Source organism: Prinia subflava, chromosome Z (genome assembly GCF_021018805.1).
Source record: "Prinia subflava isolate CZ2003 ecotype Zambia chromosome Z, Cam_Psub_1.2, whole genome shotgun sequence".
Classification (NCBI taxonomy): Eukaryota; Metazoa; Chordata; class Aves; order Passeriformes; family Cisticolidae; genus Prinia; species Prinia subflava.
The window spans coordinates 93,211,616-93,499,973 of record NC_086283.1 but is presented as its reverse complement, the minus strand read 5'-3'; the positions used below and the strand labels follow the sequence as shown (position 1 = coordinate 93,499,973).

General features: G+C 40.5%; 5 protein-coding genes across 10 annotated transcripts; 2 read left to right on the top strand and 3 right to left on the bottom strand.

Annotated features, from left to right (window-relative positions):
• Positions 1–79,262: 79,262 nt before the first annotated feature.
• On the bottom strand, positions 79,263–159,965 carry IPO11 (importin 11). 3 transcript variants are annotated; one of them, XM_063422943.1, is made up of 32 exons: positions 159,860–159,963; positions 159,316–159,385; positions 152,316–152,397; positions 151,888–152,031; positions 148,635–148,735; positions 143,848–143,920; positions 140,339–140,542; positions 138,562–138,694; positions 137,582–137,640; positions 136,814–136,862; positions 135,542–135,612; positions 134,024–134,216; positions 133,043–133,195; positions 132,731–132,774; positions 131,751–131,841; positions 130,256–130,303; positions 129,517–129,622; positions 125,538–125,664; positions 123,533–123,566; positions 123,310–123,350; positions 122,112–122,228; positions 120,617–120,730; positions 119,263–119,378; positions 117,700–117,776; positions 112,768–112,847; positions 112,104–112,184; positions 109,630–109,725; positions 108,004–108,117; positions 106,942–107,063; positions 87,777–87,872; positions 84,190–84,274; positions 79,263–79,565 (listed from the first exon to the last, which is right to left on the bottom strand). In XM_063422943.1, exons 4-32 carry the CDS (start codon positions 152,023–152,025, stop codon positions 79,401–79,403), a joined length of 2,928 nt encoding a protein of 975 aa, XP_063279013.1. In that variant the 5' UTR covers positions 152,026–152,031; positions 152,316–152,397; positions 159,316–159,385; positions 159,860–159,963; the 3' UTR covers positions 79,263–79,400. The 3 variants fall into 3 exon arrangements, with proteins under 3 accessions (XP_063279013.1, XP_063279014.1, XP_063279015.1); XM_063422944.1 differs by lacking the exon at positions 152,316–152,397 and having other exon boundaries at positions 159,860–159,965; XM_063422945.1 differs by lacking the exons at positions 123,310–123,350; positions 123,533–123,566 and having other exon boundaries at positions 159,860–159,964.
• Positions 94,242–97,498, bottom strand: LRRC70 (leucine rich repeat containing 70). Of its 2 annotated transcripts, none has more exons than XM_063422947.1 (2): positions 97,281–97,498; positions 94,242–96,778 (listed from the first exon to the last, which is right to left on the bottom strand). In XM_063422947.1, the coding sequence occupies exon 2, from the start codon at positions 96,765–96,767 to the stop codon at positions 94,851–94,853; it is 1,917 nt and encodes a 638-aa protein (XP_063279017.1). In that variant the 5' UTR covers positions 96,768–96,778; positions 97,281–97,498; the 3' UTR covers positions 94,242–94,850. The 2 variants fall into 2 exon arrangements, with proteins under 2 accessions (XP_063279017.1, XP_063279018.1); XM_063422948.1 differs by having other exon boundaries at positions 94,242–96,659.
• Positions 159,966–160,963: 998 nt separating the features above from the next.
• DIMT1 (DIM1 rRNA methyltransferase and ribosome maturation factor) lies at positions 160,964–166,616 on the top strand. Its single transcript, XM_063421986.1, has 12 exons — positions 160,964–161,162; positions 161,306–161,379; positions 161,754–161,840; positions 162,209–162,270; positions 162,381–162,474; positions 162,575–162,624; positions 163,432–163,555; positions 163,672–163,764; positions 164,457–164,521; positions 164,799–164,862; positions 165,351–165,457; positions 166,192–166,616. Exons 1-12 carry the CDS (start codon positions 161,108–161,110, stop codon positions 166,232–166,234), a joined length of 918 nt encoding a protein of 305 aa, XP_063278056.1. The 5' UTR covers positions 160,964–161,107; the 3' UTR covers positions 166,235–166,616.
• Positions 166,617–168,078: 1,462 nt separating this feature from the next.
• KIF2A (kinesin family member 2A) lies at positions 168,079–225,704 on the bottom strand. Of its 3 annotated transcripts, XM_063421985.1 has the most exons (21): positions 225,485–225,704; positions 202,463–202,557; positions 201,079–201,198; positions 200,591–200,645; positions 198,402–198,524; positions 197,755–197,855; positions 194,821–194,916; positions 194,000–194,054; positions 191,031–191,193; positions 187,861–187,951; positions 187,640–187,703; positions 187,143–187,234; positions 186,753–186,895; positions 185,823–186,027; positions 182,816–182,926; positions 178,563–178,630; positions 176,792–176,905; positions 175,472–175,622; positions 173,798–173,899; positions 171,655–171,790; positions 168,079–169,832 (listed from the first exon to the last, which is right to left on the bottom strand). In XM_063421985.1, exons 1-21 carry the CDS (start codon positions 225,546–225,548, stop codon positions 169,747–169,749), a joined length of 2,235 nt encoding a protein of 744 aa, XP_063278055.1. In that variant the 5' UTR covers positions 225,549–225,704; the 3' UTR covers positions 168,079–169,746. The 3 variants fall into 3 exon arrangements, with proteins under 3 accessions (XP_063278055.1, XP_063278054.1, XP_063278053.1); XM_063421984.1 differs by lacking the exon at positions 176,792–176,905 and having other exon boundaries at positions 198,459–198,524; positions 225,485–225,699; XM_063421983.1 differs by lacking the exon at positions 176,792–176,905 and having other exon boundaries at positions 225,485–225,698.
• Positions 225,705–276,672: 50,968 nt separating this feature from the next.
• On the top strand, positions 276,673–283,623 carry LOC134564228 (uncharacterized). Its single transcript, XM_063422962.1, has 2 exons — positions 276,673–278,105; positions 281,498–283,623. The coding sequence occupies exon 2, from the start codon at positions 281,510–281,512 to the stop codon at positions 283,019–283,021; it is 1,512 nt and encodes a 503-aa protein (XP_063279032.1). The 5' UTR covers positions 276,673–278,105; positions 281,498–281,509; the 3' UTR covers positions 283,022–283,623.
• The last annotated feature ends 4,735 nt before the right edge of the window (positions 283,624–288,358 follow it).

Here is a 288,358-nt window from a genome sequence, read left to right as displayed (position 1 = left end):
GCTAAAATCTGACTCAGTATGCAATTTCTAGATCCTTAAAACCCCAAGAGATCATATCAAATATAAAGAGAGAGTTGAGATTTCATTTGAACTCCACCTTTCTCATTGTAGTGTTGATTTTTCTGGTTTGAAATTTCAAATCCTAATTTTCAAAAATGCTCTTCCTAAGTACTATTGTTGTATTTCACCTGAGCAGCAAACTGCTGAATCCTTCCAAAAGCACACATCAATAAAGCAAAATAAAACTGCAATGGAAATCCAGAACAGAGTGTTCTGGTTTTGTTGGTTTTTTTTTTCCTAAATCACTAATTAAATTTCGATAGTTAAAATATTTGCTTATGCACTGTTCATTTTAAGATACAGGGTTTTTTTAATACATTATTTCATGTGCGTTACCATGCATATGTCATACAACTAAACAGCCATGGAAAGGTGCCTGATTATAAATTTTCTCCGGTTTTTGTAAGACTTACTTGAGGTACTTATGAAAAGAATACAAGACAATAAGTCCATTGTCATGCCACTGTCACCCCTAGTCTGAGATTCAGCTACTGTGACCACTATGGCACAGCTATTCATCCTTGGCTTAGCTTTTTTTAAAAAAACAATTATTGAGCTGTGACAGACTATAATAAAGCTAATGCCAGGCAATATATGAAGCATTAAAAAACTCTTAAAAAAAAAGGCCTATGTTAGTATCTCATGGAGTAAATACTAAAATGCAACATAAACCGGATAAAGGAAACATTATGAAGGAAAAAACAAAGCTAATGTGGCAATTACGCAAGGCTGAGGATCACCATTTTTCAGGATCAATGAAGACTGACACATCCTCACCTGACTGAGAATTGTCCAGGATACAAAGACCCACTAGGTAACTGTGGGTGGAAGCATTCGCTGTCTTTGGTCCCAGCTGGAACCAGTGCAATCTAGATATTATTTTAAATACTGGCACAAGGTCTCTGGCAGAAATAGTGGTTGTGGTTGTTTTCCCAGATGACGATTCTCATATCCTTTTCTTTGGTTCAGCTATAACTATATGCCCTGAAAAGATCAGGTTTTGTGAGCAGCAGCTGAAGCTGCTGGTTGTGGAAGACCTCGTCATGTATTGTCTGTACACTTGCTGATGGCAGGTACCCTACACTTCAGCATTGTGCAAAGCCCTGAAGGCCTGCTGGATTTCTCCATACATTGGGAGCAGTAGTAGCAGTGTCCAAATATTTGCAGCTTACTTTGTTTTCATGATTTCTGTGGGTTTGTCCTCCCCCTTTTAGATGGGGTCTGTGCATTTCTATCTCCACCATGGGCTGCTGTGACTCTTCCCACACCTGAGGCTGAACATGAGGATGATGCAGCTGTAACACCTGGAATTGGACATGGCTGCCTGACTTCCCCATGCTCAAACCTGCTGCAGGTCTTGTTGCCCCCCAGGGATATTCTGATGACATTACCAGCTTTTAACCCTCATTTCCACTGATATTAATTGAAGAAATCCAAGCAACATCTAAAAGCCCATTTTTACTCTGTGAAATGCTGCAGCATCTGCACTCTGACAGGACAATAATGATATAGCCATGAATATATCTCATTACATTTGAGATTAGCAAAAGTACCTTACTTCATTTCAACTGATGGCGATTACAAAGAACCTACCAAATGTCGCAGAGAAACCTGTCAACAACAGAATCTTTCATCACCAGTTTTCTGAACATATCACTCCAAAATAGGAACTTTTGCAAAGATCTATACACTGTCAATATGAGAAATCAAAACACATGGGTACAACCTTTTCTAGATTTATATTTTATGAAAAATGAATAAGAAAATATTCTCAGTAAGGAGATTAAGCTATGGATTACCACTGAAGTAATTTACATCTTCAAATGTAATCCATGCATCTTTAGATAATATTGCAAAGAAAGTTTTCCACCAGTCATAACATTCCAGGTCTTGTACTGACCCCTTCATTCCAATAGCATGCTAAGTTCTCCAATGCAAGGAAAAGGGCAAGTGCAATCCAAATCTATTTGAGATTTCTTCACCCTGTTTATTTACACAGAAGATACTCTATAGTTACCTACTTTCTGCAAGATCAAGCCTACTTTGAATTTTTTTAATGGAAGTATGTTCCACACAACTGTGGCCTACCTAGACCAATGTTAAGGTCAGAATACTTGTCCGTACACCCCAAATGTGCCTGCAGATCTGTTCATCACAGAGAAGAGGATGGTTCTAGGATCCATGCAAAACAGACAATACATAATCCCAAAAATGCCATTTCCCAGCATTTCCCTCCTTGCCATGCATTGCCAGGCCCACTGAGATGGGAGTCCTGAAACATTGTGCTGTCTCTGCAGAGGGACACATGGGCTGCTTTGTCCACCTCTGCTGCTGCTGCTGCTGCTGGGCTGGACAGCAGTGACTCTTTCCTGAAAGCCTCACATATATAGTATGATATATATACAATTTGTATATAATAATGAATCACAGAAGTTCAGTTCTATGATTTTCTAACGGGGAAAAGAACATATAACGTACAGAATTCAAATAAATTTCCAGATTTAGTGACACGCTGTAGCACTAGTACTCCTATAATTGTGCTAAAACATGATGTGAAAGGATGAACTGAAATATCTGAGAACTCAGCTTTTTCATCATGACCCCTTCTGAAACACTTTTGCACGACTTGTGGATGGGGATGATGAGAACAGATGTGTGGTGATGTGTTTTTATTTATGCGTATTTTGTAAACTCTATTGAATGGTTTACTCCTGTTCTCCCCCAGTCTGATGGTTTTACACCAAGTTCTCCCCTCCCTCTCCAGGGTGTCATTCACCACCAGATCAACCTGCTACCTCATCTACATAATGCCAATCTTCCCTAAATCCCTACTCCTTGTTCGAGAGAAATCCCTGTCAGTCCTAAACTCCACCCTGGAATTCCTCTATTCCTGGACTTCCCGTTGGCCCGTGTGATCTTTTCCACTCCCCTCTCCTTCCCTATAGGCTGTCATACTTTGAGTCCCTCCTCTATCCCCTCCCAGAATTGTATCCTCCTCTCATTCCTCCCCCCATTTAAAAGACTGTGAAATTGTGGGAAATTTGATATTCCTCAGTGCACCCTTGGGGGAATAAATCCTTTGAGAAGTACCAGAGAGACCCTTCCCTGTTCTTTGCTCTGACCCACAGCACTGCACCACTGACTGCTGTTTGAGAGCAGTTGGCATCACAGATGGTCTTGGCATTCATTTCTTCTATCTTATTTGTGGGAAGATAGGTCCAATCAAGTTCTCTGCTGTTGAATATGCAGAATTTCCTTTTGTCTATATTTCAGTCTTTTCTTCATTTTCTTGAACTAAAACCTAAAATGTTAAGTCAGACAAAACTCTCACAGGTGTCACTAGGAGCTTAGTCAATGAAAACACTTCAGCACTGATCTGAGAATTCTTTGCACCCACTTTAATCAAAACAAAGTTCTAAGGACAGCTTAAGTCTTGAAAACCATCCTACAGTAACAACAAAAGAGACTATCCACAGTGCAGGAAAAAAAAATGTGGACAATGGTATGGTGTTCTACAAAACACTTTACTTAGAGTTTTATTATAATATGGATGTCATTCATTTTCTTGTTTCCCTTTATCTGCATACTGATCTGGAGATTCATCACTAAATCCAGTAATATCTACAGCAGACTGTTCAAATATCAGCATCTGAACTATGAAAATCCTACAGTGGTAAACACAGCTCTGTGTGGGCATTGTCACAAATGAAGAAATTTAAGAGGCAGCTTTCCACCCAGACACAACTCTGTGTGTCCCACTTGAAAAACCTGCACCTTTTCTTTCCTATCTTTCCTTTCTCCAAAACATCTGTGAGCACACCACATAATTCCTGCAAAAGTATGTAACTATTTCATTCTGTCATTCGACAAAGATTCAGAATAAACTTTCTGTTTGTTGCGATTTTTAAAAAATATACATCACCATTTCAGAGCAAGTGTTTCCCATGTTATTTGAGTAATGTCAGTCCTGGAAAGATTGTGTGTCATTCATGTGAAGTCATCAACAGCAGGTTAATCAGCTTTCAATTTGCCACATGCCACACCTCCTGTTTCAGTGCCTGTAAATTTGTTAAATTTGTGACAAGTTTTATATATGTAGATGTTAAAAATCTATTTGTATTTTTTTCCTTTGCCATTTTTCCCCAATAAAAAGACAAATTCCAAAGCTTATAAAACAAGAACAAAAGCCTTTAGTAAAACACTTAGAAATCTACACAGAATTATTGTTACTCAGTCAAGAAATGGTTTATGGTTACTTCTTCCTTGGTAATCAAGGATTCTAATTACAAATTTAATATCAAAAGAGTAACTATAAGAGAGGTAGATGTGTTTGGGTAGGTGTGATGCATTTTTACCATCATCGAGGCTGTCATAGTTTTATGGGCTTCTGGTTTTATTGGCGAAAGCAGTCCCTAGTGCTCTGATTTCACTGATTAGACATTTTTACAAGACAATATTTTTATTTGAAAATGATTGATCACTTCATTATCTGACTTTCACTGGTGTTTATAAACTAAACACAAAAATACACTTAAAATAATAATTGCTGCTTTCATTAGGACTCATATTTCAACTCATTCCCTGACGATCAGCACAAAGCAAATACCATCCTTTGGAGAGAAACAAAATTAATGAGACATTAGGATCTGATCAAGAAAGATTCCACACAGGCATCTCTTTTCCTAATGTGGAAAGCCAAGCATGTAAAATGTTTTCTATTGATAGAACTGCCCCTTTCCCAGGAGACCACAGCTGTCAGCTGGGGAAGACAAACAGTACCTTCGGGGTCCAGGGCATCTCTCTGATCACCCTGGAGTGTCTGGGACCCAAGCAGGTTTGGAACCTGTACAGGAGGATTGGAAACCTTGGCACAGAGCGCAGGAGGAATTACAAGTCTCAAGAGTGTGAAATGAGTAGTAGCTAGTTTATCACAGGGTGAAAAAGTAGAATTTGGGGTTACTTAGAATGGAGGCTGAAGAGCCAAGATGGAGGAATCAGGGCACGGACCTGTTCTTCTTCCTTCTTGTTCTTGCCCTCCATCTTCTGCAGTGTTGGGTCACAGGGGATTGGTTTAGAGTAGAGAGGACCTGTCTAGCACAGGTAGTAGGCACTGATAATTAATTGTAAATAATAAACATGTAACATGTAGTATAAGAAGTCAAGACCCTCCCAGTCAGGAGGAGTTGCCACAAGTTCTCTGCCACAGCAGGAACCTTGGCAGAGCACAGAAAAAACTATGAGATAAGAAAGAATAAACAACCTTGGAAACCCTGAGATGGCGACTCCTGACTCCTCTTCTGCTTCTAGCACGAGGTGTTTCAGAGGGCAAAGGGCACTTTACCACCAAATCTCGGGGATAAGAACCCGAGAAGTACCAGAGTGCCCAGGGATGACAGTGAGGGACTGGATTTCAGCTGCAGGCAATACAAGGAGGAGGAGCAGGAGGAGCCCAGGACTCCTGACCATCAGAACACTGTCCTTCAGGCTCTCCCCACCATTTTCCATTGCCCTGGGATCTCTGCTAAGATGCAAAGGCACAGCTCCAGCAGCAATGAGACTCGGGTGCGCCCAGAGCCTTCCCTTCACTGTGATTACGTTTTCCCAGCCACCTCATTTTACCTGCTTCAGGTCTGCACTCCCAGATGGATACAGCACAAGAATCAGAGCTTTTTTCTCAGCAGCATACTTTCCTGGCAACAGTAGGAAAAAAGCCAAACACTTCAAATCAGTGCTGATTTTGTTATATGTATACAGGAAGAGATTTGTGAAGAAGACAAGACAATAAATTGAGAATTGCTCTAAGGTGGCACAATTCCATTCATCTACCACTAACTGATTTTTTAATAATGTCTTATACTTTGCCCCATTAAAAAGAGAACACAGATGAAATAGTGATCTTAATTCCCAGCAGCTCCCTAAAGCTTGCTCTCAAACCTTTATTCTCATTTTAGAATCCTAAACCATATTTATGCTAAACACAGAAACATATAAGTTGTTTTCTCTGGCATACAGCAGTTGAGCTGTAGCTGGATCAAGTCAAGCTATCTCAATTTAGCAGGAATTTATGTAGTAGAATAACTTATGATATGTGATAGTAAATTTTGAGATTCCACTTAGAAGACAAGGAGACCAGAACAGTGATAACCTACAGTCCTCTGATAGTTTTTACCCTTCTTTCCACCTTAAAACACACAGAGCTAGAACAGACATCACAAGATAGGTTAACTCAAAAAACTGCCCTTGAAAAAACTACCAGTCCACAACAAGAGCAACTTCAGCTATCCCTTATGCCCAGCTTTTTCACAAAAAAATAGGCTTTGTGATGTACCCTGAGGAGTAACTATTTTAATGCCCTAAAAATAAATGAGCCATAGGACTGGATGGTGAAGTAGAGATTGCACCTCCTTCTTCTGTGCTGTGCTGTATTTACAAATATATACCACACACCCACTACTCATGTCATACCAGATAAAATGAATAGTGATCATGTACCAAGACAACAGTTTAGAGGACATCAGAACTACCAGCATGACTTGTCACAAGATCAGCAGTGTTTCTTGCAGCAGGTTCATTACTATTCACACACTGTGCCCTTTCAAGGCTTTAGCCATCATTCCAGGTGTTCTTTTTGGTTAGACAGGACTGTTGCTGACAACTGCTTATTTAGCATCAACTATTTTGAGATGTAATGCCTGAGCATGGGGATTTAATGCAATCTTGGCATCAATAGAAGTATGGCAACACCCACACTGTCCTAATAACTGTTCATTAGCATTTCCATGAATTTAAAGGTCAGCTATAAGGATTGTAAGTGAAATTTGACACAAAATTTAGAAGCAACACTGTTCAAACTGTAACCCAGAGAAATTGATCTTACCTAATTTCAGAAGTTACAGTCTACAGGCATGTATATATTTAGTAGGTAGAGAGGACTAACCACCTTTATAAGCTGTTTCTGATCCATCAGACTCTTTCCAAAACACAATGCAAATTGAAGCATTGAGATGAAACATTTGTATATGTTTATGCACAGAGATTCCTAATCCTTGAAAAGAAAGCCAAGTTTATTACATACTTATATACTGCTGAAATAATGTGAAAAATTTTCAGCTCTCCATGAAAGTATGTGGGCTTAACTCCTAGTGGCCTAGTGTGTTAAATACCATGAACATCTACAATGGCACAGTCTCCAAAACAAAGTTCATAATCTAACAGTCTGATCCATGGTGAGGCACAATGGAGTTCTAGAGGAATGGAGAAAAAATAAAAGTTAGAAAAATAAGGGAACACCTAAGCACTTCTGAACAGACAGTGCCGTGTCTATACTAAGTGATGGCATCACTGTGAAATGTCATTAGATTGCACCCAGAGATTTTCCTTGTCATTAAATGCAGCTGTTTTCTCTATACTGACTCATATCCATATTCTTTTGAGGAAAACTTGCATTCTGAGACACTTACAGAGTCCTTCTGCATATACCTCCACCAAAGACATGTTTTCTATTCCTTAAAGTATTCATTGAGAATCTTGACAGGTGCAACTAGACCATATTCAGCATTTACAAGTGAAGTTTCAAGGAAAACTTTAATTTATATAGGAACTTTGATAGAAAATTTGGATTGTAATTGCTTTTCTCCTGAAAATGTTCACTGAAAGATACAGTAATAATTTGTTTTAAAAGCAAACACATGGAGATCCATGGAAAAGTGGTTTGTTTAACTATTCTATGTATTTTTATCACTTAAGCTATTATAATAAGACCCCTTAACTTCTTCAGAAAAAATTAGAAATCCAGATTATTTTCTAGAGTGCAGATTGTCTTCTGGAGTGCTGACACTTCAGCTGTCTACTGATCTCAGCAGCCTTTTAGCTAGCAGTGCCTGGTGTTCACCATGGAAACAACTCACTTGTTTTCTCACCACTAAGTTCACCCCCTCTCCCTACTCAAATTTCTCAGGTACCTAAATGCAAAACGGAGTTAAAGAAATTCTGTCCTTGAAAAATCTCCTTTGGAAGACAAATGCTTTTAGATAAATAATAAGCTAAAAAAAAAAAAATAATTAAAAAAAAAAAAATCCCCCCCAAACCAATGACTGAGTTATGCACACCCCAAGCTAGAGGCCCAGAGGTGAACTCCACTGAGCAGCATCTTATCCTAGCACACTGCTCAGAGTCTTGGGTTTAACATTAGAGATGTGCAGCTACTGCATGAAATGAAAGATGTGCCCTCTCAGTTTACCTCTCACAAAGGCTGGACAGACCAGTGACTGCACTGCTCCATCCACTCCACAAAAGACACACAATTACTTGGTTTGTTACCATGTTATGTTCTGCAGAAAGTGTCTGATGTAGCAATCAATTTCAAATTAAAATAAGTGAGTTAAATCAAGTATAAATAAAATTGCAAAACTGGAAAGAAAATTACAAAGCCATTTTGTAAAATTTTCTCCCTTATCTCAGCCTGGCTGTACCTGTTGCTGGACACAGTCAGGTAAGATTTAATCTCCTTTACAAGTGAACCCTGGAGGAATATGATTACATCTAATTTGTAGTAAAATTACAGAAAGCAGAGCATTAATTTAATCCTGTGCCACAATTTTTGTTCTTTAAAAACTAATTTCCAGGATAATGGTTTTATGGACCTTGGAAAGCAAAGTTGCTCACTTAGCCACCACAAAACTAGATTTTAAAATATTTTCTTACAGGTTGAAAATATCTAGGGGAAGGGACCTTAAACCTCTTAAACCTCTTAAACTTAAACTTCAGCTTAAGCTTAAACCTCTTAAGGTTAAACCTCTTCCTTCAAGCATCAGAGTCCTGGCAATCCATCAATTGCACAGCACTGCTGGGCTGCAAGTGCATGAAAGCCAGAAAGCAAGGAAAGCATTAATTTACTCTATAAGATCATGAAAAAAGAGTTAATTGGCAGGCTGATGAACATGAGAAATCTCCACTTGTAAACAGGAAATATTTCCTTTCTCCTCAAATATAACAAAGATTTGGCAAAAAGTAATTTTTTGTCTATAAATGTAGTCACATGTCACATGGCAGTCATGGTATTCAGAGGAGTGGAGAACTAAACTCTCAGTCACTCTGCACCAATACAAAGTTCTGGAAAACTATCCAGCTAGAACGTTATCATACCAGGCCCATGTAGGTTTTGGTTTGTGAGGGGTTTTTTGGTTTGTGTTGGATTTTGAGGGGTTTTTGGTTGGTTTTTTTTTTTTTGCTACTCCAGTAGTTCTGTAATTGTCCTTTAGAAAATAGTTAATCTCTATGCTCCTGGCACTACCAGACCACTACAAAGACAAATTAGGGTTTAGTGACACAGGCATAAACACCCTCAGGCTTTAAATTTTTGACTTTACCCAGTGCAGAGGAAGTCTCTTAAGGAAAAGAGAACTGAGTCAATTTTCACCAAAACAACTGAGGTTGCAGAGGATCAGGTCTTCGAGGACTTAATCACACAGATTTCCAGGATGAAGAAATATTGAAGCTTTACTCCTTTAATTTTCCTTCAGTATATTGCAGTAGTGGCAGATCACTTAGCTAACAGTGCTTTTTCCACCAAGCGGCCATGTACCAATTCAGGTTTTAAAAAGTTCTTGTTCCTTTTCTTCACGCCCCATTATTACGATAATCAGCTTTAATATATTCAGCTACCATATATTTAATACCTTCATTAAGAGTACTAGTCCATGAAGAGATTCCTATTCAGTGCATAGATCATAAGAAAATGAAACATCAGAGATCATTTTCAAAGCAAGCCAAGGTTTTTAATAATACAGCCAAACAATGCTCTATATACACTGAAATAATCCTTTCATTATCTTTGTATGAAGGACACTGACATCTTCTCATTTTTCTCAGTGACATGAATCCTGACACCAAAAGATTCTGAAAACTCTCCTTCATGTATTCTTGCTTTGATGAAGCATCTCCTTTGAAGTTCTGTTCTGTGAGTGCTTTTGGCTTGTGCTCAATTTGGCATAATTAAACAACGTATTATATTTATGTATGCAAATAATCTCACTCAAAGTCAATGAGCCAGCTGAAATGTCTTCTGCACTTGGGATCAAACCTCTGATTTGGAAGAATGGAGGTCATTTTCCCTTTCTGTTGAATGTGCATTGTTGAATGTGAGGTCAGAAGCAATCCCCAAAAGGCTTGAAATTATTACACATAATTTTCTGAAGAGTCTGTACCACAAATAATAGCTAAATAATAAATAATAATTAATAATCAATATAAATTGATTTCTACTTTCTTGCTTTTACTCCTGGAAAGAACCTGTTATGCATCTCTTTTTTTCACAACTAAACATTTAGATGTTCAAGCAATCTGCAAGAAATTTTTCATTTGTGCCCGTATCTCTTGTCTTGCATCTGACTCCATTGATTTCAATAAAAGTCTCTAAATGTTAGAAGACTTCCCAGAATGACATTTCAATTAGTTTTCAAGGAAGGTTTTGTAAAATTATATATATGTTTTAGTTGAATCTTTCTTACTTCCTGACATTTTTAGCAGGGAGAACTGAATAGTTTAATTTGGCCTTCATCCTAGATACTGTTCAAGTTTTGTTTCACTGTTGTCATAATTTCAAGCATTCCTCAAGATGTGCATCTTCCAGCCAGGGAGAATCTGAATATCAGTCCTAACAGTTAATAGCCTAAAAGTTGTATTATCAAGAATGTTTGTTTTTCATGTAAAAAATTAAAAAGGAGCTTAAAATTATGTCACATCAATTACCTTTTTCCTTGCAGGTCATCCTTGAAATAAAGAAGAACAGAGCATGATTCACATAAAGCAAGCAAATAAAACTATAAATAAAATAAGTTCACTTTATAAGTTGTACATATTGTCTTTAAAATGAGATTTTTTTTCTCAGCTAATCCATTTCCCTACTCATCTGCTTCCTGCTAACAGCTTTTGTAGTATAACAGTAATGAAGTAAAAACATTGATACTCATATATGAATTGGATATGGAGGATTCTTCTTATGCACAAAAAGATACAATAACAAAGAAATACACTCACTGTCAGTTTGGAGATTTACTGCATGTATTATCTATATTGTATATATATTTATTTATATGTATTAACTGTAGTTTTCAGGGTCACTTCCTGTTTCAGATTTGTTTTTAAGATGTAGTGTTGTGTAGGGTTTTTTTGTACAGCATTGCATATTCTGCACAGTTAGTTATCAGACACTCTTACTGGCAAGGCTCATTTGATCATTGTAATTACCATAGGATCAATTTGGGAATAACTGAACTATTTGGTATTTGAACACAGGTCTCAAGGAGCATCCTGGTTCCTTAGGATCCAAACTTGCTCCCTAAGAGATGCTCAGTTTGCAAGAACATATACACAATGTAGGTACTCATTCACAACTGAAAATCACTTGAGGTGTCCTAACCCTGGTATACTATTACGTTGCCAATTTTGAACTTAGTAGCCACAAAACTGAAAATTTTTGCACTCATGGGAATACAATATAAAATATTCCCCTACAGAATAATACACAGACAAAAAGAAAGCCATGTCAAGAGACTGTACAAAAAAAAGAAGGGAAACATTTTTTCCAGGAACATGAAAAAAGCCCCAGCCACAGAAGATCTATTTTTTCATAAGAGCAGTATGATAAAAGTTCATTCCTTTTTTGTATGATCAAAGACAGAAACCCAGTGAGACCAGTGCAGAGCTTTTAGCCTCTCATGGAGACCAAAGGAACTACTCAACCATAATACTTTCTGGGAAACAAACCTCTCTGGTCTCAATTCATGTGGATACAACTGGGGAGTAGGTTGCATCCCTGTAGGAGTTTCTTCTGAAAATTTCTGGAGGGGGGATTAAAGCTAACCACTCTATTCTTGTTTTTATAGGATGGGGTAGAAAGTTTCTCGGAAAATAATTTTTTAATCTCCTATACAAAGGAAAACCAACCTATGTCATTTATGGGGGTTTTTTTCATATTATTACTGGTCATATCTACAGAGTAGACACAAATTGGTTTCTTTAGGCCTCCATCAAAAAACTCACATGAAAGGTATTTGGAATTCCATACTGCTATACAAAGGCAAATGTTTTCAAACAGCTTGAAGGGGATTTTTTGCTGTGTGTCATCATTCTTCAAAGCATGATAGAGCCCAGAACTGTGGTCATGATGCATTTAATAGAAATCTATCAGTAATAAATATGTATGGATTATTGAGTTGGTCACAGTACAATTCATACTTAGCTTTTTAAACAAGCCCTTCATGCAAGTAATTTTTTTTCATTAACATTAAGCAAAAGTGTAAAGATTTTAGTATACCAGCATGGGGAGCATATGAACGAAGAAAAATACCCGTTCTACTGAACACATGTTGCCTACATCAGTTTAGACCAGGACTGTGGCAGGAATATTTCACATTTTGTTCAAAAGGAAGCCAGAGGATTTTGCAACTGAAAAGCTGCTGAAGAGGAGCTATGGAGAAGAAACATGATTTCAAACATGTGACATGTTTCTCAGTTGCATTTTTTTTTTTTCAGTAGCAAAAGAATACTCAGAAAGACATGGGCACTGTATAGCACAGTATGTGTCAGCATGGCAGTAGCACTCGCCATAAAATGTCTTAAAGCTTGCTGTGGACCTTTGCCAGAGTACACTTTGTGCACAAAATACTACGATCTACATTGGAAGGCTTGGCTCTCAAACTAAATATTAGCACTTTCTTTGTTTCCCTTTGGGATAAATAGCTTTCATCTCTTAAATACACCAACTCTTTATACAATTTACATAAATGGGAGAAGAGCAGTCTGGATTATAGCCTCTGCAGTAGTTGTGCCACCTGGCTCAGTCCCAGGCAGGCTCAGATATTGCTATTCAATGTAATTATGTGTTGTGGTGTGTGTTTCTGCTTTGAGTTTCCTGGCCAGCCTTTTATTTCATTTGTGTGTAGTGACTGTAATTATGCTTTGTGACATGCTGCTTGTCTCCCCTGGACCCATCCTCCCCCACTCCTAGAGACACGAACTGTCCTTCATTTGTATCGGTTTGTTCTATTCTTAGGTTCTGTACCCTAATTGTTATGCATACTGTTAGGTGTCAGTCATTTTGTTTGTCAGCTGGCCACTCCTTTAAAGTTTCCCTATTGGCCCTCAAGCATTTATCCCTTCCCTAATCTCCTCCTTTTCCAGTTGTCAATCCCTTGTACCCCTGCCCCTGTTTCTAGAGCCTTCCCTGCCAATCTCCCCTAACTTGATGTATCATTTGCTATCCTGCATTGTTCCCCTCTCTTTGTTATCCCCATTGGATTTAGTGCTGTATTCCCCGCCTTAGACTCCTCCCTGAGTGTGCCCTCATTGGCTGTTTGCTTTGTGCCGCCCCTTCCATAACTCCCACTGCCAGAGCCCTGCTCTTGGTTCTTGGGTCTTGTCAGTTGCCAACAGCTTCAGTAAACCTCCTCAGTTTACTCCAAGACCTGTCTCATCTCTGTTTCATCTCCATGCCCCAGAAAGCGACCATTGAGAGCATCGGAGTCCCTGGGTGGGGAGGTGAGAGCTCCCCCGGGGGAAGGTGTCTCACCCCTTGCTGCCGTGGGCCCTGGGACCTCAGAAGCACACACCACAACAATTATTCACTCAGATAAGTCAGTTTTGTTTAACCTGATATAAAGTCTGGCAGCAGGAAAGTTGAGAGTGTCATTCCACATAACATTCCTATTAATACATCCATTCTGCAGGACTGAAATGGGATTTAGACAATATACAGGCACTGGGTTGTTCCTCTGGACATGGGTAAATGTCTTACAGTGCTGCTGGAAGGAAGAAGCTCACTTACCACAAACAACCTCAGTGATGTTGTCAGAGACCAAGAATTGCAGTCAGATGCTGTGCCAAAATGCAGTGTTAACATGGTCTCTCTCACAACTCAAGCAATGGTACAAACCCAAATTTTCTTAACATTTTTAGTAAAGAACTGACAAGGTACACAGATACTTGAGTATGTATCATGAGTTTGTGCTTATATTGACAGAGCTACTTACTCAAATAAACCATCTTGCAGTGTTCTGAAAACATTTATACAGGAAAGCTGATATTTGCCTAATGCCCCAATCACAGGACACCACAGTAAGGTTTATTACCCATTATCAAACTCTGATTTCTTATTAAAATATGTTGTTTAGTAATTGAAATAAGACACATTCATTGTCAGAGTGTCTTTCCTTTAAGCACTCAGTGGTCATTGGAGAGCCAAACATCTCAGAAAATTTCCTCATTTTCTCAATGATAATCCATTGGCTTAGCTATCCAGCTAACATCAGCAGCCTATTTCTACAAATCAGATCTCTTAACTGAAATGAAAATGTAAGTTTCTAAACAAAACAATATTCCCACAGGAAAAAAAAAATAATTTCTTTTTCACCCACGTATTTTTTCTTTCAAGTAACTAAGGATTTGTTGAATTTTTTGTTGTTGTTGTTATAAAGACATTAATTCAAAGTTGGAATAAAACAGCTATTCTAAATTACTAAAAAAGATCTTTTTTGAAAATACAGTGGCATCACGAACAAGTATTATACATTTCATAATCTGATGCAGTTAAAGTGAATATGATGGCACAGAGCCTTTTGTTTTCCACTAATAAAAAGACCAGAGCAAGAATCAAAATGATGACCTGACTGACAAGAAAGAATTGGAAGAACAAGAATCAAGATGGGACCTACTTTGGTGTGAACTTGCATTTACTGATTTAGAGCATTTGCAATTTGGGGTTTAAGCTATGATGAAAGCAGTTCTGCTTTAACTGCGTACCATAACTTTGGCATAATTCACTGATCATGAATGCTAACATTACCTTAGGTTCCTTTCTAATTTCAAGTGTTTATTTCAGTTCTTCAGGACTGCAAGGTTTCTTACTTTGCCTATTTTTTTCTTTAAATTCAGAGAGGTCAAGTACCTAGAGAAATATCTCTCTGAAAAGGCATCTGTATTTCTGGCAAAACACAAAACCAGAAGCAATAAAGCTTTTCCTTTGTTCACAATCTCAACAGCCATCAATCTCTGATTACTGTTTAAACATCTCTGTAGGTCTATACTTCTTCTGAACAGCCTCTGCTGAGACCAAATTTTTAGGACCCATTTATAAATAGTGGAGCTGTGTAATTTTATTTCATTTCCAATAAAAATCCAACCACCTTTAGCTGACTCCCTGGACGTATGGTATAGACATCAGTTTCAAAAATTACATACCTCACTACAATGCCTGAAATGGATAGTTTGATGCTGAGAATGAATGGCTAAGTGGGAATAAATTATTTAGTAGCCACGATACAAAATGAAATGGCTGTGATTCATTCCTGTCTTGGGAATATGAAGAGTATTTTTGGACAAGAGTGCATTGGGGTAATAGCAAATGGAAATTACACGTAAAATCTGCATGCCTCTTTCTGGTGGTAGCCTTTGAGCCCAGGGACTTTGTCTTTGCATTAGTAGTAAAGAAAAAAAGATGTATGTAGCCTTAAGAATAAGCAACCATAATCCCCCTGTATTACCCAGTGCCGTAGATTAAAGTACTACATCAAACACCCAGTTAACTGCTTATTCCTTCTATAACTTTCCAGGTTCCAACAAGACTAGAAATTCCATAAAATCTTTTTGCTTGTCTTACATAAGTTTTACATAAGGAAAATACAATTGTCTACAATACTCAAGTCTTTAGGACTGAGGAAACTGGGGATAGGAAAGTAAGCTTTCATAACATAGAAACCAAAACAGAACTGGAGGGAGCAACAGGTGAGATCATCCAGGATGCCAGTAATGCTAAAGCAAAGGGCATTCAGGAAAGGAGCTATGGAAAAGAATGCTCCTTTGCCGAGGTTGTTGTACGGGTATGAAGTCTCTAAAGGTCTTACAACATCTTAGTATCTAAATAGAGTAATTTATTTATACAAAGCACATACCTGAAGGAACAAGAGTTCTGAGAGCGACCTTATTCTACAATCAATTATAAATCTAGGCAAACAAAGTCTAAACAAGACAATAACCAAAGCATAGACATCTTAACAAACTAAACCCTAGTAAAACTACAAGCAAAGCATATCATTTATAGCCTCAGGGTAAAGCAACCTCCTATTTCTGTCAGCGTTTCCAACCACTGGGGTCACAATAGCAGAGAGGAATCAATCACAATCTTCAGACAGGGATCTCAGCCGCAGGGATCATGACAACAGAAGGGACACCGAAATTCCGAACCCGCACAGAGCCCTCGTCCGCAGGAACGCGGGCACAATGGGAAATCCCGAACCGCACAGAGTTCCCGTCCATGGGGATCGCATTGGCAGTGGGGGCCCCGAGCCACGCAGGGTTCAGCCACACAGGGTTCCCATCCGGGGGATCACGAGGGCAGTTGGAGGGCCCCGAGCCGCGCAGGGTTCCCATCCGGGGGATCGCGAGGGCAGTTGGAGGGCCCCGAGCCGCGCAGGGTTCCCATCCGGGGGATCGCGAGGGCAGTTGGAGGGCCCCGAGCTGCGCAGGGTTCCCGTCTGGGGGATCGTGTTGGCAGGGGGGCCCCAGGGTCCCTCCCCACTCAGAGTCCCCGGCTGTCCCGACCAGTGCTCCGGCGGCAAGTGCTGCAGGGGAAAAGGAGGGAACCCCGGGGCCCAGATCCCCTAGAACGGGGACCGCGATGTATAATACCTGAAAATCCCGTTTCGGCTCCCTGTCAAGGATCGTTCCTCAGGTTGCAGAAAATGGAGGTTGGATCAATGGATCAAACTGATCAATCAATCGACCCCTGACTGACTGACCCAGAGGCTTTTTATGCCAAATTACAAAATGCATATTCATATTTTTTATCTACACACTAGCCAATCTAAATACAATTCTAAAGTTCGTAAAACTACGAAAATCAGTATCAAAACCTATGCACATAGCATATCTATTAACATAAAACTCTATCTTACTAGCGTAAGGTTCTACCTTGTTGTACATAAAATTCATACTAAAAATTATAAACAGTACTCTACTCTATTTTTGTTGTGTCTATGCTCTATCACTAGGCCTGAAGCTGTGTCCTTCTACACTGACAACTAGGACTTAGGGCATGTGAAATTTAAAGCTGAGGGTTAGATTTCTACTTTATGCATTTAAAGCTTTTATATATTCTAATTTTTCTAAGGGTTTTAATTCTATCTCTGTACTTCTCACTCTCTGTGGAGGATCCATGGAAACATGGACTCCAACACTCCTGTATTTAATATTATACATGTGAGATTTTTTCTAATTAAATAGTAACTTTTCAACTGAAAACACACCTCCTTTGTGCTGTTCTGTTTTTAATAGCTGTGCATTTAAAACCTCCAAAGTCAAAAATATCTCTGTTTAAATTAAGAAAATAATCCATAGGTATAAGATGATTTATCCTAGGTCATAGCTGCACCCCTTGTTTTGTTTGTTTTTTGTTGTTCTGGAGGATTTTTTTGGTCAGTTTGGGTTGCGGTTTTCATTTGTTTTGGGGGGGAGGTTGGTTGGTTGATTGGTTTGTCTTGGTTATGTGATGGTAACGTTTTATTGGTATTATTAGTGGTTGTCAGGTTTTTCCTTGATTTGGTTTTCTGTTGTTTTGGATTTTTTTAATAATCTAACTTTGTGAAATTTGTTGTAACAAATGAGTAAGAATTCTCTACTTGTCAGTTTTCCCTTCAGTCTTTCCCTCTGTAAAGCACCTCATCTCGGTATTTCAGTAAGGCAGGTTGGGTTCGGGTCTCCTTCTGCTAAAAACTGCTTTTGTTGTGCCTCAGTCAGTTATGCTTTGCTGCTGTCCTTCCAGCTGCCTGCCACGCACTCCTCAGGTGCTGGAAAAACTAGGTGTAAAGTGAGCCCAGAGCACTTGCATCCAGAAACCTTCCAGTGGGACCCAGGAGAAATATAAAGCTGCAAGGTGCACAAAAAGAAAATCTGGCTATGTTTCTTAAAGGGAATGATCAGAGGATTTCTGAAAAACCATTAGTGACTTCTGACATCTCAAAACTTTTTTACAAAAGACAGCATATTCTGAAAATACAAGCCTCTGGGGATTACTCCTGTTCATACCACTGCTGTGCAGCAGGTGTAGAGGGCTGTAAGGTCCTCTTAAATATTGCTAAATACAGTAACACATGAAGAAGAATTATTTGATAGAAATTTACTATCATAACAACTTCCAGTAATAAAGGTCTTAAACATGGAAGGAAACTCCAAGATGCAGCTTTCCCCACACAAATGTATTTTTCAAAACTAAAAAGTGAGTCTCTTGTACATTATAGAAGAGGTCAGCCTCTTTAAAACAAACCCAAATACCAAGCTGGAATGCTTTAAAATTACAAACAGCTAATCCACAAGCAACCAAGCTAAAAAGGCTTGCAAAGCTTTGCTCTTCCCCAGGAAAGACTGAGGAATGTGTACAGCAATACATACTGGGGCTATAAGAAAACTTCACATTTAAAGATGGTTTCTGTTGTACTCATCTCTTAAAACACCTGACTTGGGAGTCTTTTCAGAGAAGCTAACTTGGTCCCCTCCTATATATGTCTAGAAGTTTCACCTTTTGACAATTTTATATCATCTGTAGTTTCTAATTCTTAAAAGTTAATTAGAAAATGCTAGTGTTATAAATTAGGGCCGGGAGAGCTTCTTCTCCTTTAAAATGCCTTTATTGAATTCAGCTCTTGGGGTGGGGGCTTGAGGGGTCCACGCTGCCATGTCCGCTGCTCCCAGGTTGACATCAAAGAGGAGGAGGAGTTTGGTCCTGTTGTTGACGACGGCAGGTCCGGGAGTCTCATCCTCACGGGAAACATCAGGAGACCTCCCCGAATGGCTCTTGGTCTAGGGTCCTCATTGTAGTTGAGCACTATATTCCATAGGATGACACAAGCGGTCTGCTTCAGTCAAAAGCTAGCTCTTTCCCTCATCAAGTGGAATGGTTTATTTGCTTAACTTCATTCTTGGCTCACTAATTGAAGGCGTTATGACTCTCGGTTAGGTTAAGTACAGTCTAATTTGCATATTTCATATGCGTAACTGCCATTTTGTGAGGTACGGGTGGTCGAAGGTGCCACTCAGGTCTAGTGCGAAGTGATGACGTGAAGTGGTTTGTAGGTGGAGGCGAAGGCAGGAGCAGCAGGGGCAGTTCCCCGGAAACTGGGAAGGGAAAGAAAGGGATACATGGAAAGGGCAAGGTATACACAGGGAAACTAAAGGGGAATACAATAACAAGATAATACAGTTAACATTCATGAACAATAAACAACAAGAGAAACATCAAGGTAAACAGCAATAAGGTAAGCATCAACAACAAGCTAAGGCTTGATGGGTTTTTCTGGCCTGTATTTCCTACAAGTCGCCCCTTTTTTCTTTTGTTCGGATTAGGTATCCACATCAATTGGCTATTTCAGGCTCTTCTTGGGGATAAAATTTCCTTAATCTTTGGTATTGGTCATAGATCTGTTTTGCACTTCCTAATTTGTGGGATTGGACAATCATTGTTTTTCTCATTTTATTTGGGATAGATGATCCAGTTTGAAGGATTGATACTACTTTTTGTTGCCTTCTGTGGAAAGCGTAGCGACCTGGTTATGAGAGCTGGCATGGCAGCCTGACCTCACTGGGGCCACTGACACGCTGACACCAATGTGGTGGATGGCAAATGGCATTTATTGGAACAAAACTTGGGGTTATGTAACTTGGGTTGGTTATGCCTTGCCCTTTTTGTTGGGCCATATTGGGCACAGCCATAAAGGGGCATAACTAAGTAAAACTGGGTGGTGCAACTGGCGTATTGGGTAACATTGACCACAAACGGGGAGGGACCCTCTCTGCCCGTGACAGCCCGATTTCTTCCAAGGGCTTCCCTGTCTACCACATTTCCCCCCCCTCCTCATGATTAAAAGGTACATTTTAAGCAAAAAGGGGGTATAGAACATGGGTATAGAACTCAGCAACAACAGGGTGTGTAACAAGTGGTTAACATACATAACTGTTATCTAAACATTAACAGATAGAAATTCTGCGAGGTTAGTACAAACTGGGATTCATAAAAGCAGTCGCAGGTGGTCAACAAACAGAATGTTTGCTCTTTGCAAGCGGCCCTTAATAAAGGCAACTAACTTGTTTAGAATGCGGAGCCCAAGAAGCAGAACAAGTAATGTCATGGTGAAAGGTCCTATTAGGGAGGATATCAGGGTGGCCAGCCATGGGGTGTGGTTGTACCATGATTCGAACCAGTTTTGTCTGGCCTCTCGGTCCTTTTTTCTTTGGTTAAGTCTTTCCCTGAGTTCAGCCATGGAGTCATGGATGACTCCTATGTGGTTGGCATAGAAGCACCACTCCTCTTTGAGTAAGCCCAGTCCATATCTATTTTGCAGCACTACTGTTACAAACGAGGCCAGGACTCAGATGGAAAAATAAAAAAATTTCCTCGTTTATTCTATTAACTACCAAAGACGGGAGCCCAGGATAAGCCCAGGCTCCTCACAACAAGCCAGAGAACACATACAAAACAACAGTGTAACAATTCAGTACACTGGGTGCTTCTTTGGATATATTGTGTCCGCCAGAGAATGCTGGCAGAGCTCCAACACTCCCTTTTAACTGCTCCTGTCTTCCTCTGATTGGGGTGCTTAGGATCCTCTCTCTGATTGATCAGTTGTCTAGGGTTTGATTGGTTTATAATGAAAGTCATCCTGGACCAATCATTCTGCCAGGGCGTCGAGTGATTGGTCCATTGCCCCTACCAATCCAGGCTCTTGCTTTTTGATGCTGCCTGCATGATGGCATCTGTGGAGCTATTCTTGTTGTCACAGTTCCAGCGTTTACAGACACATTACTAACTCATACCTCAAACATGCAAACTTAAGAACTGTTACTTATAACACCCCAGAAACATTTATCACAAACTTATAACACTACCTCAGAAAGAGATGAGATAGGCTTTTCTAAAAAGGAGATTGATTTCTCTATGCATTGTAAGTCTTCACCGATAACTGCCTGCAGTTGGGAGAATCCTTGATGTTGGGTGACAAGAGCTGAGACGCCGGTAACTGTGCCAGCAGTTCCCAAACCAAAGAGCATCACCTCCCTTTTCTGTAGTCTAGGGGATTCTTCCCAAAACTGGAACATCTTATCTCCTGGGTGGTAAAAGACTCTGGGAATGATAAGAACTTGTACACAGAACTCTGTGGACATGTTAAATGCAGGCAGGTATGCACACAGATTGACCCTTGTTTGATGGCAAAACCCACATTGCTGATGGGGGGACAGAATCGCCCATCTATAGGACTTCTGGGGAGGTGTGATTACTTCAGTGCAAAGATCACCTCTTTGCTTGGCTATGGTTATGTAGCCATAAAAAGTGCCTTGGCCAATGATATGATCTAGGGTGATTCTCCTTCGAGGGGTGTCCCACTTGAATTGGGATTGGTCAACTAAGGCAGAATAGCTCAGTGACGCGTTTAAAGCAACTCCTTCATAAAAAGGGGGTTGTGCATCAAGGCACAGCCAGCAGGAGTCGGTCAAGCTTGGGCTACTTTGGTTCAGTGAAAGGAAGGCAGCTTCTAGCATGTCGCGGTGTTACTCTCTTCTGTCCCAGGGCACACAGCGGCCAGGGGTGCGACACCTTCCCCCTGGGGGGCTCTCACCTCCCCACCTAGGGACTCCGAGATTCTCGGCAGTGTCTATTTTGGGCGCAGAGATGGAGTGGAGACGAGAACGGGTCTCAGGGTGACGACGGAAGGGAGGGCGATTAAAGGAAGGCGTAGAACCGGGGACAGATCCAAGGACCGGAAAAGAAGGAGAGGCGTGGGAAAGTGGGTCCCAAGCGGCGTGCGCATCGCCATCTTGGAGGGGAGAGCCTGCCTGACCCAAGTTAATGGCGGCTGGCTCAGGGGACAGACAAGGGTTTAGGAAAGTCTGAGGGATTGAGGTTACGGGGGGCTTCACAGAAGCCACAGGAGAGTCTATGGGAGAGGGGCCCAACACAACCGAATTTTGACACAGCGTGTGGTGGTAAAGAGCCTCCTTAATTACAACACAAACAGCCTTTAACTCATCTTCCCAAATCAAATTTTCCCAAAAATCCCAAAACTCAGTTTTAAAGAAATCATCAATTGGGGTCCCTGGGAAAACCCCAAAAATCAACATTATTATCCTTTTAAAATCTTTTTTCTTAAATTTTCTCCCATAATTTCTTAAAATAAATTTAAACCTAACATAAACATCTCGCTGTCTACTCAACATTCTCTGCTCCATTATCTTTTTCCCTTCCACTCTCCCTCCTCCTGCCAAAGATGTGCCCCGTGACTTACTCTTGGTTACAGGGGATGAGAGTGAAAGGAATGGGTTGGTGAGCCTACTTCCCTCCCCAAAGGCTTTCTCTCAGGTAACTTATTGCAGTTCCCCCGTTGGGGCCGAGCAGGGGCAGTGAGGACTCAAAACACTCACTCAAGCTGCCACTGATCTGCCACAGACACCCGTAAGGCCTGGACAGTAAGCTACCGACAATCCACCCTGTTTTCCTTTGGGAGAGGAATTCCCTACCGGCCTGGCCAGTTCCCCCAAACGATAGGGACCTAAAACCTGCGCGTTGTTGGGGCGTGACCCCAGAGCCTTACCCGTTCCAGGTGCTTGGTCCTCGCAGCACCTCGGCTCCACGCAGGCTCAGCTGGTGTAAGTCCCCCCAGGTGGACCACCCTGGCGCTGGATCTAGCAATTCTCGGCTCACCACACCTCCCGCAGCTGATCAGGTCGCAGGTCTCGATGACACGTGCCGAGGGCTTCTTTTCTGTTCCCGGCTTGCCGCCCCCGTGACTGGATCTCTGCGAGTCCCTTACGCCAGAGACCCCAGCCACAGTGCGCCTCTGTGCCTTCCCTCCAAGGCACCGTACCTCGCAAGGGCCTTCTCGGCGAGCTTTCTCCTTCATCCTCGGGTACACACCCCCACTGGGGGCAGGGCAGGCACGAAGGAGTCCTGGAACCGCTCCTGCCTTTCGGTTCCTCTCCGGAGTCAAAGAGTCCCGTGCCGCTGATGTTCTTCCCTCCCTTTTCCTTGGTGAGGCAGGCGGCCTCGAATTTGCCCGTTTAATTCCTCAGAAGAGGCAGGGAGGCCCCTCGTTGGACGCCAGGATGTTGTGGTGTGTGACTCTCTTCTGTCCCAAGGCACACAGCAGCACAGGGGTGCGACACCTTCCCCCTGGGGAGCTCTCACCTCCCCACCTAGGGACTCCGAGATTCTCGGCAGTGTCTATTTCGGGTGCAGAGATGGAGTGGAGACGAGACGGGTCTTGGGGTAAACTGAAGAGGTTTATTAAGGAGATGAGCAACTGAAAGGCAAGACCCCAAGAAGCCCCGAGCAGGGCTCGGGCAGTGGGTTTTATACCACAAGCTTAGCGGAGAGGTAAAGGGAGTGGTAAAGTTACAACAACCAATTGGGGTTTGTATCTAGGGTGTTACATCAGTGGGCAAAGCTAACAGAAACCAATCCAGGATATGTGGGATGGGTTTACATAAAGCGGGAACAGTGATGGACAGATAACTGAAAGTTACATAACATAACAGGTGCACACATCAATTAAAGCAACTGAGGGAGACAAAGGAATATTAATGAGGGGAGTAGGGGTACATAGAACTGGGTTTAGGGCACATAAAGCAGGAAAATGGGGTACACAAAACTGAGTTATTGCAGCAAATATGAAATCATAATAAACCTAAAATAATGCACCGCCACACTAGCATGCGAAACAAAGGTCCTTGTGTGGTCATGTCTGGTTTGTTAACATGGACTAGGAGATTAGATGGAGAGGGCATGGCTTTCAAGGGGTGTGGAAAGCTAGTGACAGCCAACATAGTAGGAGGAGCAGTTAGCAAACTTAGAGAGGGGATTTTGGTTGCTAGGCTGTGCCTTGCTGCTTGAGATGCAGGAGACACTGGGAATTTGATTATTTGTACATTTGTAAATATTCTTCTTAGTATAAACACTGACCATGTTCAACCTAAGATCCATCCGGGGTCAGTTGGCTGCAGAACTGTCATCTTATAATATGAGCAGTGGGTTTTGGACCTGTCTACATAGCTGGAATATGCTACTATTGGATATTGACTACAACCATCAGGGGCTTCAGTGACTTCCAAAAATTTACCAGCCGTGTTAGGTCACCAACCGCTCTCAGAGTTGCTAACAATGGTCTCGCACCCCCAGTAACCACAATATCCATATCTGGGATACTTACACCAGGGTTTCATGGGGTTAGAAGCTGGATACCAATAAGTTTGGTAATGATATGTAATAACACTAACTTGATGATAGTCAGGACCAAACATGTCACTTAATTTAAACTCTCAGGATGGGGCCCCTGCTGTAATTGTTTCCCTTATCATTGCTTTGTTATCCTGGAATCTTAAAACCCACCTAAATGGCTGGTGAGAATAAAATTCTGGATTAGATTGTGTCATGACTGCAAGTTCTAAGAGCAGGAACAGAAGAAGGTAGTGTTTTTGCTTAGGTCTCACCCACGGGGCACTCCTGGTCAGCAGAGTACTCTGCTTTCTTCTTTTGGTTCCCAGTCTATGGAAGTGCTTCAAATTCAAGCCGTGTAATTAAAAGCTCAGAGTTTTTGTTAGTTTCTTTCTGGATATCTGGTTTGATGAACTTAAGTGGGCACCATTTAATGGCATCATCCTTTTTCACAGCGGCATAGCTGCGACCCATGAAGACTAATTTCCACCCTGGTTCCCAGTCTCCTAACTCGGTCCTGATTATGACAGGTGGGCCTTCTTCTAATGCCTGAGTGGCCCAGTGCCTACGAACAGGGCTTTGAGTTGCGTCTCCCCTAGAAAATTGGTTCAGTGCTAAAAGCGCTGTGGCTAACACACGTGCCTGATCACCCGGGGGAATGGTAGTAGTGAAACCCTCTGCTTTTGCTAATACTTCAGTCTTTGTCTTTAAGGTTTGTTTTGCCCTTTCAACAATAGTCTGTCCTGTGCTGTTGTAGGGAATGCCTTGTAGTGACGTGGCCTGGCGGTGTCCACTGAAGGCCACTGACCACCTGTGGTCAGCTACCGCAGATCTTCGGGGTGCCGCGTCCTTCCACGGCGAGTCGTCCTTAAAAGGACGCTCCCTCACCTCAGAGGCACAGGTGATCACTCCCCAGTGATCAGCTCTCTTGTGAGAGTGGTTGCCAAGGCAACCGAGCTCAGAGGCTCGCAGTGCCCTCTGAGGAGGAGCGGGTGGAACTGCTCAGCTGAGCAGTTCTCCTCTTCAAGCGGCGCAGGAAGGAGAGGCGAGAGCCAGAAGGATTCTCCAGAGTCTTCTTTATTCAGGAACCGACGACGCCGAAGAACCCCGAGGGTTCAAAATGCCCTGCTTACATAGGGACTGAAGGAGGCAGGGCCTGCTACTAGGGCCAATGAGAACGTGGATTGAAAAACCAACCAATCAGGGGAAGGATCCAAAATGTACCAATCAGGGTGCGGGATAACAGGGAAGTGTAACTTTAACCAATGGGGGATAAACAATTAACACGGGGGCAAGGGCTCATGGGATTTTGCTCTAGGGAGGTTGCCCTAACAAACAAGAACCTGAACTAGGGAGACTCCCCAAAGAGATCATTGTTGGTTCACAATTCCCTTTCCTTCCAAGGGAGAGTGCTACTCTTCTGGAGGGCCTCTTGGCTCCCACATTGTACTAAGGTGATAATTCTGTAGCTGACTTCGAGGTGAAGTTGGTGCCATTGTCTGTTTTAATCTGCTTTGGGATGCTGAGCCACACCATAGCTGTTAGCCAATGCAGAATGGTCACTTCAGAATTTGGTTTGAGATGCTGGGTGGCCACAATCATCCCACTGTGAGTGTCCACTGTGACCGCGAGCCACATGTGGGATTTCAGGAGCTGGCAAAGGGTGAAGTCTGACTGCCAGACTTCCCAGGCCCTAAGGCCTCTGGGTGTCGCGGTGCCGTCACTGAAGCCCCTCGGCTTCGCCCCGAGCTAGCCCAGGCACCGGAGCAAGCGTGGGTAAGAGCTGCCCCTCAGCACTCACTGAGGAGTCAGCCCTCGTGGATTCTTTTCCCTGAGGGAAGCCTCACGATGAAAAGATGTATCGGGCGATGATGCAGAGAGGAAGAAAGGAGGATCCAGCCAGACAGACAGTTAAACAGTAACTTTACTCTTCAGCAACACTGTCGGGGCCAGGCGGGGCTGGACCCAGACCAGACTGGATGGATAACAAAGGAATACACCGGCTTATAAGCTCTCAGGGAAGGGGAGGAGAAATGGGAGTTCCTCTTTGTGGCCACCAATGAAAACTTATCACTAAGGAGAAAAGGGGAGGGGTTGCAAGCCTTGAACCAATTGGGGAGTAGGGGAGGGATAACACAGTGGCGGGAAAAAGGGGAAAGGTAACATGTAACATAAGTGAGCTAAGAATAGGAGCTTGTAGGGAGGATGTATCAACTTATGAATTTCAATTAGGGGGGTTTACACAGAACATACAGCAGTATTGGACCCACCAGCTTTTTTTAACATATCTAAATCCATTCCAATTGGTAAACCACCCACATGTCCTTCAACTCTGCTCTATCTCAAAACCCTTTCTTCATTGTCCTTCTTCCAGCTCCCTCTCTCGCTTCCTTAGGTCTCTCTTCAAATCTTCTCCCTCGTCTGTCCTTCTTTTTTCTGACACAGTCCTTCAAAGCACTTACTTTCACCTGCTTATACAGTCCAGCTTTCTCTGGAGGGTCCAACTGGGGTTTAACATACAGAAATGGGGAAAGTTCAAACTATCCACACCACCACATCTCCCCCTTTTTTATTTGTTTGTGTTCATTTGAGATTTCGCACTAAATGTCCAAATTGAGGGGGGTCCACCAGGTATTCAGAGTTGGGGTAGCTCTCAGCAAACCATCTCTGCTGCGTTGGCCATTCTCGCTGTGGGAGACTCTGCACATCATCGGTCGCTTCATCCTCATCAACCGGGTCTCCTTCAGCTTCCACAAACTCATTAGGGCCATTTTCGATCGCTACCTGGTGGACTTCCGGCGTTCTGGATGCGGTGGTGGAGGACGAAATTAAATTTGTCATCATCCTTTTTATCAACCCAAGGCTTGCAACTGCAACTAAAAGCACAAAGATAATTAACAGAATAGTTTTAAGGATTGATCCGGTCCACCCAGAGATTCTCCAGCCTTTGAATAGGTTGCTGAGCCAGTCCCCATACTCCTGCTTAATGCTTCCTATCATATCCTCCAATTGTCTGAGTGCCTCGCGAGTTCCCTTGGCCTTGGATGTTAAGTTAAAGCAGCAGAGCCCCTCAAACTCCTCACACGAATGACCGTGGAGGACCAAGAGGTAATCGATGGCATCTCTGTTCTGCAAAGTGGCCTGCCTGGTTATTTGCTCATCTTCCAGGAGGTTACTCAGGGCCTTTGAAGTCAAACGTGATTGTTTCGCTACCCAACACTCAAGGTGTCCCAATTCTCCGAGGGTTTTGGCAGTGGCAACCCACGGCGCAAATACTGTGATTGCGATGCCTTTCGATTTACTCCAATGGATAATTTCCTCATCGCAATCATCGGCCAATTTTTTGAGGGTGTAATCTTCCCTCTTTTTTCGGGGGGCCAAATGCTGTGCACCATTTGTCACGTTCTCTTTGAGCCAATCTAGAATTTGTGATTTATTGGGGGTGAACAACCCGAGGCGCCCGAAGGTGCACGGGCCTCTGGAAAGGTGAGAGGGGATGCCAGCCCAAGCATGGTCGCCACAGATTAAAAACATGCTCTTAGGGAGCTTCCTCGGTTGGGCCAGGACCGCTTCAAAATCTCTCACGGGCTCGGGGAAGTAGTCTCGAGTGTAAACCCTACACCAGCTTGACTCCCGATAATGAGGCTTATGTTGTCTAAAGAACTTATCACTGGGCCTAAGTTCACTCTTGACGATGTGGAAACAGAAGCTCGCCCGTGCCGAACCTAAGAGCTCCAATTCCTGTGGCTCTGCATCTAATTTTTCTAGGATGTTAAAATAATTGAACCATGCTGCCAATTTTCCTCTTTTCCAATGTCTGATTTTGTAGGCAAAGTGTTTGAGAGAAGCCGGCATTTCGGCCTCCCCAAACGGGATCCCCACCAGGCAGGAGGCCATCGGGTTCGCGGCACCCGCTTGATTTAAGCAGATGTGGTCCTGGCCGAGTGACTTTGCCAGGACCGCCCAGACGTTCTCCTGTGGTTGCAGGGCGATCCACGCCTGGGCGACGAGCAGGAGACTGGCAATCAGGACTGCGGAACGGATGACATCCATCGCTTTCTCCGGGGGGCGGATCTAAACCAAACTTTACAAGAACAAATTATCAGAAAGGGGTAAATCAGAAAGAAAAGGTTCTCCCCAACTGTTGAACAATTTCTCCTCCCCTGGGTCACTGGACTGGCGCCTCTTACGGCGGAGGGCCGCCGAGGCAACTTGCGGTTTCTCATTGTCCCGGACTTTGGACTTTCTTTCTACATAAGGTTTTACCCACTTGGAGGGTACCCACTTTGGCCCAGCATCGGTGAGGACGCAGGCGTACCCACGCCCCCACGTCATTAACGTCAGTGGGCCCTCCACTTTCCCCGTTTCTGGAAACCTCACTAATACTGGGGGATGCTGCTGACTCACCTCCCAGTCGCGTCTGCTGTTAAAGTGGCGCACAACGGGCGGGTCGAGCTTCTCGTAGCTGCAATTTAGAAAATTGATGACATAAAGCGCCCTGGCCAATCGAATTGCTGGAACTTCGACTTTCAAGACTGGTCTTTGTTGTTGGAGGACCCGCTTGATGTTTTGGTGTGTCCTCTCAACAATGGCCTGACCCGTGGGGGAGTGAGGGATGCCTGTCTTATGCTCAACTCCCCATTGCTGCAGGAAATCTGCAAGCTCCCTGGAAGTATACGCAGGGCCGTTGTCAGTTTTGATTCCCTTGGGGATGCCCATAAACGAGAAGGCCTGAACAAGGTGTTGGATGACGTGAGAGGCCTTCTCCCCTGCGTGAGCGGAGGCGTAGACCAGACCAGAAAAGGTGTCAACTGACACATGCACATACCGGAGTCGACCGAACGCCGCCACATGGGTGACGTCGGTCTGCCAGATCTCACAGCTTCCCAGACCTCTGGGATTGACCCCGGCGTGCATGGTCGGCACAGAGTGGGACTGGCAAGACGGGCATGAAGCCACGATTGCCCTGGCCTGCTGCCGGGTGATGCGAAAGCGGCGGACCAGAGCTGGAGCATTTTGATGAAAAAGAGCATGACTGAGCTGCGCCTGCTGAAAGACGTCAGGCAGGGGGGAGTTTGTCACAGGGGCAGCAAGAGCATCCGCTCTCCTGTTACCCTCTGCAACAAATCCCGGCAGATCAGTGTGGGACCTTGTGTGCATGACGTAAAAGGGATGCTCTCGGTGGGACACAAGCTTTATCAGCTTCGAGAGCTGCGCGTAAAGCGCGTTGTTGGAGACCTGCTGAAGTATGGCCTGATCGGCTCTGGAAACTACCCCCGCTACGTACGCGGAGTCGGTAACAATGTTTAAAGGTCCGGGAAACATCTCTAATGCCCTGACGACAGCGGCCAACTCAGCAACTTGAGGCGAGCCCTCAATTGTTTCAACATCTTGGTCCCACTGCTGAGTTTCGGGATCCTCCCAAGTCATTACTGACTTGTGAGAAGCCCCGGACGCGTCGGTAAAAACGGTCAGAGCTTGGAGTGGTTTCTGACTTCGGACACTTCTCAATGCCAATTTGAAATCTAGGTCCGCATTAAACAATTTGTGGGCCGGCCGATGAATTGAAATTTGGCCCGTAAAAGAATCCAGAGCGAATTGCAATGCTTCGTTATTTTGAAGCAGAGTCTCCAGCATGGGTTTGGTAATCTGGCCCGACGACAATTTGAGGGGAAGGTGGATGCACTCAAAGTCCACACCGGCCAATTCGCAAATCCGCGTTCGCGCTTTGCGAATCAGCTCAGCCATGATCTCCTGTGGCTTTGTCAGTCTTTTGGGCCGGTGGTGGCTGAGGAAGACCCACTCTATTATGAGAAGTGGATCCCGTCTGCCATGGCCCGCGCCGTCTTGATGTGTGTATGATGTTACATGTGAGTCCCACTGAAAAATGACCCCACAGAGATGTGGCAACTTACCCATCACGACAAATCGGAAGGGTAAGCTGGGGTCGCACCTGTGCGCTTGGCGTGATGACAGCGCCTGTTGAACCTTTTCTAGTGCTGCTTTGGCCTCCGTGGTAAGAACCCTGGGAGAACAGAGCTCCTCTCCCCCTTTCAATAAATTGAAAAGGGGCGCCAGGTCCTCTGTAGAGAGACCCAGCCAGGGCCTTACCCAGTTCAATTCACCACAGAGACGATGGGCGTCCGCAAGGGTCCGAACCGATGTCCGGATGGCCAATTTTTGCGGAACAATGGTCCGCCGTCCAATTTCAAGCCCTAGGTATTTCCAAGGTGGCATCCGCTGAATCTTCTCAGCTTGCAGCTCGAACCCTGCAGCAACTAACACATCTGTTACACGGGTGAGTACCATATCCAGTTCATTGTCTGTTGGGGCGCAAACGAGGATATCATCCATATAATGAAGGATGATAGCCTCCCCCGCGGCTGCGCGCACAGGTTGCAGCAAGGAAGCGATGTACAATTGGCACATCACTGGAGAGTTCTTCATTCCTTGTGGAAGGACCCTCCAGTGGTACCTCTTCCTTGGGGCCGCTCGGTCGATGGTGGGTACCGAGAAGGCAAAACGCGGCGCATCATCTGGATGAAGGGGAATTTGGAAGAAACAGTCCTTTAAATCAATTACTGCCAGATTCCAATTTTGGGGCAACATGGCCGGGGACGGCATTCCCGGTTGGAGAGAGCCCATGTCTTCTATTACATTATTAATTTGTCTGAGGTCGTGGAGAAGGCGCCAACGCCTTCCGTCACTCTTCCGAATGACGAAGACGGGCGAGTTCCAGGGGGAATTCATTTCCACGATGTTCCCCTTCTGGAGCTGCTCCTCCACGAGCTCGTTGAACGCCTTTAGTTTTTCTTTAGAAAGCGGCCACTGATCAATCCACACCGGATCATCAGTTTTCCAATTTAGCCTCAGGATTGGGCACTCCTCAGTGACCGCTAGGCAAAAAACCTGAGATGGTGGGGGGTCTGGGATACTGATTGTGACTCCCCACTGTGACATGAGCTCTCTGCCAAGCAGAGGCCGTTCATACTTGCAAACGAAAGGACGTGTAAAGGCCAATTGTCCTTTCAGCCCCGTAAATTTCACCATGTGCTTAGATCTCCGTGCCGATTGGAAACCCCCAACTCCAGAAATGTTTGCGGGCGCGTCCTCCAAGGCCCAATGTGACGGCCACTCCCGGGTGGGAATGATCGTCACATCTGCACCTGTGTCAAACAGAAGACCTCTGTTAAATGTTTCATCCCCAATGGACATTTTGCAATTTATAATAGGTTTATTCTCAGTAATTACATGCACTGTGCTAACAGATGGTGTCTTCTCAAGTGGCCTATAATCGGGGTAGACTTGGTATTGTTCAGGCCTGGAATGGGGAATGGCCTGGGCTACTATCTGTCCTGATGGGTAGAAACTTGGGGGATGTGTTGTGCGCAGCCAGACATCGAGGAACCTGGGATCACCCTTGTAGGTTCCCGGGTACACCTCAATGTCCTGCGGAGTGTTCTTGCAATCCCCAACGACAATGAACTTACCTTTTTGGTGGAAAGGCCAGTCCAGAAGGTCATCGCAGTTGACGCGAACTGGGTGCCAAAAGGTTTCCGTCAAGTGGCAGCCCTTGATGAGTCGCAGCCTGTAAGGTTTACAGAAACGGGAGAATGTCAAGTCCGGGAAGCCTCCATCCTGTGAAGGATAGAGGAGGTGCCAGTCTGAAATTTTTGTGCCTGTCCAGTGACCCCCAAAGGCAACTAGTGCCTTGTCTCCTGCTGTGCCCACCCCGTTGGGGTCTTCGTGCCGGGTGGGCCCGCACTCCCCCCCTAGTTTTTTTGGGAAGGCTCGGAGCTGGTCTGCTGTGTCTGAGATTTAGCCAGTGGGTTGTGTGGGCACTGGCTAATAAAATGCCCCTTTTCATGGCATAAAAAGCATTCGACGCGCGCTTTGGCTGGAACGGGCGCCGTCGGCCTGCGAGGTGGTGGGCGTCGAGGAGTAGTATCTTCTGCCGCGTGCACTTTGTGAGCTCCTTGCTTGCTGGTCGTGGTCAGCTGCTGTTGCAGAAATGGGACCTTCTGCTGACACACCTGGAGCATCACCTGCAATGTCCTCGGAGGCTCTGGAGGGAGACTTAGAATGGCCTGCTTGCATAAATTATTCGCATTAGTGAACACAATCTCCTCTAGAATTCTCCTCCTGGCGACCCCATCTGCCACCTGGATCTCCAGAGCTCTGGACATTTTATCAACGAAGTCCACGAATGACTCCGCGTCTCCCTGTCTGATTTGGGTGAAGGGTGGAAGGGGTGCACGAGGCTGCATTGTGAAAAACGCCTTGCAGGCTATGTCTTTAACTTTGGGCAGAACAGCAGATGGAATCAATAATGCTTGAGCCTCAGGGGACTCAAAGGAACCCTCCCCGCCCAGCAATTCGACTGAGAGGGGATTCCCCTCCTCATCGATTGCCGGGAGAGGCAGGTGCGGCAGCTCTTCCCGTAGGGCTTGCCTAAAGGCGGCAAGCCACAATTCATATTCCGCTGGTGTCATTAAGCATGAAAACAACTGCTTTAAATCTGCGGGAAGAACTGTTGCAGCTGCCAAATCCGCGTGAAGGAGGCTGCGGAAGTATGGACTCTCTCTCCCAAATTCCTTGTGCACCTTACACAAATCTCTAATTATACTTTGTGAAAAGGGTTGCCAATTCGGTTTTGGATCGCCACCGCCGCGAGTCCTTCGGTAGGTGACAGGTGCAGCTGAGAGATGTACTTCCTGTTTTTCCTCGCTGTTGTCTTCCGGTCCCATAGCGTGGGAACCGGAAGAGGCAGCGTGGGAAAATTTGTCGCAAAATGGCGTCCTTCCGGGGCGTGGGGAAGGGCTCGGCTCCGCCTTCGGGGAGGAGGTGGGAGGAGCGTCAGTGGGAGGAGAAGGAGTAACCAAAGGCGGGGTTTGTGAGGTCACAGAGGGTGGGAACTCCTGGTATGTGGGAGGGGTTGAGGGAGGGGCCATGGGAGGAGAAAAGGAGGGAAAAGTGGGAGTGGATGTGGGAGGGACTAAGGGGTAAAATGGGTTGGGCGAGTAAAAGGGGTTTGACGGGTATGAGGGGGTTGGGTCGAAGAAGGGATTGGGTCTTGGGGGAGGGGGGCGAGGAGGAGGGGTAGGGAAATGGCGCGAACGGGCGCCATCTTGTGTGCCACAGGCGCCATTTTGTGGCTCCTGTGACGCACTTAAATCTAACTTTGGGTTTGCAACTGGGAGATTTGGGGGAAGGAGAGGGTCCCCGAGCCGCTTGTCCAGGGCGACTCGAGGATGCCTCAGCAGTCCGGACAAGACTGCTGAGGCTGGGGGATCGGGAATTCCGTCGAGAGCTTGGGCTGGCAGACCGATGGTCTGCAGCCCTCCGCAGAATTCCTTTCTGGGGAACACTGGGAGAGGGAGAAGGGGATCGGGAAACCGGGGCAGGTGGTCGCGGTGGCTTTACTCGCAATTGAGAGCTCTCATAAATCGTTTTAAATTTGACAATTAAGAACATAAAATCACGGGGACAATCCGAATCAGCCACTCTTTTTTCAATTGCCTCCCAATAGCGGGGGCTCTTAACCAGCTCTTCGGAAGTATTCCGAAATTGCGAATAAAGCCAGCGGACCAACTTTTTGAGGGAACCACGCGAAAACTTAACTTGGTTCTCCTCTAACGTTTTAACTAAAACATAAAAAACCCCTTTCTCGGTGGTCGAAAGGGAAGCACCCATTTCCCTGATGTAAAGGGACCACCGCTACCCAAGGCTGGAAAAACGCAAAACAAAATGAAAACACAAACCGCCGCGACTTAAAAGCCGAAACCAACTGCACTCTCTACGCGCCACCAAAACCTCCTGGCGTGCGACGGGCTCACGCGTCCCCGAAAAAACACTTTGCCCCCCCCCCTCCGGGCGCTTCCCCGAGAGCGGACAGGAGCAAACCAACAGAACAAACACGAACTAAAAGAACCAAAAACTGCCTGGGCACGACCAGTCCCGAGGGCGAGGCCCCAAACGTCCCCCCCTCGGTCCCGCGCGGACTTCTAGTTTCGGAACCTCCCCCCGTGGCCCAGGGAGAGGGTCCTGACGCGTGCCCCCGACAGTGGGTGCTTACCAGCAGCCTTGGGGTGACTCTCTGCCCTCGGGAGACTCCACAGAGAGTGCTGTCCGCGAAGCTACCTCCCGGATCTGTGCGGAGCGCTCCTCCGAGGAGGCTGCTCGACGCACAGCGGTGGGACCGCCCTGGATCTGTGCTTCAAGGCCCTGCGCCTGGTGCAGGCACCTCCGATCCGTTCGGGGGCCACAAAGAAGGAAGACCCAAGCCTCCACGGAGACTTGAGGCTTCACTTCAGGGCCCCACGTTGGGCGCCAGCCACTTGTCGCGGTGCCGTCACTGAAGCCCCTCGGCTTCGCCCCGAGCTAGCCCAGGCACCGGAGCAAGCGTGGGTAAGAGCTGCCCCTCAGCACTCACTGAGGAGTCAGCCCTCGTGGATTCTTTTCCCTGAGGGAAGCCTCACGACGAAAAGATGTATCGGGCGATGATGCAGAGAGGAAGAAAGGAGGATCCAGCCAGACAGTTAAACAGTAACTTTACTCTTCAGCAACACTGTCGGGGCCAGGCGGGGCTGGACCCAGACCAGACTGGATGGATAACAAAGGAATACACTGGCTTATAAGCTCTCAGGGAAGGGGAGGAGAAATGGGAGTTCCTCTTTGTGGCCACCAATGAAAACTTATCACTAAGGAGAAAAGGGGAGGGGTTGCAAGCCTTGAACCAATTGGGGAGTAGGGGAGGGATAACACAGTGGCGGGAAAAAGGGGAAAGGTAACATGTAACATAAGTGAGCTAAGAATAGGAGCTTGTAGGGAGGATGTATCAACTTATGAATTTCAATTAGGGGGGTTTACACAGAACATACAGCAGTATTGGACCCACCAGCTTTTTTTAACATATCTAAATCCATTCCAATTGGTAAACCACCCACATGTCCTTCAACTCTGCTCTATCTCAAAACCCTTTCTTCATTGTCCTTCTTCCAGCTCCCTCTCTCGCTTCCTTAGGTCTCTCTTCAAATCTTCTCCCTCGTCTGTCCTTCTTTTTTCTGACACAGTCCTTCAAAGCACTTACTTTCACCTGCTTATACAGTCCAGCTTTCTCTGGAGGGTCCAACTGGGGTTTAACATACAGAAATGGGGAAAGTTCAAACTATCCACACCACCACATCTGGGGTTAACTCTGCTGGTCCACAAGGATTATTTCTGGCAATGTGGGCACGTGGTTACAACATATTTGGCATCCACGACCGAAATTCCACATCGCTTTGACAGTGCCTTGGCTCCTATATGGAGTGATTCGTGGAGTTGGCGAGCTTCTTGCAAAGTCCATATCCCTCTGGCTGCGGCATCCGCCTTATCATTGCTGATTTGGAAGTAACCTTTAACTGGATTGTGCCATGACCTGGGTTGTGGCTGTTAACATGGACTTGCCTTAACATTGACTTCTTCAGTTAAGTCACTGTAAAGTGGCTGTGCAGACTGGTTCTTTAACAGGTTCTAAATTCTGTGGGGAGGGTGTGGGAGGTACAGTTAGGGATTTTGGGGGAAGTTTTGGGGAAGGCAACGGGGAGAAATGGGGGGGTGCGGGGAACTCAGAGAGGGGACTGGGGGGACTTCAGGGGGTACTGAGGGGAATGGGTCTGGGGATTGGGAAGGGGATTTTTGCATTCATGAACCTCCGTATTTGGAGGAGTCACTTTCGATGGTGGTTTGTGACCCCTACCCCCAGTTTAGGTACAACAATTGTTGCAGGCTCTGAGCAGCTTTCCAGGTTTCCTGCTCTTCAAGCACTTTGCGCAGGGCTAACTTAACTTTCCCTCACGCTTTCAAGCTTTTTCCACTGCCCAAAGTTTCCGTCTCTCGGCCAGAGCTGTGGTGCATTTGCCCCACACTTCAGGATGTAAAAGATCCACGGGTCTAGTAATGACCCCCAATTCCATGAGTCTTGCGATAGCAAGGTTAAAATCTCTAAACTTGCAGTCAGTTCCCCACTGCTTATAAGATTCACTTACGACCTTCACCATGGCTTCCATCCTTGGCTGGTCCAGCGGCGCCCTGCTCGCCAGAGACGGTCCAGCTGCTCTGGCTGCCGCTCCCATCCAGGCGATAACCAATACCGTAAACTTCTTCTGCTCCCACGGGCGTCCCAGGTTTTGGCACCACTTGTTGCCTTCCGCAGAAGGCGTAGCGACCTGGTTGCGAGAGCCAGCACAGCAGCCTGACCTCACTCGAGCCACTCGGACCACTGACACGCTGACACCAATGTGGTGGACGGCAAATGGTGTTTATTGGAACAAAATTTGGGGTTATATAACCTGGGTTGGCTATGCCCTGCCCTTCTTGTTGGGCCTGATTTGGCACAGCCATAAATCGGCCTAACTGGGTAGAACTGGGTGGTGCAACTGGGGTATTGGGTAACATTGGTCACAAGTGGGTGAAAGGACCCTCTCTGCCCTTGACAGCCCGATTTCTTCCGAGCACTTCCCTGTCTACCACATTGTAATAAATAAGGGCCAGGAGACCTTGTGCTCCTCTCTTGAGGGCCTTTATTGAAAAGCAGAAGAGTGGGGGGGGCTCAAGGGGCTGCGCACACCGCCGCTGCTCCTGCTGAGTCCACACCGCGGAAGAGGATCCGTCGGGTCTGCCGCTGCAGGTTCGAGGCTTCTCTCCTCACGGGAGCGCATAGAAGCTCCCCATGGCTCGATTGGTCCAGGGGTGTCTCCGTTGTCGAACGCGTTGGAAGTGAGGGCGAGGCAGAAAGTGGCTCCCTTTTGCAGCTGGGTGGTTTTCTTAGCTCAGTGGTGCTCCCCGCAAGCTCTCACTTTGCGTTGGTCAGCTGTCCAGGAGGTCTATCCACCTCTACTGGATTTCCAGGTAGAGCAATGTCTTCTGGGAGCTATGAGGTCTTTACATTCAAGGTGGAGCCAGCAACTGTATGACAAGTTGTGAAGGGTAACCATGGTGACAAAGTAGCAGCCGAAGTAGCAGCAGCAAAGGCAGGGCCTGTAACTATGGAGACGGAGTGGCAGCAATGAAGGTGGAGTCTCTGGCTTCTGGTGGGGAGCAGCAGAGGCAACGCAGGAAGGGGACGGCAGGGGAACAGGAATTAGGGTCTGAGAGCTGTAAAATAACTTGAAACTGGTAAGGTAACAAGAGCTGGGGTTACAAAACTGTACAATAATTGCAACAACTGTCTTTCAATTAATACAACAAGAAAATTATAACCTTTGTTCTTCCATTTCTAGAGGAATGTTTACTTCACACATGATGTATTGAATTTTCCACATATTCCATCCTCGTTTGCTAATAAGTAGTCTGACGCGGTCACCGCTAACCACCAAAGGCCGCTGACCACCTCTGGTCAGCTACAGTGACTCTTCAGGATGCCATGTCCTTCCACAGCGAGTTGTCTTGATAAAGACGCTCCTCGCCTCAGAGGCACAGGCACTCCCTAGTGATTTCAGCTCAGTTGTGAGGTTGCCAGGGCAACCGAGCCCAGAGGCCGGCAGTGCTCTCTGAGGGGGAGCAGGTGGAAATGCTCAGCCGGGCAGCGGCTTCTTTCAGGTGGCACAAGAAAGGAGAGGTGAGAGCCAAGGAGACCCTCCGGAGCCTTCTTTAGGCACAGGAACCATTGACCCAAAGAACCCCGAGGGCTCCAAATGCCCTGCTTATATGAGGACTGAAGAGGGCAGGGCCTGCCACTCAGGCCAATGAGAGTACAGCAGGGAGAATTAACCAATTGGGAGAAGGATCCAAAATGGACCAATGAAGGTGTGAGAAAACCAGGAAGTGTAACACCAACCAATGGGGGACAAGGAATTAGCATGGGGGCAAGGGCTCATGGGTTTCTGCCACAGGGAGGTTGCCCTAACTAGGGGATGCATGAACCAGGGAGACAGTCCAAGGGGAGCACTGCTGATTTACAATTTGCGCTCTCTCCAAGGGAGAGTGCTGCCTGTTGCGGTGCCTACGAGAGTCTGCTGACTCTGTCCCCGGCAAGCCCAGGCACTGTGACAGGCACAGTTTAGGGTCAGCCTGCGAGCAGCGCAGGCAGGGCTGACTCCTCTGAGTTCTTTTCCCTGAAAGGGCTCTCGTAAACATGGTGGAAGGACGACAAGGCAGAGGAACAAAGGAGGAGACAGCTGCAGGTGAACAGAGGGGTTTATTGAAACCACCTCCTCAGCCCACAACTGGCCGAGGAGGAAACTGCGCAGGAGGGTTTTGTCCAGGGCTAGCAGGGAGGAGCAAGGGGAGTGGTCGGCTACCATTAGCCAACCAGGGCCAGTTACTGAGGAACCCAGGGGTGGAGAAACATAACATGGACTAATCAGGAGAGGATAGGAGGGGATTTACAAAGGCAGGAAGGATAACTGACGACTAAGTGACTGTTACATAACAGAAGCAGGTGTGTGCTAAAAATACCTCTTGTGAGGGAGACAAAGGAATATTAATTAGGAGGGGGTAGGGGTACATAAAACTGCACCAATACATCGAACTGAACTAATACAAAGAACAATAAACTGAATTCATGCACCACCACAGGGATGGTCCCTCACGGTGTGTGCTGTAGAGAGTGTGAGCTGGCTGGGTTTCTCTGGCCGTTTGCATCAGACAGGTTACCCATGGCAAGGACAGAGTTCAGCTGCTGTGAAGCAGCTGAAGAAGTCCTGTGCCTCATGAAATGTGCTGTGCTAATGGTTACTCATGGCTCTGGCAACTGTTGGACAGAGGAGAGGAAGACCTGTGCTTGCTGTATGTAGGGAAATGTCAAGCTCACTCTTGACTAACCATTCTCCACCACCATGTTTATAATCTACAATAGGCAAGTGGTCAATAACAGAGGAACATAATATGCAAGTGTTGCACAACAGTGTCTTGGGTTGCCATGCAAGATGTAAGCAAAAGTATGTATTCTGCTACCATCTGTTGGAACCAGTTGGGAAGGTGTTTTCCTTATCTCTTCTATGACCCATTCCTCTCACTCTGGTGGCAGGGGAGGGGGTGAATGTCTTCTGTTAGTGGGCCAGCTGTTAAAACCAAGGCAGTGGAGCAGTGTTCTTTATTTCTTCCACAACCCATCCTCCCTCCAGGGGGTATCTTCCATTAAAGGGCCATTGAGGCTCACTGCATGACTGATAAAATTACATCATCCCATTTAGAGATGCTCCACCCAGCAGCAGGAGCCCAGAATTCCTACCTGGATAAAACCTGAGACTCAGAACACTGGGACATCCTGTTTTTCCACTGTATTCCCAGAAGAAGACTGGACCCATCTCACCACTACTGGACCTTCAGAGGAAAACTACACATTTCTACAGGACCACCTCTGCTCCAACAGAACCACATCTGTCACTCCAGGAGGACTTAACTGGACTGCTACCAACACTGACCAACAGCGTGTCAGGTTGTATTCTGACTCTGTCAGTGTTTTCTTTTTTGTTTGTTTGCTTTCTTTTTTGCATTTCATTTTTATTTTTAATAATCCCAGTAAAAAACTGTTATTCCCATTCCTATATCTTTACCTGAAAGTCCCTTAATTTTCCAGGGGAAGCTCTGGCCTTCCTGGGCAGACACCTGTCTTTTTCAAACCAAGACAAACAGAAAGGTTTATGAAGAAGTAGGTTTATAAGACAAACAGTGATCTGCAGTTTCCTCAATTGCTGTAGAAAAAACTGGAAGATGAAATCTGGCACTTTGAAAATCAGAGAACTGCTTGGCTAAACCACCAGAATCTCTGTCAAACTACCAGGGCAGCATAGCATTGTTTTCACTTCTCTTTTCTGCACAAATACTTTTGTCCTGTTCTGCATTTTTTAAAATATATTCTAAAGGTCAGAAAAATGGTTATGCACCCTAGTGTTGATTGAAGAGTTAAAAAAATTATGATCTTCCCATCTGGAAGAATTATTTTCTAACTTTTGTATTTTGTTATGTTAAGTGAGATAATTTTCTGGTCTAGATCTTGAAATACTGATATTTCCAAGCATTACTTCTACATCTTTAAGTTTAAAAAGGCTATAAATAGGTAGAAAGGCTCTGGTAGGTTTGATATCAGCTGAAGAAGAGAAGATAGCTGGCTTTCTTTAGTAAGAGTCACAGCAGATGAAAAAAACATTTGCAAAAGATAAAAAAATAAGGGTTTCAAAATCTAAGAAACTAATACTATTTTCCAGTTTATATACTTCCAGAGCTTGTTCTATGTATCTCTAAAGAATGCTGTCCAAAATGGGGTTAATGTCTTGCAGCTGAATAATTCCTGGTTGTGTCATATTAGTTATTTGGTTTTTCCTCTTTTCTTGATAAGCTTGTTCAATTCACAGACATCATAGACTTTGGATAGAAAATCTCAGAGGGAAACATTTATATTTTGGTAATACCAAGAATACAAGTGCACAGTGTAGAATATGCTATCATTCATTTGAGATAGATTTTAGGGAAAGGTCTAAAAAGCTCTTTTCCCTGGGAGTTTTTAAAAGATGTGTAGATACCTCATTTAGGGACATGGTTGAGAGGGGAATGTGATGATGCAGTATGAATGATTGGACTTGATGATCTCACAAATCTTTCCAAATTACTCTACTCTATGATTAAAGAATAGCAGCAGCCAGAGTGGAGGTAATACCATCCTCTCTGGCTACGGGCTCTCAATCCTTCCATCTCTCCCTACCTTCTCCATCAAGGCAGCAGTTTAGTTCCCAATGCCAACTTTTCCCAACCAAACCTCTCCTCTCTTTTTTCATTCCTCTTTCCCAACAGAGCAAAGCCTAAGCTGGGTCCTGCCTTAAAGCAGGAAACTAACAGTGTTGGATCAATCCTTGGACAAAAACCCTCCGAGCACAACTGGATCATAATGAAGTTTTACCACTAAAATCCCAGAATGTGACAGTAATATCAATCAATAGTTTTAGTAAATGGGGAGAGAACTTTTAAATAACTTTGTCTTCATCATAGCTCAAGAACTTTTGATGGTTGTCAGGACAAATTAATTTCCTTAAATATACAGTATGGACTACCTCTCAGGTACCTTATCTATTTTCTTAAGTTAGAAGCTTTTCCCATATGAGCAAAATTGATTGTATGTCAACAAATTAAAAAAAAAAACCAAAACCTAAAAACTAAAAAAAAAGAAGAAACAAGAGAAAATCCCAAACAAACAAAACCAAAAATAAACCCCCAAAACAAAACAAACAAAAAAACCCAAGAAAAACAAAACTCAAACAAACAAAAAAACAAACAAAAAAATTTCTAAACTAAAATACGTTTACCTAATATTCTACCATAACATCCACTCAGCCTAATTAATTACTTTAGTTCACTTGCATCAAGCCTTATTTGTATTTGTGTTTTGGAGTGTTAAACATTCAGTCAATCCTGTTGATGCAAATGAAATTATGCTAGTAAGGCTGCCTAGTGACACATATCTCAGTATTTCCACCCACAACACACAGTAGGATGGCCTGGGAAAATGTGTTCCTTAACACAAGGCAAAGATCCCAGTAGAGCTGCTCAGGAATGTGCAGAGTGAACCCTAAATTTAAGAATACTATTAAAAGCACAGACTAATAAATTAGCCTTTTACACCTCAAGTTCCTTAATGGAGAGAAAGGCATCATGTCAAGGAAGTAGAGTCATGACACATTTGTAGAGGGTAATATGAGGACAGCTGATGGACTCATTGAAACAAAACCTCATCACAAACTTGTGAACAATTCTTTTCTCTCTAAACTAAGACACGTCATCCTTCCAAAACCATGTAGTCATTCACTTCAGCCATGATGAATCACAGAATATTTGGGGTTTTAAGGGATCTCTGGATATCCTGTCATCCAAACTGCTGCCAAGGCAGGGTCACCTCGAGCAGGTGACACAGGAACATGTCTAGCTGGGTTTTGAATTTCCCAAGAGAGAGAAATTCACAAAACTCCACAATGCTCCTGGTCAGCCTGCACCAGTGCTCTTCCATCCTCAACACAGAGTTCTTTCTTATGTTGAGGTGGAACTTCTTGTGTTTTATTTTATGACCAATGCTCCTCGTCCAGTGTTTGGGCACCTCTGAAAAGAGTCTGGCACCATCCTCTTGGCACCCACCTTTGAGATATTATATGCACTGATGAGATCCCCTCTCAGTCTTCTCTTCTCTAGACTGAACAGGCCCAGCTCCCTCAGTCTCTCCTCATCAGAGATGCTCCAGACTCTCACCATCTCTGTGGCTTTTGCTGGACACTCTGCAGGAGCTCCTTGTCTCTCTGGTACTGAGGAGCCCAGAACTGCTCACAGCACTCCCAGTGTGCCCTCCCCAGGGCCCAGCAGAGAGGAGGATCAGCTCCCTTGACCTGCTGGCCACGCTCTGCCCAGTGCAGCCCAGGATCCCACTGGGCCTCCTGGCCACAAGGGCACTCTGCTGGCTCATTGGCACCTGGAGATCCACCAGGACTGCCAGGTCCTTCTCTGCAGAGCTGCTCTTCAGTGGGGCAGCCCCAGCCTGTGCTGGTGCTTGGGGTTATTCCTCCCCAGTGCAGGACCCTGCCCTTGCCCTGGTTGAACCTCATGAGGGTTCTCTGTGCAGCTCTCCAGCCTGCCAAGGTCCAGCTGGAAGGCAGCAGAGCCTGCAGGGGTATCAGCCACTCCCCCAGTTTGGATCATCAGTTTGAAATCAACCTTGGCTAAAAGTGAAAAAATTCAGAGAAATCTGAGAAATCTGTATGTGCATACATGGACACAATATTGTAAATATATATATCTTGCCAGTAAAAGACGGTCAAGTAATAAATTGATTCCAGTTACCACATGCAAGAAGTTGGATATTGATGTTCGGTATTGATGTAAATAATGTTTAACTAAATATAAAATTCATTTAGCCTAGTTCTCACAATTGAAAACTGATCATCACAAAGCAAAATGCATCCTCATGAGCATATCTGAAAAATAGATACGCAGATTTTAGATTTGATGCTCATAGCTGTATAAAAAACAAGTATTACTGCAGACATACTTTCCAATCACACTGGTTTTTCAAGCACAGCCTAGAGTTGCCACAAATGGGTAATCTAACAAGAGTGTTTGTAGTTGGCAATTGCTTCTCCTGCTGAGACAGGTAAGTGAAGAACATCTCTGTGAACAGAGAAGATTCAAGAAATGCCAGGCCTCTGAACCAAATATCTCATTCAGATTCTGGTAGCAGAGCAACAGCAGTCAAAAGTCCACAGTCACAGAGATTAGAGTTATAACACCCTATTCACTCATTCCAGCTAATTCCCTTGAAAACTCAATATCCTTGCTAGCACTTTGCAACTCTCACTGCTTTTATTGTTCAGGTTTTTTCTTCACCTTTGAGGTCAGAGGCACACTGAGGAGAAATGATTTGAAATTGTGCAAATTATTTGCACTTTATCTGTAAAGAACTATCTGCTTTCCCTTATAATCATAATCTCAGTTTATGAAAAGAATGGTAAGGAAAGCACAGGTGATTGATTCAGAACATTTTCATTTTTTTAAATGATTACTATGGTTTATATTATTTATATTGTTTATATTTCAAGCTGAACAAAAAAGAAAAATCAAAGTTCTTTTGAGTGAACTTGACTTGTTCTGTGCTGATGCTGTCTGACCTTTAAACTAGTAATTTGGAAAAAAGGTAAGGTGTACCTCCAGACACTTCTTTCTGTAAGTTGTTCAGATCTGTGATTTATTTATTTAATTTTATTTTCATTTATAAATAACTTACCCTGCATATAAATGATAAAGAAAAAAGATGGTAGGTTGTCGCGGTGCCCACTAGAGTCAACCGACTCTGTCCCCGGCAAGCCCAGGCACGGTGACAAGCGTTGTGTGGGGTCAGCCTGCAAGCAGCGCAGGCAGGGCTGACTCCCTTGGGTTCTTTTCCCTGAGGGATTCTTGCGAGCGATGTAAAAGCGGCAGGCAGTGGAAAGAAAGGAGGAGACAGTCCTGAGCGAACAGAGGGTTTATTAAAAACACCTCCTCAGCCCAGAACTGGCCGAGGAAGGGAGGATGCAGTGGGTTTTTCTCAAGGGCTAGCTGGGAGGAGCAAGGGGAGTGGTTGGCTATCACTAGCCAACCAGGACCAGTTGCTGAGGGACCCAGGGGTGGGGAAACATAACGTGGACTAATCAGGAGAGGGTAGGAGGGGATTTACAAAGGCGGGAAGGGTGACAGATACATAACTGAAAGTTACATAACAGGTGCAGGTGCAGGCTAAAAATAACTCATGTGAGGGAGACAAAGGAATATTAATTAGGGGGGTAGGGTACATGGAACCAAACCAGTACAGAAAACATATGAAATATAACTGATTAAAGCACTGCCACATCTCCCCCTTTTCTTTTTATTAAAATGAACGAAACTGAGGGGGGTCCAGCAGATGCTCGGAGTCTGGGTAACATTCGGCGAACCAGGTCTGTTGTGTTGGCCACTGATCATACGGTAGGTTTTCGCCGTTGTCTTCTTCATCAAACTCCTCTTCAAACTCCTCCAAGTCCTCGTCAGGAGCCGTGGGCATGGTGACCCAAGCAGCAGCCGGGGCAGGGTTAGATGTGGAATTCAAAACTAATTTAAACAGCATTCTCCTGATTAGTCCAAACGCAATACAAATAATAGGCTCAGCAAACAAGTTCTTAAAATGGACCTGACCCATCCGGAAAGCCCCCAACCTTTAAAAATGTTGCTCATCCAGTCATCAGTTTCTTTCTTTATGTCACCAATCATGCTTCGCATCTGCTCAATTAGCTTCCGCGTGCTTTCAGCCCGTGTCGACAAATTGAAACAACATAGACCCTCAAACTCCTCGCACATGTGACCGTGGAGCAGTAAGAGGTAATCTATGGCCGCCCGATTTTGGAGGGTGGCTTGCCTCGTTATGTCCTCGTCTTGCAAGAGGTTGAATAGGGTTGTGGAGGTTAAATTTGCTTGTTTCGCCACCCAACACTCCAAATGTCCCAATTCCCCATGGCCTTTGCAATCGAGACCCATGGGGCAAAAATTGTGATTGCAACCCTTTTGGCTCTGCTCCAATGGATAATTTCTGAGTTGCAATCCGGATCCAATGTCTTAAGATCTCTTTTAGAAACAGCCAAATCATGTGCACCACTTTGTTTCTTTTGCTTTTCTTTCCAACCCATAATTTGAGTTTTGTTGGGTGTGAACAGCCCTACCTTTTCTAGGGTGCACGGACCTCTGTAAAGACGAGAGGGGATGCCTGCCCAAGCCCGATCGCCGCAGATCAGAAAAACCCCTTTAGGTAACTTCTTGGGGTGATAATATATTTGAGGGGGAAGTACTCCTTTAGTTATTCCCCTGCACCATGATCTAGCATGATACAACGAATTAGACTGGACCAGATGCTTTGTTCGGGGATCAAGGGCATTTGCCGAATTACTGAAACGGATGCAGTAAGGGGCTTTGGCTGAACCAAGGAGTTCCAGCTCCTGGGGTTCATCTTTCAAGTTCTCTAATCCGAAAAAGAAATTTCTCCAACTGATAAAGGCCCTACCACGGGGGGCTATCTTACTTATACGGCGTGCGTAATACAACAATCTCTCGGGCAATTCATTTTTCTGAAAAGGGATCCCCAGGAGGCACATAGACATCGGGTCTGAGGCGGAGGCTTCATTAAGACAGAGGTGGTCCTGTCCCATTGACTTGGTGAGCAAAGCCCACATGTTGGCTCATGGCTGTGGGACAATCCAGGCTTGTGTCGTGGTTTGAAGGGAAGTGAGTTTTTTTTGGAAGTAGTGGTCAAACCAATCAGTCCTTAGGTCTGAGTATTGGCACCTTTGTTGGCCACTAAGAGGTTGGACACGCCTCTGAGGACACGAGGGGTTAAAAGCCGGATTTCCCAGCAGGACTCCCTCTTTCCCTGCTCTGCTTTCGGAGAGGGAGCGTCTTCTCCTCTCCCCTGCCCAGGCCTGGCTAGGCCGGGTGGGGGAGGGGAGCAAGGTGGGCCTGGCTGAGCAAGGTGGGCCTCGGGGTGGGGAACAGAGGGAGCTGGAGTGGAGCTGGTCCAGCTTCCATCTAGAATGGAGGGGTGGAGGGAGAACTTTGGAGGTGCCTTCCGTCCCCCACCCTGTCCCATCTCGTTCCCCCCCCCCCCCCCCCCCCCGGTCCCATCTCTCTCCTCCCCCCACAGAGAGAAGGTGCCGAGCTGGAGCTGCTTGTGAGAGCTGCAGTGCCTGCGATCGCCTGTGCCTGACCTTGGTGGTGGGAGATAAAAGCTTTTAACTCTTTCTAAGGCAGAAGAGAGTTATCCCTGGATGCTGAATTCTCATAGTTGGTGGTTTTAGAAGAGAGAGGACAGCCTGGGACCGAGAGGGTAATGTGAGATGAAAAGAAGCCCCTTCGATTGCCGGAATGAAGAGGAGTGGCCTATGAGGCTGGACTTTTCCCGCATAATGATAGCCATAGACGGACCCTGGACCCTCCTGACTATAAATAAGACTGTGTTTGGGTGGATGTTTTTGGCTCAAACCCAGAGACGTTCTGGCCTGCTTCTTGGAGCCCCCGGCCCCAGGGGTAAATGGGGGGGACCTGAGTCCCAAAATGAGAAGATGGCTGGTTTTTGGTACTTGGCCAAAACATCCTTAAAAAGAGCCCTGTTGCAGTTCAGGTCCATGGACGGCAGTGAGAGTGCTGGACATGGAAAGGAGGGTGTCACCCTGGCAGACTCTTCGAGGCAGTGCCATGGGTGACGTGGGAACACGGGATGGTGGACCTGTGTTTCCTGTGGGGGGGGGGTCTGTGGTGCGAGAGAGACTCCTCTCGTCCTGGACGGAATGTGGATTGTCTGAATTTTAAAGGATGATGATTTGGATTAGGAACCCAGGGTTGTTGAGGGATTAAGCAAGTAGATGAAGGTAATGTGCTGGAGTCAACTGAGTGAGCATGTATGGAATGGAAATTGGGGGGAGGAGAAGCAGTGTTTTTGGGAGGTTTTCTCTTCTGCTTTTGGGTGGCTGGGTTTTTCTTTCGTTTTCTATTGTCCATTGTTATGTAGTATAATAAATTGTCTGTCTGTTTCAAGTATTAGGCCTGCTCTGCTCTGTTCTTGACCACATCTCACAGTAGTTCATTAGGTAAAATATACCCTCATGGGTGCATTGGCATTTTGTCTAATGTCAACCCATGACAGCTTGATTCATTGCCAGCAGATTGGTAAAGAGGAGAATGGTCGGGAGGCTCAGCATTTTGGGTCCGGGCCTGAAAAACAAAACTGGGGGACAAAATATTACTGATTTTGGTAACTGAAATAAGTAAAGGGCAGGTCATGGTCCCATTCCCACAGAGTGGGGAGAGGGGGTCGGGAGGAGACTCTCCTTCGACGGCGGAATGGCACCGAGGCAACCTGCGGCACACCATCCTCACGCTCCCTCTTCCTTCTAACAAATGGTTTTACTCATTTGGCAGGTACCCATTTGATCCCGGTAGGCGTGAGGACGCAGGCGTACCCACGCCCCCACGTCACCAGGTCAAATGGGCCCTCCACCTTCCCTGTCTCAGGCGATCTCACCAGTACCAGAGGTTTAGGGTCGTATTGCCATTCCTTGTTGCACCCAAAGTGTGTCGTTATTGGTGGGTTGGGACTTTCAAAAGAACAGTTCAAAAAGCTGATAACATAAAGGGCTCTGGCCAATCTAATTGCTGGCGGCTCCACTTTTAATACCCGCTGTTGTTGCTTGAGGACCCTCTTGATGTCCTGGTGGGTCCGTTCCACGATTGCTTGGCCTGTGGGGGAGTGGGGGATGCCTGTCTTGTGCTCCACTCCCCATTGCTGCAGGAAGCCAGCAAATTCCCTGGATTTGTACGCAGGGCCGTTGTCTGTTTTGATCCCCTTGGGGATGCCCATGAATGAGAAGGCCTGAACAAGGTGTTGGATAACATGTTGGGCCCTCTCGCCTGCATGCGCAGAGGCATAGACAGCGCCAGAGAAGGTATCGACAGAGACGTGCACATACTTTAGTCTCCCAAAGGATGGAATATGGGTGACATCCATCTGCCAGAGTTCGCAGCTCTCCAACCCGCGAGGGTTGACTCCGGCATGCAGGGTAGGCACAGCGTGGGACTGACAGGAAGGACATGAGCCGACAATCGCCTTAGCTTGTTGACGCGTGAGGTTAAAACGTCTAGCTAAGCTTGGTGCGATCTGATGGAATAACTGATGGCTGAGCTTAGCCTGCTCGAAAACATCAGGCAATGGGGCTATTGCTACAGGGGCAGCAAGAGCATCAGCCCTCCTGTTACCCTCAGCAATAAACCCTGGCAAATCGGTATGTGACCTTGTGTGCATCACATAGAATGGCTGCTCTCGGTGGGAGACAAGTTTGACCAATTTCGAGAGCTGTTCATACAGAGCTGTGTTGGACACCTCCTGTAAAATGGCCTGATCTGCTCTAGATACCACCCCCGCTACGTATGCGGAGTCGGTTACAATGTTGAGAGGTCCAGGGAATCTCTCAAGTGCCCTGACGACAGCAGCCAACTCGGCTATTTGAGGTGAACCCTCAACTACTTCTATGTTTGCCTCCCACTGCCGAGTTTCAGGGTCCTCCCAAGTCATCACTGACTTGTGAGAACTCCCGGATGCGTCAGTAAAAACTGTCATCTCATCGAGAGGTCTCCTGCTCTGGACACTCTTTAACACCAGTTTAAATGTTACATCCAAATTAAATAATTTGTGGGCCGGCCGATGAATTGAAATTTGGCCCGTAAAGGAATCTAGAGCGAATTGTAGTGCTTCATTCTCTTGAAGCAGGTGTTCCAACATGGGTTTTGTCATTTGGCCCGTTGAAAGTCCAATTGGCATGTGAATACATTCAAAGTCACATCCGGCCAAATCCTTCATCCGCGTTCTTGCTTTGCGGATGAGCTCAGCCATGAGTTCTTGCAGCTGTGTCATTCTCTTGGGCCGATGGTGGCTGAGAAAGACCCACTCTATAAGAAGAGGGTCCTTTCTGCCTTAGCCCTTGGTGTTGTGCGCTGGTGTTTTTGCGCGTGTGTCCCATTGGAAAATGATCCCATGTAGATGTGGCAGCTTACCCAGAATGATGAACCGAAAGGGAAGCTCGGGATCGCATCTGTGTACCTGTCGTGATGACATGGCCTGCTGGACCTTCTCCAACGCTGCTTTTGCCTCTGCGGTAAGCACCTAGGAGAACTGAGCTCCTCTCCCCCTTTCAATAGATTGAAAAGAGGGGCTAGATCTTCGGTGGTCAGACCTAGCCAGGGCCTTACCCAGTTCAAAGCACCACAAAGCTGATGGACATCCGTAAGGGTATGGACGTCTGTCTGAATTTCCAATTTCTGAGGAACAATGGTCCTCTTACCGATCTCCAGGCCCAGGTACTTCCAGGGTGGCATCCTTTGAATCTTGTCTTGTTGCAGCTTGAACCCTGCAGCAACTAACGAATTCATTACTAGGTCAAGCCCACGTGTAAGTTCATCCTCCGTCGGCATGCAAACGAGGATGTCATCCATATAGTGATGGATGACAACCCCCTCCGCGGCTGCGCGCACAGGGGACAGCAAGGAAGAGACATACTGTTGACACATCACTGGGGAGGCCTTCATCCCTTGGGGGAGCACCCTCCAGTGGTACCTCTTCCTTGGGGCCGCTTGGTTGATGGAAGGTACCGAGAAGGTGAAACGCGGGGCATCGTCCGGGTGTAGAGGAATTTGGAAGAAACAGTCTTTAATATCAATTACGGCCAGATTCCAATTTTGTGGCAGCATGGCTGGGGAAGGCATTCCTGGTTAGAGAGACCCCATATCTTCAATGACATCATTAATTTGTCTGAGGTCGTGGAGGAGGCGCCATCGTTTTTTGTCACTCTTTCGGATGACAAAAACGGGTGAATTCCATGGAGAGTTGGTTTCCACGATAGGGCCTTTAGCCAATTGCTCCTCCACGAGCACTTCAAGCGCCTTTAATTTTTCTCTTGTTAGCGGCCACTGCTCGACCCAAACTGGTTTGTCTGTCTTCCAATTCAGTTTCAGGGTCGGGCGCTTTTCAGCAGCTGCTGCCCGAAAATTTTGCGAGGGGTCAGGAATGTCAATTGTGACCCCCCACTGGGCCATGAGATCTCTTCCAAGCAGGGGCTCCTTGTAATCTCAAACAAAAGGATGAACGGCAGCCAATTGTCCTTTAGGCCCCTTAATTTTTACCACGCTTTTCAATTGTTTGGGTGATTAGAACCCTCCTACACCCTGGATTTGCCCATCCACGTCTTCCAAGGCCCAATGCGACGGCCATTCCGCGGTGGGGATGATCGTCACATCCACCCCCGTGTCGAAGACCAGGTCTTTGTCAATCGACTCATCCCCCACAGTAAGTGTGCATCGCACCAAGGGCTTTCGGGTGGAAATATGATGTACAGTATTTACCGTGAATGTGAGGTGTTCTGGGTCACCGCATGGGATAGCCTGAGTGATGACCTGGCCCTTGGGCAAAAATGTGGGTGGATGAGTGCAGCGCAGCCAGAGAATGACGGCCCTGGGGTTGTTGCGAAGTGTCCCCGGGACAACCTCAATCTCCTGTGGAGTGTATTTGCAATCACCAATGACGATGAACTTACCTTCGCCGGTCATTGGCCAGTGGCGCAGCTTCCTCGGATCGATGGTTGCAAAGTGAAAGTCCCTGTCCTTCAGGTGCAACGGGCTGGTGAGATGCAACCTGTAGGGTTGGTAAAAGGAAGAGGTGGTGAGAATAGGTTTCGCAATGTCCTTTTCAGGTGTTGTCAAGTCCAGTGAGAAGTCTCCATCCGATTGACCCCCTTTAGAATTCCCTGCCCGGTCCACCCGATTGGGGTCTTCACACTGGGTGGACCCGCGCTCCCCCTTTAGTTTTTTGAAGGTCCGTGGGAAGGCACAGGCGTTCCTGGAGGTGTGTTTGGAATCCGTTGCTGGGAAGGTCGCTTAGGGCAGTTTGCAGTCCAGTGACCTTTCTCCTTGCAGAAGAAACAGCGACCGGGGCGGTTGCCGGAGGAAGGGCGTTGCTGAGGTGGACAGCGGCGAGTCTGTTGATCAGCGTCTGCAGCACGCACAGTCTTTGGCGGAAAAGGTGGGTGAGAAGGTGGTGGTGGGTTCCGCTGGGCAAGGAAAGGCACCTTCAGTTGGCACACCTGCAGCATGGACTGGAGAGTGCGGGGCGGATCTAAAGGAAGACTTAAAATCGCCTGTCTACACAGGTCATTAGAATTAACAAAAACAAGTTCTTCCAGAATGCTTTCCCGCGCACTCTCTGTCTTTACCTGGATTTCTACAGCTCTGGTGAGCCTTTCTACAAAATCAACGAAAGATTCCGAAGGGCCTTGCCTAATACTAGTGTAGGGTGGTAAGGGAGTGTGCGGCTGGAGGCAGAAAAAAGACTTACAAACGATGTTTTTAATAATAGAAAGGACTGCTGGAGGTATCAGAGCTGCCTGGGACTCAGGGGAAACGTATGTGCCCTTGCCAGAAGGCAAATCAAGAGAAAGGGGGTTGCCCTGTTCGTCAATAACAGAGAAGGGCAACTGAGGCATGGCCTCTCGCAGGGCTTGCTTGAATGCTCCCTCCCAGAGCTTGAACTCTGTGCCAGTCATAAGGCAGGAGAAGAGCTGCCGGAAGTCTGGTGGTGTGACGTGGACGCCTGTGAGATCCGCCGTGAGGAGGCCCCGGAAGTATGGACTCTCCCTGCCATAATCCTTGTGCGCCTTACAGAGGTCTCTAATTATGTTTTGGGAAAATGGGTGCCAATTAGGTTTTGTGTTGTCACCTCCGCGTGTTCTGCGGTAGGTGACTGGCGCGGCAGAAAGAGCAACTTCCAGTTCCCCATCGCTCCTGTCTTCAGATTCCCACCCGTGGGAACCGGAAGAGGGGGCGTGGGAATTTTGTTGGCAAGATGGCCTCCTTCCGGGGCGGGGAGATGGGCTTGGCTCCGCCTCAGGGGTGTGTCGGTGGGCAGGGTGGGTGGGCAGGACTGTTGGGGAGGTGGGAGGGGTCCTGAGAGGGGGAGGGGTCCTGGGAGGGGTTGTGGGAGGGGCTATAGGAGTGGGAGGGGTCATAGGAGGGATTGTGGGAGGGGTTATAGGAGGGGCTAAGGGAAGGAAGGGGTTGGATGAGTGGGAGGGGGTGGAGAAAAGGAAAGGATTTGAGGTAGGGGGGCAGGGTGATGACCACGAGGTGGGGTGGACGTCGTTTTGTGCATCACAGCCGCCATTTTGTGGTCAGTGTGACGCACTTAAATTAACTTTGGGTCTAAAACTTGGGGAGGCAGAGGGAAGGTAAGGTCCTCGGTCAGCCTGGCCAGGGCTTCTCGAGGAGTCCCCAGCAGTCCGGCCAATACTGCTGAGGCTGGGGGATCGGGAATTTTTTAGAGAGCCTGGGCTGGCAGCCCTCTGGGTTGCCACTTTCTTTAAAATTCCTCTTCTCGGGGCAGAGGGACTAGGACTGGGGTGAGGGGAAACTGGGGTAGGCTGATTTTTCAGAGGATTTTTCTGCACTCCCTTATTTACTGTGCATGTCTTTAGTTGCAAAATCAAAAAGGCGAATTTGTGTGTGTCCTTGTCCCGGGTGTCTCCCAATTGTAATAATTTCTTTTCTGCCGCCTCCCAAAATCGGGAGCTGCGGACCATCGCCTGGGACACATTGGGGTAATGCAGGAAAACCCACCTGATCAGCCTCTTCAAACAACTTTTAGAAAACTGAATTTTACGAACTTCCAACACTTCAACACAAACATAAAAAACGCCTTTCTGGGAAGCAGACAGGGAAGTACCCATCCTGCCTGTATCTGTCCTGGAGCCGGTGAACTTAAAATCTCAACAAAAACAGAAACCGCCGCGCGCTTACTAAACCGGTGGAGACACACTGTCGACCGCAACCACAAACAGCCGGGGCGCGACGCTTAACAAGAAAGGACTATCCAGCAAAACCCTAAGCACACGACTGGCAGCCTCAACTCACAAACAAAAATCTTAAATTAACTGAAGAAACACAAAACACCAGGGGGGTACCGAACCGGGGCAGGGGGCCAAAAAACCCGCTCCCTGGGGCCGCGCGACCACAGCCTGGGGGGCTTCCCCACACAGGCTGCTACAAGGGGAACCTGATCCCCGCCAACCCACCCTGCGGTCAAAGGAGGGTTATACTCACCTAAAAATCCCTGGTGTGGGTGCTGTAAAACGACTCCAGGAATCCACTGCCGTGAGGAGGATCTTCTCTGGAGTGTGGCAGAGCCGGCTACCCTCCTCCCCCCGGGGAGCGCTCCTCCGAAGAGGCTGCTCGGACCCGAGGCGGTGTGACGTCCAAGGATTATCTCGGGTGGGCTCAGCTCCTTGCTGAGACCCACCAATCCTATCCGTGGGGTCCTTGTCGGCACAGAAAGCCCCTTTTCAGGGCCCCACGTTGGGCACCAGAAACGCTGCTGCGGTGCCCACTAGAGTCAACCGACTGTCCCCGGCAAGCCCGGGCATGGTGACAGGTGTCGTGTGGGGTCAGCCTGCAAGCAGCGCAGGCAGGGCTGACTCCCTTGGGTTCTTTTCCCTGAGGGAGTCTTGCGAGCGATGTAAAAGCGGCAGGCAGTGGAAAGAAAGGAGGAGACAGTCCTGAGCGAACAGAGGGTTTATTAAAAACACCTCCTCAGCCCAGAACTGGCCAAGGAAGGGAGGGTGCAGTGGGTTTTTGTCAAGGGCTAGCTGGGAGGAGCAAGGGGAGTGGTTGGCTATCACTAGCCAACCAGGACCAGTTGCTGAGGGACCCAGGGGTGGGGAAACATAACGTGGACTAATCAGGAGAGGGTAGGAGGGGATTTACAAAGGCGGGAAGGGTGACAGACACATAACTGAAAGTTACATAACAGGTGCAGGTACAGGCTAAAAATAACTCATGTGAGGGAGACAAAGGAATATTAATTAGGGGGGTAGGGTACATGGAACCAAACCAGTACAGAAAACATATGAAATATAACTGATTAAATTAAAGCACCGCCACAGTAAGCTATATCAGCCAAAATGTACCTTCAAAATTAAGGAGCCTGGCGACCCAAAATAGCTAACAAACCTGTTATTCAGACAATGCAGATACCTTAAAATTATCAAAAACTAAACTGAGTGTACAGGCTGTTAAGGCAGGCATCACAATATTAAGCATTCCCTGATAGGAAATTTCTAGCTTTGATCTGAATCAATCCTCATAGGAACAAAATTCAACTCTCAGACAAAACAAAGGACAAAATTCCAAGCCTAATTTTGCATTTCAAAAGAATCTTCTTTAAAATCAACATAATGCTTGAAATGCTTAATGAAAGCAGATGCCTTATTTCTGAGAAAGAGTTAGAACTGGTACAATTGGGGGTACAATGAAGAACCACCACTACATGAGTTGAAATACAGGCTCAATTAGCCCACAAAAAAACAGCTGAATACATGTCACTCAGTGCATCTGAAACAGGTTGAATTTCACATTAACGATTGAAAACATTTGTCTCTAACAAGGGCTGCTTGTTACCTGTCTCCAAAAGCAATGATACGAAGGAACAAAAGCTGTTGTTCTCTAGGGGGCTTTTTTGTGGAACAGAAATCAAGATCTGTCACACCTGAATTCTGCGAGGACAACATGAATTTTGGATGTGTCAATAGTCAGATGTGTGGAAGATGAACCAATCTTTGCAACAGACTTTTCTGACTGTATTTGGAAGCAAAAGCAGGGACAGGGAGAGCAAATTACTATTCCTGGATATAGGAACAGAGACAGTTTCAGCCCTAAAAGAGGAATTGCCTTTTAGAAGTGAACAGGAATACTAGCTGTAAGTGGTGTTTTTCTCTCTCTGTGTACCCAGCACAGGGGCCTCCCAACTACCTCACGGTGATAGCAAAACTGTGCGTGGTAACTGTAAGGCAGGAAAAGCCCTGCTCAGTCTGTAGTTTTGGACAAGCACTGCCTCCCAGGTATGGTTTCAGCACCAGAGGAAGCTCCTCTGCTGATCACAGCCACCCATCCAGAGGCTGAAGCTGCTCTTGTTCACTTCTGAGCCAGCTGCTCTGGGAGCTCTCCCTGGCACCAAAGCCATGAATGTTCACTGCTCCGGAGACAACAACACAGCACCAGGAAGGGGGAAGTCAGTCCGGGGTATCAGCTATCTCAGCAGGAGCAGCAAACCCTCCACAGCTTGGGAGTGTTCCTTAAGCCATGCCAGTCCACAGAGGAAAATTAAGAAGGGATATCAAAAGCACAGGAACAACAAACCACAGCTGAGGTCTGTCCCACCCCACCCCTTCCTGCTCCCTCCCTTGTACCAGCAGCACTGTGGGAGCAAAGCCCTTTGCAAAAAAAGCCCCACAAAACACAGAACCATTAAATGAGCTTTCTGGTGAACCAGGGTGGCAGTAGGCAGGCACAGATAGTATGACATATCAGCCCGACACTTTTCCCCTGCTTTCCAGCTTTACAACCTGTTTCCTAGACAACTGCACTGTCACCTTCACACTTTCTACCTCCATGCACAGCCCCCTCTTCAACATAAAAAAGCCAAAGTGTTTGTAAGGAGGTGTGCCATCTGCAGTGCTAGTTTCTGCAACATCTAGATTTGGTTTGGCAGTCTCACACCTACCAATTCCCTGCCAGCTGCAAACTAAGTGGATTTGACAAAACACAACCAGAACTCAGCACCACAAACAAATATAGAGGAAAACAGAGGATGCAGTACTGGCACTGTACAATTCTTGTTCCTAGTGCTCCTCCTATATCATGTTGTGTCATCAAATGAACTAGATAATAAAAAAGCATTTAATCTCCGTAATTAGGTTTTTTAATATATCTTTCACTTATAGAACATTGTTTTTAAAATCAAGACAATTTGAGAGAGAAATGTGTATATGTTTCTTTATATATAATTCAACCAACTAAAATGCTTCTTGTTCTGGCTGTAGGGAGCATGAAAACAATTTCTTCAGCTTTAACCTTCAAGGCATTATTTGGTATGTGAAGGCACTGTAAGAAAATAAAATTTTATCCAGACAAATGCATTACAGAGGGGAGAAGTAACCATGAATGAAAGTTACCCCACATCATAAGAGGTGGTGAGAATAATTTCTATTTCAGAAAAAAAAATGAGGAGAAACCACACTTGTACATATTTTGTGGCTTCCTTGGAAAGTTTTGGTACTAAATCCTGAGTCCTGCTGACTTTACTGGTTTGTCACAGAGACAAATGTTCATCATTCAGCTTCCATATTTCAAAAAAGCACAAGGTTTTACTCAGTAAGTTTTAAGTATTTAGGAAATGAACCCAGATACAGTTAAAAAAATTTGGATCATTACTTAAAATTTGATGCAACCATACTGTCTGGAAAAGCAGGACCCAAATCCCAATATGATTTGCTGGAAGAAAAATACTTTTTTTCCTTGTCTTTACTCAGATGCAACTAAAAAAATTCTGCTTTCTCCTATTCCATGTTACCTAGAGCAATAGGACATGTACAATTTTTATCTCCATTTTAATATCCTCTTTTTCCCTTCAAAAACCCTGCCCTACATAGATAGAAAATAGAATTGCATCATAACTTCTTTTACCTGTATTTATCTTTTATTATTTTTTCAGCCCAGCTCATTTTTTTCTCAAGCATAAAGTTCAACAACAACAAAGCTGATTCTGGTTCCTTCAGACCTTGTATTGCCTTTTGAAATTTAGTGATCCCTGAAATCCTTTAGTCAAAAGGAGGCTATTTTAAAACAGCACCATCAGCAGTAACTAAATTAATCTCAGAACATGATATAAACTGTGCAGTCATTAATGCCATTCCCTAGACACTGCAGATGATGAATAGGACTATCCTGAGGTTTGATGACCAAAAATAGGACCAAGACCCAATTTATTAAGCCTCCTGCTCTTACCTGCATAATATAAAAACATTCAGAACAAAGCAAAGGCACAGAAAATGGTTTAGAAACTTTCAGAACTACCTCCAGCAAATAAATGTAATACTATAAAAGTAGGAGTATTCATAATGGGTAATTGAGGAACAGCTATGAACCTCCCACTCAACATATGCACAAACAGACACTGTAATGATTATAGAAAAGCTGCAGTTGGTAAGAAGACAAAGTGTTTAAGAAGTTTTTTAAAGGATTGACCCTTGAGAAGAATCATCCTGTGAACAGGTGCTAGAGCACCACAAGGGCTGAACTTCCAAATCTCCAAAAACTGTCTTGTTCATCCTTTTTTAAGAATTATATTAATATACTGGCCCAAATAAATAACTGATGGTGAATTCCACCATCTCAGGTGTAATTTTCCATTGATATAGATTTTTTTGCTTTTAAAAAGCACATTATATTTCTGTCTTTTCTTTGTTCATAAGTACATTTAAACTCCAACATTCCCAACAAAGCTCTGCATCATCATTGTATATTCATGAATACTTTGTATTCAGCTTTGTCATCACTACACAGTTCTTCTGTAAGACTATTGTATTCTCACCAAAAGCCTACAAAAATCCCTCCCAGTTACTACACATGAAGATCAGCTTTTGTTCACTGAAGATTAAAGCCCTTTTTGAAACCCCTGAAACCCTTCATGCCATTAGACCTGCCATCAGCATACAGATTACCTTTCTCATTTTTACAGTACAGTGCCTTGCAAAGAAGAGGATTCAAGGCAAAGGAAAGAGAAGAGGAAAAGAAAATAATGTGACAAACAGACAAAGTATAGTAAAGTTGCTCCAGAAATCTCTCTGCTAACAGGTACTGGGGAGTTTTTAAGCCTTATGTTTGGCTCAGTAATCAAATACATTTCATCAGTGTGAGGTGAATGCCTTAAGGTTTTCACAGGTTTCAGGGATGCTGGCCCCAGGAAATTCCAGTTTCTGCATGAAAGAATCTTCGGTCAACTCAAAACACATTTGTGCTAATGAAGTAAAACTCTCACCTTTGGATCTGATTTATTTGAATTATTTCAAACTGTCCCTTTCTGGAGACCTAAAATGACCAATTCTGATGTATGCACATCTACTTTACAGGCTCACAAGGCTCACCTCACTCTTTGCGCCTCTAATAAGAATTTTGCAACTACACAGGTAATTGCATACATGGAAACTATTCACACATTTGAAAATGCTGGCCAGATAAGTCACAGCCAAAAATCAAATAGACTAAGACAATTCTTGTTTCAATACTTTTAAACTTACGATGTAAAAAAACCCCTATACTTAACAGGCATTCGGGCTTTATCAACAAGGCTGCACGAAATAGATTCCCCCCTGAATAGTGCAGAGACTCCTGAATGTCCCCTGTGTTCTGTGGGATGCTACCTTCTATTTTCAGATTATTTTTTAAAGCACATTTTTCAAGAGTACATGCAGGTGGTAAAAAGCTTAGTTGACATTGTCTAATGTTTTCTCTGACACAAATATTTTCCCCAGAGAAAGATATCTCCTACTTCCATCCAAGAAAGCCCTTTACATTTATCTCAAATGTATCATCAGAATTAGCAAAATTTGTTCTTGACCTAGTTATTGCCTCATTAATGCTCAAAGGACTGACATTTGCAAGCAGTCTAGGCAAAGTGCTGCAATCTCCTTTTCAGAATCTCAGAGATGCATTCTCATTGTGTGTACAAACATCTTCTACCATTTCAGAAGAAAGCTCAGTCTCTTTAACATGGTTTTCATAGTTTGTCTTTACACACTATGTGCAAATGGGCCATGCAACTCAGTGAGATGGGAAATCCTTGATGACAGGAACTAAAGATTAAAAATGAGATTTTTAAATATAACAAGGGTTTTTAAAGTTACTATCAAGAACTATATGTTCTTTGTATATTCTGTCCAAAGTTCTGGGATAAACAATGACCCTGCAGTAACTCAGGCACTGGAGGAGACCTGGAGCAAAGGCAGTGTTAAATTTAGAAATTTAAGTTGCATTTCATAGAATCATAGAATGGTCTGGGTTAGAATAGGCTTTAAAGATCATCTATTTCCAACCCCCCTCCATGGGCAGGGACATCTCCCACTAGATCAGGTTGCTCACAGCCCCATCCAGCCTGGCCTTGAACATTGCCAGGGATGGGGCATCCACAGATTCTCTGTGCAACCTGTTCCAGTGCCTCACCACTCTCCTGCAGTAAAGAATTTCTTCCTAATATCTAATCTAAGCCTATGCTTTTTTAGTTGAAAGCCATTGTGCCTAGTCCTGCCACTCCCTGCCTGTACTGAAAGTCTCTTTCCAGCTTTTTGTAGGCCACCTTATGTACAGAAAAACTGCTAGAAGGTTTGCCCAGAGCCTTAGTTTTCTCTGATTACACGGCTCATCCTGTCTGTAATACAATGGTGCTGCAAACACATATATGCTATAGCATACATCACAGAATAGCTATATCTCTGCAATCCTTCTCTCACTGCTAACAGCTGATGCTTGTTAATGCATGTGACTCCAGTCCAAGGATATATGTGGAACTCACACAATTTCAGTCTTGAAAGAGAAACAAATTTAAAATTGAGTGTCACGCCATTTGTTAGAAATTAAAAACCCAAGTTAATGATACTCCATGTGAGACACAGAGCTTGCTTTTTTCCCAAAATATCAATTCCTGAGGTTATTACATCACTACAGAAAGAAAAGAAACAACAAAAACCCCAGCTGAAACACTTGAACGGTTGAAGTTATATCAGCTAATATATCTGACCTTCTAAAAAGAAACCCTAAACCAATTACATATATTCTGCAAGATAATTTGCATAATACTTGCCTTTTTTCAGATATTAATTCCAGAAAAAGCAGTTGTTTCAATATTTATAGAGCCAAACCAAACCCCTACCCATCAAATCTTCATGAGACAATTTTTCATCATGTACTTTTCCCATCTATGAATAAATTACTAATTTATGACACAGAATATTAGAGAAAGTATGTATAGGTTTCTGATATTGATGCTTTTCAGGGGCTGCTGGTGTGTTTGTTTAATTAGCAGAACTTCAGCTCTGCCAGCACCTTCTATATTACTGCAGAAGCAGCACAGCAGTAGTGCAATGGAACATGTGATATGATGGACTGGTGATACTTTAGGTTAATGGAATTGACCACATTCAGCTGCAGAGTTCAATAATGAGGCCTGGTAAATCCTGCTAAGGTAAGCAAATGCATAAGATTTATCCTCATTTCTCCTTCCTGAACACCAAAGCAATAACCTCAGGTAAAATTGTTATTTTGTATTTGCAAATATTCCACCTGAAAAAAGAGCATTTATCAGTTACACAGACAGAAAACCATATAATGCTGTTAGGGTGTACATTCAAATGTTATGATAATTATATTCAATACAGGATTATACCTTCTCCTCCTGTGTATTACCATTAAAAACTAACATTATCCCATTTATACTGCTTTTTTTTCTTTTCTTCTTCAGGTCCCTTAGCAGAAAGATTTGCTCAAGTGAGGCTTTCCTGCCAAAAGAGATGTTATTCTCTGCTTATGCACCGTGTCAATAGGCAAACATATGCTTTCAGCAAATTGTACAGCATCTAGCTAAATTCAGAACAAATGCATATGTCACCCCCTAAATCAAACACTCTCTCTGTAATTTACAATCTGCTCCAAATTATAGCAATTCAACCAAAAGAGGAATTTGCCTTAGAGCTTCTGGGTTTTTGGTAGACATAATTAAGTACCAAATCATTTAATAGTTTGAGTTAACACACTCCAGTTCATTTTTGTTTGTGAGTTTAATGTGATAATAAGCAAATATCTGATGTGAAGCAACTGAGTAATCTGGCATTTATTATCCTGTAGAAGACAAGGCTCAGGAAGGACCTTACTGCCCTCTACAACTGCCTGAAAGGAGGATGTGGCCAGGTGAGGCTCTTCTCCCACGTAACAAGAGCCAGGACAAAAGGAAATAGCCTCAAGTAGCACCAGAGGAGGTGTAGATTGGATATTTGGAAAAATTTCTTCACATAAAGGATTGTCAAGTATTGCACAGGGATGTGGTCCCTGGAAGTGTTCAAAAAACATGTGGATGTGGCAGATGGGGTTGTGGTTTGGTGGTGACACAATCATGACATGGTTGGACTTGGTGACCTTAGAGGCATTTTCCTAACCTTCAGGATTCTATGAAAGCAAGAAGTAGATGAAATAAGAGTCTCACAGTTTTAGTTAGGCCATTTTTCTTGAATAGTAACAACCCTTACTATGAAGTATGACACACAGAAGAACTCATTGTACTATTCCCAGGAACAGTTATGAGGTCCAAGAAGAATCTGAAGCCAAGTAAAAAAATGAGGAGAGCAGCACTTCTGTCTGCTGTGCCTTCACCACCACCTCTGTCACCACAGTGAGGAGAAACCACATGGTGCATTATATCAAGGCCCTGCAGCTGCCTAGCCTCAGACAGCAGTACTTAACATATGCCTTTCCTGAGAGCAGCAGCAATGAGTAAAATAAAATAAAAAAAATAAATCTCCACACAGCAGCAGTATGAGGGAGCATGAAGCAGTGTTCTAATTCTCTGCCCTGTCCATCCAATCCATACTGCTCGTGTTTCTCCAGGAAGGGGGTCCCACCTTAGGAGCTGAGTCATGGTTGCTCTTCACAAACCTGCCACTCAGCTCAACATCGTCGAGCAGCCACAGTACAGACCTGGTCTTCTAAATTTCAGTGTGCTCTCTGGGGAAAAAAATAGATCCCAAATAGAACTGGACAGATTACAGACGAAAGGACTGCAATACATATTATCTGGACCCCTGTGTCCTACAAGTGCAGGTCAATTGTGGACAAGTTAGACTCCTCAAGGTGCTTTTAACTGGGCTTTCACGTTGTTGAGACACCACTGAGACATTCAGGTTAGGAAGACAACAGATACAGAAACACCCTAACTGCCACCCTGTTGACTGAACTTGGTTTGGCAAAGGTTTATTAGCTCAAATATGGGCTAATTTGAGTGTAATTTATAAATTACAGGCCAATTTAGACAGATTAGTATGGCTGCTACGTCTGTGAGGAGCCAGAACTAACAGCGCCTGTCTGAGCCTGTGCAAGCAGATCCTAATGTGGTGCTTCACTTCTTTCACCACCTTTTTTCCCTTGAGAATGCTGCATGCAACATCACAAGGGCATCTGTAGCAAAGCCAGCTCTGGTGCAACAAATACCATCAGCTCTGGCTCAGCCAGAGCTGAGTTAGTTCTTGAAGAGTCTGTTAACATGAGCAAGGTTCTGGGAAAAGCACAAAGCAAGGGACTGTGTCCAACATGGACATGGAGGTAGCAGGATTCCAGAAATCAAGCCCTGGAAGGACAGCACAATAAGCAGTTCTGCAGAAGAAAGAACAGCCAGTTTTGACTTGGAGCCTTAACACCCTGATAAAGTTCCACGTGGTATAAACATCTCTGCACCATATCTTACTATGTTCTCTAATAGTAAAATTATCCAAGCAGTAAACAACAATTATTCTGCTGTATGGGGCCCGTAAACAACTTGTGGGGAAAAATTAAAATCCTCCCGTCTCTTACGCCAAGAACACACAATTTGTCTATTCTTGACCTTTGCTTTGTAATTTCACATCATAAGAGATCGGAGAGGAATGGATGCCCTGGGTTAGGTAAAATCTGCTTACAGTCTTTAAATCTACAGTCCTTAAAAATCTCTTATAGTAAGAGTGTATGCTAGTTTATTAATGTCACAGCCTTTTCACTTTAAATTGTGTCTCTAGAGCCTCAAGTAAAATGTATCATATTTATGGGCACTAAAGCTTAGTTACTTTATACAAATTTACTGCAAAATGAAGTTGAGTTAGAACTTCAATTTAACCTGAAGCTGCACACAGTCTCTTGTACTTGCCTGAACTTCAGATTACTTAGGATTTTATTGCTGTAAGGTTTTATAGACTTTGAAATGCAAACATAACTGTGGGCAAAAGGATGTAATATAGATTTTAATATAATTTCTACTGAACAAAGTGTTAAAGTAATAACTTTGAGCAAATTTAGTATTTGAAAGAATGACAACCCCAGAGATAAGATTACACAAAAAACTCCACTTTCTGAAGGGAGGCAAATATACTTCTGGGGTTTGTTTGTCTGTCTTTTCTTAATCATAACTTCAAAGTCACATTTTTCATTGGTGATGCCTACAGTAAGGCTTTACATCTGTATTTGGAGTGTGCAAAAATGATCAGGAACAATTGTGGGTTTTCTTCTTGGTGACTTAGCACTGATCAGCTGCTGATAAGCTCCGAAGCTTCAGTCCTACACATCTTTATTATGGGTTCATGGTGTTTTAAGCACATGCATTGTGTTTCTTATTTAAAACATCAGGACCACTTACACCAATAACATACCAACTCTGCCATGATTTCTACTGCTACTCTAAAATATGGCTGGCAAGCAACAAATAGCTTCTTGCTCCAAAACAGAAGTTCTAGCAAACCTGAATGCCCTATATGCAAGCTTCAAGGGCCTATTTCACTGGGCAAGCTCTGAGAAATAAAATAATCCTGGTAACAGTGACAGAAACACAGGTCAGTGCATACATACCGAACTGAACATTATTACCCTGACACTGTTACCTTTTTCCTGTTTTCTGTCCTTTTGTGTTTATCATTTTCGTAATTTAGGATCATTCACTTCTTACATTTGTTCCCATGTTGACTCTCATCACCTTCCTCTTTCCTTTTCTTTTGCACTACGTGTTTTTTCTCCTGAACACACTTTTTCTATCCTCTTCCTCCTTAAGGCAGTCCATTTCTCTTTGGCTCCTGCTGAGAAAGTCTTGTACTCACCTGTTTTCTGTAAGCAGGCAGTTAAAACTGTCCTACCCTAAAGCTACGAAAAGGAATCCCACAGCAGACAACATAAACTGCTTGTGGTCAGACTCTTTGTAGCTTTGCGAGTAGAACAGGCCAGGCAGAATTACTTTAAAAATACAGTAAATACAAAGGTGCACCTGAAGTCTCAGAGCCATAGAATCATAGAATAGCTTGGGTTGGAAGGGACATTAAAAATCATCTAGTTCCAGCCCCCTTGGAGGGACAGACACCACTAGACCTGTGTCTTGGTTTGGAAAGGCAGATATTTGTCAGGGAAAACTGCAGTTACCCTTGGAATGGAGAATGTAAAAACCCCTCCCTCCAAATTATTACAATTTTGCAATTAGGAGCTTTCAGGCAAAAATATGGGAATAGGAATAACAGTTTACTAGCAATAATAAAAACAAAAATACAAATGCAGTAATACCAAAAAACCAAACAAGCAAACAAACAAAAGTCCTAGAAAACCCTGACAGAGCCAGAGATACGACCTGACACCCTGCTGTCAGGGTGCTGGAAGCAGTCCAAATAAGTGCTCCTGGAGTAACAGATGTTCTGTGAAGCAGAGATGATCCTGTAGAAAAAAGGGTCCAGTGCTGGTGAGATGGGTCCGGTCTTCCTCCAAGAACTCAGTGGAAAACTGGCTGAATTTGGGATTGCAGGTTTTATCCTGGTGGAAAGGCTTTGGCTCCTCCCACTGGGTGCAGCATCTCCCAATGGGATGAGGTGATGTTATCAGTCATGTGAGAGGCCTTCAATGGCCCATTCACAGGTGATGTCCCTCGGAGGAGGATGGGTGGAGGAAGAGATAAGAAGGCACTGCCATATCTGGTGTTATCAGGTGTCCCATTAACAGAAGGCATCTGCCCTCTTCTTCTCCCTAGAGTTACAGGAGATAAAGAACAATATCTCCCAACCGATTTCAACAGATGAAAAGAGAATACACATTTTTGGTTATGTTTTGCAACCCAAGACAACCTGGTTACTCAAAGCCCCATCCAGACTGGCTTTGAACACTTCCATGGGTGCAGTATCCACAGCTTCTCTGAACAACCTGTTTCACCACCCTCACAGCAAAGAATTTACTCCTAATATCTACTCTGAACCTACCCTATTTTAATTTAAACATATTTTCCCTTATCTTTTGACTACATGCCCATGTAAAATGTCTCTCTCCATCTCTCCTGTAGGCTTCCTTCAGGTACTGGAAATCTCCAGTTAGCTCATCCTAAAGATTTTTCTTTTCCTAGCTGAACAATCCAAATCCTTTCCTCATAGGAGAGGTTCTCCATTCCTCTGATCAACTGGATATCCTCCTCTGGATGTGTTCCAGCAGGTCCATGTCCTTCCTGTGCTGTCACCCCAGAGCTGATGCAGCCCTGCAGGTGGGCTCTGAGCAGAGCAGAGGGGCAGAATCCCCTCCCTCCCCTGCTGCTCACACTGCTCTGGATGCAGCCCAGGACACGTTTGGCTCTCTGGGCTGGCAGTGTCCATGGCTGGGTCATGTCCAGCATCTCACCCAGCAGCACCCCCAGGTCCTTCTGGGCAGGGCTGCTCTGATCTGTTCATCCCCAGCCTGGATTGGTTCAGGGTTTGCTCTGACCCAGGTGCAGCACCAGCACTTGGTCTTGTTAAACCTCATGAGGTTCCCCTGAGCCACTTGTGCAGCTTGTCCAGGTCCCTCTGGATGGCATCCCATCCTTCAGGAATGGCAACTGTACCACTCAGCTTGGGGTCATCTGCAAATCTGCTGAGGGAGCACTTGACCCCTCTATGCCATTAAAGAAGATATTAAATTACACTTGTCCTAATATGAACCACTGATGGTCACCACTTTTCACTGATGTCCATTGGGGCTGAGCAGCTGACCACTACCCATGTTGCCATCCAACCACTTCCATACCCACCAAGCACCCTTCCTATTGAATTCTTCTCTCTGCAATTTAGAGAGGAAGATGTTGTGGAGGACTGTGTCAAAGGGTTTACAGGAGTCTAAATAAATTACATCCATAGAACTCCCCTTTTCCACTGATGTGGAAAAGTCACTCCATCATAGAAGGGCATTGGGTTGCTCAAGGAGGACTTGCCCTTGGTCAAGCTCAGCTGGATGTCCTGAATCACCTTTCTGCCCCCCACGTGCTTTAGCACAACTTCTTGGAGGATCTGTTCCATGATGCTCCCAAGCACATAAATGAGGCTGACAGGTCAGCAGGTCCCAGGGTCTTCCCTTCTACCCTTTTCTAAGACTGGTATCATGTTTCCCTTTTTCCAGTCACCTGGGACTTCACCTGACTGCCATCATTATCTTCCTCAAGTTCCAGTTGAAGCAAACATAGAATAATTTCTGAAAGCCTGAGAAAATCTTAATTTCCACCTACCAGTTCAAAGTCTCCCCAGATTTAGGGTATGCAGAATTCTCTAATCCCACTGAGTTTTATTTAGTTGCAGCTTGTGACTAACTTGAATATTCTGTATGTCTGTCAAGGTAATGCAGCATTTTAACAATGGCCTAAGAAATACATATTGAAGGTAACTGTTTAAGGAAAAAGAAATTTTGAATCTGATAAATAGAATAGGAAAATGCCTAACAATTAGGAGCACTATCCTGGAATCCTTCACAATAAAGAGTGAAAGAAGGTAAAAATAAAACATAGACATAGAACAGCCTCTGATATGGTCTGCTAGGTCTAAGGGTTCTGTACTACTATTGAAATAACAGTAATTATTTCAAAACTGTGAAGAAGTGACTCAACATAGTAAAACCAGTAAGTTTCTAAACCCAGTTTCTGTCATTATTTTTTCTATTTACAAACTGATTTTACATAAAATACAAATTAAGGTAATTCCACTCAATGCCTGTGGGCGATAAGACATTAAAGACTTCATTTTGTCTTTGGTGCTTTACTCCCACTTACATGCTTATGTAGTAAAACAAGAGTCTTGAACTCCAGAGATCATGCTGCCATGAAAAACAGTCTACATTCCCATCTCAAATTAAGGTAAATGTCTTCCTTGCTGCTTTACAAATGGGCCAAGTCAACGTTGCTGGTTTTTGTTGTGATGAAATATGCTCATGGCTGGGCATATGTGATGCCTCCAAACAAATTCAAGGTTCATCTGTCTCCACTTGTGCAAGTTCACCTAAAAAACATGGGACAAAATGATTCTCTTCTTCATTCTTCAATTCCAGGGCAGATTTTGTGAGCAAATTCAATGTTACTTTACAAGACTGGACCACTCCTTCCACAATTAATTTGCCACCTGCAGAGGTCAAAGCAGAAAGTCTTTTCAAATCCTGCCTTTCTTCAAATTAGTCCTCCCTTTACAAAAAAATGAAAATAAAACATGATCTCACCTTTCCTGAAGAGGTCCTCACCTCCTTCTGGTCTTCCTCCAGACATATGCTCTTTGTGAAGATTCAGATATTTCTATTTCCTCATCACAAAGTACCTTTAAGACTCCTCCAGTCTGTGGAAATTCATATTCTCTTCTTATTATAGGCCCATCCAGTCTCCAACCCAAACACTGACCAGCACTCTGCTCCAGCCCATGAACAATCCTTTTTCTTTTCCACACTAAGTAACATTAGGATCCACTGAGTTTCACCGCTTTATCTTCCTTGAGAAAATTTTTCCCCCAAACCCTCTCCACAGAAAGAGACAGTCAAATCTTGAGGGATTGCTGACACCACACCAGGGTCCACTGGCTGCTCTGCCCCCCAGCACTGGTATCAGGGAGGCCACCAAGCAGACAATGGGAGCAGCAGCTTGTGGACGAGCCGTGGTAATCCTCTGAGTTGTGGCACAGGCTGGAAAAAGAGGGAGGCTCTCCAGCTTGTATGATACAAGGTTTACTCACTTGGAGGGACAGGGCAGGAGTGGTGATTTTGGCTAGGGAACATCAGGTTATATGCGGGGGAGGATCAAGGGGTGGAACCTTGGACACAATCAGGGAGAGGGATGGGAGGAGATTCACCCAGACTGGTGGGTTTTGAGACCAGTGGGAAGGATAGGGGGAGGAGAAAAGGGCACATGGACCAATGGGACATCAAGGAATTCCCAGGCAGGGTTTAGGCACGGGCTGGGTCTCAGGGAGAACTGACAGGGAAGAATCTGGAAAAGGGGGCAGGGTAGGGCTTGAGGGACAGCTCAAGTGAGGGTACAACTTAGGGACAAAACCATCAGCTTAACAATAATGGGAGGTTACAGAAGGTACCAACACAAATCAAGATAACAACCTTAAAGCACAGTGCTGCAGATCTTAGCAGGATGTATAAATACCCAACAGGAGAGATACAGAAAAGGGAGCTGAATTCCTCTCAGGGATGCTCACTGACAGCACAAGAAGCAATGGACAGAAACAGGAATGTGTTTCAACACAAGATGTGAGTGTGGTCAAGGAGGCTGCTCACTGGGATGTGGAGTCCTCATCTGAGGACATACTCAAGAACCAACTGGACATAGTTCTGGGCATGGCTGTCTTGAGCAGGAGGGTAAAACTAGATGACCTCAAGAGAATATTCCAACCTGGACGATTCTGTGAGATCTCATTTCCAGCTGTGTGAGCTTGTTTAAATTCTCTCTGTCAACAGTGGGGCCCTCTAGATTTCCATTTCACAAGCCCGAAGCAAAATATTGTAGAGGACAAAAAAGTTAAGAAGTTGCTGTTAGCCAAGTTTAGTTTTATAGTTATGCCATTACTGTTAACACTTGCCTTGTACCCCTGCTGTACCCCTACCCTTTTCTTGTTGTAATATTTGTCTCTTGCAGTGTTCCTGGTTCCTTGTTTCTGTGCCCTGTTAGGCCTTTGTGCTTTTGCTGTATCCCTTCCTTGGTTGTTGTGTTCCCTGCCATGTTTCCTGGTTCCTTTGCCCTGTCGGGCTCCACCTCCACTGCTCCCCAGTGTTTCCCATAGCGACCAGCAGCCAGAACCATCTGTCACAAGGCAGATCAGCATTTTCTAGCTCTAGAACTTCATCCATCTCTGTGTTGCTACTTATGTTGGTTTTGCATGGCCTGTTTTTTTGTTTGGTTGGTGTTTTTTTTTTTTTTGTGGGTTTTTTTTGTTTGGTTTTTTTGTTTGTTTGTTTTGTTTTTGTTTTTGTTTTTTTGTGTTTTTTTTGTTTGTTTTTTTTTTTTTTTTTTTTTTTTTTTTTTTTTTTTTTTGTAGCAGTGGGGCCATGCAGGTGGCTTCTGTGAGAAACTGCCAGAAGCTTCTGCCGTGTCCAGCAGAGCCAATCCCTGATGGCTCTGAGGATGGACGTGCTGCTGGCCAACTCTGGGCCCATTAAAAGATGGCAATACCTATATGATAACACATTTAAGAAGAAAGCAAAACAAAAGTAGTGCCTCAGTTTTAATTCCAGCCAGAGACGAGAAGGGGGTGAGAACATGTGATAGAAACAATAGGGAGACACCAAGGTCAGTGGAGAAGGAGGGGCAGGAGCTGCTCCAGGCCCCAGAGCTGAGATTCCTCTGCAGGCTGTGGGGAGACCACAGTGAAGCAGCTGAGACCCTGCAGCCCCTGGGGATCCACGGGGGATGCAGAGATCACCCACAGCCCCTGGGGATCCACAGGGATGCAGAGATCCACCCACAGCCCCTGGGGATCCACGGGGATGCAGAGATCCACCCACAGCCTGTGGGGATCCACGGGGGATGCAGAGATCACCCACAGCCCCTGGGGATCCACAGGGATGCAGAGATCCACCCACAGCCCCTGGGGATCCACGGGGATGCAGAGATCCACCCACAGCCTGTGGGGATCCACGGGGGATGCAGAGATCACCCACAGCCCCTGGGGATCCACAGGAATGCACAGATCCACCCACAGCCCCTGGGGATCCACGGGGGATGCAGAGATCCACCCACAGCCCCTGGGGATCCACAAGGGATGCACAGATCCACCCACAGCCCCTGGGGATCCACAAGGGATGCACAGATCCACCCACAGCCCCTGGGGATCCACAAGGGATGCACAGATCCACCCACAGCCCATGGGCATCCACAGGGATGCAGAGATCCACCCACATCCCATGGGGAGGTGCCCATTCTGGAGCGGGTGGATGCCTGGAAGAGGAGGCTGTGATCCTGTGGGAGACTCCATGGAGAGAGGGCCCTGCTCCCAGGCTGGAGCAGCCTGTCCTTGGAGGGCTGCACCCCGTGGAAGAGTGACCCTCTCTGCAGCAGTTTTGGAGGGCTGTGTGACCCTGGGAGGGACTCCTGTTGCAGCAGTTCTGGGAGCACTGCTGCTCCTGAGATTAGAAGGTGCTGCTTGTGAGGTTGGAAGAAGAATGCTGGAGAAGTTCACAGAGAGCTGTCTCCCATGGGAGGGGCCCCATGGTCTCAAGGATTCCTCTCTATGAGCATCAAAAAAAACCACCTTGGCTGATGAACTGACCAAAACCCCCACGCTCTGTCTCTCTGTGCTGTTGGTGGGAAGGAGGAAGGGGCTGGGGGGAAAAAAAGTTGTTTTTAAGGACGTATTTCATTTTTCATCATCTTCCTCTGATTTTGTTGTAATAAACTCAATTCGTACCTCTAAGTTGAGCCTGTTTTGACCTTGGAGTGTTTTCTCCTGGTCCTTATCTCAACTCATGAAGCCTGCATTAAATTTTCCTCTCCTCTGCCCAGCTGTGGCAGTTTGGCCAGTGTCAAACTCCAACACTACTCCACCGACTGCTCAGTTACATTCTTTGCCATTTCTATTTCCCTGACAGGTTTTTTTTTCATCAGTTCTCCTAAACCATCCATAAAATTTGATAAAACTGAGTGCTAATACGGAAGCTTTGTGGAATCTTTCTTCAGCCAGGTTGAAAACTGCTTGTTCACTCTCTTGATTTCTGCCTGTTACTCAGATGTTAGCATTTCACGTTTGGCTGCTCCACCACCCAGCCTCCCCAGGAGCCTGTGTGCTGCAGCCTTCTGAAAGACCAGCTCCTCTCATTCAGCCATGCGTTTGACACTGCGCTTGCAGAATCACAAGAAAGAGGCCGAGATGAATTTGTTGATTTCTTCACAAGTATTTCAGGAGGTGGAGAATGAAAAGGAACTTCTGCAGAGCAGAACAATTCTGCTTGCAGAGGTCTCAGATGGATTCTCAGGAGAGAGACAATAATACATCAAAATGCTTCAACAAATGAGTACAGCTAGTAGCCAAAACCTATATGAGGACTCCTGGGACTGGGGTCTATCCACACATGAGGCATTACAGTATCATTGAATAAAATGCTTAAATAGCTTTAAAGCCAGATAGGGGAATATGGGACTCTCACCACTTCGTTAACCACAGCTGTTGGACAAGCCAGTCTGCATCTTTTATTCCTTTCCACAGTGTTTGATGGCTGGCATACAAGAATGTCATTTATGTATTTAAGAACTGAAAAACACAAGTGCTTGTGAAACAGCAGGCACTTGTTATAGATGTAGTAAACCAAAAAGCTACACCTGCTAATGTAAAATGTGGGAAAATACAGGGCAGAGCATTTCAACAGCTGAACAAGGTGAAAAGCTGTTTGTGCATGTAGTTTATGCCTGTAAGCTTCCTTGCATACTTGCCTGATGTTTAAAGTTGGTTTGGTGAGGCATTAGCATAAAGACACAGTTTTTAAGTATCTATTCCCTTGAAAACTCAGATAGTGAGTCAGGAGTCATTCCCACAATCCAGATGTATGAGAATTACTAGTTCTCTTCAGTATCCTATAAAAATCACCAAGATAGCTTTGTCATTTCAGTTTTAGAAAAATTAAATTGTAACAATTAATCATTAGATTGTTTGCCATTAAAATAAAGATTACTTGGTTTAAAATACTTTTGAAATCACTCATGGTGCATTTTTGAACACTGCCATGCAACAAAATAACATGGTACACTTTCTCTGCTCAGAATTTAACTACCAGCAATTTCCAGTTTCTTAAGGTGGTAAGTTACTGGGTATTTGTATATATTGTATGGCAGATTCAATTGTTTCCTGAATAACTAATGAAACATTCTTACTTTAAACCACTTTAAACTACTGTCTATGAGACAGGCCCCAAAGTATTCTGTTACTTTCCCTGATTAACACCAAAGATTGTGCTGGTGCAAATATTAGGGAAAAAAAAGTACCTTCTGGGTCAAATACTTGCATCACCTAAACATTTTCTGTCTCTTTTTAAATGCTGCTTTAATAATCATTTTTGCTCGTTAAAATTCCAGTGGGAGGGGATGAAACCCTTCAATTACAGTCAGTATGACTAATTTTTGTCATTGTTTTAAGCAGTATCTCTTTATTAGCACTACCACACCATTATAGAATTGTATAAGCTTTCAAGAGATTAATGTAACAACTGAAAACTGAAAACTTTCATACTACCTGAACCAATATGTGTGGGAGGTGGGGAAGCCCAAGAGGAGAGTGACACTCTCCCTTGGAGGGAGAGTGTGTTGTAATAATCCCACAAAAGCAAGTTTTCCCAGTTACTTCAAAAGTTAGTTGTTCTCCCCTCTCCCATTGGCCAAAAGTTAGGCAGTGTTCCCCAATAGGTCCAAAGTTTCTGTCCCACAGTCATTGGGTCAAAAGTTTCTTCACCCTGTTCTCGCACGGAGATTGGTTCATTCTTGATCCTTCCCCTGATTGGGCCGTTCACAATCCCCTCCGTGATTGGAGAGTTCCCCAACCTCACCCCCTGATTGGTGAACTTTTCAATCCTCTCCCTGATTGGAAAACTTCTCAATCCGCCCTGTGATTGGCCCTAAGAGAAAACCACACCCCTTTCCAACCCCATAAAAACCTAGGGTTTTAGACTCTCGGGGTCTTCGGGCTTCGGATGTCGCCGGTTCCTGCCTCCGAATAAAGAAGCTCCGGAGATCTCCTGGCTCCTGCCTCTCCTTTCTGCGCCGCCTGGGCTCTGGATCTGTGGGCGAAGCTGCTTGCCAGCTCACCAGCTCCCTCTCCCTCTGCTGGCACAGAGCTGCTGGGGTTGCCTAGGCGACCCTCTCACAAAAGAGCTAAATCACTGTAGCGAGCCTGTGCCTCTGAGGCTGAGAGTGTCTTTTTAAAGACAACTTGCCACAGAAGGACGCGGCCCGCCGAAGACTCCACAGAACTGACCTCGGGTGGTCAGTGGGCTTCGGCCGCACACCCCCAGGCCGCGTCAAATATGCACACTCAGCAAGTTGTTTTATCTATTGTGAATGTTTTGGGCTTTTCAGATGTTTAGAAGTGACAGCTTGATTTCAAAATTGGCTTGTATTTTATTAAAAGCAGGTTAAGGATTCTTCAAAAGGAGAGAAATACAGCATTAAACCTTAGGTCAAGTAACACACTTCTGTTGAGCGTTTTCCCTTTGTAATAAATGAAAAGGTCCCAAAAACCTCCAAGTTGAAATTTAGCAGCAGATTTTAATTGAAATGAATATAATTAAATAAAAGGATACATTCAAATAAAAATGTATTGCATTCTTTATAAAAGTAATTTGACAGTGAATGGACCCGGTATCAATAAAGCATGAGCAAAAGGCAGGCTGGCCGGGCCAGGGTACATGTGCAGGGTTCAGGACACCACCCCATGAACAAATCAAAGCCTATTTCATCTATACTTTTATACTGTAGCCAACACCCCATCTCTTCCCATCTTCAGTTGTCTCCTCCCAGTTTCGATTGTTGAAGTCTGCGTCACCTTCTTCATTGCGCATGCTACAGCTGTTATTTGAGGGTCTTCTGACTCCTTTTGGTGGTCGCTGGGATGAAGGCTACTCCTCTTCCTTGTATGTCCTTTGTTTGACCTTGCAAGTTATACATATGTGCCAAGATAGTGTTATACAACTAAACAGTTAAGTTCTATTAGATATAGCCAAAAAGTAACATCTGGCCTTATCTTAATTTTCCTGGACTCGTCTCAATCTCTTTTTAGCATCTTCAAGGACACTACTCCCTAACTGTCCTTGGTCTCAAGTCCTGTTTTCTCATGGTATTTTGCCAAGGAAAAAGGGCCGGGGGGCTCTTCTAACACTACGTCTTTACCTGAAGTTAGTTTTACTAATTCTGCTAATATTGATTAAAGTTACAATACCAACCTGTTGATATTAGTGATATTGAGTATATATATTGTTACAATTTAGCACGAACCATGCTCATTCATTACACTTTCTTCAGAAAGGGAATGAAAAGTCAACTGCTTGCACAACTCCAGCCCAGGTAAACTTCTTTGCCACCTGCCAACATCCATTGCTTACTTCAGAAATGACACACACCTTGATGTGGGTTGTGATTTTATTCCCTGTAACCAGCTTCTAAGAGGCATGCTGTAGTTATATTTATGTTTTGGTGGTGAAATTTGCATGTTTGCAGCACATTCTTTTAATCCTCTCTGTGACAGCTACAGGTGGTCCGTAAGCTGCACAGATAAATTGGCCACAGCAGCCACCAGCTGGGCCAGCCTAGCTCCTGGGAGAATAGGAGTAAACAAGTCCCTGATGATGATAGGTTGGATTCAAATGCAAACACAGGACCGCAGCCAATCCCATTCCATCATGAATGCAGCCATGCCATTGGCCAGTGAGCTCGGTGGGGCTAAGGCCCCAACCAATCACGTGTGTCAGCACGGGCAAAGCCCCTATAAAAAGAGGTGCCCAAATCGAAATTCTGGCTGTTGTGGTATGAATTCAGGTGTGTCCTGTCTTGTGACTGTCTCCAACATCAGTGACACCTTTTCACTTCATTTTAGACCAAAACTGATCACATGTTCTATGTAAATTTGAAAACTAACTCCTTCATAATCAGTGTTTTCAAGCATGCTGTATATACTGGTTACTGCAATAGTATACACAGACTAACAATCTGCTGCCTGGCCACTGTGAGGAGCAGAGGATGCAACATTTGTAAGCACTTCTTATGAATACCCAGTTAAATTTTAAGGAGGTTGTCTCCATTTAATTTGATTTTATTTTCCCAAGAGTCTGCAAAATGTGTTATGAACAAGCTATTGAACCTTATGAAATGTTTTTACAGAAGTAGATCAAATCTGACTACCTGGTGATTAATCATCATTATTAATCACAGTTAGCAGTAAGATGTGAACATTTTAAAATAGTAATCATATATTTTTTGAAGCAGCAGCATTGAAGCAAGATAAGTAAATGAGTCTGAAGACCCTTCAAAATGTGTATCTTAGTTACAAAGGCGCTCTTCTGCTAAATGAAGATGTGGCATGTTCACTGTTCTAACACTGTGAGCTGCAATTTAGGAGCATTACTAAAGTTTGGAATTGAACAAAAACTAAGGAAAAAAGTCAAGCATACTAAACAGTATTAAGTACTAACTGCAAACTTGGTATCTGTGTTAATATTATGTGAAGAAGGGATTTTATCGTTGCTGAATTATCAGAGAAAAAGACCTTATCTGTTACAATTAGCAGCTACAAGCCATGATTCTGCTTAGGACTTTGGCCTTCACGCTGAGAGAACACATCTGAACACCTGAATTTTGCTCCTGCAAATCCTCTAAGGCTTAGAATCATGGAATCATAGAATGGTTTGGGTTGTAAGGGCCCTTAAAAGCCATCTAGTTCCAACCCCTCTGCCATGGGTTGACACCTTCCTGTAGGCCAGGGTGCTCAGAGTCCCATCTGAAATAGTCTCAGTAATTTAGGGAAAATACACTGGAAAAAGCTGATGAGTTATTTGTGTATGCAAAGATCCTGAGGAGAAAGAAGTAGACACGAATGGCTTGCGTGGTGTGTTCATCCCTGGAATTGTGGAATCCCTTCTCAGTGAAGGCACAGTGGGCAGAACACGCCCTGCCAATGTGCCAGCCATGCTGCCAGCAGTCCCCTCCCTGGCAAGGAGCAGAGCCCTGCCATGAGAGCTGCTGGGACAGGCACCCCTGGGACACGGCCACGGCCGAGGTCTCCAGCACACAGCCTGATCCCTGCACTTGCTCACAAATGATGCAAAATCCTCCCTCACTTCACTGCAGGGAGGGTGGGAGGCCACGGCCTCACTGCTGGCAAGGCAAAAAGCACTGCGAGAACACAAAACCCTGCCCACAGGTTAACCTGGAAACAGGAGTTACTCCAGTTGCATTTTTTATGAGACAAACACCTCAACTATTAAACAGAAATAAGTTACAGCTTGGATAGATTTGGTTTCTAAAGCTGAAAAAGATGTAAGAGACTGCAAAGAGATCATGTGAGTTATTAACATTTCAGTTAGGCCAGGACCTAAAATGGTCATCATCGATACACCAAAGCTAATGTTTTGAAGATGGAAGCAGCAGAATTAGTCCTCTCATTTAGCTCTTATCAGAAGCAAAAAGTTTGTCTTCACCTTAATCATTACTTTTTCTGAAAAGTAAACTGATAGCATTTTTAAGTATTCAGTTGTGCTGTAGGAAAAAAAGAATACCCCAATTTAAATTACTTTGTTGTGAAAATCAAAGCCTAGAGAACAAGAGAATCCAAGATCCCTCCTCACAAGAATTTCAGAAACTGTATTTTACTGCTTTGGTGTCCTGCTAATTGCTACATTTGGTTTCCATTCTTTCCCTAGAGACAAAAGTTAAAAATTTCACCATCAAATTCAAAAAGGACTATAGCTTGCTGCAGTCCTAATCCATGGTCTTCCAGTGAAAATTGAATCCTATGTATGAGAGTTTAATATATAATGATATTATGTAAGAGTTTTTCTGCTGCTCCAAGCTGAAATTTCTCCACGTTGAGTATTAGATTGTTGCTGGCTGCAGATGGGCACTTGCCTGGCATTGTGCTCGCTGACAATGCTTGTCCTATAAACAGTTATGATAATGATGATTGTTTTCAATTATCATCCAAGCCTCAGAGTAAAATGCTCCAAAATCACAAGCCAAACACCTAGTAACAAATTTAACATGTTCCCTGATGCATATGAAAATGAACACACACATTTATTCAGAGACATTACTCACAAAGTTAGTCACAGCTCATGGTGCTGTTACTAGCTGAAAGCATGTCCATCATTCCTGGCAGAGTCTCTGCCACCACCGAGCATTAACACAAACTGCAGCTAAACCACATGAGGGGAGTGGAGTTGCTGAGAGTGACACAGGCAGGTCTGTCCCGGCCACGATGACAGGTCTGACCTGTGAGATGCTGCAGGGGGAGCTGGCTGGTTTGGCCACCCAGCAGAGAGCAGCCCTTAGGCCAGGGCTGGGCTACAGCAGGTTGGACCTGCCTCCCTCTGGAACTTCAGGGAGCGGGGCACTGCACGAGGGATGTCACTGAACGGTGGAAAGACAGCCCTGCTCCCTGACAGGATGTGTTTCTGAACGCCAGGTGGGGTCAAAGCTAGTCAGTGTGACCAGATCTGCACAGATTTTATACTGAGCTAAAAGCTTGGGGTGTCTGCAGATGAACTGTGCAACAAATCCAGACTTAGTCAAAAGCCGCCAGGTTCTGGTGATTGAGGTCCACACCTGAACGGGACGATCAGCACACTGAGTGTCCTCTCCTGCAAGTACCAAATGTAACCAGATAAATCTCTTAATTATGAGATTACATATTGAAATACGGCCCTCCTGCAGCCCCCCAGAGTTCCTGGGCTAGCTCTGATCTTAGAGGGCTTTGGATTAATATTTCAGGGACAAGGCAAAAGATTCCAAAAGAGGCTCTAACCCCCAGATTAGTAGTCAAAGACGTTTATTCTCAGTGGTTTCCAGAGGGGAAAGAGGATGAATGAGGAAGAACAGGGCCTTATCTAGACTCCTGCTAAGGAAGAGATAATTGGAACTCAGCCAACAGGGTCAGAAAGGGGAGGAAGGGTTAAACTACATGGTTACAGGCTCCAGGGGTCTCTGGGGAGGAAAAAACCATTCCCCAGAGAAATTCAACATGTAACATACAAATAGTAGCAGTTCTTCAGGCAATCCTCCCTTTGCCAAGGTAAAATGCAGGAAACAATGAGCTGGGTTCTCACACAACTTCTGACAGATGCTGGCAGCAGGGGAGAGGCTGCTGAACTGCTTGAGTTTGCTTTCAGAACTGTGAGAGCCCCAACAGTCTCTGACACTAATGCCAAAGGAGGAGAGAAAAGAGAGCCTTCCTCTGCAAACAGAGGGAAGGTTCCAAAAAAGATTACTCCCCAGAAGATTTGTAAAAAAAGGCTCATTTTTAAAAGCATCTGGCAATCTGGTAAGATTCTCAAAAGCTTGTACAAGGTGTCTTTAAACAGTTAACCCTCTCTGGAAAAAACCCTGATTTCATAGCTGAATCATCCCTTAGTGAGGCAAAGTTAATCTCAACTTTGAAGGTGGAAGATCGTAAAAGTACTTAAAACGAAAAATCTGAAAACAGAAATCAGTATCTTCTTCCCACTTCCTCCTGCAAGGTACAAAAGACAAAGGCACACAGAAAGGAGCAACTTTACCCTGCAGGTAACTAATAAATAATTAAAAGTAAGCCCCATGTTTGTAAATGATTGTTTTAACTGTGACCATTTGGGGTTAAATGTTTTAGCAACAATTCTGAAGTATCCTCATGACATGTCTGTACATGGTAATTTTAGGTAGTCCAAGTATGGCCACAAGTTAATTAGAATTAATTGCTCATGTACTTGTGGTGAGCTTCTCTGTATTATGACAGCTGAAAGGGAAATAGAAGCAACTCAATAAACTAATTTTTTGGTAAAAAAAATAAAGAAAACTTGGTGATAAAAATGAAAACTCACATCTTGAGATAAAAATACACACTAATGTTCTCTAACAATTCAAATACAATTTAGGTGTTACAATCAAAGCTTCTTTATCTCTGAGACAATTCAAATGGGAATTATCTTTCATGAAGGAATATTTCTGTTCCCAGTCTTACTGCTTTCCTAAATCCTTGTTTGTAAGGTTGAACATACAGTCTAAAAACCGCAAAAGAAAGGGAGAAAGATCTACAGTATTAAAAGAAGCAGTTCCTGATTCTGAATTATAGTGCTGAATTAACAGATGCTTCCCACTAATATACATTACTAAGTTCCTTCAGATCTCTGACTTTATGCCATACATTTGTGAACCAAAAACAGTCAAGGGTACCAAAAAATGGTGCTACCCCTAGGGCAGCATACACCATTGTTAGGAATCATGGCAATGTAAGCTTAATGATAAAACCCTTAATTAACACTTAATATTAAAAATAAAACAAAAGACCATTGTTTAAGAGCAACAGCAGAAACTTATTTTTATTCCTTTTCACAATTTATTTTCATCTTTCATTAGACTCATCCATACAAGACAGAAGGCTAGAGCTCTTTCATATTTTTGAAATAAAAATTTGACATAGAAAATCTTTTTTCTGCTTATTTAGAAGCCTTGTAAAAATTCTTGTAGCTGGGCAACTATTTCTGTATCCACCGTTTCCATGAGGGCGTGAAAACCTTGTTCTCCCAGTAATTCCTGCTGTGCCTTTAACTTCTCATAGATGAACTGCTGCAGTGACACAGTGTGAACTGGGTCCTTCAGTGCAAGCTGTGGAAAACATGTAAAAGAAAAATATATAATGCAATGGAAAATACTCTATGACTTACGCATTTTGATTATAACCTCAGCTCAAGAAAGAAATCTGCTTTTATTTTCTTTGTATGTACTTGCAAGGCAAGAGGAAACAGTTGTGCAAAACAAAGATCAAATTAAATATTACCAAGGCAAGTATCAGTTTAAAAGTATTTGAAACAGTGCCAAACTGTAAGTCTTACACTTTGCCCTAAGGTTTCATGCTTCTGTAAGGTAAAACAATTTCCAAGCTGCTTTATTAGTTACTGCTGAATGAGGTTCCTGTAACTCCTAAAAATCAGATCAGATCTTACCAAAGACTTGAGTGATGGCATGCACTATAGGCAGTTCCATTTTATTAGTAAGAAAATAAAACACCAAAAAAGTTGAACTTGTTTAGACTGTATAACAAACAAAGTGTCCATATGCATAAAGAACAGACACACTTCAGTACTGGTACCTATAAACCTCATAAATCCAGCTGGATTATACAATTTTCTTTTGGGCAGGGAAGGACAGGATATTTGTCACTGTTTTCCCACATTAGCTGCCTTTTAATGAAAGGAAGAATAGGTAAAAGAAGAGGCTACACTGACAGAGGATGTACTGCTGATTTCAGTGTCAGCAGACACATGGGCACAGTTTGGTACTCTGTAGGAGGGGTTTTTTTCAGTAAATGTAATTTGAATCTCTAGAATATAATAGACTTTTCTAACAAAATTTCTAAATCACAACTATTCTGATCAATACATGCCAAAGTTAGTGGCATTCTTTTCCTGCCTTGCCAAGCACAGGATCTACCAGTTTCTGACTGATTTGCATTTGTTCACTTAAAACTATAATTTGGAACATATAATGCATTTATAGCTAGTTTCTGTAAGTTCATAGCTCTGAATAGGTATGTATAAAATTACTCTAAGGAATTTTGCACAGAAAAACAGGTATTTAAATGGAAGTGTTCTCATCCTTGCGACTGACTAAAGTCATTCAATCATACCCTCCAAACTGCGACAGGGGAGAGAAAATACAATGAAAGGCTTATGGGCTGAGAACAGGGAGAGATCACTCACCGTTTTCTCACATGACCCAAACAGATTTGACTCAGAGAAATTATTTTACCACCAACCAGTTCAGAGTAGGGTAATCACAAATGAAACAAGCTTAAAACACCTTCCTCCCACCCCTTCCTTATTCCTGGGCTCAACTTTAACCGTAAATTCCCTACCTCCTCTGGAGCAGCTTGAGGGACAGGGGAATGGGGATTGCAGTCAGTTTATCACAGGATGTCTGTGGTGCTCCTTTGTCCTCACACTCTTACCCTGCTCCACCATGGAGCCCCATCCACAAGAGACACTACTCCATGAACTTCCCCCACATGAATATCCACGGGCTGCAGTCCTTCACTAACTCTTCCAGTGTGGATCCCTCTTTTGCCATAGAGGGCAGTCTTTCAGGAACAAGCAGTTCCAGCATGGGCTCCTCTCTCCATATGGCCACAGGTCCTGAGAGGAGCCTGCTCCAGTGTGGGCTTCCCACAGGGTCAGACTCCTTCGGGCATCCCTGCTCCAACATGGGCTGCAGGATCTCTGCATCCCCAGGGACCTCCCTGGGCTGCAGGGCACAGCTGCCTCACCATGGGCTGCAGGGGAACCCCAGCTCTGGCACCTGGAGCACCTTCTCCCCTTCCCTCCTCACTGACCTTGGTGTCTGCAGATTTGTTTGTCTGATGTATCTCCCTGCTCCCTGGCTGCCTCACCATTCAAGGCAGTAGCACTTGAAGCCATTAGATATTTCTGTAGTATGATTAATGTGTGCTGCTAGAAGCATCATCTACTGTCTGTGAGTCCAATGTGACTTAACAGTCTTCAGACTTAATTAAGGAGTTAATACACTAACTTGTTTTCATTCAGATAGTCACATCAAAAGTATTTCAAGAAAATGAAAGCATTTTCTGCAACAAGAAGTTGATTTTCTTTTGCCCTACTTTTTTGGAACTTGTATTCAGAACTAACAAAACAAATAAAATAGTTTGATATAATGAGTTTGTCAACAATATTTAACAGACAGCAGCTGCAGTCTTCACTGACTAAGCAAACAAGTAAGTTTGGAAGAACAGTAAGCATAGCTGGCGAAGGACTATATATTAAGTATGTATGCTGAGTATGTGTGTGTAGCCACACCTGTTTTATTGAAATGTTCCTGATTCTATTTTCCAGTTAAAAAACCCACTAGTAAATTCCAACAGCTTCTTAGTCAAAACAGCTACAGACAGGAAACAAAAATTTGACCAGTAACTACACACTACTGAAATGTGCTTTATGCTGCTCAGTGGAAACCTGGATTTGACTAGTTTTTCAATCTCTTTACTTTACAAACTGATCTTGGACTGGATACAGGTGCCCACCTTGAGGCCGGACTGAAGAAACTAGAAACTTCCACCTCACTGACTGTAAACATTGGCTTGAAGCAGACAAACAGAGGTTTTGCTGATTCCCTTTAGGTTGTTCTTGATTTTCTTATCACATTATGTATTTATTCCCTCTTTTACTTTACCAGTAGTATCAGCTACTATAGTTTTCTAAGTTTCGCGTGAGTGTGTGCACTTGTGCTCCCAACAGAGAGGAAGGAACTTCCATCACACATAGGAATGAGCCCAGGTAATGTTTTGTTTTTAACCCAGTTTCTAAAACAAAATGCTAGCTGTGTTTTCGAAGCCATGATTAACAATTCTGATTACTATCTGACAATTCTACCACTAGTGGCCTACCCAAAGGACCTGTACAATTTTGAAATAAATAGCCAAATGTCATGTCTCAATTTCTGCACCATCTGCAAAGCAATATATCAAGCTATTTCAGTTGGGATGGAGAATGGATTTTTAGCAAACATTCATAACAAATACAGTTCACTTGCTTTCACAGCTGCAAGAAATTACATTAAAAGGAGTAAGAATACAGTGTATACTAAAGTTAGCTGAAGAAATGACAGCGTAGAAGATTTAAGTCAGAAATATATCAGGAAAAATTAACTAAATATAAGAATGAGAAGACTAAAGTAGACAACTATTCTTACAAAGGCTTGAAAGGAGAAAAACAAAGGATTTCCATAATGCTTAGGAATCTAGAAAACACAGCAACCACAAAAATAGTTAAGTTTAAACTATGAGATTCAAAATGAAAATGAAGCTTTGATGTTCATATATGATAATTTATCCTCTGTAAACTTTTCAAGAAAACAAAGGCTGAAAATGTGTTTAATGTTAAAAAGTAGACAAGGAACAAATCTCAAGCAATTCCTTAGAGGAAGAAGTAAAGTGATATGCAAGGGAAGATATATGTAAGGGAAGATACATGCAGGGAAGTAAACTAGGACCTTTGATGTGGTTGTTAGTTTGGTGAAACTCCTCCTTATCAAAGCACATTTATCTTTACTCAAATGACCATTGATATACTGCATGTGACCCCAGAACAGTTCTCTCACTATGACTGTGTTTGTCAGCAACACGTTGGTGTGCTGTGTCATTTAATGAGACAGGGTAATTAAATCTGCCCTGCTTTTCATTTTGCCTGACATATCCACACTGAATGTAGTCCACTACAAATCTAAAAAGTCAAAATTCCTCAATATACATCCAAACTATTGAGGTAAACCTGCAACAGAAAAATTACAGTCTGACACAAAGCTACTAAAACCTTAGCCAGACAGCAATGTTGTCTGAGAGTACTCAAAACTAAGAACATAAAAGCATTGTAGATTTAAATTTACTTTGCTTATTAAATCTGATTAACAAACAAAACATGTCTCTCTCCCTGGTAATCTACAGACATATTGATCCCTACTGATAATGTTATATACATATATATCTATATTGAGAGATTATACAAAACCACTAAGAATAAATACTATCACTCTGCAACGAACAGCTAGAATTTAAGCCCACAAGCAAGAGGGAAATTTAACAGATTCTAGAGATGCTTTTAAGAGTAACAATTATAGAACTGTGTAATACACTTTTAAGGACCACGGAAAATCATATTTCAGCATTTTGTTTAAATCTGAAATTGCAAGTAGGAATTTCTCTTAAGGCATTTGTAATAGCAGAAAAATATGAAAAGGTTTTTCACTTTTTTAACAAGACATATATTATATTGCTTTTATAAATATATTCCTATATATTTATTAGTATATAAAAGAAAAGTTACACAAGCATACACTGGCTTGTTTGTAAGAGTTCTTTACACTAGAAAAAAATTCTATGCAGGCACATGAATTCTTTTAAATATGAGAAATTTGGCCTGCCATGATATTTCAATAAAGTTCAGCTCTCTGCTTTTTTTAGTAAATTCTGTCTATATTGTGTTAATATTGTAATGCCCAGATTTTGTGAACAGATGATGTTTATTTTGATAACAGTTACCAAGATGCAAAAGGCAAGCACAAGCATAAATGTTGTGATTGCAAGGTTTGCCATTAAATTTTCCTTTTTTGACTCAAAACATGAATTTTCCAAGACCAATAGATCAACCAAACCTAAAAAGAATTTAGTGTGACAGACGTGAAGCACATATAGAGAAGACTGAACAATATATCTAAAACTTACCATTTTTTTCCTTTTGTCTTGTTCTGTGGGAGGTTCCTCATCTTCTGTAGCCTTGGGCTCTTCAAAATGAGACATTAACATGCAGCTAAAAATAGGAATAAGAAGTTTTAACATATATTATCATTAGAAATTATTTTACAGCAGTTTTGACAACACAGAACAGAAACGGAGTTTGCTGAAAGTCAGGCAATCTAATCACAAGCAACTTTTTTCTGAGAACAGTGAATCTAATTAAGCCTGCATGCATGTTCTCTGTCACCTCTACCCATGTAACAATCTCAGCTATCCTCCATATTTTAGCTTAAGTTGTTGGTTAAAATGCATTTGTGTACACAGAAAACAGACTACGTGGTTTAAAAAAAAATAATATAGAAAAACCTACTGTTCCTTAAAAAAAACTTTGCACTCTTTTCAAGCAAGTGCAATACAAGCACTATATACTAAGTCAAAGTGGCACATATACAAAGAGTGCTAAGATGTCTCATGGCATTCATGTTTTTCTGTGAGAGCTCTGACAAAAGGAGCTGAAAACTAGTAAGGACAGTGCTATTGGATATACAATAAAACCTGTAAGATACTGAACAAAAGTTTTAAACTCATTTTTTGTTTTGATGAAACCATCAATTGGCAGGGACCCATATGTGCAAATTACAGCCATATTTTATTTTTGAAGTAAGTATAAAACAAGAAAATATGAAGGAAAAAAACAGTTTAAAAGTCAGAGGCTTTCCTGTCTGCTGAAATGGTTTGAATGGACTTTATAAAAACATTGATGAAAGCTATCCTATAGAAAACATATCTTTCATTCACTTTACATGCTCTGTGCTGAAACAATAAACAAATATTCCATTACTTTATCAAATATTTTCCTGGAATTTCTGCCTTAAAAACCAAAATGATTTTAAAAACACTCAGGGTGATGACAACTTGCCACCATGTATCAAGGATGATTTAAGACACGAAGGACACATAATTCACATATTACAAAGCACCAAGACAGATGCACATTATTGTTCATTTTCAGTTCTGCACTACTGGGGCATTTTTAATTCCTGCATTCCACTAGCATGTGAAGTGCTCCATTAACTAAGATGAATAACCCGTTTTAATGTTACTAAAATGAAAAAATGGTTGTGATTTTACGTGTTTTTATATGATTTCATACAAAAATGTTCAGACTTATTCTCTTTACATATTTAGTTTTCTATTAGCGTGTTTTAGAGCTGTATGAAACGCTTGCTAAACAGCATGGCAAGGAGGGTCAAATACTAACAGAAGCCATTTTTAATAAAGGGAGTAGCTATTTCAAAATAATACAGCAAAAATTGCTTATCTCATCTGCTCACAAATGGCTGCTTGCATCTCAGTTTATTAAAGGAAAAGGAGACAAAAATGTCAATTGTCAAAACACATAAGATTGAATTAACTTTTTCAGACCTTCATAAATTTTAGGTACCACAAAATACCAAACACAAGGAGAGGAGAGAATAAAAAAAAACCATAGAGATAAAACTGGGAAAAATCTGAGTATTGGTGAAGGAATTCTAGAGCAATGGAACGCTCCCCTTTCCAGAAAATTTGAGATTCATAAAGCTCTCTCATAATTATCACTACAATGTGAAATATGAACTCTAGCAAACCTTTGTATTGTAAGACAGGATAAACATTTCTACAACCTGAATAAAATTCAATATAAATCTAAAGAATGGCAAGGCTTTTACCACTTCCAAAATCTCACTGCTCTAACTGCAACAGTTTCTTTAAAATTCCAGTTTACTTGTATTCATTTAAAGTGGTTAAGCCACTGAAGCCATTGGCATTGTTTAACCTTTACAATCTCCCCTGTACATGTTTACCCCCTCTTCACTCTTCAGTGGCTCAAGTTCTATAGTGTTTCAGCTTTGATTTTCCTGTGTTAAACACACCCACAATTTTATTTCCTGCACTACAATAATGAGCTAATATGATAATCAGTGGACTACATATTATCTTTTTTCTGAACCATTTCAGAAAAGCCATTCTTCTTCAGCGTGGAGAGCCACAACAATGCACATGATTTCAGATGACTGCTCTCAACTTCCAGATGATGTCAAAATATACTATGCAAATGTCAAAATCTTTCAAACATCTTTTTCAAAACCTGTCAACATAAGTATGTCCTTGGTTCAGTATATAAAAAATATATGGTTCAGTATATATAAAATATATGGCTATATTTTATGAAGTAAAAGCAATGCCCAGAGTTTGGAAAAGTAGTGACAAGTTCTACAAGCCTTCAGGCATAAAATATGAAATGAACTAGGATGAAGTTTATTTGTTTCTCAGTGAGAATTCTTTTCAACAAGTGCTGGCAAAGCAACAGGTTTAGAAATAGAAGGGCTCTGCAACATTGTCTCCAACATTAAACATAACAGTGCCAGACATTGTGCATATTCCCAGACTTTGGAGCTACATCTTCTTTACTGACAGTTTGGTGGGAAGTACTTTGGCAGTACTTAGGCATAAGTACTTTTCTTAGTACGATTCTTAGTACGATTCTTAGGCATAGTTCAGGCTCAGTGTGAGTGTGGACTGTTCTCAGCATTCAGTTGAGTGCCTACTACCTGTTTTAAGTGGAGAAGAACTTAATAGATTGCATTCTGGCTGTTCTGTGCTGCCTGGTTTCAGTGGCAACAAACATCCCCTTAAGCAGTTAATTAATTAGCTCAGATACAATCTGTTCCACCACCAGGTAGTGATCTGAAAGAAAATGCTTGATTCTTAGCACCAGAGCATCAGTAAATTCTGTTATTAGCATGTAGTGTCTGTAAGAATATCCTGCAGAACACCTGCACTCTCCATTCTGAAAGTAAGTAATCATTACAGAGATAGAAATGACAGTAAGATGTTTGTCCAAAACATCTCTTACTATTCATTAGTTTTTTGGGTTTTTTTCCCCAGGTTTCATGGACTACAGCCAGTAATCAGGGAGCCATCAGGAGATGATTAGATGTGGTGCTGGGTGGCAGCGCACTCTGGACACCTCCAACCCCCTGTGGCATTCCTGCCACAAGCAAGCTCTTGCTCCTAGCTCTGGAACTGTCTTTTGAGATGTATCCTGTAGCAGTCCCTGTGTTACATGGAACAACAGGAGAACTGTCCCTGTGGGACACGCTTTCCCCTTCTCCAGGCTGTGAAATATTGCACACTAGGTAAACTCACACGAGGTTCATGTCACCTCAAAGAAACTCTGAAGGTACCTCTGAGCTAGGGTGGTCCCTATCAACACACAAGCTTGTTGTATCAAAACTTTAGATATAACAGTCAAGTAAGCAAAAAGCAAATCTAAGCATATGAGTATTTTAAGACGTCATTTAGTAGATAACTTAACGAACAATATAGAATTATACTGTCATTTTAAGCCCTCTTTCTCCACTGCAAGTATTTTCTTTTAAGACCAAGTCTCCTGTCTTCCTAAAACACTCACTCTTGAGAAAACAATTCTAACAAGCATGTCTTAACTGCCTACAGATTTTTCAAATGAAAACACTTCATATAAAACAGTACTGCTACTGTTAAACCCAGTTTAAATTAGATTTTCCGCTTACTCTTTGTATGTTCCTGTTTCAGAATCTTCAGTCATAACATCGTGCAGTCCTTCCACTGAAATGTTGATGATACCACAAAATTTATCTTGGATAACACTGCAAAAGAACAGAATTTATTTTGGATAACATTGGAAAAGAACAGGAAAGTGACTTAGCTAAAGGAACTGCACAGGAAATTTGCTCAGTTGTAGAGTACACTTACTGAGAGGTATTTTCCATGCTTACTGCTTAGCTGAGCATGCTATCAAGCAAGTAATTCAGTATTTATTTAATTACAAAAAGACTTCAAAATATACAAGAAACATTATTTTTAAATATTACAGAACTTAATGTGCCACTGAAAACCTAGAATTGCAAATGGAATAGAAGAAAATATACATTAGCACAGGAATCAAGAACTGAGTGGGAAGGGCATGCTCCTGCCAGCAGGGAAGAAAGTAGTGGCTTCTATTCCCAACACATTTACACCTTTTCTACCATCACTATTCAATGCATAAACCTACACAACCCCTTGAGCCATGGCTGCATGTAAAGAAGGTACACTCCCCTACTTACCTGTATTTCTTCACCCTCCTAGGTAGCCAACTCCCCAGAGTAGGTAGAAAAACCCTGCACCCAGTTCTGCAAAAATGTGACTTTCCTGACTGTACAGAGAAAGAGCAACAGGATTTACCTGTTTAAACACAGGCACCTTCTGCCATTTGACACATAAGGCTATTTAAGGCTAATGCAAAGGGCTCGTGGATACCACTTGGATGTTAAAAAACATGAGTATCTTTACTCAGCATGATCTGAAGGCGTGACTAGATAGGCCCACAACACCCAAAATTACACTTAACACATTAAAATTTGCCCCTGCCTTGAGAAAGGATGTGCCTGTACGGTAAGGGCATAAAAACACAATGTCCTCATGAAGGATAAAGTAGGTGCCACTAAATCCTAGTTAATGGAGAGCAGCCAACTGCTGCTTCTGCTCCATTTCCTGCTACTGTGGATCTAATGCCAGAGACATGCTATGGGAGAATCTGAGTTCTTGGACTCCTGCTCTGCAAAAGTGTGAAGACAAACTGGAAGTGAAAAGATGTTCATCTCAGGAATACCTCTAGCTACATGCAGCAAAGAAAGAGAAAGGACCTAACTGGTGATGGTAAACTACAACCCTTTTCCTGGGACTGCCACTGACCAAAGCACTTTATTGCTCTCTGTTTTGAATTTCAGTCTTAATTCTCCCTAAAGATGCTGCTGGTGCTGCTCCCTAAAAGGCAGAGGCAGACACATTCCATTTATTTACAGACAACAAACATGAAGTTTATATATTGTACTTGGATTGTATTTGACCATTGTTTTAACACAGACAGATCTATTTCCTAATATTCTTTCATTTAATTTTCTTATTTGGGATGAAAACTGAAGACATGGATGAACTGTAGCTCCTTATACAAAAACAACTGCTTTTGAAAAACTTCTTGTCAGATGCACAACAAAATTTTACACATATGATGAACAGCTAACAGATGACAAACAGCAATAGATGCCTTGGAAAAATGTTTGTCAAGTTAGAATACTAAGCATAGAAAATATTTATTTTATATTTGTTTTGATAAAGTTATAATTTCATTAATGAGCCTTTGTTTCAAAGGGATTTGGTTTTGTTCCCTTTTTTTAAATCCAGCTACTGTTGTATGCCAGAATCTGAAGTGTATTTTGTATCATCAGACTTGAAACTCCTGAATTCCACAAAATGAAAACTGACATAATTTTTACTGCCTGATTGCCAGCTATGTATTTAAAAGACACATTCATTTGTCAAAAGGCTTTCCCATCACATTCAGAACAGCAAAGCATTACATGCTGTGAGACTGAATCTCCTTGAGGTTCTGCAGACAGCAAGCAAACAACCTACTGACCTCACAGCACAGCTGAGAAAATGAACAGTGTCTCAGAACCTGCACAATGAGCCCTCTGAGACAGAGCAGGTTTCTTCACCAAGTCAGAGGTCCTGCCTAGCACACCTCTATTAAGACTCTTTTGCCTCATCCTTGTTTTTGAAACACATCTCCAGGAAAGTGCCATTAACATGGTTAGTATTTTCCAACATGAATAAGGTTAGTATTTTCCAACAAGCTGCCCTCAGATTAATATCAATAGTAGACACGGGGCAATCAATGGAAAATAAATATCAGCATTTTGAGCCCTGGAGAAATGAACTATGCCTTGTTCATACACACTATTTAATTAATAATACAGGATGCTGTCCAATACCTGTATTATTTCTTCCTTCCAAGTTGCATGGATCCCAAAATGGTTTGGGTTGAAAGGGACCTCTGACCCTCCTGTCATGGGCAGGTCACCTTCCAATGAACCAGGCTGCTCAAAGCCCCATCCAACCTGGCCTTAAAACACTTCAGGGATGGAGCATCCACAGCTCCTCTGGGAAACCCAGTGCCTCACCATCCTCACAGCAGAGAATTTCTTCCTACTATCTAATCAAAACCTACTCTCAGTTTTAAGCCATTCCCCCTTGTCCTATCAGTACAGTTTCTGATGAACAGTCCCTCTCTGGCTTCCCTGCAGGCTCCTTCAGATACTGGAGGGTTTAAGTCAGGTCTCCACACAACATTCTCTTCTCCAGGCTAAACAGCCACAACTTTCTTAGCCTGCCTTCATAGTGGAGGTGCTCCACTCCTCTTATCAACCTTGTGGCCTCTACCTGCTCCAGAGGTATCACATCCTTCTAATATTGAGAGCCCCAGAGCTGGATGCAGCACTCCAGCTGGGGTCTCATCAGCACAGAGGGGCAAAAACATTGTTCTTGATAGTTACTGCAGAAGCACACAGGGAAATCATTAATTTCTTGGAAAGGATATTCTTACTTTAATGAGTAAATGAGAAACAGTATTTCACTTCTTTCTTTAGTGGGAGATTCATGAGAGTTTTTGTTTGTTTTTTTTTTTTAAAGGAAAACAAATAATGTAGAACACCTTTCAAAATATAATTTGCCTACAGTTTTCAGTAAATATAATATCCTTTTTTTTTCCCCTCTTTCTTTTTCTTTCTTTTAAATGGGACATACAGTTTCTTTCCAACAAAGACCCACTAAAATATTTACCAAGTATGGAGCCATTAAACAGTGCAACTGTTTCTAGAACACAAGACACATGCTGGTGAAAAATAAAGATACCACAGACTCATGCTTTAAAAAAAGAAACCTCAGTTCAGTGGCAATATAGAATGCATCAGGACTTATTTTCATAGATAAGAAAGCAAGCTATGCCACTCAATGTAACACCTTTTCAAAGATACTAAAATTAGCCTGCTTATTTCATGAAATAATTAGAGAAGGCATATGAGCAGATGCAAAGACAAGTACTGTATTCAGATGAATTTTCAAAACAGAACAGTAAATAGATTTCATACTAAAATCTTAAACCTGGAGGAAGACACCGTTTAAGCATTCCCCTCCTTGAATTGCATACCATCCAGATCAGCAATGAAACAAACAAAAGCATCAGGCTATAACTGGTATATCTAACCAGTCTTCCTAGATTATTTGGACAAAACCTCTTTTGGTATGCAGCAAAAGGTGCACAACTAGGATCTAAAACACTCCAAAACCCCGTTTCAAAGATATAATGACTACATTTTTTTTTTTATTAGAGAAAGGATACTTTATGCTCCATGTTAATAAAATTCACCTTACCAATAAAGAAAACAAAATTTAGCATTCAGGGCAGCATGCATATGAATAACCTCAAAACTTCCATTTCAAAGTTTGCTAAAGTTTTTAGACAAAAGAATAAAAACTCTGCAAAGGACAAACCAGACCCTATCTGTTTTGAAAATAAAAAAGGTAGGTTTTTTTTTTTTTTCATTCTGTCTATATAATTTCTAATGCACAAAGCTATCTATACAACTTATTATCCTGATGTTTTATGTGAAAATTCCCAATTTTTACTAAAATTATACAGCCAACTACTATAGACAAAGCTCTGTCATCATGTTAAAATGTGTCTCGATGTATTTTTAGTGGTGTTTCAATAAAATGGACCCCATATCTACACTTTGAATATCCCTCAGAGAAGGACAAAAATCTATTAGAAAAATACTGCTTCAGAGATTAAAAGAAAGATAACATGTTCTGCTTTTCTACACTCACTAGGATGAAGCAATGAACACCAAGAAGAGTTTGATTTCAAGTCTTTACAAGTATATATATTGAGAAAGCTTAATTAACTCTTTATTCCTATCTCATTAGCCGAGAAAAGAGGTGGAATGGGACAAATAGAGATTACTCTGCACATACAGTGATGTAAATGATTCTTACACACACACCCCTTAGGAGCTGCACAGCTCCAGGGAGCTCCTAAAGCAGTGAAGCAGCAGCTAAGACAATCTTCCCAGGGAGTCCCATGACTGACCATAAACCTGATCTCCATGAAGCACCATTTTGCTTCATGAGGACAGAGTCAACTAAGCCCCCTAATGTATTCCCTAATGCTTTTAATAGACACATGAACCACATGTGTACATGAAAGGGTTGGTTTCCTGGTGTGAACATTTAAATACAAAAGATACTGACTGCTAAAGAAAGGCACTTCCCTCACAACTGCATAATAAATCTCTCAGTGCCTTGTTAGTCTAATCCCTGTGTTGGCAAGTTGGATATTAGAGGATGCCTCCACTCCAAAGGATGGCTTTCAATGGCTCTCATTCCCTGATGCACAAACTGCTGAAACACTAGTTTCCTTTCATGTTCCACCACTACAGATGGTGAGACTCATACCTGGCAAACGACTCCCACAGCAGCTTGGCAGTGAAAAAGATACAGAGAGAACCTCTCATGCCTTTCTGTAAAGAGCAGCTGTGGAAACCAGAGCCTAAAATAACAGAGCTGCTCCCTGCCAGATTTCTTTGAGAATTCAGAGTTAGGTTTATTCAGTTTTTAACCTTTGTGCACTACCAAAACTCCTCTGTAACAAAGGCATAGCAGCATTTCTAGCAAGAAAAACTTAACTAGTTTCCACTGCATTTGAAATCCATTATTTCTGAAGGTGTCCATGTAAAATTAAAAATTTAGAAAAACAGCACATGAAATTGCTGAACCTACTACAGTGCAATCACTGATTGTGCAGTTGTTACCAAGTGAAAAGAAAATCAGTATTTATCACATAAAATTATGTAGGAGAGATAGAAAGTAACAGAAATGGGTTACAGAAGAAGAAACTGCAGTGAATTAGCCTCTGAAAAAAAAGTGCATAAATTACAGCCAGAGTTTTCCCTTCTTAAAAGCATTTGGCCATTTTATTTACCATCTGATCTTAAGTTAGAAAATTAGTTTAAAAAATAGCTTCTACTCTAGCAATACTAAACAGTTTAAGCTTTTGTCCAAGAAGCTGAATTGTGTGTTCCCTAGAAGTGTTTACTCCATCATACAGTAAATTAAAGTCCAATACAGTATTATTTCATTACACTAAAAAAACCAATCAAGTCACACTTGCACATTCACACCCACTCAGTGCAGTCAAGATTTATGTATGTCCTAGTAGCAGATAACGCATTTTTCCCTTCTGGAAAAGAACTGCAGATGGACAAATGGGATGACTGGGACCTGCACAGGTTGGATACACACAGGAGTTACACCAGCAGGAAAGACAGGGGATAGAACAAGAATGCTGAGGGCACTTCTGGCTCAGCTGGAGAATGCTACAGGCTCCAGGCTGGAGCCTGGAACAGCAGCATACTTCTACACAATTTAAATCAACACCATGGAGGAAAGTCTATCTAAGCATTGTTCCCCACTTTTCCTTGAGGAAAATGGTCTAACTGTAAACTGTGTAAATTATAAACAACATGCCTGAAATCTCTAGGGCACAAGCCTGTAGAAGACAAACAGTATCTACAAGACTATGTCCCATTGGTTGAAAATTTCACAGCATTGGACTGTTTGAACATAGTTTTATGACTTTAAATTCCTGAATAAAGTCTGAATCATTGAAGCAACAAACAGAAAAACAAAAATCACAGAAATTCAGGTTGAAAGCAAAGCTACAACATACTAGACATAACCTGACAACAGGACACCAATACCTGAAATAGAAATAAAAAGTTAAATGCAAACTACATAGGAAAATATCCCTATTTTGAAGGTGACGCCTTCACTAAGAATATTTTGACCTGACACCTCCAAATATAAACCGAATATGTAAATGTTTTCAGCCATTAATTTAGCATTTGTATTTATGGTATAGTGTATTTCTTAAATTTGTACCTCTTACATAGCTAAAAAGTCCCTCAAAATATTACTACATAGATAACATAGGCCATGATCTTTTATTGACAAAAATTAACCAGCTCTATTACCTTAGACATAATAAATTTGGTCACTAAACTTTGGTAAATTTCAACAAATTTAGTTTTTCTGAACTCCAGTTTGAGATATTTAATGAAATGATACAGATACACACTAATAAAAAAGTTTTTTTAATATATTCTTTATACAGACTGAACACACAGCTTTGTATATTACAATATGCTATAGGCATGAATAGAATTTGTATTGTTTGAAATTCTTCTCTTAACAGTTTGAACATGCTAGTTGTAAAAGTGCTTTTTTCCACTGTGATTTATTTAATAGAGGAAGACTAGGAACTCTATTACAATAAACACATGAAAAAGTTTTCTGATTCCCCAAGATTTCTTGGCTTCGTGATTCTACTAAGAACTGATGTTTTACTTGCTTCACAATAGCTATGGAATTTCTATAGGAACTTACATCATTAAGTACTGCAAAATAAATTAAAGTGTACTTTATACTGCAGGTATACTGAAGTTTAGGTGAACAACTACTACAAACACAGACTGAGGTTAATAAACCTATCCATGCTAGATTGAAATGACATAATGAAATAATAAATTTCAAAACATTCAGTAAGCACATGGTGATGCAGAACTCAAATTGAGCCATTTTCCACAGTTCTATTAAGGACCTGATTTTAATTGGAGGAGGTATTTTTACAGAATCGAGTTTTTGATTTCTTGGCCTTTCATATCACAGTTAACACCAAATGAAGTAAGTTACAATGATGAATGTTCAAACAAGATGACCTGTGCCTGACTTTCTGATGCTGTTCGCTTGAGAAGCCTTATTTGGTCCAGTTCTGAATGCTCCACTGATTTCTGAGTTAGAGACTGCACTGAGTCAGTTATGTTGTATCTGCCAGGCTGATAAAAGCCATAATATTCTATACTCTTTTCCCCTGAGTTTTCCAGCACCTTTAGTTTCTGCCTAAACTGAATAATTTTACAGGTTAAGAACAGGATAACAGCACAAGCCAGAATGAAAAAGGCTAGTAAAATGTCAAAAGCTTGATTCAGCTTTTCAACCTGTTGTGTACAAATCAGGGTTGTTTGCAACGACACAGGAGCCGGATCTATTGTAAACAACTGTTCTTCCACACTTCTATTAGTAGGTACAGTTTCTGCTGGTATTTGCACTGGTGATGTTGGTAACACCGTAGCTGCCTGTGATGGCATTTCAACAGGGTATTCCTCGTAAGGCAGTGGGGTAGAAGACGTGGCTGTAGTTCCTTCCCAGAAAGCAATATACTTAGTTTCTGCAGTGACAAGCTGTTGCAAAGAGTTGTGCCTGTTCCCTTTATGCCAGGCCATCAACAGAGTGGTAGCACCGTGACGCGCCCCGGCAGGTCCCAGGGCAGGGCTGGGGCTGGCAGTGGGGCCAATGCAGTCTGAAAACCAAGCCCACTTCACATAATGCAAAGGTCTACCACGCATACTCTGGGGAGTCTGACAGTGGATTTTGGCAGAAACAGAAGATGATGTCAGCCAATTAAGTAACGCAAGCATTTTGCAGCTGCAGTTCCAAGGATTCGAATGTACCTGCAGATGAGTTAAAGATACTAAGGGTTTAAGCACTTCAGGTTGCAACTCTGTGATGTTATTAAATGCTAAACTGAGTACTTTAAGTGACTGTCCCATTTTTTCAAAGGTACCATTGCCGATACTGGCTATTTTATTTCTGTCTAGCTGTAGATACGTTAAATTGTTCAATAAGGTAAAAGTGCTGGAATTTATATTTTCTAAATCATTATAACTTAAGATTAGCTGGCTAAGGCTGTTTAATCCAAAAAATCCATTTACAGCAACACATTTTAGCTTGACATTTTTCAAAGACAGATATCTAAGCTTGTTAAGTCCCTTAAATGCAAAAGGCTGAATTGATCCAATGGGATTGTGAGACAAAGAAAGTCTTTCAAGATTTTTGAGCTTTCCAATAGCATTTGATGGCACAAGTGTTAAGTTGTTACCTTCAAGAAACAAATATGCAAGATTTTCAAGATGATGAAATGCCGAATCTGATATCCGTGAAATCTTATTATTTGCGAGGTTTAGCGTTTGGAGACTTATCATTCCCCAGAAAGTCCCACTTCCAAGGACACTGAGACGATTTCTTTGAAGTGTTAAATATCTAACAGAAAGAAGATCACTAAATAATCCTCTGGGAAGAAAAGCTATTTGATTATTCTGAAGGTATAAACAATGAAGATTGGAAAGGCCTTCAAAGATTCCTGGATCCAGGCGTTTAATATTATTGTTATTTAGATGCAAGTAGCACAGTCTGGGGAGTTCCACAAAAGCTTTTGGGTGTACATACAAAATACTGGAGTTATCCATGTAGAGTGCAGCAAGCTTCTGAAGGCCTCTCAGATCATTTGGAGTGACATGTGATATATTATTTCCACTGAGGTAAACAACAATTGTTGTTTTTGGAAGGTTCCAAGGGATGCTCGAAAGCCCTGCATTACGACAGCTGACTTGTCTCCCTGTGCAGAGCTGACAAGCAGATGGACAGCCAAAAGCCTCCTTCTGGAGCAGCAACAAAAGAAAACAATTAAATATATACAGGAACGCTCCTGAGCAGGGTGGAGAACTTTGCAGAACACACATATCCCTGTCTTTGGCCTCCTTACTCATCTCTGACTTCACTAGTAGAGATAAAAAGAAGTATATAAATATTATTAATTCAAGTATATTCATTTTATATGTATTAATTATTAATAATTATTTGAATCCATGTGTACAGTCTTAAAAATATTAGCATTGCTCTCAAGATTGGTATTTTACAAATTATTCCTTCATGCCAAACAAGCAGTTTAAAACTCCAACTTACTAACTGGACTACTCTGCAAAAAATTTTTCAAAGTAAATGGACAGTTAAATAAATATACTGCTAACAGACCCAGAAAATATTTAATTGGCTGTAGCATAAAAGCCTCTAAGCTGCCAAAATAACAGCTTCTATTTAATTAAAAATAATATATATTAACTACTTCTCATAGTTAACCATCACTAAGAAATGTTTCAAAAGCATTGAAGTAGAAATGCCAACGGTAAACAAGTTACCTACTACTGGCAGCTCACTTACAACTTGAATTTTACTTTTATAAACCTCAGTTACATTTAAAATAAATAGAAGCATTCACTTACCCCAAATCTGAAGCTCATTATTTCTGTTGCTGTTTGCAGTCCAATGGATATGTTATAAGCTGACCAACTACACTCATCTGTGAAACCTTCCTAGAGGCAGTAATTCTGTGTACTACAACGCTCACATTTTTGCCCCAGGGTTTGCAACAGTTTGCTCAGGAAACTAAGAAAGAAGTGCCTAAAGTCAGGTTGCCATGGATACAGGAAACCCTGGGACAGGAAGCCATTTTATCTGTGCTTCAGAAGTATTGTTGGAAAGGAAATCTCAAGGATTTGTTTCTAGAAAACCAAGAATTATCTTAGTCTGTAACTGCTGGGTTTGGCTTTGTTTTTATTTTAATCTGCTGATTTAACTAGGAGGGCTCAAAAGAGTATCTTAGGTGTAACTTTCAGAACAAAGCACAACTACTTGTAACAGCACTATTGCATTACCTGCAACACCCTTATCTTTCAGCCAGAACCTGAAATGCTTTATTAAATTGTTAGCAACACTTAACACTCTGTCTACAGAGCCAAACTGCTGCCACATGCAAAAACATTCCAGTGATCTGGCATAGAGAGAAAAGAACACGTGCTCTGGAGGGAAGAGCCCAGTGTCTCTGCCTTCTGGCAAGGCACAATGTGCCAGCAATCCCAGAGAAACCCATGAAATCTCAGGATATGAGACCCACATGATGTGGCACTTAGCTGCTATGTACTTGTATTTATGACCTGACCCAAGCATTTTGTTAAATCTCAGTTCAGGCCACTCTTTTTAAAGCAATTTTATCTACAGAGGACTATGAGATGGTTTCTGGTTCTGAGGGCCACACCTTTCATGCACAGCTTTAATTTCCTGCAGTGTCCCTGGTGCAGAGAAACACTACATGGGCTATAAATATCCCTCTTGCTGAGAGCCCGGAGATTACATCCTCAGCTTATGCATCACAGGGAAGAAATACTTTCAAAGCTCAGTCACACCATCAAAGGGGGAAAGGGGAGATTAAGCCTACAAACAGCAATGTAACTAAAACCCCATGATTTTGCTGCAACGAGACCTTCTGCTCAGCAAAAGAAACATGACAAAGCCCATCAGCAGCCACAGCCAGAAAAGAGGTGTAACAGCAGGAGAATCGAGTCCCTGCAGCTACAGTGATCTCACACAGGAAGCATGAGTTCACACAAAGGGGTGAAATGTAAACCAAATGTCTGTCTCTACATAATCCAGTATGAACTGCAGGACACACATGAGAAAGGGAAGCAGAACAGACAAGGACATGCTTTTGAAGAAGCTTTCTTCCAAACATCTAGTCTAAAATAAGAAATCAGGCAAGTAAAATTAGTCCGTGGGTCATTTTAGACAAAGTCTGTATCAGTTACAACCCAGAATTAGAACTGCATTTGTTTTTTTTCTGAGACCAATAGATCAACAGGAATACTAATTCTTCTTCAGATCTGAATATTTATTTTCACTCTTATATTTTTTCACAGTATTTAACATCATTGTTGATACAGAGAAAAGTAAATTAAAATGTCATGTCATTTACTTAAGGGGAAAACACTGTATAGTTCACAGAATATTGGTGAAGTATCCTGGATGTGAGGGACAGAACACTAAGAATAACAGAAAAAGATCATTAATACAGTTAGATGAGGGGAAAATCAGAGACTGGCCAAGAATGGAAAGTGACTTCAAACAGGAAATTTTTTTCTACCTAAACTTCACTACCTATAGTCTCTTTGTATTGAAACCTATATGTGTTAAAAAAAAAATCTTCCAAGGTATGCTGTATGAAACAACCTTTTACAGCTACAAGTAATACAATTAAAAAATGTTTTAGAAGGCAAATGTTCATAGAGCTCTCTTTTTGCAAAATGTCAGAAGCAACACGTTTTGAAAAACTAGAGAAATTAATGAAGTTCTATGGTATATCAGCATGAAAATTTAGAGGAACCAGTAGAGCAGTGGTAAGATATAAGAAAGCTGATGACCAACAAGTGGCTGAATATCTCGGCGGTCTTCCACTTAAAGTAATTTATCAATATTCACAAAATTTGTGCTTGAACCCTAGCTCCACTGTGGTTCTGAGCATACTGAGGACTCCTCTGATACTTGAATCCCATGCCCAAAATGGGGAAAAAAGTGTTAATCCACATCAGGCTCCTTCCATTCTACATTAGGAAATCTAGATAAAGTCCTGTTTTACACTTTGTCAATACTGCACCCGAAGGTGTGCAGATCTGACTGCAATGTAATTTAGAGTTATTATTTTATTAATACTACATATTGTTAAGGTATCTGAAAGCAGTATCTGTTAAGAACAAGACACAAAATTATGTGCCACATAACTGATACCGTTTGGGGAAAAACCATAAAAAAGACTGGCTGGGATACATGCGTAACTTGGATAAGCATTTCTCAAACTGGCTTGTATTTAAACAATATAATCCATTACTTTTTGAAAACTCTATAAAAAACCCAGAAAACACAAGCTTAAGCAGCTCTCATATTTTATTCACTATAAATTTTCTTCTGCCGTGAGAGAACTACTAGGTTTGTACCTGAATACAGCTTCACATGGTCACAGAGAAAAATATTTTTGAAACCACAAGTGAATTTTATCTTAATACACTAATATTGATGAAATTACTAATGCTACTCACTTTTTAACATTAAAATCTAGTTCAACAATGACTCCTTGTAAATACAAGCATGAAGCCTGAGTAAGAGCAATTTGTCAAATTGTGCATAAAATGATAGGTCAAAGTAATTGAAAGAACATACAGGCACTGCACCCATGTTATATGAAAGCCAATACAATGAGTATTAGGTGGCACAAACTAGTTATCCAAATCCCACTTATGTAGAGCAGAAAACGTGCAACAAGTTCAAAAACAGGGTCTACAGTCAATTTTTGCGAAGGCATTTCATTCTCATGATCACTACAAAATTATGATAAAATCCACAAAAGAGGACAACCAAATTTTTAGCACTGAAGTTATTTTTTTAAGCTTATAAGAGTGAAACTATTTATTGCCCTCCCATTGTGTATTAAGCCCTGCTCTTGCAGGGCTTCCTTCTACTTTGATTCTCCACAGATAGGCTATAGTACAGTTTATTTTTGCAAATACCTATTTTCTTCTGCCCATATTATCTCTAGATATGGCCACAAATCAAAGCAATCCAGGAACTAAACTGCTGCTTAGGTAGCCCAGACATCAACATTTAATTAACATCCAGTAGTCAGGTGAACTGTTGACACCTTATTAACTTATCAGATCCCAAAACAATTTTCTGTTTTTGTCATTATCTAGTTTACCTAAACATTTCTGATTGTCTACAATATTGCAGATTCCTTCTAATATTCAGTATTTCTGTGTCAGTAAGAATCCTGACTTGATGCTCCATTTACCGAAAATTTCTTTCCACAGTGTGAAAACTACAAAATTAATTTTATCCCATTGAGGATATGAAAATAAGTTTTCATCCTATAAATATAATTTGACCTTAGACTCCAGTAAAATAAAATGACAGAAAGCTCTCATGAAACCAAAGGCTCATTTTGAGAAACTATTAGAATTACGTTTCTTATCTTTATTCAGAAATCTAAGCTTCTATGGAGCAATCATTAAGCTTGTGAACAAAATAGTAACCAAAAAAAGGTTGGCCATGAATTTAAGGCACAGGTGTGATATGCTGACAATAACACTATAGCTTTAGCCTTTACTTTTCACTGCAATATTTAGTAATTCTATTCAAACTATAAAAGTATTAATGTACTCAGTATGAATGCAATTTAAACCAAAAGGTCCAAAGAACTCAAATTAATTTCCCAAATTTTAACTTCTAGAAATTTAATCAAAACTCAGTTGCAAAACCGCAGTCTGCCTGATAGTTTAGGAGACAGGATGGGCATACACCTGGCATTAGCAACTGACAGCTCCAAATATTTAACAGAAAGAGAAAACTTCAACAGCTCGTAACAAATACTACAGAGAATACCCACAAAAAAGGACAAAATTATTTCTTAAAAATACAGGCTTTCTTTATACTTAGGCATTTTTTTAATATCAAAACCTGATGTTTCATTTTAAACACTCATATCCCCATTAAATTGTTTGAATATAAAACATTATTTTTCAAGACAGTATTTATTTGCAGAAGGTCTTGAAGTGACATGGGTTGTGGTGCTTATCACTTCTGGTATCTTATCATAATAGTCTGGCACTGTTAAAGAAAATCACTGAAAAATCTGAGCTACTCTGGCAGTCTCAAATTTCATGGAGTATAGCACATAGAGATAAGCAGATGTACCAAAAAGGCTCAAACAAACCCAGGTGCAAAAACAGCTGTAAATCTATGTTTTGGGTTTGGGCTCTTTTTTTAACTGTTCTTACTATCTTGTGATTTTTACACATTTTTAGTAATATGCTATACTTCAGTCACTGTTTATTCAGTATCTAATTTACAAACATGTAAACCATACATTGCAATGAGTTTGAAGGAAGCTAGTTAGTCTTATGTTTTGCTGTCTTTTATATAATTAAAATCTTAAATTTTAAGATAAATTGCAATTAGAATAGTTTTAAGAAAGACTTCTGAAATATTTTATATAGGCCATAAACAAAAATAAGGTATCAGCAATAAAACCCTTAAGACTGTAGCTTACTTTTTTTGCAGCAGTTTAGATGCAATTAGTGACACAGCTCCTTGCTTTCACTTGGTACATTTTTCCTTGAAATCAAGGTTCAAGGGTCTTAGGGGAAAAGATAATATCCTCCACACCAGTCCACACTAGCAATCAAGTGTAAGAGAAAAATTGATGGAGACCGTGAACAAGGAAAGTTTAATGAGTGCATCCTTTTGCCAATGCCATAATGTGACATGCAATTAAAGAAGTTGGCAGTGCTCTGTGTAACCTTCTGAATTATGCAGACTCTGATAGTCAGACTAAGACCAAAGCCACATTTTTCACTCTTATCATTAAAACTGCACTGTTACCTGTCAGGCAAGCTAAATAAATCCAAGGCCAAACACTGATGACAACTGCAAAATCATAATTTAAAGAGCTCCTTTAAATGCTAAGAGTCTATTAGAGGCGTGGGTGAGCATACCTTCAACTAGAGGGATTAAAAAAATGGAGGGGAACATAAAATAGCTTCAGAGTATCATCCTTATGAAGAAAGGAGGATGTACAAGTAATTATATATGAAATTTTGATTTTATAAATGCAGACATAACTATCCTGAGGAGAACATGACATTTTATTAGGCACTTTCTTGCCATTTCCTAACATCACATATAGACAACTTTTTGAGAGGAAAATCAAAATTTCTAACTAAGTAACTTTACCAAATGACAGAAGCAAAACTCTGTAACAACCTAATGAAGATTTATAATTGCACACTGTAAGTACTTACAAAATGCCAATTACGTAACTGGCAGAAGTCATACTGGCTGATATACCAGACTTGATACACAGTGAGAAAAACCAGACATTCATCCACATAATGATTAGAAACCTGGAGAACCTCTTAACCCTTTCCCCACAATACATAAACATATTTGACTCAAAGGGGTAAAATGAAGACTACTCATGTACCACAAACCAAAATTAAGAAAGATAAATTAAAATACTTCATATTTTAAGCTCAGTAGAGTCTCTTCTACTTTATAATGGTACCACTCTACACAGGTAGGTCCACCAAAAATGAGCCTATCCTCAAGGACCACAATTAGTGGCCTGTTTTGGGAAGCACTGACTGAGTAAAAGTAAACTTGGCAATCTCCCATTCAAGAGTGACAGGTATAGCAGAAATAACACTCTCCTGCAGAAGGGGAATGCTTAGCTTTCAACATGCCAAATGCTACCTGTGGGTACACTTAGGTACCACCCCAAACTAGGCTTATCATTGACACTATGATCTTTCCAAAATCTGTTTCCATTTCCTTATTAGAGAATAAATGTTCCTATCACTCTTTAGCATCTTTCAGTGTTGTTTGTGTTCTACTAAAATACACACAACTGTAGGAATAGAAAAGGTCTCTACTAAATAAATCATTAGAAGTTTTCGATATCACCAGAGAAGAACATTCCAAAATACTGACATTATCCTGCAGTAAGCAAGCAGATATTTCCAGATAGACAGATAGACTGATAGGTAGACATGGGTAGGAAAAGGGGACATAGTACTATTTTAGCCACTTTGACATGAGGAACTACAAAGGATGCTGAAGAGCTCAAAATGCAGAACCCTAGATAGTGGTGGAGGCTCACACATTTTCCACACCAAATAAGAAGCAGAATGCTGCTACTGACCATATCCACTACCCTCCATTTTAGGGACCAAGGGCACATCCAATAAAACTCAGCTCAGTCATGAAGAGTACTCTTGCAGCTGTGTTCACAAACAAGCCATTTGTAAACAAGCACAAATATGACTGAACTATGACAGCAGAAAAATCACGACATTTGTGAATTTACTCATCCAGGTTGCTGTCACATCTCATGTCTCACATGTCTCAAATAAAATTTTCCACCAAAAAACTTCAAGTCCTTGCATGTTTTTCAAAAAGCCATTCCTGTTAGAGCTGCTGTGTGTCTATCCACACTTTCCTCATACTGAACATGGAAACACTAACTCCACAAGTGCATCCTTACTGCCTGAATGCTGCTGGTCCCCACTGTTATATACAACAACAATTTAGACTTCTGTCTTTAACCTATTTTATAAAATAGTAAGATTTTTTTAAATACATGAAGAAAATGCACATGGATGGATGAGTGATAAACAGGCAGTAAGAATACAAAATATAGAATATATTACCAATGCATACATCCATCAAGCACAAAAAAATGTTAACATTAATTGACCGCACTTGGATAGCAAAAGCAGACAATTACATAGCATTTAATTTGGGCAAACCTCTAAGTAATGCCAGGAAATTACTCTTCCGTGAAAAGGTGCTGCAACACACTAATCAGGAAAGCAGCAGTTATTGTTCTTTTTTTGATATGAATTTCTAACCACTAACACGACGTGCAGCTGTGGGAAGATAAACAGGATGCTAGATCGAAGGACATGCATGCATGATTAAAACACAGCACTACTGTTGATACCAAAAGCATGCCATTATGTCTGTCTCTGGATGTACTGTCCAGATGAGAAAATTAAAGTGTGGCTTACAATTTGTCACTTTAACCACTTATTCACACTAGTCAGCCCAAGAGCCACTGTGAACAACTCCTCTGCAGTGAATCCTGTCTTACCTGCTTTAATATCCTTCACTCATGACACTGGCAAAGGTACTGTACTTGAAACAGAAAATTATTTGTATCAAACTGATTTTAATTTAGCAATAATGGAAGTTTTACCTTCCATTTCCCCTAAATGCAAAAAGTCCCCTAAAATGCAAAAAGTCCAGAGTTCCACATACTTGTAATTATAAACCTGATCATTAACTAGAGAAACACTTAAAATCTATTAAGTAATACTATAGAGTTTACAGGGAGAATAAAAAAGGTCACTGTTTAATACTTTTTCCAACATTTTATATTTGTAAAACAACTCTGAGGGAATAATGAGAATGTTATCTTCATTTTCTCCCCACTATTTTTGTCTACTCCCTCTCTTTGCTCTCTAAAATAAACGAGTGCTTCAGCTATAGGCTAGAGGAAGCAAAGGAAAAAAAATCTCAGAAAGTGTTAGACATGGCACAGATGCCTGTTTTCCTTACAGCAGAACCTTGAAAACCTGAGCTTGCTACTGGTACCAATCCTGACCATCACAGAGCAGCAAGCTGAGGGAGGAATCCTACCCTCACCTTGGCCTTCCCAAGACAGCCCATCCACCATCCACAGAAGAAGAAATTCTGTTCTACCTCTGCAGTTGAGAAATCTTGAACTTACCTTGGATATCCAAAATAAAATCTAATCAGGAAGCCAGTTAGTGAGGCATTCCAACAGGAAAAATTACTTCAGCTTTTCTTGAAAACACTTAACATTAATCAAAAAGCTTTGTTTAAATACTGTATTCTATTTAAAACTGGGTTTTTTTGCTTCAACTTTAGAACAGACTTGTACAAGAAGCCTACAGATGCAGGATGCAGCAAGTATGGGTAGCATAATCCCTGAGATATAGCAAAACCAGAGTGACTCCCATTGTTCTAGTAAAAGAAACAATCAATTGACAGAATCCATTTCACACACTCTGTCTGAAGGTAAATTTGGCAGTCTATGAACTGTAGAAGTGAAATTTTCATAGCTTTGACATAAATATGTCCACTGAAGAGAGGCTATTTGTTTGAGAAGCAGCTTTCTTAAATGATATGAGTAACTGGAAAATAAAGCTGTCATTTGCACAAAGTTTTATTATGTTAAGGACTGCCAGAAATAATTGGCTTTTACAGCAGGAAATCTGGAACAGCTGAACATAGTTCAAAATAACATGGTTATCTAAAGGAATTTCTTTTTTTCCTTCCTCTCTTTAACAGAAACTTCACAGGAAGACAGATGTAGTTTAGCACCTTAAATTTTAGCTAACACCTCTTTAAAAACATTTCAAATATACTTATAAACAATATAATGCTGTTACATTTACTGGGAAAAAAGCCTCTCATAAAGCAGCTGCTTGGTTCACCTTTATCTAGATGGTTATCCTGACTATCCACCAGACAAAAAAAAAAGGAATCTTTCTGCGCATATAAAAATCAATGAAGCCTCTAAATTACACCAAAGTGTTCCCTGATTTTTTTTTTTTTTTTTTTTTTGATAGTGACTGCATAGTCTACAGCTTTGACAGACAATACACATTCTACAGATACTAACATAGCTTTTAGGATTTGGGAGCAACATGTAAATTCCCAACAGACAATTCTTAAAGACTGTTCAGGAAACCCAGAAGACTAAATATAAACTCATGTAGTCTTGTCTTCCTGAATGTCAAACAGATAAAAATAATCTGAAGGTAACTATGGACTGAACGTGCACTAAACATATTATACATGACTTCTAGTATTGAAAACTTAGAAGTCAATACACTTATTGAGCACTTTCATTTAAAACTTTCAATTTTTATGTATATCCAGCAATGATGATGGCTACTGAAAGGACAACAGTAAAATCTGCTTGCTACAGAATTTATAGTGCCAAAACTGTTTCACAGCAACAACACAGTCTTTCACAGCAACTCTTTCTTCCATTTCATGTCATAAAGGAGAAAACCAGGATGAAAGTTCAGATCACCTAGAACAGGAAAGAAAACTGAACACTGTTCCCTGGAAGGGACACCAAAATAGTAACATGTCAACTAAAGCAACTACTAATCACAGATGCGAGAAGCAGATAGTTCTGAGTTAATATGAGAATCAACAATAAAATCTGCAGCCCTGGTTCCTCACTTTTACTAAATGACATTTCCTATAAAATGGAAGAAAGGTTAATGTAATGCTATGAAGGCAAATAAGAAGTTAATATAATGTAGCATGGAAGTTCTACCTCTTTAAAGTTTCTCTTGGGGGAGAAAAATGAGTAAATTTAACTCATTTATAAATATTCTAATTTAACATTTAAATTTAATGAGTAAATATTAGAATATTTAGCTGCAGAATTGTGAAATACTTCAAAAACAATTCCAAGGGCCTTTGAAGCAGTCTTATTTAAGGCATTGTACATTTGCTTACCTGTTCAGTGATGGTAGAAGAGAAAGCAACGCCAAAGCAGAAAGTTTTCTTCTTTCTGGCTGAGTGATGTTATCCATCCTATCAACCCACATTTCAATCATGTTACCAAGAATTTGGTCCAACTGCATGGGGAAACATATTCCTTTTCAGTTACGAGTACATCAGTGTGTTTAGAACATAGCTTACTCTAATTTTTCTAACAACTTTATACATTATTTAGTCTTGGAAAGACACTATACAGTTGTATACACAACAGAAGTAACAAGCAATAGGTACTTTTAAAATTTTCTATGACAATGCTTCCAGGCCCTGAACCCTCCATACCATTAGTTATAACCCAGACGTTTGAAATCCATTTCATTTCTGGAGAGGGAACTAATTCAGGACAGCAAATTATTCAGTTTTAACCTCACACTCTCATAGAAACAAGGCACGTGGATTTACTGTTTTACATACACAGTGACAGATTAAAAGAAGGAAAAAAAAAAGAAAGAAAAAAAAAGAAAATACAAAAGACTTGTCATTAACTTTTTGAAAACTGTATTATACCTCAGAAAAACAAATTACTAAAATTTCACTTTAAGACAGCATAGAGCACTTGTGGCAAAAGACCCTCAGTAACTTTGCCAGTGGAACTGAAGCACACAGAACCTGAAACTTTAGAAACTCGGGGGAGAATGATTAGACCATTCCCCATCCTGCAGGACCCACCAAGACAGCACAGGGACAGAAATTCTCACCCTGCAATCACATGTGAACTAAGGGGGTTTACATGGATAATTGTGGGATGCAGCAGGAAGAGAATTTAGGGACTACATTAAAATTTTAATGGAATGTTTTAAGAAATTATGGGAATATGTAAAAGGTGTTACAGGGTATTCAGGAAAAGCAGAAAAAAGGGGAAAGAGGCCCTTTTCAAGATGAACTGGGCAGGAACAAGCATACATAATAGAGGGAAAAGTTTCTTGAGGTCAAAAGAAAGCAAGATTTCCCTATGTAATACAACTGAAATACAAAGACACAAAAAACCCCAAAAGGACAAAAACCATCAATAAATCTTACCTCCTGACCCAATTCGCATGCCATCTGGCTCAAAAGTAATGAAAAAAACCTTGCATTTTGTAGTAGAACTCTACCCATGATCCCCAGATAAGTAGACATCACCACTGGGTATCTCTGAAACAAAAATAAAACAAAACAAAAGGTGCTTAGTTTAAGTAAAAGAAAAATATTTGACAGTCACAGGAGCAATACCTGGAAAATACCTGTATGCATCCCTTACATCTTTTACTAAATTTTATTTAAGAGCCTCTAGTAATAGAAGACTGTGTGACCAATCTTTACCACAGGTCTCAGTTCTTACATAGGAAAACTATGGTAATTTCAAAGTCAATATTTTGCAAACAACCAAGACAACTTGCAAGGTGATTTTACTTTAAATTTTAAAACCTGTATCTTAAGGAACTGACAGTTTATTGCACTGTTAAAAAACTACTTTTTAAGTTGATTATGGTTCCAAGTTACTGCTTACCATTTCAATAACATTAAGAACACTTAGTATTTCTGAAGCTTCCACTTTTTTTCAGATAGAAACTATAATACATTTGCCAATAACTAATCTGTATGTGTCTCAAAATTAACTTGATACAGTAATAGATTAATTAGTTTATTTGGCTATTACTTTTAAAAGAAGATTAAAATACTTTAAAAGAAAAGCTACAGATTTTTTCGGATTAAATTCTGCACGTAACAATATAACTATTTTGTAAAATAGCCTACTTCAAGAACAAAAGGCCAACATTTACCTGAAAATGCTAACCCAGACTGATACCTTCTGAATAGGGTATAATCAATTTATTAGTCTTAAATCAGAAGATACTTTAATAATCCATTCTCTATCTTTGTGCTTTGAATAGCAAAAAGTGCTTTGCTATACAGTATTACTTGACTTAAATTTGGAAATCATATTCAACTCAGTAATTGGAGCCACATACTGATATTTTAGTCTTCAACTGGAAAAAAGCAAAAGTTGTGATCAAAGAAGTCAAAAAGCTTGAAGAATTCCACCCACTTATTCCTACCAGAACTGAAAGGTTCAACACAGTTAAAGCGTATTTGATTTTACTCATTTTCATCCAACACAGAATTTTGTTGAATACAAAGAGAGAAATGCGAGGAGCAAGCCAGCAAAATCTTAAAGACTCCATCTCACACAAACCATTCTCACACCCTTCAGCTCTTTATATTAGATATGCAAATTAGGAAAAAACGATCAAGTTGATCTTCTGCTGGTTCTGTTTGCTTTTCTCTGGTCCAGGTACAATTAAAAAGGAATAATATGTGTCTTAAAAAAAACAAAAAACAAACAAAACCCACCACCATCGACTAAGGATTAAACTAGGCCTAATGTTATAGCTCTTAAAAGTGTTATTAGTGAAGGAACAGTGGAACAGCAGAGTAAAATTTGTGCTGTTTTATTAAAACAAACACTACATGACAAAACAAGTGATGGATAGGTTGTTTTTTCTTGTGCTGTGTTACTTCTACAGACTTTAAAACTAGATGTTGAAAATCCATCAGATGCTCTTAAAACAAAAGAAAATACAGCACCAATACGAAAAAACTGGAGATAATGGAAGGCACTCATTTTCCAAGGGAAAAGTAGAGAGTAGTTAAAGTAACTCTTACCTCCCCATCTATAATCCCCCTGAATACTGATGGCAGAAGGGGTTGAAACATTTGAGGACCCAACACAGGGTTGACTTTCAGGACATTTTCTACAACCTTAAGAACAAAAGCAAATTAGACCATTGTTAAAGTATATTCATAAATTTTAACCAAAGCTTTAAAACTATGTGTACTGTTGTACAGATATTAAGTGTTCATAGGAAGCTCATAATTAAATACCAGCAAACCCCAGATTGCTGAAAATATATTCTAATAAAATATTCTGCAAACCTGATCTGTATAAATGCACCTGGTGAAAGCTGACAGGCCAGTGAAACACACCTAGCCAAGCACCTCACAAGCCTCCCCATGACCCCATGGCAAAGTTGATGAGGTGGTTTGGAAAAAGGGACTTTATTCTGGTTCCAGGCAGGGCAGCAGATTGAGGTGGTAGGGCGAAGTACCAGCAGTTCAAGACATACTTCCATAGCCTTGTCATGTCACTTTTTTGAGAAACCACTGATTAGGACCTACCAGCTCTTTGCAGGTGTGCTCTCAGAGGTGCTACTCTGGGTACTCTGCTCTGGCTCCCAATGTTTAAACTCTTTACCCTTTGTTTTCAGCTCCTTTTTCCCCTCATACCCTCCTTCCCTGAAGTAACCTGTTTTCCAGCCTTCTTCAGTTTTCCTTTTGCCTTTTACCAGGAGAAATGTGAAGAGGGTGTGAGAATAATGGGTTGAGGGCTCCTCACTCCTACTGCTAGGTAAAGACAGTGACGTCACATGCATGAACATGCATTAAAACTGATGTGTTTATAAAGCACTTGAAGGTATCATAAAGGTACCTCACTTAAACACTCTTAGTCTCCATTTACTTTCACTTCAGAGGAATTTCAACAAGGACCAACTCTTCTGTGCTCTTGAGCAATCTCCCCTAAATATTTTTTCTCCTTTTTGAACCTTGTTCCAAATAGTTTCATTTGATACTCTATTTTTTCAATTGAGAAAAGTGTTAGGCAGCTGACCTTTCTCAATGCCTCTCAATTTTGTAGAACTTTAATATGCAGAGGTATAAAAGAGGCTTATTATGTACAGAGGTAAACCTGTAACTTTTCCCCCATTCATCTTTCTGGGTACTGGAAGTTTTGGCCATCTCCTCTGTTCCTTGCACAGTCTTTTTAAACCTTTTATTGTCTGTGTCAGATAATTAAAAAACAAGTCACATCAAGCCTCAGCAATCTTGCAACAAATTGTGTTATCAATCCAAATTAGTATTTTTCAACCCTATTTATTTACTGTTCTAATGTCTATTTACAATCCAGCCAAAGCTGTTTGCAGGAAACTACTTCAGAGAATACCCCAGGGTGTTGCTGTTCCTAGTGCTTATCTAGATTTTGGGAGGTTTTTTTGTTTAACAAGTCAGCATAGTGAAGCCTGACAAAACTTTAGCTTTTTCTAAAAATATTTACAAGAATGGTAGCTCAGTTATCCTTCCAGAATCAAGAGGACATACTAGGAAAGTGTTCCAATGTTCCAGTGTCCTGGAACTGGACAAATCTTGTAGCTAATGCAAGGCCACACAGGGACCCAAGTGAATAAATGATTCTGTATTAGTAGTATAATTCCATTTTAGAAATCTGATTAAAAGCTGCTGCATAAAACATTTGCACAAGTACAGACTTTAAATGGTATCACTGATAGACTAGAACTGACATTTTAAATTCCAAAACTAGAAGTCTTAAGCTCCTCTCAGTAGTAACTACAAACAGGGAAGACTATCAGCTTCACCAGTTGTTTTCTGTCCTGGATTCTGGAAGCAGTTGTGTGATCCACCAAAGAGACAGGTGGGATCCCATTTATATCCTCCATCACATTTACAATTAATTGAATTCAAGTCCAGGTTTCCATTTCCATAAGCAACACAGAGCCCCTGTTAGTACAACCACTGGAAATGTTAGTAGTAGTACACTACAGCTACTACTCAGTTATCTTTCAACGTATATTCAAACTTTATTTCCTGAAATTCTTCAAACGACATATTCAAATTATTGCTATTAATATTTCAACAGCGTATGAGTTCCACAACACCATTTGAAGGCTGTGTGAAAATATAATTTTCTGGTGCTTTGAAAAACCTTTAGCAATTTCATTTAAGCAGTTATGGCCATTACAACAGCAATTTATGCCAAAGGCAAAAAACCCCTGTTTGAACTCTGTGTCTGGTACAAATGGAAGTACAGTACACAAAGGAATTTCATGGAGACCACATACGTACAACAGTCAATAAGGATTGGAAAAATTTGCTCTTAGAGACTCACTAGGTCTCTACTCACATACACAGGCTTCAAATAAGTAGTTAAACCACCACTGATGGCTTAACTCCAATGTCAAATCCTGCTAAATACACTGGTTTCTTCTACATCTGTTCTAAGTTCTACTTGAAAACATTACATGTACAGAGCTGAGCCTCTGGATACTATTTTCATTATACTCCACCTTTAAAACTTGAACTTGACCTTCAGTAGTTATGTCCTTCAAAAGCTCACAAAATGACCGACATAAGTCAGCAGCATACATCTGAAATAAAAAAGAAGGTATTGTGCAATGCATTTTATATATATGTATATGTATCAAAATTCAATTCCTTAGGGTTTATGTATGCCTAAAGACTCAGTTTCTCTTCAAAGACCATATCTACTAAAATGTTAATCATTCTATACTAATTAAAATCTAAATTAAACATTTTGTTCCTCTTTTGACATTGCCAGACATTTAAACAATCAATCTCAAAGAATTTTCTAATGAAGAAGGTTATGACAACAAGGCATAGTATTTCTAGTTCAACTCTTGCTAGAACATATATTCATAATTTTAATCTGGCAGAATATTTAGAGTAACTATTATTACCCAACACAAGACTTTTTCAGGTACCAAACTACTAAATCAATCCACAAAGCATTAATTCCAAATAATAATATTTCTCAACTCTGAGTGTACACTGTGCACCATAAAAGAGCATTAGAACAGTATGTTTGTATACATATAAATGAATAACAGTATACATGTCTGTGTGTATGGTATGTTCCAAGATGAGAGAAAAAACAGTTTGCCAGTAAGGAACTGTGGTGGTAATAGGGATCTTTATGTAATGGTAACATACCTGCAAAAATTCAGATGATGATAAGAAAATATATGCATTGATGATCTTAAAGCAATTTTTGAGGTTTTCTGAGCTCAGCTCTGGAAAAAATAGAAATCACAATTCAGAACCCGATCACCAAAGTGAAGTACAACCCTGATGATTCGCTTCTAGAAGTATTTTTTCTCTCACAGCTTGTAGAGCCACATGCCAACAAGCAGAAAAAAGATCTTCAATCCAATGCCAACCAGGTTCTCTCTCCCTGCAGAGACAATTGCAGAAGGGGGATGACAGCTCTTGTGCTCAAATGGAAGCACAAGAAATCCTACAACCTCAAAAGCCAATACTAACTAAAAACAAAAAACCAAACAAACAGAAGTCAGGTTTTGGATGTAATACTGGGTTAAGAAGATATTAAAAACAGAATAAAAGAAACATGTACTTTAGAGACTTGCAATTACTGATAAATGGTCTCTCTCACACTGAGTCAGTAAATGCTCATCAGAAATGATGAAATAAAGATTGTAGTTTTGCTCTTCTGACCCAGATGTCATATCAAATGGCATTGAGCTGACACACACTGAGCTGTAGGGCATAGCTTGAGTATTTCAGTAAAGACAGCATACCCATCTAAGAGACAGATACACAGAAAGGATGATACACAGCAGCAGCTTGAAGAGAGAAAAAAAGATATATCCTCAGGCCTCCTATGTGTAGGACAGTTAAAGAAAAAGAAGGAACTCTGTATAAGCAGAACTCAAAGCAAAACAGAAAGTTTCAAAGTTTCACATGTTGATACTAGTGCAGAAAGTCCACATTATATGAAAATAAGGCAAAAAACTGAAAAACCTCAAAGGGATAAAATTCCTTAAAACCAATTTGGGACACAAATTATTCTTGGTAAAAGCAGTGGGCCTCAGCTCCATTACCTTTAAAATATCTAATAAAATCATCATGGAGAAGCAACAGGAAAATACTTTTACATGAATTTTAAATAAAAATCCTTTACCAAATGGAACAAGCATCTGGCTAAGACTTCATATGTCTCCCATGGCTTAGACAGACAGCTGTACTCGTATAAGTGTTGCTTACACCTAGTGATATTTATATATAAAAACTTCTGTCAAAACCAGTTTTACCATGACCATGGCTGCTTTTCCATTATAACATCTGTATAGTTCTGGGGAGGTTCAGTGGGTTTTTTATTTTTTTTCCCCACCCATTAGGTAGAACATTAATGTTCTTCCATTTGATATGGCCACAGGACAGCTTTGTATTCACGAGTACATTCATATGTCAGTACTCTGACAGGTCATATCTTGTAATCATTTATTATGAGTATTTTTATCTCTTGACATGAAAAGAGATCACTTATCAATCCAACATGCTCATCAAAAGATTCCAAGATATCTATGAGTTTAGCTTCAGTAGCATATTACTAGAGTTACACATTGAGTTCTCCTTAGAAGTCTGCTTTTGTGGTTTTTTTTCTTTACTGGATACAATAATATTTGAAGCTTCAGACACTGAAGCAAACAGACAAATTCTAAATAAACAGTCATATCAACAAGAACTATTACTAAGTTTTCCATAACTTTCCATTCTGTGATTCTGTCAGAACTGATAAAAGGCAATAAAATGTGTGTAGCAAAAATTGTACTTCAGGTCAAAATGAAAACAGGTAAGACAGATGCAATGGAAGTGACAGAACTTGTATCACTCATCTGCAGCTCAGTGTTTAGCAAAATTTTCTAGAAAGATCTCATGTTCAACTAACTACATTTAGAAGTTAATTATACACCAATTCTCTTGCAAGGTTTTCTTTAATCAAACATATTTCTCTGAATTCATTAATGTGCTTCTTTGAGTTTTGTTTGGATCAGAGGAGTTAGTCCAGTTCCAGCAACCTGGTTTTTGCCTGTATCTTTACAAATACAGAACATGCACAATAACCTAGATGCTTCTTGGAACAGGTATGTCTAGATTTTAAGCATATTCCCAGCTTGTATCAGATTCAACTGTCATTTTAAACAGCCTCAGTGCAGAAATGCTTCCATCCTCACACAATTAACTATTTCTCCATTTCTGCATTATTCAATACATTCCAAGAGATGTATTAAAGAGATTGTGCAATGCCTCCACAGGGCAATTACATTTCAACAGTTTAAACAGTAACAGCAATGCTGAACTGAAAATCAAGTATGACAATTATGCTGTGAATAATTATTGTACATCAGTGATAGCACCATAATCTTTGAAGGTTGGTCACTTATGCAAGTGAAATCAAGCCTTCATATCAAATGCAACACTCTGCTCCTGAAGGCAAACTTAATTGACTTGTATAACTCCTCTGACATCTACTTCCAACAACAGTAGTATCCTGAAACAAAAGGATTTTTTTCATAAGGACAATTATACATGGAAGGGAACAACTACATATTATTTTCAGATTAGTTAAAAAAGGAAAAAAAAATATTATATATACACATATATATTTTTCCCTTCCAAGTTCAAAAATCTCACATATGAATTCTTTTCTCCCTGCCCTCCAGCTCTTCAGCTGTTCTAGTTCATCCATGTTGGCCTCTGACATATCTTCTGAATGACTTACATGCTGATGTAGAAGCTAAACATACCAGGAAAATAGTTACATTACCTGTATATTGCAGTAATTCCATTCAGAAAAAAAGGTCAGGAGGTTAATATTCCTTAGATAGTATTTTCAAGAACTAATTTTCTGGAGCATCTTGTTGCTTAGTTCTCCACCCTACTCCAAAAGATGTAAGCATGGTGGCTACCTATTCAGAACCTCCCTTCACCTCATCTGTCCTTTGACTTTTACTTTGATGACTTCAGACTGAATAGAAAACCAGTCTTGGTGAGATTATCTTGACTTCTCAGTTAAAACACCCTTTTCTGACAGCTACATCACCATGCTAAGAAGACAGAAGAGTCTGACTTTAAGTGCTGGGAGTTTCAGCTGAACACTGCTACCGGTGTACTGGAAAAACTGCTACAGGTTAAAGACTGAACAGTTATTTAATTAACTAGCACAGTTGATCATCCCTAATCAATACATTTTCTTTTGCAAGATGCTGCACCTTAAAATGTACTGTTCCACTTGATTTAAGGGCAGATTCTCTTTTACAAGCGTCCTGAATGAAGTAGCTCCCTGACAGGTAGTGGATGGCAGTACTGTACTGATTTTCTAACTACCATGTTTTAAAATAAAGTTAGCACTAATTCAAAATTCCAGCTCTGTTTAAACATCATAATACCATGGCTGTGTCATGTGGAGGCTGTCTAGTCAGATTCTCCTGATGTAAACAAATAGAATTTGAAGGCAAAGAGCATACCAGAATGGTTTCTGCTTCCCAGCAAAATGTGCATCATTTTGCAGCAAGCAAAATTTTTGACAAACATGACACTCAAAAAAACCAGTTTCTCAGAAAAATGTCCAGGAAGTAAAGTAGCACAGAACCCTACAGGACAAAATCACTCTGTGATTACACATCAGCTGTATGTTTTTGCCACTCACTCCCAAACTTGATAAAAAAAGAAGTTTGACATAAGCAGGTTTGACGGCTTGTCCTAAGGCAACCCTACCCAGCTTAACTGTACTTGGTCTACCAGCATCATACAGCTTTCATTTCTCAGAATAATTTCTCTTGAGAATGCATTTTTTTTCCAAATGAGAGTATCACAGGTCTCCAAGATCCATTCATAAAGCAAGGAAATCATTACAAGTATAGAACATTCCAGAATACCTCCACTTTTTCTAAGAAGAGATTGCCAAGGTTTCCATTTCTACTCATCTATACTCTGAAAAGTATCATGAGAGGAGTGGGCTCAGACTGTGGACTGGGCTCAGTTTTTGCTACTGAGAAAATACCAGTAGCAAACAAACAAGCCACAAACACAGAGTATTTCTGAATTCAACTCAAGCAGATTAGCAGTGTGACAAACCATGAAGATCACATCCATTCATTCAGTGCAGGCTTCCTGCAGCACACAGCACCTCTGACTGACACAGAACAAGAAGGAAGGGTAGGTGTGTAGTTATGGACAATGACAACACCAAGGACTCTGCAGCTACAGAATTTTAGTGGTAGCTGTGGACTATTTAACCATAAAGCCACTACCAAACAGAGCAGTTTTGTCATTACAGATCTTGTACACAAGGAAAAATAACAGAAGATGTCACCTTGCACCTACCTGCCATGAGGAAATTACTGACCAGCAGAAATAGAATAAAATTTTAAGTACTGAAAACAACTATCAATTAAAAAGCTAACTTCTGTAATTCTGTGAACACATATCTCTAGAGAAATTCACCTATTTGCTGTATTAGTGTTTAACCTCAAAAGCACAGCTAAAGATCTAAACACAAACATATTACATAAAATTAAACCCACAGAATTTTTATACTCCCTTGAATTATGAAGCACAAAAAAGTATTTCCTAAGCACTGAATCCTAATTGTCATTATTTTTATTTTGCCAACAAATTGTTGTTTTTAATTTCAGTGCTTGACCCAAGTGTTTATAGACATATTTAGGTATCTTGAAAACATCCTACATTGTTATTAAGTGAATAAGGGAAAAGCTAATAACTTCATTCTGGTTGTAAGCAGACAGGCAAGTATTCCATATAATCAATATTAATAACACTTGGCACATTTGGTGCTAAATTTCAGGAACTTCTTAAAATAAGCTCTGAAACTGAAATTTGTCTTATCTTTCATATACAGCAGCTCCAATTTATTAAAAAAGAGAAGTAGGGTAAGTAGATCATAAATATTAAAAAAGATAAGTCAGACAATAAAAACCTGTTCCTCGATTTTTGTTACAATTTTGCAAGCTCCCTTAGTACTTGCAGCCACAGGAGCATTGCTTAGAGCATGAAAAAAGCAGCAGGGAAAAAATCCTGAAATTTTGTTAGTAAAAGACTTACCAAGAAGGGCAGACATATTCTGAAATATTCTCAGGAGTTCTGGTGTAAGACATGGACTGTTCTCCAAGGTCACTAACCTAAGAACAGATTAAGTAAAATATTTCAGTTGATGTGTGAGTAACATTGAGCAATCTTTTTGACAGATGTAAACATTTTAACTTCCAGTAACCATCTATATTGTCAACAATGTGTAACAATTGCCAGAAGTATACTTCAAGCAGAGCAATTGTCCTTACAAACACTCATCAGTACAGGCACAGGTCTCGCCAAGGTAGGAAAACAAAGAAAAACATGCAACTCTCTTTTTATAAAGATGACATAAGCTCTGAAATGCAACGCTGAGAATGCTGTCAGCCAGGGAACCTGGAGAAGGAGAGTAGAGAGGGATTTTTACTGAGCAAAAACAACACATGTTGTGTTATACACCTCAAAGGAGAAGCTGTGATGGACCAGCTCACACGTTTATGTTTTTTTATGTTAGAAATGATACATTGATTATCATACATTGTTTATAACAATTTAAAATTCCTGATAGTTGAAAACAGTAGTTATAAATTAAGCTTGTAAATTAAGCCACAGCAAAAATTCCTTTTTTTTTCCCTAGATCTTAGGCATGGGATTACCATATTTAAATAGTATGTCTGGTTATGTGAAATATCTTAGTTGTTTCCTTGCTCTTGGTTGAAGAAGCTCTTGGAGTCCTGTCTCTGTCAGCTTCCAGATTTCTCTGATGCTTTAAGGCATCTTACAATATCATTCTTCTGCACAGACATCAGAAAAGCAACCTCAAGATCAGTATTATCAAGAAGATGTAGAAGTTCTGACCAGATACATGTCAAAGGCCCCTATGCTAAATTTTGAGAAGCTCTCATACTTTGAATTGCTGCCACCAGCCTTATAAATCTCAGTTTTGCTGTATATAAAACAGATCTTTTGTATGTTAAGCACTTTTAACTGAAATGCTCATTTAAAATTTAGATCAAAGACATCACTCACTATTTTAAGACAAACTCTGTGTATTCCTGTCCTTCAGAATTTGGTCCAGGTAACCATTCTCCCCTCTTACAGCATCAGCTGCACCAGAAACAAATTTGGCTCATGGCAAACTGAGCACAGTGTCACTTTTTTTACATTCAGTCACCAAATACTCTGAGATACAGAAAGTAACTTCTACATTTTATCCCTGTAATTATGACATCTCTTCCTGCAACCAGCTGTCATCTGTTGGCTCAGTGTTCTCCCAAAGTCAAGCACACCAAACTGTTCAATTAGCACGCACATTACAGTGAGTTAGAGTTTTTGTCTTGCTGTTCACTATCACTACAGAATGATATCTTCAGTATCAACTGCTTGAAAATGAAGAATAGAAGAAACACAACTAAAACCAGCTGAGTGTACAAGTTTCCTAACCTGTCTTCTGAGAAAAGGCATGATATAGGTGATGTCACGGTAAGGTAACAAGAGTATACCAGTTTTAATATTCAAAGCTTTTTACAGCTTTTTTCTTCTGGGGATACAAAAATAACTATTGTAAAATTAGAAACAGAAAGAAAACACTCTTACCACAGCTCTAAGCCATCTTCCAGAAGATAAACATGTGGAGGCTGAGAAACATCTGTACTTAGTTGGATAACTGGAAGTAGAAAAGGGTAGAGATTTTTGCTGTCTGCTCCCAGTCCCTACAAAATAAGTAAGAAATGTAAAATATGTCAAAAGCCTTAAAGCAAACATTTTGAAAATAGCATGGGAAAGATCTATATTGCTGTTGTATTCACATGTAAACATGCAGCATTCAAGAAATCAAAAGTTGAACTTGCTTCTATTTCATACAACAATAAAACAGTCTGATATTCCTAAGCTTTCTCTCAACATGTCTTGAAAAGGTTGTTTTTTGAAAACAATCCATTTATCAATAGTCTACAAGAAAAAATTATAAGGAACATACATTCCTAAAAACATTCACTGGTCATTCTCTTCCTTGGAGAGGTCATGAGTCTCACAAATACCAAATGACTAAAAGCTGAATGTTTCAGTGGTCAAGAGAAGAATTATTCTTTGGTTTTTATTATTTACAAAATCATTTGACACAATCTAATATTCAGGAGAAGGGCTTGTTTTTATAGCTACACAAAGATTCACAGACTGATGACAGTGATTCAGTTTTTAAATGATCCATGAGACTTTTGAACAATGAAGAGTAAATTTGGAACAACTGCCAATTACTGAACAGCATTACAAAATACTGCAATATTACTGCTTAAGAGAACTGAGGCTAGTGGAATGCTGAATTTGTATAATTCCTGCATTTTGAGAATGAAAAATTTAAGATTATTTGGTTTTTCTAAGTTGAAGCTTTCTTGTGGATTATCCACTTACTTAAACAAACATGCCTTAAAAGAATAAGATTCTTCTACAAATCTGTCTCTTCTTTTTCTGTCTATCTACATCAAGAAATACACCTTTTGTGAAAAAATACTCATATTTTAGTCTCCACATGGGACAGAAAGAAGAATTTCCACAACTTGTTTATGGTAAAAATCTATTTCCTCTTCATTTGAAGTTACTCAGCTTTGGAAGGAACCTTTAGTTCTCCTTCCATAATAATATTTGTCATTTCCTTTCCACCTTCTCTCCACTGCTAACCTCTACAATACCATCCTTTTAAGTCATGCATCTCCACAAGTTCAGAATGCCTGCATATTAAGTCTGTTCCTATACAGACACTGTTGTAGGAGCACTTCTCTTGGTCTCTGCTAGTTTTCTTTGAGATGCAGCAGGGGTTGGAGGAGATAGTGTGGCATATTAAAGAGGTAGGTAATAAGACAGATTCTGCAGGCAATATAACCACACACTGTTTTATCATCAAGAAAGAACAGTAGGAGGTACTGACAGTGTTTATGTGACTCAGGCTCCTTACCTGGACGAGATGGATTAGGGTGGTTAGAATGGCACAGCGCAGCATATTGTGCTCCTCGCTCTGCTTCCAAAGGAGTGGCAAATACTGGACCAAACATCCTACGTATGGTCGTATCTGAAGTTCAGAACACAAATTGGTTTCTTCATATGTGAAACAAGACTAATAATTTATCCCAAGCATAGTTTTTGAAAAATATAGGAGCTGCTTTTGTCTCAGTAAAAATCCAGTTTGCTTTAATCTTTCTAGAACACCGTTTTCTGTACTCTGTGACTGAAGTAACTTCTGACTGCAGAGTCATTTGAAAAGAACGTATTACCTATGGTGAGATTTGTATTTGGCAATCAAGCTTATGTAGTTAAATAGGACACAAAAATTATTTAAAAATTGATACACAGAGATGTTTCCATATTAGTATATTCTTCACTTAGACAGGATTCCTAAACAACAGCATTGTTTAAAACCAGAAACAGTCTAGGGAAAAAACAAACACACACGCACAAACAAAAACCCATGTGCTGAATAACCTCTGGAGTCACCCTGCTTTTGAGCAGGAGTTAAGGCTATGTAACTTTCAGAGATTTGTCCTAGACTATATTTTTTTCTACTATGGTCTTCACTACTAAAAGGTTAATCTATTTGTCTTTAAAAGTATTTAATTAGGAATTAACCTAAACATACTCAAGGGTTCTTTCTCCACTTGTTTTTAATGCTGCTTCTCTAAACTGCAGGGAAATCTGCTGTCAGGTTGACTTCTCTATAAGGGGCAATTATGAAAGCTTCTTCTAGCTCTCAGACAGGATTACTTGTAGAAAGAAGAGATAAACTCAAAAACAAGGATTATCTCTGTCCTTAATACAGTAATACCGAAAGAAAAAAAACCAAATCAAACCCACCACAACAAAACCTGAGACAAAAGCAGTCGACTATTCATTGTTTAATTCTGCAAAATCATCTTCAAACTCTTTATGTAAAAGCTGAAGCACATACTTTAACACTAAAGCACTGAGAATTCATAATGTGAATTTGAAACCTGTCAGTAGTTAAGGAGAGTGCTGTAGAGGCAACTCTGACCTATATCAATATCAACAAGAAACTGCAAATTTAACTGCACACTCTCTATGAGTGCAAAGTATTTTCCCCTCAAAAATGTCTTTAAAAATATATAATATAGATTAAAATACTAGTTCAGATTTGGGACAATTAGATTAAATCACAAATAAAAAGATAAAATTGCAAGAAATGTCACAAGATGTAAAAATCCTCCTGTACCCTAAAAGCTGACTTAATAGAAAAAATACATAGTAACTTAAGAAAAGTAAGTTAACGTTTTACACAAAAGATAAATGAGAATTGGAAGGACCAAGTAATGCCAACAGTGCAGGCATCTCTGACAGTAACAACCAGTCTATTAACCAATGGCATCTTCCTTCCACAACAAATTCTCCTCTGTGTTGTTAGGACAAAGCTAAAACTGAAATATATATTTAAAAAATACCTGCATATTGACTCTTTCAATCACACAGGACAGAACATGAAGAACATGCATTTTGGTGTCACACTGTGTTACTTCCTGAAGCAGCTGAAAGAGCAGTGTAAACATGGACTCCAGGTACTAAAAGAAAAATAAAGAACTACAGATTAGACCATCAAAAATACAACTGGTCACATGAAGTGGTAGTTTTCCTGTATGCTTAAAACTCTAAGACATCCATACACTTTGAGAAACACTTACGAAGTGTGCAAAATGTTACTCTTTCACTTGGAAAAAAGCACATTACCCAGTCATTGCCTAAGCAAGGTAAAAAATTCAGATATACTCCAAAATACCAGTTCAAACATGAACAGTTCGAATGTATGCCATTTTCAAGTTTTGATAAGTGTAAATATGATTTCACAGGTAAAATGGCTGTCTCTCCAGAAGGAGCACTTTGTTAGAGTCAAACCAAAGGTACAGTCTTCCAGCTCTTGGGCCAGTAGATAAAAGTTAAAGATGTCTTAGAAAATTCCAGTGTTTACAGTCTAGATGCACTCTGCTTTTTAGGTTTGTTTGTTCTCAAATGAGTTGAAACTAACATGAAAGTCAAAATGAAATGAGAAAAAACTTCTGCTAAATTTGAGTGACCAAAGTAAAACTTTCGTGTACTTATCTCTTTCCACTGTTTACTTAATGTCAACAAGAATGACCATGGTAAAGAACACAAATATAGGACAGCCAGAAAGTAGTGCCTTTTTAAGGCACTGCTATAACCACACATTTGTATTTAATATTTTTAAGAGACAGCAGATTGGAAACTATTGCGTGAAACAGGCATGTGGGAAAGCCACAGTGGTGTGGAGATGTATTTGTTAGATACAGTTCTAATATCTTCTTATCATAAAGAAGCTTACTATCTGGGAACACCTGGAGCCACAGCTCTGCGTTATAGTTACAGAGCACTAAACACACAGTTATGAAGTTGTAATAGCATAATACTAAAATGGATCTACACACTAGCAACCTTAGCAGCAGTAGCATGAGTATATATTTTGGTCTGTGAAGACTGAACATACAATATAAATATGAAGCAACATCAACGACTCAACAATATAAGTTCAAAAATTAAAAGTTAGAAGTTCAAAATTAAATTGGAAAATATTTTTCCTGCTTTTCTTTACAGATTTATCTACTCCTCAAAATATATAAATGCTCTTACTGGTAAGAACTGGTCAGTTCTGAACTCAAAGTCATCTACAGGTAAATAAACATTAAGGAAAAATAATACAGATGGCAGATAGATACCAAGACTACAAATGAGGAAATATTTCATGGATACTCAAAAAATATAATCTGAAGAATTTGGTGGTAAGTTTAAAATTCATCATTCTCCAGTAACTCAGAATTAAGAACTAATCAAGCAGCTTTGCAAATAAGGATATTTAACTTCAGTGTTGTAGCTGTCTCAATACGGACCTGAAAGACAAAAGTCAAGACGCATCATGCATACATCCATTAAACATTTTGATTATCCACAGAGTATCTGGCAATATCAAATCACTTGATGTTTTTGCAACTGAATCATTCTCTATTTTCTATAATCCTCTAAGAAATGTAGTTAGTTCATTTTCATTCACTTTCATTTCAGTATACTTTACATTTTATTTATCATTGCTAAAGTTGTAGAAATTGAAAAAGTTACTCAGGCAAAACCTTCAAGGATAAGAAATAATTAAACAAGAAGATATCTTTCTAGACTGTGATAAAAACTTTTGCAATAGAGGAGGAGTTTTACTTGGAATTATCTCAGAGCTTACTGTCAGCCAAGAAGATCAGAATTTAATAAACTCAACAAGTTAGATTGTCCTTCCTGAAGATGCTTAGAAATGCCTTAGAAAGCATTAAATAAAAACAGCTGACAGAGCTGACCCTGCTCTGCTAAAGCTGTCTGGAGTCACAGAAAATATTGTTATGACTGGCAATTACTAATATGTACCTACCAAACTAGCAAAGTGTATTTAATGGGGTTTTTTGTGGACTCATAGCCCAGTTTGTTTTGAAAAAAAACAAAATAAACAATAGTAAAACCAGCATCTCAACTTCATCTCACCTGCTGGTAAACTGAAGCTGTATTTTAAAACTACAGATTTGTACTCAAGCAGTTTAGCAAACAATGCCATTTATCATATCAAGTTAGCAGGTAACTTTAATGCCTAAATAGCCATAAAATCACACAATCATTATGGATGTAAAACACCTGTGAGATCATCTAGTCCAACCATGAAACCAGTACCACCATCACTAAATCATGTCCCCAGATGCCATATCCACACATTATTGGAACGCTTCCAGCTGACTCCACCTGTTCCAATGCTTGACAACTCTTTTTCCATGAAGAAATTTTTCCTAATGTCCAACCTGAACCTCACTGAGTGCAGCTTGAGGCCAATTCTTCTTGTCCTGTCAGTCGTTGCCTGGGAAAAGAGACTGACCACACCTGGCCACAGCCTCCTTACAGGCATTTGTAGGGAGTGACAAGGTCTCCCCTGAGCCTCCTTTTCTCCAGATTAAACACCCCCAGCTCCCTCAGCTGCTCCTCACAGGACTGGTGCTGCAGACCCTTCCCCACTGCCCTGCCCTTCTCTGGACTCACTGCAGCCCCTCAGGGTCTGTCCTGCACTGAGGGCCCAGCCCTGCACACAGCACTCGAGCTGTGGCCTCACCAGTGCCAGCACAGGGGACAATCCCTGCCCTGGCCCTGCTGGCCACACCACTGCTGAGCCAGGCCAGGATGCCCTTGGCCTTCTTGGCCCCCTGGGCACTGCTGCCTCATGTTCAGCTGCTGGCACAGCACCCCCAGGTCCTTTCCAGCCCCTCTGCCCCAGCCTGTGGCCCTGCCTGGGGCTGTTGTGAGCCAAGGGCAGGAGCCAGCCCTGGGCCTTGTTGAACCTCACCCCATTGGCCTCAGCCATGGTCCAGCCTGTGCAGATCCCTCTGCAGAGCCTGCCTGCCCTCCAGCAGGTCAGCACTGCCACCCAGACTGGTGCCACCTGCAAATTCACTTGATCAATGCTGTATAATAAAGTGACTAATCACAAAATAACTCTGTTCTACCTACACAAAGCATCCATTCATTTATAAATTACTGTAAGCCCTTTCATAGTTATATTCCTATAAAGAACAGATTGTTGCTTTTGGAATTCATTTTCCCACCAAAGTCATCACTTATTGAACATCTTCAGGCTCCATTTAATGTCTTTGTCATTACTGTTCTCCACAATTAAACATCACCACATCTTCCCAATGGTTTATCTTTTGCAAGACATAACAGACTTTAAAGCACAATATTACAAAATTCTCAATCGAGTCTACACAAAGTGAGGTATTTCCGTTCCATCTGTGGTTGCAACAAATGTGTACCCCAAAAGATTGGTTACTTATACTTACCACTAAGTCACGGTCTTGAAGCAAGTTACGAATTGCTTCATATAAAACAGGTCTCAAGTCTGATTTGAATTTTACAGAAATCCACTGTCCAATCAGCCATATTACCCGACGGCGTATTGGTTTATACCTTTAAAAGTAGGAGGAAAAAAATTGCACTCGTTAACTTACTACAGTAGTTGTTATAGAATACTTTGATGAAGAAGAAAGCCAAGAATAATGATAAAAACGTTACTGCCCCCAAAAGTTAAAATATTTAGTTTGTCAAGATCGATTTCAATGCAAAAACCTTTTCCATTAAAATTATTCACAAGAAGGCTCAGGAAAAACCAGCTTAGCCTGAAAAAGATAATTTTCACCCTAAATGACTGAATCCTGAATGTCTCCCTAGAGATACAGTTCATTCTGCACACAGCACACCAATTTAAAAAATAAGAATAAATGTTACATTTATTCCTGCAGTCATGGTATCTACTGTTTTCATTATAGTTCCCAGCAATTCCCTTGACATTCTGTTCATGCTCAAAAACTTGAAGTCAAATACAATTTAAAAACGCAAACTTAAGGACTGTACTATAGCAACTGTCAGAATAGTTCACTCCATCAGTCTAAAAGTGCTCTAAAACAGACATTACCTAATCTTGCATTAGTGCCACGACAAGGGTACAAATCAAACAGCTTTAGAGTTGATGGGAAGAACAAACCAGAACAATGATTGAGAAAGGCATTTGACAGAGCTGCTATTTTTCTCCACTGATCAAAAAACACAGATTTATGTTTCATTTACAGATGTATAAAGATGAACCATATGAACCAGATGTATAGAGATGAAGCATAATTAGAGAATTTTAACTAACGTATCGTGATCATAGATATTTTTTGTTTGATGAATTACTGGCCTTGTAAGCCATCAAGAAGCCATTTAAACTGAAGTTATTGAGGTTTCTCTACATTTAATAAGTATGTTTTATTAAATATTCCCATAATGATAAGATTATAAACAAAGAACATCTTCAGAGAACATGCAAGTTGTGGAAATGGCACATATAAAGCAATTCATTAGACTGGAACACAAATCTAATGAGAAATAACAGTCCAGTGTTGCTTGATGTTAATGGAGTGGCAGTGAAGCATGAATAATGCTGAAGCATGACTTACACAAAACACTGCCTTATTAACGTGCCCTTCCATTTGTTCAAGAAGCTGTGAAGATGCAACTTTTTCTACTCTTTGGAGGCCTGTATCTGACACTTAAACTGGTAAACATCAGAGTATTTAAAAAACTAAGTGACTTTCTTGAAATTTGAGTTGGGTAGTTTTCAAACCGTTATCACATAAAGAAAAGTTTTAAATGACATAATTTAAAGTACATAACTGTCTGCTGAAAGCACAGATTTTCAGGTCTGGTGGTATCTATTATTTAATACATATATTCTGTCTCTGCATCTCTATATTACTTCTCTCTCCCTGCATGGTAGAGAAAATACAGCATGTTAGATTTTTTTGGGGTAGGTACATGTTTGGGGTTTGTCTGGGTTGAGTTTTTTTGTTTGGTTTTTTTAATACTGAAGTTTCTCATAGGTGCTCATTTTTGAGGTCCTACTTTTTCTACATTCACTGCTTCTGGGAAAAGCTCACCTCAGAAGATTAGCTTTGAAGAAAAAGAGCACGCAGTGACTGAGCATAGGTCCACCACTGAGCCTGGTGGACCTAAATGTCACATGGAAAAAAGTGACCATATTCTAAATTAAGGGAATCTCTGCTGCATCAGTCATAGGAGAGTACCCTTAAGCAGTCTGGACTGCATCAGATGTTCAAGTCAAAAGTACTTTACTTTTTTTCTCAGCAGGAAATGTTGCTTTACCAATGAGTTATTGCAAAAGAAAAAAAGTATTCAGTAAACTACTTTCATATTATGAAAAAGCTTCTTATTACAATTCTTACATTCTTAGTACAAATCTAAGCATCATGGCAAGCGATAGATAAATTGGCAACGCACTATTTCTAGAAGTCTTTCAGAACTTTTTTATTAATTCCATATTTCTTCTACTGCTATGGTCATGGTTGATGGGTTTACTATCAACAGGTAACAAAATCTTCAGAGAAAACAAAACACTGCCAACTCCACGCTCACTGCTGACAACACATAGGCTTGTGTCTCGGGCATCAACCAGTTCTGAACAAGCATACTAGTCAGCATGGGACATTCTGTGGGACAGCAGAGGACACCCTCCAGCTCACTGTATCTGAACTGCTTATGTGTTCCCAAAGCTGCTGTTAAAGCAGTTCTCCATTCCAGCCACTGCCTTCCCTTATAGCCATGGTGGTCTCCAATGATGAAGGCACTAGAAGCAGTTCAACTAAACAGGGCTTCAAAATTCCAGACAAATTCTACTGCAAGCTTCTGTCTCCACAAGAATTTCATCCCAGGACAACACAAATGCCAACCAAACTGTTAGATCAGGTCTCTTCCTGACTAATATGACTGTAACAACATAAACTTGTCAGTTTTACTTATGCTATATGGGTGAAGAGCATAAAAATGCCATAGCTGCCATGTGCTGCAAAGATTATGGCAGCTTTCTTTAGAGACTGCTGCTGGTGGAGCACAACAGCAAATTAACAAGATCTCCCAATTTTTTCCTGCCCTTCTGACATTTAGTCTAATCATTAGGCCACTTGTAAATAGTAAGAAAAATCTTAGTAAAAAAAAAAAAAAGTCTAACGAGAAGAAGAATAAAAACATTAGGAGACAGCAGGTAAACAACTGTGGTAATCATTCTTTGACACTAACGTAAGCTTATACATCTGAAAATAAGTAATTTTTTCAAAGTTCATTGTAGTGGAATGCAACATTTTAATATTTTAAGTTCCACTCTATAGGAAACTGAACTCTCTTTGTAAATAGAATATTTGGAAATAAAAGACCTGACTAGCGACCCATTATGGAAAATAATTTACAATTTATAGTAGGTCCTAAGGGTATAAGGAAACAAATTAGGTCATGTTTCCCATAAATATTGCCACTGGTAAGAGGAATTGCAAATGTAGACGAAAAACATACTAACAGTCTTCAAAGGACATTTGGGTCACTGCTAATGACTGTGTCAAGAAAAATAGGACATACTTATTTAGAATGAACTGCTGATTTGAACTTGTCTGATAAGGATTAGCATGCACAAAAGCAGTCACTGTCCTTCCCCTGGGGAACGAGTGAGCTTGAGGGAAAGGGACATACAGTGCCTTCCAGACAGTTATGAAGAGAGACAGCTCAGTCTGTACTGAGATGCAAAGATGATCCTTCAAAATACCCCATGATATCCACTTAGCAATAGGAGGTGCTCGTGGGAAGGCCATCCATGTGAGGGGGACCTTGGTGAGAAGGGAACACCACAGCAGATGGACTGCATAAAACTCTTCATGTAGAACAAGCTGCAATCATTCACACTTTACAACACAACCCAAACCCTTATATCCTCTCTTTATTGCAGCAAAATGCACTGAACAGAATTACAGAGGGCTTGTATTTAAACTTAAAGAGAAGAACAAATCACTATCATGGCTAAACTGGAGTTTTACAAGGACGATTTCCACAGATTTCAGTTTCTTTTTCAGATTTCAGGACTTTGCTGCCTAGAGCAAAGGGTCTCTGGAGACCTAAACATCTTTTTTTAAACAAGCAAAGGTGGTTATCCTGAGAACCTTGAGTCAGTTCTAATATATGCAAGAAGACAGACAATGCACTTTTTACAGAACCATGGAAGTATTCACTCTACAGTAATTTACATATGAACTGTCAAGAACACTACCACTTCTGTGACTGCTATCAGTCACCTGAATGCATTTTATACTTCTCATTTAGTGGATATGTTTCAAGGTTGAGTATTTTTCAACTCAGCGATTATTAGGCATTATATCTTATCAAATTTGCATCAACAGTTTGTATTTAAATGATGAAGGCATAACAAACCAACGTGTTTACCTGTCATGAGAAACCTGTAGTTCTGCTAATAGTTGATTTTTAAACCACTGATCAAAATCCACACTATCAAACAGTTCATAAGCAGCCAGTCCAACCGCATTATACACTGGGGAAAAACAATAGTTATGCTTACTGTTTGCTTAAACGTTAATTTTTTTATTACTAAATAATTGGATTAATTTAATATTCAAGCCACATTTTGGTAACCTGAACATAATAAGGAAAACAAAACTAAAGCACATTTCTTCACAAAAGAAAGTTTTATCAGATCATGGTGAAAGGAACTCTTGTGGAAATTATTAGTAAAAGAAAGACACTACAGGAGAAAGGTTAGATTCTTGAAAATAGCTAGAAACCAAATGAACAATGAAGATCTTATTCTATTAAGGACTGTTCCAAAAGAAACAATTCTTTTCTTTTGCCGTAAAAATCTCCTCACTTGTAAAATGGACAGAGTATCTCCATGAGAATACTGAAGGTCATTCACTTGGCACAGTAGAAAGAACAGGGCAGTAAAGGAGATTGTTGTTTCACAAAAAAGCCAAAAAGCAGTGTCTTTTTACATAAACATTTTCAAAAGTGAAGGCCAACATCAATGAAAGGAGAATTAGAATTTAGGTCCCACTTTACAAATGACTTAAAAAAAATCTTGCAAAATTCTTCATGCAATTTTTAAGAAGTAAAACACATACACTAAAGTGGCTCTGTTATTTCAAAGATAAAGTAAAACTTAATTTACCAGCATCTTTAATCAGTATTGCATTGGTATCTTCCATGTTGGTAGATCCTACAAGACAAAGTTAAAATAAATAAAAAGGGTGACTAAAACAAGGAATGCAAGACTTTGCACTTAAATGCTTTAAGAAAGACATGAATTAAGACTGCTTTTACTCAATTTACAAGTTCAGTCATTTCAGTTTTGATACTTTGTTCAGTGAATATATGAAAATCAAATCTCTGCTTTCACACCTGATTTCTGGCTTACTTCTTTGGATACGAGTATTTTTAATAACAACATATACTTAAGTCAGAAGCAGGTATTTTAAATTAACAGACTCAAAATCTGCAAATTGCAGACAACTGTCAACCACATAGTACCACATCCAAAAGGATCCTAGACCTAGTTCCCTGATTTTTTTATATATGTGTGCCTAAAAGTAAATATTTTCTGAAGTTTTAAGAATTAATGGATTCTTCATATCATCTAGTACTTCAACAGCAAATCTCAATTTGAAAACATGAAGAGCAGAAGAAAACTGCTTTGGGCTCCAGGAAAATTTAGAAAGCACAGGTATACCTTTTAACACGGTAGTATTAACTCAAGTAATTTTTGGAAAACAAAACCACCATTAACTGTAAACTCTACTATAAGGAATCATTTACTACTCCCCATATTATGGTACAACAGGCAATCCCAAAACCTACATACATGAAGTACTTTATGAACAGATTTTGTGAGGTCAGAAACCACTCTCAGAAAATAAGTATTTATTTTTATCTGAATAGAATGTAATGATTCTTTCTGATAAGCTCGAATACAAAATATTGTAACTCAATGAAGACAACTGGGGGAAACAATCTGAGCTGAAATGATAGGGGGGAAAAAGAAGCCACTCCTACTTATTATCTTTCCTGCCATTAAAAAACTTAGTTTGGGGGTAAAGAATCCTAAAGTAAAACAAAGAAAATATGACTCACTCCTCAACCTATGAATAATTCAGTCGTCATACAGAAAACCCATAAATTTTTAAGCAATTCTTCAGATTTAGAAAGTCATCTACACTCTCCAAAATGACAGCATAACTTAAACTTTTTAAAGTTTTTTCTGCCCCAAGATTTTGGCACAGACATAGCAAGAACTGCCTTGCAACATCTGAATCAGAAATTTCCAACTAAAAAGAACCCAAGAAATTAATTAAGCTTGTGGATCACTCCCAAGAAAGCCTGAAACATCATGGAATTAGAAATGCTACAGCATTTGTCAACCAGCTAGAATAGTTACAATGAAAACCAGATTTCTATGACTCCCTCCTTCTAGATACACAATGCACTCCATTATAGTAGGTTTAGAAATCATTTTAGAATATTAACATGTCCTTTCAAAAATACAGAAAGAATGTACTATACAGAATTAGATATTACAAGGTCATACTTGTTTAATACTTGACAAGAGTATGTTATGAATGCAAACAATTGTACATTGTATACTTCCCTGATTTTTTTAAAGAACTTACCTTGCAGACTCTGAACCATTTCCAAAAGAACTGGAGTAAGAGTCTGATTATATTCATGAAAGATATCAATAAAAAGAACTTCTGTGCATGGCTGAAAAATTCAAAGATCTAGTTAGAATCTATTAAAATAAAAGCAATTAAAATACATTTTATGATAAATTTGTAAGTGGTGAATACCTTGCACTGAAGGTCACAATTTAAACCACAATATACAGTAACAAAATTCATATTGTAAGAAATACCACTCTTTTTACTATACATTGTGCCTAAACTCAGCAAGGGTTTGAGGCTGCATCTGCATCAACCAGTTCTGTGGCAGAACAATGAATCTGTGAAGCAGCTGCTGCTGCCTGCCAGGGACCACACTGCAGGTGTGTCACAGGTTTTTTTTGTACTGGGTAATTGGCTCCAGGTCAGGGACTTGGACTGAGCACCCTTTTACAACCAGAACATACTTCATGCACCACGCTGAGTTTTTCAGTTTTATAATAAAAATAATCCAGCAAATGAACTTTGAGATCACTCTGCAAAGCAAACCACGGCAGTTACAGCTGGGAGATACACTACAACAGTGTATTTCTGATCTGAACTAAATTAACTAATATAGTAACTAATTATGAATATAATTAACTAATAAAGATGCATCTGGAACTTGCTTCACTTGTCCTGCCTACTAACAGAGTCATATCTGGTCAGTTATCAGTTATCAGCTTAAAAAAGAGAGAACTTCTGGCTTTTACCATATGCTACATAATTCAAATGCTGAAGCAAACTCCTTTTTCCCCCTCCTAAAATTTGAAGTGCATAGATTCCTGTGTATTTCAGCAAGTTTGAACACTGAAAAAATAAAGAAGTTAAACTTTACTAAATCTGAAGAAACATAAGGATTTTTTTTTCAAATATTATCTGTCTCAGTTATAAAACTATCAAGAATTGCATTTAGGCATTTTTAATGGTTTTATTTCAAATTTAATACTTACTCTGAGACTGTACTTCCAGGAATCTCCTCCAGTCTCTTCTACAGCTATTATTTCAAAAAGAAAAGAAAAAAGTATTACTTCAACAATGGTACAAACAAAGTTCAGTGTTAGGGTGAGAGGATATCATGGACTACTGAGAAAACTTTTATTACAAAAAGTATGTCTAGGGGGAATATTTGTCCATGTAAGAAGACTGCAGGCAATAAAATGGCCAATATTGCATCAGGCAATTTGTAGAGACAATGTGGATATGAAGCACTAATACAAATATCTAATTACACTACAACCAACTATATATAGCATGTTTCTTACTGAAGCTTTCTGGATCCTCTTCCCACATGGTCAATTCCTCCTTTGTCAGCAGGAAGTAGTGAGTGACTAATCTCCTACATATTTCCATTAGTGTTGGGTATGTGAAAAAAGCTGTCTTTATCTTATGTGCTTCAAGAGTTTCAACACTGCTGTCTGAAATAAAACATGAACATTTCAGATTACAATTAAGTGGCTTAACGATCAAAGACTAGTCTAGTAAAATTAGAAGGAAGTCAATAAATAAAAAACTCTTATCTTCTGAGAAAAATAAGAAAAAATGTAGTTTCATGGCAGACTTTAACTGACTTTCATTTGGTAAGACGGGTTTTTAAGCAAACTATTGTAATCTAGTAATCTAGTCTGCAGTCAAGTAATCTATTGTGACATATATCAGTACCAGTATATAAAATTTTTTTTAAATTCATAGAGAATACAGATTGTTATCTGGTCACTGCCACATGTAAAACTGATGTGAAAGGTTGAGGTGTTTTTTCAATTCACACATACAACAATGTACGAAATTTCAAAATGAAACACGGTCCTACAAAGAAAAACATATGAACTCCTTTATATTCAACTGCATCTCCAATCCACTGTGTTTCTGTATTTCATTGTACTGGTATTAATCACAGAAAACACATCATTTTATCAAACATCTCATGGGAAAGATGCAACAAACTAGTTGATGAAAATAAACCAAACTCTGCACCTCAGTACTTTTTAGAATTAGTTCAATGCAAACTAAAACAATCAAAGAAGAAAAGATATTTGTGCTCCTTTTGCATTCAAAATTGCTTTGGAATGTCATTATCTAATACATTAATACTTTAAAAAGTTGAAATAATAATTACCAATACAGAGGCAGAACCATACATATTTCAATAAATATTAAAACATTAATAAAGGAGTTTAACTGTTGAGAATAGCTAGCAAAATGTTTCTCAAGACACAAGAAAATATTTTAGTAAATGGTAGCAGTACCTTCAATATTTTTGGATGGCTTGTATGCATAATTTTTTACAATCATCTTAATGAGATTCATACATTGTACAATAAACTGCTCAAATACAACTCCTTCACCAGCTTCTGTGAAAACATAGCTTACAGAGAACTCCAGTGATCTCTGAATCAAAGCAGTGAATGAGAAAGGATGTTGATCCAGGAAGTCCAAAAGCTTAAAAAAAAACGAAGTAGAAAAAGAGAAATCAAAACACTTTTAGTGAAGCCTTATTAAATGCTTCAGTAAACCAGTTATCAAAACCAGACGCCAATTTATACATAATTATAGGAAACTCAACATGGACGGAAAATTAGGAAGAGATCAATTGTTAATGAAGCATTATTCTTGATTTGGGTTCAAAATTACTTTTCTTTTTTTACGTATGAAGAACAATATCCATTTTCAAATGCACCAGCTTGTTAATAGTCAATAAAATATATCAGCCATAGTTCAAAGTGTGAGAATTTCAGCAGATAATTCACACCTATTAGAATCAGTGCAAGCAAAAGAGCTATGAGGGATATATAACTTCCCTCCCAACACCACTGCAGTACACACACTTCCTCAACTTAGCTTTTCCAATTACTGATCTAAAATAAACTGGTGGATTCTTTTTATCTCTTTTAATACTGCAAAAATGCCTAAACTTCTTGCATGTGAATTTCTACAGGTGGTAGATTACCTATTAATCAAGTTAACTTCCTCTTCAGGTCTGTGAAAAAAGATGCACATTTGCAATCTAAGTACTATGACGAAGATCAAAATGTGTCAGAGCATCCTCAGCCCAATTTTGGTGAAGCTGATAGGTGCCTTTTACATCTGATAACTAGGCTGAATATTTAAAATAGACCCATGGCCTCTAGACAAAATCTGAAAACAATGGGAACTACATAGGTTTTGCAACTTAAAAAAAAAAAAAAAGAACAGAACCAAAAAAACCAGACCGAGTGTCTATGTTAAAATTATCTTCAACACAATACGCATTTAACATTTACACAGAATCAGCTGACAAGTCCAAGAGTATCACACAATACAAACCTCAAAGGGCAAGAGAGTACGCTGTTCATTTTCTTTTGATTAATTAGTGTGGCCAGTAATTCCACAGAATCAACAAAGCCACAGAAACAGTGATCTAAGCAGCTATAAAAGATAAGACAAAAAGCCTGGCTCTTCTTTACTCCTTAATACCATTACCACTGTCTTACCATTTGTTTGTCTTTCTCAAACAAATCCTAGCTAAATAATTTCCTTATGGAATGCACTTAATTTTGTGTGAGCTAAGAAAATGTATTCTTCGCTGCTACAACTTACATCAGCACAAGTAAACAGACACCCTTTTCCTCAAAAATACATCTCAGAACAAGGAAGTTTTAAGTTGCAGTGCCTTCCATTTCTTTGACAGGTCTGAAACAGATTCACTTTAAGGCACACGTGTCTGGATGGGGACTGCTCCTCCAGAACTATAAACTATACAGTAACTGAAAGAAAATTCTACTTACCACTTTAGTGAACAGAATTATGGTCTTTTCTAGACGATCTCTGCATATGCTTTCTGGTCTTATACTTCTACCTGGTAAATCAGACATTTTATGACTATAATTTTTTAGACTTTCATTTTCTTTCTGGATAGCAAAGTTCTAAAAAATTAACACTGGAGAAGAACTTATTTTTACTGTAAAAATTATTTTAAGAGATTAAGTTGAGCCTGAAAAAAGCTCTAGGGCAAGATAAATTCCAAGTCAAATTCAAGGTAATGAGTACTGGGAGTAAAAAATCTTAAAGAGTTTCTCTCAACTGTAGTAAAATTCACTGTACTTGACCACGCTACAATAATTGTGACATCATTACAGAAAATTCAGTGATAAAAGGCAGTGAAAACAATGCAAACAAAAGCTAGTATGGACAAAAAATAATGATGCATTGAAAATATAAAGATGTCCTTTTAATGGAACTATTACCACACACTATTATGTGCTTTTTTAGAAACTCCAGCTTAAAGACTAATTTATTATGGGCATTAGAAAACATTCTGAGTTAGGGAAAAAAGCAGACAAAACTTTTACTAAAAAAAAGAAAAACCAGAAAGGACCATATTGAAGGCATACAGGCAGAAACATGAGACATAAATGTAAACACTAATCCTGCTTTTGCAAAACAATTTACTGATTAGAAAAGTTTAAATGGGAAGGTTCCACTCAGTTCTTGTCTAAGAACAAAAACTCTAAAGTCCTCTCATTCTAGGTGACTACAATAAACACCAAACTTCAGTATGGAATGGTCTTCAATTCCTTCTGTTAAACTCTGCACCCTTCTAGTCAAAAATTAAAGAAGAGCCAGAAGGAGCCTGAGTGTAGTATAGTGAAAGTGGCAAATGAGGGGAGTTTCCATCTCTTCTAAAAATGAGGCTGAAAGCCCAAATCAGCCCTCTTCCTAAAGTACATGCTCCTGAACTCAGGAACTTCATCAAAATATCAAAATGACACAACTTATTTTTAAAAAAATCTTCCTATTCAGTTTATCTACTCTTGTAAAAAATGTTGTTGAAATATGACACCAAATACAATTGTGGTGTGATTTTACTCTGTTAATACAAAAAGACACTTTTACTGAATTCTTCCTTGATAGTTTCAGTAGCGTTTAAACAAATAGTTTTGACAAGGTACAAAAATACCTTGCACCTAAAGGATCATTGTTGATACACTAGCGTGTATATTTTCATGCAGTTTCTAATGTTTAACAATGAATACAAAGAAAAATACTCAGATACTTACTACACTGCAGAAACTGTTTCAGCCGTTCAAATACAGCATGTAGAAAACCCTGAAAAACAAACATGCTTTTGAAAGATAAAGCTTATTCTGCACTGTATTATGACAACAAAGTTATGTCTAGACTGAAGTCATGCGTTACCAACTCAGACATGACCTCGTAGCTTTTACCTGAACTCTTTGATTATTTTGAGCAATTTCCTCAAGAAATTAACAATTAGTTAGCAAGCAGACTGCACAGATTATATGGTTACCCAGTTCTACCCTGTTCTCAACTTCCTAGTGTAGGTCACAGGTATTCAATTCCTCCAGCAAAGCAGGCAGCTCTGGAGGTTAAGGAAGGTGCTTGGGTTTGTCTGATGCTACCCTCTCCATAGGCTGCAGACCACAGACTTTTATCTCAATCAAAAAAATGTGACAAGACAAGCATGGCATCACATTTGTGACTAATTGAAATGCTTTTAGCTGGAGGGAGGAGAGCACATGTAAGACATCTTTCAGTAAGCAGCAAGTGTCACCATCATATATGGTGCATATATTGAAAAAGGTGTCTTTTCTTTTTCGAAAATGATGCCATTACTGTCATAGTGTTTAGAATCCATCTAGAATTTGAGAGTTCTTGACTGATTGGAGGACAACTTTGAGAGAATGTTGCTTGATCTTCCTCTGCATAATACAAATGTGTGCCTTTCAACAATTTCCAAAGACAGCTCTAATAACACTTGCAATCATCACAAAAGATCACTAATCTAAAACTAGAAATGCACTTACCATCACCTCTGCATTCCAGTGAGGTTCTACAAAGCCATGGACCGTTAGTTTCCGAAGCACTAGGAAAAAAAGTTACTTGTTTAGCTATTCATTAGCTCTTGTTTCAACAAATTTCATAACACAATTACAATTCCACTTGCCATGCCTTTCTTTCAACTCAACACTTTAAAAAATACACATCATTTTGGATGCCTCATCCATACCCAGAATTCACCTTATTGAAATTACTTTAAAAATAAACCTCTTGTAAAATAATGAAGAGAACTCCAAGAATTACTCAATCAGGAAGAACTCTGCCAGAACTCTAAGTATTCAGTTCCTGAAACATCCTGCAGTAGGAAAAGAGCCAAGTATAGCCAAGTAAGGCCCATAAACCACTTGTAAATTCTATCAGTCTTATCACTGCCAGTAATCCAGAAAAGTTGCACACCACATCTTCTGAAACAATTCAGGACATGTATTATCTACATTGCAAGCATTGCATACAAAAATCTCAGTTGTTCAAAGCAGCAAAGCAGTCAGGATATGCATTTACTCCACTTATAAACCTTTGAGTATCAACCTAAAACATAAACTAACTGCTAAGGCTAGCTTTTCACTGGACACAGGGTGAACTTAATGGAATGAAAGTTGCAGCTCAGCTTTCTCAAGTAAGTGCTAAAGACATGCAAGCCTCAATTACAACACATGTAAGAAAACATCCTGTTATGCCACCCACTTTCCAACCTTCTTACAATATGCACAGTGAAATGCACAATTCTCACATACTGGGAAACAAGACTACTCTCTCTCCCCCTTCTGCATGAGCAATCCTTCTGCCTTACTAACACTACAGGTAAAATAAACCAAGTTTCTTTTCCCTATTCCCAATGGGCATGGCTTTGCTAGAGAATGGGATCTATTTACCAAAGAGGTTCAACACACTCCCTGTGAAGAAAGTTATTTGATTCCCTACCCTTAACATCATTCTATGTTATTACCTTTCAACGACAACAAGGTCCTTTCAAGTGAATTTGCAGCAGCAGCTTCATCCCCTGTACAAATCTGCTGCAGGAATGTATCTGTATGATGATTCCACAAGGAACAGGCAAAGCTATAAATACTTGATGTGAGCTAGAAAAGGAAGATCAAGAATATAATTTGTTTCCTGAATTTTGCAATACCATAATAAATCCCTAAATTTTAAAGATGGTTTAGACTTTTAAAATCTAAAAAAAAAAGTAATCCAGCTTCTTGTATGTGTCACAGGCCACAATGTTTAATTTGCTTCATTGTTGTAATGAATTGCATTAATCTAAAGGTATTTTCCAGAAAAATACCTTGCCTTTATTTGAAGATGTTAGTACAGACTCACTGGTTTCCGTGACTAGTTGGGTCTATGACTTTCACTTTAAAGAAAACTATTCAGGGCTCTTTTCTTACCCAGCTTTCAGTAAATACAGCTGCTGGTGTATAACATGGTATGATACTTCAAAAAATTATCAGCTTTCCTCATCACCTCTTCTCCCACAAAGACAAGTTGTACATTTTACAGTTAAATTAATGTCTGAATCAGCTGACTCTGGGACACACTTAGCTGTTACAGATGCAATAGTTTTGAACAATGCCTACTCCAAAACTAACTTAACTTTGTTGATAGCTACAAACACTGACTTTTTCTCTCAATTTGTTTAAATACAGAATGACAAATAGTTTCTAATCAGGTAGAACTGAACAAATCTCAAACTTAATTCACATTACAGCTCACACACAGTGCTTAACTGATAAAGATACCTGAATTACAGACAAAAGATAAAGTTTTCTCTCAGTTACGGTAGCAGTTGACAACTTCACCTTATATCAATGGGGTCAAAAGCACATGACCTGTTTATTTAATTGCTTTGACTGAGTCAAGGTTATAAAAAGTCTTATTTACAAGTCAGTCTTCAATGCCTCAGACCCCTGATGGTCAAAATTTCATTTTATTGGTTACACAGACGGAAATTTCTACATAGAAAAACAGGTAAACCTCCATAAACAGTCTTCATTTCTAGTGCTCACTCTTTCCTTTAAAATTAAGGAATAAATGAAAATTTCAAAAATTCAAGAGTAACATGTTTGGAAAAAATATTTATCTCAGTAAATTCAGTTAACTGTACCACATTGTTGGCCAACTCCAAATGGGTTTGGAGATGATGGCCTACAGCCAAAGTTACATCTGTGCTCTAATCAGTGGATTTTTACAGTGGAGAATGCAACCCGAATGACATGAGATTTGGCATTTGCATTCACATCTTGCCTTTTCATTAAGCTGAGGATATGACCTGGAAAAACCTCACATTCCTGCTGATGATAAAAAATTAAAACATGGTAGTATGGAAGTCTGAACACCAGTATTTATTAAAGACCGTACTGACTTGAGAATTCAGAACACACTTTCAAAAAAACTCCATAAATTCCTAGAAAAGTAAGATCATGTACACCATAATGCTGACATAGAGATACTGTTCTGTAGATGAAGCTCTTCTTCTTTACCCAAATTAAGAAAACATTCAAGCTGTATGCAAAACTAATAAAGATCTCAAACATCTCCCCCAGAAACTGACTTCCAGTTATTCCACAGTATCCAGATACCCACAACATCAGTGCACTTCTCTTCCAAGGGCAGACATTAAAGTCCACAGACATGCCATTAATGCCCTGCCAGATAAACTAAGGAAGAAGCAAGGATGAACAATACAGTTTGCATGCCCCACAATACTGCACCACATTACTTACATCATAGAAAAGCTTCCTATCTGCAGCAAGCCGCTTGGATGCCAGGGTCTTTGTAACATGGTAAAATGTAAGTAGTGCCCTGTGTTGCTGAAGATCATCCTGCACCTTCACAGATTCCACAAGAGTGGGTATAAGTTCTGGCCATTGCCTGGGGCAGTCCACTCTGGCAACTTTAGCAATCAGTACAGAGATCTGAGTTGCTATCTGCAAAAAAACAACACACACCACTAAGTCAAAGGGCATTTAGGAAACGAATAATGACAAGATCCACAGCCAAATAAAACCTGAACCAAAAAAGATTAATATGGATTGCTAGATTTTTGTGTGCTTTTTCTCAAGCTGATTTTAAGTTTCCTGAGTGTGAACAAATGTGCAGAAGAAGTATTCTATTCTATGTTTGTAGCAAGTATTTACATAAAATACTAAGCTTAATACCTTGTTTAAATTTTACATGAAGACCAGTAACTATATTTATTCTAGAAATCACATAAATGAAGAAACAAATATTTGGGAACCACTTTTTACTTAGTGATCTTTTCTATCACTTTCTGTGACCATACACTGCTGAGTACGTATTACCCTTAATTCTGCTCCACCTGACTTTTAGACAGAACCACCCAGCCCCAGGCACGAACAGGTGTAAGCCCAAGCCCCATCCCAGTAACTGGAACTGAGACTCTCTCTTGCTCCAGGTGCTCAGAACCTCAGGCCAGGGGTACCTGCACCACTGATACCACCTGACTCTGGCTGTTGTGCCCAATTCCCGCTCGTGCCAGTCGTGCCAGCAGTGGAGCCTGGTCCTTGCAGCACACACACGATGGGCAGAGTGAGATCACACAGCAAGATGGGTGAGGGATGCAGTCAGAACACAGGACAGGCAGGGGCCATCAGGCACAGCGTTTGTTTAGACATGAGTACAGGTCACCCATGACTGGCCCTTCTTGTGCCTTTTCTATCTATTCCACACTTGGCTGCTGTGCAACTCCCTTCCCCTAAATAGTCTTGGACATATTTTGTGTGGCCCCTCAAAACCCAACCTCAAACATCCAAAAGTTTCACATTCTTTTTTTCCTGTTCTTATCCCATTTTAAATGAAAAGGTCCTTGACTGGATAAGTGAAGCAGACACTCTCTCCTTGAACACACTAGAACAACCACACTTCCAGCCTGGGGAAGAAGTCACCTTCTGAGGCAACCAGAAGGAATCCAAGCAATTTACAGGCCTAAGAAAGATAGAGCTATGCCCTTCTCCTTCTTTACTACTTCCTGAGCTATTTCATCTGGAGTCTCACAACCCCACCACATTTTCTGCAATATTTGTTCCTCTACCATGCTGCTTAGTGAGAAGAATTGCTTCAGGAAAATGATGCCAACATTCACAAGGAAGAGCTGGGAGTCCTACCTAGTACCAGAAAAATTGGGGAGCAGGGGGAGCAAGTAAATTCTTCTCCCTATGTGATACACATGCAACCTCTCAGGAAGGCCAGAAGTACTTTTATCTTGAGGACTGGCTTTTTAAATGGGGAGAAAAGAAAAAGAATTTGCTGTCATATATTTAAAGAAGTACTTTGTTCCACTGTTCCATCCATATGCTAAATATCTTCAGAGGGCAAGAAAATTATGCTCTCAGCAGATGGTATGTTCTCCTTTTTTCTCCCCACCTCCACTGGAAATCAAGCTGTATCATCACATCTCCATACTACGCCTATTTCTATTTCGTGTTGCTTTTCTTTCTATACAAGAGTCACAATTTTTTTCTGCCCTCATTGATGCAAAAAGCACAAGCAGATAGCAACTGCGTTATGAACTATTTGTGCCTGGAAAAGTGCAGTTATCAGGAACACAGGATATCAAAACCCAGACATATCAAGCAGGCTGGGAACTAAACAAAAGATTCCTCTGAAAGGACACCTCAGGATACCTACAACACAGATTGGGAAACAAGGGGAAAGAAAAGGATATGGATTCTGTAAACATATTTCAGTATCACGCATAATTGTTCGGGCAATTATTTAGACTGCTGCCATAAAAACAAACAAAAGTCTCCACACCTTAAAAAATGATATCCCAAAAAATGCCATAAGGACACACAAATCAAAACATGAAGCCACTAGCCTTTAAAATGTCAGTAAAAAAGGTTCCAGTCTCAACTGCAACTACGGTCAGAGAACTCCAGAACTGTTCACCAACTGTGGCATTTTTAACTACAAAACATGCTATGCTATCATCTTAGCAGGCAACCTGATGAAATACTAATGAATGTATGGAAAAAGTATTGATAAAAAGTTGTAATGGTTTTACAAACAACTTAGTTAATATTAGAGTTTTATAATTCATTTGCCTATTTATATGTGCAAAAAACATACAAACTTCAAAATAAACATTTGATAATTTTTATGCTACCTAGTAGAAGCAAAAATGACACACACCATGGTTCCATTTGACATACTTCATGCTTCTTTTTGGTTAAAATACAGAAACAAGTAGTATTTGGTCATATTGTTCACATTGAAACTACACCTCCAGAATAAATTTTAAAATACTTTATAACTTTTTAAAAAATTGTATTTGCAATGAAAATGTTTAACTCCAGTCAAAATTGTCACTTCACAATAGGCTTCTACAAAGACTAAATTAGCCTAATTTTGATAAATTGCCCTAATCCTAGAAGTTACATTAATCCTGCCAAGAAATCCCAAAAAGTTAAAACTGAACTGTCTGCAGAACAGAAGTTTATTTCCAATGCCTTTTCTTTTTAATCCTTGCCTTATGCCTATCATTTCTGTATTTCCTTGACAAAGTTATTTAAAATCTAGCTCAAAATATTAGCAAATACTACCTTGCAGAATCTTACACTTACATGATGAAGAAGTTAGCAGAAGTAAGATTGATTCATCTAGTATGGACGTATTTTGTGCCCCTAGTGTTAGTTCTATACTCAATACAAGAATGAATTCTTATTCTGATCAACATCACAGCTTACAATTAGTCACTTTATGTAAGAAAAGACACTATCACACTGAAGCTTTATTAAACTTATTTCAATTCACTAATACTGTAACTAGACATGTGACAGCAATACTGCTTAGGTGGGTTTATGCAGCAGCAAGCTCAACAGCTCACTCCTGCCATGCCACGGCCACACTGGGAGTCAGGTAACAGAACAGACACAGCTGAAAAAAACCAAAAATCACTCAAGGAAAGGTTATTTTTGAGCTACATCCATTCCCTGAACCATTTCACCAAATGTTTGCATTTATAAACAGCAAGGGACAACAAACTGCCACTGCAACACCAAGACAGAGACAAAACATGTTGTTTCCAACCAAAGTGTTTCTATAATTTCAATGAATTATGATCTATGGTAAAAGATCTCACTTCAAGATCTGTCTGAAAAGCAGTATGCAAACTGCAGCTTTATTATTATTATTAAATACTTTGTAAAGAAAGAACCAAGCTATCTATCAATACAAGCATTTCTTGGGAAAGTAATAAACAATCATTACTAACCTGATTCACTGGCTCATTAAAGTTGGTGATAAGTCCAGCACGCAAGGTAGTTTTTTCTTCTTCAGAAAGAGCACTGCCAGGATATAGCCATAAGAGTATTATTTCTTTTCAATTGAAAAACTACTATCATTTTATATGTAACTATGAAAAACACCATCAAAACTAACATCCTTTTTTCTTTCATTATCTCAAGTATCTTTAAAAAGAGAGAGAACAGTGAAAAAAATACTTATAAAGCATTTTAGTCTCACGTTTTGAGACCTGAAGTGACCTTTTTAAAGATAAATGGCAAAAGAGAGTTGACAGAGTGTGATACACAGATACATATTGAAAAAATGCAAAACTATACAAAATACAAATGGATTGCTCATAGACAATTGTTATAGTTATTACTGCCAGAAATAAGTATTTGAACACGAATTTGCCCATGTATACTAATAGACAACGGCCAAAAAATGTCTCGAATATGGCAATCATCATATTAGATGACAGCTCTTTTTGTAAAAGCAGAAAGTCTTTTCTATTATAAATCCTTTTCTATAAGCAAATAATACATTTACACTTAAAAGTACAGATCCTTTGAAAATTACACCTTTGTGTGAAAAGTATGTTGATAGATTCCCCATAAAATGCAGAGGAAAAAAGTAAGCAGGGCAAATTCTAAGCCATAAAGGTTAATTTTTGTTCAAGTGTTACACTGTGGTATCTTAATACTTTAAGTGACTTCTATCAGTTTAAGACTACAAGTTACAGTATGATATCACTCCTGTATTACTTCAGGCTTTATATGATTCATGCAATTTTCTTAAAATTTCTAGTCAGGAAACACAACACACTGCTTTAAAAAAAGTTTTGCTGATATTTATAGATTATATTACTGGGGAAAGAGAAAACCAAACCAAAAACTCTTACACATTTACTGACGGCACCTAAAAAGCTGTTTCTTTTGCATAAAAAGCCTGTAAGTTATCACCCAAGATTGTTCAGATGAAATTTCCACCTAGCATTGCAATGACTTGGAAGCATGCATGCAAACATCACATCTCAGTGAAGACCAGTGGCTGGAAATTAAGAAGATTAAGCACACCAGCACAACCACTTCCCCTTGTCTGACCTCAGGGACAGATATTAACAAGTTAGTTTTATATACTGAGGTTTAAAATTATGCCTAAAGCTCCCTAAAGCATAGGTTTTACACTAATTTAGACAAATACTAACAATTAATATAAAAAAATAAACCAATAGAGGCAGGAACTGCCACAAGAACAAACATCTGCAAAAATATTCTAGTTTTCACTTTTCTTCACTCCTGCACAAAACACCAGTACTCACCATTTCCTAGATCAAAGACTCATCATTTTAAGTATAGTTCAAAAGAGGGGCAATTCATTGTTTCACTCGTGACTCAAAACTGTACACTAAGTCTTTTTTTTTTGAGGTAGTTATAGCACTCAGGAACCATCATTTTATATATTTTAAATCAAGACATAGGCTTTAAGATCTTTTTCTGCATAAAAGTCCATTAAGCCTAAAAACTTTTGGTGAAAGTTTTACAGAGATTGCTGCAACAGTAAAAGCTTTTCTGCATGTAACTATTTAATTTATTAATCTAAACCCAAGAGATTACATTCCAGGAAAATAATTTTTGTGGGTTTTTCTTTTGTAATATGAAAATGTAGTATATGATTTCCATACATATAGGCGTCCTCTAAGTGGTTTCTAAAACTTAAAAGCTCTAATTAATAATATTTAAAAATCTATTCTCAGGTTAAATGCAGATTGTACTTCACTGCCAGAGGCAATACAAAGCACCTAAAAGCTGGTTTATATAAAAAAAATACCGTTTTACTATATTACTTCATTTACTTTGTTTGTGGCTTCACCAGACCCCCTTGCCTTAAACTCTTTCTCATAGTTGTATTAAACTTTTCATATGCACAGTCTAAGAATCCAGTTCATTACTCACTGTAAATAAAAACGCTGTAATTAAGCTTTTGCCATTGCTGACAAAACAAAGAAAAGAAAACAAACAGATCCATGAGGACAAATGCCTCAAATACACAGGCTTATGATAAGCAAAACTGGTGAACAGTACTAAAAAAATAAAAATCTAAGAACTCTGTGCGGATGCAAGTGCTGTGTGACAGAGCCCCCAAGGGTTTGCCCTCGGTGGGTGCAGGAATTCACCGCTGGAACGGCACGAGTGACATCTGCCGGAGAGCGGGGACACGGGACAGCCTCAGCCCCTGAGGGAGAGACACAGACCCGCACCACTGCCCCTGCCTCCCTCACAGCCTTCCCAGAGAGACAATTCCTCAATTCCGTCGATAAAAGCTACAGGCAGGCGAGAGGTTAGGAAGAACGTGCCTCACTGAGCCAGCTATTTCCCTTCAGCATTGAATTATGCATGCCCCAAAATGAAAACAGCTTCACCTACACACGAACTTCTACCTGCTATGCTGCAGTTGTTTACAATTTGCAAATTCAACACTACTTTGATCTTTCTCCGTGGTATGGAGAGATATACATCCAAATACTTAAAATATTATTTTGGAGCTTTTTTAAAAAAAAAGCCTGGTATTTTGGAGTTGCATTTCTGACTTACAAGGAGTTCAAGTTCACACAAGTAAAAACATATTTGAAAAGTATTGTTAAAGTTGCTAATATGGTAGTCAAATAAGAGAACAAAGTCTACAAGAGACAGGATACAAAAGTAACTGTCTGTAAAATCAAAAACATGTTCAACTCTTGAGTTCAAGTCAAGACAAGCTATTTCTGAAGAAAATAAAAACGCATACAGAATCATTCTGTAAGACCAGCTTTTGAGGAGGCTGACAAAAAAATTTTTTAAAAAGAGGCCATATTATGCCTGAAAAGAGGCTATGACAACTCTAGGCTCTTTGCCACAGCTATATGAAAAGCTGCCTGAAAAAGCAGAAGGAAGGAAGTTCACAGGCTCATCTTCAAAATCACTCACTGGAAAATGCGTTTTTAAGCCTGATCTGTACATCACAATATGCTCTGATGTGCTACTGTGGATGGAGGGGGGACAGCTGTGAAGTGAGACACAAGATGAAAGACAAGAATTTTGCAAAGACAACAAAAATGCAGCCTCTACAATGAAGTCTTCAAAAATCATGACATTCGAAGTATGATTGGTTCACAAAATAATCTACTGAGAATTTAGTTTAAATCAGGATTTCTCAAAATGACCTCAACATATACTAAGAGAAACATGACCTGGGTGAGTGCTGACAAAATGTCACATCTAACAAATTTAGAAAGTAAAACAATTGGACGCAGACTAAAAATTATCATGTATTATTCCACTGAACCTTAACAGCAGCCAACAATTTTTAAAGTTTATTTTATACTTTAATTGCATTAAACTAGTGGCAGAAAAATTAGAAATGGGGAAAAATAGGGTTGCACTGGAAACTTAATATAGATTTAACCCATGAAATCTTTAAAGCCAAGAAAAATGTATTTTTAAAATTACATTTATTTAAAACTATGGGAAAACGACATTAAAATATTTTTATTTAATTTTTACTTCAAACAGTAAAATTCTAGTCTTCAGTTCTGCAAGAAATAAAACTGTGCTTTTTTACCAGAAAAGCTGCTAGTATGTAAAAATATTAATAAACTGAAAAAATATTTAACTTCTTCCAACAGTTCTTGTGAAGTACCAGTACTGTAAGCAGAATCCTGTTAACCAGAAACATCAAAGATCTAGGCCATCTTTCATGAAAAAGACTGTATTTTCCTCTCATATAAAAAAGAACTCAAATGCTTGTGTATGTTTTGTAATATATACTAATTCACACATACAAATGCTCAAGTGCTCTATGCAATAATGAAGGAGTACTACACTACTTAAAATGTGCTGTGGATACAGAATTTTCTAATTTTTCCCTCATTTGGTAGGTCTTTGGAAAAGCTTACAATGCAAGGCAAAATACATGGAACTATCTCAAACAATGAACGATCAAAATCATACTTTATATTGTAACACTACCTTAGATTTGTGATCCAGAAAAACTGTACCTAGAACTTCATCTAATACCCTACAATGACAGTGACAGTCTCACCTGCTACTAGCGTTTAAGAGAGAGTAAACAGTTGCAAGACTTTATGAGTTCTGGAATTGAAACTCTTTGTGAAACCACACCTGTGTTTATAGGAAAAAAAAGCACTTCACACAAAAGACTGGGAAGTGTATAATTCTACAGGTTACATATTAAAATGGCACTCTCTGTGATTTTTAAGTAAATTACATGCAAAGTACTTATCTTCTTTGGAGAATTCTTTGTCGTGCATTATCAGAACATCAAAAAATGAAGACATGAACTTTTCAGTATGATAACTACTGCCTCTTTCCCATGTACACATTCAATACAAATCAGCTTAAACAAAATTAATTGTCTCTCTCACTCTCCAAGAGACTACCTTTCACTTCTGTCACTATCAGTAACTGCAGGTGTTAATGTTGTAACACTGACTGCATCACTTCAAAGCCTATTATCTATGAAACAGCCTTCTAACTCGGATATCAAAAGTAAATCATGAACAGAGTCAGAAGAAGCAATATAGACAAAAATGTTTTATCAGCAACTCCTGAAGTTTGAAGCATGTTGCCAGTTTCACCATAAATTCTAAAGTAACTTCTATGAACTAAGACTGCTGCTTTTCCAGCCTGGCAACCATAACAAAGTTTACCATAACAAAAGTTGTTTTCATAACAAAGACAACTTTAAGACAGTTAAGTGGAAGAACTCAAAACTTACTGTGGTGCAACTCGTCTCCAGTACCGATCAATTCCATTTTTAAAGTACAGCACAGCTAACCATCTTACATTCACATCCAGGCTATGATTTGTAAAGATGTTCTGATTTGTAAAGAAAAAAAGTTAGAAACTGCTCAAGACAACACAAGCAAGACAGAAATTGTATCAACACATGCTCTGGTTTATGTAGAAATATCTCTGTGATATGGGTGTACATAAACAAAAAGCCTTAGTCATCATTTAAGAGAAATGTGAAAACATCATGGTAAACATAAATTTTTAGAGATTAAAAAAAATGTTTATCACTAGCCTAAATTTTTATTTATTTTAAAAAAACCCAAAATATAAGGCAAATGTGTTGCTAATCCTGTCTGGCAGAAAAGGAAATGTAAGGGTTGTAATTACTAGAATCTGACAATTTTTACATTCTTTAACAACAGCTCTCAGAAGTTTGTGCCACTGCAGAATACAGGACAATTCCTCATTCTATTCAGAATCCAGTCTTCAGGTTATTTATTCATTATGTTGTCATATACCAAGAACCATTCTGTCTACCAGTACTGTTTGTAAACCAGTGATCTGGTAGGTCTATGGACCTAGTCTTGTGGACTCAAATTGAACTTATGCTTATTCTAGGAAATCAGCTTCTACCAATAAAAAGCCATATATCTATAGCTACACACATACATATGTATCTATCTGTATATACTTTTATATATCTGTATGCACATACAGACAAACACAGAGGATTTATTTTGTATGGTAATGTTGTAAAATTTACCAAGAGAAACTAAAATAAAGGTAGGCTATTGAATCTCAGCACGGGTACTACTCTGAACAGCACCTCTCCTCCCATTTTCTGCTGCATCAGAGGGACCCTTCTCAAGGGGTGAGACATCATTATTCCCTCCTAGTCAAAAGCATCTGCTACTTTTGTGTGCCATGACTGAAAGATGTATAAATAAACCTTTCAAATAACTCAAGTGTAGAAACCTAGGACCTCATTTTCACTATGGATTCAAAACCTAACTTTCTCTCAAAATCTATTTCAGTTAATAGGAACATCTTTCTAGAGCTAATGGCCAACCCAAAAGAAACTCCTAACACACTCCAATCACTAGAAAGTAAAGAGACTTACATGCCAACAACAGTATCGCCTTCAAAACTAGCAAACTGTAGAAAAAAACCATAAAGGTGGTAGCTCACCAATAAATACCACGTAACATGAAAATGATCCGTATGTAATATGCCCTCCTTCCCCAAAGCTCATTTAGGAAGACAGACTGATCTTTCCCAAATGCCACTTAAGCATATTAAAATATGAACAGATAACTTTAAACATCACTTCCATATCATAAAAAAACATTTCCAAATAAATGAAACATGGAAAACCCAAACAACTCATACTGGAACTTCACTGATCCTACAAACAACTATTCCTCTCCTTGCTAAAATATTTAGCGGAAGCAAAACTTGCACAGATAAAAAGCACCTTAAAACTAGACCAAGCCTAGATAAAAAAAATATTTAAAAAGACCAAAGAATCTACACAGAAGCAAGTAGAACTTCTCTTTATACTCTCTATCTTCATATGAATTTCCTAAAACGTAAGTATTTAATATAACACAGTAATGGTGTCATAGAAGTAACAGGAATGAAGCCAATATACAAATTGATATAACTTGTACAGAGGTTCTTTGTAATACCTTCAAAAGAGAAACACAGAAAAGTAATTATAGCAACTCTACTAGGTACTAAAAATGGTAGGATCAAGGCTGCATATTGCATATCTTTATTACTTTCTCCACTCTGATTGTCCCAGAAGAAAGTGTATCTTACACTAAGTAATTCTATTACTTGCCACATCCCACAGATATCAGCTGTCTTACCCAGTCTCCATTTACATTTACCTCTCACCCAGCACCCTTTTCTGCTCCACCAAGAAGCTGCCTACTATTTTCCCTCCCAGAAAGCCCATCTGTCATGATCATGAAAAGAACTAGACATTTTACTTGTTTAGTTTGGAAGACTATGTTGATATTTCACACTTAAAGAAAGGCTGATGTGGCCCCAACAAATCCACCTAACCATGTAAAGGAATTATCAGCATTTGATCCTCTTTGATAAGCATCAAAACCCCTGAATTTTTAGCCCTTATATTTAAAATTAACTCATTACAGTTACATTTGTGAGTGCTCAACTTGTCTACACCCTGTAGTGTACAGTCTCAAAGCAAACATACAGAGAAAAAAATTGTCACTAGTGGCAATTTCTGCTGTTTTCTATCAAGATCATTTGCCACCACTGCTACACTATGGCAAAGGCGCTGAATAAAAGGAAATTTGGCAGCTCAAAGTATCTTCCTCTACTCCTTTCCCTAAATCATTGGGCTTGCCTTCAACCTTCCAAACAAATGAGAGGTCTACAGAGAATAGAACGTGTCACCCTACAAACCTCAGTCATTCAATCTATGCACTGAGGACAGATGTTTGTAGAAAAAATATTTAACCTGTGTTTTAAGACTATTATAAACATTACAAACATATATGCATAGATACTGGAGAATAACAACAACAGTGTTAACTTTCAAGTGTCTTTGCTAAAATAGTTTCATTTCCTTTTTGACTGTGTTACCACTTTAATGCACCTCATTAATGCATCCATTATTATGACAATGGTCATAACACTTTTAAAGTTTTCACCTTCCCCATTAAAGGATGTTACTACCACAGCCATGTCAGCTAATCTCCCTGGGAGTCTCCCTCCTAACAAAAAGGAAAGCAGTCCCAGAGAGGTATCACACAATGCAATGGAAAGCATGAGGGAACTTCTATTACATAAAATATCACCTCCACAAAAAAGAAAAGGTTATTACTGCCTTGGTATATAAAAGAGTCCCTGCCTCTTGAGGTAGTAAAGGCAATTCCTTTGACAAGGGCCCTCTTGGCCTTCTGTTACCTACAATTCATGACAGGCCAGTAAAGTTTTACCACTGCTGCCCACTCATCCTGCTAGAAGCTGGATTTCCACCTTCTGAATGGCTGGGCAAAGAGCTTACTTTGAGACAGAGTGATGACAATGCCTACCACTGTCACATGCTACCTACCCTACTCTACAGCATAAGGATTCTAGTGGCTAGAACATGACAGCTCAGGGCTTCTCTCAGCCAGAGGTCAGGGTTCAACTGTGTTCTAGTGACCAGTACTCAAAATTATTCAGAGTTTACTTAATAGCACTTTTCCACTGTATCTTACCAACAAGACTGAATAAAAACCTGGCTGTGTCTCCCACTGCTTCAGTTGTTCCTCAGCTGGCTTCAACACTGCAGTATCTTGGCTAGTAGCTTGTGTCAAGACTTGCAGAACAACAGTGCTGGCACTGTTGAGATCCATGAAAATCTGAAAACATTAAAAAGCAGAAAAAACACTTAAGGAGAAAAAGACAGCAAATATAGCCAGGTATTTTCCATTCACATTATCTAAACACCCCACGTTCATTTTTCCTTACACCACACAGTGTAAAGATAACATGACACCCACTCACATGCAGTTTTGGTACAGGGATAGAATTATTTGCTTTCAGAAATCTCTCAGCAGAAAGAGCAAGCATTAAATCTATCATTAGAAGCACATTTGCTAGATTTGAGGAACTGCAGGAAATATTTTGATTGTACAACCGTTACCTCTCTTGTGAAGCACAGCAAAGAGCAAAACTGCAACCAGAGATGATTGTTCAGCTGTAAGCAAAGTAAACCATGGGGTTGTCTGAAAGAGGCAAAGATACAGATTATTAACATTATTTCATTTTATTTTTCCTTCAAGAGAGAAAACATAGTTAAATTCTGTAATTCAAATTCACCAAAACAATTCATATTAATTAAAAAAGAAAGCATAAAGTCTCACAATTACTCTTATATACAAATGCTAAATGCATAACCAGCTGAACTGTGAATGTGTATTGCCACATTTCCAATGTATATACATCCTTATGCACCCTTGTACTCTACGAAGGCAAAACAAAACACTGCTCTTCAGATGACAGAGATTACATTTATAATGACCACACAAACAACATAACATGAAGAAAAAGACACATATATGAAAGGAACTATGAAGTCTGTTCTCTGCTTATAAAAAAAGACGGTTTGAAGCCTGTATCAAATTTTAGTAACACATACACAGTTAAATATTCATATACTTAGGTTTCTAAGTAAACAACAAAGCTTCTCTTCAAAGAGGAGAGAGGAGGAGGTGCTGGTGGGGCATCCAGAGAAATTTCTTCATGGACAGATTGTTAAGCAGTAGAATGGCCTGCCCAGGGAAGTCATGGAGTTGTCATCCCTGGAGAGGGTCAAGAAATGGCTGGAATGTGGCATTCAGTGCAGTGGTGTAGCTGACAAGCTGGTGATCTGTCAAAGGCTCGACTCAGTCCTGGAGGTCTTTTCCAGCTGTAATGACTCTGATTTGCTTTTGTGTAATGGGAAAAAAAGGTTTATTTTTCCACCTTCAGGAGAAAGATCAAGATTTAAATTGTTGCAGCAATGGTAAGAAAGTGGGAGAATTGGAATTTATTCTGATGTAGGTTAAAATTTTTGATTTTTTTAGAAAAATCACCTTAACAACAAAACTAGCTGCAATACTGAAACCCTTTTATACCAGTAATAGCATTGCACAATTGAAAAAAAAAATTACAGCCCTAAAAAAATTTCTTCATCTCCAAATCTCCACTCATCCTCAACAAAAGCTGACTAAAATTTGAAGGTCCTAATGTTAAAGAAGTCTACTTTCAAACCCGTGAAACACAAAATCACAACAGTAATCAAACAGGTGACTCCATCTCTGCTTTACACTTCCCATGCGAAAAATCTTCCAATCTTGTGCTTTAACCAGCTGTGCACAAGGTGGCAGAAGGGGGGTCACTGCAGGGGTGTCTTCTGTGAAAAGCTGCAAGAAGCTCTCCCTGTGCCTGAGAGGGGCAGTGCCAGATGGCTCCAAGGCACATCTGCCACTGGCCAAGGCTGAACCCGCCAGCAACAGTGGCAGCACCTCTGGGACAGTGTTTAACAAGGGGGAGGAAAAACCTGCAGGCTTTTTCTTCTGCTGCAAATATATATACTTCATCTAGAACAGTTCTCATTAGAAGACATATTTATTTAACTTAGTAAAATGCAAGCATGAAAAACGGGGTAATTTTTTTTCAGTTTCTTATTTCAAAACAATTACCTGGCAGTTGTAAAGACTGTAAAGAAAAAAGAATAAAAATCCAAGTGAAACATTCACTTCTTTTAAATAGTATTTCTCATTCTTGAAAAAGTTTGTATTTCCATATAAAAACTGGAGCAGCTACTGTCTGAGCTACTGCTCAAAAAAAAAACAAACTGCAAGAAAAATCAAACTAAGCTTAGTGAGTCAGAACAGAAAATTTATTTAACCCAATGTTCTTTCTCTGTCAAAACCACAGCAGACATCCAAGTCATCACATTTCTACATAATACTGGCCCCGTCATCCAGAAAACTCTGGTTCAAGGATTTTCTATTAAGAGGCAGGGAATTCAACAGCCCTCAAGATTTAGTCTTCCATGAATCTGCACAGTAGCTTTTTGATCCCATGTAAAGAACAGTCCTCACACAATACTGGATGAGGCTGGCACAAGTCAAATAGCAAAACTGAATTAAAATACAATAATCTCCCTGAAGAAGGGTCACCTTTTAGATAAGGTTTATAAATACTGTAAAATATTTAAGGAAGTGGTATATTCTGTATGATTTTGATAGCAAAAAAATTACTGGAAAAACATCTATTAAATGTGTAGCAAATACAAATGGCAAAGATGCCAAAAAGCTGTCTATTGCTACTATTTTTTAAAAATTCCTCTGAACAGTTTCTGTTTTCTTCTAGTAAGTGACTAGTCTTGTATTAATTTCTATTTTTATAAAAACAGAAAAGAAAATTTTAAAAAAATCCAACAAACTATTTTGAATCAATCCTTACTGCACAAAACTCGAATTTGCAGTTTAAGCTAGCTACAAGTAAGCTAAAACAAAGAGCTACAGTTACCAAAATAAATAGAATAACCCTCTTCTCCACCCTTAATCTCTTAAATATCCAAAGACAGAAGGAGCAGAAAAAATGCAGGTTTTGGTTTGGATCAAGTTTTCTAATCATTTTCACACCACATTGCTAGACAGGTAAATGTGCTAGGCGTAAAAAAGCAGACAGAACAGCAAGCAGCTTTTATTTCACACTCTTGTCAAAATGTTTGTTGACAAACTTACAAATTGTGACTGAGCCATAACCGCCCACCAAAAGGCAGGGGTGGGATAGTGGGGGCACACACAACAAAAAACCCCAAACAAGCCAAAATCTCAAGCCATCTCAGCACACTGTCCCACAGACACCAGAGGACACTACAAAAGCAAGGATGAATATGTGACTTCCAACAATGTCAAGCCACTACAGGCTCAGGTCCCAGCATGTTATTTCAACTCTGTCAAAATCCTTACCCCCTTCTCACCAACAGGATTTCTATGGGAACTTACTCTCTGCACACCCCCTGTAAAGACAATTGACTCAGGGAGGGCACCAGCTCCTGTCTTAGTGGGATCTGCTCAAAATACAGTTTTAATTACTGCCATGTACAGATGAATATGTGAAAGTTACTCCTGCAGGCAGACACAGCTGTACTTCAGGAGTTTAAACCCAGCTCTCTTCAATCTTAGTTTGCTGTGATGCCCTCACATTGCCCACTTTTTTTTTTCTTTTTTAATTGATGAACCAGGGTTCTTCATACCCTAATTTACACAGTGGATATACGGATACTCTTAACCTCACAGAACTGCAAAGGCTATGAACATTGGCTCTAATACTATGAGATAGAGACAATCTTTACCTCTTGCACATCTGACTTCACTCTTGCATGGGGAAAGGCAAAAAGGGACATAGGTTACCCCACAGATTGGTTAAATCACAGGGACATAGTGATTTCTTCATAGCTCATGGGACTTCTACAGCTTTACCCAGTAATGAGCTTTTTCAGGAGGTGAGTATTAAATATTGTCTTTTGGGTACTTTCAGAGACATGAGGCACGTATAGAAATTCTGACAGTCTGTCAACCTGATAAGCAACACATTCTTAGAAGGTCTGCATTTGTGTCACAACAGCCAGAATTTCCAGGTTTGTTTACTGAGCAAGGGTGTAATTTCTCTTTTTTACTTACTAGAGTCAGTCTGTGCCTTCACAATAAACACTGAGCAGTAGCAGGAATGCTCGTTGCTTTCTCCTACTTTTCTGTGGTCCACACCCATTGCTATAACAACCAAACTGCACACAAACATTTTGGAAGAAGGAAAAGAAATCCCTTTCACTAGAAAGTGTTCAATGCTTTCAGCTGCAAACTCAAGCTGGAAACTCTTTTACTGCCATGACAGAATTCTGTCTTGCAAAAGGAAAAAGAGATTATCTGCACCCCACAAGAAAAAGCTGCTCTCCAAGATCCCACTGGGTATGACAATACTTAACTTGACAAAAGCATATTCTCAAGTCTCAGCTGGGAGAAAAAAAGATGAACTACAGTTACATCTAGAACAAAAACAACATACTGAATGTCACCCCTTAGCACAATGAGTTAGCATCCTCTGAGACCACAAATACCAATACCAGTTCCTCGTCCTTATCAACCAATGTCCTATACATCCATTCCCACTTTCAAACTCCTTCATCTCCTTTAAGTGGCAAAAATGCAAGTGTCAGTTCTGTTCCATTCTTTACTCTTTAATTCCTTTTCTATGGGGGTGTCTAAACACACATTTTACTTTTCAAGACTATTCCAAGTGTTTTAAACATTCTAGTTTTATATCAGCCATGCCAATCTAATGTTTTTCCTGAACAGAAAATGCTTCTGATACAGAAAAAAAGGTATTGAGGTGCTTTTCCCATCACACTAAAATACATCCTAATTTTAAAATCACATCAGCTATGAAAAGAAATCAGTGACTGTTTAACATCTGAAGGGGTGCGAAACAAAGGATTTCATCACTAAACACCTCCCTAATTCACTTTCTCCAAGAGAATGAAGTGTAGCAACTCACTCACACCCAGACAATTAATTCTGAGTATTTTTGTTCTCTTTTGTTAAGAATTCAATTCATTCTTTCCCACTCTAAGACAGTGCAAGAATAAATTCAGTTAAGATTTTACGAGATCAGAAGAAGACAAAGCTATAAACCTATTACACAAAATACAGTGTGCTCTCACTGATCATAGTGCAAATACATTCTGGAGTACTTCATGAGCACAGGAGCCTCTGTGGATGTGTTCATCCTTCTTCAGGCAGTGCCTGAGATGGCTTCTAGGACATCATTTCCAGTTTGGTTCTCACAGCTCTCCCTTTCCCCAGCTCAAGAGGGAATAAACTGGAAAGAGGCCAGAGCTACTAGGATAGTCTGTGGTCAAAACCAAATTATCTGTGAGGAGAGTTTGAGGACTTGTTTAAGACAGTGGAACCTAAGGAAGACTTTGCAGACGTTTAAAACTAACTCCCTGAAGAGTGCTTACAAAGAGGACTTGCTGTTTCTTATCAGCAGATTATACAAGTAATGAACAACTAGAAAGCTACATCCTGTAGCTCACAAGGTTCAAGTAGAAACTTAAGACTGTTTTTTACAACACATTTGTTTCAAGGAAAACAGGGAAAACAAAGTTTCTATGCTGAAAAGCCACAAGAAGTCCTGAAATAAGTAACACAAATGTTGGCATTCAGTCATAGATATAATACATTAGCAAAGATACTGTCACCCTCAGGAAAAGTCAGTAGTTACACTGATATGAGAGACTGTGTCTCTCCATTCTTCTGCAAACTCTTCCACGAATCTCTTTTCTAGCATTGCAGTATCTCTACAATCATGTCACATGCTAGTAGTCCTACTAAAGAGTGCACCCCAAAAACTATCCTGGTTATTGAAGGTACAATTTAAACTCAGTAGTAACTACAGCAATCACCAAACCCAACACAATGACTAATGTCAAAAATTACTAAGATTTTCCAAAACCTACATATTAATTTTTCTTTATGTAATTGAACCACACTATTTATAGTTTCCCCAATTTAAGCCACAGTAAAGAAGACAAATAAAAATACCTGAGCAGGAAAGAGTTGGAGGTGTTTTTTTCCCATACTGCTAGTGACAGAAATACAGGAGTAGAATTTCCAAAATTTCATTTTCACAAAAATTTAACATTGAAACTAAAACCTAGGTTTGAAAAAAGCATGCAGAAGACACAAAGGATACAAGAACTAAGAATATGAGGACCACAGTAATAAAGGACAGTAACAAGAAAGGCTGACAACAATGTTAAGGAAAGTTAATCAGATTATACTAAAATCTCCTAGGCCTTTCACATTAAACAGAAACCAGCAAAGTGACCAAAATTCCCAACAGAAAAAAACAGGGAGTAAAGAAGTGAATGAGATAATTCCAAGGATTAACTCAAAAATTACTCTGTCACAGGGTTCAATACTGGTGACACAAGAAAAGCCAAATGGACACAGAGACAATATTTTTATCACTTAACAATAAATTTCTAGGATGACTGATGCCTTAAGCTTTAGCTTTCATATTTTCAGATTCTGTGCTGCCTAGGGGTGCAGTTCTGGGCCTCATATTAAGTGCCAGTAAATTCTCTTCACATGGCAGGTAGACAAAACAAATCCTTTTCCTGCTGAGGACCAAGGATAACTTTCAGTCCAACAGCATAAACAACAGGGGACTGAAGAGAGAAAACAAGAAGGATGAGACGACACAACCTGAAGCTATAATAGGACAATTAAACCCCAATGTGCAAATGGACCAAAACTTATAAAAATGTAAGATCTTGTGACTGGTCATCCATTTTGTGACCATTCTCAGTCCACCCTGGGTGTAGCCCTGGTCAGGCTCCTGTCCTGCCCAAGGGGGATCCTGGAGGCCTTTCAATAAATGCCTACTTTATTCTCTAGCTTAGTCTCTGTTTCAGGTCAGCCTTCCCGAGGCATCATGAGCAATACTACAAGGTGAATTTCATTCCTTTGACTTCCTCCTAATTTACCTAATATAATGGATTTTCAAAAAGACCTAACTGACCACTTAAGAACAAACTAGTGCCAAGCAGCTGAGAAATGCAAGTTTCAGTCGGCCTTCATGCTCTGGAACAGGTTTAAACCCTTCCATTTTACCTACACTTAAATCCCACTTCTGGTGATACAGTTTTGAAATGTTATATGTAAAGCATGGGTGACAAAAATCTTTACTTTATCATTTATACACATCATAGTAAATGCCTTCGATGAGAACAGTATAATGAAAGAATAAGAGAAGAAAAATAGAGAAGAGTGGCGAATTTCCTATTACCACAAAGTTTCAAGAAACAAAACTCCACAAGGAACATGTTATTTGCAAAAGCTCAGGCGAACCTTACACATTATGAATATAATTTGAATTCTGCCGCGTTTTGCTGATGTGCTCCACGGGCTAATTTAAAAGACATGTCAAATATGTTACAGGGATGACCTCATGTATGAGACATGGGAAGCAAGGCACATGGAAGCATAAGCGGGAAGCAGCACCACTATTGCATTTAGGGCCTTGTTCTTATATTTTACACACACTGCTGTTTCCCACGGTAACAAACTGGAGAAATAACTCACCACTGCTGCACTGAGCCTGCCTCTGATTAAGGGAAGACTCTGCTCTGCAGAAAAACTGCTGCTCTTCAGCCTGCAGGAAGAAAACAATCACCTAGAATAAAGGCTAGTACGCGCTCCTTCCCGCAAAAATCAAGTTCTACCAGATTAATGCCTCATCTTCCTCCCATGGCTCCCCATTAATTCTACCCTGACGACGAACTGATTCAAGGAGAAAGCGGGAAACTGTTCCCTGGAATTAGGTAACAGCTATTTCCTTCCAGCCCCTTTGCAGCTGCCATTGTAACAGGTGAGGAAGGCCTCGCTGCCTCAGCCCCGAGGGCGCTGCCCCGGACCCGGCACCCGTGGCGGGCACTGCACGCCGGAGCCGCGCCGGCTCGGGCAGCGCACACGGGGGCACAGCCGGCGGGGCAGCAGCCGAAACGGGCGCGTAGGAGCAGCGCCGCCCGCAGCGGCACAGCCGCGGGGCTCCACGCCCCGAGCGCTGCCTCGCCGACAGCCGCCGGCGCCTTTTCCCCTCCGCCCGTCCCCCCCGGCCTCCACGAACCGGGACCCGGGAACGCCGCGGCGGCACCACCGCCTCCCCGGCGCGCCGCCCTGACGTCACTGCGCCGCGACCCCAGCGCGCGGCCCGCGCCGCTCCGCCGGCAGAGGCGGGCTGGGGGCGGGGCCTAGGGCGGCGGGGGCGGGGCCGCCGGAGCGCGCTGCCCGCTGACGTCATGGGAATGGCGGGACGCGGGAATTGTGGCGCGCTCCGCCGGTGATGCGCACCCGGGAATTCTGGGCGGCTGCAGCGGCGCGGGGCAGGGCAGCACGGCGGACGTGCGTGGTGTTTATGTCAGAACGTAACGCTAAAAATATATACGCGAAAGTAAAGCAAAAGATACAGAAGTATGTTAAAAAAAGAGTATACTTCATTGGCGTTCCAGGGGCTGGGAATGACTGTATCGGCACTGCGACTCCGGGCCATGAGCGGACAGGCACTTTCAGCACAGTCAGGGGGTTAAAGTGCCGCGTTACCTTATGGGCAGAAATTGATGCGGGTCGTCCTGCAAAATCTGTCTTTCTGTCTTTCCCTCCCTCCCTCCCTTCCTTCCTTCCTTCCTTCCTTCCTTCCTTCCTTCCTTCCTTCCTTCCTTCCTTCCTTCCTTCCTTCCTTCCTTCCTTCCTTCCTTCCTTCCTTCCTTCCTTCCTTCCTTCCTTCCTTCCTTCCTTCCCTCCCTCCCTCTCTCTCTCTCCCTTTCTCCCTCTCTCTCTCTCCCTTTCTCCCTTTCTGTCCCTTTCTTCGGCTCTCTCCTCCCCTTTCATTCATCTATCACTTTCTCTTTTCCTTTCCACCCTACCCCTTTATCCAACACCCACTGCCTAGACCTACGGACCAGCCCAGGGTACTAGACACACCTATTTGTTACCCCGTGTGTCATTTACTGATAAACCTTGGAAAGCTTTTGTGTACCCGCTGCCTTCCGCCGTCGCTGCTGACCGCTGTCACTCAGGGCTCACGGCCGCTCTCATCCCCAAGGGCGGAACGGGCCCGCTGCTCCCGGGAGGATCGAGCGCGCGCGCCGGCCGGGACAGTCGCCGCTCGTGCTGCCGCGGTCCGCCGGTCCGCCAGGGGGCGCTGCACCGCCCGTCTGCCGCGCTCGGGGCCGCTCGCCAGCTGCAGTACCGCGAGACACGTGCGCCGCGGGGCCGGGGCGAGCCGAGCGCGGCCGAGCCCGACCGAGGGGGGCCGAGCCGAGCCGAGCCGAGCCGAGCCGAGCGGGCCTGAGGGGATCCAAGCGGAGCCGCCGCCATGCCCAAGGCGCGGGCCGGGAAGCGGCCGGAGCGTCGGGAGGGCCGCGCCGGTGGTGAGTGTGGACAGGACCGGACCCGGGCCGGACCGGGCCGGGCGGGCAGGATCCCGGGAGCCGAGGCCGAGCCGACGCTCGCAGCCGAGCGGGGTGCCGGCGGATCGCGGCTGCCCACGGTAACACGCTGGTCTCTGCCCTAGGCATCCTCTTCAACACCGGGGCCGGGCAGCACATCCTGAAGAACCCGCTGGTGGTGAACAGCATCATCGATAAGGTGGGAGCGGCGGCGGGCCGGGCTGGCGGGACGTGCGGGAAAGCGCGGCTCGGCCTTGCCGGGCTGTCCCGGCGGAGGGACAGCCCTGCCGGAGCCGGCCGGCGCCTCACGCCGCCGCTCGTGTGCGCGGTCCCTTTGCGTTCGTGGGTCCCTTACCTGGTTCTGCACGCGTGGCCAGCGATGCGGCATAACCCAGCGCCAGGACGTTCCTGTGCCCCGCGTCTCCCGCTCGTTCCTTTATAAACGACTCTCACGCTCCCTTGATACGCATTTTCAACTTTTTGCTGTGTGGAAAGCGCTCACTTTCATTCTCGAGTGAAATGATTGCCCGAGGTCGGCCCTAGGGAGGCACTGGAAATGGTGTTTGTCCTTAGGCTGCCCTGCGCCGCACCGATGTCGTTCTGGAAGTGGGCCCGGGAACTGGAAACCTGACGGTGAAAATGCTGGAGAAAGTCAAAAAAGTAAGCGCAAATTCCCTCACGTACACCCCCTTCCCAAGCTCTGACCACGCTGTGTCTTAGACTATGGCAAACGTAGTCTTCGTAGGTGTGATACACATAAGTAGAATTAGTCCGTCGATATTTTCATGATATTTGAATAATCCCAAAGGGTTTTTAGCTGGTCATGTAAATTTTGTGTGGCTTTATCGAACTACATTGCTGTTAACCATTTATGTGGTAAAGCTGGCATGTGTTTGGAGAGGGAGGAAGGTACAAAGCCTAATAGAGATTTTAAAAGAATTCTTTAAACCCTTAGCAACAGATACAGGGTTGGGGTTTTTATGATTAAATTCCAATTAGAAGTTGCAAATATATATTTATTTTTTCAGGTTATTGCATGTGAAATTGACCCTAGACTTGTTGGTGAGCTTCAGAAGAGAGTCCAGGGCACGTAAGTATCAATTACAGAAACAGTAAGCACTTAAAGCAAGGGAGCTACTTTGGTACAAATTTTGGCAATGCGCTTGTCTGAGGATAACCACAATGTAACTTTTTCCTCAGGTGTCTAGCAAATAAACTTGAAATCAAGGTTGGAGATATCTTGAAAACAGACTTACCGTTCTTTGATGCATGTGTGGCTAACTTGCCTTACCAGGTATGGGCCAAACAACATAGCATACAACAACATAAAAAGATTTATTTTTAAATGCTAATTTCCCAGAAATTGTACTGACATTATTAATTTTTTTTCTCAGATTTCTTCACCTTTTGTTTTCAAGTTACTGCTTCATAGACCTTTTTTCAGGTATGTGGAACAATGAGCTCTGTATTACCTGGGAGGAAAGAAAATAGTTTAAAAATAATTTCAAATCCAGTATTTTTTTTTAGTTTGCAGAATAGCAGTTTGATGGGTGAGAGCTGCACTAAAATTTTTCTATAATACATAGCCTGACAGTGCCTGGAAATTAAGTTTATGTTGATGTATTGAGCATGAGGAGAAAATCTAAATTTGGATACAGTGAGTGCCCAGCAGATAAAAACAGGAGTTACACCTTCTTGGTATTACAATTAAGTATTATTCCAGGGATGAGCAAGGCAACATAGCATTTCAAATACCTTCCTACCAAGTTAGGCAGGAAAGGGTAGAGTCAATGCCAAGTCACTTTCTTGTTGTCTGATCTAAAAACGTAGATGCCCTGTCTTTGTCGGGCATCAGTGTGTCCACAGCTCTTGATTTCTCTCAGAGTAATGTTGGTAATGTTACCAGTCAATTTTTGGAAAGCCTGGATTTGAAGGACTCAGCATAAAGTTATTCAAAATGATCTATTACAGTCAGGCAACTCTGAGACTGGGCTGTCTCTTTGATCCTGATCCATTTAGCAGTATAAATAATCAAATTGTGCAACAGCTTTAAGGAGACTTAGATGGTGTCACCATCAAGTTCTGTGATGGGTTTTGGGTTTTTTTCAACACACTAATTAAGGTAGAGTTGTTCATTATGAACTTTTACTCTTCTGAGTGCTGAGGCAAATTGTGTGTTACCAAGTGTGTTAGCCAGCTTTTGACATGAAAATTGATTACTTAAAATTTTTATCATTTCTGTTACTCTCAGGTGTGCAATCCTTATGTTCCAAAGAGAATTTGCACTTCGTTTGGTTGCAAAACCAGGAAGTAAACTGTACTGCAGACTTTCTATCAACACCCAGTTATTGGCTCGAGTGGACCATCTGATGAAGGTATGTCACTCTGCATTTAGGTAGCTCAGCTGTCAAATGCAGAAGAGGAGTGTTGCAAGGGATGTGAGGAATTTGCTGCTTATTCACACAGCTGCTTGACTGCTCTTAACCAACAGGTTGGAAAGAACAATTTCAGGCCTCCTCCCAAAGTTGAATCCAGTGTTGTCAGAATAGAGCCAAAGAACCCACCACCACCTATCAACTTCCAGGTGAGCAGTGTGTACTCAGCATAACATGCCAGTGATAATACTTAATTCCATTTTTCTATCCACTTACCACTCAGTTCCATGTGCTGATTCTAGTGGTATTCTTTAGAGTTTCTGTGTTGATCAGGCTTGTGTTGGGACATTAACAGAACATGCCAGCATCAGCTGGGTGCAACTTTGTGTTCTCGTAGTCTTATGTGTATTTCTCATAACAACAAGGTCAGTTGGAGAACTGCTACTAATAATGCCCCTTTCATCATGGTTTATGTCTCCCAGGGCTGTTTTTGGCTGATGGTTTGGCAGGTTTTGACCAAAGTAATATATGAGATTTATGTTCGGACAAGGGTGTGTAATCTCAGAAGACAAAAGTTACAGAAGACTATTCTTAATTTTTAAAACACTTCAAGACCATTTCAGCCTTGCCCAAGGTTAGCCAGATTTTCTTCAGGTATCTGCCTCCTCTGCACATAATAACACCTAGGCATGAAAAAGTGCAATTCAAAGGGTTTTAATGGTGAAGTATTTTCTCCTCCATTTATATTGCTTTGTCCAAGACAAAAATGGTTTTTTGTTGTTTAGAAGGACATTTTCATGAAGGATTTTCCTTTGTGTTCAGAACTGTTCTGAAGTTGCCAGTAGACTGTTATTGTTTGTGTGTATGTTGTTTTCTAAAATTCTGAAATTTTTAATTTCAGGAGTGGGATGGCCTGGTAAGGATAGCCTTTGTTAGGAAAAACAAGACACTTTCTGCAGCATTTAAGTAAGTAACTTCCATCAAAGGAAATCTTTTTGAAGTTTGAAAGCCTATCCAGTTAACCATTTCTTTTGTGCAAACACATAGCAGTGTTACACAGTCAGTGATAAACCATGGTGGAAGCTTAATACTGATTCACAAACTTTTTCTTTTAGGAGAAAACTAGTTTAAAATTAATCGTAACTAACTGTAATTGTTACAGTTTTTTGTAGCAGACAAAACAACCAATCATGTGAACAGTAGTTACAGCTCAGTTTTCATGCTAAACATGTATTTCTTCCAGATCAAGTGCTGTAGAGCAGTTGCTGGATCATAATTACCGAATTCATTGTTCCTTACATAATACAGTAAGTTCCTTCTTAATCTATTACATTCTATTTCTGTGTACTGTGACTTACATACTGACTTCTATAAGAGTAAAAAATTAACATTGAAAAGCCTAATGCAACCAAGGTTTTCCAAAAAAGTTTGTTTGAAGGTGGGAGGAACTTGCCTTTTTTCTTAGAGAAAAATCTAAAAGGGTCATTAAATCATAGTGAAAAGCTTTAAAATCAAATATATTATTACAATATTGTCCATCTGTGTATGTCTCAAGGACTTCTACTAATTTAATGAAACACTTCATGTCTGCTTTTCAATACTGTTGTGATTCATATGTAATGAATGAACTGAGATACAAAAACAGAATAATGCAGTAATTCGTAATAGAAAAAGTGTAACTTTTTTCACTTGAAACAAGAACTCTTCTAAAAGCAGGAAAGAGTTAGATTATTTAAATGAACCTTTTTCAGTGTTATGAGTAGAAAATAATTTCTATCCCATTTTTCATTGACAGGAAATCCCTGAAAACTTCAAAATTGCAGAGAAAATACAGACAGTTCTAAAAGATACAGGTTACTCTGAAAAGCGAGCCCGTTCAATGGATATAGATGATTTCATTCGGTATTCTTTTTTTTTTTTTCTCTTTATGCCTTCCTTCTAAGCTTCTTTAAATTCTGTCTGTATCTGTACCTGTGTAGCACAGATTAGTATTGCATTGCAGAGGAATTGTTGGGTTTCCCTCTCAGTACCAGACACTGCTTGCTTCCAGTCCTGTACATGAGCAAACACTCAAGCCCTGCTTATGTATTTTAAATGCTGTTTACAATATTGAGGAGCAACTAGCAGAGGGTCCCTGTTTCAGGTGTTTGTGTGCTAGACCCTTCTGTGTCTCATTTAAAAATGGCCAGAGTGTAAATTGATTATTTAATTTTCCCTGAAGTCTTACACAGCCTTTCTCTGCCTTGAGGGTTAGGCCATAGTCTATAGCTTAATTTTAAATATGAATAATTTACTGCTATATTTCACTCTTATTTATGATGGCATCATGAATCCTCTCGTAATTCAAGATAAAAGTTCCTAGCTGTTTGTTGTTTGGAGAACTAAGACAGGCAATGCTCTCTGAGAAACATAGTGAACTTGATAGGATCCAACATAAGTAACTGCATTGAAAATAAACCTGCGTCTCTAAAATGTCAGATTTGCTAATGACTTCTAGTTTCAGATTTGTAAAAGTTCTTTCTTTGCAGTTGATCAGTGATGGCTGCTTTCATGCTATTTGCTTTGCACAGCTTAAAAATGTCTCAGACTGAAGTTTAAATTGCTAGAATTGTAATATACGTATTTCACTCTTTCAGATTGCTACATGGCTTCAATTCAGAAGGCATCCATTTTTCATAGATACTGCTAGAAGAATGAAAGATGCTGTATTTTTCCACTAAAGTTTTCCCAAGCCAGAGTGAGTGCAATGGGACAAGCTCCTCATAAAAGCAACAAACAGAATACGGCGTTTATGCTTGGACTCGGAATAAAATGTCATATGTGGTTTTATCACAGACAAGAAACTGGCAAGAAACTGCTGCTGCATATTTTAAAAGCAGTAAACTCTTTCAGAGCTGAAGTGAGGTGCTGGGCTACCTCATGACTGTGTTTTTCTATATAAATCCTAAACATGGATCGATGATAATTGACAACTGTGTTCTCCGATCATGGACTTCACCTCAGTATTCATGCACAATATTCTACACCTGAACACATAAAGGGTCTGGACAACAAAAAGAAATTTGCAATAATTCGGTTTTTTTGGTATCAATCCTTTGTGTGTTGTTTCAAAGTACATGTAAACCCCTCTTGATTTGAGAAGCCTGTCTCTCTCATCCCTCTGGTAACTACCAGCACTCCAAGCCTGTTAGTAATGTGCTTCTCTTAAAGGATCCCAGTGAGTGTTTCTCAGAAAACAAAAAAAATTACCTTGTGAGCTTCATGTCATTTACAGAAGTGCCTTTACCCTCTCCTCCATTTTTCCCAGTAGGAACTGGGAAAAAACTACCAATGGGCCAGGGCTGGTAAACACGGACAGCAGGGTTGAGTTTTTTGTTAACTAAATTCAAGCATCTATTTTTAAGGTAACTACTTCACTGTTAAGGCAGGGAAAAGTTTGAGCACAGATCAATAGCTTTCAGTGAGATTTAGAGCAATGCATGCAAATTAGCAAAACCTCCTCTAAGAAAAACTTTATTTATACACATAATTGAATCATTAAGGTTGGAAAAGATGTCCTGAGTCCAGCTAGGAGCCCCATTGACATCCTATTTTTAAAAGTCATTGATTCAGAGGCATGTATAAAAATAGGCAGTCAAATTTATAGGCATCCTGAAGCATTGACTTAACTGAATTGCACATTGATTTCACAATTTAATAATATAGTAATTGTAGTGCTGCTTCAGTTCATGCAGAACCAAATGATGAGTTAGGTAAACAGCCACAAGGAATATTGCTTGGAATAATACAGAAGGAGCAAGTGCTGAAGCTATGTGTCAGCTTCCTTAATGCTTTTGTTTGACTGGAGAGGAATCGAGGGTAAGCTTGTTGGAATCCTGTTCAAGTAATTTCAGTCCATTACGGCAACGGGCTGCAGAAACCCGACTGCCACAACCAGCCCTACCAATTTCTCTTGATTTTAACTGCTTCAGTGTCAGTGTAGATCTGACTAAAGCGAGCTCTGGCACAAGGACTGGCAGTAGACGCAGTTTCTGCTTGCATGTGCTACTTGACAGGACACATGTAACTCACAGGGCTTTGTAAAAAGGCGCTGAAAGCTGACTGTCCTTTCTGGACCCACAGTAAGCCACAGCCTGGTTGTGGTGCTAGGCTTGCATGGATGGAGTGTAGGGAAGGCACTGCTATGCCTGTAGGATGTCTCAGTCTTCAGAAGCTTTTTAGAAATGTCTAGGGCAGCTTCAGAGAAAACCTCTGATACTGTATAACCTGTACTGTCACCAGCTAACAGAAGCTATTGCCTTCCATTCCTTTGTTTTTTTCTTTCAGCTGTGAAGAGGTGTGATGGTTTTTTAAGATCTGCAAAACTAAAGTCAGGACAGTGGTCTGGGGAACTTCTTTCTATATAACAAACTTGTACAGGGGACTTGGCTTTATTTTGCAATCAGAGGTCTTTTCAAAAATGTAACTGATCTGCTTACAAATTGAAACTCTTCCCAAAGCATCACAGAAATTCTCAGATGTAATTCATTTAATAGCTTAATTTATTAAACACATTATGTAAAATCTACATGGTTTCAGTTTTCATGTTTACACACAGGAGGATTTTTTATTTTTAACCATGATGCGACAAGAGCTTCCCATAGCCTACTTTTCTATGGGACATACAAACATTAAACACTACAAGAAGTTCTGGCTCATTTAACTCTCTTTCATTGCCTTCCCTTTATTCCCCCCCCCAGGCCTGGCACAAACAACAGGCTTGTATTCCCAAAGTAATTTTTAAACATTTCCAAGCAAAAGTCTGCTGATACAAACTCCTGGGAAGAAGGAGAACTTCTACAGAGGTCTACAGTTTTTCATTTGACAAGAAGTTCTTACATGAAAGGTCAATCTTTTTTGGATACTGACTTGCAAAAATAACAAGTGCCACCACCTAAAAAGTGCTGATACACATGGCGCCATTTGTGAGAATTCAGGTACTTGTGGGATTTCCATTAGCGCTAGGTAGAGGTATTGTGCAAAATCGTCAAATGATGCAATTTTACCCCACTTTTCAGCTGCTGGCACTATACAAAGGGAAAAATAGGGATTAGCTACGTCTTAAAGCAACAGAACTACTCAAGCTACCTGCAAACTACGGTTAATGTACATGTAACTTTGTCATGCATTAAATTCGAAGTTTTTAAAACAGTATGTGAAAGGCCAGTATGGACATATTTATCCCCAAAGTTTGATAGTTAACTTATCCATACATAGCATTATCACACCATACCACATATCATATTATCTGCATTATCCTAAGATACAACTCTCCTCAGTACTTAAAACATTACCTTTTAATATACATCAACTAGTTTATATTTTTGTGGATTTTTGTTGATTTGTTGGTTTTTTTGGTTTTTTTTTAAATTGTTACGACTGTTAAAATTATATCACCATTTTATGGTATTGTAATAAATCAAGATTCCAGATTTTCACAAGAAAAATGGAATGTCCAGCTGTTCATCCACTCTCAACAGCCTGCAGTTCCTCTTAAAATGATATGGCACATCCTGTGAAATGAAACTAGCCACCAAAAAATAAGTCTTCTTGAAACACATCAAGAATGCACACACACTAAAGTAATTTATATTGACAAGTAAGGAATGTATTTTTTAAGGCTGTGCTTCAGAAAAAGGATGTTTAGGGTTAAGTAGCCTTCATCAAGGCACAGAATGGGAAGAGTTAAGCACAGCTGTCTGTGGAAGAAAAGTTACATAAAACCACTAGTGAGGTGTGCATGCACGCCACAATTTTAAACTGCACAGCTGGTCTTTGTCATGAAACTGAACATGGTCAGAAGGAAGTGCTGTGACCTTTTAATAGCCACAGTTTTGCTTTATTAAAAATATGGCAAGTATTTCCAAACATTTCACTATTTGAATAAATGAAATATTCAAAACAAAGTGCTTCACAGATCTGAACCCTGCATGGTTGTGCTGTCTGGTCTAGAAGCATTTTGTAGACATCATAGGAGCATTTCACATAAAACTGAAAATGTCATTCAGGTGAATAAGAAACGGGACATTTCCACGAACATTTCTAATATTTTTACTTTCAAGTAGTTGAGTTCTCTCAATCACTAGGTTTTGTAACAAATGTGTGCTACAGCAGTACGGGTTCATGAATTCCTTTAGCAGCAGAGGCCCTTTTCAAAGGGCACGTGGTCTTTTCGGGTTGATCTGTTTACTGGCCTGTTCCTCTTCTTGCAGAGCTGCCCGGAAAGATTTCACTTTGTCTTTAAGGAAAAAACAAGAGAATGAGTACTGATGTGCCTGTGCTCAACAGATCTTGAAACTAAGCCCTGATCCTCCACATCCCAGCCCTAACGAACAACAAGGAACATTCCTCCACAGAAATAGCTGACACTACAAACTACAAGAGGATTGAGCTAAGCTAGCATTCAAAACCATACAAACAAGTTGCTTAGCAACTTAGTCTCTTCTTGGATAGGATCCCCTGTCTCTAGGCAGGATAGGTTTGCAAACTGCACAATTGTATTCCCAGCACGTAAAGTGTTCACGCTTCCGTTCTCCTTCTATCTTAGAGAGTCTAGGGAGATACGCACCACCTATATCCTTTTCCTTCCCAGCACCTTCCAAAACACTCTTAGGAACATACAAAAATCATATTTAGTGTACAGTCTGCCATTTCTGCACATGCTAAAACCCAGAAGAGTAAATTCTATTCCCCTCTTTTTTCTTACAAATGTGAAAACCATTTTGGAACAGTGAGTAGGTTTTGGAACTCACTCACTGTAAATAGTTAAATGCATCATTCACTGGTTTCATTGTAATTCAGTAAGATTAGGAGAAACCTAAGGAAGTGTGGCATCCTCATTTTTCTATTCCCATCCCTTCTATTCCCCAGCAATATGCCCAAGAACGGGAAGAAGGAAACCAAAATGATGGCAAAAGTATGTCAGTTCCACAGTGACAGAAGTAAAGGTTGAATGATTCAGTGACCATTATGTGCCATGAGCAGAACACAGAGGATACCAGGACAGCACTTTTGTCTTTATACAAGTTACATCCTTTAAAATTACAGTTATATTAAGCTGGCTGTAAAGATGCAAGATCTCTTAGCATTTTACCTCCAGTAGCCTTTTGAAAAACAGAATCTGCTAAGTTTTTAGAGAAGGGGGAGTCACCTAAACTGCATTTTTTCACCACTGGTGTCTCAAATTGTCTTCTGAAAAGAAAGCCATCATCCATAAAAACAAAAGGAAAGTCCAGCTCCTAACTGGCATGCTCAGGAGGCAAGCAGGCCACATCTGATCTGCTTGTTGTATTCCAAGCAGATACTCAGACTGAGTAAAAAGTAAGATTTTAATTTACAGTTTTTTAACATAGATTAAGAAAACTGTTCCATCAGCCCCCAAACCCACCCGTGAGCTTTTGCCAGTATAGCAGTATGTTTCCTGGAGTCTAAACAGTTAACAAAAAAATGAAAAGGAAATTTATCTCCAGGACATACTCAACTGACAAGCTGATTTTAGAAAACAAGTGGAAGACTTAATTTTGGGCACTAAGAATTAGCTGCAGTTTGTTTTTCAACAAAGACAAGCTGTTAAAATTCAAACAAAGGCTGTTGAAAAAAAAAGGAAGCTAACAACTAAAATACTCAGAGCCTGATGGCACTCTTAAGCACAGTCTTAAAAATGACAGCAGGTTCCCTGCTACACTACACAACAGAGCAGGGACTGGGAGTTCCTACTGCTTTTTTCTCATTGCATAGCCTTCTGTTCTTTTTCATACAGTTGGTTTGGATTTTTCTTACCTTCCTTTAGTGTTTTGGAAAAAAAAGAAAAGTTACAAGACTGAGTTTGTACTCCTGGAGGTAAAGCATAGCATAGCATTCCTTTATGTTAGGATGGACTGATCATAGATGAGAACTTGTTCTTAGACTGCAGAATAAATGTTCCTTCCACTGGTGGCCAGCATAAGCAGGGAAACAAGACCCTAGAATACATCCACTTTTGTTTTTTCTTCTTTGTTTTTACTGCAAGTCTCCACGGCATATGCTAATAATGCCCAGAGAAGTGACTAAAAGCAACTTACCTCTAAGTTCAGTCAGAATATCAATTTTTTGCTCTAGAATTGCTTCAAGTTGGGTAGCATAAGAATCCACATCATAGTCAACTTCTTCTGTCATCTCAAGAAGTAGTTTTTCAACTTCCAACCATCTAATGGATTCCTAGATAAATGTTTAAAAATACAAAAAACCAAAATACATCAGCAGATTCTCAAGACCAAGAGCTGATTCAGAGTTTTTTGCACAATGACTACACATTTTACTGCCTAGTCACCTCAATAAAATAGATTTCAATCCAGAAATGAAACCTTATTCCTTATTCAACAAAACTGCATTTTTTTCTACATTCTTTTTTAATTTCAGTGGCCACATCATCACAGGTAAGCCCCAGCTACCCAGTTATCTTCACATTCAGAGCATTAGGTGGTTGTGAAGCTGAGGAATTTAGGGAACAGAACTTTATCATGTTCGTGCCCCTTACGCAAGAGTCAAACTTTGAAGTCTTTAAGTGTGGGCTGCCTACCACTATGTAGTCACACAGTGACTATTACATTCAAGGAGCCAAGATAATTCTGCCCTGTTTTGAGAGAAGCTGTATAAAAGGATACTTATTTTAAACTCACTATTATATGACCTAAATCCACACACAGGAATACAATAAAGGTTGGTTAAAGAAGCTCATCTTTGCACTCTGAACAAAAAATAAGAGGGGGGGAAAAAGCTTGTAGCAAAGAAGAATGCAGCCACGAGTTTAAATGTTACAGAACCATGCAAAATTGTGATCAGAAGAACTGAGCCCATTGGAAATGCTTTGGTTTAAAGAAAAGAAAGCAGCTGACAGCTCCGGGCATACTAGAGAGCTTGGTTTGACTTATTAAGATGAAGTCTTTCCCTCTATGCTCCACAGCCCAAGCAAAACTGAGAATGTAGTCCAAACTCCTTGTCTGTTTTTTGGCTTTCAGGAGAGATGGAGCTTACACTGGGGTAAGAGTCACCTCATCTAACCTTGTACATCGAAGACAAAGGCTCCTGGATATGTAGAGCACAGTTAGTTGCACTGGTGTATTTTAGCCATTGCTGTCAGGAAAGGATGCTGTGACTCAGCTGCTTTGGGAGAGCACTGACACAAGATGACTGGTACAGCTGTGGGATGTTGTATTGGTGCAGCCCACCCACAGACACAGCATAAACTAACAGGCCATGCTGTGATGAAGGGACCTGAGGCTCGGACACTCCTCCTCCCAGGGACTGCCAGAAGGAGCAGTAATCTCCAGCAGAAGGCCAGATGGACAGACAGAGGCAATTACATCCTAAACTAAAGCAGATTGTCTCTCCAGAAGCCGCATTAGGACATAGCCACAGCACACGGCACATGACTTTCACACTTCTGTATGTTTTACTTCAGGGCTAATGTTCCATTATAACTAGATCTCTACATTCACTGTAAGATGTTTTATTTAGCATCTTGCTTTATTATGAACACACATCAATGTTCCATTAAGCTAGATACCTAAGCTGATAATGTGTATTCCCTACGGGTTTGATGGTCTGCTGTTCTCCAGGAACAGATGTGCCAAACAGACAGCTTGCCTGAAGGCTTTAAGGTTATAAACAGAAGCAATCCACATTTCCTTCTGAAAACAAGTAACTCATACTTATTGCCCCAATTCTGTGGGTGTAAAAGGTTCCATAGCACTGACCAGCACTACATGGGCAGTATTCCTTCCAAAAGCTCTGACTAACAGCAAGTGAAATCTTTGCACAGCTGTGAAGATTGGAAGCAAATAGGGAGTCTGAAATACACAAATCTTCTGGAGAGGAAGAGGTCACAAAGAATATACAGATTCAGACACAATTCTTGGAAGGAGATGACCAAACAGAAATGGTGCTGACAGAAACATAATTACCAGCCCAGCAAAAGAAAATTTTACTAAATTTCTGCAATGACCAAGAAATGCACTTCTCTTTAATCATGGTGACTAAGATCAGGTATTACTGAATCTGTTCCTATTTGTTTGATCCAATCAGCTTAACATAATAAATCAGGTTAGGAATCTCTGACAGACAGAAAGGCTACAGGTCAGATGCTCCTCCATCTTCAAGAGTATGGACTTTCATTGGGAAAGTGTGAATTCCTGAATTAGGATAAAATGAAGTGGAGCTCTTTACCTGGAAGACAGTCCTGTGGTCTTCTACTACTTGCTCTTCCATTTCTACCATTTGAGACACAGCTTCATGGAAACTGAACAACTGTGGAGAAACTTCTTCTTCCTAAAAACAACAGTTAACCTTGTTAGCCTGCAAAGAACTGTGGCTACAGAAAATGTTGAATGTGACCAATTTCCTCACAGAACGTGGAAAAAAAATATGCAGAAGGCAAAGATTGTCAAAAATAGAATACAATACTTCATAGAAGTATTAAGAAAATCTCCAAGAATGAATAGAAGAAGCAATTAATTCAAAATATTTAGAGTTAAATTTAATTAATATTCACCAAAAATTTTCAGTCACTAATCATAGCAAATAGTGGAAATCAGAATACTCCACACAAAAATAACAAGTTAAAATAGTCTCAAGGGAAGAATTATAATTTCTAATATATTTTAATGCCCACAGAAGACTTTGGGTTTCTGTTAGGGCTTTTTGTTGTGCATGCTGCAACAGACAGGAAAAAATTTTCAAAAAAAGAGAAGAGCAATTACATTCAATGCATTCCAGGAAATCAAACTAAATTAAACCTTTAGAAAACAAAAGTTAAATAAATGTAAGGGAGTAATCTAAAATGTACATAGTGACTGATAAATTAGAAGAATGCACACATGGACTTAAAAACTGGGACAAAGAAGGCTTCTTTAAAAATTAAACTCAACAATAGAAGACAAAAGTACTGTAGGCTTAATTAATGTTTAGCAGGACAGGGTAGTTCCTTACACAGTGCCTTTGAAATATTTTTTAAAACATTAAGTAAGGCTTAAATTCATTCAACATAAGCAACGAACTAGTGATATGATAGGATATCTGGTTGGAAGGAACATCTAATGGGAAGCCCTAAGAATCACTACCATGTTCATATGAAACAGAAACCTGGAAAAAAAGTCATTTACTAAAGTGAGATATACTGCAGATATCACAAAGAGATGTCTGACAAGACTGGGAGTCTTGTGAAAAATGTTAGGATTGTAAGGATCTTTCCTTTCTCTTTATCATGGTCATTTTCAGAAACAGAGTTTTAATTTCTTTTGATTATTTAAGGATCAGGACTAGAGCTGATATTCAGCAATGAGAGAGAATGCCCTTCAGAAGACATCTCTCAGCCCTCTCCTCCTCCAGCCCAGGGAGACGTACTGGGAATATCATGTGGGTGTTTTCCCCAACAGTGCACTGGGTTTCACCCTAGGAAAACCAGAATACTAGGAGGTGGAATGATGGGTAGGCAGATTTCTGTACGGAGGGAAAGGCAAATACCATTGAAATGGGGTTTGCATGCAGGAAAAATAACATTCAAAACCACAAAGGGTGTTAAATAAAACAGATGAGTTTTAGGATACTTCCCACTGCCTAAAAGAATGTGATGCTATCGTGGAAAAAATGCATATTATAGATCGTCGCCACAGCCTGCCTAGACATTAAAAGCCCTCATCACTAAGGAAGGTAAAGAAACACTTCAAGAAACATTTTGGGTTTGGTTTTTCTTTTGTACAGAAATGAGCATAATACCATAAAGAGAAAAGGCAAGAGGTATGCTGTATGTATTTAAGATCTTACTAACAGGCTACTCCTCTGGATTTGTTCTGCCCACTGTATGTCCTCACTGCTTTCCATGTAATTCTGTAAACCACTCACATTTTGTTCACAAAGCAGTTTGAGATCATCTCTCTGAGGGGAGCTTCCCACACCCCACTGTGTCTCCAGGTCGTCCATCTGATTGGGAGTATGGTGAATAATGGAACGGATATCCCCTGTGGCACTCGGATCAACCGTCAGCTCCTTCACCCTACGGCAGAAAGTGTTTTGTTTGAAATTAGTCACCTCCTCTGCAAAAGAGTCACAGCCAAAGCTCTATGGGTTTATGTGCAATCAATTCATTTAATAAGGAGGATGATGATGTCAGCTTCACAAATTTAATGTACCTTCAGGGACAAAAAGATATTAGTCCAGTTCCTAAAAGGCATGGACCCTTGCATTTTTACTACTTGCATGTGGATTAAAGTAATCTATCAAGAAATCAATTTTCTAATTGAAATCTTACTACTTGTTAACAGTTAGGAGGGCAAAAATTTCAAAGCCCTCAACATTAACTCTTTGACAAGAGGTGATATTTCAAAGAAAAGGTCATTTGGCACCCTAAACATCACAATGTTCCTTTTTCTGCATAGACAGTTGCACTTTAAAAAAGTTAGTCAATCAGCTCTGCACTAGCTGTTATAAGCAAATCAACCATGAAATTCTGAAGAAAATAATAACTTGCAACCAAATATTTTAGAGAACAAATAGATCCTTTCATTAACTTTAAAGGTAAAAATACTTTAATAAAATGGTAGGCTCTTGCAGCATGTAAGTAGTTTAAAGATTGATCATGATTCTGTCAAAAAAAGCCTATTTAAAAGCAAGTTTATGAAAGATGCATGAAAGTCTGAAAGCAAGTTTTAGAACATATCCCTGATTTCTTTAATGGAAATAATGTTCCTTCAAGTAGCACTTATTTATTACAATGGAAAATATTTTTCATTTATCTTCACAGTGCTGCAAAGCTTTAATAACATATATATATATATACACACATATATATATACACATTTATATATATATATATATATATATATATATATAAATTTTCTCTTTCAGAGATATTCAAATTACCCTAAACACAAATTTGTTAGGTTTGGTCCACTAAATGTATGAAGTTGACATCACCATTTCTATTTTTTAAAAATGTATGAAGGAAACTAGCAAGCCTGGATACAGAATGTGGATGTTTAAGGAGGGTAAACAAAATACTGGGAAGATGATTGCATATCATGCAGAACCATCACCTGCCAAACCAAAATAAAAACAAAGTATGTGTGACTCAAGGCAAGGGGACTAATGAAAGGTTGGTCTGTAAAATTACATAGCCAAAAAGAAAACTTAAAAATAAAGTTCCATGTATAGAATGAAGTAGACCTGGTGTTTGAAGGAGAAAAGTCGTCATACTCATAGGAAGGAGAGAGATCAGAGCGACTGCCACTACCCTGTGAGAAGGGAATGTCCGAAGGACTAATTCCAAATTCCTTTACTCTGCAGCAGCAAAATACAGTGGCAAATTAAAAGAAAATGTTCTCATAAACACATTTAAAATGACAACTCTGTTTAGCATACTTCTTTAATAGTTTAACTAACAAACTTTTTATAACACAAGTGTTTTGACACATTTAAAATCTCTGCAAATAGTACAGGTCACTAACAAAACTGAACAAAACCAGTGCTGCTAACTATAACAGCAGGGTTTTGAAAAGCGTAATTCCAGATTTCAGTTTGTATAGCTAACATGATTTTCTCTACCTTCAATATTCCACTGAGTGACTCCTTTTAAAATACCAAATCATTACAGCTACAGAAGCGTAAATTCTATTCACTGCCCACACACTAGTGTCCAGCACCTAAAACTAACTACTATGAAAATGATGTATTGTTAGAAAACAATAAACTATACAAAACACGTGAAGCAACGTCACAGTGACAGGTATATACTCCATAAAAACATTAAATTTTAACAATAAGGGGAGGAAACAGTTTCAGGACAATTATTTAGCACACTAGGAAGAGGTGCTTAATTTGTTTTGTAGTGACTTGTTACGAAATCACTTTAGCAAAGTAAGTTCTATAAGGGGTAGAAGTTCCAGTAAGCCTCGAATGTGCAGGGTCCTGCATCATGTTGCCCTAAGCAGATGAGTAGATGCCTCATTCTCTTCAGGGAGGAAATGACAGAGACTGGTCCAAGCCAGACAGTTTACTACTAGCTCCATTAACCCAGACACAAGGACACTTGGAGACTGAGAGAAGCAGGCAGTAAGCCTTCCTAGCAGGCCTTTGTGCCAAGCCAAGGAGAAGCAGTTGTGGTTCTGCCTGATCTCTCACTGGGGCAGACAGACCCCCAGATGGTGGTCAATTCTGGCAAAGCCAGAGCTTCTGATGGCCCAGAGGCTATCTGCCACCTTTGTTCTTTGCAGCCAAGTGTGAGGCGTCTCTGAGTCTCTGCAGGGACAAAAAGGACCTGATTGCACCATCTCCACAGATTTTAAACACAGGAGAACTGCAGCAGGTGAGGGCTCCTTTTGCACTCACTGGAAAGAATGAACACTTTCTTAGAGCAGTACAGATCTCAAAGGATGTATCTGCCTCTGAAGGTGCTAATTTCTCTACAGCAATCATAAAGCCTGTTGGATTTTCTGCTTTTTTAAGCTTTTACTTAGGGTCCTCAAATATTGGCCTGACTTAGGGAAGCATGAAATTTTATAAGTATATATAATACAGACTGGCAACTGCACACTATTCCACCAAAAGGATCGAAAAAAAATCACAGAAAGGCAGAAAGGTACTTTAGCCAACACCCTAGAGAATCATCATGAGCACCAACTATCCCTAATGCAAGAGATGGTCCTTTCAAAGCAAGGGCAAAACTAATAGTAGCATGTCCCACATACCTTGCAATCCACGTTATACATCTCTGGATAATGGCACAAATACAGTTTTAATAGATTCTTTTGTAATAGTTGTACAAAGTGACAAATTAAATGTGAGCCTGGATCAGTAATTTGTTTTTAATCATATTAAGACACACCACTACCACTGAATTATTCAAGTAGCTAAAATAATCATATATCACGGACCAACACTATTTCAAATATCAGTCATCAACAGTCAGTATAGCTGTAAGAAATAACTTTTTTCATACCTATTTGCGTATCTCAATGTATTTAGAGTGTTTTCACATGATGCCATCCCCGGAGAAATTGTAGCGATCTGGAGAGAACAGGCCACACATTAGTAAATTACTTTGAACAAAAGAAAGAATAGATGAATTTAAAGGTATATATTTTTTCATCTCCAGTTTAATTTCTGATCTTCTACAAAGAATGTCTGCTATGTACAGTTGTCCTTATACAACATCTCAGGGACACATATGTCCAGTCAAAGCTTCAATCTAATTCTTTTAACCCTACAAGGAACATCAAGAATTCATAGAAATCCAATTTTTCCAACCATCTTGGTAACATACTGTGTAAATGTGAAATTGTAACTTTAAAAATACACCCCTCAAAAAAGGAAATACGCAACTCAGTAGACCTTAAGTCTGATGTACCCTATAAACAATTACCAGATTATTTTTTTACTTTTGAGACTCTCCTCTGTTCAAGGAGATTCTATGCTGATTTTGACCACATCAGAAACAGAACTTGACAGTAGTAAAGATCAGCTTGAGTTTAACTATTTTCCTAAGTAGACATATACTTTTTGTCAATTAACAATTATCTGTAAACAATACTTGACAGCAAACCTTTCACAAGACCTATCTGGAATCTAAAGGTCATTCTTTTTCCAGTTAAATTAACGACTCTGAAGATAGCACTGCCTTTCCTGAAATCAGCAAAAACTAAAACTGTGATTGGGAAAAGTGGGATCATTATTTGTCCTAGTCTCTCAGTAGTCCAGTTTTTCTACCTGTGCTCTTTCCTAAACAGTCATAAAGGCTCTACCCAGAACAAACATCTCTATGATCCTACACACTAACATTTTTGTGGCATCATAGACTCAGGAGGCTGAAACTGATGGTGATTAAATAATCCTGGTCCTCTCTTTCATCCTGCTGCTGACATTCCTGTATAAAAGTAGAGGAAGTCATCCCAAAAGGAATTTCTCCTTCTGGAGAGAAAGGAAAAATATGTGGTGGAAGTGACCATACAGACCTAAGTTTAAACCTCTAATACTAGTATACATCAATTACTAAGGAAAACAAGCTTATAATTGAGATCACACAACTGCATGTCTCTTGTTCTGGGTAACAAAAATTAACAAATATAATTGAATAATCTAAAAATCTAGAAGTTCCTAAAACCCTTACAAACTCAAATAATGTGAAAAACGCATACATCTCTTCCAACAGTTTAATGTTCAGCGCATGCTACAGGCAGTGATATTTAGATTGATGGCATTTGTCTTCCCAAGGCATCATTACATGTGATACAGCCTGGGGACAGCTGAACTATCCTGAAAATTGAAAGTGGCGAATGAATTCCATGTGTTCCTTTGCTTTGTGTGTGTGGCTTTTGCTTTACCTATTTACTACCACTGCTGTTAACACTAGGAGATTGCTCCAACATTTTAAAGAGCATAAGGTACAGCTGCTCTAGGGAAATGCCATTGTAGGTGCCTTGGTCTGTGTGAATACCCAGCTCAGGACACATGAACTTGTGCACAAGCCTTGGTGTATAATCTCTCTTCAGGCCCCAACAAGCCCAGTCCAGCAGGACAGGAGGACTCAGACCTCTCTGTTGCTCACTTTCTTGTCCCCAGTTCCAAATGAGGATGGAAAAAGCTGCACTATTTATGGACAGGAGTATCTTTAGGACCTGTAATAATCACTCTTCCTGTTTTGAATCTATCTACACTGCTTGTAAGCCATCAAAGTGCCAGCAATGGCCCTGTCTGGACATGAAAGTCAGCATGTTCCTACTCCCACCTTGGAGGGCTGAAGGGTCTGACCACTTCAGCTATGACTGCAGCACATGAACGGTGCAACATGTCAGGGAACAGCACTGGTTAAAAAATGAGACTATTCTATGTAGTCACACTGCAACTTTCAAATGACTCATTATCCTACAATGAAACTCTCCAAAAACTTTAAATAGTTTCTCAAACTGTTTAAAGACAAGAACAGTAAAACTGCAATGACTGATAAAATTTAAAAAAATATATTCATGCTGACTGTAAGTCTCTGGATTTCTTTTGAAGGAAGCAAATGCTAGTCATAACTGTCAACGTTATGAAGTTATTTTCAAAATATTTTTCTGAAATTTGAAAAAGCAAAGAGTTTCCAAAACATAGTTTAATGTTATATACAGAGAGAATACTCCATCTGTAAAGATGTAACTTTTACAACTGCAACATATCCATAAACAATAAAAGGAAAAGTCACACAAAAATGAAGTGTAGAACCTACCCAGTGAGTTTTACTCAAATATCCTCCCTACAGATTTGTACCTCAGAAAGCAAGTGGAAAACATACAGCAGGTATTTTATTACTCCAGGAATCCTTTAGTAAGTTAAAAATCACAAGATTTTACTGCATCATTTCATATGCATTGCATATTGAAAAGCACCACATAGTTGCAAAATGTCGTATTCAAACAGCATGTTTGAAGAGTGTATCAAATCTGTCATGTTGACAGTCCTTAGTAATAACCCCCTTTGCTGGCTGGGATTGAACCACACAACAGTGTCTTAAAACGAAACTCTGCTGATTGCATTCTTAATTTAAAAAATCATGTAAACAAACACTAAAACCAGAATGTCACAAAGTGGTCCTACTACTAAGAAAAATAGCAGAAGAATGAATTTGAAAGCAGCATCTTCAAAGAGCTTTCTTAAACTCAGTTGTGAAGAGACTGTAGTTATGTGAATGAGAAAATAACAACAATAATTCAAGCATATTTCCTCGTGCAGAGGGGATTCTTTTTATTAATTAAGAACTTCCATGGAATATTCACAAATGCTAATAATTTGATGTGCAGAGAGTAACCTCCAACAGGCTGATTTTTCAAACCTCCTTTAGCAGTGTGGATACACCTTCTAGAATTCCACCATCTAGCTATCTAAACCTGCACAGGATTCATGAATTTATGGAGTCATACAATGATTTGAGTTGGAAGAGACCTCTAAAGATCATTTATTTCAACACCTTATGCAATGAGCAGGGACATCATCAACTTGGTCAGTGTCTCAGTGGGAAAGAAAACTATCTTGTTGTTTCATTAGAAAACTGAAGGAAGAAATTGGTTAATAAAAATGCTATTTTACCACTGTTTTCAAATTAGAACCATACGTAGCAGCTAAAGGGAAGAATAAGCTGTCCTAAGACAGCTTATGGTTTTCACATTGTGGTCTGCATACTTCTCTGGCCTCTAGACTAATTAATTCAACAGAGCCTGTGAAAAGTAATCCTGTGAAAAGTAAAAGCCTAGTAATCACTATGCACTGCAAAGAGTTTGCATTCTCATAAAGAGAAATGTTCAGGATACACAAATAAAGCAAGAGGACACCAGGACCTTTATCTGTCCTTTGACTCATTTGTCAGAGGAATTCTGTTTTTCAGACTGGTGCAAATGCACATATACAGGTATTTTAACAATTATTTACATATTTTTATAATTTTATATATTTATAATAGTTAATAATTTATAATATTTATAATAATTTTGATTTGTGTTCTATGCTATATATTTGTATATAAATATATGTATATTATGTATTTACAACAGTTATTTGTCCAGTCTATCCCAACAACTTCTCCCTCAACAGCCTTAAGTATATTCTGATGGCCCTGACACCAACTTTTAGTTTAATCCTTCTCATTTAAAAATCACAAGTCATCACTGTATTTCCAGTCTACACCCTCTTTCCCAGAATTCTGCAAAACAAGCAAGACTCTTTTATAATTAAGATACCGTTAAAAACAAACTTCTCAAGCTAGAAGTGTTTCTAGCTGCCCGCCTAGCTAGAAAACCAGAACAAGCAACAATAAAGTGAGAAGGGAACAAGTTTTCTAAAATCACAGAATCATAGAACCACTTGGGTTGGAAAAGACCTCTAAAATCATTTAGTCCAACCACTAACCCAGCAAAGCCCACTACCATGTCCCTAATTACATCTACACATCTTTTAAAGATCTCTAAGGATTGTGACTAGATCAATTCTCTTCAGTTCCAATACTTGACAACCCCTTTGGTGAAAAAAATTCTCCGAATATTCAATCTAAACCACTGAGAAATGTCTCTTTTGAAATCCTTCTCCACATATAATGTCAATTAGTGAATAAATTTAAGTCCAACACACTATCAGTAGCAAACAACCAATTTTAAACATAATAGCCTAAATTTGCAGTGTCTTTTCCCTTTGTAATTGTTAGAACAGTTAACCAAATCAACTTACCATGCAGGTACGTGAGTTTTCTCCAATGAACGAATCTCGTAACACCTGAGTAAGTTTACTTGCTCTGAAGGGTGTGTGAGGTTTATTTCGGCCTAAGGCTCTAATGCACTCCTGTAAGAACAAAGAGATTCCTTATCATGGGTTAAATAAACATAATAAAAATGCAATTCAGAATCAGAAAACATGCGCCTTATATTTGATGTACTGCCCCAAAAGTATCATTAAAATTTACTGCTAAAGCTAGGATTCAATAAGCATTGGGCTTCTGTTTCTCATTAGGCTCAGTAGAGAAGAAAGAATTTAAAATGGATTAGAAGCCTAAAAAGTATTTCAGTGTCATCCAGACTGTTTATATCTATTGTATCCAACAAAACTAAACAGTGTTGATGTGAAATGTTCAGGCTAACAATTATTCCCAATTATCATCTACAAAAGCATGAACAAGCTGCAAACTCTGCTAGTAGCAGCAGTATGGGCAAGGACATGTGTTAAATGTATCAATTAAAAGCAGTGGCTTTGATTCAGATTTTACCACTGTCTTTCTTTACAGCTTAGAAGACAACAAACTTTCTGAAAACTTCCTTAGGTCACAAACCAAGTAGGCATAGGTCTCCACTGGAAGCAAGTTCCCTACTTGGAAGACACTTGAAAACATTAGGTCACTCCCTGTTGTAAAACACTCTTAATGTGAGGAAACAAGGATAAGATCTTCTCTTCCATTCCCAGAGGCAAGAAGATACACTATATTTGCAGCTGACTGGGTTCCAGCAAGCAGTACTGTATAGATGTAAACATTATGGAAGTCACAGCAGCAACTAAGAATAACAGTGACACCAAAACACCAGTGATCTAATCATCACTTCTTTCAGAGCTCTAATATTTTTAATAAGATATTCTTATGCAAAGAAATTTTAATTTTAAATTTTTGCATTGTTGTTATCATAATAATTTGACTGTTAATTCCAGACCCTGCCTTTGCCTGAACTGACATCTCTTCAGGTGCAAGGCTTCCCTGGTGCACTTTTACAGTATCTACACACAGAACTTCTACAACCATACTTCAAATGTATTTCAAATTAGAGCTTTGTTTTTAGCTGCACTAATAGATGGAATGGCCTTTGTGTTATGTGAATAATACTACAGAAGTACACTTAATTCCAGCTGCAGATATATCATATATTGAACTACTGATATGGCAATCAGCAAGTTTTTAATTGATATTTTGATTTACTATAATGATTTTTAGTTTGCTTACTCCTGAAGAATTAGAATTGGATTATTTCCTTGTTAGTAACAGATTACAAAAGGACAGCACTAGCTTCTAAATTTGTAGTAGCGTTTTAAACTACATTTGGTTTTCATTACATCTCTGAAAACCAGGTAACAAAATTACAACAGTACTTCCACGTAGAGACATTACAGAAAGTAATGTGCCAACTTCCTGTGCCAAAATCCTGAACAGGTTAACACAGGACTGATATGCAGGTGGAAAGAGCAAATCTTGGATTAGCAACAAAGACCACTTTGTCAGAATGTACTAGTTTAATTGGAACTTGAAAATAACTTCATAGGTCCTGAATATCAATGGAAAAGGCTGTGTAATGTTTTTCGATAGATGAAAAATGGGAAACATGTCATTGAGAAACTTCTATCTTTTTGTACCACCTTTTACACCTCTGCAAGACCTCCATTTATTTTTATTTCCCTGTTCCCCATATAATGTGGATGAAAATCACTAGCACAGCAGCAGCAGAACCTTTTGCTATAATTAAAAAGACAAGTTGTATAAAAATTAACCAAACACGTTGTATGATAACTATCCAATACAAAAATAAATACACTGAAAAAAAATCAAACCAAACCCCGAAAACAAAATAGCTTTATTCAATCACATTTAGAAATGAGTAGTAACATCAATCCAATGGTCCCTGCATTGCTTACTTTGATGTTAAATCAGAATAGGCCAAAGTTTTGAAACTGCTGCTTCCAATTTTTAAACATGCCTTAGAATTTTGTAATGGCACATCGTACATCACAGTTTTATGGTGTGTTGTGAGATCTGTTTAGTCAGATGCCAGTTTATACTGAGATCCCAGGTTTACGAGAATAAATATGTAACCCCACAGATTCTGGGATTCAGATTTTTTATATAAAACAGTGTTGGTGCTGAGAGTAGTAAACATAAGCAAAACTAACAAAAACCAGAGAGAAATTCTAAGACATTCAAACTACTGTTTCTTCAGTTTGAAATCAAAAATTACTTCCCCTATTTAGACTGAACCTCTTTTAATCACTATAAAACATCAAACCAAAAAGGCAAATAAATATTTAAGTAGTATTTCTTAGCTCTCTTTGTCCTGGATTGGATATGTGAAAATCTGTAAAGTGACTGATTGAAGAAGAGCTAACAAAAATGGATTTCAATTTTTAAGGTTTTCTTCAATTATTTGCTAGTTTTTTCTAGACATGCTGCTGTTGTTTTGCTTTAGTCAATATATTAACAGCAGTAAATATGTTGTCAGTGTAGTTTTACTTTTCATTTCAAAAAAGAAATAAATAGTGAGATCTGTAAGAATACTTCCTGTTAGTATTTCATATCTTGAGTACCAAAGTAAGTCATTTGCCTTCTTATTATAGATATTTATCAGAAAGATCTGCAAATCCAACCACTGGGGATTTTTTGTGAACTTATTTTTTTGGGGTGTTTTCTTGTTTGTTTGGGGGGTTTGTTTTTCAGTTGGTTGGTTGGTTAGTTGGTTTCGGTGGGGTGTTCTTATTTTATTTTACTAAAATTACATGTAAGTTGATAGCATAACGTTTCTGCATTGTTCCTACTTGGGACTTACTAAGTGTTCCCTCACTCATTTAGAGGAAACATCAATACATTGTTTTACCTGTCATATCCATAGACAATGTAGACAAGCACACAAAAACATTCATTTTACTTGTCACTGCTATTATATGTAGGCTTCCACCTACTCCAAGGCAATAGAAATGTATCAGTTACCTTGAGTGCTAAAAGGCTCTTGTTAATTTCTGCACCTTCCAGTCGCGTCTGCCTATCTGCACTCGAAGTGTCCGCTCCTCTTTCATTGCCAGCCAAATCAATCAGAGAAAATTTACCATGCAATTTCCCTTTCCTTCTGAGAATAATCTGAAACACTGCATGGCTTCGAGATGAGTGTGCATTTGCAGATGTCTGGCCAGATGTCCTTTAAACAGGAGAAGAGCAGAGAAAGATATTAACCAGTGGAGGACCATACACATTAAAGATGACACCTCACAATGATACGTTTCCAGGGTAAATTCCTGTATTTTCTTATGTGTTGACATCATATCTAACACTCTTGTGGAGACTAGACACAGAACACTAATAATTGGATATGCATAGTACAATTATGCCTCTTTTTCTATCTCTTTGAATGGAAATGGAAGGTTAGTAACATTTTGCCTCCGTTCTCAAATGAGATCTTCACATATTTCAATTATCAGAGATCTTACACAAAAAATGCTGATGGCGCTTTTATCTGATCATGCAGCAGTCCATGCTCAAGGCTAATTTTAAAAACAATGAAGCTGAAGTCTTAAAAAAAAAAGAAAAAAAAATTGTGCTAACCTCTGCCAGTATGCAGCAAAGCCTTTTAGAGATGAAGAACCTGGCAGCATGCCAGTTTTTAAATTACGTGAATTTAAGTCAGTAAGCTGCTTACATAATGCATGCAATTCACATCCTCTTGAAAAATCAGTTATTTCTCTCTAGGAGACAGAGAAACTCTAAACATCTCTATTTAAAACATAGGTAGATTCCTTACTTGCAGACAACATTATCAAAAAATCCCTTGTATATAAAAGGCCAACGCTACAAAGATACCTCCAAAAAATCGTGTTCTAATTTTTTAACATAAAATGAAAAACTGGTGTAAGCTATGGAAGATACCTGCAGCTGTTGCCTACTTCAATAAGCTTAAGAACATCTTCAACACATTTGACTTCCCGCTCCTGCAATCCCACCACCTGGACTTGCTGTTTACCATCTTCTAACACTCTTAGTTTTGTTTTCCTGTTCAACAAGTCAAAAACCTTAGGGAAGGAGGAAAACAGAATAGTTAAAAGAGGAGCTTTCAAATAAATTTGTGCTTTGAATTCCATTTCAAATAATGCAAAACACTCCATGGAAATACATGATTGGAAGGGAAATGTAATGAATTCTTTAAAATATAGCTTTTAATACAAAAGGGGGAAAATATTTTTTGTGAGCTTGTGTGACAAGCTCAACATTTTGTGCATGAGAAACTCCTTCTTTCTCAGAAAAAGATCTGGTACTTACCTTGCCACTGTAGATCTCAAAAAATGTTGCATATACTTGAAGTTCTAACTTCTTATAGTTTGGCTTCTTTAGCATTAAAAAGACATCTCGAGCTGTGAATATATTTCCAGAATAAAAAGAAATCTCATCATGTGTTTTCATTTAGTGAAGATTCATTCATGTGTAACAATCTATTTTAAGCACCTCATATTTTGCAAGAATGGCAGATAGGGTCAGTCAACCAAGCCTAAAACAGTGCAATCTAAACTGCCACATTACACTGGAAGATGCAGAAGACCCCAAAATTATAAAATTAAATAATCTGTTATTGCATTTTTGTTAAGTGGTCTATATTCACATTACTGTGTAAGGGATAAATATCTAGGGACAACTTCTGATGTTACCAAAGCTCCACTGCAATGCAAAGTCTGTAAACTGTTCTATTTGTATGACAAAGAGTAGAAAATTTATTGATCTCAACTGATCTGCCCAAAGCCAACTGATCAATGAAGTCTCACCTGCAAGTGCATATATGCCTTTAGAACAATCTTGATTCTTTCCTGAAAAATCGCCACCCATAGTCTAAATTAAAAAAAAGAAAAGAAAAAAAAAAAAAAGAAAAAAGAAAAGCACCATAAAAATCACAGAACTGTAGTTCACATATTTCCTATTTTTTAGAACTCATCTAAGTGTGTCATGTAAAAAGAGAGTATTGCTGACTTGCAGAAGAACTACTTACATGGGTTTTCCCACTGCCTGTTTGTCCATACGCAAAACAAGTGGCCATCCCCCTTTCAAATATGGTCTCCACTAATGGTCGAGCTGTAAACCTTAAATGCAAAAAAACCTGTATTTAAAAAACTGAAGTACTAACCCTAAACAATGATTTCTTTGTTGTAATGATCCAACATCCCACAGTTACTAAATGGAGCCTGGGGCTCCCTCAAGATGCCAGAATAAGAAGATATTCAAGTAGGACAGTGTAGCAGATAGGAGTTTCATCAATACTAAAATTCTGCTGTAGTTTTTCTTTCCTCCCCAAATCAACTTGCAAGATTAAATTTGAAAAACAGGCCAAAACAACATTTCACATCTTTGAGAACATGCATACATTAAGAAAGGGCTCAAGATAATGGATACCCAAGCTCTCAAGAATAAAAAAAATCTACTTATCCCTGAGGTATTATTTGCTGTGTCAAAAGTATTATCTGAAGTATCATTTCTTTTTTTAGATAATATATTTCATTTTAAGAAACACAGAGCTCTTGTTCCTACTTCAGCTGTTTATCACCATCATTTTATTGTAAACTCCAAAAGCAAAGGGTAAACTAATGGAGAGTTCCATATGGAGCTGATTCTCTCTGCAAAGCTCTTTTTAAACCTTTTCCAGTTTTTTACACATAAATAACTCATGAGTGACCAATAAAGGAAAAAAATAATTACATAAACACTGAGATGCTACGACCTTCCTTCATTCTGCTTTCAAACATAAGATCACTTATAAAAATAATATAGGCAAGACACTACACCATTCAGCAGCAATCCAGGGTTATGTAAAGAATCTACGTCTAGCTGAATCATGAATTTTCATCAAGAATACATCAGATGATTCCTGAACAGCCTTAGTCTTTTCTTTGCTTCTTCTAAGTGTATACCTTCTGTCTTCTCAAGAGGATAGTCCCATATTTTGATGTTTGTTCTTTTTATATATAAACATTTAAAAATTCACGAAGTCTATCCACCTTAGAAGCACACTCCATTCCTTCTGTCTGACTGAATTTGAAACTTTATTTTGCTGATTTAATAAAAAAGAACTTGAATTGTATCTGTTTTATAGTAAGGCAAAATACAAACATATCGTAAATTTTTTTCATGAAGGATTACACAACTCCAAATGATACTACATCAAAACAGTCCAACTTTACTTATCCTAGAACTTTTATTTGCAATCTTAGTCTTTCAGAAATGTAAACTGGTTCTCCTTTAAAACTCATAAGGCCTATCTATTCCAAATAGTGCGTGTTTCTTAATATTAAAAAAAAAATTGCAACTCTGTGTTGTAGTTCATGGATCAAAACTACTTAAAATACAGGTTAAGCAAAATAATAACAGTAGTAATAATGGTAACAATAATGGTGTTAGTAGTAGTAATAATAATAGAGTAGTACTTTTCTACCTTGGACTGAACATTTCTTCAGTATAGATATACAGTAAATTTAGCATATTGGAGAAAACTGGAGTATCTTGACACAGTATTTTTTTCCTCAATGTGACCCTGAGGCTCTGATGAGAGCACACGATGACACCTATCTTGCTCTTACTTCTGTTATTACAGAAGACCTTAAAACAGATTGCCTTCAAGTAATGAATCATTATTGTGCCATATGAGGGAGGAGAAAGACTAGAGATCTACTGTTTCACTATGAATAATCTTAAAGTATATTCCTGTATTGCTATTAATGTATTATGTAACTAATAAAAACTCAGTACAAAAACTCAACACTGTATACGAAAACCACCCTTTATCTTAAACATTATGTTCACACAGATAAATAAAGGAAGGAGGGAGATTAGAAGAATGGATTGTCAAGCAAAAGAATTATTTCATGCATCATCAAGCAGCTGGCTCTCCCACAGCTCTTCAGTATCAAGGAAAGGAAAGGTGCTACCAGCAGACAACCAGAAAAGACAGAAATCTCCAAGGACATAGCTTTGCTGTTTGCAACTCTTTTGCTAGTTTTATAAGATTTTCCTTTCATCCCCCTCTCTAATTATAACAAGCATAAGACAGAAATTTATTTTCACAACCTTTTAAGAATTCTTTTAGTATGATTTTTTTTGTTATCCACTATTAATTGGGGCATGATCCTAACTTTCACTTCCTAGTTGTGGATTTAAAACAGAATATAAGGTTAATACTGTTAATACTCTTTAAGACTATGGGAAGCACTTCCCAAGCATAAGAAAAATTATCTTCACCAAATTCCTTTTTGGTATCAATATTTCCTGCAAAAATCTCCACAACATTTAGATGCATACCAAGATTCTGACCAAGATTCTGTCATGGTATCTAACCTTGCCCACTACTGTATGTACTTCATTTAGTTACTTGTTCAAGGGAAATAACTACCTCTAAACACGCTTTTAAAAGTGGCCTGTGAATTATTCCATATCAACAGTGGAACTGAAACAGAAAAGCAAAGAATAAAATGGAAATCTAAACAGGTTGGGCCTAAAAGAGGATATGTGTCTTAGTTGCTGTTTGTTTTTAAAGTAAAAAAATTGGCATTTTCAGCAAGATAGCTTAGCTCCATACACTTCCACATTACATCAGCCACATTGCTTCCAGAAGACAAGTTAGCTCAGGTATCTCCGTAATACTGCAATATACACTCTCTCACTTTATTGGTACTCTTTTCTCACCCTTTACTGCTTTGTTTCCATCTCTTAATTATCCTATATTCAGACTGCAAGCTCTTTGGTGCTAGGGCTCTCCTTTTCTTCCAGGTTTCCTGATGACCAAAACCCATGGCTCACATTTCTCAGGAGCTGCACATACACTAATAATAACACAATAACCTCGAAGCAAATGGAGAACTGATTACGTGGCTCAAGTAATGAGCAGCTGAGGAGGCAGGCAATACTTGCTAGAGCCTGGAATGCAGCAGGGCTTGGAGGAGGACTGGGAGTAGGACTGAGGCCAACAGAGATGGAAATGACATTGCAGGTGAGTAATTAGGGATAAAGAGTCAAAACAAAAGTAAATAGGTAAAAGAACGGAGGTAGCAATATACCACCTGGTAACACAGAGAATAGGAATAAAGTCTAAGACCAATGTAAGTGTAACAGTTATTCATATGGAAAAAACATGAGAAAAAACATTCACCAAAAAAAAGCATATACACATACCTGTAAACCATTTCATTAGGAGCCGTGTCATCAAAGGCATAATCAAAACGAAAAGTTTGGTTTTCTAGGTACCTTGTTAAATCCACCTTTTGTTTTGGTTCATGTACCATCACAACATCTTTACTAGGAATTGTTATTACATCAAGGTCTTTCATTAAAGTTTCTATAAAATAAGTGAAATATATATTTAACTAACAACACATCATTAGTTTTTACATTTTCCCATTGTTTACACTCTTATAACATCTCAGATAACACAGCTCCTCCAAGTAACAACACTGCAATGGATTTGGGCTTCTGATGCCTAGACAGTAATCTACTAAGCAGAGATTTCATTTTGGAAATCTAGTCATCCTACCAACTGCTAGAAATTAAGAGATAGAAAGCTGTTTAGAAACACTATGATCATTAATTACAGCACCTTCATTGTAACTTGTCACATCTCCTATAACACTTCCCACGGATCTGAGGTCTTATTCCTCAGCAATTATATAGTCTTCCACAGCTCACTGCCATATCCTTTGAGTTGTTATAAATATCTTCTCTAGTGGAGAAACTAGATTCTAGTACTATACTGCTTAGACTGTCAAACTCGAAAACACAAAGAAATTAACATCCTTATGATAATACATTTAATTTTAATTTTTTATCTTGATATTTTCTTTGAATTCCCTTTTCATCCCTCACAGACATTTTCATTTGTGTATTCCTCCTGGAACCAATAGTATATATATGCATCTTTAATATATAATTCCTGTAAAGTAAAATCCTTGCTAAAGATTATCTTGTAAGCAGAATAAACTGAACATTACAATGATCCTTCCTATCATTGTAACTTCAACAGTGAGATCCTAGGTTGTAATTACTATACAGCACTGCAATTTACTGCTAATTGTTGCATGGTATATGAGTCAGCAAAACAGAGAACCCAGTGATCCATAATATGCACAAAAATAAAGACCCTTTGTGTCTACATGATTCACTAATGTGTCGTACTTGCATTTCTATGTAAAATTTCTTAAGGCATGCAATTCAAGAATTTGATATACAACCAGATAGAATTTTTCATGAGTTAACATCCTGATCAAACAGTAAAATGGTTACCATTGCATTACATTACACACCAATGAAAATGCACATTCCAGTCAAAATAGAATCAATTTTTCAACTGTACTGCAATAAAATGAAATGCAATTACTCTGCATCAAGTGCAGATAAACAGTAAGAAACAGTGACAAAAAGAAATGTATGATGGACAATTCTTTACAGCAAAAACTTTTTAGTTTAACCTGTCAGAAGAGTATTTTTCTTAAAAATTTATTTGGAGTAAAACATTTACTTCCTCACAGCTATTTGGTATGGGAACCTGCATTCTTTGCTGATGAAAATTACGAATAGGGTCTCTGAAACCCATCACACATTTCACAATTACAAGTACAAGTCACTGAACTAAAAATCTCAAGTGTCACTCAGAACACCTACTTCCTGCAAAGTCAATCCACAGAACAATTGATGTTGAGAACACCTTATGTTTTTGGTGATAATTCTGCATTTTCAAGATGCAGAATTAATTTAATTTTTTCTAATCATTACAGTCTACCATCTTTAATTCTTTTATACTTTTCTACGATTTTACGAGAAATAGTGTGTCTTATGAACTGAGTGTTTTCAGAAGATTGTATCATTTGGGTACTACATTATCATCCCCTGCACAGATTATTTGGTTAACACTTTTTACTACAGTTTATTCTTAAAAATGCAAAACAGCTTTAAGTATCAACCTTATTTTTAATTAGATGTTCATCTTGCTACAAACACCTCTGAACAAGTTTTTTAATAGCTCCCAACCACTAATACTAAAGATATGCAACTTTCACAAAATCAATTCCTACTTCTGAATCCTAACTCATGTCCCATAACAACTTGTTTTCATTTACTGCAATTTGGCTTTGTCCATCTTCAGCACAGGTAGAAAGTGACATTTTCCAGAACAGTAAAAGTAAAAATGAAAAGAAAAAACAGAAGCAGCAATGTAAAGGGGGCAAATAAGACAAAACCTAACTATACTGGTATCAACATATGTATGGGAAACGGAAAACATTTCTCCCACTTTCCTCTGGGTATGCTTCAGATAATCCTGAATGTGTACTTCTGACAGTACAAAAACGATGTCTTCCTATGTTGCTTCAGCATCAGAGTGATGCTCTAGAGTCCTTCAGCTGAACACAATATAAGAGAAAGAGAAGAAAAGAAACATCCTACAGCACCAGATTCAGACAGGCTGCAATCCAGTAGGCATTTGTGTTCCTAAATTCCCACTGAAAGTAAAAGACCTTCCTAGGAAGATTGCAATTTAACTGGAATTGAAAGCTGAACAGTTTTTTGTTGTTTGGTTTTGGTTTTTTTTGAATACAGACTCTAGTCTGATGAGCAGGTAGTAAGAAAAACAGTTCAAATACTCATCACATAAAATAAAAAGTCATTAAGGAGTTATTTTAGTATCTTAACAGTTTGTTAGTGGCATTTGAAATGCTCTAGGGTAACTTTACCACCCCTGAGCAACAACTCCAGGGTGTACAAGTCTTCTGTTTGCCTGTAATCCACTAGCCCTGTGAGGATGTCTTGGACACGTTTAGGCACCAACCGTGTCATGAGATACTTCCTTGATGTCTGATTCATGACTACTTGGAAGTACAAAAATATATGTACAAAAAGATGTATGAAAGTTTTCACTGTGTAACTCTCTGCTCAGGAGATCACTTGAAGGATACTTTCAAATAACAGTGATCCTAATACAATGTAAGAATACTGAAGAGATTATAGTAGAATTCATTTTCAGGTTCATCACACATATTGTCTAATATAAGAGTTTTATCTTTGATCAGTAATTCTAGAATTGTTTAACAAAAATAATGTTACTATCAGAAGCAGCTTTTCAGACAAACAAATAAAATCTTCAACAATCATACCTTTTTTATTGAGTGGTCGTTTTCGTACACAAACACAAATTCGGTGCTCATCAATCTGCAAAGGAAAGTCTTTCAGTGAACTATACCCCAATTCCAGTTACAAAATACTTAACTTTATTTAACTTCTCTTTTTGAATAACCAATCATTTAAACAAAGAGAAATTCCTAAGACAGTAAGTCAAATGAACATACAAAAACTCCTTGTGCCTGCACAGTAGCCAAAAGGGAGAACCATACATTAACAAAACTCCCTGCAGATAGTGATCTAATCCAACAGAGCAACAGGTACCAGTGGACTGTGCAAGCAAATCCAGCTTTAACAGGGTAGAGAGGCTATTGACAGAAATCGCCATTCTCTGATTTCCATAGAATTTGACAGTATTGATCATTTAAGGATTCCACTCCTCTGACTTGCCTGCAAACCAAAAGACTACATCTCCTTCGAAGATCAAATAGTAATCATTGTGTTGAAGAAGATTTTTCAAATGAGTTTCACGGTGTTGTGCACACATCCCTTGGCATCCCAGGAAAATTTACCATACAAAGGCTGAGTGACCACTTAGTACATATTGAGATTATTCGATAGTAAAAAGATATTTAAATAACTTAACAATTGTTAGGTAAACTAGGACTTCCAAAACCTACCCATTTCAGTATCAACAAATTACTGGGAAAATAAGCCCATGTTATACTGAATACTAATATATCTTAAAATACCTATTTTTACATTAATAGATAGAACCATACATGGAAATAAAAAATGAAAACACACAGCAAAAGCACAGAAGGATAACACATTTCCATGTTGCTGCCATACTTACAGGATCTGCAGTTGTTAGTGGTCTATAATCCAAACTTCCCCTGAAATCTCTTATCATACACATAATTTCATAATTTGGGTTTGTAGCATCGACATCCTAGGAAAAAGTAAGCAACAGAGTTTCTTTTATACTTTTTTTGTTTCCAGAGAAGGCCTGAATTAATTATCTATTAAAAATACACATTAACTGAAATCTTAGTTTTCTACAGAACATCAAAAATGTCTCTTGCAAGTTTAATGTAAGATTAATGCCATTTTCCACTCTGATGTAGCTAATTTACTGACCATAAAGCAAACAATTATATGTTTCCCATGTCATTTCGGTTGGCATACAACAGAAAACACTTAATTGAGGACTCATTAATAGTCTACTCAAGAGAGAAATTACTCCTGCCTTTGCCAGCACCTTCACACTGAAGATACCTCTAAGTCAACACTTTTTTATCTTAGCTATGGCACTCTTGACAGATGCACAGATACTCCACTACACAGGTACAACACATAACACAGAGGACAGTCCAGGAACCCAGCTGCTGTAAACACAATCCTGCTGGATACAAGCCAGTCAAAGTAGCTTGTCCTAACTACTGGTCCTGTATTAATTTATACACATATTTGGATGCATTGCAAACTCTTCCAAGGGTCTCAGACACCCCGCAAAGCACAAGCAATCCCAAGGACACTCAATAGGCTACATCCAGGCTGTGATGTTTTTGACTGGGATAGAGTTAATTTTCTCCATAGAAGAATGTGGTATGCAGCTCTGTTTTGGATTTGTGCTGGAAACAGGGTTGATAACACATGGATGTTTTAGCTACTCCTAAGCAGCACTTACACAACAAAGTCCTTTTTTCATCCTCACCCCACCCCACCAGCAAGGCAGTCAACATAGCCAGGACAGCTGAACCCATGACACAGGCACAGAAGATAACCAGTCCTTAAACCTGGAGCCATCAGTACCACAGTGAATGGACATGCAAGAGGCTCTGCACTGATAAGCTGAGCCTGAGCCTACCCTGTTTTCTGCAGAACTGATTAAACTACGTCCCATCACTTCTCCCTGCAAATACCTGTTTTACAACACTTCAGGACATGCTACTGATGCCAAACATAGCCAGCTCTGGTGCTCATGATGCCTTAAGCTTTAGCTTTCATGTTTTCAGATTCTGTGCTGCCTAGGGGTGCAGTTCTGAGCCTCATATTAAGTGCCAGTAAGCTCTCTTCACAGGGCAGGTAGACAAAACAAATCCTTTTCTGCTGAGGACCAAGAACAACTTTCAGTCCAACAGCATAAACAACAGGGGACCGAAGAGAGAAAACAAGAAGGATGAGACGACACAACCTGAAGCTGTAATAGGACAATTAAACCCCAATGTGCAAATGGACCAAACTCATAAAAATGTAAGATCTCGTGACTGGTCAGCCATTTTGTGATCATTCTCAGTCCACCCTGGGTGTAGCCCTGGTCAGGCTCCTGTCCTGCCCAAGGGAGGCTTTTCAATAAATACCTAGTTTATTCTCTATCTCTGTCCAGTCTCTGTTTCAGGTCAGCCTTCCCAAGGCATCACTCAGACCCTAGTAAGTCTTGCATGGCTACCCCCACAAGATATAAAATTTCTGAATCACATTTGGCTGTGGACACAGTGTAGGCACTCTCAAAAAGCACTGGACTGGGGTTACTAATCTGAAAGGAAGCCAGCTTAGTCTTTGGACTTGTGACACAGTCAATCCTCACCTCAGGAAAAACTGTCCTGGTGATCAGAAGCAGATTGTACCTTGATGTCATTCACACTGACTACACTGAAGTAAAAGCTGCTGAAGGTAAGTCTTCACAAAATGTTTCTTTATAACATTCAGAAAACAGTATTGTTTATCGTGGAGAAAACATTTATTTAATATTCTTCAAGCCCTGTTTAAAGGTCTTGCATACTAGAAGTCAGTGCTTGGTGAATTACTGCTGCATTTCACAACAACCTCCTCATACAGAAGTTTAAGACTCAGATGAAAGAGGAATGTTCACAGGAGCAATAAAAAGAAAATCTTACAAGTAACACCACTTCAAAATATTTTAATACATAAAACCATAAATGATCATTCCTCACATATAAAGATATATTAATGTTTTGTGTAAACGGATGTAAATTACAAAACAAAAATTTACCATAGGTAATTTTAGGTCCACTTGGAAACATCATTAAGTCATGAAAAGTAAATTGTGTGAATGATTTACTTGATGGTCATAATTCTCCTGTTAGCAGCAGCCTGGTACTATCTCTTTACAGACTAACACATACCCACATCGCTGCCAACAAGATTCACTCCTAGCTTTGCTAAAGCTTTTACACCACTGTGACAGCAAGTCATTTAGTATTAAGAGACTTTTCTCAAAGGATTAGCAACTTCATTTCTTTCACTCAAGTTTTTAACAACTGGCTGCCAACCTGCTTCCACGATGAAATTACAAATGTACAGACTAGTTTAAGGAAAGAAACATTAGAAATCACTGGTAAAATTTGAGCCTCAAAAATATCTGTAAAGCGTCGAAGATCATAATGAACAATTTATCATAATGTTGTATTGCCTCCTGTAGAATAACAGACCTTTCTAAAAGTCAAAAGGTTGGTTATTGTCAAAAATACATTTTCCCTAGGAAATAACTGTCATCAGTAGTTGTTCTCTGAAGAACATGCAGCAAGACAGCAATTGAAAGCAATGATTTCTGTAGGAAGAAAAAGAAGGGGAAAACCATCTAATGTAGTAGTTATGAGAGCAATCCTACTGAACACCAAACTATTTGTCAAATCTGTATACAGAACGAAAACACTCAAATTCAAGATTATCACAGTTCATAAAAATTACTTAAGACTGAAAAAAGCCCCATTTTGCAAATTTCTCTTGCTGACATATGATTTCCAGTTGAGCTAAAAATACTAACCTGAGCTCTCTTTTCTCTAAGTTCCTGCTGCTGTAACCTTCTTTTTTCACGCTTCTCTTGCAATTTTTCAACCTCTTTTACACAGTTTGATTTTCTACGTGCTTAAAGAAAAATGATGCAATTTTAAAATACTTTCCATATTTACACTGTAAACTTCAATTAATGTATCAATAATTAGAATAGTTCAACTAACAACCATGTTTTCAAGCAAATCTGATTAGTATAGAACCATTACTGCATTTAAATTTCTAAAATACATAAAATTTATAATAAAAAATGCCATTGGAATGGGACAATCATTACACAAACAAAAAATATATGACCTTGAAAAAAATATTTGGACAGATACATGTGATCTCTTGGTTTGAATTAAAAGTAAGCCCAGACAAAAAAAAAAGAAAATAAAAAAAAAAAGCAAGCTAAACAACACCACCATGCTTAAAAGAAAATAAAGGAAAACTAAATACTAATACAATTACGATGAAAATGAACATACGTTTAGCCACAGCTTTCTGAAAAGCTCTGCAAGAAAGCTCACAGACAACTGAGTGTATAGACCATTGGTCATTTATGGATAACAACACAATCCAAGAGAATGTACATGTAATGCCCAGAATGAATGAGTCCTTGATACACGGTTTACATACAAGGGGGTCCAAATTCCTTTTTTGCAGCTTGAACTGGAGATATATCTGAAACACTACCATTCTGTTGAGAGGAGGAAGACTGCTCGGGAAGCTGAGTAGGTCGTGCACGTGCAGAACCAACCACTGCAAAGGAAAAGCAAAAAGCTCATCTGGACACGGAGGAATAACCTTTCTACCCATTTCTGAAATGCCTTGTTAAGATGAGATACAATGAGGCCCTTTTCTAAACACAACTTACTGTGGATGAGGAGGAGCCATACTCATGGAAAGCCTATAAATAAAAATATCTGGTATGCAGACTTTTTTATCCTAGTGCTGTACATTAACATAACATGATTATTAAGTACCAATGCTGCACATGCATATTTTTAAATACTGCAGAATTAGTACAACTTACTATGTGCACAGAATGAAGTGTTTACTTGGAGATATGCAATCCTGAAGCATAAAGTGCTTCAATTTTATTTATATTTTAATTATGCCCAAAAAACTAGAAAGGAAAAAAGCCCCACTGTTTCACATTCTCTAGATTCTACAAAATGCTCCAACCCCATTGAGCCTATGACCACTGGAGGAGCAATGCAACAGAAATTAAAGCCAGTGAAGTGCAGCACCATCTGTAAGTGCAAGAAACAAGCCTTTTTGCCTCTATACCAGAAGGGATATAGATACAATCAATATGTCTAAAGTTATGCATTGATTCTATATGTGCTAAGAATGCCAGTTTCTGAAGAAGCTGTGATGTCTTTTTCCAGTGAATGCAGTGGGAGTGGTGAGCATGCCTGCCTGTGTGATTGAGCTGAACACTTCAAATTGTTTTTTCAAATAGTTGCTTCGATCAGCTCTGCTTCAGCTGGTCCATTTCCTGCACACACTTCTAACAGAGTGTGTCAGAAAAGTACTAAAGTGAAGGCATCAGCTTTGATCAGTTGCCAGAGATGAGACTCCAAGTGAAGGCCAGCTCACTGTATAACATAGGAACAACTACAGAAACAGGTTTTGAATGGGACAGACCAGACAAATGCCCAGATCATTCCACATATCATAGGAGATCTAGCTTACAGTAGAAATTGATTACACAGATTAAGACAGTTTGCTGAGAAAAGCTGAATTATAAGGCCAAAAAGAAAAACATTTAGGCCAACAGTGAATAGTAAGAGGAACGGTGCTCATTAAAATACAAGTTACAGGCTTATTTTATACCAAACAGATAATTTTCTACAAATGAAAGAACGTGAGGATGTGAGGATAGTCTGTAAGTAAGACAATTCATATTTAAAGACCAGGTAGGAAAAAAAACCCAAAACACATTTGTATTTTCAATCTGCTTAATACCCCCAGAGCCAAATGGCAGAAGGGCAAAAATGGTCCCAATCAGAAGAATCTGATCACTTGCAGAGATATGCAAGCCCACTTGTTTTCCAAGTTTAAACAGATGGACTAGAACCTAGTCTGAAGAAACGTTAGTAGATTAATGTTTGGAAGAAAAACGATCATCATCATCATCATCACCATCATCACCATCATCAGTACAAGTTAGTTAAGCTGAACATAGGAGAGAAAATGAAAACAATAGGCAGTAACTATTCATTTACATTTTACAGATGCATTACATCTGTATTCATTCAATACAGACTTTTTACCTATTCTCCTGTGGTATTTCAATTTTTTTTCAGGTTTTTTCACTATTAACTGTAGAGTAATAAAAACCCTGTAGGACTTAAGTATTCATATGTTCTTATGACTGTTCACACACAGACTGTTACAAAACAACAGGCTGTTAACAAAAAAAGTTTAAAAATTGAAAATGTTAAGAATTCAAAGTGCACTACTTAGTGTATATTGAAACATTCAAATAAGCTGAGGACACTTACATATGAAAAGTTCATGCATGATTTAATATTGCATAATTAATTATCTTCAAATTTTTGCACCGGCAGTTAATTCAGCTTAACTTTTATAACGATATGTTGCTTAAACTGGAATATAAACATTATTTGTACAGTATGAATTCCTAAGTATATACAGGAATAATTCTAGGAATTATATACAATATCTTTTACACATCACAGGCCAAGTGATAAATACCAAGTAAGAAACACAAAACTATTAAGGAATACTAGAAATACAAGAGGTTAAAATGTTACTGTATCTTTTACTTCATTGAAATGGAAAGACATAACATTTACCTCTATTATCTCTGGCAGGAGGGTCATTCTTAGAAGACAACACAGTTCGCCGACTCTATAAAAAAGAAATCTCTCTTATTTGATCACCATATTATTGAAACATAAACTGCAACCCCACTTCTGCTTCTTTCCAGTGAATTAAAATAACATGACACCAACAAAAGAGATCTTATTACTGCCACATCCCACCATGAAAAGGGAAGGGGTGAAGGCTGATTGAATGGTATGTAATGTTTCAGAAAACTCCAAAACTTTTTCTTTATCCTTTATTAAGATATTTAGTTATACAAATATTAGTTCCCAACTCCCTCTCTGCCAAACCTGTTCTTAAAAAAATTTAAGAATCCCTATTCACGACAGGAAAAAAAAAAGAACAAGGTTATGAAATAGCACCACAGACACAAAAGTTAAGTTAAAATATCTAGCAGAACATGATGTATAGAGCTACTGTAAAGTTACCATGAACACGTTGCTAAGATATTACCAACCTTCACAATTTTGTTTACTTTGGCTGATGAAGCAGGTGGTGGTAGGGTCTCTTGGCTAGGTTCAATATCTTCATCAGGTCCAAGATCTGGGTTTAGTGAAAATATGCTCTCTAAATCAATCTGTGAAAAAGAGCATAAAACACATTAATGACATTTGACATAAATCCTCTGTCTCCTGTTATGTTTGACAATAAACAGTAAACATGTTTAGTGTTTTTACCCCATAATTTGTTCATTCTAAAAGATGAATAATTTTCTGTTCACTAAAAACAGACTAATCTTTCGTCTTTGTATTATTTGAAAACATATCATTCAGTAAAGGGATGAGTTAAAAATGACCAACTAACAGTATAATTTTATAAGGTGATCAAACTAAAAGAGAAGTAGCTAATATTTTTATGGTAATTTGACAATTACTGCAAAATATATAAGACATTCTTTAACATAAAAAGAAGGAGATCTCAAATATCTTAAATTCCCAGACAGTGCAAAAGAAACACATTGCAAAGACCTAAAAAAATCAAACCATAGCTGAAACCATGTTAAATTTATAATTTTTTTTTCTTTTAAAGTATTACTGAATGTTATTCAAACTGCTGTAAAATGCAAGGAAAGAGGGGCAGGATCTTAAAAATATGATTTTGTAAAAATGTGGAAGAGCTTTGGTGTCTGTAGACTTCTATTTCTTTTGGCTGAAGCTTTGAAAGACCTCAGTGCTGTATAGATTTTGTGTATCTTCAGCTGATGAAATCTCCAGGACTTTCTCATGGCTTTTTTTTTTTCCTTTTCCTGTGTTTTCACAAAACCAGTAAAGTGTAAAGTGTAATTATTACCGATATGTTTCTCCAAACTGAAACCGGGTAACATGGTCCAAAATTTAAAGGAAGATGAGGTAGGAAAGTGTTACACAAAAAGATACAGTTTCATAAGGAAAGCAAGGCTGGAAAATGGCTGCCAAGAATAAGTAAATAAGCAAAGTGGCAGTTAAATTTCTCAAGAATACAAATACAAGAAAATTTCTAGTTTAGCTCTACTACGAGTTTCCCGTCTGAACTAAGTGTCCCTCTACCTCTAAAAATCTGATTTTTCAACTTGAAAAAATTGGATAATAAAGTCAGCCTTTGTAATGTTGTTCAAAATCAATAGATGAAAACAACCTCTGAAAAGCTATCACACAGAGCTCAGAAATTCAAATTTACAAGAGAAAACAGAATTTGCTCAACACTTTCTGTACAAAACAGTCTGTAACCAAAGAATCATGAAATAAATTAAGATTTATGTCTCATTTTTGTTTCAGTGCAAATTCCAAGTAATACTCACATAAGATTACATGTTTCACACAGATTACACTTATGTTTTTAAAGTTCTGAACAAATAAGTTTACCTCTTTCCCTTTAGTATCCCCATTTTCAATCCATTCAACGGTTACACTTTCATTATCTTCATTTAGGGATGTTACCATTGCTTGGTGAATTCGGCCTAGAAAGCAAACACAAGTGATCATTTATTAACTGGTGGAAAAAATTTCCAGAACCTATTTTCATCTCTGCACTGAGATATATAGAAAGAGGTAGGAAGAAGATGGTTGAAAAAAATAAGATGATAAATAGAAGGTGATTGCAGGCCACACAGTGTGAAGTGGCTCAGACCTGACCCACCAGTCAGCTCCAAGTGAAAAGCACAATGAACAGAAAACTGAATGGTAAGTAAACAGAACCCTTCAGGAAAACCACACCACTTAGACTCTCTCTCTCCTTGAGAAGAGAAAACTCCAACACAAGAAGATTCCCACAGGTGCTACAGGCCTCTTAGGTGGACTTCACAAAGGCTTGTTTGTCCCCCCCTTCCAGGCTGATACAACATTACACATCTCAACACTGTAATTAAGCCCTTCAAAATTGAGTTCTGGTACTCATTTTATACAGGCACCAATCAGGTGGTAGTCGAACTGAAAATTAAACTGCCCAGAACAACACAAACCATTGTTTTAGAAAGAGCTACTTACACAGACTGCTGAGCTTGAGCTAAAATGCTTTTGCATTGAGTTCTCCAGTGCAAGACCCAAAGGAAGCAAGCCTCCATAGCGTAAGATAAAACCAGTAAATTTTCAGTAGGAATAAGGATTTTTCTTCTAAAATATATAGTACACTGCAATTGTTCTATGTTCTCTTTCCTATGCACACTACAGAAAACCAACTTGAAGAGCAGGACAGCCATGCACTGACACAAAAGGATCAAGACCCAAGTGTCACATTGATTTCACATCCATGCTTTGCCTTAAAGTACCAAGAACTGAGGTTTCTAAAGAACACGAATCCAAAGCAACTGCTCCTCGCACACCCTCTTGTAACAAGGGTCCATATTACAAAGAAGCAATCCTTTGCTCCACTTGCCACTTGCCACACCCTAGGACTACATGCAGCTCGCAAAGCATGAGTGATCATCATGGAGCAGTTTGCATATGATGCTGCTGCTGCTGGGCACCTGCTCAGGGCAAAACACAGCACATGCAGCACACATGCTTCAGTCTGGCATTCTCTGCCTTACACTTTCTCTTCTTTTCTAATGCTATTGGCCCTACAAATGCCCTTTAGTTTTCTGCTCCATCGATTATTTCAACTTTTGTTTTAGCCAATTCATTCACAATTTGACACTTTTCCAAAAACAAAAAAAAAAGGGTTTTTACAGTCTAAGCATTCTAGGGCCTGCAGGCCTGCAGAGGAACAGAAAGAAAGGAAAACCTTGAGTGATATCCCAAATTACCTCAGCTAACAATGAGGGTAACACATGTATATCTTTAATATTTCTTTTACTACAAAGGGTGCCTAAACATTCACATCTAGTTAAGATTCAGTAAGGAGGGAGAATAGAGGCAAGCATCATGGAAGGTAACAGCAAGTCCCTGTACTGTCACACAATGTGTGGAGGAAGAGGCTAGCTGCAGCTCAGGCAAGGTGTAGTGCCCAGGGAACCCTCAGAGCAGCCAGCAGCCCTGGGCAGCATTGCTTTCACAGCTGCAGCACTTGCCTCACCAGCAACACACATTACACATGCATTTACAACCTCCATGCTTCCTCTGGCCCAAGGCATAACTGTCACTCCCACGCTAAAGCAGGTTAAGTAGTTTTTTAACATTCTAAATAAAAAGCCCACCCCACCCCCCCCCAGCCCCTGCTTTTTTGCTTCATGTGGTTTCTGTCCTCTGGCATTCTCTTGGTTTTATTTCCCTGACCCATGCTTTTTCTGAACGAACCCTTCCATTTGTGCTTCCTGACTACCATCCTCACCATCCTGAATACATCTCTCCATTAATATTTCAGCATTTAATAACCTCTAGGGATTTAATTCTGTGTAAGAACACTGTTGTAGAATTGCTTCAATGAGCTGTCTGGTCCTTCAGCAAAGTAGCAACAGAAGCTGCTGTCTTCCTATAGAAATATCACTCCTGCCTCTTCTGCAGAGTGTGCTGAGACCAGGCTGCAAGGACACAAAAACTCTGGGAAGTGGGAATTCAAGCTTACATTGGTATAATCTTCTGTTGCTTTTTTAAGGCCTGGCACAGCTGTCAAATCAGAATTGAGAGAAAAACAATGTGTGAAAAATATATGTTTAGTAAAACATATTCTATACAATATTACAGTAATACTTAGTACTACTTAGTACATCACCAAATTTTAAAATTTTTGGAAACCACTCTTTGCAGCTGAAACCAGTGTCACAGGTCTCAGCTGTGAGTAGTCACAGAGCCATCATATAAGTTCTACTATGTGTTTCTGTGCTCTGTTACTTTTGACAGAGAACAAATAATATTTAAGAAAGGTTTCATCTTTGCTATAACAAGTGAAAAGAGACCACAGTAGGCTGATGAATCAACAGAAAATACCCCACACTCTAACAAACACAGTAAGCCAGCATGCTGTAACAAAAGAATCACAAAAAATCTTCCATCTCTGTGCCAGATTTCATCCCTTCCCTGGCCAAGAAAGTCAGGGCTGAATAAAAACCACAAAAACCCACATACTAACAAAAATAAAAGTAATGTCCATTTTCCAAATACTCAGAGCTTAAACAGAAAATGTTCACTACAGCGCTTAAACTGGCAATGTACTCATACAATTTGTTCCTAAAAATTCTTTGTGTTACTAAAAGTTTACATGTTATTGAAGTTCCAGATAAAGCATTTACATCTTTACAATTGCCTCTTGCTCTCTGGAAACAGTATTCCATTATATTTTTCTAGTACACAGCTGAATACAGCAGCTGGGAAATTCAGGAATGCCAACAACCAATTAGGCTGGCATAAACCTCGTCTAGCATATAAAGCAAGACCAAGCTACAAATGCTAAAGTGTAAGAGCCTATCTGCAGAGAGTAGAGAGTGTTTCAATGCAATGGCCTTAATTTCTGGTTCACTTTCTAGAGCTGGTATCAAAATTTGTCATGTAAGCAGGTCCACGTAAACATGAACCAGCATTATAAGCTGAAGTAGTAAAAAGTAATTCAAGAAGACACACACATTAAAACCAAGAGAAGTAGAGCGGATACAACAACTCTTCACTTGGCATTTCCTTAATTTCTAGTGCCTCTCTTCACATGATTAGAATTCAGATCACAAGCAACAGTTTTTTTCTGAGAAGTTATTCCATTTCTGTAGGGCTCCTCTTCACAGCAGCAAGCCTGACTGAGTTTAAGATGCATTTGGACAACACTCTCTGGCACATGCTATGCATACCTCTTGTCCTGCTCAGGGCCAGGAGTTGGACTTGATAATTCTGACAGGTCCCTTTAAATTCAGGATATTCTATGATTCTATGGGGCTCAAAACTAATGGAGAATTTATTTGAAAAAGCAATTATTTGGGTAAGTATGTTCTGTCATACAGCACGTGACGTATGGCTAATCTCTAGCAACCAGAAAATACTGCTGCGTTAAAAAATACTGCTGACAGTACAGCAGTGCAACAGAAAAATGTGTGATGCCAACACATTACAATTACCTTAAATACACATAATAAATAAAGACATTACAATATGCTCATCACAATCAAGTGAAAAACATCAATGCCCCATTTCCTTTCTTCCCAGTCATCTGATAAACATTTGACAAACAGAAGGAAGCAAGCATAGTGATCTGATCTGTAGACATATGACATAAATATCCTCTGTTGTAAAAGTTCTTAGGATAGCTAGTGGTGCACAAAAAGGTTCAGGAAGAGCAGTGAAAGCAAATGACCAAGGCTAAATCAAATATTTTAATTAACCCTTAGCCTAGGTAGCAGTGCCAACTCATTGCAAATACCAAGCGTACTTAGATCTTTACCTCTAAGCAAAAAGAATATTTTCTATCTGCCAAGCTTCTCCAAATCACCACGATTTTGAAGCAGAGATCAATCAGAGTAACAAACCCACGGCCCTTTCATCTTCCTACTACCTTTCAGAAACATAAGTTATCAGTGTGAAATATGGGTTGGTGTCTAAATTACAGTCTGGACTACAGCAGTGGCTGACATGTGACAAACTCCTCTGTGTTTTTCCAAGTGACTCAAGAAATAGAGCTGGACCACATTCTTCCCCATCTCTCCACATAACTGAAGAGTGTCTGCCCCAAAAAACGTTGCACTCACACATCTCATGCAGAAGCTTTATGAAATCTTAGAAATAGTTTTGAGCTGAAATAATTAAAAATTTACACTCAGGCTCTGTATTGGGCTATGGAGAAGAGAAGTTCATAATTTCCACTATGATCCTCTCATCCCACCCCCAAAACAGTAAGAGGAATCCACCTTGCACTGTTACGTTATGACCATCATACAGTTTAAGTCTTGGCAGCTCAAACACAGGCAACTATTTTTAGCAGGACCAGGCTGAGGCAATGTTAACACACCTCACCTTGGCTCATGGCTTGCTCCCGTTGCAGCCCTTGTACTTGCCACATCTTCAGGAGAACAAATGTGTCATATTAGCTCTGGCAGTGGACCATCAGCCAAGCACAGTAGCTTTTTTTAAATGCATCAACAGATAAGGTGAATGTAAAATTATACTACAATTTCACACCTACTACAGTCTTGCTGTAGTAGGACGACCACTTCAACAGAAGCTACTCATGCCTTAAAAGATTACAATACACATTTGTGAAATAGCCATGATTTTCCTGTTCATGTTCACGAGTGAGTAATGTGAATGTTACCTCATCTAGAGACACCTGGACATGACTGACCTTCACCCTCTGTCAATTGATAATCAAAGATTAAAATTGTGAAAAGTACAATATTCTTAATTCTCTTTTAAGTAATATAAACTCCAAGTTACAGATATTAAAAAAAAAAAAAAACCTTAGGAGAAGCATGAGGCTGCAAATACAGCCCCACCTACCAGACAGAAATATTGTAGTCCAGAAAATTATCTTCTATGCTACAAGTTCCAGTCCTGGTAACTCTGGTGAAAGAGTTTTCCTGCTCTCATAGAGCTCAAGGAGGTCAAAAAAATTAACTCAAATAATGCCTGTACAACACTTTAAGGGACGAATCTCAAGGAAAAAGAGAATTTCTGGCTTGGTGTCTCCACCAGTGTCAACTATGGGGACATCCCTATTCACACAAATCATCACTTCTCATAGTCCTCCCTGCACTACACAGTCCTGCTGCTCATCCCTCCAGGAAAAACTGGCAGTTACTGCTGACTGATGTTACTTTCTTCACAACACCAAAGGTATTTGATTTTACTTTGTTTCAAAGTTTCACTTATCCAGAAACCAGTGGATACAGTATTTTATTTTCATTGTATCTACTTTTGTTTTACTTAATCATACAAATTTGTTTAGCTTTGCCAGCCTTCCCTATTGTGTTATCTGCTACCTTGGTTACACTATTATCACAGCATCAAATGGACATTAAACATGTACTGTCCCTACAATATTTCTAAAGCAAGTTCATAAATACTAAAAATACATATCTTAATATCCATTTTTGTGAACAATCTCTAGCTTCTACCAACTCATTTTGTTGTATTATCTAAATTACCACAGCAATACTCAAGTCCTTCATATGACACGTATGTTACAACCACATCTTATCATCTCTGTAAACATCAACAGTGTAACAAACAGAGATTTTGGGAACAGAAAGTAATATTACCCAAATCAACTTTCCCACTTCTGCCTATATGTTCTAGTTTTGAATTAAAATCCAACTTAATCTTCTCTTGCCCCTACATAAAAAGCTACCAAACTCAGAAATATCCCAAGCTAGAGATGTAGGTAATTTCTGTGCAAGGACCAATCAAGCATAGCGCTTTAGAAAAACAGATTTCACAGGTATTACTGACAGTCCACAGAGAAATGAGGAGGGGAGAAATAAACAACACACAGGCATGTCACTGAGCTGTGTATTAACATTTAGCTTCAAAATACAAATAGTACATTTAATGTTCCTCATACAGCAAACAAGATATAAGTGACTTTTTGGTTCCCCATCAATCCAACACCAACAAGCCCCTCCAACCCCTCCACTCTGAACACTAAATCACAACTCACCATGCTCAGCCTAGTAGAACTTGTTAGCTGTCTGTACTGAAACGCTTTTCTAAAGAAGTTACCAAGACCCGCATCCCCACATTGCTGTCATGGTTTTTGTTTCTCTAATAACTTTCTATCTCCAGTCTTGTCGTGTTGTGATTTGGTGGGGTTTTCTGCTGATTTTTTTTTTTTTTTTTAGGCTAATCTCTAAAATTTCCCTTGAAAACAAGTTTTCTGTGATTTCCCCAACTAGAAGAACAGTTTGGTTTTCATTTCCCTTCATGGCAGGTCCAGTCTCTTTCGGGGATGGGATGTTAATATCTTTTAAAGCAGATTTGAAAGGGCATTATTTTACACTAAAAAGGTCTGCTGAACACATCCTGTCTCACTTTTCAGAAGCTTCAACTGCCAATGAAATCAATGGCAGTCATACCAGTGGCTTCACAAAAGGTTTTCAATAGCATCTCACCATGGTAGCTTTGGGAGCTTACTCTACATATTGCCTCCGGAGGTGCTAGTGTCAGAGAGGAAGGGAATACATGTAACTAAAGCAGCTGAATTCACAACAAAGTGTCCCATTATGATGCCAACAGATAGACTGATGTCTTGACGTTTACCATCAAGTTATCTCAGCTGTGCCATGCCAGTCATCCTATTGTTTTTTGAAGAGTAGGTGAGCTCTCAACTTACTAACTTATCCAGAGAAAAAGGTATTTGGAAGGAAGCACCTTTGAGTCACACCTAATACATGCTATTTTAAGTCTCCCAGAAAATTTTCAATAAACTGAAAACATTTTACTTTGAAAGATTTGAAAACTAGCACTTTGATGTCAATATATACAACCTTTTTTCAAGTTTTATGTGTTCACAGTCATTTAGTACTCTATGCTCCCTTTAATGGCTTGTACAAACACACCTGCACAAGCATTATCTCTACCCGTTTCAGACTTTTCAGAGTATCTGCTTTTCCAACACCATCAACCAGGAGATGAAATATCCCAGAGAAACTCCAGATCACTTTCTACAGGAGCACTCATTGCCTAATAGCAGTAATTCTGGAATGGGACTTACTTTTCCTCTTGGCACTTCACCTTGTCCACACTTACTTTGTGACTAGCTAGAATATGAAGGTTTTACACCTGTCATTTACTGTTTATGATCTCCTAATCCATAGCAATAGCATGTTCACTTTGTGCCACTTTTATTCCAACTGTTTTACTCCACACCTCTTAATCATCTGGTATGACTTACATCTCCAGACAGATGACAATCACACTCTAATGAAGTAATGGAGCTTCTCAAAAGCAGTGTTACTTTCTAACAGTGGTATAACTAGGAATTAATAACTGCAGTGGATGGGAAAAACTAGCCAGACGGTCCCAAAACTGATCCCAGAAGGTATGTTGTTAGTTAAAAATTACTAGGTACACTATCATTACCTGTCTTAAGCACATTATCTTTCTTGTGTTAAACTTCATCTGAATCATTTTTCATACTCTACTAAATAGTTTATTAAATTCAGAGAAACTTATGGCTTACCTTCCCAAAATGGTCAATACTGGCAATGCCTCACAAGGCCTCTCCTACCCTGATGCCCTGTGTCTTGGGTTGAAAAATGTAACCAAAAATGTGTATTCTATTTTTATCTGTTGAAACCCATTGGGAGATACTGTTCTTCACTGCTGCTCCATCCATCCTACTCCTCCACCCATCCTCCTCCGAGGGACATCACCTGTGAATGGGCCATTGAAGGCCTCTCACATGACTGATAACATCACCTCATTCCATTGGGAGATGCTCCACCCAGTGGGAGGAGCCAAAGCCTTTCCACTGGCATAAAACCAGCAATCCCAAACACTAATGCAGCTGGTTTTCCACTGAATCCTTGGAGGAAAGGCCGGACCCATCTTGCCAGAACTGGACCCTTATCTTTTCTCTACGGGATCATCTCTACTTCACAGAACAGCATCTGTTACTCCAGGAGGGCTTATTTGGACTGCTTCCAACCCTGACAACAGGGTGTCAGGTCGTATCTCTGACACTGTCAGGGTTTTCTAGGACTCCTGTTTGTTTGCTTGTTTGTTTTTCTGTACTACTGCATTTGTATTTTTTTTTAATATATATTCCTAGTAAACAACTGTTATTCCTATTCCTGTATTTTGGCCTGAAAGCTCCTAATTGCAAAATTGTAATAATTTGGAGGGAGAGGGTTTTTACATTCTCCATTTCAAGGGAAACTCCAGTTTTTCCCTGACAGATACCTGTCTTTCCAAACCGAGACACCCTGGTAGGGCCAAACTCAGGTCATCCCACACTCAGTTCTAGGAATCAACATCATGCTAACCTGCTTCATCTCTGTCACACTAGTTTGGGACACAGACTAGAAGCACTTCAATATCTCTCCTCCACTGTTTGCTCCTATTTTTAGTCAAGGTACTATACCTTCCTAGTATGACTTGATTAGATTTGTAATTTTTCCATTTACTTCATGCAAGATCAAGCAGGATGAGCTCTAATCTCCTCTGAAAATGATATTAATATGATGGCCAGTTGCTCCATGGCCTAAAATCTTCTTATGCACTTATGCTGGTTTTGTTGTTGGGGTACGACAACCATCTTTCACTTTGTGATGAAGAGAGGAAGGAACTCAGAGGAGTTCCTCAGAGGAGGATCTAGCATTAGCTGTCAAGGTAGATTGTGTTCTCTCACATGGCTCTTACTGAACCATGGTATAATCCATAACCAAAATCTTCATTCTGAAGCACCAGGCAGTACTAGGACATAAGAGAAAATGTCTTGAAAATCCCTTCTGTGTCTTTCTTACAGACCACACTATGGACAGAAACCCTAAGATAACTAGTATGGTTGGTTCATGTTCACAAGTGCCCTGGAATAGCACCTTTCATGGCATATTGCTCAGATGTACAGCACTTTAGTGCTCAGCTGTGCCTGTGGTAGCAAGCAGCACACTGCTGCAACATGTGCAGAGAGGGCTGGAGTGCAAAGCTGGTGGGGCTTGAGATCAGCCATTCATACTGTGTGCACAGGACTGGTCTAGCACCACAGTCTGATGATCCTTTGCCAGAGGGCATCATGCCTCTATCTTGAATGTACGCTCCAGTTGTATTTTATCCAAAAGGAATTTTGTGTCAACTAAAGCACAGCAAAAGGAAGTAAATGATGATCAGAAGATATGTGTCCAAAGTCCATTTTCTATATGAACTGAATCCTTGTTACAGATGCACCGGTGGTCCCAAATGTCACATCTAGAGTATCAGAACCTCTTAATTCACCTCGACCTACACAAAAATGAGGAAATTGCATTGCAATCTCCCACTGTGATGCCTTTAAGACCATGAATAGGTGCATGTGCTGCACGCCCACAAACAAGCACAAGAATATGAAAGCATGATGCTTACTAAAATAAAGGACTGTCCAAGCAATGACAGACAAAATTACGTAATTCAGGCCTCTCCTCAAGAGCCAGATAGAGGAGCTCAGGTTTTCTGTAGTGGGTCGGTCATCTGGTTCACTCCAGATGGGAGCCTGGGAGTGAACTAGCACATGTGCAGTGAGAATTATCATGGTACCAGAATACTAGACTAAAATGAGGTGCAAGATAAACTCACAGACAAAATAGTGCACACAAGAAGATTGCATGCAAACAAGTTCCAATGAAGTAGGGCATCGCGAAAGAGAAGCATGTTTTCTTTTATTATACAGGCCTTTCAAAACATTAGCTATAAATTTACAGAACATCTTGAGCCTGGTGTTTAGTAACTCTATATTACTCTGAATGTGTCATATGATCCTTTGACAAAACAGCTTTTTGGGTAGTTAGATGACTCCAAAAGTCATCCCAAAAATATGAGAGCAGAGAAAAATGTGACAGATGAGCTTCAACATTGTTGAGGCTTAGGATTTCTTCCTTTTGTTTTCTTTCTCTTAGGGAATTTTCTCCCATTTTTGTTGCTAAGAAACAATAACGATCGGTACTTCAGAGAGACAAAAGAAGTAACTATGCATGGGGGGGAGGAGTGCAGCTGGCTTTACTGGGGGCACTGGGGGGGCGTTTCTCTTGGAGGGGCAGGGGTATCTGAGAATTGGGCTGGGGATAAAGGGGCTGGGCACAGCTCCCAGGTCTCCTGCTCTCTCAGTTTGGAGGGGAATGGACGAGCTGCTGCTTGGGGCAGGAACTCGCTGCTGCTGCCACAGCCCAGCCCTGCCCTTGCTTCTTGCGCTGTGGGTGAGCCTCAGCTTGTGAGAGCAGCCACTGAACTGGGACCTCATTGGCATCCTGCCTTACTAAAAAAATAAAACATCTTCACCATCTGCTGTGGTGCCTCAGGGGAAATCCTGGGATCCCCGAGCCTGTTTCCGCTGCCAGGGAGCCTCTCCCTGCCGTGTTTGGGAGCTGGGCTGCCTCTGCCCACTTCCCCTGCCCTTGCGCGGGGTTCCTCACTGCACTGCAGCCGCACACCAGATGCTCTGTGCTACAGCTGCGGAGCTTCTGCTGCCTCCTGCCTGCTGCCCCGGGTGAGCCCGCCCTGCCGTTCCGCTCCGAGGTTCCTGCTGCAGCTCCCTTTGCTGGGGGTTTGTGGAGGAAGCCCCTTCCCCTCCCTGCCGCCCGCCGTGTCCGCCGTGGCGGCCTGAGGGAGCGGCCGGGCCCGGCGCAGCGCCCCCGCAGCCGCGGGCAGTCACGGCGGCCCTGCCGGCCCAGAGCGGAGCTGCACCCGGGGAGGCGCTGAAAGCGCAGCAAGGACTGCGGGGTTTCTGTTCTTGTTTGTCGTTGCTGATCGTTCCCCTTGCTATACAAACGCTCACTAGTAAAGAACTGTTATTCCTTTTCTCATATCTTTGCCTGAAAACCCCTTAATTTCAAAGTTATAATAATTCAGAGGGAAATGGTTCATATATTTCATTCCAGGAAAGACTCCTGCTTTCCTTAGCAGACACCTGTCTTTAAATCCGAGACAAACGTTAAAGGAAAGATAACACATCCAGAGAAAACAAATCTTAATTGCAGCTTTATAATGCTGAGTCTGGAACTAGAAGTTACAACTCTAGAGATCTTTAGTTGTCACAGGTCTCTCAAAACATCATTGCCTAAACATGCACCCGCAAAGATAAATAAAGCTGCTGAAACTTCAAAGCAAGTATTCTTTTCAAACTATAAATAAAATTTTGGTACACTCACGTCTCAGGTACTATGGCACACCTCAAAAGAGATGCAGTGGAACTAGAGGAAGTTAAGAGAAGGACAACTAGGAAAACAAAGAGAATGAGGATATTACGCAGGTAAAGACTGCTCACTTTTAAGGAGAACACTGAGGATAGACTTGGTGGCACTTTACACCATAAAGAACAAAATGAGTGAAAACTATTACTGACCAAATTCTGCAACACTAAAGCTCTCTTAAGCACTAAAGGTCTCTTAAGGCACAGGTTACAGACAGATGGAAGCAGTAATGTATCTTTGTATGCAGAAGGCAGGGAACTTCTCGATCTTACTATGTCTGCAAGAGGCAGGCAGTGTAAGTCTGGTCACAAAGGTGTTCAATAAATTAACAGACAGCTGGTCTATAAATGGCTAGGACTAAGTAAACTTGTACTTCTAACATCCCAGATACAATTCTGGATAGTGGGGGCAGACAAAGACTTTGGAAAGAAACGAGGCTGATGTGATTCCCCTGAATAGTCTCTAGCTGGTGGACTAAATGAACCACCCATCTGATTCACTAGTGTACTTCATACAGAAGTGGTCGGCTTACAGGAAGCATCCTAGGTAGTAAGAAGACTGAAAAATCCCCCAATAAGCAAAAATACTTCGGAAGATTTAAAAAACCCCCAACTTTCTCCAATTTCAGAAAGTCTTATAAGGAGAGAAGGAAAATATTTTCATTCACCTTTCGTAAAGTAAAAATTTTGTCACATATTCATACAGCAATGTCCCTTTTAAAGTGTAAAGAACCCCTAAACTAAAACAATAGTAATCTACCCTTTTCCAAAATTCCTGTGAGGTTTTTCAGCACCTGCTGGTCCCTTCCATGGCCCATACCAACCCCCTCCAGTTCTCAAATACAAGGAAGATTAAGCAATCAGAGATGCAAACTTTATTCAAATGAAAACAAGACATCAGTGTACAACAGGATCATATTTGCTGTCCTCTAGCAATTTTTTCTTTTACTGATGTTGAGCAAGGGAAGATTTCCAATCAATTTCTGATTAAGAACATTTCTACCTATCTCATGAGTTCATAATTTGTAAACACATTGCAGCAATAGCTCAGTATCTTATTTCTTTAATATAGTTTTATAAAACTGAATATAATTTGCCATATATTTGTGCATTTAGTCAGCAGTTCTTTGGAGACCTTTAGAACAACTTTTCAGGCAGCTTCTGTAAACTTCTAAAACTGCTTCTCAAAGTTACTCTCAGAATACTTCTTCATATATTTTTGCAGATTCAGGCCCTCTGCATCCAGTATAAATTTCATTATATTTCTGATGTGTAAGCAAACTTAGATTCAGCTCAAGTATGTCCTGGTACGGCCCTGACTGGGACAGTTACCTTTCTTCCTAGCAGCCAGTATTCTGCTGTGTTTTTGACACAGTAAGAGAATAATGCTGCTGACACACTTATGCATTGGTTGTTGCTAGTTAGTGCTTACCCCAAACCAAGGACACATTAGTGTCACATGCTCTGCCAGTGAGCAGGTACACAAGAGCCTGGGAGGAAGCATAACCAGGAGAGTTGACCTGAACTAGCTAAAGGAATATTCTATATTTTTATGATATTATGTAGGGATAGGACTAGGGTAACAACCTTCAACTCATAGAGAGTAGGTTTAGACTGGATATTCTGAAAAAAATCTTCGTTGTGAGAGTGGTGACACAGTGGAAATGGTTGTTGAGAGAAGCTGTGAATGCCCCATCCCTGGAAGCTTTCAAGGCCAGACTAGATAGGGCTCTGAGGAACCAGGTCTAGTGGGAGGGGTGATGAGGTGGTGGTAGTGGGTCATTTTTTGGGCCCTTTTCAATCCAAATCATTCTATGATCCTGTCACTCCATACCTAGAATGTCATGCCCAGTATATAAACTGGGGCGAGCTGGCTGGGAGGGTCCAATTTGCTGCATGGCGACAGGCTGGATATTGGTCAGCAGATGGTGAGATCACTTTTCTGTGGATCACTTGACTTTTTTGGCATTTTATTTCTCTCTTTATTGTTGTCTTCCATTTCATTACAATTATGTTACTGTTCTTACCACCACTACTACTACTACCATTATTGTTATTATTCTTCAATCATTAACGCGTTCTTTTTTCAACCTACAGGTTTAAACTTCACTTTTCTTCCTTTTTTTTTTTCCTAATTCTCCTCATTCCACCACAGGTGGAGGTGTGTGGACTGAGCAAACAGCTCAGTGGTACTCAGTTGCTGGCTGGTATCAAACCTAGACAGTCTTTCAAACAGCATTTGGGTTTAGTGGTTGTTGAAATTTGTTTAGTAACTGAATTTAAGCTTGTGGTGGATTAAAATAGTTTAGCGAATATCATCTATGAAAGACTGACATAATTTGGCCAGTCTTCTCCTTCTCTTTCCTCCTTTTTCATTTTGTTTGTTGTTTGAATAAATGGCAGAGACCTCCTTTTGATGATTTTCTTTACTTTCTCTGAAGCTGACCATACTTGCCTGAAAACAATAGCTTCTTGCAGCACACGGGAAATTTTAACAGCACCTTCTACAGATATTTTCAAATGGTATCCTTTGCTTTTCATGACCTATCCCACCAAACAATTGTTTGTTGTTTATTGGAGCTTTTTTTTCCCCCTTTACTTCACAAAATGATATTTAGTAAGAACATGTATTGTCCGTTACTTAATTCATTACAGAGCTGCCAAGTGTTGCTCCAGTTTGAAGCGGGAGGACTTCATTCTCATGCAAGTTTAAAGTTTGCATTTTAGCTTAAAAAGGTTCTAAAAGTTCAAACCAACAAGAAAACTTTTAATATTTTAATTCTCCTGTGTTTGATGAAAGCTTATAATAACTTAAAAATCATCTGGCTGTGATTAAAATATTGACATTATTCATCACCACCTGAATTCCTATTGTACTAAAATGCCAAAATTTACATTGAATTTCAAATCATAAAAATAAAGAAGTACAAGAAAACAACCCAAAGTGGAATTAGAAATTCTGAGTATTCACAAACCTAAGTGTTCATGTGCTTTTCAAGCTGAATTTACTTCTACTGGCCTCTTCCTAGAGCCAGAGCTACTCATTCGCACATCAGTATATATTCCTGCATCTCCTACAGATCAGTTGTGCAAACACTTCTATAGATCAGTTCGAAATACTCCTCAAACTCCATATGTAGTTTAACTACAGAATAGAAGTATTACATTTTAGTGACTGCACAATGTGCAGCCCTGTGCAACAAAATTTCTAGAGCCAAACTCCGTAAGGGCACAAGTATGCAGTGCTTTTAAAGAGAAAATTTTAGACAAAGCCCACTGTCCATCTCCCTCCACCCACACATCCAGTGTGCTCGTCCACTGAATGCAATTCCTAAATACACAATTCTGCAATTAATGGAAAAGACTAAAAATACACTTCTGATACCTGTGATTACACAAATCTGAGTGCCCGATGAGAGCCAAGAGAATATCAAATTTAGAAAACTTCCCAAAGCTTCAATGAGATTTCTAATAACTTGAAAGTAAGTAACATTCCAGTTTGTGAACAGAATTACCATATACTCCTAAAAATTAAAACAAAGTAAAAGATTTTTTTGTTATCTACAAGTTACTTGTTACAAGTAACAAGTTTTGTTACTGACTGGGAACAGTCAATTAGTTTACACGGTGATGGTGTTACATCAGCAGCAGAAAATGCAGCAGACTGCCCCTTTTACAAGCCTGGGAAACCCAAAAGCAGCTTATGCCTGACGGAACAAGAAATGCCACTAAATAAAAACTAAGCTACTCTGAAAGTGCATTTATTTGAATAAAGCAAAATAAAAAACTCTACTACCACATTCAAGCCTTTAAAGCGACAAAATCCCTCATTCATCTCTCAAGAGTCAAAATACAGTATCAGATCTAGTGCTGCTTAAAGAAGATCCAATTTAAAAAAAAGGAAAAAACTGATCAAGTGGCTTACCTTAATTAAATCTAATTGATAACTCACATTTCTGAAAACCATCATTAAAAGTTTTGGTTAGACACAGTTTTACAGAATTGTCTTTAAGACCCACTACTTACAATTTTAAGCAATCCAAAATTAACTTGGGTTCCTAGCAACAAGAAACAGCTGAATTTAGACAGTAATAGTAGAGTTATCAGAAGTCTTCCAGGCATGTGCTGTTCATGTAAATGGTTCAGTGCACGACACACATTAATAAAAACACATAAGCATAGCCTGATATAGTTCCTTATCCAGGAAAGGCAAATCTAATGCATTTTTACACATAGCTTTATTGCCTTTTGTCTAATAAATGTAAACCCCAGTTCTACATATTTAGCAATGACCAAATTCAAATGCAGCAAAATTAGCTCTACAGACACTTTTTCAGGAGGAAATGGCAAAGCCATCTTTGTAATACCCTCCCTGAGAACTACTACCTGTGGCTGCACCATTTCCCTGGAGCAATTACCAGGGATGGAGAAGTGTGGCACAAGAGACCAACATCAAGCCCTCTATTCTACCCCCACAGGGGTCTCTACGTCAGGAAAACACTTACAATGGCACATGAATTTACTGACTTCTAGCAAATCAATGTGAATGTTCTAAGGTCAAAATTGGCCTTATCATGATACCTTTTGGGGATATGAACAAAGTGTGTTTCCAGGTTATCAGACACAGGCAACATTGTCTCATGGCTACACACTTAATATAGAATTCAAATGATCCCTTTACAGAAGTCAAAGGTGTAGGAAAATCATGTCAATCACCCATCTATATATATATTTGGAACGCTACAGAAAATACAGACTGTTAGTTCTTTAAATGAAAATTTTAAAGAATTGTACTCACAAGCAATACAAAACAGTAAATGTTTTTAGGAAAGGAATTAGGGTAGGAAAAGAAAACAGTACATGGGCCCATACACACACAATATGAATGGATTTGAGGATATATCTAATAGTAGTTTCAGACAATCTCCATTTAAATGACATATCTAAATCATAGTTTTAATTCCCAGTCCTCCCTTCCTCATTTCCCTACAAGACATCTAACTAAAAGCTAACCCCAATGTAGCAGGCTGAGAAAAGCAGCCTCAAGTTAAACATCCTAGTAGTCAAAATGAACTGTATCTAAGTTAATTATGAAAAGTATCTAACAGTCTTACCTAAGCAGAGAAACATCTGCTCAAATGCAAGAAAAACTGCTCCAAAAATTACAGCTAGGAATATCTGGTTTTATATCTATATTCAGTCCACTACTGAGAATAATTTAAACAAAACCATCAATACCAAGCCATAATAAAACCTAAAGGTTTGGAATATACAATTACATGTAAATGTTTTAAAAGGTTATTAGAAGGATCCTCAAAAACATAAAAAGACTTCCAAAAAGACATGAGTCATAAATCTGGAAAACACACACAAGATTTCGAGCAATGAAAAACAACTGCTCATCTATCTGAAAGCTTTTTTGTATTTTTGAAATAGATAAAGAGATATAACAATGTACTGCAACTACACAAAAATCTTCTATCCTACATCTGGAAATACACGCTGAAAGCATACATACCTTCAAATAGTGTTATCTATGCTACAGAGGCATAATGAGAAATCAACTATTAAAATCTAATATGTTCTTAAAAACTCCTCGATTTTAAATCATAAACACCATCATGGCCTGACCATGCATTATATTTTGTATACAATCTCACTGCTGGACAAGGTAAAGACTGCTTAATAGTAATTACTGTGAACTTGCATATCTTACTTTTTGTAAGAATTAGAATTTAACTTAATTCTGAAGTTAACATAAACCTTTAATGTATCAAAAGTAACTGAATTCTTTTCCTCTATGTGAACAATTATAGGGAACACCCTTTAGTGGTCTCTCTGGGTTGACCACAGCATTCTCCTCCTGATCTCAGATCCTGTCATACAATATGGTGAAGACAAGAAAACCCAACAAAATATAAGACAGGAAGAAAAGCTGGGAAAAAAAAACCTCACTTTATGATATAAGCAGTAAATATTTACAAAGGAAGAACCTAAACAGCAATGGAGCAATTAATTGACTCCATTGTTACTTATTCCTCAAGCACAAAAGAAAAAAAAAACACCAAAAAACCATACTACCACACTTCACAAGGCAACACAATAAATATGCTACAGATTTTGTGCTCCAAGAGCTCACCTGGTAAATACTTCACACTCATTTCTGTACCTTGTTCCACATGAACTGGGTGTATGAAAAAACCCTCAAAAGGCTAGTTTATCTCCTATAGCTAACAGAAAGAGATACTTTTGACATTACTCTTCAGTCAAGCATGACTTCTTCCCCATGGTTTATTGTCTTGTCCCACCTTGACAAGGGGGAAGTGATGTTTGATGACACAGCAGCACAGTGAAGTCTTTCATTCACAAAGCTGTGAGAAGAAAAGATGAGCAACACTAGGCCCAGGCAACAGGACATCACAGAGCATGGGTGCAAAGAACAATAATTTTACCTATTAAATAGAAACAAAGAACAGATTCCCCAGTAAGATGATTACTGGGAGAAAAACACGCAATACAAGCTGTGTGATCCTATTTGCCACATACAGCTCTAAAGGCATTACTGCCAGTAAATAATGCAGTATTAAACACACTTACGGGCAAAGATGAGAAGATTCTCTGAAGAATAGGACTCAGCTCTTGTTATTCATCTTGCAAAAAGCTATTTCCACAAAATACAGAAGGGCTACATAAATATCTGAGAATCTGTGAGTTATAATGAAAATTCACAGCTTTACGAAAGCTGAACACATTGAAAGTGACTTCAAAAAGGAGACAGAAAATTTAACATATCCTCCTGGTCAATCTTTCTTAGGGAACAATCCCCCAAAACTTTGGATGTAACAATGAGAGCCTACACCGGATAAGTCTAAATGATGGACCCATTAGCTGGACCAGCAACAGCAGACTTGAAACCATGGGTGTGTTCTGGCTATTATGGAAGCACAAAGACACATTGTGTCTGTACAGCTTACATAGGGATTAGGTAATTGATTCAAATGATTTAAATGTGGTAACAAAAACCTTAATCACAGGGAACAAATAGATGTATGTCACCAAAGGAAAGAGTAAAAACACATTACCATTTAAATCTATCCTCAAGAGCTTGTAAAATAGGGTGACTACCCAAACCTGAACAGAAATTTTATAGCATCATTAAACCTCTCCTGCTGTAAAATCATTCTTGCAATATACTGGGAGTTGTTCATGAAGACGCAGGACTACTCAGAATACTGAGGATGCTATCGACCTCTCAACTCTAAGAAACATGAGTTCCACAGAAGTGGGCTTTTAAAGAAACAAAGTATAGCCCTGACTGTTGCTAAAATGTAGCCTCATTTGTGTCTGAAGGTGAAAACAGTTACCAAGATGTTTTAGCACGACTAAAGAGAGAGGAGCACCCGGTAGCCGTTCGGACTGAATGGATTATCCTCTACCATGACCAAGTTCCAGAGGCAAATGAAGAAAATCCTTAAGTAGGCAGTTAAAAACACTACAGCCATGGGCAAGATGTCTTCCTACCTTATATCAGTAAGAGAATATTTAAACTACAGACTCAGGAAGAACGGAAACTCTTTACAGTTGCTGGAGTATTTTTTTAGTTTTTATTGTAAAACTGGATACTCCTACCATCCTTCTTAAAATTCTGCTATGCTTCTAGATTCAGTCTCCTCTGGTAACAACTCCATGTGATAACTGTAATCTAGTCCTTTCTTCTTTTAACAATTTCAAGTTTTCCTTTTCAAACACCGACAGCTCTCCAATTCTTGCATTATGAAAAACATTGGCATAAAGTCATGATCTTTCTTCTTTACAACATTTGATGGGTAATCCTTAAAAATTCTGCATTTTTCCTTTCCTGAAAGTTCAGTCAAATCTTAAGTCAGTCTCCTAATTGCAAGAGGGTCCCTTCTTCTCAGTCTATACATTGTTTCTGACACAGTGAGGTCACAATTGTATTTGTCTCTCCCTCCCATTCCACTTTCAAAATGAGCAAATATATAATTAATTTCTCTGCCTTTCTAGGTAGTATTTCAGATATGCAAAGACAGAGAGAACAGGAACAGTCTGAGGAGGAAATGGACAGAAAAAGAAAAAAAATTAATCAACCAACTAAAGGGCTGCAGGGCAGAAGTGATTTATCTTGTTTCAGCAAAAGACTGCATTTGTGGAGCAAAAATGTGATAGATTCTTTCTACAACTACTTACACAGGTCTTTGTAATCATTAATGGGATAATGCACAGGAAGTGTAGATACAGGTGTAAGTTTGCACAAAAAGGAGCAGGCTATTAGTATTTGTGTAAAGGGAATTCATCAATAGAAAAATGCCTATCGTTAGACCTCAACATGGGACATCCTCTGGACAGGGTCATTACCATGAGTCTGCCAGGTACTTTCTGGTTTCCTACTAATTGCCCTAAGCTTCCATGGGATAACGTACATTTTTCAAATGTGGAAATGCAGCCCATTCTTAGCCATTTGCAACCTAAAACAAAGTAGTTCTTTTTCACTTCCAAGACAGACTACCAAGTCATATTTCAAGCAATATGCATAAATTAAACCAAGCAGTAAATTTCAGAAGTTATTATAAAAACCTGAACTAGGTGACCACTTAGTACCTTTTATGATTCATCAACATAACTAGTTATTCCAGTTGTAATTGGAAATACTATCTGCAGTTGTAGGTAACAGTTATAAGGATATTTACCCACTGAGAAAAAACAGTAAGCAGCTCTGCAACATCAGCCCTTGAAAATGCAGGGGTTTATCCAAAATGGTTTTCATGTGTTTTTGGCCATGACTTCTAACAATGTCTTTCTTTTGTACAACATTCATTTTCTATTCAGTCCTACAATAAATCTCTCACTTCAGGCCAATTAGAACTCGTTGAAATGAGAGAATATGTGACTTATTTTTTCCAGAATGTTCTGGTCTTACTTGTAACAATCACATTTCACCAAAAGAATGCATTTCTTTTGGCTTTCCTTTTAACTTAAAGAAAAATAGTTCTCTGGAATCAATAAAACTCTGTATTCAGAAAAAATGTTTAAGATTACTGGCAGATAAATGAAAAAACCCACACACTTTTTTCACTGACCCCACTAACAAAGTAAAACTAATCTTCTCTGGATTCAGCAAATAAACAGGTAAGTAAGAAAAAATTCATTACTATATCTACCTCTCAAAACAATATTTAGTTTTAAGAAAGGACTCGCTACAGATAAGACAATATATAAAAAGAAAAGCCCGTATGGACACATTCCTCTCTCCAAAAGTTTCCTAAACAGTTTCAATGGTGTTTTCTCAGCCAGTGGCAGCTGATATGACAAACAGTCCTGATTCTTCCTAGGATACAGCTCTGGGGAGGGCAGATCCAGAAGGTCACATGTAAAGCCTTCCATGTCATCCTGATATGGCTATGTATACCTCCTACATATTGGTACTGGTGGAGCCACAGATCCCTTTGTAAACTATTGGAACACACTAATTGTGCAGAAAACTAGCACATCCAAAAGTTTTCTACTGTGCTTAGTTAATCAAATCATCAATTAACATATTAAATAATCAGAAGAAAAAATCATTAGACACATTGGATGGAGAGAGTCTGTAGGACCAACTCAGTTGACAGAGGGACAAGTAGCAAGATCCTCGCCTTGTCAGCAGCAAGAAGACTAATTTCCACTGCTGTGGAACCACAGCTGAGGTTAGAAAACTCTCTTCTATGAGGCAACGCAGTCTAGTGCTGGCTGTCCTTCCAAATATCCCTCAAAATGCTTCCTTCCACATACCTAGGACAGTTTCTCCTACAGTTTAATGGGAAGAGAATGACACTCAGCTGCAGTAGCCTGAGCCAGAACAGGACATCTCTTCAAGTCCCAAAGAAAAACAAGGACACCTCACAATAACCAAGACCCACCACTTAATTACGACAATGCAGTCTTGCTCACACATGGACAACTTAACACAAATTCTCTAAACCCTGCGGTTTAAGCAACTGCTGTTGCTGACATCCCCCTAGTACATATTACTGATGAGTAATACACTTAATGTGCTGCATCACCTTTTTCAGCAACACAGCAAAATACATAAACTACTAACAGTAATGAAAATAAGTATTGTTATATTTGAGAGTTATCAAAATCACTTCTGATATTAGAAAGTGTGTAGAACCCTACAGAGCAGAAAACAAGAGCAGCAAAGCATTTTCATGCCCGATTTCCAAAGGAATACAAACCAAACAATAGTTTCTTAGGAGTTCACAAAAACATCAGAAAAAGTTGCTACTGTGAGGCTTTCTGAAACCTCAGATAGAGATCCACAGGAGTTATGCAAATAATTGCCAGACCGATCAGATTCTTCACGTGGCAGACAAGGCATGTGGCACAAATTGAGGGGTTGGGTGTAATCCAGTGTCCAGCCAACACCAACCATTATTTTATTGTAGGGTAGAACTGCAGCATGGAACACAAGAAAGACAAGCTGCATAAGGCTTGCTGGTTTTTTCCTGCCTCATGACAGAACCATGCTAGCTTCAGAGCCTTGGACCTCCACATCTCTCTTCCCTTAGAAACATCTGCTTATTCTTTAGCAAGCTTCTGGATCCCAGGGATAAAAACAAACAAACAAACACAATGACAAAAACTTTCCAGAAAATCCCAGCAGAACCCCACCCCAGTTTAGCAGGTTTCACGGACCTCATAGAGGCTGAGAACAGATTACATATTCCCACTCAAACCCAAGAGCTGAAGTCATGAGTGACCTGCCATTGATTCAGTCAACTTCCCATATCAATTGTCTCCTAAGAGACAGAACCACTGAACTGTTGATAGTGGAAGGGAGCTCTGCAGATCAGCTAGTTCAACCCTTCTGCCAAAGCAGGGTCACCTAGAGCAGGTTACACAAAAACACGTCCTGGTGGGCTTTGAATATCTCCAGAGACAAATATGAAGAGTTAGCACCCAAAACCTGTCACACACGCCTCCTTGATTCACATGTATTTCCAGATAGCATCACACATCCTCCCACCAGGAGAAGCTGGGCAAGACGAGAAACACTGGATCCCCAACGGAGAAATTACAACTCACGGGCATAAATAGCAAGTACTCTTCCTACATTTTAATCACAAAGAACATCAAAAATAATAACATCATGCTTTCTGCCAAGTGATGAAAATGTCCAAAGGCACTCCTGTCAGGCCATTACCGTTGTGTCATTTTTCAGAGCACCAGAGCAGACAAGAAGTTACCCCCTTCAAACGAAAGGCCTTTCCTTCCCCCCTCCCTCTCTCCATCACCTCATCCCCTCCCCGAAGGCCCTCCTACCTCCCTGCCAAAAGCTCCCCGGCTCCCCTCCCACCGACCCACGCCCGAAACCCCACCCGCCCCCCCAAGGCCACCCCACGTCTCGGTGCCCGCCCCGCCCGCGGGTCCCCCCGGTCCCCCCGGTCCCCGGCCCCGCCCGTGCTCCCCTGACAACCGCAGCGCGCGCCGGGCGTGGCCCCGCCCCGGCCCCGCGCACACAATGGGCCCCGGCGCGCGCGGCCCCGCCCGCGCCCCGCGCCCCCCGCGCGCGGCACCGCCCGGCCGGGATGCGGGGAGCGGGGGGGGGGTGGGGGAGGGGGTGTCCGCGGCCGCCGCCCCCCGCCCGGCCCGCTCACCATCGCTGCGCTTGATCTCCACGTAGATCCCTATCTGGATCTTGCCGAAGTTGGCCGCTGCCATCGCTTCATGGGGCGCACGGGGGAGATCGGAGGCGTTGCCGGCCGGGCACACCGCGGGGAGGGAGGGGAGGCCGTGCACGGCAGAGGCGGCGGCGGCTCTGGGCGGGCGCGACGGGCGGCCGGGGAGGAGGAGGCGGGGAGCGGAGAAAAGGCGCCGGCCGGATACAACAGGCGCTGTGGGCGCTGCTGCGCCTGCGCGGCCGCCGCCGCGTCACGGCGGCACCGGCTCGCGGGAGGGGGCGGGGGCGCCGCGCGGCCGCAGCTCGCGCGCCCCGCGGCCCCGCCCCTTGCCGCGGGCGCGCGCAGGGGGCGAGGGCACCCCGGGAGGCGCCGGGCGGGGCCAGGCCCGGCCCGGCCCGGCCGCAGTGCCGGCCTCGCCTGGGGTCGCCTCACGCACACCCACAGACACACACAGAGACACACACACTCCCCTGCGGCACCAGATGGTGGCCGAGCTGCTCTGGAGCGTTAATGTAATAGCTTTATCTACCTGCTGCCTGCTCATGCGGCTCCCATGTGCACAGTAGAGCAGCTTAGGAGCAGTCGTCCTGCTCCCCAGCCTGCCAGCAGCTCTTGTGTCCAAGGAAGGCACCCGGTGTGGTTCCTGGGGATGTGCTGTGCAGCGCTAACAGTTGGACTAGATAATCTTTGTGGATCTCTTCCAAATCAGAATATTTCATTAATCTGTGAAGGTCACCCTGTCAACTGCATCCATCCATCTCAGGAGCCTATAGGGAAACTGGAGAGGGGCTCTTTGTCAGGAGCTGTAGTGATAGGACAAGGAAAAATGGGTACAAATTGAAAGAGGGGAAATTAAGGTTAGATGTTAGAAAGAAATTCTGTGTGAGAGTGGTGAGACACTGGAACAGTTACCCAGGGAGCCTGTAGTGATGTCCCAACCCAGGCAGCGATCAAGGCCACGTTGAATAAGGCCTTGAGCAAGCTGGTGGTGTGAGATGTGTCTCTGCCCCACGGAAAAGGGTTTGGAACCAGATGTTCTTAAAGGTCCATTCCAACCCCTTAACATCCCATGAATCTATGACCTTTGCCGTGTGCCCTGTATCTTTATACATCTTAAATAAAAATAAAATAAGATTCACGTTCCACATTTCCCTTTTTTCACTTCTTCATCCCAGGCAGGCTGCTGTGTTACACATGGCCCCTCGGGTTTCTCCTCTGAGGGCGGCTCCTGACATGGTGAATCCACCACTGGTTTAAAATTGTCCTTCCTGCACAGCTTCTGGTGACCTTGAGCACCATCACAATAAACTCCCTAATTACTTGCCAAGCAAAAGCTAGTCTAGTAAAAATAATCCCCCAATCCACACATCAGCTGGTTATACAGAATGACAGCTGACACCCTGTCACACCGCTGAGAGCTGTGCCCTCCCAGCCAGCCTGTCACTCTCCTTGCCTCGCCTCTTCTCCCTGCCTCCACTGTCAGTTTCGTACTGAAATCAGTAGGATACCTGAAAAGTCAGAGTCAAAAAAGCAGGGCTCCCAATTCTTACAACCTTTGTACATGTAGAGCAGCAGCTGTGGTGGTACAGCTCTCCCCCACCACACCACAATCTCAGAAATACCCATTAGGCCTTGATGAACAACACCTGAGCTAAGCTGCTTGAGCTGATCAGAAACACTGTCTACTCTCAGGAACTTACCTTGCCTAATGAGCTCTTGTGTTTTAATCAATAAGCTTGGACATTCATTTTTATTGCCTGAAAAACAACCCTAGTCAAACAACATTTTTGTCGTTAAACCTTCAAAGAAAGTTACAGACCTGAACTGTGGTCCGGATGGAAAATTCCTGTGTCTAAAGCCCACTCTCTTGTGACCCAATGCACAGCAGTCATGAGACCCTTTGTACTCATCTGCACTCACTGGTTTATTTATGATTAATTTGTTTTAACCTTCCTGATGTTGTTGTTAACCTTCCTGATATTATTTAAAATTTTCACATTTTATATAATGTGAAAATTCAGGTTCTCAGGTCAGATGCAGAGTAATGGAAAAGCACCTCATTTGAAATAGTCAAATAAGAAACAAGATATTATTTTTTCATATTATTTGCTCTGTGTACTGCATAAATGTTAACATATAAGCCATAAACTATATATGCTTTTCTGGAAAATTATTTGATTCCTGTCATTGCAGAAACAGAGGACTTGTTTTACAAACAAGTCATCCCATTGAGGTAACAAAGGTGTATCTGAGAAAAATATGCACAACCTTAATGTTTACAAAATCAGGTTCTACTCTAAAATAAAATAGGTCTTAAGCACATATAGATCTGGATGTAACCCTGAAGTCTCTGAAACAGTTTGACCTTAGTCCAGCAAATACTTCTAAAATATTCTAAACTTTAAACACATATTTGAAGTCGAAAATAAGACCCATAGTTATTGTTTTGCTGTGTATCCTGGGATAACTGAGATTTTTTTTGTTGTTGTTTTCATGAAATACACACAGAAGCATTCATAGAGCAAGTCAGCAATGCCCAGAAAACTGCTTGTTTGGAAAATGAACAGTGCAAATAGCAAATAAATTCAAAATATTTAAAACATATGACCAACATTATAGGGAATTTCCTTATGAAATTGAAGATTCCTAACTGGTTGGGGTTTTGTAAGAATGTATTCTTTTTATGTTTTTTAAGAAAAAGCTTGCAAAGCTTACTCTTGAATACAATCCATTTTTAAAGAGAAGAACAAAGTTTTGAGTTTCAAAATCTAGTCACATATTTTAATTGAGGTATAGGAAAATTTTATTATATAGAATACAGCATTTTATTGGCTCCCAACATAGAATTAGTCTGATAATTTTTTAGAAAGCATGTTCATGGCTTCTAAAGTAATGTTTACAAAATTCCAAGAGCTGTATGTGTCTACTTTTTACGCATGAAGAGCATCAGTACATACTGCGCTTGCCAATACAGAAAAATAATACAATTACTGAAGCTTTGTGATTCAGTCCAAAACTTTGACTGTTGTTGGATTAGTCACCCAAAATACTGGAAAATGATCACGCACCAGTTGTGTTTCAACTGTTAGCAGGGATTCTTCAGCCTTTCTAGCATCTGCTTGCATTTCACACAGGCACAATCATATTAATTAAAAATTTCAATTTACTGTATTTCAATATAAAAATTATGTTGTTAGTATGAGTCTACCTGCTTGATAGCTTAGAAGTCATTTATTATTAAGTATTTTAACTATTTCACAGCAGTAGTGAGCAAATATGATTAATCACAGTACACATTTATAATCATACTGGTATGAAATTATTTCATTTTAGAACTCAAATCTGAAAATATATTTTTGTTTCCATGAATGCATCTAGTATCAAATGTGTAAACAGGGCAGCCAGAAGTCAGGTTAAAGGAACATGTGGTCACTTGTAAGATTAAAAAGGTAAGTCGACATATTTATTATATAGAAACAAATTTTAAAAGGATACATTATACAACTATATCTTCTCAGGTCATCATGAGCACCTGTTACCAAAAAAAAGGGCAAATTTAATCATAACAGATGGGGTTTTTTCACTTAAGGGTAAGAAAATATGCAAGAAGAGCCTGAACTAGTTTGACATCTCTGTTTCCCACTTAGACTGATAGACTCATCTTGTCCACTTCAATACCTTGGTGCAAACAGTTCAGCTGAGCTGTCTCTCAGATCCCTTCCTGTTCCTTTTTCCTTTTAAACATCTCTTCATCTGTATTGTATCACTGTTTAAAGCTACCCCCTGATGGACACAGCACTTCCTGAGTAATTGCACTATACAAGAGTGTCACAAAGTAATAAAAAGAACTGCCTTCCTTGAAGATAAAATACTTTAATGTATTTCCCACTGCATTACTATATATAAAAATCTGATTTTGATGTAACTACCTCTGAATAATGAACTGTTGTAATATTCATAATTTTGCATAGCTGCCTTCTCTGAGAGTCAAAATGTTTTCAACTGGGCACTCAAAGTTTAATAACTAACCTTTTATCTTCCACACATGCACTGTAGATTCCATTGTTCTAAATGTCTACTAATCTGCTTGTAATGCTCAACAAGTTAACTGATTTGAGTAACAATGCTTTTTCTAATATATAATTAACTAATTATATATCAGAAACATAGAACCATAGATTATTAGATTTTCAGATTAAAAAAAATATGTCTAACCATAATAGCTTTCTCTGTATAGAAAACGTAGGTACTGAAACCATTGGTGTAAAGCTCAAACATGCTCATCATATGTCTAATTTAATAAAGCTGTCAATGAGCTACCCAGGCAGGATCACCGATCTCTGCCCTTGCAGGCACCATCACTTCACATGTGCATAGACCAACACTCCACAAGTTTTTGTACACTTCTACTGGTTTGAATGGTCAGCCAAAAGTGTGGAGAAAAGTAATCACTGAGCAAGGTTGTCCCCAAAGCAAATGCAACTATAGAAATAAAATCATTATTTCACTTACTGCATTGTTATTCCAGACTGAGCTGCACTCTAAAGAGCTTCTGCATGCATAAAAACAGAGCATTGCTGTATAGATAAAGGAGCCAAGAAGTGAAAAGAGTGTGAATGTATTTCAATCCTTTCAAACCAGGAGACATGAGAGAAACAAAGTGCTTTTGGAAAAAGCACACCTCCCTCTCTTACCATGCTCTTCATTCCAGCTCTGCATTTGTAGTAGTAGTGCCAACATCTTTTGCTCTTCCCTGTATTCATAACTACATCTGCACTTGCTGGGATTAGTTATAATGTGTTCTTAAGGTGAAAATGGCAGGCTAAGAAAAACTACACAAGTTCAAAAGTCACAGAATAATAGGGGAAGCACTGAAATAAGAAAGCTGGGTGTGCTTATTGCAGTAGACAGTAATGTGGTCATTATAGCTCTGGCACATACATTACGTATTCTCTTACTCATTCCATATGCTGCTGCTGAGTGTCTGGCCCAGGGCAGCTATGTATCTGGGGTCATGTTTCATTATGCTTCCCTATTGATTGTACTAAAGACAGGCAGAATTCCTATTAGATTGCAAACTGCTTTGGAGAAAAACTGAGGAGAAGGTGAACCTCTGTCCAAGCTTCTTGCTCCTTACAGGTTAGCCCAGAACAACTGTACTCTAGATTTTTATATTTAACCTTCACCCTACTCTTCTTTCTTTTCTCTCTTTGCGCTCCTCTCCAAGTCTTCATGGAAAATCTCAGAGGGATTGTGGTAAAACAGTGTTTGAGTTTTGACTGAGTGATAAACACAAGTTTCTTACTACCTAATTTCACTTTTCTTTTAGAAGTAAATATCCAGTGACATATTACCTGCTAAAGTAACTTTAGCACATATGCATCTATTTTAGAGCTTAATCTAATATTTTCATCCCATCTTTGCACCACCAGTAAGGCTTCTGCAACAAATCATGTAGAACTATTCCACCTTGTGGAAAAGAAACATTAAGGGGTTGCTTTAATTGTCCTTAAAGGTTACTCTACAGCTATCTGTAGGTTTCTGCACTAGTAGCACACAGTGTTAGCAAACCGGGTATTCACACATAAGGCATTTTTTTAAGACACAGCACTTTAGCACATAATTATGTTGAAATTTGAATTAATGTAGGTTGTCAATGTGCTTGTTTTGTGGTTTCACTCCTTTTTGATGTCCTTTCATACATCCAGTGTAACATTTGTGTGACTAGCTAGAACTGCATGGATCATACTGTGACAACATCCAAACAGACACTAGGCTTGGTAATATGCCTGGAGGACATGGAGTTCTATCCTGGAAATACCTGTTCCTCAACATACAAGTGAAAAATTGCAAAAAGAGCTATTTGTAGTTCCTCAATCATACAATAATCAGGGCCTAAATTCAAGTTAAAAGGATACTTATTCTAAAGGAAGACATGCAGTGAATTTAGTTACACAAATCCGGAAAAACAGAAACATTGAAATGAGCATGATGGCATAGCAATCCCAAGGTTTCTTCCAAGCACTAGCATAGACCTCTAATAGTAGATGTCCTTCTACTCGACTGTGAAACTGCAGCCCACTTTTAAATATAATGATGCATAATTGTATAAAGTAAAAATAATGAGAAAACTCTTTTAAAAATCAAACTAAATAAAACAGAGCTTTTCATACATTTGCTCCTACAAAGCAGTCACGTGCTTTTTTTGTTCCATATGTTTTTCCAAAAAACAAACTTTCACCAAGTCTTCTAAAAAAGAAAAAAGATCAGAAGTTGTTTTATTAAAAAATAAAAAATCACTGCTACATAAAATTATTTTCTTAAAAAGCATTTGTTGTCTAATAATTTGACAGATTCATTGGAAAAATTAATAAATTTTCTTGCAAATGTGTTTCATGCATGTTTTTGTCTTTATTAATGTCAGAGAAAAAATAAATTTGAAAAGATTTATCAACTTCTATATACCAATCCAAATCTCACTGCATTTCCTATTTATTCATCTTGGAAACTAGAGAGAAATGATACATGCAGACTATTCTGATCAATTGTGCATTTGAAAAATTAAGTTGCTTGGCTGTATCAAAATGAAGGCTTCTAGGAGTGCTGTAACAAATTTGTGTTTTGGGAGCTCTTATAATTTATAAGCACAGCAAGCATATTTTTTGTCTTTAAAGTTAGAAAAGAATCTTAGCCATTGTAACTACTCATTGTAACAATCACAATAGCTGAAAGTTATTAATATCCTACCTTTTTTTGTAAAACAACTCTTTTTTCTATATTAAAGGATTATGGTCAAACTGTGTTCTCTTTTCCTGGGTTTTAGAAATGGTGAAACTTTCAGAACTGAAAACCCTACTGTCTTCCAGTCCCTAGGCAAATGTCTTAGAACGCCTCACTTTGCCAAAGCAATGAGAATGAAATGTTATGATTTGAAGAACTTATTGCAGTAACTTCCCAGTCAAAGCAGATGTTTACCTCATTCAGTTTCAGCTGAACTGCTACTTTGAGATAATTTGAAATCAAGGATTCCTTTAGATTCAGTGTGTAGGAGGGCAATTCTGAAAGAACAGGCATTTTATGGCAGTGAAATCCTACCCGTTTTTAAGAAAGAAACCGTACCAGAATGGATTCTGTGTCACAGACATCTCTCAGGATCAAAGTACAGATGGGGAGAAACTGCACTTTCATGTGGAAGGACTCCAGCAGGCCTTAGTGTTTGGGCAAGTCCTTCTCTTTGTGGAGGTGGTGGTGGGAGGTCTCCATCTCTCTCAAGCTGGAGGCATAAAATCTGTCATATTGACAGAGGCACCTTTGAAGAAGATCCACTGTCTGGCTGAAAGGCTTGGCATGGCCACAGACACGGACAGCTGCAGGTGGCACAGGAGAGCAGTTATTTGAAAATATCAGCATGCCTCAATACACGGTGATTATGGTGTAAAGTTTTTAGCCTAAATATTTATAATTGGGTTCCAGTGTTTCCAAACTCACTACAAAAAGTGCATGAAGGAAGAAACACTTAGAATATTTTTGGGTCCACCCAGTGAAATATATTTTAATATATTTAAGCTTTTTATACTTGTACTAGGTAGTATACAGACAGTGAAAATATACTGGGGAGAAAACTTCTTTTTATGTTTAGCTCTGAAGGTGGGTAGGAAATGTTTTGAAGTTGTGCTCTTCTGTCAGCTAAACAAATGCATTTGTATTTAAGTTCTGGTTACTAAACTTCCGAGACATACTTGTAAGGTATTGTAAATTACCAGCTGAGTCACAGAACTTACCCTAAGAAAGATCCTTTCTTACTTTTCTCATTTCTTCTGGCAAAGGTATAACTGATTTTCTCCTTTTTAGTGCAGCATTGCCATCCAGGCAAATGGCAGAAAAGCTTCTGAAAGATAAGCAAGTTTCATTTTATCTCCTTTGGACTTTCTAACAATGAGATGCTCTGTAGAGTGCCCTCAAAAGCTCATTCACAGGACTTTTTTTTTTTCAAAGTTTCATTTTAAAAGAGACATTTTTCCTTCTACTTGACATGCTGTTAAAAAGATATACTGGGCATGTAGAAGAAAGTAGTATTTCCCAAAAAATATATATCAGCACTTATATATATATAAATGTCATAATTGAAATATTAAACTCATAAATTAGAAAGAAAATATTGAAATGTGTAATGTGCCTTGAATTTTCCCATAATATATACAATAATTGTGTTTAATACCACCTAGTGTCAAGGTGCTCTTGCAGAAACAAAGGTCAGTTCAGGCTGGATGTATTCCTGAACAACAGCATGGGGTGCGTTGTAGATTAAAAAAAATCCTTTCTGTTAAGTGTAGTTAAACCCTGGATCAGATTATGACAAGTGTTTGTCATAATTCTCCAGTGAAGGTGATTCAAGAAGAGATTAAGTATCTCTTAGAGATACCTCTGAGCAGGAGGATGGGCTACATGACCTCTTTCAGATCCTTGCAACCTTAAATTTCTATTGTAATCATGACAAAATCCTTTTTCTCCTGCTTAAACCTTCTCCCCCACCTGGATTAAGAGATTTCATTTGAACTTCATAGCTGTTATAATTTTAGCAACAAGTTTAATGCTGTGTGTTCAACCATCGCCCAAATGATTTACCTGGTAGCTTGAGCATGCAGCTGAGGAATTTGAAGAAAGCATCTCTACCTTTCAATAAGCTGGCAGAAGAGATGGAGGGAGGTTTTTTTCTATATAATTATATACAAAACCATCTAAATGCCCTTCAGTGGCATTAAAATGAACTTGGTTAGTAATTACTGAGGTTATTGGAGTTACTAGCATTTTTCATTTCTAATTTTGAGGTTATAACTTCCTCTAAGAAAATCAGAAACAACAGACAACACCAGGCTAACCCAGACAATTCCAGTTATGCAATACGTGGACACCTATATCAGAAATTTCCCAGACCAGTTGTTTTCTTTGCTCAGATGTCAAAAGTCATCAATACAAAGCAAATAGAAAAGTAACAAGACCTAGTTATGATGAGAATAAATCCCCATCCCGTAAGTTTCCTGTCTTCATAACTTACAAATTTTTATACTAAACTCCTTCTGAAAAAAATAATAATAAAAAAAAGAGGTTTAGATGAACAGGTTTAGAGGTTTAGAGTCACACATGAAATGTGTGATTTTTACACAAATCGTTCATCCTTAGAGTAAAATAAATTAGTGTAATAACCCAACATATTGAGAAACTCTGAAATGGGGGACATAGAGGTTTCCATTCTACGGGTTATAATCTAGCCATGAAAATGCCACAGATTTTAGAGAATGGTGTTTAATTTACAGTGGCTAATTTACAGAAACTGTAACTTTTCCCTCTCAGCTGTGATTTCTTATTCTAATTAAAAATCTTTGAAGGATTTGATTTCATAGACCTTATGGAGACAAGGGTGAGTACTAAATACTCTGCAGATGAGGTATTGTAGTTAGAGACTCAATTTATGAGCCCCAGAGATAAAAGATCATCTCATAACTTCATTCTGTGACTATCTTATAGATTGTCACATCATAGTTATGCTAGCTGTCCACGATTTCCCAGTGTTCACCAAAATTACTCTGGGTGATGATGGCACTTGGCAGACCCATGGTGAACAATGTACAGATTTTTCTGCATGAAGTTTTACTGTGTTCACAGAAATATCTTTAATTTGTCATAATCCTTAACAGTAACTTGTCACTACATACATAAGTGTAAAGTATTCACATCAGAATAATTGGTGAAGAAAACCTCCGTCACTGCAAAACACCAGCCACATTGGAAAACTGATAATAATTGTTTAAGAGTGTGGGAAAAGCTTACTTTGAATAAGCACAAAATGGTATATTGAAGCAGGTTGTGTCAAGAGGATGGTTCAGTAACCCCTTATGCAAGTACCTGCCAGGTAGGTAAGTCTAAATATTGTTGCTGTGTAGAAAAACAGTTCTCCCTAAGCCTGCCTAAAACATGTTATTAATATGTTATTGGGATTAAGACATCCTCTATATGTTGATTTTTATTTAGACCAATGACATTTAAATACCCTAGCTGGTGTTAGAACACCAGGAATGTGCAGTTATGTCCCCCTCAAACACAAGACCATTAACCTAGTGTTATCTCTGCTGTCCTATTTCTTTCCAACCTAAAATGGTATGTAAGAAAACAAAGATAATTATTGATTTTTTTCCTGTGGTCTACATTTGATTCTTGTATCCCAGGAAACCAGAGGCATGAGGAGTCCTCCAATCCAAATACAGTGAGTAAAAAAAAAATTACAAGTACATGCAGAGGGTCAGCATTTCACATATCCCATATTCCATGGGGGTTTGTTCCAAGGGCTGAACAACATAGGAATTCATCTAACAGCTGATATGTCTTTTGGTGTGAAATTGGTGTTGCATGTGAAGCTGTATGTTAAAGACCAGTCAGCCTAGTGACAGCATAACCTCCTTCTGCTGCACGATCAATAATAGATATGGTACAGTATTAATATTATTATTAGATACAGTGCAGTATTATTTGCTGAGAAAAATATTTGCAGATCATAGCTTATTGCTTTACTAAGGAATCTTACTAGTCCAAGTGGAGAAACAGTGTGTTGGTCCAAGGATGTGATTTATTAGCTGAGAGCTTTTCCACATTTTTATCTCTTCTTTTGCCATTTACAAAGCTCAGCAGTTTGCATTGAATAATAATGTATCACTTAAGTAAGATAAGATCTTTCCTTTTAATGAAACTCCATCAACATTTCAAAGATTTCTCTGGAAAATATATTTCTGTTGGGTTACAGTTTCTGACATTCTTTCTTAACCCCTTTGTGGATATAAATCTTCAGTTTGATTTTCATCTGAGCTTCTTCTTTGTGGCTTTCATTTTTCTCTCTGCTTCTAGAGTATGCCAACAGGAATGCATTTCTAAATGATACACTTTTCTGCAGAAGATGTAGATTTCAACCAGGTATTTTACCAGGTAAAATAATGTGATTTCTTCCTTGCAAGAAACTCTCTGGTCTTGCCCAAGATATATATGATTCTATGATATGGTGCTCCCCAGCTTTTAGATCTGTACTTAGTATTTTTATAAGATCATATCTATCCAAAGTAAAGTGCAAATGTTTATCAACCCTTATAAAGCCATTGGTATTGGACAGGAGAATAAATGTTCTATGGAACATCAATAATAAAATTATTTTTAAAGATTAATGATATGCTTCTAACAGAAGAAAACATATGATCAGAAATTCAGCATATATGAATTCTCATATGTACTCATTCTTTCTTGTCTGTAACCTTACAAGGCCCTTGCAGTGTGAAGCAGCAGGCTCACCCTCATCCTGAAGTGTCCTGAAGAGCCCTGTTCAGAGGTCAACCCAATCCTTTTCTGTGATGCCCATCAGGAGCAACTCTACATATTCATTGTACCCTCCTTTTTTTTGTAATTATTTTTCTGTAGTTATTCCAAATGCATTTAGACCCTTCTCTTTTCCCTCAAAAACTGTAACTGAGATATGGCAACCTGTCCTTTTAATAGTTTACTATATCACCTTATCACCTCTCCGGGCAGTTTTGCCTTAATTAAGGAAATACAGTCACTTACCAATCATGCATTATCCAGAACCCCACTGGGGTGACTAGTGTGCATATGTGCATGCTGCTGTGGGCCAGCTCAGAGTTTCCCACCTCAGCTGCAGAACTCCCCTTTCCAGCCCTTACTGGGTGGCTTTGAATCCCACTTTGCACAATGGGACTGTGCACAGTGAAGCTTGGTCTGGGGGTGCTGCAGCACTGTGAATCTCATCTCTTCATGGAATCATACAATATTTGAGTTGTGAGGGACCTTTAAAGGTCAGCTAGTCCCTTCAATGAGCAGGGAGATCTTCAGTTAGATCAGATTGCTCAGAGCCTGGTTCACCCTGACCTTGAATAAGCCCCAAGGACGGAGTATCTTCCACCTGTCTTAGAAACCTGTTCCAGTATTTCAAAACACTCAGGATAAAATATTCCTTCCTTATATCTAGTCTCAATATGCCCATTTTAAGTACTGGGACAGTAAGGTCTTCCCAGAACCTTCTGTTCTTGAGGCTGAACAACCCCAGGTCTCTCAGATTTTCTTCATAGGAAATGTGCTCTATCCTTCTTGTCATCCTCATAGCCCTATTCTGTAACTACTGCAACAGGTCCATTCCTCCCTGTGCTGTGACCCCAGAGCTGATGGTGGGGTCTGAGCTGAGCAGAGCAGAGCAGAGCAGAGGGGCAGAATCCCCTCCCTCCCCTGCTGCCCACGGGACTCTGGATGCAGCCCAGGACACGTTTGGCTCTCTGGGCTGGCAGTGCCCATGGCTGGGTCATGTCCAGCCTCTCAGCCAGCAGCACCCCCAGGTCCTTCTGGGCAGGGCTGCTCTGATCTGTTCATCCCCAGCCTGGATTGATGGTGGGGCTTGCCCCAACCCAGGTCCAGTCTTACTGGACCTCATGAGGTTCATATGGCTCCACTTCTCAAGCTCTTCCAGGTCACTCTGAACAATGTCTTGTTGCATTTTCTGTGATGTAGCTCCAGCTATTGCCCAGACAAGCCCCTTTGAAAATCCTAGTGGTAGTGCTTGTCAAAATCTGTTGAAATAAATGTAATAAATACTGTTCTGAAACTCCAATGTCACAATGTTCTTCAGTAATTTCATTTTAAAGACCAGAGCAATGATTAATATTTCCTGTCATTTCAGGTTTTTTCCATCTCAAACCTAGCTATTCAAAGTGAAAATCATTTTTATTATCTTCAGCTAGGCCACCATTAAAGATGCTTTTTTGGAATGGGAGTCTTCCTGGTTAATCACTAATATGATGGTGAAAGTAATACATCAGCCCCATATCACATTCAAAATGGAGAAGCGTAGTTCCCAGGATCAATAAAAATTTTAAAGTCTGATTTCCTGTATGACTGCATGTTTCTGAAATACCCTAAACTGATTCCTAAAAGATGTGTGTTAGATTAGAAACATATTTCTAATATTTCTCATAGATACTCTCGAATTAGACTGGAAATTGCTCATGGTATAAGTAACCATACATAGAAAGCAATGCCAGCTTTGCAGCCTGCATGTGGAATTTTCCTGATAATATTTTTGAAACTGGGTCACTTTTATGTAAAGTGCTAAATATTTAAATTCAAACTTAATCCTTGAAGTGTGCTAATTCTGTCTTTTCAAGAATTTGATAGCACTTGCAAGGCAAACTCTAAAGACTATTAAAGCTAAAACCTACCAGAATTAGGAGAAAAAGAGAAAGTAGATCCCTAATATAAAAATAAATGAAATTATGGCAAACTGAATAGCATTTTTTACTCCAGTATAGAGTTGCACTCAGTGCATATCAACAGTTTCATATTTGAAATTGAACTCCATGCACAAGGAGAGATGAAAGATGAATTGTTGCTGTTCTTCATTTGCCCAGGTTAAAACAATAATATATTCATAAATAAGCATCAGATTTTTACACTGAAAGGAATGGTGTAGGTTAGTTAGATTAGCTTTGACTTCAGAATATTATAAAATCTGAAATCATAGTCATTGAGGACAATTTATTTCTTGTGTTACATACCATTTTTCTGTCACTAAAAGGCAAGAATCATGAAAGGAAGGTGACAGGAGCTGGAAGAGGAAGAAAAATAATTCCTTTTAAAAGAGAGAATACAGCAGAACCAGGGTCCTTGTTCATACAATCTATGAAAGTAATTTTGTTTAGTAGAGAGGTGATAGTGTGATGACTTTACTCTAAAAGGCATAAACAGAAGAAAGATGTAGAAGAGTTTACAGAATGTATTTCTTAACAGTTTAAGGAAATAAATAACAATCAGCATCTTCAAAAATTATATATCTTTAATATTTTAAAAGTTTTAAATATTTAAATTGCAGTGTATTGGATTGACCAAAGTGATAATGTTTACCATGGCAATGATAAATTTTGATAAAATGCCACTCCTAACAGTGAATGCCAGTTCTCCTTTCTTTTGGTAAAAATATTTGACATCAGTGTAACTTAGGAAGATATGGCATCTCCCAAGAGATGATTCAGAGAACCTTAAGACAATCCACTTACTAGTTAATATTTTAGGAAAGGATTTGAGAGACTTATTCTTTTTTATAAGAAAAAGATATTGAATTTAAAAGCTGAAAAGTGGGGTATGATCTTGGATACATGAAAAGAAATCCTCTTTTATAGATGGAGAAGAAACTGTCATTGCCTTGTAGCTTAAAATTATTCTGAACATTCTTGTGCCCTAGATTTTTCCTCAGCACTCAGTATATGTTTTGAGATTCAAGTTGTTCTTTCTGATAATCAGAAATAATGGATGTATCTGCAGTAACTTTATACAATGCAATTCTATGAGTTTCAACAGTCCTTTGGCACTCCAAACACTAAAACTATTAAAAGGCGTAGGAAAAAATACCGTGAAAGGTACAGACAAAGATTCCTTTCTTCCCTTTGCATTTTTGCCTGTTAACTGGCTACATAGGCTTAGTTTTGTTTATTTCCCTACAGGAACAGTATGTGTATGCAAAGCATAATTATTGGTACCTGGAGATTACTCATTGCTATAAGAGTGTCTGTGGGACTCGTTCCAGCAGTGACACCTAGAATCCTGTGCTGTTTCATCTGTTTTTATGAAAGTTTGTGGATGCATGGCTGGGAAAGCAGGGACATGTGCACAGTCCTGCTTTTAGCCTAAAGGATGAGTAGAAGCTGAAACGTCCTTGAACCGTTCCTTAGATGGGATAAGGAGGAAGTAAAGTTTGGAGCAATAGCTGTAACAGGATGCTAGACAGGATGCATTGACCATAAGTTGGAGAAGGCTCACAGCATCCAGCCACGTGGACAGAGCTTCTAAGCCAATCACATATACGTATCAAGGACACATGAACACTGTGGTTTAACCAATGATGTTCAGAGTTAGGTGCATGATATGCTTAGCACAGTATAAATGTATGTCAAATAGCTGAATAAACAAGCAAGATTTTTAACTCATATTGAGTGCTGTCTTGACTCTGGCTGATTCCCCAGCCAACAAAAGTTGTCATGAGTTTTTCAGCTCTGGGGGGGCACGGTGAGCAGGGAGCCTTCTGGGCTGGGTGGTTGTGCCAGCAGTGTTTCCAGCAGGCGCCCTGGAGAGGATCCTGGTGGGCACCCAGGGGAGCAAACCCCAGTACTCCAGGGTTTAGCTGTGAGCTCGGCTCACAGCCATCCTCTCCGAGACAGAGGGACTGTGTTTAGACATCTCCCCAGCTGCAGGGCAAGACTGCTCTCCAGGCAAGCCCTTTCATGGAGGCACTTACTCAGAAAGTCCCTCAGGAGATCCACATTTTTGTGATGCTGTGGGGATTATGTTGTGTAAGATGATCACTGTACCAGAAAAGGTGTATTGACTTTTAATCCATGCAAACCAGCACTAACTAGCCTATCCACTTTATGTAAATGACATTTTTTTACAGACCTTTATGCTCACTAGTACCTAAAATCTATGCCATTTATTTATGGATCTTATTTTTAAAAAAATTTATAAAAATACAAACAAATTTGACCAATGCATTACACATATAGAATATAATCATTCGTATGCCACTGTCACAACTCACCAGATACAAGCCAAGTGCCAGTCCCTACTTTTTCAACAAATGTGCATAAAAATATATAAAATTAAGTGTTTCATTTGTTTAACACAGGATGTGATTCTTTACCCAAGTGACAATTATATCACAATAATAAATGGATTACACAGAAGTGTTCATTAAAAGAAAAAGGTAATCTCTTCCTAAATTCCCTTTTTTCCCTGACCTTTGACAGATTTGGAACAAGTCTTTGGAGTATGCATACCATTAACGTTTTAGGAAAGCTTCTGATGTTCTGTGATGTGGAGAGCTTTCTTATTGCTTTGTGAACAGCCTAATGATACTAAGATATGTGGCATTCTGAAAGTCCAGTATGTAGGTCATGGATCTTTATATCTTCATGGTGACTGCAGAGAGGGACATCCTTGATAACTTTTTTTGCAGATACACCTTTCAACAGAGATACAATTCTGCTCTGGCTAAAGTGGATTTCTAATTGTCTTCTCTGAGGAATGAATTGATGACAACAGTAGGGACTGTCAATATTACCTAAAACAAGCACAGCACTAAGATTATTCTTTGCTAAAGAGCCATTCAAGGAAGCTGTGATGGTTTCAGAAATCCTAAAAATGCAGGCTTGTGTTCTGTTCTCAGTACAAATCCCCCTCTGTTGTGTTGGTAGGTTAACACTGTGAACATTACCTGTGTAACCAAGTACAGAATCTGACACAAAATCCGTAGAACCGTTGTACTGCTGGGGTCTGTTGAAGGTCTGGTCTCCTGTATGTGAGAACGGGACAGATGTTTGTGTGTCTATTGTTAAGTGTTTCAAGTTTGGCACTCAAGCCACTATATAGGTTTTGAGATAAATTGGTCTGTGTAACAGATTAAATGGTGCAACTTTGGTAAGAGAAACAAGAAGATTAACCAAAGGCTGTTGGAACAGGGAATCAGAAGCTTCAGAAACTGTATGGATATCTTCTAGTGCTTCTGCACACAGGATTTCTGCAGTTTGTTGTCTCCAGAAAACTACAGCCCAAAAGAGCTCTTGTTGAAGTCTGATTTTTTTTTTTAATGGTAAACCACAAAAAGCATCTTTGATGTTTACAGTGGGAATCAAGATCAGAGTTGATCAGACAGCTGCTGACAAGCTCCCCTGAAAACACAGCACAATGAGGTTGCTATAGTCAAGAGGGTATTTTTGCTTCCATTAGAATGAATCTGTTTTGTTTTGTACAATATAAGGAAACGATTCTATAAAGCGGAGCCTGGAAAGTTCCATTTCCTGCTTTCTGCCCTTGGTTAGATATCCATGATAATGAGTAACAATCTTTGTGAATAAATAACTCTCTCCCTAATATACCATTAATGTACTTTTCATTAATTATATCTTGTTGAAATGTAATAAAGAATTTTCTGAAAAGCTTGCTTCTATCACACTCTTTGCTTAGAGTAAAAGAGGAAAATTGAACAAGGAGCCTATAAAAGCAGAGGAAAACACTGAAAACTTCCCCATCTCTTCTTTTCTAAAGCTCTGTAGATAATTGCTCAGTGGACACAATTTCACAACAAATGAACAAAATACCCCAAACAAGTATCAACAAGTGTAATAAAACCATCACTGTGATTGACTTGGATTTTCCCTGTGTTACAAGAGGTCTAATATTAGTCAAAACCCAATATTTATGTAGGATATGAAGAAAAACCTAATATTTACCCTTGTCAGAGCTAATCAGGAGTTACACAATGTCAATCCATAGATTTTGAAATATCCAGGGATAATTGTCTGGAAAAAGATGGACTTGTTGCAAAATTCTGGAGCTTTTTAGGGCAAGAGTGTTCCCTTTAGACCATGGCAGGAATCCTTGCAGTAAAGGGTAGAGGCCACTGAGTTATTCCAATGCTTTATCACACAAGTAACTGCTTAGTAAAAGAAATTGCAGTAATGGATTAATGTCAGGAACGTATCACTTTTGATAATGCCTTCATTTTTTGAAAAATGCTGCTTTATCTCTTTCAACTTTGAAAAACATCATTGGTTATTCACAAATACCAGTTATAAAACCTTCAAATCTTATGCACAAAAGAAGTTGGACCACACTGTAGCTGCTGAAATGCTGTTGGGGCAGGAAGGAGGTGATTTAACTTCTATGTGCATGAAGTATACAATTGGCCCTGGTTATGCAGATGGATTTTTGCAATGACTTTTCTGTTTTGCGTGGACTCCGTTAGAATACCTAAACCTGCCAGATATTTTTTAGGCCAAGAATTACACAAATATGCTTGTGTGCACATACCTCAGTGGAATTTTGTTGACTAAGAATATTTTAATTGAAAGGCCTTTATTTTTTGCAGTGATTTTTCAGGTGTTCCACTTTTTTTCACTCAGAGGTCTGTAGCATTCTTGAATCTTTGTAGGAATGAAGCTTGACAGTATCTGTTTAAATATAGCCATATAAACATATAAGTCAGCCTGTTCAAATGATGCTATTTCTTTTGAATTCTTCATAAAAACATTGTCACAGAATAGAGCTATAGAAAGTGTTTTGGCAGCTGCAGCAGCAATGTTTGAAGCATCTTCATAATTAGTGTTATCTACAGCTTATTTACGATTTATATTCACTGAAATTTGCTGCCAAATTAACAGCTTTTGCTCTCTTGGGCCTTTTAAAATAACATGGTCCAGCACACAATTTTATTTCCAGCTTGCCTCCATTCTCTTTTTATTTTTTTAGGTATTTAGTGAGCCTGATTATTTGCCTATATTTTTCAGGCGCTTTTTTTTTTTTTTTTTTTTTTTTTAATGAGAAATGTGGACAGATTTGGGATTAATATAGGAAAAATCCACAGTCATGAATACGTATAAGGGAATTAAGAAGAAATCTAAGGTTCTTAATCTATTTGAGTACTATGTTACTGTTGCCTCTCTTAGACTGACCTGTTACTTCATAGTTGAGGCACTCTGCTAGAAGAAGACATTAATGATGCAGGAAAAAAATTATTACCACAGGCATAGTCATAATATTTTTTTTTTTTTTTGGAAATGAAGATTTAATTTTTGAAGAGGAGGTGGAGCATTGCAATACCTTTTTGATAAATGCCAAAAAATACAACTGCTGTATCATAACAAAAGTAAAAGGATTCCTAAACTGTTGCTGACAGACTGGATTTGCAGTAGAGAGAGGATTAAGGGGTGAGTTTACCAACCCACTTTTCAGTCCTGTGTGGTTAAAATCATTGAAGTTGTTCCTTCCCAGTTCACTGCTGCGTTTTCCCTCTGTTGACAGTAACAGTATAAGTATGTTGCATGGTTCTGTACTTTGGTTGGGAGAGAATAAGTCATTAAAAAGGTTGATGTTCAGCTTCCCTTTCCCAGTTCCAGCCCTAGCCAGAAGAGGTGAAGTCCTAGCACCTGAGAACAGGCACTAGGTGCTGAACCACTTGTCTGTGATTCAGCACTCACTGTAATAGCAGAAGTGTTCGCTCTTAACTGAAATGATCTTTGGGTGTCCAGGCAGGAAAGCTTTACCTGCTGGATTATGCCTTCTTGTGAGGGTCCAAACCAGCCACTGGAAATGGCAGGACACCACTGTCTATTAGTGTACCTCTCTTCTTCCTAATGAAGTAAGATTTTAGAGCAGGGCCATGCCACTGGTCAGCACAGGAGTTGGGCAGCTGTAGGATGGATCACATCCATTTTCCTTGAGCTGCCATGAGGAGCTGAGTGAGAAAGATGTTCCCCTACATTAAATTCCACAGAGCTGATTCCATGTGAGAAGGCATAGTGAGATCTGCTGTTGTTTTGCAAATTGTAAATTGTCACATTGTAAAATACAAGTCTTGTGGAGCCAGTGACTGGAATCAGTCTCCTTTTAATCCTTTGTGCTGATGTCAAACCTTGGTCTCACTGTTGTGCTGTGGAATACCACTTTGGAGATAGTACATAGGAAAAAAAGTGCATCGCAGCTCCTGGTAGGTTTTCTGATTTTTTTTAAGCCCTGAGTAGAAGGTTTTTGAAATTTTCTGAAATTTTCTCATGGAGGTTTATTTCTGTCTGAGCTTTGATAATGTAAGTCTGTAGAGTGCTTGGGGTTTTCTCCTTGCGATTTGGCAGTAGAAAAAAAGGAATTCTAAATTTTTTTCCCCTGGCTAACAAATCCATTTTTTATGGCATTCATAGAGTGCCATGTCAGTGCCAGAGCCATTTAAAGAAAGGTTAAAAACCTGTGAATCTGTGAAGTCCTCTCCTTTCAGTGTGCTTTGCTTGATGTTACCAAGCTCCACGTGGGTCTTGGCATATCTCAGCTGATAGAAATCTGGCGTGGAGATGCTGGACACAGACCAATGATGGACAGCTGCATTTCAGAAGGGTTTTGTTTCTTGTGCCCTACACATGGCAGGGCACAGTAGGAGTTAGCAACTTCCCAGGGCCAGGACTACAGAAATATCCCAGGACAGCAAGGCAGGATTTCACAACCAGGGCTGTCTCACTCCTGATGCATTAAGGGTATAGGAATTCAGTAGAATATAAACCTCCTTGTGTTCCAGCTGGTCTTCAGGTTTCAGAAGAGTTGGGTGTGGCTGGGCTAAATTTCTGATTATAGGCAGTTTAGCACTGTAAGTCTGGTTGAGCTCAAAATAAAAAAATTGCATGAGCACAGATGCACAAATAATCTAATTTACCAATTTAGTACTACAGATATGATCACATTCAGTATGGATTTGCACAATCCAGATTCATGAATAGTGTGGTTCATTGAAGCAACAGGAAAGCAAGTTCAGGACTGCAGGTAATACATAGTGATACTCTAATAAAGAGTGTTAATATGTGGCACAACAGGGAGCATAGTGAGGGAGACTTGTTAGCACTATATATATGTAAGCACAAATGAGTGTTCATGGATCTACACGAGCACAGGAGGCAATAAGCTCACCTGAAAGAGTCTTTTCAGGAGTGGAAGAGAGACAGAGTCCATTGACACATCCCATGCAGGCAGAGGTGTTTTCCTCCTCTGGAGGTGTTTTCTCCCTGCAACACCTTCTGCTCTCTCCTTTTACACCATAGATTCTGGCCTGTGCCATGGGAATGGAACAACTGCAGGCTGTAACCATGTTACAGGTGGGGTTTGGAGATACATCATGTGGGTGCTTTACGTGCCCCATGTTCTCCCTTAGTTGCATCCTGAGGGGTGTGTAAATTAGTATCTAAATGGAGATCAATGAGCATCTCAGTACTTCAGGATTTATAGTTGACAAAAAAAGTAGAACAAACACTTTGGTCCTATTCCATATTCTGAAGTGGCAATAAAGATTTTCTCATCAGAAGGTCATTGCACCTATAATTTTCTTCTTAATGAACTAGATTCCCAACAAGGCTTGTTTTTCATGGTGAGGGGAGTGTGGCCATTGACTGGTACAGAGAGTCAGGTGAAAGAACCTTGGGCTGTGTAGAGACCTCAGCTGCAGTCCAGACATCATTCTTTGGTAGTCCTGGCTCAAGCCAGGTGCAAGATAAACAAGGTGTCCAGCTCATGTTTTCCCAATAAGTCTCATCAATTCTTCTCTGTCTTAAAGCAACATTGTGCAGTTCTGACCCTTTACTACAATTTCACATCCAAAGAGCTAGGCAGGATGAGGGGACAACAAGGCAACCTCTCCCTGGGCCTTGGGCATCTTCCTGGGGATGGGCTGGTATCCACAGGGGGTTGCTGTGGCTTGATGTATATAAAGCACATGCTTCACATGCATTATTTGAAAGTAAAAAGACTCAGTTGAATTTTAAGTGTGCTACTTGCCCATTTTTACTGGACATCACTGTGACTATCACAGGCAAAGAAGGACACAGAGGCCCTACAGCAACACTTTTGTAGCTTACTGAAAGTAAATTGCACCTTTTTGAAAAATAACTTACTCCAGAGGTTGTCTGTGACTTCAGAGATTCTGTTATAGACCACCAGGCTGTGGACAAAGCAGACTGTGCATTAATAAATCAAGTCTGTTATATTATTTATATTAATAAACCCATTCTCTGTGACTGTGTATCCCCTCCCAAGCCCCTCAGGAGAAGCTCTGCAGTTGGTAAGAATTCATTCTTGTTCTCTCAAGGGCTCGGAAGGCTCAGTGGCCAGTTTACAACTCTCTGAAACAGAGAAATGATATTTAAGGTGATAATAAAAAATACAAAATCTGATAATTCAAAAAACCAAGATCTGACTAACAGCAGTGTGTTGGTTTTGCATGGCCTGGTTTTGGTAGCAGGAGGGTCACAGGGATGGCTTCTGTGAGAAGCTGCTAGAAGCATCCACCATGTCCAGCAGAGCCAATCCCTGATGGGAAGATGGACATGCTGTGGGCCAAAGCTGGGCCAATTACAGTTGATGGTAATGCCTCTATGACAACAGAATTAAGAAGAAAGCAAAACAAAGTGGGGCATGCTCAGGTTTTTTTCCCTGGCCAGAGAGGAGGAGGAGGTGCGAACATATGAGGGAAACAACGTGGAGACACCAAGGCCAGTGGAGAAGGAGGGGCAGGAGCTGCTCCAGGCCCCAGAGCTGAGATTCCTCTGCAGGCCGTGGTGAGACCACGGTGGAGCAGCTGAGACCCTGCAGCCCCTGGGGATCCACGGGGGATGCAGAGATCACCCACAGCCCCTGGGGATCCACGGGGGATGCAGAGATCACCCACAGCCTGTGGGGATCCACGGGGGATGCAGAGATCCACCCACAGCCTGTGGGGATCCACGGGGGATGCAGAGATCCACCCACATCCCATGGGGAGGTGTCCATTCTGGAGCGGGTGGATGCCTGGAAGAGGAGGCTGTGATCCTGTGAGAGACTCCATGGAGAGAGGGCCCTCCTTCCAGGCTGGAGCAGCCTGTCCTTGGAGGGCTGCACCCTGTGGAAGAGTGACCCACTCTGCAGCAGTTTTGGAGGGCTGTGTGACCCTGGGAGGGACTCCTGTTGCAGCAGTTCTGGGAGCACTGCTGCTCCTGAGATTAGAAGGTGCTGCTCGTGAGGTTGGGATGATGCTGGAAAAGTTCACAGAGAGCTGTCTCCCGTGGGAGGGATCCCATGGTCTCACAGGAGAAGGACTCCTCTCCATGAGCATCAAAAGAAAACCCTGGGTGATGAACTGACCAAACCCCCCATGCCCTGTCTCTCTGTGCTGTTGGTGGGAAGGAGGGAAGGGCTGGGGGAAGCAAAGGTGGTTAAAGGGCTTGTTTTACTTCTCATTACCCTCCTCTGATTTTGTTAGTAATACACTGTGCTAGTTTTGCATTGATGGACACTTAGTAAGCAGAGAAGAAGCTGCTAACAGCTTCCTTCGTGCCTGACAAAACCAATCAGTGGCTAGTTTGAATATTGACAACCTGTTAAACCAATTAAAGAACTGAATACGCCTCTGTGAACACATATGTTAAAAACTGAACAAACGCCAAGAAAGCCTTCTTAGCTTCTGGCCTTGGAACAAGTTGGCCCAGGCTGGGCCCGTTCAGCCCCTGAGGCCGGGCCCGGGCCGGGCCCTGCTGCGGTGCTGGGGCCATCCCGCAGAGCCCGCCGGGGATATCCCGGTGCCAGGGGCGATCCCGCAGAGCCCGCCGGGGATATCCCGGTGCCAGGGGCGATCCCGCAGAGCCCGCCGGGGATATCCCGGTGCCAGGGGCCATCCCGCAGAGCCCGCCGGGGATATCCCGGTGCCAGGGGCGATCCCGCAGAGCCCGCCGGGGATATCCCGGTGCCAGGGGCCATCCCGCAGAGCCCGCCGGGGATATCCCGGTGCCAGGGGCGATCCCGCAGAGCCCGCCGGGGATATCCCGGTGCCAGGGGCGATCCCGCAGAGCCCGCCGGGGATATCCCGGTGCCAGGGGCGATCCCGCAGAGCCCGCCGGGGATATCCCGGTGCCAGGGGCCATCCCGCAGAGCCCGCCGGGGATATCCCGGTGCCAGGGGCGATCCCGCAGAGCCCGCCGGGGATATCCCGGTGCCAGGGGCCATCCCGCAGAGCCCGCCGGGGATATCCCGGTGCCAGGGGCGATCCTGCAGAGCCCGCCGGGGATATCCCGGTGCCAGGGGCGATCCTGCAGAGCCCGCCGGGGTTATCCCGGTGCCAGGGCCCATCCTGCAGAGCCCGCCGGGGTTATCCCGGTGCCAGGGGCGATCCCGCAGAGCCCGCCGGGGATATCCCGGTGCCAGGGGCGATCCTGCAGAGCCCGCCGGGGATATCCCGGTGCCAGGGGCGATCCTGCAGAGCCCGCCGGGGATATCCCGGTGCCAGGGGCGATCCTGCAGCCGGGACCAGCGCCGAGAAGAGCAGCCGGGGCCAGGGGTGGCCGCTGCCATCCCAGACCGGGAGCGGCCACAGGGCCGGGATTGCGGGGCCGGGATCAGCCACGGCTGCCTCGGCACGGCTGGCGATGGACTTTGTTTGCTTGGCTGCTCTTGGCCAGCCCTGCTGTGGGCAGAAGGACACAAACAGCAGCAGCAGCTCTCCTTGTTTTCAGTGCTCCACATGAAGGAAAGCTCTAAGGAAAGCCAGCGGCCAGCACGGCTCCTACGGTGGCCAGCAGTGACAGACACGGCGAGCCATCCCTCTGCTGCAGAGCCTGGGTGAGATCAGCCTTCAGCATTGCAGAACTCTATAAAATACTGTTTTCATTGATAAAGCTCGAGAACAAATGGACTTGTGAGTGCCAGCTCTCTCCCCAGTCAAAAAAGGGAAGGGGTGAGGACATGTGGGGAGAACAACATGAGACATTGAGGTCAGTAAAGAAGGAACCAAATTCCACATAAGAAGGGATTGAGGAGATACCTTATTCTTGGGCTGAAATTCTTTTATGAAGCTATGGTGAAGATGTATTTTGGATATATCGGTCTTTGGGGTGTTTCTCCTGTAAATTCATGGAATGCATTGGGGGAATGTAGCATTTCACCTACAGTCATGAGCAGAGGCACCAGTGTTGCAGCGAGCAGATGTTGAAGAAGCTGTAATTCAATGAGAAACTTGAACAGAAAATGAGACAAATGAGAAACCCTGCACTGGAAATTAAAGGGGAAGACCTCTGTTCCCAGAGATGGATGAAAAGAACTTTTGTTTTCATGCTAAAACAGCTCATCATTAAAATTGCACCCCAATAAGTTGGCACAGCCCATGAAAGCAGCTTTGGGAAAGCTGCAAAGATGGGAGGGACTTTTCACACCGCAAACAGATTTTCCTTCCTGGACATCTAGTTCAGGCAGGAACTGTGACATTAAAGCCATGAGAGAACTGTTTTTCTTGTAAAAAGTCTCCACAGCACACTAAGAGAGACTCCTCTCCCTAGAAGAACTGATGAAAAACTATTTTAGAAGTGATAAACTGACCTAAGTCTCAGGTTTTTTCTCTATACATGGTCAGTGGGAAGAAGGGGAAGATTGTGGGAGGAGGAAAGGTGGTTTGAAAGTTTTATTCTGATTCTTATTAATTATTTTCTTTCCTTTCAGTTCTGTTTAAATAAAATTTCTTTATTTCTTTGAAGTTTAAGCCTGTTTTGCTCTCCTATTATTTCTTATTTCACAGCAGAAAAAGACTAAATAATCCTAGTGGGTACTCAACCCACCACATTAATTGGTGCACTGGCTGGGACATTGAAGAATTAGTGTTTCCACCTGGTTTCGACATGTAACTGCCACATAGACTCACTTTGCACCACTAAGTTGAGCCTGTTTTACCCTCGGAGTGTTTTCTCCTGGTCCTTAACTCATGAAGCCTTCATTAATTCTTCTCTCCTCTGCCCAGCTGTGGCGGGGGAGGGTGAGTGAGCGACTTTTGTGGGTGCCCAGAATTTGGCCAGTGTCAAACCACAACAAGCAGCAATGGCCTGATAGTGAACAACCATCCAGGAGTGCACACACCCCTGAACCCATTGGAAGTGGTAGCAAAACCCCACTGACTTGTAGCAAACTGAGGTTTTAAACCTCACATTTAGCAATTCAGCTGCAGAGTTAGTGGCAAAAAACCGAGGTATTTGTATGCAACGCTGAGATGGGACAACAACCCTGGCAGTGAGCACGGAACAAAGGGGTGTTGAGCTGGATCCAGAGGCGCTGCACAATACAGTGAGTGCGTTTGTGCAGTTAGCCCATGGTGACGTGAGTCACGGATAATAAAGAGCCATCTGTAATCCCACACAGCAGCAGCAAGGCTGTGAGGAGCTGTGGCCCTGCGGGCAGAATTCCTTAAAGAAAAACAATCCTGTCACTTGACATGTGTTTGGTGTCTGTGTGGCCAAGCAAAGACCTCAGCCAAACACCTGGAAACATCATGGGACTGGTAAAAACAGATGTGTGACTAACAGGAGGATCCTGCAAGCCCAGTTTCCTTTTTATTGCTTTCAAAAGTGCCCATCATTTTCCCAATGCACTTATTGGTGCAGAAAGACCCATATAAATTATTTTTTGTAATCAAATTGATATTTTTAAATAAATGAAGTGTGCTACTCTCACTGAGGGCCAGATGTGTGTGGATTAATGTGAGCAAGAAGTTTATCAGAAAATATTAGCTCAGCTTATCAGAACTTCAGTCTCAGCCAACATATGTTATCCTTTCATTCATCTGTGAGAATGCTTTAGTTGAGTTGCATGCTTTGTTCTTTTGTGAATCCCTACAGAGACAGATGTCATTTTGGCTAGCTTGACAGAAAACCAACAGCTCCCTCCTTTCTGCCACTCCTATGACAGCTCTGTGGGTTGCTGCAGGGTGACAGGCAGGAAGCCATGAAAAACAGAAGAAACAAAATTTCAGTTTCAAGTCCAGGAGACTACAGTCAATATCTTGAATCTCCCTAAGAAATCTTGAGTATTGGTTGTTCTCCAACTACCAATAACTTGAAAGAAATTGGAAATCACTGATCTGAAGGATTTAAACACAGCAAAACCCAGAACCTGAGACTTTGTTCTCTTTCTAGGTCCATGTATAGGTAACTTGGTAAGTTCAAGCTCACAGTCTCTTATGTAAAACTAGCTTGTGAAGGAGACTGTAATTCCTTCAGCACACTGTGTTTTCAGTATTGGCTGAAACGTTCCTACTTCCAGGAAATAACTGATTCTGTGACTAGGCTTGTCTTAATTCTCACAAGGAAACAATAATTTCATTGAACTGTTAATTCAATCATCATCCCTGTTGTCATTTGCCATTGTTTTTTAAGTTGTTTTGATGGGACCTGTAGTGGTTACTGCTGGTATCTAAAAATTCTGAATTCATTTGTCTTTTGATTCATGCAAAGATTTTTAAATGAGCAAGGAAAGATCTTTCCATAAGAAAAACACAGGCAAAAAAAAATTATTGAAGTGTATTAGGCTTATCACTCACTTTGCACTTGTCAGCTAAACTGGTTTTATAGGAATTTTCTTAAATAAAAGACACATGAGGAAGTTAATTCCTAGAAATGTCCTGTGCTCAGCATCAAGAAAACATCTGTAAGTCTGGACAGGTCAAACTAGAATTTTTACTGCTCAGGCTTATCAGACAGGGATTAGAAAAGGATTTGGAAAGAAACATTGTTTACATTAAAGCAGGCAGCACATAAGCTTCCCATATTGTTGCTGTGCCAGGCACACTCTACTCCCATCCCATAGTGAGCAGAGATTGTAGCAGCTCTGGATCAAGAGAGCCTGACCCTAGGATGTCTGTATTTTGATGGAACTGTGGACATTTCCAAAATATATACATTCTATATGAGACAAAATGTAAAATAAAATTGCCCCCTAGAATAAGATTTCTTCAAGTCATTCACTTCAAACTAGAATGTACTATTCTGTTTTGATTTAAACTTTTAAATAATATGTATCACATCCTTCAAATGTATTCTTTTGCTTTGAATAGAAGCATTAGTGCTTTAAATCCTAATGCTGGTGAGGAAAAAGCATTTGTGAATTAGAGTGAATAGTACAATTGAGTGAGAAAGGAGCTAGGTCACTAATGGATACTTAAAAGCAACTCCACCATTTATAAATTGCCTCTGCTTGGAGAACCCATCATGTGACATGTCTCTTCTGACTATGACAACAAATCCCTCCTTTCTTTTCCTGCACATCTATGGCCTATGAGTAAAGTGGTGTGGACACATTTCTGCCCCTTTCAGCCTTACCCATTCTGTGATTCTATGATTTACAGTGGTAGATCTTTTCAAGAGAAATAAATTATTTTCCTTCTGAACAAGGAAATAAAAACTGTATCCTTTTCTGTCCATGAGCCTTTTTGTCCATGGTTGGGCACTCAGAGCCCATGACAAGACTCCTTCAAGGCTCAACTGTGTAATCACCCTTGGGTTTGGAAGATGCTCCTGGTGCTGTTTCTGGTATGCAGAGCTACTTTTAGAGGAGGTCACAGTTTTAGTTAGTCTTCAATTAACATATCTTTACTTGCATCAAACTCCAGATTTAGTCCATTATGACTGATTTCTTTATATCTGCAGTTGTAGTTCACCCAGTGTGAGGCTGCTGACTGCCTCATTGTAGAAACTTGGATTTTTAAACTTTTTTCCCCTCTCATATGTCCCTATACTGACCATGCTTCAGGGCTCAAAGCATTGTTGTTATACAGAATGGTCTTCTTATAAGAGGGAAATTCTGTCACCCTTCCCGGTGAAGAGGAAATTCCTTCAGACATGTCTGTTTAGCTCTTGAAGGGTCAGCTGCTTGGCTGACTAGGACACTGGAAGACATTAGGAAAGCATGAAAGTGCACACTTTGAGATGAAGAGCTGAATCATCACTCGCCAGCTACAGGCCTTTTTCTGACGTGTTATGGACATGTCTGACATCTGGGGCAGAGGGGACTGCCTGATGGCACACTGTCAAGGAGAGTGGGCCTTGCTCAACATCACATCAATCCACTGTGCCTTGTTCCAAACTGGAAAAGTGAGATTTCGTGTCAGACGCAGCTATTTTCATTTGAAGGAGAATACTAGTCTAGAGATTCTTCTATTTGATTTTTCTTGAACAGAGATCAGACCTATCAACAACAAGGTCTCAGGGTAATTTTTGTATGTCTTTGGCAGATAAGTGCTATTACCAGGCGTCTTACATTGGCATACAGAGCCATGGGAAACTTGCAAACTGCAAAGGAAAGATCAACAAACTGCAAAAGACTGGAAACCTGCCTGTTTAAACCCTGTTTGGGTTTAAACAAGGGACAAGAGCCCTCTATTTTATTTTGTCTGGTCTTGGGTAAAATGAAGAACTTCTACTGGATCTTACCTGACCTATTAAAGGCAAGTTCACACTACTCATGTAGGTTCATGTTATTGACTTGTTCTGCTGTACTACATAATTTGTGGCCTTTCCAATGCTGAAAACGTACCATCTGTAGCCTGGTCTCCTCATGGAAAGGGATAAGGCTTATTGACCTAGAAAATATTTGTTTCCTGGCTTCCTAAGGGGATGTCATTGTCATCTTCTGGCCTTATCTTGTTGCTAATACTTTGCCATGATGGCTTGTACTTTGCACGTTACTTCAAAATTTCTTTATTTTCTGTCTCTTGGTGTAGACCAAAAAATGGTCAGTTTTGTAATGTTCTTGAAGGAATTAATAAATTTGTGCCGTCAGAAACATCTGTGACCTCATGGCCCTCAAGACATTACTGGGGCCTTTTCCCCCCCAGTGTTAGTCTTACCTCCTGAAGGACTCCAGAGGCAGGACATACAGGAGGAAAACACACAGGTAATATGAAATATAGAAAAGAAGAGAAAATGCTGGTGGATTTGTGAAACTACTTTTGAAGACAGTCTGTTGCAGGTGGAGTGATGCACCTCACTTGTAAGAGACAAGACACAATGTGCTTTGTTGATGTAGTAAATTTCAGCAGTAGATGTGGCTGTGTTTTAACACCTTTTGATGGCAAGGTGCACTCGACTATTTACAGCATAGAGGGCAGAGTAGGACAAAGCTGTCAGGGAGGCTCATTCATTGAGCCACGAGTTTCAGACAGGGCCCCCTTGCTTTCTAAACTTCTCAGTGAGGAGTTTGGGTGGGGCTGGATCCAACCCCAGCAGCCCAGACTTGGGCAGTGGTTTATGTCTGAAGGATTACACGTGCACAATCAAGCCTTTGTGTCACTCAGCTGAGGTGCCAAAGTCTAGCACGCAGTTAATCACTCACTGGGAATGTGCTGCTGCAAGGAATCCCTGCCCCTCGAGGTGTCCCCTGGACAGACATTCCCGTTCAGGAGGAGATCCTGGAGTGCAGCCCTGCAGGACAGCCCTGGGCTGCCCGCTGGTTCTGGCTTACAGCCACGGTTGCCCAGCAGCAAGGTGTGCAGGTCCCTGGGGCAGACAGCCCTGGGCTGCCGGGTTTACCCAGGCCCCAAAGCCCAGGGTGAGCTGGGTGCAGCCACCACAGCCCCAGTGGGGATTGTGGCTTCAGCTGGGGCTGGTGCTGGGGGGAGCACATCACCACATAGGTCAGGGAGAAGGATGGATTTTGAAAAAGGATGCACACAGGGCCTTGAGCAGATGCACTAGAGGAACAGAATTAATGCCATGTAGGCATGAAATCATGCATTGTGCTGCTGTGCACTGAAGTACAGCTCATTCCAGGTATGGCCTTCCTCATCTTCATAGAAGCTCTGATGGTTTCAAGTTGGATTCATGAGAACCTGAGTATTCTGTGCTGGTGACAGGATTTCTCACCAGCACCAGCTGAATCGTGCAGCACATGGCAGGCTGTGGTGGTGCACACAGTGCTTGGGGGATGCTGGCAGCAGGCAGACAGCCCCTGGCTCTGGTGTGTGCCTGGAGCCACGCTCCACACTCACCTGCAGCAGCTGGGTGGGCTCTGCATGAGGGCTGCTGGCAAGCGAGCAGGAGCACGAGGATGGACTGGCACTATGTTTGTAGTGTCACCCACCATGTAAGACTCCTCTTTGTGAGGAGGAAGATATGTGGCCCAGGCTAAAAGTAGACACTATATCAGAATTCATCTATAGGTCTTGTTTTTAACCTTATGGTTGTGTTTTCTTCTGGGATTTTAGTCTTTATTAATGTAATCACTATTTATCCTTAGGAAGAAAATATTCAGATAAACTTTTCCCATTTCTATAATCACATATTACTTGCCAATTCAAACCCATCTTGCAAGTTCAAACTTGATAAGTTTTTGGGGTTTTTTTTAATAAATTCTTTAGGACATAAACCCCTTGGTCATTTCCCCCGCAGTGAGTATATTCTAAGCCAAAGAGTTATAAGGCCAAAGTGACATTGAATGATACCAGTCAAACTCTAGATGTGACAACCTTTTCAAAACTAGAGTAAAAGTTTTGGTTCTAAGGTGCTCCAAGTTGTTTCCTCTTACAAGTAGGTACTTGCAATCAAAACTGAGTTTAGGGGATAATATCTATTTTTGGGTATGTTGGTGCAAAACCATGGCGAAACAGTGAAAACTGTGAGTGTAAATGGTTGTGTTTCAGAGCTATTTCAATTGCTTTGTACAGACCTGGTGTCAAAGTTGATGTCAGACCTCCCTTACTTTGGTTTATATTTGGACAGAGGTGGCTGTTGTTAAGCATGTTCTTCCTTGTGATATCCTACACTGGAGCTGAGAGAGGTACTAGTTTCAGCTCTCAAAATCTCTTCCATATTTCTTTCAGGATAAGCTATTTTTCACAGTTGAATTCAACATTTGAAGGGATAGATTTATAGACAGTTCAAAGCATTTATTTATATCTCAAAAAACATTACAGTGGGAACTTAAATATTTCAGAATCGTACAACTTGCTGAGTTTTAGAGCCCACTTAAGTCATTCAAGTTTCTTTGCTTGATATATGACATAATCATAAATGTCCTTATTAAATTAAATTTGTTGAAGCCAGAAACATTATTTATGTGAATATATTTATGCTAAATTGACCTCATTCCAGAGGTTAATTTCTCAAATTTAACAATTTTTCCTAAAATAAATTAAAAAGATATTTAAATGTTAATAATCAAAATGCTCATGAACATTACTATAATAAATCAGACCTTCAACAGCTGCAGATACTTACTTTAGTAAAGAAATAGATTTAAGCTTTGAGTCTCCAACAGACCATGTGGAAGAAAAAAATAAGGGTCAAATTCAGTGCTGATTTGGGTATGTTTTCATGGCATTCACCCTCACAGTATCTAAGCCCATGATTTATACTACATGGAACTTCACAAGTTGTTTTTTTTCTGCACAAACCAAAGCTTTACCACCAACCTTAGGCAGAACATAACATCATAGGAAGGCTGTAGTCTTCCCTGGGGAGCAAGACAGTACAGGAAAACTGTTATTTACGTGCACATAAAGGCAAATATTGACTGAAAAAGAGACTGGCAGAGACTGGCAAGCAACCCTGCCCGTGTGCAGTGCGGCAGCTCGGCTGCTTGGCAGTGACTGTGTGCTGTGCCCACACAAATCTCTGCCCAGCAGTGCAAAGTGCAGACAGTTTAAATTAAAGGGCTCTGAGCAATGATTAAACAAAGGTGGAAGTCTAATTGTGTGGGTGTCTGATTGTGTGGGTGACTCAGAGCAGGTGGAAGCAGCCAAGGCGGGGAGTGTGAGGAGGTGTGGGCACACCAAGCAACTTGTGAGTGTGGAGAGGGGTCCAGCCAGGCTGGGCTGGCATCCTCTGCCCCAGAGGGGACACTGAACTTTTTGTCCACATTCAGCACTAAGCCAAGGCAGATGGTTTGGGGTTGCAAAAACCAGCATGGCAGACACTGATGTGATGTGAAGCATCTTTACAAAGCAGTCAGGATAGGAATCCAGAGGACAAAAATTCTGAAAAAGTAAAATGCTAGTTCATGCTATATGTATGAACTTCTTTGAGGTAAGTCTTTGCTTCCCTCTATCCAGCTTAAAAGACCCCAGTTAAAACAGACATCCACTGCACTGATGAGAGTAATATGATAGGTAAGAAGCATTCAGTGTCTCCTGAGATGGGAACCTCTGTTGCTACATTAGAGAGGTCTCAGATCTGGATGAGATATAAATACTCATTCTCCAAACCACACACCAGCTGCAGAGTGCCAAAGTGGTGAAGAAGGGTCTATAAAAAGTGACTCCCTAACTGGCCAGTACAGATTTTGTGATAATCCAGATCCCCTCTCTGGAAATGGGTGAGATTATGTCTATCCTGACATTCTTCTTTCTGAGCTGCAAGAGCACTGCCATCACCAGGCTGCTACTCAGCAGGGCTAACTACAGCAGGCTCTGCAAATAGGCCATTGAGTGGCCTCGGGAAATTGAAATCCTAGAAATTAATAATACGAATAAGACAAAAAAAAATACCCAAACCAAAAGTCAACAGATGCAAGCTAAGCATCTTTTAAAATATTAAATTTAAATTTGCATAAGGCTGAACAGACTTTAACCTCATTCTAGAGGAAATACATATCAGTATTCCTAATAAAAATATTCATACTCATTTTTTCTTTCCCTCATATAAAAAGGTCAAGGCTAGCTCTTTCTCTGTGTCCTTTTTAAGGAACATTATATCATTACTTCTTGATAAGAGCACAATAACTAAAAATATATTGATCACAGAGCCTTCAACAATTTTTACCTACAACATTTTTTTTTATTAGAACTCCTTCTATTTCTATATTATTCTTCATTCCATATTGTAAGTTCACAGATTATGAATATGTATCAGTAGTAGTTCTAAGAATATCTAAGAGCACTTTATATGCAGTCTGTTTATTAAATCAATGAGAGTTTATTTTGGTATGTTGTCTCTCTCTAGACATGGCGTTATATAGTGTTATGGTGTTATATTTAGCAATCTGAACCATTTTCTTTCTTACTGTGAGGCTGTATGTTTGACACTGAGAAGTCTAACAGCTTGTGTAGTGTCCTGTAAAAAAAACTAGACAGGATCAGCTGTTACATACTCCACGAGAAACTCAAGGATGAAATAAATTCACATTAGTATGGTAGGTGTATCTAAAATGACCAAGTTTCCTCTGCTGCAGAAAGATGTGTAATTATTGCGGGTGATTGATGGTTCCATTTGTACCCACTGAGAAAGACTATTTTCCATCACAGTTGAAACACCACATTCAGTGACATCCTTGCGAATTTGGACAACAGTGATGTTATTTGGGCTTTTCTATATTTAAGATTTATTTTATATTAAAGGAGGACGTGGTATTCACAACCTTACAGATTAGTGTTCCTGCTGGTGTTGTTAAATTGCTGAAAGATGAAAAGAGGGAATATTCTACTCCATAGCCAGTTCCCTACACCAGAGTCCAAATCCATCATTTCCATACCACACTGTGCTGGTTTTGGCTGTGCTAGAGGTAACTTCTTCCACAGCAGGTAGTGTGTGACTATGTTCTGGATCTGTGCTTGTGGTGATTTCACCCTGGCTGGAAGCCAGGTGTCCACCAAAGACACTCTATCCCTGCCTTCCTCAAGTGGACAGGGTAGAGAAACTATAAAGAAAGCCTCATGAGCTGAGAAAGGGACAGGGAGAGGTCACTGATCACTCTCATGCAGAAAACAGACCTAACTTGAAAAATTAATTTAATTCATGACCAATTAAATCAGAGTAGGATATTGTGAAGTGAAGTAAATCTTAACAACACCTTCTCCATCCTTTCCTGGGGATGCATGGGAAGCTGGGAGGTGACACAGCAGGGACAGCTGACCACAAGGATATCCCATAGAATTTGGTATAATTCTCAGCATATAAAGCTGGGGGAAGAAGAAGGAAGAGGCAGACATTCAGAGGTGTTCTGTCTTCCCTAGTCATCAATACATGTGATGGAGCTCTGCCTTCCCAGCAAAGGCTGAACACCTGCCTGACCAAGCAAAATGCTGAATTAATTTTCTGTTTTACTTTGCTTGGGTTCATGGCTTTTGCTTTACTTAAACAGTCTTTATCTCAATACACAAATTTTCTAGTTTTTACTCTTCTGATTCTCTTCCCCTTCCTACTAGAGGGACTAAACACAGTGTTTAGTTGCTGGCTGGGGTGAAATCATGGCACATCCCTTTACAAATATCCACTATTTAATCGTCTTGGCCTACCACATGAGCTGTACAAGTAGGACATACTGTAATCCTCATTCTACAGATAAAGAAAATGCTAACAAGTAAATAAATTACCCCTCTGATGAAGCTGAGGAATGAAAAAAATCACTGTTAAGAGCCTTTTCTCAGTGGACTACCCACTTTGGGCTGTTCTCTGGTGATCTGCCCATGAAGGCAGGCTGGCTTGCCTGGCTCTGGGCCATGCCAGCCAAGACACCTCTTGCACTCTGGGCTGGAAGAGATGTGGGACAACGATGCCCAGACCAAGTGCAGGTGGGAAGGACCAATTGAGATACTCAGCAAGGTCACAGTAGGGATGGCTGAACCTGTTCCAGGAGCTCTTTAGGAGAGTCTGGGCTGGTCCATGACAGAAACACTGCAGGAGCTCTTAGTAACTGCTGTGTTGAATGTGTTTTGTGGTATTTCTGAATCCATAACCATACTGTGTAACTCATCCTTTAGAATCATCCCATACACAGGCATTTGGACACCATAATGGTACATGACTGACACTCGCAAGGTTATTTAAACAACTAAAACCATAGAGGTTTATTTTCTTGATGAAGGGTTAAAAAGCCCCACCAAACTGATCCTTGACAATTTTGGTTTATCAGAAGATGGAAAGCTCATGCAAGTTGGTGGCACAATCTCCCAAAGGCATCCTTGAGAAGATTTGGTGGCTGCATTGCTATTTGTCTGCCTGTGCATAGGCAACTGCTGAATGCTGTGGAATTTAGACTTAATAAATAATGCACATACACAAAATAAGAGCATGTAGAGTTTAAGGAGGCTCAGCTTAAATTTATGTTAACAGATTAAATACCATGCATGCTTGATACAATCAACCAGTTAATGAAAGAGATTTGATTGAAAGATTAGTAAGAGCAACTGACCTTGCATGGCACTGATGTGCTAGGGTTGAAATGCTTGCAGTCTATGAAATGGGACTCTTTAAACATCAACTGCACTTACAAGATACTAATGAAGTTATGTTATGCATTAAACTAATCAGTGTTGTCACACAGTCATCCCCCCGTGTCTGGTGATCTTATAATAGGAGCATTGCAAGCCAAGGGATAAATGGGAGGATTAGCTGCAGGAAGTGTAGAGTAGTTATGACTAATACATATGTATGTAAATGCCACCACTGGGAATAAAGGCAACATCTTTACAGATTTGGTTAGAGAACTGTTTTCCTCCAAAGACTTACCTGAAAGCTCTCATTCACTTAATTTCTGTTGAACAACATAGAGAAATTGCTTCAGCTAGGCTTATGTGATCCTTTTATGTTGTTAGAAACAGGGTGAGGTGCAAGCACCAGGGATACAACCATCAGGCACGTGGCCATCTGCAAGTTGTTATCTACTGTGTGAAGGGTATGCAGGCTGTGTCTAGGGCTGGCGAGGACAGATGGGCTTTTCCAGAGAGCAGTTTGTCGCATGAGGTTTAAGAAATTGTTGCAGGGGAAAGAATTCCAGCAGTGTCTCTGTTTGCAGTGATTAGGGAGGATCTTACCTGATGAATTTAGACTAGACTAGATTCTTCCCAGGAGCCTAGGTTAGATAGGACAATATTAAACTTTGATCTTATGTTGCTTATTGCACAAACATACACTGTTTCCTATAATAACTTCAATGGCTTACGTATGACAGCTTAGGAGGAGAAAGCTAATGATCAACAGATATTTAACTGTCGTATCTTTATCTCTAACTAGCACTGTATTGTACTTTACATTGAACAAAAAGACCAATTATAAATAATAATAAATACAAATATATAATAAATAATAAATATAAATAATTAACATGCTGAACAGATGCAATTCCTTCATACATATTGTGGGTTCTAGCTGAAATTTATTCAATTCCTTAAATCCATACCATAAGTTCTGATTTTCTTTTAAATTGATAAAAGCAAATAAAAGAAGCTCAAATACATTCTATACATTCTGGCCAACAGTACAAAGTAATGTGGCTGTGAACATTTGAACTGGTACTTTTGGCTTTCAGAATTGGTCATAGTTGTCATGTGGCCCAGAGCTGAGGGTTGCAGGAAAAGGCCAGTCCTTAGCATTTTAGATAGAGCTTTCCCCAAGGCTCAGCTGTAAATTTGTGGGTTCAGTCCCAACAACGGCCAGAAACTGCAGTTCTCCAGGTGGTGGCACCACAACTCTGCGTTTCTCTAAGGCAAAATAGTAGGAAGCAAACATTTTGTTTCATAATATTTGTTCTGCTTTTAAATAAGCAGATTTTTAAACTTGATTTTAAGAGTCACACTTAAATCATTAGTAAAATACAAAAAAGTACCTCTAATGATTGTTAACCATGGTATTTAATTTCTTTTCTTCAAGCCTTTTAAAATATTCTGTCATTCTGTGCATAAAGACTGTTTAGCATTTCATGCACTATTTGCTCATGTTAAAAAATGAAGTGACAAAGAATAGGGGCAAAGGTCTCCTACTTGCAAGCAACAGTGGATAAATATATTTGTTTGTTGTATGGGCTTGCTGTTCCACTAGAAGAAGCACTTGACATTTTGATGAGAGTCTCCAGGGAAAATAGGTACTAACTTCAGAACATAATTTTAATTATACTAAGGAGATTAAATTATTCAAAAGCATCCCACTGGTAAGGTGCAACATTTCCTGAAACAGTTTAGTGGAAAATGCCACATTAATCAGTTCAGTATTTCACACAAATGGCTTAATGGTGGAAAAAAAAATGGAGAGAGAGAAGAGGTAGAATGTTCACGTAAGGGAGTAGGCTGGGACTAGGCTCATGTTTCAACCTTCTCTTTCAGAATTTTTATAGAGGGCAATAACAGTGGTGAGAAGGGAGTACTGATTTTATTCTTGTTGGTGTGCTGGCACCCACAGTGGCTCTGATACCTGAGAATCTCAGAACCCCACAATCTGAGCCCATGGCTTTTCACTGACTAGAAGGAGCATAAATGGAACCCACTGTTTGCATGCTGGCCTTTATGCTGGTGGGATTAGAACTCTCTTTAATGGAGAAGACAGATCAAGCATCTCCAGACCCGCTTTGGTTTGTTTGCCAGTACTGTTAAAGCACAAGGCCACATGGATTCAAGTAGAATATTTTCTTCTCTCTTCAGAAAGGTAAAAGCCCACAAGGTAAAGGGTACAACAAAGATAAACAGTACAACGTTTTTTAAATGAACAAAGAAATGAACATTAGTATGAATTATGGCTGTGTTCACTGCATTTCTGCAATTCACACACAGATCTGGCCATTTTTGTCTTCTCAGGTGTCCTCCACAGGCATTTGTAATACCTCTGTGTGTTAATGACACACATTACTCATGTGTTTTGCACATTCCTATGCCTAAACATTTTATTATACTGTCCTTTCTCCTCACGCTCCCTCTTTCTCATCTTTATCCCCAGACTATCAGAAAAGAGTTTGCACAGCTGGTTCAACCAACATGAAGTGAAATAAAATTGTCAGTCAAACCATTAACCTTATAAAACATCAGAGCGTGGCTGCAATTTTTCTGAAGCAGTGACACACAAAGGTCTCTCTGCACAGAATGTCCTCAGCAGCCATGTCCTTAGTGCCACAAGTGACCCATGTGTGGGTGAGCACAATCAGCTAAGAGAAGTGAGGAGTCACACTGAAATCTTTGGCCACATCACTTTTTCTGTTCTTCAAACAGTGGGGAGGGGGTGCAGTCATGGGGCTTTTTGAGTGATTATATTGATAGAGATGACAAATACAGAAAAACAGAAGGGTGTTGGAGGTCCTTTCTTGACTCACTGCCTTTGAGATACAACCAAATTGTTCTATCAGCATTTTGCTAATGTACACATTCTGGGACAATGACAAGAAGTTCATAAAATGTTAAATAACTGGCAATATGGATTTGTCGAGAATAGATCATGTCAGACCAGTCTAATTTCCTTCAATGACAGTGTAAATAGCTTTGTGGTAAAGGGATAAAGTAGAGATGTAGTATTTAGCTTTAGTGTGTTTATTTGCATTGTCCCCGTGGCAGGCTCATAGGCAGACTAATGCAATGCTGTACAGGGGAAACCACCAAAACTCATGACACAGATCTTGAGAAAAGCAACCACAGGGAATAGCTGCCACTGGTTCACCTCCAGCTTGGTCACACATACTGGGTGGGCTTCAGTCTTGTGTTGCCTACCATTGGTAAAGACTTGGTTGAAATATGAAAGAGGATGTCTGACATATTTTCATATACATCTAAGCTGGGAAGGATTGAAAATGTCTTACATAACAGGGGTGGCATTCAAAAGGATCTCAATGAAAATGAGCTCTAAATGAGTTTAAATGGACTGAAATAAATAGGCTGTGATTCAATGAGGATAAATTAAAATCTCTACCCATTGACAGAAAAAATGAACTGGAGTGTTATGGAGGGGCTGGGCAGTGAAACAGGCAGCAGTAGCACAGATGAGAATTGTCAGCTTTTAAGCAAAAGGTCAAAGAACCAAACACAAATTAAGCATGTTGTGATGCTGTAGAGCACTTGAAGCAATCCTTCCTTTCTGCCAAAGCCCCAGCTGGACTTTCACTTCTACAGGATTCACATAAAGAATGAGAAGTATTTCTCAGTCTGCAAAACCAAATGCAAAAGCAGAAACAGTGCAGAGATTTTAATTACTAGGACTCCCACAGTATTGTATGTATTGTATTGTATTGTAGAATATTACTGCATGCTCTCAAATATTTGCAATCATTACAGCTGACTTGAGAAGTAATGGAGGCAAAAGCATTGGGGATTTTCCAGCAAGATTACTGGTAAACATGTTTGATTTGTTTGGGCAATGATTACAAACAAAAACCTGTGAAAAGTATGGTCTTTGGGAAATGTTACACTTGTGTAAATAGGGGAGTGGTGGTGACAATCAGAACTGGAAGCCGAGCTAATAGTACAAAGATCTCTGCACTAGTGAACATGCAATATTATTCAGCAGTGTCCACCAGGATGTACTAGAACCTAAATGTACACAAGTCTGTTACTGCCACCCTTTAGTGTCTCATTAGGGAGCAATCTCATTTTCCTAGTTAGTGAGAAAGATAATGTTTATGTCCATCCTTCTCTAGCTTTTGAGATGATATGAAAAAAAATTAAAAATAAACAAAACCAGGCACAGCACAAACCTATTAGTTTCTTTTGTAATCACGTTGCTTACAAATTCTGTAATACCTAGTGGATTTTTTACTTGCTGGTCTCAATTGATACATACATCTTTAAACAGATATAAACTACCTGATTTCTCCAGTTTATTCCCCACTCCTTTCTCATAATTTCTGGCATTTCTAGTTCATTATTGAAAAAGAGTGTAGGGCTCTTTTTTGAAGTGGGGGGACCATGCACACAAACATCACAGGTCAGAAGGCAAACTGTGCCCATAGGGTGTAGAAGCTGATGGGAAACGTTATTGCTACCAGTATTAGACAATTCCCCTCACACCAGAGTTAGTGCTGTGGTTGCTGAGTCGCCAGTGTGTCATCCAGAACATCATTCCAGATGCCTCTGTGGAGGGGAAGGCATGGTCACTTCTATCAAAAGCAGAATAGCCTTGGTGTGTCTGAACCCTAATAAAGATTGAGTCAAACAACTGAGGTGGGCCAGAAGGGTCTTGCACTGGATGCTTAGAGGTACGTGGCCACTGCTGTCTTCCCATCTGTTTTCCTGCACTTCTTGATTTTGCTCTTCAGTTCTGCTGCTGGGAGTGTTGGAAGCTATTCCTTCCTTTGTCACTTGCTAACACCCAGTGCACAGAACATGCTTGGTAGTGATTTGCTGTTGAGATTTAGCTCTTTTATACATGTGGGATATCTTATTTTCTAGAGTTTAATTTTTGAGGATAGCACCTAGTTTGGTCTGATTTCTGGTCTCTTTATAACTTCAATTATTGTTGGCTTTAGTGCTGTAGCTACTTTTTCAGTGGCAGAGAAATTCAAGAAAGGTGTTTTGAAAGGACATTCCAGAATTGGAGAAGTCAGGGTTTTGTCTTTTTTTTCCCTCTTCTCCTTTTTAATACTGCCCTTCAAACCTTTTCTTCAAACATTCTCTCAGTGTCTAGAAAAGAAGCCCTCATTTTTATCCTTAAAAAAAATATAAAAAGAACAAAACTAAATTTCCTACTAGCTGTGAGGTGTTGCAGGTTTCTCTGGCATTGAGTGTTGTCTGAGTTGAGCTGTGCTGGCTCTGGGTGTCCCCCGGATGGTTCCTCTGTGAAACTATAGCTCCAACCACAACCAGAGTTGCTACTTCCTCGTGCACATTTACAGCCTGGAGACTCAGTGCTCCTCAAGGATTATATATCTTACCCTTCAGCTTATTTTCTGGGCACTTGAAAACATAAGGTTTAATTTCTTTTTTATTTCAGCCACTTCTAATGTGCTCAAATGTGCGTTGTGATTATGAACCCTTCAGAGCACTAAAAATCTATTTCATGGTAACACAATTTTTTCTAAAGCTTTTCAGCTAAAACTCAGTACATGTCACCCTAGTCTTGGCATTTAGCATTCCAGTTTACTCTAATTATTTCTGTGGGTACCAGTAGGCAGCTACACAGTTCCCACCAATGTTGCTTGGCAGCCAGAGCTTTTTCTTGGTTATTAAATTCAAAAACACAGATAAGGAAAAGTAGACATTCTTTTGAAAGTGTTGACAGTCAGAGGTTTAGCCACTACAGCTAGTTTGTAATGAGTACGTCTACCTCCTGTCACTTCAAACAGTGACCTAAACTCTCCTGTCAGCTTTGTTTGGAAAACTCCCCAGATTTTTCCAAGCTGACATCTCTTTAGGAGAGAGCAGGCTTTCCTCCACAGTTTTTTTTCATGAATCCCAGCTGGATAAAATCTATGAGGATACTGAAGACAGAATATTGACAGCGCTGATGGGAAATGAAAGCAAAATCAGATCCGAGAAAGGATGCTTTAGACAGCTCAGTCTCTCACTTTAGTGTAATCTTGTAACACAACACTTGGTGTGAAACTACTACAGAATCACACCATGGAACCTGAGGATTTCACCTGGCCTCTGCAAGCAGACATCACCACAACAACAGATAAATATGAAGGAGTTTTTTGTGCTGTATCTGAGTTATAACTATAACTTTTGTTGATTCAGCTGCCATTAAGGATTGCAGGGAACAGACCTGAGGCAGAAAGATGGAGAGGAAACGGTGAGAGGGAAAGAAAAAGAGAGTGACAGAGGAACACATAAAGTAAAAAAAAAAAATCACAACTCAGTAGGTTCCAACAGCATCCTCTTGGTCCTCTTCCAGCCTTCTCAGTGATTGCAGTCTTGTTGAGAGGGTTGTAGACTGTATCCATCAAGTGATGAGGGAAAAAGTCTGCAAAATACCATGTCCATGGGGTTTATTATGCTGACGCTAGGTGGGAATGCCCCCTGTACCTCCCCTGGATGAGGTAATACTGGATCACTGGACACTTCCCACATCTTTTATGTCTTCCTAGATGCTGCTGCTGTCTCTGAAGTTTGTGTAGTTGAATAAGTCATGGCCCATCAGTAGAGGTGAATCCTTCATCCTACCAATGAATGTTCCAGTACTTAGGAAGGGAGTTTTCCCAGCTGAGTCATCATGTGAGAGAGGACATTGGCATGATAGGAAGGATTTATCTCACCTGGAAGCATTTGCTTCTTATCAGCCTTTTCCCTTATCTGGCCTCAGGCCATTCTGCACTGGATGATCACTCTGTGCATCCCTAGTAAAGCACCCAGCCAGTCATCGGAACCACTGGCACCAACAGTCTAATCTCTCACACCACCTGTGTGATTACTGCACGTGGTCAAATGTTTGAGTCATTAATAGACAGCAGTCCAGTCTTTCACAGTGTCTGAGGTCCCTCCCGGGATTTCTGACACCAGGCAAACAGGATATTCAGTTTGTCTGGCCACAGCACTTCAGATCCCCTAGCCTGAGTTTGCCAGTGAACTGGATAAAATGCGAAACCACACAAACCCCGATGAATGAACAAACCCAACATTCTCATCTGCCAGTAATGTGCCTTTTCTGCAGTGCTACAGCACAGAATATGCTGTCTTCAGGTCAGAAACCTCCCTATGGTCCACTGTGCAGTTACTGAGGGCAGGAGGTGATATTGGAAGGCAAGTAACAAGAAAAATCTCCCTCATGTCAAGGAGAAAGCCTTCAAGGATAAGGGCACCTGGCAGGAGATGCAGCTGAAGAGAACACTGAGGTTGTTAAGCAGCTATTGCAGACAGGCTTTTACTTTAAAAGAGAATAAAGAGAAACAGCACAAAAAAGCTCCTCCAGGTAGGGAAACCTGTGTGATTTTTTCTTTTTTAATACTCTATTTTAATGTTTATGAAGCAAATGCTCAAACAAACACTATTGGTGTTGCCAGTAATACTGTAACATTTGCCTTGAGTTCCTTTGTTGCTCAGGGAACATGTCAGATTTTCAGTACATTTAGCCTCACCATTTCCTTCAAAAAGCACTGCTGCAGAATTGTGCAATCACACCAGTTTTACTAGAAATGAAATGCTGAGAAAATGAAATGTCTCCAGTGCTGTTTCCAGATATTCTGCAGCGCAATCTTTTCATTAATTTTTTTCAGCAAAAGTCTAAGCTATAAAACCATGGTATTCCTGTAAGATTAAATAATAAAGATTAGCTGTGAGATACAAAAAAATACAGTATTTGTACATTTGTGGATTCTAGTGCAAGGCTGTGTCAACAGAATATTTTTCAGAATATAAGCACACAATATTATCAAGGAGGATAACAGGAGATAAATGTAAGAGACAAAAAACTCTGAAGACCTTAGTAACTTCACACACTGGTCTTTGAACTAAAATTGAATGACCTGTGCTATATGAAATGCCTTGGTCAGGGTATTTCTTGCTGTAAATATTTTACGTTGGATAGAAATGACCAGCTTTACTTGTAAAGTGTCTGCAGTGACCTCTGAGGCAGACAGCAGAAGGAAGCTGGTTGCATTGATTGAAATGCTGTTGCTGAATTCCAGGTGAGGGACACAGACATCTCATCCAGCTGTCCCTGCTTAATCCAGCAACTAGAAATAATCCTATGTGAATGCACTGTATTTTACCCAATGAGAATTTATTTCCATAGATTTCTTTTTCAAAGGTTAAAGAGCTCAAGGGAGAAGAAAAAGAGAGAGGAAGCGTATTTTCTTCCTCATGTGGAACTGAGAACTGGAAGTAATTCTGATAAATTTTACCAGGGGCCTCACATCAGGATAACAGTCATGGACAAAAGTATTCCTACATCACAGTGGTTCTGCAATGAGATTTTGGAGACAGACACTTGATTTTTTTTCTTGTCTTACTGAAACAGAGATTCCTTTAGGTATTTCACTGTTGTTCAAAATTTAATTTGGAAGGCACAGGGAAACAAAGGTGGTGAGTGACAATGTAAATCTTCCAGGCAGCCGAACATGTGTAGCCAAGGACATAGCAGAGTTAAGGTACCATGTTCTGCAAATCCATTTGAATTTTTCCAATGTCCTCTAAGGAGTAAGAATTTTGCCCTTCCTTGCAGCATGATTAAACATCCTGGTAATAGAAAAATCAGCACCTAGTTTTGAGTATGATTTTGTGTGATTTTGATGCTGCATGAAATCTTGCACAATGTTAGGCTTATTTTAGAATGCTCATGTTTCAAAATGAAGTGTAAGTTACTGTATGAGAGAATCCCCATAGTAACGTGTCATAGTCTCTATTCTGTAACACTCAAATTCAGATAAATATACACAATGAAATTTGACCAGCCATGCAACTAATTAAGCTAATTAGATACTGTCTCACTGATCATTATTCTGTTAATTGGCCTATAGTAATGGCTTTTATGTAACAGGGGAAGCAATTTTGAAGTAATAAATTTGTTATAAGTCATCTGAATGCTCAGGTGTAGGCTCAATCCATATATGTCCTTTCAATATTGTGGATCATGTGTTTCCATAGAAATATTATAAATATTCAAGAATTAATTTTGGAACAATATGTTAATAAATTATGTTCTTTTTTAGAAAATATTAGTATGATAATATTTGTTATTATAAAGAAAAATAATGTCTGTTGGCAAAATTTAGGCTTTGAAATACTTGTCTTTTCTGATTTTTTCCAGTTTTTCCAATCTTATTCCACTGTGAGGCACAATTGCCTTTTACTATCATATAATGCTTCTTCAGCTTAATTTTTATCTCAACTACACTATTATCATTTTACAATTTCTTTGTTGACTGAACAGGAGAAAATGCAGGAAAGCAGTAATTAAGAGTAAAACAAACTCTGCTACATCCTATTTTCTCCTGTTCATTTCTTTCTAGGTCACCACCTATTTTTTTTTTGTTGTTGTTTTTTGTTTTGGTGGTTATTTGTTTTGTTTTGTTTTCCATAAAACAACACACAAGTGCTCCCATCCGTAGAACAGCAAATTAGTGGAAAACAGTTTCCAAGACACATATTTTCTCCCTTATGCCACTGCCAGTGTCAGCAATAAATTTGCCTGGAAATGAAGTTTCTTTTTGCTGTAAATGAACAGGTGTTTTGCTGTTGAGTTCAGCAAGATCCATTGCTTACCTCTGCCTTTTCCATGTCTCTTCTTCCAAACTATTATTCTGAACAGTGGACTACTAAGAAAGCAGAACCATGTGTACATAACTAGGGAACCTCCTGCTTCAATAAGGCTTTTTTTGGAATGTCAAAGTTCAAGCATCCTAATGCCAGAGCATTTCAGAAACATTTCTTGGTCTAAGTTTAGTCTTAGTTCCTTTCATGGCAAGGCTGGATCTCTTCATCATCAGCTTAAGCTCTTCACACACTGATTCTGTAGCCATGGGTAAACACATCATCTTGCATATTGGTATTCCTTGCATCAGTAATCTCTTCACAAAATTGTTGAATTACAAAGTGACAGATCTGATGCACTTGGCAGTTCCTTTTACAACTGGGTAAATTTTGGGAAATGTAAGGAAGAGCACTAGCTGATGACAAAGACTGTAAGGAGAAAAAGGATACTTAAAGACTGAGAGAGCTTAAGCAAATTAACCATTAATTTACAACCCTGCAGCTCAGAAGAAGACCTTCCAAATGGTAAATGAATTTACATCTTCAAGCTGAATATCTGTGAAAACTCCTTAAGATATAAATATGGTACCCCAAATTGTTCCATACTGTTGAAAATATATTACAGAAGCTGAAAGAATAAGGACACTTTCTGCAAAGAGTGAATTCACATAATGTAGAGGACAATATTTCTTATTGAAGTTGCCAAATTACGTACAGTAATTAAATTGTCAATGAGTGAGAGTCACAGAAAGTTTCAAAATATGACCAAGCTACTAATGAAACACATCTGTCTCCAAATTACTTTAGGAAAAACAAAAGTGGTAGACACTGCTACATGACCATGTTGAACAGTGGAGGATCCATCTGGACATGAGGGCTCCAGCCCTGGCAGGCCAAGTCTACAATTCTGCCAGCAGGAACAAGAACATGAAGAGTATAGGTAGTGGTGCAACAAGTGCATTTATAAAGGCTTTTTGAAAGTATGAGTGCAGCACCCATGTGCAGCACTTTGTGCTTAGAAATGGGCAAGCATAAAGTGTACAATGTCAGCAGAAAGCAAGCTTTACAAAGTGCTTGTTCAGTGCTCCACAGTCTCCCTGCCACTAGCTGACAGCTTACTGAAAGAGTGCACCCTGCCTAGCATTGTGAAGATTCTACTCTTACATTCAGCTCTAGCCCTCATTCTGTCCTTCCTGCCTCTGACTGAGGTCTGTATCAACCACCTCACAGAGAAACACCTCATCCCCTACCTTCATCTCTCTACTCTTTCTGATGTTTCTGAGTACACTCCACACATGAAAATCTTGCTGACCTTCCTTGCTGTGCTGCTGTCTTCTCTTGTGTCTATTCATCCTCCCTAACATCAGTTCCAAATTTCTTTTAGATAATTCCTCCCCTTTTCTCCTTTGAAGAACAGTTCTTGGTCCCTGTCTACTTTATGACCTTTCCTTTGATAATATCCTCTGCCTAACATGCTTGAACTGCTATATTTAACCTTAAAAAAACAAGCAACTATTTTAAACTATTCTATCACCCACAAGTGATCCTTTGATAGAATAAAATATTTCTCTCATCTTCAGATATCTGATGATTAGCTTAAAATTAACTTGGTCAAAACTAAGCTCCTTTCAATCTTTTGCGAATTTCCATGTTTTTCTTAAGTGCCAGTCACACTAATATTATTGTTTTCTGTTACTCTGGTTCACAGTTGAACTGCAGTTTTTAGCACTTCTTTCTCACTTTGTCTCGATACCTTCCTTCAGCCATGTTTATCCTCTCAGCACTTTCTAGACTCTAGTCTTGCCTATCTGATCTTCTTATTCAACAATTTCAGTCAGATCATTTGCTACATGTACCTTGGGTATACTACCCTTCTTCTGGCCTTTCCCAAAATTGTGGCGTAATACTTCAGCACTCAAAGAACAGCTGAACTCAGTTTCCTCAGCTGCAGTAAAACATTTTGTTATCCTCCTCTTCACCATCATATGAAATGTCTTGTTTTAAAGTTCCTTTTTTACATCTGCTTTATATTTCTTATGTTAGTGATGATTTCTTTGAAAATCTGATTTCCCAATAATACACAAATATCTTTACTTTCTTGACCCCACTGCTCCTTACAATCAAACTGCTGCATTAAATTAAAGAGGAAATCATAACAGATACATGGATCAAGGTCTAGTTCAGTCAAATTTAAAAACCTGTAAAAAAGAACAAAATAACAAAGTCATCTGCAATGGCTGCATGGGGTTATAAGGTTTATTTAGTTTATTTACCAAGGGATGTAAGGTTTATTTATTTTACAGGTTTCAAATTTTTCAGAGTGATGAGTTTGTAGCCAAGTTTTTATTACTTAATTTTAAAGGCAGTGTATTCTCCCACTCTCTGATGTGCCCTCACATGTTTAACTTCCAGACATTTCACAACACACCCAAACACATCATACACACGCACACACCTGTGTAACCCTCTATTGATAAAGTTAATTTTATTGAAAGTGGGTTTTGAGTTAAAGTTGGGGGGCACAATTTGTGTCTGACTGTTAAAACTGTGATAATAATAAAGTGATAGGGGCTGAGGATGAAATGCTGCTTCTTTAGTTAGGTTTTGGGTTGCATCCCTGCTGTTGCTGTACAGTTAAAAGTATGTCAAGAATGTTTGGAGTGTTTTCTGGATGAACACACTCACATAAGTAAGGATTCTCATTCTCATTGATAAAGTCTCTTCTAGTTTTCAATACAGTCTCTTCTGGTTCCTAATAGACTGAAGCAACAAGCAGGAAGAAAAAAGGGAAAGACAACTCCTTCTTTGAAGGGTTTATACCCTAAGGTGAGAAAAGACAAAGCAGTTTAAACAAAGAAAAGAAGCTTAGGAGGTAAGGGATAGCCAGAGGTCTTCAGTAGCCATACAACCAGTTTTTGAAAAGGCTGATGATTATATCAGATAAAGGGCTTTTGTGATGTTGTTAGCAGAGAAAAAGGAACATGCTAAACATAGCTATTTTAGTTTATCACTGCCCAATTCAGAATAAGGAAGCTGTGTTTAAAGGTCATCATCTTACGCGATCATGGGGGAAGGTTTGAAGGAATATCACCATGGATTTGGGTAAAACTGCTCTTTGAAATGTTATCTCATACCCTTTTTTCTCACATGCTTTTTATCACACTCCCATATCTCCTTCCTCTGAGATTGTAATATTTATCAATTTCTCATAAGCAGAGGCTGTAGCCCTCTTCATGTCTGCACAGTCCTTAATACAAGGGAGACCTAAGTAAGGTACATCCCATGGTTACTAGGAAAACTATTATCACACCTATTCTGCATTTCTGTGGCCTTTGTTTTTCTTGCAAAGTTTAGGAATAAATAGAGCACTGAGATCTTTAAACCCCTGTCTGTATATCCCTCATGCATGATGAATGGGGCAGGAGCTGACAGAAAGGTTGTATCTGGGCATACAAGAGGAGCAAGACCAAGGTTCTTTAGAAACTCAAATAGATTTAGTACTTGTATCTTGACCCTATAGGTCATGCCTCTAAATCTTCATACTGGCATCATTGCACCCTGTTGTGGTTTAGCAATGGTACTCGCCACTTTAGTGCTCCCACTGAGACTCTCCAAACCATGTGCCATTTGCTTGCCCCTTCTCTCCCTCTCCCCTCTCATCTGGAGATGAGAATTGGAGGTACAAAAAGGAAAGATCATGAGTGTGGTGGTGTGGATGGTTGGACTTTCCCCATTTCAGTATGTTAAACCTCAGTTGGACTCCACAAAGAAAGTTGGGACAGTATAAGCAGGAACAAGCAGGTGCTGTGAAGGACTGTGACAAGGAAAGGAAGGACAGACGAGGGAGAGGATTTAAAGAGAGAGACTTAAGGAAGAAGGAGAGGGTGCTGAAAGAAGGATATAGGAAAGAGGGTTTTGAGGCAGAGAGAAGTTGAAAGATATATGGGTGGTTTACCAAGTAGGAAGGATTTAGATATGTGGAAAAGATGAAAGGCTGGTGGGTCCTATATTGTATGTTCTGTACAATGTTGTATGTTCTGTACACCCCCCCTTAATTGAAATTCATAAGTTCCCCTTGGTCACATGTTACTTTTTCCCCTCTTCCCGCCACTGTGTTATCCCTCCCCTATCCCCTAACTGGTTCAAGGCTTGCAACCCTTCCCCTTATCTCCCAAGTGTCAAGGTTCCATTGGTTGCCGCAAAGAGGGACTCCCGTTTCTCCTCCCCTACCCCGAAAGCATATAAGCTGGTGCATTTCTTTGTTCGGTATCCAGTTCAGCCTGGTTCCACTTTGGTCTGGACAGTGCTATGTTGGATTAAAGTTGTGGTTTTCTCTGGCTGGCTGGATCCTCCTTTCTCGCTCTTAGCGCGTCGCTTCAGTTATCCTACTGCCGTTCAGGTCTCTCCCAGGGTCAAGAACCCACAGGGCTGACCCCTTCGTTCCGCTGAGGGGCGGCTCGGATTCCGCTTGCTCCGGTGCCTGGGCTGACTCGGGGCGAAGCCAAGGGGCTTAGTAGCGGCACCGCGACAGGTGGCTGGCGACCCAGATGGGACCCTGAGGAGAAGCCTTGAGTTTCCGTGGAGGCTCTTGTCTTCCCTCTTTGTGGTCCCCGGAAGGATTGGCGGTGCTCGCACCAGGCGCGAGCACCGAAGAGTTTCAGATCCAGGGCGGTCCCACCGCTGCGAGTCGAGCAGCCTCTTCGGAGGAGCGCTCCTCGCAGATCCAGGAGGCAGCTTCGTCGGCAGCACTCCCGGCGAAGTCTTCTGTGCGCTGAGGGTTCCCCAAGACCGCAGGTAAGTACCCTCCGTCGGGGGCACGCGATCAGGACCCCCTCTCCAAGCCACGGGGGAGGGCTCCGAGGAGAAGTCTGCGCAGGACCGGGGGGTTAACGCTTTCGTTTTCGCTCCCGGTTTGGTCGTGCCCAGGCGGTTTTTAGTTCTTTTCGTTCGGGTTTGTTTCGTTTGAGTGCTCCTGCCAGCTCTCGAGGGAGGCTCGGAGCTGGGGGAGAGTCGGGTTTTTGGGGACGTTGCGCGTGCCGCGCGCCGGGAGGATCGGTGGCTTTAGCGAGTGCAGAGTTGCCCGGTTTTTAAGTTGCGGCAGTTACGGTTTTCTGTTTGAGATTTAGTTGGTCCGGTCTTGGGTGAGGGTGGTTTTTCAACACCGGCGAGATGGGTGCCTCGCTTTCGACCACCCAGAAAGGAGTTTATTATGTTCTTGTTAGAGTTTTGGAGGAGAACAAGGTTCAGTTCTCCCGCGGTTCGTTAAAACGGCTGGTGCGGTGGCTTTCCGTGCAGTTCAGTAACACGTCTGAGGAGCTTGTAAGGAACCCCCGTTACTGGGAGGCGATCGAAAAAAAGGCGGCCAATTCGGATAAATGTCCCCAAGATTTTATGTTTTTGATTGTCAAATTTAAAACGATCGCTAACAGCTCTCCCCTGCATGAAAAGCCAACGCGACCGCCCGCCCCAATTTCCCGTTCCCCTTCTCCCAATCCCCGTGTTCCTCGGAAGGGAATTCTGAGGAGAGCCGCAGACCCTAGGTCTGCCAGCCCAGGCTCTCGCCAGAACTCCCGGTCCCCCAGCCTCAGCAGTCTTGTCCGGACTGCTGAGGAATCCTCGGGTCGCCCTGGACAAGCGACCCGGGGACGCAGCCCTTCCCCTGTCTCCCCACGTTATAGACCGAAAGTTAGATTTAATCTTGCTGCGTCACAGGAGCCACAAGATGGCGCCTGCGACACACAAGATGGCGCCCGTTCGCGCCGTTCTCCTACCCCTCCCCCGCGTCCCCCTCCCCCGAAATTCAATCCCTTCCTTGACCCAACCCCTTCATACCCGCCCAACCCCTTTTATCTGCCCAACCCATTTTACCCCTTGGTCCCTCCCACACCCGCCCCCTCTGTTCCCTCCCTTGCTCCACCCATGGCTCCTCCCACATACCCGATGTCTCCTCCCTTTGTGGCCGCCCAAACCCCGCCTTCGGTCCCTCCCTTTTCCCACGCTGACACTCCTCCCACTCCTGCCCCCTGGCCCGCCCTAGGGGCGGAGCCAGGCACTTCTCCCCACCCCGGAAGGAGGCCATCTTGGAATGGTAGTTCCCACGCTGCCTCTTCCGGTTCCCACGGTAGGGAACCGGAAGACAACAGCGATGGAAACCAGGAAGTGCATCTCTCAGCTGCACCTGTCACCTACCGAAGGGCTCGCGGGGGTGGCGACCCTAAACCGAATTGGCAGCCATTTTCACAAACTATAATTCGAGATTTATGTAAGGCACACAAAGAGTTTGGGAGAGAGAGCCCGTACTTCCGCGGCCTCCTTCAGGCAGACCTAGCAGCTGCGACAACCCTTCCTGCAGACTTAAAGCAATTATTTTCTTGCCTGATGACACCGGCTGAATTTGAATTATGGCTTGCTGCATTTAGGCAAGCCCTGCGGGAAGAGCTGCCGCACCTGCCACTCCCAGCAATTGATGAGGGAGGTAATCCCCTTACTGTTGAATTGCTGGGAGGAGAAGGTTCCTTCGAGTCCCCTCAAATTCAGGCACTGCTCATTCCACCAGCAGTTTTGCCTAGGGTGCGAGACCTGGCCTGCAAAGCCTTTTTCACGATGCAGCCTCGTGCACCCCTGCCGCCGTTCACCCAGATTAGGCAAGGGGACACAGAATCATTTGTAGATTTCGTGGACAAGATGACTAGGGCTTTAGAAATACAAGTAACGGACGGGCTCGCCCGTAAGAGAATTTTGGAGGAGATTGTTTTTGCTAATGCTAATAATGTATGCAAACAAGCGATTTTAAGTCTCCCTCCAGAACCCCCACGGACTCTACAGGTGATGCTGCAAGTTTGCCAGCAAAAGGTCCCTTTCCTGCTTCAACATATGACCACCGCAAGCAAGCAGGGAACTCGGCAGGTGCATGCTGCGGAAGATGCGACTCTTCGTCGCCCACAGGCTCGCAAGCTGGCAGCGTCGAACCCAGCCAGAGCACGGGTCGAGTGCTACCTCTGCCATGAAAAAGGGCATTTTGTGAGCCAATGCCCGCATAACTTGCTGGCAAAGCCTCGGCCGCAGCAGGAGGACTCCGAACACAATTCAAAAAACTAGGGGGGGAGTGCGGGCCCACCCGGCATGATGACCCCAACAGGGTGGGCAGTGCAGAAGAGAAGGCAGTCAACGCCTTCGGGGGTCACTGGACCAAGACAACTATCTCGGACTGGCATTTCCTTTACCCTTCCCAGGAGGGAACTTTCCCGGACTTGACGTTAACACCATTTTGTAAACCTTACAGGTTGAGGCTCACTCACAGTGCGCACCTCAGAGATACCAGCTGGTACCCAGTTCGCGTGGATTGCGAAGACCTTCTGGACTGGCCGTTTCAAAGGAAAGGTAAGTTCATTGTTGTTGGGGACTGTAAATACACTCCGCAAGACATTGAGGTATACCCGGGGACCTATAAGGGTGACCCCAGGTTCCTCAATGTCTGGCTGCGTTCCACTCATCCCCCAGCTTTCCACCCAAAGGGACAAATAGTGGCCCAGGCAATTCCACACACCAGGCCAGATCAGTATCAGGTTTACCCTGAGGAAAGGCCACTTTCAGTCAACGCAGTGCATCGGATCACAGAAGAAAAACCTATAATACGATGTACGATGTCCATTGGGGATGAGTCCGTTAATAAAGGTCTTCTTTTTGACACAGGAGCGGATGTCACGGTCATTCCCACCCGGGAGTGGCCGTCACATTGGGCCTTGGAGGACGCGCCGGCGAATATCTCCGGAGTAGGGGGTTTTCAATCGGCTAAGAGATCAGCGCGCATGGTGAAATTCACGGGGCCGAAAGGGCAATTGGCATATACGCGCCCTTTCGTTTGCAAATATGAACGGCCCCTGCTTGGTAGGGAGCTCATGTCTCAATGGGGGGTCACAATTAGTATCCCAGACCCCCCTCAGGTTTTTTGCCTAGCGGTCACTGAGGAGCGCCCAATCCTCAAACTGAATTGGAAAACGGATAATCCAGTGTGGGTTGACCAGTGGCCGCTATCCAAGGAGAAATTAAAGGCGCTCGAGGAGCTCGTGGAGGAGCAGTTACAGAAGGGTAATATCGTGGAAACGAATTCCCCCTGGAACTCGCCCGTCTTCGTCATTCGAAAGAGTGACGGAAGGCGCTGGCGCCTCCTTCACGACCTTCGACAAATTAATAACGTTATAGAGGACATGGGATCCCTCCAACCAGGAATGCCATCCCCTGCCATGCTGCCCCGAAATTGGAATCTGGCAGTTATTGATCTGAAGGATTGCTTCTTCCAAATTCCCCTACATCCGGATGACGCACCGCGTTTTGCCTTCTCGGTGCCTACCATCAACCGAGCGGCCCCAAGGAAGAGGTATCACTGGAGGGCTCTTCCCCAAGGTATGAAGAACTCCCCGGTGATGTGCCAGCTGTACGTCTCTTCCTTGCTGCGTCCTGTGCGCGCAGCCGCGGAGGAGGTTATCATCCACCATTACATGGATGATATCCTCATTTGCGCCCCAACAACAAGCGAACTGGATAGAGTCCTCACACGCGTAACAGATTTGTTAGTTGCTGCAGGGTTTGAGCTGCAAGCAGAGAAAATTCAGCGGATGCCACCCTGGAAATACCTGGGGCTGGAAATCGGACGGCGGACCATTGTTCCCCAAAAATTGGCTATCCGGACATCAGTCCGGACCCTTGCGGATGTCCATCGACTCTGCGGAGAGTTGAATTGGGTGAGGCCCTGGCTGGGTCTCTCCACGGAGGATCTAGCACCCCTCTTCGATTTATTGAAGGGGGGAGATGAGCTTAGCTCTCCCAGGGCGCTCACCGCGGAGGCAAGGAAAGCACTGGAGAAGGTACAACAGGCGTTGTCATCACGCCAGGCGCACAGATGTGACCCCGGCTTACCCTTTCGGTTCGTGGTGCTGGGTAAGCTCCCGCATCTTTTTGGGGTCATTTTTCAGTGGGATTCGAACACCACACAGCATGACACCAAGGGCCATGGGGGGAGAGATCCACTGCTGATCATAGAGTGGGTCTTTCTTAGCCACCACCGGCCCAAGAGACTTACGAGGCCACAAGAAATCATGGCTGAGCTGATCCGCAAGGCACGTACGCGCCTTTGCGAGTTGGCCGGTTGTGACTTTGAGTGCATCCATCTCCCCATCAAATTATCCTCGGGCCAGATCACCAAACCCATGTTGGAAACTCTGCTTCAAAATAATGAAGCTCTACAATTCGCTCTGGACTCTTTTACGGGCCAAATTTCAATTCATCGGCCGGCCCACAAATTGTTCAATCTGGATGGAAATTTTGAATTGGCATTGAGGAGTGTCCGAAGTGTAAAACCACTCCAGGCCTTGACCGTTTTTACAGACGCGTCCGGGGCTTCTCACAGGTCAGTGATGACCTGGGAGGATCCCGAAACTCAGCAGTGGGACAGTGATGTTGAAATCGTTGAGGGTTCGCCTCAAGTCGCTGAGTTGGCCGCAGTCGTCAGGGCATTAGAGAGATTTCCCGGACCGCTAAACATAGTTACCGACTCTGCCTATGTTACAGGGGTAGTGTCCAGAGCTGATCAGGCAGTATTACAGCAGGTTTCCAACGACGCGCTTTATGCGCAGCTCTCGAAGCTTATAAAGCTTGTGTCCCACCGAGAGCACCCCTTCTACGTGATGCACACAAGGTCGCACACCGATTTGCCAGGGTTTGTTGCAGAGGGCAACAGGAGAGCAGATGCTCTCGCTGCTCCTGTGACAAAGACCCCACTGCCTGACATATTTCAACAGGCACAGCTCAGCCATGCTTTGTTCCATCAGAATGCACCAGCCCTGGTCCGCCGATTTCGTATCACCCGGCAACAGGCCAGGGCGATTGTGGCTTCGTGCCCATCGTGTCAATCCCACTCCGTGCCGACCATGCACGCCGGAGTCAATCCCAGAGGGCTGGGAAGTTGTGAAATCTGGCAGACCGACGTCACCCATGTGGCGGCGTTCGGGAGACTCCGGTACGTGCATGTGTCCGTTGATACCTTCTCGGGTGTAGTCTATGCCTCCGCACACGCAGGGGAGAAGGCCTCCCACGTCATCCAACACCTCATTCAGGCCTTCTCTTTCATGGGCATCCCCAAGGAAATTAAAACAGATAATGGCCCTGCGTATACTTCCAGGGAGCTTGCAGATTTCCTGCAGCAATGGGGAGTTGAGCATAAAACGGGCATCCCTCACTCCCCCACGGGTCAGGCCATTGTTGAAAGGACCCATCAGAACGTCAAACGGGTCCTTCAACAGCAAAGACCAGTCCTGAAGGTTGAGACTCCACCAATTAGATTGGCAAGGGCACTTTATGTGTTAAATTTCCTAAATTGTTCTTATGAAAAACCAGATCCGCCCGTTGTGCGGCATTTCAATAGCAACCGCGACTGGGACCTGAGTGAGCAGCATCCGCCGGTGACCGTAAGGTTTCCCGAAACAGGGAAAGTGGAGGGTCCACTGACGCTTTTGACGTGGGGGCGCGGGTACGCCTGCGTCTCCACTGATGCCGGGCCGAAGTGGATACCCTCCAGATGGGTAAAGCCTTATATCGAAAGAAAAACAAAAGTCCGAGAAAACGAAAAGCCTCAAGTCGCCTCCGCGGCTCTCCGCCGCAGAAGGCGTGAGTCCAGTGACTCAGAGGAAGAGGAGGAGCAGTCAGAAGGCTGGGAGGACCCCTTTTTCTGTGATTTCCCACTTTGTAACGATTTGTTTTTCTGAGTTTCTGTTTAGATCCGTCCAACCATGAGCGCCAAGACTGCCATCAGTTCAGCCGTCATCTTCGCCAGTCTCCTGACCATCGCCCAGGCGTGGCTCGTCCCCCAGCCACAACAGAACGTCTGGGCTGTCTTGGCCAAATCACTGGGCCAAGACCACATATGTCTCAACCAAGCGAGTGCCGCGAATCCCATGGCATCCTGCCTCGTGGGGATCCCATTTAAAGATCGTGAGATGCCCAAGATGCTTCTAGGTTATGCTCAAAAACTTAGACAAGAAGCTGCTAAAATGGAGCATAACCTAAAGCATGCCCATTACATCGTCGCGTGGTACAATTATATTAAAAGTCTTCCAAAGTTAGAAAACGAGCCTCAGGAGCTGGAGCTTCTAGGTTCCGCCAGAGCCGAATCTTGTTTTCATATCCGCAACGACCACGTCCAGCGTCACCACCGTCATTTTGTCTCCTCCAAAGCCCATTTTAATACTCATTGGTGCAACGCTGTGTCCTTTAGTTATCCTCCAATCCCTCCCCAAAAATCAGCCCAAGTCTTTGCCCATCCCCGCCAGCTTCCTAGGGGAACATTCTTGATTTGCGGAGACCACGCATGGGCAGGTATCCCCTCTCACCTCTCCGGAGGCCCGTGCACCTTTGGGACCCTCGGATTGTTTTCACCCAACAAATCACAAATTTTGGATTGGGTTACACAAAATTCTACAAATGGTGCACATATATTGGCACACTCTAGAAAGAAGAGAGAAGACTACTCTCTCAAAAAATTGGCAGACGATTGCGATGAGGAAATTATCCATTGGAGCAGATCTAAAGGCATCGCAATCACAGTATTTGCGCCGTGGGTCGCCATTGCTAAGACCCTCGGAGAATTAGGCCATTTGGAATGTTGGGTAGCTAAGCAATCCCGTTTGACTTCTAGGGCCCTATCAAACCTCCTGAAAGATGAGGAAATTACGAGGCAGGCAACCCTCCAGAATCGTGCAGCCATCGATTACCTCCTGCTCCTCCACGGTCACTCGTGTGAGGAGTTTGAGGGGCTCTGCTGCTTTAATTTGACATCTAGGGCCAAGGGGACTCGCGAGGCACTCAAACAAATGGAAAACATGATAGGAGACATCAAGCAAGAATACGGGGACTGGCTCAGTAATTTGTTCAAGGGATGGGGGATCTCGGGTTGGACGGGATCGATTCTTAGAACTGTTCTGTTAATTGTTTTTGTGCTTTTTGTTGCTATTGCCAGCCTTGGACTAATGAAAAAGATGTTGCAGAATTTGATTTCTTCCTCCACATCACCACTCAAAGCTGAAGTCCACCGAGTAGCCGTTGAAGTAGGCCCAGAAGTGTTCAAGGAGGAGGAGGAAAGCTTCGTTGATGAGGACGAGCAGGCTGAACAGCTTGAAATCATCGTGGAAGAAGTGCGCAGCTTTCCTCGAGAACAATGGCCTACTCAACAGCAGTGGTTTGCAGAATCATACCCACGTTCTGAATACCTGGTGGATCCCCCTCAATTCGGATATCTGAGATAGAACTCACAGGGTCAAAAATAAAAGAAAAGGGGGAGATGTGGTGGTGTGGATGGTTGGACTTTCCCCATTTCAGTATGTTAAACCTCAGTTGGACTCCACAAAGAAAGTTGGGACAGTATAAGCAGGAACAAGCAGGTGCTGTGAAGGACTGTGACAAGGAAAGGAAGGACAGACGAGGGAGAGGATTTAAAGAGAGAGACTTAAGGAAGAAGGAGAGGGTGCTGAAAGAAGGATATAGGAAAGAGGGTTTTGAGGCAGAGAGAAGTTGAAAGATATATGGGTGGTTTACCAAGTAGGAAGGATTTAGATATGTGGAAAAGATGAAAGGCTGGTGGGTCCTATATTGTATGTTCTGTACAATGTTGTATGTTCTGTACACCCCCCCTTAATTGAAATTCATAAGTTCCCCTTGGTCACATGTTACTTTTTCCCCTCTTCCCGCCACTGTGTTATCCCTCCCCTATCCCCTAACTGGTTCAAGGCTTGCAACCCTTCCCCTTATCTCCCAAGTGTCAAGGTTCCATTGGTTGCCGCAAAGAGGGACTCCCGTTTCTCCTCCCCTACCCCGAAAGCATATAAGCTGGTGCATTTCTTTGTTCGGTATCCAGTTCAGCCTGGTTCCACTTTGGTCTGGACAGTGCTATGTTGGATTAAAGTTGTGGTTTTCTCTGGCTGGCTGGATCCTCCTTTCTCGCTCTTAGCGCGTCGCTTCAGTTATCCTACTGCCGTTCAGGTCTCTCCCAGGGTCAAGAACCCACAGGGCTGACCCCTTCGTTCCGCTGAGGGGCGGCTCGGATTCCGCTTGCTCCGGTGCCTGGGCTGACTCGGGGCGAAGCCAAGGGGCTTAGTAGCGGCACCGCGACACATGAGTTGAGTTAAGATTAGTTTACTGGAAAGGGCACTGGACACCACACACCATGCACCACACAGGGCACACCTGTACTGAACACACCACGTGCTGCTCCCAGCACACCTGTGCCATGCTCTGCCTGCCCTCCCTGCAATACCTGTCTCAAAGGAGAACACTGCCTGACTACCTACAATCAGGCTTTTCAAAATGTTAAACCTCGTGATGTCAGAATTCTAAATCATATTCACTTTGTCTATGATTTCCTTTTTATCTAAGAGGTTGGAAACAAATTCTATGAAGTACACCAGGGCTGACACTTACCTTCACTGTATCTTGGACCACAAGCTTTCTGCAGAGAACTCCTGGCACCCTACAGAACAAACAGATTTTGTTTCCAGCTGATGGCTCTTACCTTAAGGAGATAACTGGGAACATGTGCTTGGCCTATGAGCTGATCATGGTAGCCCAGTCTCATTTCCTTCTATTTTACTGTGTTTCTGCTTCCACTTCATCTCAGCAGGTTGTTGAGGTTTTCCTGAGCCAAATGATGCAGAAGAGGGAAATTGTGACTTCTGGCAGTCTGTATTGTATCAAAAACTAAACAGATTTCCTGGGATGAAGTAGATGGTCTTTGTAACCTAGGACTTTCTCCCCAGTCAATAATGTGTTGCCTGTAATGGTATAAATGGGTCAGAAACAGGAAACTATTGAAGTTAATGAATAAATGAATTGAATCATATAGTCAGGGAGCCAGAACATTAGAGTTAGTCTAGACAATCACAACAGTAAATCAAACAACCCATGGTTTGGCTAATTAACATCATCCCAGTCAAGGATGCAACCCTCAGACACTGGACAGTTATCTCCATTCCTTCATCAGTTCTTAGATGGTGCACTGGCACTGTACTGAGGATAAAAATCTGGACAGAGCAGGATCCTTCACTAGATATTTGCAAGCCATTTAAGGGGAAGCAATTGATATCTCTTTCCCAATATGAAATATATACTACTCTATCAAGTCAAGATGTTGCAGGGGAGTATGGCTACATACCTTAACAAACAATTATTTAAGACAGAAAATGTAAAAATATTTTAAATAGTAAGAAAATGGTAATATGGTTGGGTGCTACTAGCAAACAACTCTTACATCACTATGAGAGTATTCTGTTTTCTTTTACATTAGTAATGTGGAGGAAAGAACATGTAGTCTGTAGAGAGAAAGGGAGAGTCTGTATTTCACAGGATAAGAGATTCTAAACGTTTGAAGGGTGCAATCCCTTTACAGCCTGGCATTCTGTTGCTGAGTTCTACTATTACGTAAAGGAGGAAAACTTAGAGCTAACTATACTCACACTGAAGTTATGCAGTAAACACTGGGATGCATATAAATCTATAGGACCAGATGGACCAAATGGCTTACTGAAAGGGTATCTCTTCTCCTTCAACTGCCTCACTGTTTTGGATATTTTTTATGTATTGCTCTGCTTTTGTGCTTACAGAAATGCACTCTTCATTGTAGCTTGCCCTGATCAAATGTGCTTTTTTAATGTAAGTCTCTTCAATGGAAACAGATAATTTCAATCCTCTAAGGTCATGCTGCTCTTCTCAAAGGTTAGGACATATGCTGAAGTTAGGCTGGTTTTCTTCATCTAGTTACATTATTGCCTTTTTAGAAAGATTGTAATGGGCAACATGTTCCTACAGAAGTACCATATATTATTAGAAAAGTAATAGTCTGCAAGAAATTCAGTTCTATAGATAGTTTATGAAGTATAATCTATCTCTGCTTAGAGATAGGTTAGAAAAAACCTTTGCTCTTTCTTTTTCTGTGGCTTGTAGTAAACACATTAATGAGTCTGCGATTAACAGCTTCACAGAATATACCTGGCTTTCTGGAAGATACAAAAACAGAGAGTGGTGGACAAACTGAAATTAACACTCTCAGCAAGAGCAAAAACAAATCTAGAGCTGTCTAACACAAAATTTGAGTGGCTGGAGAGGACTGCTCAGGAGCCAGCAGTACCAGCACTACTCACGTTCTTGGGGAATGGCCTCCTCAGTCATGGCCTTTGCCAAGAATATGAAGACTTAAGAGCATAATTTCCTGCTTATTTAGTTTTGGGCTGTTAGTTTGTTTGCTTTTACTTTACTTTGATTGGTCAGTATTTTTTTTTTTTTTTAATTACATCTCTCTTCCATTTCTTTATTCATGTCTACACAAGTCTCTATACCCACCCCCAAGGGCTCAAGTGGAAAATAGAAAATCCAGGTCCAATATTAAGTAATATAAATAATCTAATAAAAAAGATATAAGTAATTTATAGTATTCAATACTGATTTATGAAGGTTTTTATATCTCACACTTGAGAAAGACCTAATGAATTCATATCTAGAATTTCTTGTAATGTGTCACAATGTGCTGTGATAGGATGTGGTAAGGGAAGTGGTCTTCCAGAATTTCAAATTTTTATTGGTCTTCAAGGCTAGATACAATCCCTCTTAGCAATTCCAGTAAATATGGAAACTAAAATTTGTAGATAGAGAAGATTTCACTGGATTTAAACTCTAAATCACGCCAAAGGGAATTTCTCTGTTTTGTCCTAGCTTATATTTCTAAGCAATATTCTCCTGAAGCCCAAAAATGTGCACATTGAGTTTATCCAGGATAGAGGTCAAAAATACAAGTAATTTCTAAGATCTTTATATATATATATATATATATATATATATATATATATATATATATAAAAAATATATATATATATATATGTATGTACTAGTTTAACACCAGCTTTGAAAAACAGTTCTTTTCTTAAGGACATGGGTATTTCAGAAACAAGCAGATTTTTACAAGTTTCTAGATCTTCATATAATTGAGTTTCCCGGGGTATCTATGCAGGAATCAGGATTATGCCTGATTTATTGAATGTTTTTCTTGGTCAGATGTAGGTAAGCCTAGCTTTACAACAATCTAAAATCTGTGAAAGGCAAAATAAGAAGTGATAAAACAGTTCAGGGCAGACACAAAAGAGGTCTCACCCTGACCTGTCGTTATATGCAAGCACAGGAGCAAGAGGATTAACCAGACTGGCAGTGTGACATTGCTGGGGCTGGTTGCATTCCTCTGAGAAGAGCATTAGCAATCTGGAGACAGAAACAGGTCCAGTAAATGCACAGGGAAAATGCAGTAAAGAACAAATTTCAGGAGCTTGAGCTATTTATCTTACCAAAATTAATAATAAAACTTATTTGGTATATAGGTGTCTACAGGGGAGAAAATATAAAATGTGACAGGTCCCTTACATTTCCCAGAGAAAGATCCAGTTAAAAGATACAGTTACCTTGAAATCAACTGAATTCTAATTTCTTCCAGCTTTTAATAGTTAACAACAGTGTTGTTAAGTGGAGATAGAGTGGGATAGCTGCAAATTTTTGCTTCTCTACATTTTATAGAATCCCAGAATAATCTGAGTTAGAGGAGACCCATGAGGATCACGCAAGTCCAGCTGCTGACCCTGCACAGAACAGCTCTGTAAATTACACCATTTGACCAAGAGGGTTGTCCAGATGCTTCTTGAGTTCTGTCAGGCTGGGTGCTGGGACCACTTCCCTGGGGAGCCTGTTCCAGTGCCCAGCCACCCTCTGGGTTAAAAACCTTTTCCTGATATCCAGCCTAAACCTCCCCTGACACAGCTTCAGGCTGTTTCCTCGTGTTCTGTCACTGCTCCAGAGAGGAGATCAGAGCCTTCCCCCCTCTTCCCCTTGCAAGGGGGTTGTAACAGCAATGAGGTCTCCCCTCAGTCTCCTCTTCTCCAGGCTGAGCAATCAAGAGGTTCAGAGGAAGGATTTGACCGAGGGCTGTCCACATACCTCTAGAGTTTGGGGAAAGGTGATCCAAAGGCCTTGGGAAGGGTGAATGGACCAGGCCTGGGTACTGAGGAGAGAGACATGAGTCTGCAGAACCCCTCCAGTCCTGAAAAGGTCCTTCACTAGACTATGATCTGAAATTTGAATGCTGCACAAAGAACGAAAATTTTCTTGTTGAAACAACTCTTTATGAAGATGTTTTCTATTCAGCAAAATAATTCAGTATTCCAGGACTAATTTTCTCAAACTGGGCTTACCTTGCTGCATAGTGGGTCACAAATCTTAGCTTATTCCAATAAAAATTGATATTTTTTTACCCAAAGAAAATTGAAGCTGAATGTTGTAAATGGTGTTATCTATTATTTTTTTGTCATAATTACTATTGATATTGTTAAAGGTGTGATTATTATGTTATTTTTATTATCCTTTGTTAAATGCTCACAATGTGCTTCACACTGTAGAAGATACAGAAGATGACACCTGCCCCTGTGGCATATAATTTCAGCCTCTGATCTGGCAATTTAAAATGTGTCTGGAATGCACATTAAAGTTATTAGTGCTCCACTTGAGTGGTCTGCCTTAGCATTATAAACTGCAGTATTGGGGCTGTGGGGATTTGC

What these genes read in the sequence shown, in the direction of transcription:
- LRRC70 (XM_063422947.1), bottom strand. Translation starts at nt 96,767, where the DNA reads ATGAGTAAGGAGGCCAAAGACAGGGATATGTGTGTTCTGCAAAGTTCT.
- LOC134564228 (XM_063422962.1), top strand. Translation starts at nt 281,510, where the DNA reads ATGAGCGCCAAGACTGCCATCAGTTCAGCCGTCATCTTCGCCAGTCTC.
- KIF2A (XM_063421985.1), bottom strand. Translation starts at nt 225,548, where the DNA reads ATGGCAGCGGCCAACTTCGGCAAGATCCAGATAGGGATCTACGTGGAG. An exon ending in GAAGTAGGCAACAGCTGCAG is followed by an intron (nt 186,028 to 186,752) that starts GTATCTTCCATA and finishes TCCTGTTTAAAG; the next exon opens with GACATCTGGCCAGACATCTG. An exon ending in TTTTCTCCTTCAAACACCAG is followed by an intron (nt 175,623 to 176,791) that starts GTCTACTTCATT and finishes TTTCTGCCGTAG; the next exon opens with GGTGAAGGAGCTGACGGTTG.
- IPO11 (XM_063422944.1), bottom strand. Translation starts at nt 152,025, where the DNA reads ATGGATCTCAACAGTGCCAGCACTGTTGTTCTGCAAGTCTTGACACAA. An exon ending in GAACTGACCAGTTCTTACCA is followed by an intron (nt 122,229 to 123,309) that starts GTAAGAGCATTT and finishes TTTTTCTTTTAG; the next exon opens with TACCTGGAGTCCATGTTTAC. An exon ending in CATGCGAATTGGGTCAGGAG is followed by an intron (nt 107,064 to 108,003) that starts GTAAGATTTATT and finishes TTCCCCATGCAG; the next exon opens with TTGGACCAAATTCTTGGTAA.
- DIMT1 (XM_063421986.1), top strand. Translation starts at nt 161,108, where the DNA reads ATGCCCAAGGCGCGGGCCGGGAAGCGGCCGGAGCGTCGGGAGGGCCGC. An exon ending in TGGCTAACTTGCCTTACCAG is followed by an intron (nt 162,475 to 162,574) that starts GTATGGGCCAAA and finishes TTTTTTTCTCAG; the next exon opens with ATTTCTTCACCTTTTGTTTT. An exon ending in GAGTGGACCATCTGATGAAG is followed by an intron (nt 163,556 to 163,671) that starts GTATGTCACTCT and finishes CTTAACCAACAG; the next exon opens with GTTGGAAAGAACAATTTCAG.